The 273,954-nt window shown below is 37.7% G+C and overlaps 5 protein-coding genes and 1 long non-coding RNA gene across 33 annotated transcripts; 4 read left to right on the top strand and 2 right to left on the bottom strand.

Moving 5' to 3' along the window:
- Positions 1-31,773: 31,773 nt before the first annotated feature.
- On the bottom strand, positions 31,774-38,473 carry LOC139081685 (uncharacterized). The gene is made up of 3 exons (XR_011536890.1): positions 38,173-38,473; positions 34,143-34,272; positions 31,774-33,082 (listed from the first exon to the last, which is right to left on the bottom strand). It is a non-coding gene; the product is annotated as an uncharacterized lncRNA (long non-coding RNA).
- A 5,108-nt stretch (positions 38,474-43,581) lies between these two features.
- IFI16 (interferon gamma inducible protein 16) lies at positions 43,582-113,806 on the top strand. Its single transcript, XM_070608238.1, has 16 exons — positions 43,582-44,148; positions 48,575-48,858; positions 50,068-50,204; positions 50,744-50,911; positions 52,026-52,448; positions 53,880-54,068; positions 55,118-55,222; positions 61,270-61,437; positions 100,187-100,451; positions 101,625-101,746; positions 102,380-102,544; positions 103,995-104,159; positions 108,179-108,346; positions 110,322-110,741; positions 112,323-112,511; positions 113,632-113,806. Exons 2-16 carry the CDS (start codon positions 48,594-48,596, stop codon positions 113,707-113,709), a joined length of 3,027 nt encoding a protein of 1,008 aa, XP_070464339.1. The 5' UTR covers positions 43,582-44,148; positions 48,575-48,593; the 3' UTR covers positions 113,710-113,806.
- LOC103553930 (myeloid cell nuclear differentiation antigen-like) lies at positions 61,270-85,688 on the top strand. Of its 16 annotated transcripts, none has more exons than XM_070608252.1 (8): positions 61,307-61,437; positions 61,940-62,011; positions 65,111-65,208; positions 66,711-66,821; positions 72,977-73,261; positions 74,272-74,417; positions 75,154-75,321; positions 78,003-78,141. In XM_070608252.1, the coding sequence occupies exons 5-7, from the start codon at positions 72,997-72,999 to the stop codon at positions 75,319-75,321; spliced, it is 579 nt and encodes a 192-aa protein (XP_070464353.1). In that variant the 5' UTR covers positions 61,307-61,437; positions 61,940-62,011; positions 65,111-65,208; positions 66,711-66,821; positions 72,977-72,996; the 3' UTR covers positions 78,003-78,141. The 16 variants fall into 16 exon arrangements, with proteins under 16 accessions (XP_070464351.1, XP_070464358.1, XP_070464350.1 ...); XM_008524698.2 differs by having other exon boundaries at positions 61,940-62,020; XM_070608253.1 differs by lacking the exons at positions 61,307-61,437; positions 78,003-78,141 and adding exons at positions 61,696-61,820; positions 85,552-85,688.
- On the top strand, positions 85,559-91,676 carry LOC103553929 (gamma-interferon-inducible protein 16-like). Of its 2 annotated transcripts, XM_008524689.2 has the most exons (4): positions 85,559-85,695; positions 87,138-87,557; positions 88,977-89,165; positions 90,282-91,676. In XM_008524689.2, the coding sequence occupies exons 2-4, from the start codon at positions 87,210-87,212 to the stop codon at positions 90,357-90,359; spliced, it is 615 nt and encodes a 204-aa protein (XP_008522911.1). In that variant the 5' UTR covers positions 85,559-85,695; positions 87,138-87,209; the 3' UTR covers positions 90,360-91,676. The 2 variants fall into 2 exon arrangements, 1 of the variants encoding a protein (XP_008522911.1); XR_011536895.1 differs by lacking the exons at positions 85,559-85,695; positions 87,138-87,557 and having other exon boundaries at positions 89,114-89,252; positions 90,282-90,419.
- A 22,731-nt stretch (positions 113,807-136,537) lies between the features above and the next one.
- LOC103553935 (gamma-interferon-inducible protein 16-like) lies at positions 136,538-202,872 on the top strand. Its single transcript, XM_070608237.1, has 18 exons — positions 136,538-137,038; positions 140,887-141,170; positions 142,368-142,492; positions 143,122-143,286; positions 144,791-144,958; positions 148,858-149,025; positions 151,005-151,427; positions 152,808-152,996; positions 154,127-154,140; positions 186,383-186,666; positions 187,584-187,720; positions 188,353-188,517; positions 190,013-190,180; positions 190,596-190,673; positions 194,047-194,214; positions 196,902-197,324; positions 198,962-199,147; positions 200,274-202,872. Coding segments are annotated over exons 1-18 (3,225 nt in total). The 5' UTR covers positions 136,538-137,036; the 3' UTR covers positions 200,352-202,872.
- AIM2 (absent in melanoma 2) lies at positions 201,278-259,180 on the bottom strand. 12 transcript variants are annotated; one of them, XM_008524708.2, is made up of 8 exons: positions 258,744-259,154; positions 256,028-256,129; positions 254,832-254,935; positions 218,225-218,506; positions 212,690-212,832; positions 210,165-210,587; positions 207,501-207,689; positions 201,278-201,917 (listed from the first exon to the last, which is right to left on the bottom strand). In XM_008524708.2, exons 4-8 carry the CDS (start codon positions 218,484-218,486, stop codon positions 201,894-201,896), a joined length of 1,041 nt encoding a protein of 346 aa, XP_008522930.1. In that variant the 5' UTR covers positions 218,487-218,506; positions 254,832-254,935; positions 256,028-256,129; positions 258,744-259,154; the 3' UTR covers positions 201,278-201,893. The 12 variants fall into 12 exon arrangements, 8 of the variants coding, with proteins under 8 accessions (XP_008522930.1, XP_070464347.1, XP_070464348.1 ...); XM_070608245.1 differs by lacking the exon at positions 201,278-201,917 and adding an exon at positions 204,118-206,757 and having other exon boundaries at positions 254,832-255,021; positions 258,744-259,000; XR_011536891.1 differs by lacking the exon at positions 201,278-201,917 and adding an exon at positions 206,413-206,757 and having other exon boundaries at positions 207,501-207,709.
- Between the last annotated feature and the right edge of the window lie 14,774 nt (positions 259,181-273,954).

The following is a 273,954-nucleotide window of genomic DNA, read 5'->3' as shown; positions in this document are numbered from 1 at the left end:
GTTAGTGTACAGAAATGGAACTGATTTTTGTATGTTGATTTTGTATCCTGCAACTAGACCATATTCATTTATTATTTCTTAAGGTTTTTTTAGTAGATTCTTTAGTGTTTTGTATATAAAGTCACAGCATCTGCAAATAGAGACAGTTTCACTTCCTTCCAGACTTGAAATTTGGTCATTCTAAATTTTCCCTTTGAATCCTTGGTAATATGTTACTTGCTTTGAAGTCTACTTTTTCTGATATTAATATAGCCATTGCAGCTTTATCATTATTAGAATTGGTGTGGTACATATTTTGCATTCTTTTGTTTTTAACTCCTGTCTTTAAATTGGATGTATCTTGTAGACTGCAAAAAGATGGGTCTTACTTTTTAATTTATTCTGACAATATCTTCATTTTAGTTGCAATGCTTAAGCCATTTATAGTCAATGAAATTACCAATATGTTTGGATTTAATGCTACTGTCTTGCTACTACTTACTTTCTATTTATCCATGTTCTTTGTCATTATACTACTACTTTTTGGTTTTTTTTTTTCACTGAGGAAGATTAGCCCTGACCTAACGTCTGTACCAATCTTCCTCCACTTTATATGTGGTTCACTACCACAGCATGGTTGACAAGTGGTGTGGGTCCACGACCAGGGTCTGAACCTACAAACCCGGGTCACTGAAGCAGAGTGTGCTAAATTTAACCATTATACCATGGGGCTGGCCTCTACTACTATTTGTTTTAGTAGTCCATGTTATCTAAACTGTTGGCTAATTAGCTATATCACTGTTAGATTCTTAATCTTTTGCTCCAAGGTTCACAATTTGTTTCTTTAACTTATCTCAATACACCTTCATAAGATGGTTTACCATTTCACATATATTATATTTACAGCAACATTTTTCCAGTTTCTTCCGCTTGTCATTTGTGTCATTATACAATTTACTTCAACTCATTTTATAAATACAACGATAGTGTTAGTGTTTGTTTTAAATACTTTATTGCTTTTAAAGTATATGAAATGGAAAAAAAATCTTTCTGATTTATCTGCATATTAACCACTTCCAGGGTTGATTATTCTTATCCATATATCCAAATTTCTATCAAAGGTCATTTTCCTTATGCCTGAAGAACTTCCTTTAACATTTTTTGAGAGTATCTTTTTGCTGGTGACAAATATTCTTACCTCTTGTTTGTCTGAAAAAGTCTATCTTTTGCCTGCATTTTTGAAGTGCATGTTATGTATTTAAATGTATAGAAATTTAAATTGATGTATTTTTCTTTCAGTACTTTGAACATGTTGTTATCTTGTCTTATGGCTTTTATGCTTTCTGATAAGAAATGCATTTATAAAAAGCATTGTGTTTATAAAATGTGGTCATTCCTATCTTTGTTCCTCTGTACAGATTGTACCTCCTTTGTCTGGCTCTTTTAAGAACTTTTATTTATTGTTGGTTTTCAGCAATTTGATAATAATCTGTCTCAGTGTGGTTTTCTTTGTGTTTCTGTTTTGATGAGTTCCTTGCATCTCTGAATTTATGGTATTCATTGCAACTGTATTTCAGTTCCAGTTTCTGAATTGGTGTGTAAAGAGCTTAGAAGTCATCAACTACAAAATAAGAAAAAAGCTGAACAAACTGCAAACCAATAACTGTTCTTGGATCCATCGTAGAATTGAGAACACAGGGCAAACTAATACCCTAAAAAAGTAGAGACACACATAGGCAGATATGAAGAATCTGAACTTAGCAGAGCCAAAACCTACAAGGAAAAACCTCCTGAGAACCAGCACCAGGGCAGGAAAATCAAAATTCTAATTGATGAGTTGCTGGAAGTTCAGTGTGGACAAGTCTGAGGATTTAAAACTAAAGAGTGCCTAGTCTCAGGTGCACCTACAGGTTTTTGTGAGTTTTATTTCCAGGAGACCTACCAGGTTCTCACAGTGAAGATTGCAAGAAAAATCCCCTCATGTTTCCAGAAGGGAAAGGAGTAAGTTGCCATTTTGAGATGTGTTCAGAACATTTTATTCTTCTTAACACGACCTAATCTCAAAAATAACTATTTCACCAGATCCTAACCAACTGGGATTTTATCTAAAAGACGTGGAGGAAGAGAAATACCCAACTCCAGCCCTCTCTAGCTTTCCTGTCACACCTAAGGTGGGAGAGGGAACTGAAAAGCACTTGTGACAGTCACAGCTCAGGGCCCTAAGCTCACCAAAGGAATAAAACCTAATCATAGAACCATTGGACTCTTCATCCTCACACCTTACAGCACATTAACAGGGCTCCTATATAATAACAGGGGAATGCAAATGAAAGAACTATATGTCTCACACCTTATTTCAGAAAAAGTTTCAAGAGAAACCCAAAGACAACTGGAGAGACAAAAACAAAGAAAAATTTTAGCCCGTGACAGCTACAGTTACAGCAAACAATAAGCACAGCCCAATACCTAGCCAGATAAACATAAAACCTTACAGTAAAGGCCTGCGTGCCTTATTTTTTTAATCCAGTACATCATGTCCAGCTTTCAAAAAAAATTGCAAGACATACTAAAGACAAAAGACAAAGTTTGAAGAGACAGAGAGAGCAAGCATCAGAAGCAAACTCAGATATGTCAGAGATGTTGGAATTATTAGTCTGAGAAATTAAAATAACCATGATTAATATTCTAAGGGCTTTAATGGAAAACGTGTAGAATATACAAAAAAAGACAATGTAATATAAGCAGAAAGATGGAAACTTTAAGAAAGAATCAAAAGGAAATATTAGAAGTCAAAAGCACTGTAACAGAAATGAATCATACCTTTGATGGCATCATTAGTAGACTGGACCTAGCTGAGGAAAGAATCTGTGAGCTTAAAATAATGTCAATAGAAACTTCCAAAACTGAAATTCAAAGAGAAAAACAATGAAAAAGGTAAAACAAAATATCCAAGAATTGTAGGACATTTACAAAAGGTGTAACACACATAATGGGTATACCAGAAGGAAAAGAGAGAAAAGAAAATAAGAAGTATTTGAAGTAATAATGACTGAAAATTTCTCCCAAATTGACGAAAACAAATTATAGATCTAAGTTTCTCAGAGAACACTGAGCAGGATAAATACCAAAAAGTCTACATCTACACATATCATATTCAAACTGCAGAAAATCAATAACAAAGAGAAAACTCAAAGAAAAAAACACCTTACTTGTAGAGAAGCAGGGATAAGAATTACATCAGACTTCAGTTCAGAAACCATGCAAGCAAGAAGAGAATGAAATATTTAAAGTGTTTTTTAAAAAAGAAGAAAAAGCAATACCAACCTAGAATTCTGTATTCAGCAAAATTATTTTTCCTATGGGAAAGAGAAACAAAGACTTTCTCAGAGAAGCAAAAAATGAGGAATTTGTTACCAGTAGACCTGCCTTGCAAGAAATGTTAAAAGAGATACTTCAGGAAGAAGAAAAATATAAAAGTCAGAGACTCAAGTCTACAAAAGGAAAGGAAGTACATGAGAGAAGGAATAAATGAAGACAAAATGAAATCTTTAATTTTTCTTATTCTTAGATGATTTAATATGTAACAATTTGCTCAAATACTAATAGCAGCAATGTATTAATCAGTGATTATAGCTTATGGATAAGTGCATGAATGACAGCAATGCTACCAGGGACAGAAGAAAGTAATTAGGAATACACTGATATAAGGTACTTGCACTACCTGTGAAAGGTTATAGTGTTATTGAAAGAAGACTCGGATTTAATTGCAAATTTATATTGCAAACTCAAGGACAATTGCTAAAACGAGTTTCAAAAAGGTATAAATGATATACTAAGAGAGGGAAAAACTGGAATCATATAAAATGTTCAACTAAAAATCAGAAAAAAACAAAAGAATGGAAGACAAAAAATAATAAAGGAAAGGGTAATGAATAGAAACAGTAACAAATATGGTAGATATTAATCCAAAATATCAACAATCACTTTAAATGTCAATGGTTAAATATATGAATTAAAAAATAGAGATTCTCAGAGTGACTGAAAAATAAGATACAGCTATATGTTGTCTACCAGAAACTTGCTTTTAATATAAAGACACAGACCAAAAGTAAAGGGATGAAGAATGATATATCGTGCTCATATTAATCAAAAGAAAGCTGGATTTGCTATATTAATTTCACACAAAATAAATTCAGAACAAAGAAAATTATAAGAGATAAAGAGAGACATTACATAATGATAAAGGGGACAATTCTCCAAAAAAGACATAACAAGTCTTAACAAGTATGCTCCTAAGAGCAGAGTGTCAAAATGCATGAAGCGAAGATTGATAGAACTACAAGAAGAAATAGATTAATCCACTGTTACTGGTGGAGTCTTCAACACCCATCTATCAGTAATTGACAGATTCAGCAGGAAGAAAATAAATAAGGACATAATTGAATTAAACCACACCATCAATCAATTTGATATAACTGACATCTGTAGAATACTTCATTTAACAACAGCAGAATACACATTTTCCTCAAGCTCACATGGAACATTCACCAAGGTAGACCATATTCTGGGCCATAAAACACACTTTAAGATATGTAAAAGAATGGGAATTATACAATGGATGTTCTAAGACCACAATGGAATTAAACTAGAAATTAATAACAGACAGATAGCTGGAAATTCCAAAATATTGGGAGATTAAAAAACATACTTCTAAACAACATATGAATCAAAGAAGTCTAAAGGGAAATTTTAAAATATTTTTAACTAAATAAAAATGAAAATACAACTTATCAAAATTTGTGGGATGCAGCAAACAGTGCTTAGAGGGAAATTTATAGCACTGAATCCATGTATTGGAAAGGAGAAAGATCTAAAATCCATCACCTATGCTTCCTTCTTCGGAAACCATAAAAAAAAGAGCAAACTAAATATTGTCAATATGGCAGCTCTTCTCCACTTATCTATAGGTTCAATACAATCTCAACCAAAATCTTAGCAAGTTCTTTTGTGAGTATCAACAACCTGATTCTAAAGTTTGCATGGAGAGATAAATCAACCAGAAGAGTTAACACAATATTGATGTAGAAGAACAAAGTCAAAGGACTGGTGCTACCTGACTTCAAAACTTACTATAAAGCTTCAGTAATCAAAACAGTGTGGTGCTGGTGAAAGAATATGCAAGTAGATCAATGGAACAGAATAAAGAGCCCAGAAATAGACTCACACTACAGTCAACTAACCTTGACAAAAGAACAAAGGCAATTTAATGGTGAAAGGACCTTCCTTTCAACAAATGGGGCTGGAAACAACTAGACATCCGCATGCAAAGGAATAAATTTAGAAAGTAGATCTTAAACCTTTCACAAAATTAACTCAAAATGCATCATAGACTCAAATGTAAAATACAAAAGTATAAAAGCTTCTAGAACATAACACAGGAGAAAATCTAGATGATCTTGGGTATGGTGATGATTTTTTTGATATAACATGCAAAATATAATCCATAACAGAAAACTTTGATAAGCAGGACTCATTAAAATTAAAAACTTCTGAGAAAAATATTTTTCAGAGAATGAAATAATAACACACAGGCTGAGAGAAAATAGTTGCAAAAGATGTTTCTGATAAAGGACTGTTACCTGAAGATAAAAACTCTTAAAACTCCAGGAACTCTTAAAACTCAACAAGAAAACAGACAATCCAATTTGAAAATGGTCGAAAGATCTGAATAGACACCTTACCAAGGAAGATAGACAGATGTAAAACATGCAAAAGGATACTCAACATAATATGCCATTATGATGGAATAGCAAACTAAAGAAGATATCACTACACATCTATAAGAATGGCTAAAATCCAAAAACTGATAACAAACACCAAAAATTGATAAAGATATGGAGCAATAAGAACTCTCAGTCTGTGCTGGTGAGAATGCAAAACGAGACAGTTATTTGGGATTTGGGGATTTGGGAGTTTGATTGTTTCTTACAAAACTAAGCAAACTCTTACTATAGGGTCCAAGGATCACTCATGCTCTTTGGTTTCCCCAGAGTTGAAAGCTTATGTCCAGCAGTGGACGGATTAGTAAAGTCCATGCAAACAGAGGAGCTGACAGCAGGGAGGGTCTGCTCAGGAGGGAACAGAGATAAATTCTCCATAGAAAGAGAGTGTGATAAACTCAGAGCAGGCCAGAGACTGGGTGACTACAGCTCTGGATGCTTGGGAACAGAAAGGAAGGGGTTCGACAGTGAGAGGACCAGAGGTGACAATCTTGGGGAAGCACATCTGCCAGGCCAGGGGGAGACCCTGATGAAGGTAGCTTCCTTTGAAGGCTTCTATTGAAGAGCAAGAATGAAGCAACAGCTAGAAATTAAAGGTCCTGCTGAAAGAAAATGGAATCCCAGAATCAGAAGACACACCACACGTATCCCCCAAACCTTACATCTATTAGAGCAATTGCGTCAAAGAGAGAGATCCAGACCTAGAAATCCACTAAGCTACTCAAAGCACTTATCCATTCCCACATAAAACTTTTATTTCTCATTCAGGTAAACCTAGGCATGCTAACATGAAATCTCCTAGCAGACATGTATTCCAAGGTGACAGAAGAGAACAACAGAAATAGAGAGTCAAAGATTTCAGCTCATGAAACGACACCCCTCAAAATCAATCACAAAACATGGGAAAACTGTAAAATGACATCCCTATCTGAAGTAAATGTTCTTAACAAATCATTTGTAGATGTGACGAAAACAAAACTTCGTGTAAGAAATACACAATTCAAAAGAGAAGTGGACAGGAAACAGAAAGTGAGAGAATTGGCAGAAATTAGGAAAAAAATTGAAGAAAAAGAAAACTCTCTGAAAAAGAGGCTAAATGACAATATTCATAAGGCTAACATATTTGTCTAAAAATACTATAAGGGATATTGAATAAAGAAATGAAAGCATCAAAAAGAACAAAAATGAAGAAAAGATGCTGAGAAAGGATCACAGAGAAAGTCTAGATCCCGGGGAGAAATATAACTGGAATGGTCAACTCTAAGACTATCCTCTTAGAACTGATAGATTTTAAAGAAAAAGAAAAAAGGTTCCTCTGAAGTTCCAGACCTCCCTCTTGCCTCAAAGAAGCCTATTTGCATACAATGGAGAGAAAATTAATTTACCTTGTACAACTCAACAGAACATATAAAGCAGGACAATATTTTATAAAAACTCAATAAAAGTCATTGTGGGCAAGTACTTTATAGTCACCAAGCTGTCCCTGTGTCAAGGAGTCCTGCTTCCATCTTGAGGAGTCTTTTAAGGATGAACTCCACCCAATGAGAGAGGACTGAGGAAATTTGGACTTTTGAACAGCTGGTCATCATTGAATATATAATTGTAGATCTAAAACAAACACCTGGGGAGAGACAAATTGGAAAAAAATAGTATGTAAATGGTATATGTTTGACCAGGTTGAAATAATACTATGCGAAATGGCAGTTACATAAGGAAGAAAAAGAAAAAGAATAAATGTCTTTGATTGTCATAGTTGCAAAACTTTGCAGTTAAAAGATGTCATTTAAAACTTATAAACCAAATATTAGAAATTTGACAAGTTAATAAGGGACTAAGACATCAAAAAATTTTAGTGCGATGTAGAACACTAGCTATGCAACTCTCCCTAAATACAAAGAGCACACACATGCATACATAACCACATATATACACAAAGAAACATGGAGAAGGAGACATAGTAAACAAAATCTACTATGTTTAATATAGCCTAAAAGGTATTGGAGAGTGGTGGATATAAATATGAATAAGAGAAAAAAATGATGATTTATAATATTGAATTTAAAAAGTTCACGAGTCCACAGTGACAGTCAAAACAAAAATTTCAATGGTATAGAAGAGGGAGGGAATCTTCTTTTTCATGGCACAATGCCAGCAAATACAAGCATATAGGAATAAATGAATTAGAGAAGTTCCAATGTACAAATACAAATATGATAATTGACACACAGCAAGGATCATTAAGAGATGGTAATACTTTTAGAGGAAGATCCGTAAAGAGGATATTCACACACTCTCAAAGTACCACTCACCAAATTACTTACTAATGATAGAAAAAAAAAACTGTGTCTTTACAATGAACAGATCTCGTAGGCCCCTCCATAACAAAGTGACCCATGCTAGTACGGCAGTCACAGTGATGGACAAACTGGGCATTCTTGGTCTCCAGGTGGGCTGCACTAGGAAGCACCCAGTATAAACTCTGTAGTGTTCTTGGCAAGAGGGTCAGCCTGTGCTTAGTCATGAGGAAGTGGTCAGACAACCACATAAGGCAGACCATTGAGCCTGATAACTGCCCTGACCTCTACAAACAAGGCAACGTCACCATCACCAAAAACAACCACAAGACGTGAGAAGAGATATAGGGACTAATGAGATATAGTATCACAATCTTTTCAGCGCTTTGGAAACCCAAATATCTCTTCTTTTTGTCATCTTATTTGTGGTGAAAAATCCCTTCACTGTTCTGTTTGGGCTTTAAATTGATTTGCTGTTTTAGATTTTTTTCATCAAGTAGAAAAGCTACTTTTTATGATACAGTTTCTTTCAAATCAGTATATCCAGAGTACTTGGTATCTGAGAGAGAGAGAGAAAAAAAATCAAATGTTAGTCTTTGTCAGGCCCTGCTGATAGCTGAGCCTGGAAGGATGGCTATGTGGTGACAGAGGCCAGCAGGAAGCTGAGCTCCTGTTGAGGGGAGGAGCTGAAGGAGAAGCACAGGCTGCTGAAGGGGAAAGTGAGAGCCACAAGGTAGAAGAAACACCTCCCTGCACTTCCATCCAGCTGTGGTGCGGCATCAAGGGACTCCTGTCCTCGCTCCACCAGGGGCCTGGTGACATCCCAGCTCAGAGCGGCTGCAGAGCCTTAGCCAGAGCCCTACCAGCCTTTCCTCAGCAGCCACTTCACTCCTGAAGCCCCTTAGTCTGCAGCAAAGTGATGGCTTTCCCACACCTCCCAGGGAGGGATGTGCCCTAGCATCCATCCCCCACATTCAGAAACAGACTGCTGTCGGAAGGAGAGGACCCTTGGTGGAGAAGCACACCCTGTTTAACTCTACGTCCCAGTCCTCTGAGGAGGAGGGGCAGCCATGGGAGAGCCCTAGAATGTGAGAGCCAACTGGGACCTCAGAATATATCGAAATCCAGTTCTACATTTTACAGATGAAGAGGTGTGGTACCAAAGGGTTAAGGACTAACTGAAGCCACAAGACCTGTTACTGACAACCCTTGAACTAGAACCCAGGCCTCAGGCCTTTTTATAATTTTGGGGAAGGTGAGAGGAAAGGTTCCAATCTGGAGGTGTCAACAGGCCATAGACACTGTTGGCTCAACAGGAAAAAAGATTTTACAGAGAAATTCTTCTCCAAAGAGACTGAGGAAAGAACCAAAAAAGGAGAAACTCAAAATGGAATTAACAAAAAGAAAGCAAGGACGGTAACCATGGCCCCATGCATTTTCCTTCATTCTTTAGCGTTGATTCCACACCAGGATACACCTTAGGTCATTTCTAGAAATATTCTCAGCATCTAAACCACAAACTCTGAAGGGGAAGCATGAAGCACCTGGTTTGACTATGTTCTCTCCCACTCACCCTTTATTCCCCACAAAGCATTGCATAGGGAAAGATTCTTTTTTAGTCTTTTGTGCCAGTGCAAAGAATGGCATAAAGAAGCATAAACAAACAATCTTTTTCCTGTTTCAGTTTTTATTTACTATTATATTCTCTTTAGGGGAAGGAACATAATGATTCTCTTTGAGGATTTTACTTAATGACAAAAATTGATCAATACTAAAATTGTCAATCTGTAATGCTGAACCCAGTGGGCTTGAAATCAATTTGACGGAATTTAAACTTCCAGTTTTATATAAAAAATATTAAAGAAAACACTAAATTTTATTATGTGTAATAAGGGAGGTATTGTTTTATGTACAGTGAGTTTCAAAGAAATGCAAATTTCTTATTTTATCTTGTATTCAGAAAAGTTTGAGAAACTTTCCTCCAGCAGAGAATTTAGAAATCTAATCTATTCATCGATCTCTTTTTATTCTCGCCTTTTTTCCATGTTGTACAAATAGTACTGTTGAGAGAGGCATACAAATTCCATCAATGGCTGATGGATATTCAGGCTTTTTGATGAAGTAGCCACACATTTAGCGCATTTCTATGTTGAACCTGAGATCATCATAGACGAATGGTCCTTGTCATGTCTAGCTGCATGTTAGAATCCCTGGGAAGCTTTTTAAATCTACTGAAGCCCAAACCCCACTCCTGACAATTTAAATCAGAATCTCCAGGTGGGAGGTCAAGGCATTGATCTTAATTAAAATTTAACCAGGTGCTTATTACATGGCAGTGTTAATGCCAGCTCCAATGAGGCCCTGAGGTGAGGATGCTGAGTCCCTGGAAGCCCCATGCAAATTAGGACAGGCCTGCACATGTGGGGCCAAGGAGAACCCTCACTCCAGGCCAGTCCAGTACGCCCATCTGTGACCCATGTTCTCATTTAGTTTTTGTAATCAGGGATGTTTCTCCTCAGCTTTGACATTTCTTATTCACATGGAGAAGTCCAAGGTTAAGAGTTGTCCTAGGTCGGGTTCCCTAAAAGATCCAGGAGGAGGATCCATGTGCAAGTGATCCATTAGGACAACAGTCCCAGAAGAAAGAGGCAGTGGAGTTGGAGAAGCTGGGAAGGGAAGGCAAAGAAGCCAAGAAATTGTGTGATTTCAGACAAGTTGCCATGTATTCAGTGGCTTCAATGATGATCTTGTGATGAGAAGGACCTTGTGGCCAGGCTTCCCCGTGGCTAAGATGAAAGTAGAGAGGGAATATCAGCAGCAGGAACACAGCAGAGTTCAGAGAGCAAATGAGATGGAGCTGTAATGGCCTGGCAGGGTGGCAGGCCCCATGGAAAACAGAGGGAAGGCCAGACAGAGGTCGCATCAGCTGTTGGACTGAAAAAATGAGGAAGAGACAAAAACAGCGGTAGATTGAGCTAAAATCTTGGCTAGAGAGCCATAAGGAATAAGTGCATCTAAGAGTCACCAATGTGATTGCCTTTGTACCCTAAGCTGAAGGCCAGGGAAACTGCATGTTAGTCTCCACTTGCTGAACAGCAGCTTTCCTTTGATAATCTTCTGATCTAGGGCACTTGAGGCATTAATGTAGCCAATGACTTGACACCCATGCTTGCTGACAGCCAAGCCCTCAAGAGCATCACCCTCCAGGTTAGGAGGGTTCTTCATTCTGAGGGAAGCATCAAAACCCAGCTCTGAAAATAAAACCACAGCCAACAGGATCCATTGTTATTCATGATCTTACTGTGACTTACTCCTCCACTCAGGAGGGACACTGAATAAGGAAAGTGGCCAGAACGAGAAAGGCCACTGAAAGTCAATGAGTTGAAGTCAATGGAGACACTTTGATATTTTCTTTTTTGTCGATCTTTCTTACACTACCCAATAATGATAAGATTGCCAGGAGGCAAACGTGCTCCCAATTGACAAAAAACATTCAAGAAAAATAGAATTGATAAAAACAAATAGTGCCTTGGTAGAGAAGACAAAGGCAAGGAAATCATGTGGACAGAAGTTGTCCCATTTGGAAGGAAGATGTTGTAGAGATCATGCAACATCAGAGTTGAAGCAAAACCTTATGAGAGAAAAGCACTGGCAAAAATTAAGCCTGGGGAATTTACAAAAGTTGCATAAATACATATTTCATATATGTACACTATATATAAAGTGTACACCAAATATACATGGTGTATATTACATGTGATATAAATACGTATATGTACATGTTTATCTAATTGAACAAATGATTAAACAGGGATTTTGGAGACATTGAAGATATCATTCTAAACACTATTCTGCTCTGTTAAAGTTGGAAAAAATTTAGAAATACAAGGAGAATCAGAAAAGCTGTGGTGAGAAGCAGATGACCTGTTAAATGCTAGGGAAGAATTACAGGAAGAGAAGAATGAGGACAAAACAAAGAGCATTAAACTATTTACCACAGAATGATAGTTCCCCCCCCCCCCCAAATTCATATGTGGAAGCTGAATCCCCAGTATGATGGTGTTTGGATGTGGGGCTTTTGGGAGGCAGATCCCTTATGAATGGGATTAGTGCCTTTATAAAAGAGACCCAACAGAGCTCCCTTGCCCTTTCCACCACATAAGGACAGAGCAAGAAGATAGCCATCTCTGAACCAGGAAGGGGCCCTCAGCAGGCATCGAATGTGCCAGCACCTTGATTTTGGTCTTCTCAGCCTCTAGAACTATGAGAAACAAATTTATATTGTGTATAGGCCACCTAGTCTATGGTATTTTTGTTATAGCAGCCAGAATTGACTAGAAACTATCCTGGCTTAAAAATCTAGCATGTAGCCTGATTTCATGCTCAGGCCTTCATGGAAAGTGAGCAAGAGAGAGAGAAACTGAGCCAGTGGGGCTGAGTCTTGGATGGGATTGGGGGAAGGCAAGGAGAAGTAAAAGAGAGGCTAGAGGGAAGAGAAGACAACAAAATACCCCAAGATCTGATGGCACTTGTCAGGGCTACACCTCCCCTGACACTTGCTGAGACCTTTCTGTAAGACTTCTCCATGTGGGAAAGGTGTGCTCCTTGTCATCTTACCTCCACTTGAGAACACAGGTCTTTCCTAGTTTGTCAGCTGAGGTAGTAGCCTGACAGATAAGCACCAGGCAGCCTCAGGCTCCAGGAGGAGATACTGATGGTGATGTAGGGTGAGGATGACCACCACACAGATGGAGTGATCTCAGCGTTTGAAAGTTCAGTTTTAAGAAAATTTGAGCAGAAGTGGATCCTGATGAGACAAAAACTGAGGACATGGCCATGGAGATGAATGGAGATGGTGAATTAAATGGAGTATCATAACAGAGACTGATGTGTGCACTTTATGCATGAAGGTGGCCCTTTATTTTTAAAAAGAGGGGAAAAAACAAAAAATAAGCAGGAAATGGAGTTGTGGTTCATTATTTTTATTGTGACTGAACGTACCTAATACATGGTTACTGTGGGCAGCTAACAGAGGAAAATTAACTTGGTGATGGATGTTGAAAGGAGAGGGAAAAAATTGGCAAATGTGCCTTTCTGAGAAATCAAGGGAAAATGGGGTCCAGAGGAAGTGGAGACCATAAGCCTGCTCTACCTCAGATGAAACAATGCATGTGAAACACCTTTGTAAGTGTTAAAGCACCAGAAAGATACAAGGGTTAAATACGCCATATTCATAGCTGTTATCAGGCAATTTTTATTAAAGCAGGTGCTCTGGATATTATGTTGCTTAATACACCCAACAGTCATGGAATGTAGACATAATTTTCAATGGTTTCAAATGGGTGAATTGAGATGTAAATACCGAAGAAGATAAATAACTTGGCAAAGTTAAGCAAACAGTGAGTCGCAAATACAGGACCTGGGGCAGAGCTGATCCTAAGTCCCAGGCTCTCGCTCACCTCACTCTACTAGAGCATCACGGTTTCAACCTAACCTGAAGTGGGCATGGGAGAGACCCCATTGCCTCCCCCACCCACCATCCTGTGATGACTAACAATGGACCAGAGCTATCCCCTTTTCACTCTTACCTTAGAAGAGTGGCCACTGGTTTCCAGAATCACTGTTAGCTGCAAAGCTCCAGATGGTGGAGGAAAGGCCAAGCCTGGCTTTACTGTCACCACAATCAAACTGGTCCAGCTGCAGCGGCAGATAACTGGTCACCTGAGTGCTTGGCTGCAGCTGTGTTTGTAAAACTTGCAGCTCTGACCTTTGGAAACTCAAGTTTCCTCTCAAAGGCCCTGGGTGACAGGCCTCCAGGGTGGGAGCTGAAAGGAGAAGAGGGCTCAGTGGGACCAATCCGACTTTTTCATTACTAAGCCCTCTCAGACTACCCATTTCTGATGTCCTGCTTATCAGTGAAATCACCCAGGTATCTAGACAACAAAGGCAGACATTATGTACATGAAGGAGATGTCACCTTTTCACATGTGCCTGGGGATGCTGAGATGGCAGGTTCCAGGCGGCAGTATCCCTGAAATCAAAAATCACCCACCGAGTCCAGAGGACTTTGGATGGGCAGATGAAGTCATGCTTATTAATCTGTTTTTATTAACTTAGTACTGCAGCCTAGAGAGAAGGTTCTAGAGAGGCCTCAGTAGATGGGGAGAAAGAGTTGTTAATGTGTACCCACAGAATAAGAGAACAAGGAAAGAAGGATGGCCTCAAGGCTTCAGATCCAGTAGAAAAGGGAGTTCGGAAACTGTAGAACAGGGACCAAGTTATGAGAAACTTTGCAAAGTTCTGCAGTCTTTTGACTGTGCTTATCTATAATTTTTGCCTGGCTTCCACCCACCCACACATGAAAATATCTATTACCACACAGGGTACCAGCAGCTATAGGAAATTTAGTAGATGTCTGAACCCCTTATTGGAAACTTAGGGGCCAGAAGTGCTACAGAGTCAGACTTTGTGTTTCTTCAGGGTGGTAACAGAGAGCACAATCCCGTGTCCAACACTCCTCTGTGGGGGCTGGGCAGTTCTCCCTAAAAAACCCATATATTTCTACTGTGAAATGAACACATGCTCTCAGAAAGTGGGCAAAGACTTCAAATAGCCTCAGGCCAGTCCAGGTCAGGCTCAGGCAGGCTCCTGGCCCACAGGGCCTGCTGCATAATGCAGTGCATACTCCATACTCCTGTCTCCTGCCCTCTATACATCTTTATTCAGACCAAGGTTTGCTTAACTGTTTCTTAAAAGTGCCTTTTAGATGTGTGTTGCCATTTAGATTCCTGGTAGCACACTATATGACACTCTCATCATTGATGTCTGGAATCATCAATCTCCTTCTGCTTCTCTGATTCTGTCTTCTCCACACTATCAAATGACTCTATGAGTACCACAAAGACAATAGACAACCTTGTTCAAAGCGCTATGCCATCACTGCTTGAGTGAATGAAATCAGCACCATCAGCAGTTTTGGTTCACCTTTGCATGTGAAATCTGGGCTTACTTGAACCTCATGGTGTCTCCTTTCAGTTATTCTCGTCCATATTTTACCCTTGCTTATTAGCCCCTGAGCATTCGTTGTTACCTGGGGATCAGTGATTCTTGTCCTTCTTCATTTTCATCATCTTCATGGTTTTCTGAAAATGAATTCAGAAATGTCCAGACAGAAGTTAAATAGTGCCCCTTCACCCATTACAACACAAAGGCCGACCTGAGCATGGAGACATCAATTATCTTTGTGTGAGGTCAGGATACACTGAAAGAATTATATTGAAAGTTCCATGTTTGGCTTTAAAAACTGTCTCGGGGTGGTAAACTGATCCATCAGGCAAAATATCCCTGATTTACTGGATCACCATCATGGCATGCTCTGAGTTTAATTGGGCAAATATCAAATATCTTTTGTGTCCATATCACTGGATACTTGTCCAGTTTCCCTCTGGACTTCTCTAGTTGTATCCTCACTCCTTCCACAAAGTTGCTTCCCCGACTCAGTGGCTCTATGTCTCCTCACAACTCTCACATAGACTCTACTCCATTCTCTAAAGGTGGATTAAAAAAACCCTATGCTATACCCCTTTATACATCCCAGCATTTCACGGGGACCTCCAAGATGGCTTTTACAGTATAAGAGAGGAAAATTTCCTTACGGAAAGTGTTCTAGTATAAATGAACATATCTACCACCAGATTCTACTCTTTTAACTAAATAAACCCCAGAGAGTGAGGAGTTTCATCCTTTTCTGAAGTGCTTTGATGAGTATTCCCTTATTTAATAGCTACAGCTACCATGCAGCACATTTTTTGGACTCATTTTATAGTTGAGGAAACAGAAATCCAAGAAGGATAAATCAATCACTAGCCTTTAGTTATAAAAGTCAATAATCAGGCAAGAAACTGAGAAACTCAGGCTTAGTCCAGGGCTCTTTTCACTCTAACAAGCTGTCTCCTGTCATGGCCTCCTTTCTGTGCTCTAACACTGGGTGGATGCTGAGTCCTGCCCCAAAAGCCACTGTTCATCAGGGAGGAAGAAGATACTTGGAACACCATGACCTCCACCCAGTGCATTTCTCCTCTCTGCTCCTACCCAGCCAATCCTGGTGGCTCCAAGTGCCACATGGAAACCAGGACAGCTGGGAAAAACATTATGCGTAGAGGTGTGGAATCTCTTGTGAGCCAGGGACCTTGGAGCAGCTCAGTGAAGTTAGGGCCTGTGGCCACCTTACCTGGGCTGAGCTTGCAGGCAAGGAACTCTGCCAGCCTCTGTCCCTCAGCCAGTTGCTCTTGGAAACCCTGTCCCCAATAGTTGTTAAGGTCACTGTGGGTGATGAGGTCTCTAAGGTGCTGATTGAGTAGGAAAAACTCATTTCTCCCTTCTTGTAACTTCTAGCACAACCAGGTCAGCTCTTGTGCATAATTGTGAATTAGGAAATCATAATTCCTTAGGTTGGGTAGAAGAAAATATGTCAGAATGGAAAGGGGATAAAGATGAGTGATAGGTACTTCAACAGAGATTTCTTTAAATATATCCCCGAGGAACCCTCCAAGCAGAATTCTGGCACATGTTCAGTGACTGTTCATAATTTTTTAGAATATTTACATACAGAAGCAACTGAATTTCTGAAGCACTGTAAATTTAGATCCTATGCCTTCTTCATATGAAGGTTCTCTTCTTTTTGTCTAGGTACTTTTCTTGCTATGAAATGCCTGCCAATGAACTAAGACCAACAGTGGAGAAAACAGATATGTATTCCTTCCTGATTGTAATGATGTAGAGGAGAATAGATGGTGTGTGTGAGCACAGAAATCCATGAGCACTGGATTAATTTAACAAATTAATAACAAGTCCAACCAATACCGTGACAGCAAAGAAAGCAAGCAACATTAGCAAAAGAAATACTTTGTGGTTGGCTGATTCAATGAAATAGGTATATTCAGTAGTTTCTATTTTTCCCTAGGATGTCCAGATGAAATCTTCAAATATAACCTAAGCATTAACAGTCCATGATTATCAGAGTTACCTGGGGGCCATTGGCTCTTGTCCTTCCTTAGTCTTATGATCATTTTGATTTTGTGTAAGTAAATTCAGACAGAGCCAGTCACATTACACAGTTCCTGCTTCACATGTTGCAAACACATGGAGTTGATATAAGCACAGGGATATAAATAATTTCTGGGCAAACCAAGACATTCTGAGAGGAACACTGCAGGAGGCCTCAAGTTGCATCTTGTGAGAAGTAGCTGAGCTTGCTTTCCTGAGTCATCAAGTATAGTTCCTGATCTGGTAGGTCATCAACACATGTCCACTGCTTCAACATTGGACAAACAGTTAAACATTTTTTTTCCCCTAGAGATCATGAAGAACTTGCCACGCTGTTTTCTAGACATGTTGCTGCAACTTGCCCCATCAGGTACCCTAGATTTTGTCTGTTTAGATGAGAATAGACTTTACAACTAGACTGATGGATGCAATCTATAAATTCTCATAAAGGAAAGAATCTTTGGTTCTTCAGAGAGCAGAGATTCTGATTCAAACCAAGATGGTCTCTAAGACATTTCTCTACCTATACAGAGCACAAAGAATGTGGAGGCTACCGGGGAGAGCATTTGGAGATTTATTCTCTTTACAATGAAGTACTCACTGGCTACATCCAGAGCTGAGCAGACTCCATGCTCATCAGATGGGACAGTGGTTCTTTTGGGAGGCTAGTGGGAGTCAGACAAATCACGATGACTGGAAAGAGTCAAACACTGTCCATTTAGTAAGTCCTGATGCACATCATTTATTTCCTTCTTTTCATGCAGCTCTCCACTGAGCCCAGAGTCACAAACAGAACAGAATATTAAACAAGGAAGGATTGGACACCACAACTTCTCAACTAGTCCTGACTGGAAGCCTAAGTGAGAGGTCACAGAAGGCAAAGGTGCTATCCCTTGAAAGAGGAGAAAGAAAACACTCCTCCTCTGACTAGGGCAGAGTTTGGCTGCTATGAGGGCTGGAGGCAAGGAGAGCAGAGGGTGCTCAGTGCACTGCCCAGATAACATGCTGATGAGGAAGGGGGTTCACCTGTCTCTGCAAGGAACAGTCATGACACACAACACACAATGAAAACCACAACAATGGCTCAATCCTGTGCATAATTTTGGTGAATTTCATATATACCATCCGAATGAATACAAGTTCCTGAGTTATTGTCAACTCCCAAATATTTTGCTCCTTCCAGGCCCTTTTCTTTCAGTATTCTGACATAATATGATTTTTTTTTTTTTTTGTCTAGTTACATTTCTTGCTGTGAAGTCCCTGCCAAACTTGTGGAAAGAAGATATATACCTCCTCCTGGTTTTCCTCCTACAGGAGAGGACAGATGGTCTCCCTCAATGAGGGATTCCTGAAGTTAGTTCACTATGCACCAGACTGACGCTAGGTTACTCAACTTGAGAAATTAATGAGAAGTAGAAACAGATATATGAACTGCCAAGAAAACAAAAAATCTTCTCAAAAGAGATACTCATATTTTACTGAATGAATAAAATAGGTATGTTCAGCATTTTCTATTTTTCCTCGATCTGACCTATCCAGATGTCACTATTACATTGACAGCCCGTGATTAGGAGTTACCTGGAGACCACTGGGTCATGTCCTTCCTCCTCCTCATGATCCTTTTGATTTCCTACAAATAAATTTAGACAAGGCCAGTCATATCACACAGGTCCAACTTCACACATTACACATACCTATGCAAGCACAGGGATATCAATATTCTCTGGGGGAAAAAGTATCTTCTGGGAGGAACACTGCAAGAGGCCTCAAGGTGGGCCTTGTGAGAAGTGGCTGGGCTTGCCTTCCTGAGCCATCATGCACAAGGAATTTCTCCATGAGGTCTCAGACAACATGCTTGCATTTTGCCAGTTGGGAGCACAATTCCTGGTTGATTTCCTGGGTTCTAATTTCTGCCCTCGGATCAGACAAAGCACTAAGACACACCGTCATGAAGACGTGTGGCAGAAGAGATAGAGCCAGAGACTGGGTAGAGAAATCAAAACATGTAATGGGGTAAAAACAAGTGAAATCAGGGGGCTGGTCCCATGGTTAAGTGGTTAAGGTTCCACACACTCTGCTTCGGCAGCCCAGGTTCTTGGGTTTGAATCATGGGCATGGACCTACTCCACTTGTCAGCCATGCCATGGAGGCGTCTCACATACAAAGTAGAAAAAGACTGGCACAAATACTAGATCAGGGCTAATCTTCCTCAAGTAAAAAAAAGAAGAAGAAGAAGAAGAAGAAGAAGGAGAAGAGGGGCCAGCCTGGTGGCGTAGCACTTCAGTTTACAAGCTTTGCTTCAGTAGCCTGGGTTTGTGGCTTGTGATCCCAGGTGTGGACCTATGCACCAGTTATCAAGCCATGCTGTGGCATGCATCCCACATATAAAATAGAGGAAGATGGGCATAGATGTTAGCTCAGGCCCAATCTTCCTCAGCAAAAAAAGGGGAGAATTGGCACCAGATGTTATTTCAGGGCTAATCATCCTCACCAAAATAAAAAGAAAATTCAAGTAGGTTCAGGACTGAGAGACGATGGTATAGGTGTTCTTAACTTACTGTTGGGAGCAACTTCATCAACACTCCACAACACTTGAGAGTCTATAACCATAAAAACAACATTCAGGATGCCAGAACTCAGAGCAGAAGGGACTGCCTGTAGCTCAGAGTCAGACAGGAGTGATGGAGAGAGGACCCTGCACGCCGGGTAACGGTCTGGAGTTGCAATAACAGAATTGGAAGGTGGGGGTGTCATGGAATCTTAGGAGCCCCTGCCTTCCAGTTGCCTAGGCCGTGCTCCTACCCCAGGCTGCCTGGTCTCTTCTGAAGGCCACTGCTGATGGGGACCACCCCTCAGCAGCCACTCTCAATAGCTCTCTACTCTTGTGCTGATACCACTGATTTATCTCTTTCCAAAAAATATATAAACATAATTCTCACTGTTCATTCTTATGTGTATGTAAAAACAAGGCAGAAAGTTTCCCAACAAATTTTATTTTCTTAAGCACTGTCACTAAGTCATCTCACCTTCTCTCTAAATTGAAACAGATCTTAAGGCTTTTCCATATGTGAAAGATGTCAAACTTCTAGACTCTCATGATGTTCTTCTCTGGGTCCTCTCCAGTTTTTTCTTCATCCATTAAAAATGTAGGACAAAAAGCACAGTATATTACTAGCTGAATGAACAATTAATTTTTAAAATGCTTTCTGTCTTCACTCTCTCAATACACTTCTTGCTACATCCCTGTGTGATGTCAGCTTCTTACCTCTCACTGGGGCAGCATGTTGGCTTATCATTAAACTTAAGTCAGTGTGACATCCCTACTTCCTAAAATCCTTCTCTGTGTGTGGGCTGCTTTTTTTTTGTTTCTTTTCTTGTTTTTTTAATGTCATTAAACACTACATTTCATACTTGTCAGATGGATTTCATTCTCATCCCACAAGAGCTCTTTCTGAGCTGTCAACACTTTATGTATACATCCTTGAATACATGTAGAGAACCTCTATTTTGGAAAGACTTGTAAACTTGATGCTGTCTTTTTATGTTCATTCAATTTGCTCACATATTGAACAGAGCACGATCAAGAACAGGTTTTATGGAACATTGTCTGATAGATTTCTTTGAGTTTTCCTCATGCCGTTGACCTGTGGTTGTAGTCCACTAACAGAACGTGGTAAGTTAAAGGTCATGGGTCAGGGATGCTTGATGATCCACAGTGTACATGTGTAATGAGCTTCAGTGACACAGATGCTGAGGTTTATAAGAGATAGAGAGGCAGGTTGGGAAAGTGATGCCCTGAACACCTTTACTTCTTCAGCATCCATTCCCACCTGGGTCTTGCAGCCTCACAGCTGGCAGACTCCCTGTAGCATTGGTCCCTTCAGTTTAGCTGCTGGACTTCCCTGCATTGAGAGTGCAGTGGATATGAGAGTGCAATGGATATGACCATGAACCACAGAGCATTCACATCAAGGTGAAGGATGGATGACTGCATCAACCACTTTTGAAACTTCTCTTCTCCCCGCCCCAGGCCATCCTCTAACTACACTGCCTAGTGATATTGGTGTGTGAGATCCATCAAAATCTTTAAAGAAATCTATTTTCTGGTATCTGTGGGACCTGAGATACTGTAGGAGAAAGAAAAATTTGTCAAATTCCTTCACTTTGAAAAATGATGAAACCAAAGTTTCACAAAAGTTACATGACTTACTTGAAGTCATACAGGGATGTGTTTTTTGCAGTGCTAATTAAAATAATCATAATAACAGTAATAGTTCATTGAGTGACATTGTGCCAGGTAGTTTGCTAAGCATTGTACACATATTATGGCATTTTATCTTCATCACAATCATTTGAGGTGATATGATTGTTCATAAAAAAAGTAAAGAAACCTGAGGAAGAGAGACATTAAACAATTTATTTGGTCAACTTAAAATAGAAAACAGTTCTTTTTATTTATAAGAGCAAGTAAGTGATTGCTTTGCATTTTGGAACAATAAGAGAAACTTGTTTTCTTTATCCTGCATTTCTCACATTTAGCGCTTTTTTTTTTTTTTCTATGTGACTTGGCTTTGTTTCTAGAGCCCTACTTTGTTCTACTAAACCATCTCCATGCACTGTCCAATAGCAGAAATGATGGCTGGGCTCTTCAAGAGGGTTGCTGAAATGGTGATGGGTGTCAGGACGTCCATTATTGTTTGAAGGCAAGTGAAACTTGTACTTTAGACTGGGTAGTTACTTTTCCGCCTCACTGAAGTTGGCAAGACGTCAAATGATGGAAGGGATAATGTCCCTTTAACTGGGGAATCTTATGTTTCAGTGACTGTGATCTATTGGACTGATCTTGAATGGACTGGCTAGCTTTCTGATTTCTTGTTAAGTGGCTAGAATATTTGTAAGACTTTCTTACTTAAAAATCTCTATCAAAATGTGAATTAATAGAAATAGGATTTGTTTTGTGTAAGGTAAGAAGGTTAGAGAAGACTGGTCCCTCGATGGGCTAAAAAGGGTAAATTTAACTTCCATCCAAAGCAAGCTTGAATTTGAAAGTAGAGCTTTCGCAATTTTCAAGGTTGACTGTCAGATGCCTCAGGCGTATGTCCCCAAGGGTTTGTGTCTCTGCTCTAAACTGGATGAAGTTAAAATGGAATTAGATGGGCCAGGTCTCCTTCAATTCTAGAGTCCTCTAACAGTTTCTCCTCTTCTTAAAGACTGGATTGAAATATTTTTGTTGTTCTGCTCTGTCCTACTTTTGTGTTTTTGGAAAAAGTTATACAACTCAGTGTTTCCTACCCCAAGTGGACTATTTTAAGAATCATCTGGGAGAGTTAGTGCAAATCAAGTTCATGGTCCTCATTTGTAGCAATTCTGACTAAGTGGACTTAGGTGGGTCTCGAATCTATTTGTTAAAGTTACTCAGATGCGCAGTCAGCTTCCCCAAGCTTCCCCACTGATATCATCGACTTCCCTCACACTTTTGGGGATGATTATTTCATACATAGTATTACCTCTAATCTTCACAATTGACTTGTGAGGAAAGCGCTACATTTCGCTGGTTTGCAGATGAAGAAACCAAGGCACAGACAGGTTCTGTAACTGATCCAAGGTCCCCTTGCTGTAAGTGCTGGAGCCAGGTTTAAGGTAGAGTCCCCCTCCACCCTAAACCCCCTCCCACATTTTCCAATTCACTCCTATGTTGGGTATTTCCAAGTAGGTGCTCCCTGCACCTATACTTCAATGCTATCAAAATCTTCTGGAATTTAATATTTTCGTCTGGTAAATTTCTTCACAACAGGCTAACAACATCGTATTCTGGCCACTGGCTGTTAATTTGAGACATATTCCTCAATGAAAATACAGGGCATAGAAATATGCAAAGAATCATTTCTTAATTATTATTGTTATTATTGTTATTCTGGCATAATTTCTATACCATAAGGTTCAACATTTTGTATACAATTCAGTGATTTTTAGTTTATATACAAGATTGTGAAGTCATCACCACTATCTAATTCCCCAATATTTTCATTACCTTGAAAAGAAAATCCTGTCCCTGTTAGCAGTCACTCCATATTCCTTACCTTCTCCTAGCCCTTGGTGATATCCAATCTACTTTCTCTCTGTATGGTATGGCCTATTCTGGACATTTCTCCTAAATGGAATCATACAACACATTGCCTTTGGTATCTGGCTTCTTCACTAAGCATAGTGTTTTCAAGGTTCATCCATATTTTGGCATGTATCAGTATTTTATTCCTTTTAGGTTTGAATAATATTTCATTTTATGACTATATTACATTTTGTTCCTAAGTCAATGGACATTTGCATTGTTTCTACTTTGGGCTACTATGAATAATGCTGCTATGAATATTCTGATACAAGTTTGTTCATGACCATATGTTTTCACTTCTCTTGAGTATATACCTAGGAGTAGAATTGCTATGTCTACATCAACTCTATATATAACTTTGAGGAATTGACAAGCTATTTTCAGAAACAGTTGCACCATTTTACATTCTCAATGTATGAGGATTCCAATTTCTCCACATCCTCCTCAACACTGTTATTGCCTATCTTTTTATTACAGCCTTACCAGTGGGTGTGAAGGGGTATCTCATTGTGGATTTGATTTCCCTTTTCTTGATGACTAATCATGTTGAGCATCTTTTTATGAGTTTCTTGGCAGTTTGTACATCTTCCATGGAGAAATGTCCATTTAAATCCTTTTTCCATTAATATATTAGATCGTCTCTTCACTGTTGACTTGTGAGAGTTCTTCGTATATTCTGGATACTAAACCTTTGTCAGCTATGAGTTTCACAAGTATTTTCTTTGATTCTGTGGGTTGTCCTTCCACTTCTTTTTTAGCATCCTTTGAAACACAAAATATTTTGATGAAGTGCAATTATCTATCTATTCATGATTGTTCTTGCTTTAGCTATCATGTCGAATCATTACCTAATCAAAGATGACAAAAATTTACACCTATGTTTTCTTCAACACATTGCTTCAAATAACTTTCCTAGGTTAGGGTAGGGAGACATTTTTGAATTTTGCTTCCTGAAAATTGATATAAATTGCTCTTGACTGATATTCACAGGTATGCCACCTACTCCAGTGACGCATCCATGTGCTGTTATGGAGATCTCAAAAATGGTATTTATTACTATCCTGACTTTGATTCAGATGAGAGTTCTGATCATGTGGTTTAGCTTCTCATTGACTTCTCCTGGTTTCAAAAGTTGCTGAATATCTTTAGAGTTGAGCAACTGATTAAGTGTCTTTCTGAGCAACACTTGGGGATCCAGGTTGTTCTAAAGTTATGGTGGACTTCATCATTTCATTTCAGACAGGGAAGACTGCAGGGGTTGGATCTAGTCAAGACTTTCATCTCTGGTCTTAGGTGGAAACTAGCCTGCTTCAGGATTGGGGATGGCTGTTCAAAAGACTCTGTTCCTCTCCGATTCTTTTTACATATACAAGACTTCTTTCTAGAAAAAATAGAAAAATATTTATTTTAGAACATCTTACCTGTTCTCTGCCAATTGTTTTCTGTTTACAAGTTTAAAGTGGATAATGGAGGACTCAGAGTCAGATATGTTCTTAGTGTCTATTATTGCTCAGGTGATGATAGTTTATCCTATGAACTATCTTATTAGTCAGGTTTTATCCTTTTCATTATGAGAAAAAAAATTCAGGAAGATCCCAAATTTCCAAAGATCACAATCTAATGAGGAGAGGATTGAACATTAGAGACTATTTCTTGTCTGGACTTCAAAGTCAAACTAGTACTATTATATCAAATTGAATGATAGTGCTTTTGCTGGAATAAGTCTCAGTATTTGTTGTTCTAGAGTGTCTTTCCCAAGGTAGCAGAGTGTCATTTTAATATTACTTGAACTTTTAAATTTCATTATCTTTTTTTGTTAAATTTTACCTTTTAGTGTCTGTTCTGTTCCATTGCTTTGGATTTCTTCTCAAGGAATTCTTTACTATCTCAAGGGATGCTTTATTATTTACATGTTGAATATTTGTTACCTATTTTCTGTTATTTGTCACTGTTTTTAGTCTTTGCCATCTTTCTGTTTTTTAATGATAACGGTTCTTTATGGAAGTATAATTTACTTAGAGCAAAACACGTAAAACTTAAGAGTACCACTCAATGAATTTAATATGTGCATGCATCACCACCTAGATCAAGATATAGAACATTTTCCATCATCCTCAAAAGTTCTGTTGTGCTGCTTGCAGTCAATCCCCATCCCCCAAAGATAAACATATTCCGAATTCTCTCATAATAGATTAATTTTGCTTATTTTTGCACTTCATATAAATAGAATGATGGACTATGTCCTCTTTGTTCTGTCTTCTTTCACTCAACATCTGGTTTTGAGATTCAATATTAATAGGCTGTGTGTTAGTAATTTATTTTTGTTATGGCCAAGAAATATTCTGTTTTATGATTACAGCACAATTAGATTATCCATTTTTCTGATGGACAGAGTTATTTTTGCACAAGATAGCTATGAGTGTTCATGTCCAAATTTTTTGCAGCGATACCACTTGTTTCTCCTGGGTACTTATACTTAGGAACACAATTGCTTAGTGGAAGGCTAGAAACTGACAGACTTCTGAAAAGTAGTTGTAACAGTTTATATTTCCCTCCAAATATAAGCCAGTTCCAATTTTGCTACATTCTCACACACTTATTATTTTCAGCCTTTATAAGTTTGGCCTTTCTGCTAGCTATGTAGTGGTTTCCCATTTTGGTTTTCAAAGCTTACTGATCATATGGATATCTTTTGTGAAGTGCCTTTTCTAATCTGCTGCTCATTTATAAACTAGTTGACTTGCAATTTTCTTTGTGATTTGTCTAAATTCTTTATATATCTTCGATAAGTCCCTTGTCAGATATATATATTGCAAGTAATTATTCCTGATCTATGAATTGCCTTTTCACTTTTTAAATAGTAATTTATGATAAGCTAAAGATTCAATATTTTATAAAATTCAGTTTAATCAATTTTTTATCTATGGTAAGTTCCTTGGTGTTATGAGTAAGAAATCTTTGCCTACGCCTTGGTCATGAAAATATTTCTATTTTTCTTTCAAAAGCTTTGTAATTTTTATTTTCACATCTCCAATTAACTTTAATGTATTGTGGGAATGGTTTTTAATATTAACTTATTTTTAAATAAATATCCACTCATTCCAGCACCTCTTACAGAAAAGTCTTTCATCACCCCAGTTAAGCATATTGGTGACTTTATTTTTTTTAAAAATCAAATAATTGTATATGTGTGTGGGTAAATTTTTTACTCTCTTCCACATTGATATATTTATGTTATGTTTACTTCCACCAATACTATAGTATCTTGATTACTGTAACTGTAAAGTGAGTTTTGAAATCTCATAGAGTGTGTCCTCCAACTTAATTCTTCCTCAAAATTGTCTTGGCTATTCTAGGTATTTTAATTTACATATACATTTTAGAATTAGCTTGTAAGTTTCCCCTCAAAAATACTGCTTCAATATTAATTGGAAGAATGTTGATTTGACATTCTCACAATATTGAATCTTTCAATCTATGAATTTGATATATATTTTTCCATTTGTCTAGGTCTTTACTCTCAGCAATAGTTTTCAGGAGTCTTCATTGTATGCATTCTGAAGCATTTAATGATTGTGGATGTTAATCTCCATTGTGTTTTACTGAATTCCATTTTTTAAATACTCAGCGCTAGTAAGGAGAAATACAATATATAATTATATGAATGCTATTGAGGTATAAATTTGGTACTGTAGACTGCACTTCTTTAAAGTACACAATTAAATGCAGTTTGACAGATGTATACACTAATGAAACTACTGCTACAATCAAGGTACAGAGCATTTTCATTATCTCACGATTTTCCTTGCGCCCCTTTGCAGTGCATCACTCCCTCAATCCTCAGCCCCAGACAACAACTGTCATACAGATGGTTTGCATTTTTAATAACTTTGTATAAATGGAACCATACATGTACTCTTTCGTGTCTGCATTCCGTCCTGCAGCACAATGATTTTAAAACGCACCCACGTTACTACACGCATCAACAGTTCATGCCTTTTTATTGCTAAGTGGTGTGATTTTGTATGCTTGTATTGTGTCTATTTATACATTTCCTGGACATTAATAGATATCTATGAAGTTTCCAGGTTTTGGCTATTATGATTAAAGATATTATGATATTCATGTGCATATTGTTGTGTGGATATAGTATGTGAATACCTGAGAGTGGAATGTCTGTTGATACGACTGGTATATGTTTAACTGTGATTCCACTTATCAAAGCAGTTGTACCATTTTTCATTTCCACAAGTGTGAGAGACTTTTCGTTGTTTTGCACCCTCACCACATATGGTATTTTCAGTCTTTTTAAGTTTAATCATAGCAATGTATGTGTAATGGTAACTCATTTCAGTATTAGTTAATTTCCCTGACGACTGAGTTGAACATATTTTCATGTGCTTTTTAGCCTTTTATACATCTTCTTTTGTGAAGTATTTCCTCAAGTGTTTTGCCTAATCCTTTCATTGCATTGTCTTATAAGACTTCATGATATATTCTAGAGACAACCTTTTGTTGGAGGTAAATATAATTTCTCCTATTCTGTGACTTCCCTTTATGTTCTCTTAATAGTATCTTTTTTGGATATATATATGTATATAGGTATATAAATATATATGATCATTATTTATAAAAACATTTCATTATTATATATTTATTTACATGTATAAATACATTTGATATCTTCTCTAAAAAATCATTGCCTAACTTAAGTTTGCAAAAATTATTTTCTTCTATTTTCTTTTAAGCAGTTTTATAGTTGTAGCTTTTACATTTATGCATGTTATCTATTTTTAGCTATATTGGAGTATGATTTGAGATAAGGGTTGATATTTTTTCATATGGATGTACAGTTTTTCTATTACCATTTCTATCAGAAAATTCTGAGGCATTTTCTACACTGTCTCCAAGAGTTCACCAGTTGCCTACAGTGATGTCTGCATGCTAACCAATCCCTTGTAAGCATCCCTTACTTCCCTGTTTCCCATCTCTACTCCCTATCAGCACTTCCTGAAATCAACTCCCAAAAAAAACACTTATTCTCAAATTCTTTTCTCAAGATCTGTTCCCTGGGGAACCCAATGTAGAATAATTTCAAGAAACAAATTCAACTGTATATTTGAAATTCTGCTGATTTCACTCATGAAAGTAGAAACTCAGCCTCTCTGCAATTAAATACATAAGATTAGGCCTCAAAGTTTTGCTAGGCCCTCAAATTACTGTGTTAGGGGTTTCAGTGATATTCTTGAAGAGAAGACATGGGCCGTTCGGGCTCCTACAGAATTTATATGTCTTCTGCAATGATTTAAGTCCACCACTCAGTTCTCCTTAGCCGTGAGCAATACAGAGGGGTGGAATATCATGAAACCTCATCTTAGGGTTAGTATAATTTGGACAAAAGTATGAACCAGATAATCTACCTATGTCATGCCCAGCTACGTAAATGTTACATAAAAACACGTTGTTCCTGGAATGCATAGCATAAGAATAAATTTATAATAGATCTACTCTTCTACAAGAGGAAATTTTCATTATTATAGTAACAATCCCTATCTCTAAAAATATTTTTTACTTCTTAAAGTCATTTTGTCTGGTATTCTTTGGTTATTACTTGCACACTGTAACTTTTTCTATTTTTTTAACTTTTGTTTTCCCCCTGCTTCAGCTAGATCTCTGCATACAGTATTACAAAGAACATATAGCTGGATTATTTTAGAAAGTCATACAATCTCTGTTTTTTTACTGGAGAGTTTACTTATATATAGCGCACTATTTAATAAATAGGAATGTGTTCTAACATTTCATTTTTTTATTTGAACAAATTTTCTATATTTTCATTTGCACTTATTTTTGCTTTTTAAAAAATGATTTCTATAGCTTTCTTTTAATGAATCAGGAACTTCAACTGCCTCTCATTTCCCTTAGTCTTGCTCTGTTCCTCACCCACTGTGTTAAGATAATCTAAAATTTTGCTTTTGTGGTATTGTCGTTTTCCTTCTCTATTTTCTTTCTTTGGTCTTAATCTTATCTATTATTTTTAACTTTACTAAGTTATTTGATCATGCTTAGCCCTCACAGGACTGTGATTTTGCCTGGATTTGCTTCTCTTCTTACTTGGGTGCTTTCTCTAACAGAAAGTATATTTCAAACCTTCAGAAGCCTTGAATGCTTGAGAATAAATGAACTATACCCTGCAGATGAATGACAATTTATCCTTACACAAAATTTTAGGTTCAAAATTATTTTCCTTCAGTATGCAATACTTTAATTAAAATGCTTGGGACCTAATAGATTCTGAAAATCAGAAATATTCTGATTTTAGAAAGGCAAAATGTGTATATACCTTGCTTATGTAACACTCAGCTAGACCTGCATGAATACTTGGCAATTTAAACACAAAATTGCTGCAACATATAATTTCACACTGAACAGGAAAAATAGTGGCTATAAATAAGCTGATATCAGTTCAGTTGAGGCCTGGCAGCCAAATGAGTTTTGACTGAAGATATTCTTAAAAAGAATAAGTTTTTACAACTTTGGGGATTTTGGAATTACAAGTAATTATTTGCATTCCTATACCTTAAGATATTATTCCACTGTCCAAAATTCTGCTGTCCGTCTGAGTCTGAGTTCTTTCGTATGCGATCTATTCTTTCTCTTTGGAAGCTTTTAGAAAGTTCCCTGGTTTTTGTTATCCCTTTAATTGTATCATAAGGTGTGTAGATGGGGGAGTTTTTTTCTTCACCTCATTTGGCACATTTCCTGACTTTTGATCTGAGGTAATTCTTCTCTCTTTAATTCAGAAAGATTTATTTATATCTTTTATTAAAATATACTTTCCCTACCCCCTTCTATATTTTTCTTTTCTACTAAGATTACCGTTATTTGGATGATGGCAATTTTATACTTATCTCATAAGTTTTCTTTTATATTTCCTTTTTTCTGTTTTGCTGCTTCATTCTGAGAGTTAATCTGATCTTCTTACTAAGTAAGAAATGCATGAATCTTGTGTATTCCATTATTTATCCCATGTCTTGGTTTCTTTATTTTAACTAACATTTTAATTACTGACTATTTCCACTTGATTACATTATGATTTCTTGTCCTTGTTTCAGTTGCTAATTAAGTATATTTGGCTAGCTTATTTTAAAATCATGGTTCATCTATTATAATATTCTAGTTTAAATGGTATATACTGTTGGGTCTGCTGCTATACTTTTGAAGCAGTTTTTGAGGCACTTTTTTGAAAGAGCTTTACTCATCAGATATCTGATTAGTTTTTCTTGTGTCCCACTCACCCTTGGAGGAATCTACTACGTATTGGTAGTCTTATAGCGAGAAAGGCCAAAGTCAATATTCAAAATTAGGTCAATGCTATACGTTAAAGAAGAGGAGCCCAAGAGTAGAGAGTCTAAAACTCTCAAAACTACACAATACCATAAAACTACAGTTAATCCCTCTGCATCAGACAAATCAATGGTCACAGTTTAAATTTTAAATTCTTTAAGAGAATTATCTTTAGGAGGGGTCAGCCTCCTTTGGAAGTAATGCACCAGCATCAGAATAAGTCACACCTATTCTATCTGCTGCTTCTCCCAACCTGTCCTCTGCTCTGTCCTGATTTGATCCTTGTGGACACCAGCATCTGGCCCTCTGAAGCCTTTATCTGTATATACAGGAAACGGAGAAGCAAGGATTTCCCCAAGGCGACTTGAGGGTAGGCAAGAGCAGAATTTAAATCACTTTTCTTTATTTTCTAAATGAAGCCCCCAGATGTCTTCTGCCTCAGACTGCAGCCTCTACCACCACCCCACACAAAAGAGACCAAACTAAGCTTTGCTGTAGATAGGGGTTTCCCAAATGTTTTTGCCTGTTTGTTAGATCTAAAAATCTAAAATTTCCTCTACAGTTTCTCCAGGATTTATTTGGGGAGCCTGAGGGGCAGAGTTATCAGCCTGTGCTCATTTGCTGTCTTGGTCCAGGTGACCATGGATGGAACCCTTGTGTAGTCATTGGCACCTCAAGCTCATTGTGACTTTGCTACTTCAATGACATATGTTGAATGACATATGTTTGCTACTTCATTGACATATCTCAAGACAGCTCTACTTTTCCAATGCATATGAGCTTGGAAAGACCTATGCAACACCTCCTAAGGCCCTGCCTGCCTAAACATATCACAAGACAATTTTAGGGATATTTATAGTAATGGTATTTTTAACTATTATTTTATTGGTCATTTAAATGGGTAGAGAATGTATTTAAAATTATAATTCTAATCTTTCTTTAAAGTGACTTTATGTGAATACTAGCATCCTCAGGCTTTATGTTGAGCAATGAACCCAGTTTCCCTGAGAAGGCAAACTGAGGAGGCTTCCTGTTTGCCTTATTGTTGAAGAGGAGGTGGGTGATGACTAGATGAGTGCAAAAATAAATTTGGCCAACTGAGGCTCCCACACTGAAAGGTTTTGTGCTGCCCTCTGGGGATAAGGAGATGGAGAAAGTGTTACCAAACCAGGGTCATTTTTGCCCGACGCCAAGAAAGCCAAACACCGACATGATGAGATTGCAGCAAAGAAAGAGTTTACTCACAAGGCAGCCATGTGAGGAAGTGAGAGCATGAGTCGCAAATTCACTTCCCCCAAAATAGGGACTCAGGGATATTTATGGAATAGGGGGCAAGGTGGTCTGAAATGTGGAGAGAGGTGATTGGAGATGAGGAGAGGTGAGGTAACTGATGATCTGTGCAAGTGTAGTCAGACTTCATGCCTCTTCATAGGACCCATATTCACAAAATGGCAGCATTAGCATCATCTGAGGGTGGAGTTTTTAGCCTCTTGAAGTCAAAAGGTTGCCTCTCGGACATCTGTGCAGGCCCAGTTGATGAGTTGGTGGGCTCAACTGGCCTGAAGTGGACAAGGAATTCTAATTCCTGAAAAACAGCTCACATACCCATTACCATAGTGATCCAGGCTCTGGTGAGTTGTTATCTATAGGAGACCAGCGGGAGTCAGATAGCATATTGCTTAAGCAGCACCATTAACAGTGGGTGGGTTAAATGGCTAAAAGCTGTAATCAGTAATTATAAAAAGGAAAAAACTTTAGTACCTAGATACTTAATCATCAATGGCTGTTTGCCAGGTTCAATCCCCCCTACTCTTTGGTCATTCCTCATTCTTGAGGGATTTGGGGCGACAACCAATCTAGCTACTTCCTGCTGAATTGGGGTGTAGATCAGGGTTAAAGGAATGAAACTGTCTAGCACTCATTTGGAAATATTCTCATGTTCCCAGCTTACCAGAAGGGTAAGAAGTATAAATAACCCAAATTTTAATAGTCCCTGAAAAATAGACCTAATCACAATGGGGCCTCCATCTGATCTCCAGGTGGAGCAGACAACTGGTCTCAGTTCCTGATAGTCTTTTGTTTTACTGGATATGAATCAGAGACCAGAGTAATGGCCTATACCCTGATCTTTCAGATGTCATTGATGATGGCCATCAACACAGACTCTCTGCCTGGGGGTCATCACATTCCTAAGGAACTCAAAAGAACAAAGTTATCAACTTATAGCAGCTGAGAGGGTCCATAAAATCTACAGAGCATGTCTGGGTTAGTTAATCAGAGGTCATTCAAAGTTACAATATGGTTTCTTTTTCACAATATCACTTCCCTTTTGTCAACCTTGTTTTGACCAGGATCAATCCTCCCTTTTGTGTTCATCTTCAATCTTGAGGGATTATCTTGTTGATGAGGGGCATAGGTTGTTCCATCTCATTGAACCAGTCTCTTAGTAAGACGGTGATGCAGGTGGGCTCCCAAAGTTCAGCCTATATTGTGTTAGCAAGTAACCAGGTATTTAATAAGAAATACTTCTAGAGAGACAAAAAGAAAAACAAGATTAATGGTAGAAGGAAATTATAAACCAGCAAATTATAAACCTTTCTGAGCCCAGGCAGCAGCCAGTCAAAAAATTTCTAGGTGTCAGAGTCGAAGCATCCTTTGCAGTTTGAAATGTCTCTCATAACGTCATCATGTGTTCAGGTTACTGAGTGTCTTACACAGCAACAGACATGAATCTTTCTTAAGTTTATATCAAGTTGTTCAGCTTCAGTTTGCAAGGCTTCAGGATCAAGGGTAGGTTCAGTTCTCAATGATTCCAAATGAAAATGATGGAAAAAACTTTAAAACATTGATTTGAAGATTTGTAGCCAGATATTTCAAGAGACTAGAAAAATTCAGCATCCAGTCCAGTTAACAGACAGGAAAAAACCTCAAAGATAATTAACAGAACTAGGATCTAATATGTATGAATGTATACTATAGTTTTTATTGAAACATAATTTTTCTCTCTAAAATCACCCTCGTTTTTACCAAAGATAGCCAAATTAAGACTAATCAGTTTGCAAAATAAGTTTCATTTCAATAAACTTGGCCCAATTATTTACATAGGTAGAGCAAGATTGGCAATTGATTATATAGGTTCTTTCCAATCTGCTTTGTTGGAACACTTTCTGAGGAATCTCAGATTGAACTTTAAAGGCCTCTTGAGGCCAGGAAAGCCAAGCCAAAAATTTGTCATCAGATTTTGCCTTTGCATATTTCGGTGGATTCCTCTCTTCTTGAGGTCCCTCAAAATATTTTGAGGTTCCAGACACCTGCCAGATAAGTATCTTCCATACTTACCCAGGATGCAGGAATCCTTGTGACCAAGGTACCAGGCAAATATTTCCAAGTGGCTTTATTCCACAAAGTCCAATCCTTGCCTCTCAAAAGCTGTCTGGTCATATCTGAGTCTATGCCTTTTTCTCTCAAATATGACATTCCAGTCAAAGCTTTAGTAATATAACCAATGTTTACAATTGTGTTCTCTTATAAGGAGAACAGATTCTTACTGAGCTTATGCAAATAACTACATTACCATGAAAACAATACTCCCTCATTAAAAGTTTTCAAATCCTGGAGTGATCAGGTGGGGAGAAAAGTCAATGTTTCAAGTCTTCTTACAAAGGTATAATTTATCAAATTGATATAAGTCATAGTTAGCATGAGAGAAAAAGACTTCCTTAAATTTGGAAACAAAAGAGAACCAAAAAATCAGCAATATCACAAATGAAAAGTCACATAAATCATAATCATCATCATCAGTTCATTCAGGCCTGTGTAATTGATTCTTGATCTTATTGTTCGATTGGCAGTTTTATGAGGTCATCACTTTCTCTATTAGAGTTCTGTAACTTCTTACCCAGTTCAGTTTTATGATCTGAAAGTTTATCAGAAACCTGTATTCCAGAGTAAGTGTCAGAGTCCTTTCCATGAATCTCTCTGAAGCTAAGACAAATTTTCAAAAGCAAAAAGCATCAGAGTAAAATAATAACTGTCTGTAAACAACAAAAGACTTGAAAATGGAAATTGACAAAGAAATTTGGTTAATTTTCTGACATAAAATTCTGGTTATTATTTTAAGGTGTTGTATGTCAGAAAATAACACCTTAAAATAATAACCAGAATTTTATTCCTGATAACTAGCACAGATCAGAATTTTAGGAATGTTATATAGTTTCAAAACATTTATATTAATAACATTTATCCACATAATATCACCTAAGAAAGCTTATCATCACTTATTTGACAATGCTTCCCATGTAATTTAATATACTAAATAAGCCTAATTAGCTTTGTGTCTTCCTCCTTATAGGAAGAGAGAGCAAATCTCTTTGAGGAGCCTCAGGGGCCCTCTGAAAATCCTCAGAGAAATTCTCTCCTTTCTTCCAGGCCAAAAGAAAGCCTCTATTCAGCATTTGAATATTTTGGTGTTGTGGGGCGGGGGGGAGCTTGTCAAAAACATAAAAAGGGTTTAAAACACTTTTTCAGGTAGGAAACAACACTCAGTTATCTATTCAAAGTGACAACAGAAACTGTCAAGGTCAAACTGTTAAAAACAGTCAAAAAATCTTAATAGAAAGACCTTAGTATTTCTGAACATAGGAAATTATTTTAACAAAACAGATTTTCTGTATGTTAGGTAGACTTTCTCGAAAATAAAGAAAATATCCTTTTATAACCTCTTTATCAAGAGCAGACCAGAAGTTCAAGAAAATTATACTTTTGAGAGAGAAAATCACATTTTAACTTTTGTACCACCTCATTTTTGTTTTTTTACACTAAAACTCATTTACTTAATTGGACTTACTTCGATCTTAGCCAACTTGACCAGGAATAAAACTCCTTTCAGAATTTCTCAATAACACAGCTTATATAACTTTCTTTTTACATTCAGAATTTCTCCCATGCTTTCCTTCTTCCCTTCTAGTACTTGAAGACAAATTTATCTTCCTTAACCCAACAAGCAAAAATATGTCCATTCTTTATACCTTCTTTACTGAAAACACAAATTTTAATTTCCTTTTATACAGAGCTGTTTGCCTTACTAATTTTTGGTAGCTTTAATTGCGTATATTAATGAGAATTTTTAACCCTTATAGGCCTTAGTAAAAGCTGAAAACTAAGAAATTATGAACTGTCCTTTACATTAGCATCCTGTAGCTTGGAAAATTTATAAATGTGTTTTATAATTTCAAGAAATGTACTACTTCATGGTGCAATCTTAATAAAATACAAGACACCTTCACTAATAGACCCAAACACCTTTTAGTTTCTTTGTAATAAGAAGCCAAAAGTAGATAAATCTAGACACATCTAACAATAATGTTTCAGTATTTTATCTTATTTGAAAAATGACCCAGATATTCAGTGAGTTTTTTACCATATAATTTTACCTAGCAACACTTCAAAGTTTCAAGTTACCAGAAAGATTTTGGAAGTTATTTTAAATATGAATGTCATAAGACATAATTATTTTAAAAAGTTCACCCAACACTTTTATCTTTTTCACATCTATTTAGTTTACTCATTCCCAATAATTATTTAGGTTGCCTATAAAAATTCATGAGATGTTAGATAAAATTAGCCATTATTTTAAATTATTTTTGCTTAACAGTTTTGTAATAGAAATAACATCAGCTTATTTGACCAATAAATGTAACATAAAGGCTGCATGTCTGCATCATATCCAGTGCTAACTCTGGAGGACATGCCCATTTTAATTGAACCAACAAATTTAAATAAGTTTTCATTTACCAAAGATTAATTTCATATCATGTTAACCTAAAAGACATTTGGGTTAATTTCTTTTCCTTTTAGAAATATTTTAGGTAAGTGCTTACTTTAAGTCAATTAAACAGAGGTCTTAGTTTTTGGCCACACCATCCCATGGTAAAAATATCATACACATATAACATACATATAGACACACATACACAGGGACTGCACAGCTATTGTTTTAAAATTACTGCCATGAATCACGTACAAGGCTTTTTGGTGCGGGCACTCTTCTGGCTATTTTTTGGCTTTTTCCCTTTTTTTTCTTCAGTCTTAGGAATTAGTGATGGACAAGATAATCCCCAGAGGATTTGCAAGCTCTCTGAGACAAAGGAAACAGGTGGAACTGCCTCTAAAGCTGCATTTCCAGTCTTACAAGGATTTTCCTAGGACGCTTGCTCTTGATTTCTCAGAAACTGCATTGTAAATCAAATGACATTATGGGTTGATCAACCTCTCCAACTACATCATAAAGGCACAGACAAACCGCTCAAGTTTTCTCCAAGTTGGAGTTTCTGGGGCATAACCCATCCAAAGTTGAAGTGTTTCCAATTAATTAAAATGCACCCAATGGGTGAGTCTCAGGAGAAGCTTGGGGTGTTCCCCATGGTGGTAAAGCACTGTCAGTGTCTGACTGACAGTGGACTGGAGAAGGGTGCAGAGACCGACTGCAGGTGTCAACATAGTTAAAAGATTTAGTCAAGTCCCATTCAGCCCAGGCACTTAGTCCCTGAGCCAGCATAAGGCAAGCCAGGGAGGCAAGGGGCAAAGGCCTGGAGCTGGCCGGAGCGGGATCCCAATGCCAGGGTTGAGAGTTAAGTCCCTAGCAGAAAGTTTTTCAAGTTTTGATTTTACAGAAGGTCTAGGTTCTGCTCACATCCAGCCTGATCTGAACCCAGACTTGATGACAACAGAGGAGGTGATGAATGAGACAGAAAAAGAAAGGAAAGAGGTGATCAGGCCTCTCCCTCTCAGCTTCTTCCCAAGAGTTATCAAGATAAAGGTCACACAACAGTTCCTGGACAAGACAGTTTACGGAATAAATTACTGGTCTCCTGTCCCCACAACTGACTTAGTTGGCACCTAAAATCCTCAACAAGCTCTTGACAGGAGACAAAACAGAGTTCCAGATTGTCAGTCAAAGGATTGACCAAGGGACCAACCTGGAATCACTCCAGGTGCCCAAAAACCAGAGGAGAGCTCCTGGGAGTGGAATGAGGACTTTCTGAAACCAGGCAGAGGATAGCTCCCAGGTTGGAACATGAACTCTTCAAAACCAGGCAGAGGCAGGCTGGGGGTGGGGTGTGGAGCTTTCATTAGCATCTTTAAGATCATGAGTGGAAGCTGAGATTCCAAATTTAATTTCTTAAGACTAGTCATTGTAAGAGCTCTCTGACTATGGCCACGTGGTGCTACAGAAAAATGCCATTTTTTTCTTTTTCGTGGACTTGTAACTGAAAGTTGTCTAATTTTGAAGAATGAAGCCTAGGGAGCTGCTGGTGGGAGCCAAATTAGAGTAATTTAGACATAGCCAGTAAAAGTATACTTATGCTACAGCTAGAACCAGATCTCAAAAACAAACCAAGCCAAGACAAGCCAAGAGCATTTCTGTGAGGGGATCCCCTAATTCTTCCTTATTATTAAGCATCCTGGAAACCAAGATGCTCACAATGAAGGCCAGACGAAGGCTTCCTTTGTCAGAAGTCCCAGAGGGCGTCCCCTGCCAAACCAAGGCTTCATTTCAGAAGTCAGACTTAAAGGAAGAAGAAATAAGAATGAGGTCACTTGTACCAAAGTTACTCACCAAAAAGACGTCTTCCAAACCAAGAAACCATCTCTCTACTGCAAAGTGAAAATATGCTCCCAGCAGCTGCTGGACTCATTCACAGGTTCTCCACATTGGCAAGGAGCTGATAAATCTCAGGCAAAAATGTCCATCTGGACTTAGCTCCTGCCTGGCTCATCATTTGTTACCAAACCAGGTTCATTTTTGCCTGCTGCCAAGAAAACCAAACACCAAGACAATGAGATTGCAGCAGAGAGAGAGTTTAATCACAAGGCAGCCATGTGAGGAAGTGAGAGCATGAGCCTCAAATTTGCTTCCCCAAAAAGATGGACTCTGGGATATTTATGGGATAGGGAGCACAATGGTCTGAAATGTGGAGAGAGGTGATTGGAGATGAGGAGAGGTGAGGTAACTGATGATCTGAGCAAGTGTAGTCAGACTTCATGCCTCTTCATAGAAACCATATTCACAAAATGGTGGCGTTAGCGTTATCTGAGGGTGGAATTTTCAGCCTCTTGAAGTCAAAAGGTTGCCTCTCGGACATCTGTGCAGGCCCAGTTGATGAGTTGGTGGGCTCAACTGGCCTGAAGTGGACAAGGAATTCTAATTCCTGAAAAACAGCTCACACACCTATTACCATGCTGACCCAGGCTCCAGGAAGATGTTATCTATAGGAGCTTAGTGGGAGTCAGATATCATATTGCCTAAGCAACACAGTTAACAATGGATGGGTTAAACAACTAAAAGCTATTATCAGTAATTGCGAAAAGGAAAAACCTTTAGTACTTAGATACTTAATCATCAATGGCTGTTTGCCGGTTTCAAAAGGTTTTTAATTTGAGTATACCCCACACACTCCTCCCTTCCATTTTCTTCTCTGATTCTCAGATCTCACCCATATACCTTTATTCCTGGGTCTAACATGGACTTCAAAGGGCCTGACTGTTGTTTCTTGTAATTGCTCTCCTACTTGCTCTTGCCCTTCTTCACAGGAGACTCCTGGCATCCTCTAGATTGATTTGTTAGGGCGTCAACTTGGTGGAGACTCTTCACTGAGGAAGTTCAATGACTTTGTGAATTTGTACTGAGAAGATTGGAGATCATGCAAGTTTATGAACTCTGTTCCCTTTGTTAAGAGTTGTCTCATTTCCCGCTCTGAGCTTTCTGTGTAATGGTTCAAATCATCAATTGTTTAGCCACTGCCTAAGGTCAGGAAGAATGCAAATTTTTTTGTATTTCTTTGGTCCATTTATTAAAATTCTATCTGTACAGTACTTTGAATTATTGAGCACTGTTCTGAACTACCTTTTTTGCTGATAGTAATTTGTGTGTTATCTGCTGGAGTACCAACAAAGGTTATCCCTCCACACAAACGGATTACAAGAAAAGGGCGGAAAAATGTCCTGAATCGTGCTCATTCCTGCCCTTTATCTTCTACTGCTTTATCTCTAGATTGGGCCCTCTCTGATCTGCCCTAATGTCCCACTCTCTCCATTAGTTTAATACCAGCCCTATGAGTCCACAGAAGCAGCAACCTAAACCCATGAACACTCATATCCTCCTTGCTTTTTTTTTTTTTTTGAGGAAGATTAGCCCTGAGATAACATCTGCCACCAATCCCCCTCTTTTTTTGCTGAAGAAGACTGGCCCTGAGCTAACGTCCATGCCCATCTTCCATATATCAAGTAGAGATCTGCAAGCAAGACCAGCTAGGGGTTACCACTGTAATGTCTGCTGGTTGGTGCCATTTATTTGACATCTCAGCCCTTGTGGCACTCTGGAGTGCATCCACTTTCCTTCACAGAAATGACACTGCAGGGTAAAAGGTTTATCAGTTCTTCTTCGTGATCAGAAGTTCATTGATCTTGCAGAATTTGCAAAGTTTAGATGCTGTCGTGATATAAGCTCACACCCAACTTGTGTTTACCCATGAACAATGCAAAAAATTGTGAGTAATCTTGAATTTAATCATCAAGGTAATATAGCCTAGTCAAGAGGGCAACTAATGCCAAACTTTTTCAATGTATTTGAGGAAGGAGTTACTTATTCATAATGACTTTCTACCTCTGTCAGGCCCCAAGTTTGTCAGTGATTAATAGCTAGGTGAGTGTTTCAGGTATGATTTAAACCAAAAGTGATTTCATAGAAGTAGCTAGATGACTCACCCCTCCCTTTGAACATTTTAGCCTCATTCAAGGGGCATTTAAGTCCCCTGGATGAGTTAAGCTCAGACATTGGCACTCCTTTCAATTACAGACATGTTACAAAAGAACAAGAGAACAACTCGGCTATGTTTTGTTCATTGTGACTAAGATATTTACAGGAGATAAACAGTTCAGTTCCCTGGCTAAGAATATCAAAACCACTGAACGTTGATGGGCAGAGTCTCAGAATTCTTTCATAACTTCTCTCTCCCTGGGGCATAGCACAGTATGGGGAAGTTTTTAAGTAACCCAAACCAGTGTCATTTTTCCTTGCTACCTTTCAAAATACTTCATTTCCTTAGTCTTTAACAAGATTATAACATCCTACAGTTCAGTCTCTGGGTAGTTTCACTAATTTATCTTTCCATTAGTACAAAACAAATTGTTATTCCTGCATTTCTGAAAAAAAATCTCAAGGCCTAGACTACCGTGGAAAATATTTCCAGTAGGGTGAGACCTGTGGGGATTTCTATAAGAAAGATTTGGGTACTTGATGGGTAACTGCAAGATCACAGGGGAATTTTCTCTTAACTGGGGCACTTTCTTCCTGTTCCTTTTTTCACCCACTTTCTTTAACATAGGGCCCAAACTTCAAAAGAGCATTTCAGCTGATCTATCTAAAAATAACTGCCATAATTACTTACTCAAATGAACATACTGAGAATTTGCTACAAGTAATCTTTTGCTTCCAAAAGGGATACTTTATAAACTTAGCATTATCTCTGACCACTAAAAGTTTTCTGTCTTGTGTCATTCTGGAAGAGGGAGGAAGATATGCAGAAATAAATTTAAGAAGACACAAACAAATGGAAAATTATTCTGTGCTTATGGATCAGAAGAATAAATATGGTTAATATGTCCATACTACCTCAAGTTATCAACAGATTCGATACAATCTCTACCAAAATTCCTATGGTATTTTTCACAGATATAGAAAAGCAATCCTAAAATTTACATGGAAGCACAAATGACCCCAAATAGCCAAAGTAATCCTGAGGAAGAAGGACAAAACTGGAGGCATCACATTGCTTGATATCAAACTATACTACAAAGCTATAGTAATCAAAACAGTATTATATTGACATAAAAATAGACATATAGACCAGTGGAACAGAATCAAGAGCCCAGAAATAAACCCCTGCATATAGGGATAACTAGTATTTGACAAGGGAGTCAAGAGTACTCAATGAGGAAAAGGTAGTTTCTTCAATGAACTGTGTTGAGGAAACTGGATCACCACACATAGAAGAATGAAACTGAGCTCCTACATTATACTATTTACAAAAATGAACTTTAAATGAATTGAAGATTTAAACTTAAGACCGAAAAGCACAAATCTCTGAAACACAGGGAAAACTCCTTGACATTGGTCTTGGCAAGCATTGTTTGGATAAGACACCTAAAGCGCAAGCAACAAAAGCAAAAATCAACAAGTAGAACTATATCAAACTAAAGAGCTTCTGCACAGCAAAGGAAATAAACTAAACAAACAGTAATCAGTAAGCAAACAGTAAAACCACCAAAAAGCAAAGAAATGAACATGGCCGAATGTCGATTCTTGTAAGAGACTAACTCAGGTCACTGATAGCTTGATAAATGCATGAATCCACTTGGCCAGCTCTGGCTCAAGTTCTAATAGGTTTGCTGGCCCTTAGACATGAGAGGTGGAGAAGAGTTTTGATTTGACGATACCCAAAACATTTGTCCCCTCTATTTTCTTCTCTGCAACTACACATCTTGTACCTTTAGTCTGAGGTCTGATGTGGAATTTTAAGGACCTGACTTATTTATTGATGAAACTTCTCTTCTACTTGCTAACTCCTCTCCTTAGGAGACTGCTGGGGTCAGATGCACATAGGAGACCAACCTGGTGTGGACTCCTCGCTGAGGATTTTGAGTGATCTTCTGGAATAGTACTTGAGATGATAAGAGATCATGTAGATTTTTCCAGACGTTTTTCCCCACATTAAGAGCTCTCTCATTTCCCACCTGACTCATTTCCCAATCGGCTCGTTTCATAATAACTATGAAGCCTTACAAATTCTAGAAGAACACTGTTCCTCAACACTCTTGAGGGCCTCATAAATCCCTCTGTATCTCTGCGATGGCCCAAATCACCAATTGTTTGGCCACTAAGAGTCAGGAAAATCTTCATTTTTTTCTAAGACTTTGCTCTATCTTTTAAAATTCAAACTGCACAATATGGATTTGGGAGCATTGTTCCAACTTCCCTTCATTTGAGCAAGAAATGTATGTGTTTTCTGCTATAGAAACAACAGAGGGTGTCACTCCACATAAGTTAGTTTCTGGTAAAAGGAGAGGAAAATGTCCTGATTCGCAGACATTTCTGTTGTGTGTCTGCTGCCTCCTGGTCTCTGGATTCGGACCCTCTGATCTCCCTAATGTCCCTCTGTACCCTTTACATTAAGACAGCTGAGTGAATCCACATAGCAGCTCTAAAGTCTATAATAAAGAATTTTGAAAATTCCTCAGTTTTTGTGGCACTAATGCTAGATCCTCCTTGCTTTTCCCTGACTTACTCCTGCACATTGAGACATTTTTCAAATCCAGACTTCAACTGTCTCCCCTCCACAAACCTAGTTTGAATTAACTCTCTAAGTTTTCTTCTCCCTTCAGATGACCTCAAATCATCTACTAAACGTAACAGGTCTTTGGATCCCTTCTTCATTTCATGGCCTCATCCTTCAGATCAGATAGTGGATTACCACAATACTATATGCTGATAGGTTCCCTTATTTGACTTCTCAGGGTTGCAATTCTTCAAATTGTATCCATTGTACTATATAGAAAAAAATTTTTTAGAAAAAAATATTTATTAGGTCCTCATCCCTTCTAGAAGCTCAATGTTCTTCCAGAATTTGATGGATTCATTGATGTAATTGATGATATGAACTCATTACATACTTGTGTTTATCTGTGAATAATTCTGAGAGTCAAGAGTAAGCATAAAATTGAATCATAGAATCAATAGACCTTAGTCATTGGGCAAAAGGTTAACTAGTGCAAAATTCATTTCCAAATACTCTAGGCAGAACTTACATGTAAATAGCGATTTTATGCCTGTGGTATGTCAACTATTAATAGCTATGTAAATGTATCACATACTATTGAAAACACAAGCAACTTCACAGACAATGTTTCTTCATCCAGGAGGTGTGGTCAGGACTGGTAGCTATATATGTCTCTTCCAAGACCTCTTCCTGCCGCTGCCACTGTGTGAGCAGAAAAGGAGGAAGAAGAGACTGGGTGTCTTGCCTTTCCACTTTGAAATTTGAGCCTCTTTTAAGGGGTTTTGGTGTCTACTTAAGTCTATTGGAAAAGAAAGTTCTAATGGCTCAACTCCTCTCAGACATTTGTAAATAAGTAAATAAATAAGTGCTAACTTGGCTCTGGCTTTTCATTATGACTCAGAGGTTTACATCAAGAAAACTATTCTGTTTCTATGACTAAGGAAATAGAAACCTAAGACCATTTATGGGAGGAGTCTCAAAATTGTTTCATAACTTCTGTGTCTCTCGGGATATAGCTCAGTATGAGACAGTTAGCAGTACCAATCAAGTTATTAAGTGACTCTAACCAGTGCCACTTTTCTCTGTTATCTTTGAAAAATCTTTGCTTTTTTAGCATTTCAGAAGATTGTAACATCCTGCAGTTCTGTTTCTGAGAGGTTTACTGATTTATCTTCCTACTCAAACAAAACAAGTACTGATTGCCACATTTCTGAAGAAGATCTCCGGATCTGGACTACTGTGGAAGAACTCTCAGTGAGGTGAGTCCTGTTAGGATTTTTGTCGAGGAGATCTGGGTACCTCATTGATCTCCGCAATATCACAGGAGGAAAATTAGTTTTTGAGTCTTTTGAGTAGGGGTGAGAGGAGTAAGGCTGCTATTAACATGTTCAGAAAAGTGAAAAATATGGTAGCTTGATTCTAAATCCTCACTCTTCTACGAAGATAATAGGTATCTTTCATCCCATCACAACAGAGGTCTGAACAAAGCCAAATGCATTGTGACTACTGCAGATTTGAAAATTCATTCTCCAGGTGTTTATAGCATGAATTAATATTTAGAAGAGGTCTTTGGTTTTCTTCCCTCTAGGATGTGAAGAAAACTTAGTAGTTGTGGTAGAGGCCTGGGTAAAAGACAAGACAATGACATGAAAAAAAGTATTATACAATAATAGTAAGTAAAAAACACCTCTAGACATAAAACTATATTATATGATGTTATTCCAGTTTTGTAAAACATGAGAACAAGAACACGCAAGAAATAAAAAATTTCTGTTTAACAAATGTGTTTACTCAAAAACGCGGCATCTTGATATATTCATAAGTACTTTAGCTTCATTCTACACCGAGGACGAGAGGCAGTATTTCAGTTTTTTGGGGACTAATTCCCTGCTTTCCTCAAAGCCAGAGGTAGACTTTGACAGTGAGAGTTTGTAGGAAGGAGGCAGTTGGACACCATTAAATCTATATCTACCTTTTTGAATGCTTTTGTCTTTCTGTAGAGCCTGGTACATAAACATTTCATGTTTCTAAGAGGAATGTAAAGTTTGAAATATTGGTTTCAGAGTTATCTAAATGTTAGATGAAGCGTTTTATTGAAGCTTAACTGTGTTGGTCAGTTTTTCTAAATAGTCTTCTGATTTTTTTCTTTGCTTCATTCAGCAATAATGCTAAAGTCTCAAGCTATAATGATTCTGTCAACTTTTCCTTATACTTCTTTCAATTTCTAGTATAAATATTACATATGTCTGTAAACATAGTGAGAGAAATATACTGCATAATACTAACTATAATAATATAATGAAATATGAATTAGTTATAATATGTACTTATTACTCTTAGATAAATGCATAATCAAAACTGTTACAGTTGAATTCTTTCTGGAATTTAAATCTTTTGTTATTGTGTAGTGAAATTCCAGTTCTGATGAAAGTCTTTGTCTTAAGGTCTATTTAAAGCTAGGCTAATAAAGATATACTGCTTTCTTTAAATTAATGTTTGCATGATAAAACTTTTTTGCAACTGTTTTTTAAACCTTTAAAAAATCTTTTGTCAACAACATATAGGTAGATTTTTTTAAATCCAGTTTGAAAACTTTTTCTTTTAATGGCTTCAGCATTATGTACATTAGTTGAAATGTTGTATTTTGACTAGTTTGTAAGTACCATTTATAATACTTATTCTATGTTTTCTTCTTCTTCTTGTCAATAGTTTTAAATTTATATCTCTAACTTCTCTTTAAGAACAAGTAACTTAATGAACACTCATATCCTCTTTTCTCCCTACATTCACCCCATCACGTTGATCAACTTCTTGTTTCGTTTCTCTTCAGTTATTGTTATCTGTGTGTGTATGTGTGAGGAATATTTTCCCTGAGTTAATACCTGTTGCCAATCCTCCTTTTCTTTTTTGCTTGGGGAAGATTGTCCCTGAACTAACATCTGTGCCAGTCTTCCTCCACTTTGTATATGGGATGCCTCCACAGCATGGCTGGAGAGTGGAGGAGGTCTCCAGCCGGGGTCCAAACCCAGCGCACCCAGCCATCGAAGCAGAGTGCGTGGAACTTTAACCACTCGGCCACGGGGCTAGCCCCATCTCTTCAGTTATTCATTTTTAAAACACTAAAAGACTTACATCAAGGTCTTGTTCACTCTTACTTTTTTTGCCTGCAACATTTTATTTACCTGATTTCTTTATTTTCTTGTTGAATACTATTTCCAAAAGAATGCTTGATAGGTCTTTGTGTTGCAAATCTTCTGATTGTTAATTGTGTTGAGAAACATGAGAGATTCATATCTAAGCCATCACATTTAAATGTCATTTTGGTTAGATATAAAATTCCTGTTTCAAAATTATTTTTTCTTCAAATTAGGTTGGCAACATCTCTCTGAAACCCTTGGGATCACATAGGGTTTGGAATTCAGAATTTGAGTGACTTTAGAAAGACTATTTAAGGCACTCGCTGTGTATAGTTTAGCAGCCCATAGATGGCCCATTTGGGTCTAGGTCCTGACTCTCATGTTAAATGTGCTAATATTTCAGGAATAAGACAATATGAGCATTCACACTAAAGTGGAATTTTTAAAAAATTATACATAGACTCCTGCTGCCTCACATCAAGTATTTTTTTCTAATAAATTTTGTTACCAAATTCGTGCACACACACAACTTTTGGTTTCACAATTTTGGGAGGTTTCAAAAGTGCTGGTGTGGATTTGAGGCAAACATTATACAAAATTACTCCAGGGACTGGCCCAGTGGCGCAGCGGTTAAATGTGCACGTTCTGCTTCTCAGCGGTCTGGGGTTCGCCCATTCAGATCTCCAGTGCGGACATGGAACTGCTTGGCATGCCATGCTGTGATAGGCGTCCCTAATATAAAAAAAAAAGTAGAGGAAGATGGGCATGGTTGTTAGCTCAGGGCCAGTCTTCCTCAGCAAAAAGAAGAGGACTGGCAGTAGTTAGCTCAGGCTAATCTTCCTCAAAAAAAAAAAAATTACTCTATGTATTTTCGCTCTTGAGAATCTGATTTTGAACCTTTGTAAGTGAGTTATTCTTTTTCTCTGAAAGTGTCAATTTTTTCTTGTTTTTGCATATTCTTCAGTTTCTCTACATTATGTCTTCATGTGGGTTTTTCCTTCACTGTCTGATCTAGCATTCTATTGGCCTGATGGATCTAAAGATGTTCATGTTACTTTAATTGCAAGAAGTTTATCTCATTGTTTCTTCAAGTATTTTCTCCTTTTCACTTTAGTTTTCACTCCTTTTGCAACTAATAACACGTGTATGCTGATACTTTTTCCTGTATTTTGACATGTCTTACATTTTGTTTTCTGTTTTCTACTTCTTAGTTTAAAGTTGTCTCCTTGTGGGATGTATTTCAACCTAAACTTACAAATCAATAATTTATATTCTAATTATATACATTGAACTCTATAGCCGAATTATTATGTTCCAAGAGCCAAATCTCCTGAACTCAAAGTTGAAGCTTTTAATACTCATATTCTGCTTCCTGAGTCAATGTGTTGATGAAAGACATTGGAGAAACAATGATAGAAGTGTCATTTTCACAAATAGTGATTCTCATAAGCTATATTATATTCAGAACTTAGGACATTATATATAAAAACATGCTATGTAAGAGTTTCCGTATTATTAGATACATGCTGAGTACAACTGCATATTTACATAATTTGGCAGACTTCTAAATTAAATTTGATTAATTTCATGAAGACTGTGTATTCTCTAGATCTACTTTTCAAGAAGAAAGGTAGGAAGTATACTCTATAAAAGAGGCTAACAGGACAAGATTTGCCTAGTTCTGGAACTTAAATATGAAATACAGAAAGTGAGAGAAGAAAGAAAGAGAGATTATTCAAGGCCTTCCAAGTCAGGCTAAAGATCAAGGAATTTTTCCTAAAGAAAATGGGAAACTATTGAATACTTTCGAGCAGTGTAGAAATGTGGTTTATAGGAAGATAACTGGATCTATGAAAATAACTAATTAGAGAAAGTAAGCCTGGAAGGAGGAAATTCAAGCAACTGTTAAGTAATCCCAGACAATGTGATGTGATCCTACACTAGGCAGCAGGTAGAAGGCCAGCAAAGTGATAGTGATATACGCACATAGGACACAAAGAACATGGTCCAACCCCAGGGAGAGATGATGCTAATTAGAGCTGACTAGGGAAGGACCAAGTGGACTAGGGGAGGTACCCAGCATGAAACTGTAGTGCTGTGGCAGCAGGATATTCACACAAGGTGAGAGGCTGCAGCCCATTTTGCACATAGGCCCCTTCAGGCATATTGGGTGTGGGAAGAGTCAGGAACCACCAACAGACATTCATGGCCAGATTCTAGCCCTAATCAAGGATAGGAGGAGGAACCAGGGAGTTTGACACTATAGAGTCCATATTCTAAGCACTGCAACAATGACTTATATCCAGGCCTTCTTCCACCACACCTACCCCTGAATCAACTCAACTATCACCATTAATGATGTTTTAGATCTTCCTAACGCAGTTTCTCAAAAAATTTTCTAAATGATATTTCTGGTAATTAAGTTCCTTTTTGTCACACGCACCTATGGATAAAATTTTGACATGAACCACTCATTCACATAAACATTGACAGTCTTTGAAATTGTCTACGTAAATGTGTAACACTGTGTGTTATTTTTCTCTTATAGGTCATCCGTAACTTGAGAGATGGTGAATGAATACCAGAAAATTGTTCTTCTGAAAGGATTAGAGCCCATCAGTGCATATCATTTTAGCATGGTTAAATCTCTATTGGCCCATGGTTTACAACTGACTGCAAAACCTCAAGATGAATATAGTAAAATTGAGATTGCTAAGTTAATGGCAGAAAAGTATCGAGGAGCCACCTGTGTTGACAAACTAATAGACTTGTACAAAGATATACCAGAACTTAAAAGCCTTGTTAAAAATCTGAGAAGTGAAAAGTTAAAAGGTAATGAGGAAGAACTCCTCACTCTCGCTCTGTCTGCACTATCCTCGACCTTGACTAGAACCCTCACTTATTCAGTTGAAACATCCCTTTCCCAGTTTAAGATTCAGTAGCCATGACTGTGTTAGTACTGTAGAGGCCAACAAGTTGACAACTTATGATATCGCCTTTCCTATGAAGGGGATTGATGTGTGTTGGAGGGTGTATTTGGGGTGAGGATAAAGAACAAAAGACAGAAGGAGTTGATGAGAGGCTGAGGTTTCCAGTACGTTAGAAATGCTAGAAAATAACAAAATAATAATTTAAGAATTGTAGCTTATGTGGCCGGCCCGGTGGCACAGCTGTTAAGTTTGCACGTTCCGCTTCTCGGCAGCCTGGCATTCGCCGGTTTGGATCCTGGGTGCGGACATGGAACCGCTTGGCAAAAGCCATGCTGTGGTAGGTGTCCCACGTATAAAGTAGAGGAAGATGGACATGGATGTTAGCTCAGGGCCAGTCTTTCTCAGCAAAAAGAGGAAGATGGTTAGTAGTTAGCTCAGGGCTAAACTTCCTCGAAAACGATAAATAAATAAGAATTGTAGCTTATTTAAAAACATTTATATTTAACCAATTAATGTGCCTGTTCTATTAAGACCATTTGCTGCATAATCATTATCCCTTCTAGTAACAAATATGCAACTGTACTTAACATAAAAACCTACCTCTCACAGATGTGAAGAACTTACCCTCTTGTAAAATCACCGGGTAAAAACAAAATTTTAAAAATTCAAAGGCCAATATCACCATTTTATCACCTTACAAATCCACATCATCAATTGCTTTCTGTAGTTTCTATAATTTTAATAGATCTTTTATAGAACATGATCAACCAGTCAGCATCATGAAAACCTTTTAAAGGTTTTTTAAAGGGCCATGATAAGGAAACAGAGTTGAGAGAGAGTTTGACTGAGGTACATGGGATCCAGAGGACAAGAAAGAGAGCCTTACTGCATAGGGAGTGAGTACGAAAACTACTGAGGAAGCACGAGACAGTCTTCCTGCCTGTGTTGCTGCTTTTGGTCCTCTTGTGCCAGGCTGGCTAATGCAGAAGAGGTGGACAAAAGCATACTTAGACCTACAAGCGGGAGCCGTGAGTAAATAACATTGAAACTGCTTCAGCTGTCGTAGACCAGCTGCTCTGGGTTTATTGTGTCCTCTTTGTTTGTGCATCAGTCGCAGTGAAAAAGAGGAAAAAAGGAGCAACTCAATTGAAAAAGAGAGATCAAAGAGAAGCAGGTCCTGCTGCACCTGCACCCACCACAAGTAGTAATGTGACATCTGAAAGAGCAGAGAAGACTCCTGTGGCTCAGGTAAGCTTGAGGAAGAAGAGCAGGATGGAAGTCCCACAGGAAGAACTCTGCTATGGCACTTGGTTCTTTATTAATATTCCAGCAGTTCAAATTTACCTAATTGAGGAATATGGACCATCTACTTTGTGCCAGGCAAAGAACAAGTCACTATAAAGCTGTAGTAAAAATTTCTGTGACATAAATAGAATGACATCATCCTCAATCTAAAGATGAGTTAACAATCTGATTGTAAATTCATTTTGCCTTAGCTTATACAAACCAAGATTTTCTACTTCCAAGTCCAGTGCTCTTCCCATCCCAACACAGAGGTGATTAGACAAGGAATGTGTTTGTTTAAATTAACCGTCGCTTTTTTAAAACGCTACCATCTATGCCCACTCTTACCTACTGGCCACCTCTTTAGGTCACGGGTTGGAACTCCCTGGAATTTCCAAGGACATCACATTCCATATAAATAGAACATAGTACAAAGTAATGAAAATATGTTCTGCTTCTTTTAATACTGAAAACCATTAACAGAAAAATTAAACTACTTTCAGAAAAGAAGAAACACAACCAAAGAAAACACTGGAACTAAAAAGAAAAAGGTGACCCAGGAGCACATTCAGCCTGTCTATCCTTCAGTAGCCAGCACATCTGCGATCATGGGCAATCCTCCACCTCCTCAGATCTCATCATTCGCTCCATCCTCCACTTTCTTGGCTGAGGTACACACCTCCTGTTTCTCTTTTCCAAGTCTTCTTCAACCCAGTAACAGTGCATTCCACAGTTACTATAGTTATTCTCATGTATAACTCTTGTTACTGATTAACTAGCTTTGGCAAAGGCATCTCCCTTGTTATGGTAAATTGGTCACATTGATGATAAACCACATCCAGGTAAAGTCCCATCACTCACAGGTGATCACCATGTGTAACATCTCAGGTCTGAGCCCTCTAAGTATATATGGTCTGTTGAGGTAAATAGCTTGCCTCCATGTTCTCCAGACCCATGACCCATCTTAGCCTTTCATACTTCCTATTACAAATCAGGCAACTTTCTCTTCATGACAGTATTCTACTGCAACTCAAATAAACCAGGCCACTGTGGAGAAAGGAAATTAGAGGTAAGCAAACCTGTCCTCTGTTTTTCTGTTAGCATCCCAGCTATTGGGAAATGTTGTGGATACACAGAGGAGGACATGGTTCTAATCAGATCTCCTTTACCTAAGCCAATTGAGAATAGGGGATTTTGAGCCACAACATGTCTTTCTCACTACTGTTAATAACAGAGCACTAATTGCGGAAGAGGCAATATGAGTCAGACCTTCAAAATGGCCCTGGGTACACCAGCAATAACTGAAAACCTTTAATGTCTGTGGCTTGTGGTGGGCTCCATTCTCCATTTGCAGTGCTATCCAAGTTGCTTTTACACTCTTTTTATTTTCTTTGGTTATTTAAGTGGGTAGAGGATAAATTTGAATTTATTATTATATTTTAATCTATCCTTTAGGTACTTCATAACAATCCCCTCATCATCCACGATTCTATGTTGCTCTTGCTGAGGATCATGCTTTAATTCAGAAAGATTATTCTGTTTAAATGAGTGTGTTCTAACTTCCATGCCATTATCTGCTACCTTATACTTCTGCTGGTTAAGCTATACTGATTTATTAGCCTTTCCTTTCTGCTAAGCAATTCCTTTCTAGCCAGGTCCCAGCTCCAAATAGCTGTGAAGTTTGTTCTGGCCAAAAGTTGAGATTGAGTTTTCACTCATGTGAAAGTACCTTTATATTCCCTGCTCAAACTTGTAAGTTTATTTTCCTATTTCTGTCCAATACAGAACCAGATAATGCAAGTCCAACACCAGAGAGCTGCCGGAAAAGGTTTTCTTCAAAAGGGCCCAATGATAGTGATGGTACTGAAAGCAACAAAGCCATTCGAATATGAGTCCCCAGAAACGGGGAAAAAGAAAATGTTTCATGCTACTGTGGCTACTACAAGTCAATATTTCCAAGTGAAGGTTTTAAACATCAACCTCAAAGAGAAATTTACGAAAAAGAAAATCATTACTATATCAGATTACTTTGAATGTAAAGGAATCCTGGAGGTAAATGAAGCATCATCTGTATCTGAAGCTGGTATTGATCAAAAGATTGAGGTCCCTACCAGAATTATCAAAAGAGCAAATCAAACTCCCAAGATTGATAATCTTCACAAACAAGCATCGGGAACATTTGTTTATGGGTTGTTTGTGTTACATCAGGTAATCCCTTAAAATTATTTTCTTTTTCTCCACAAACATCTGAAAGAAGTAAACCTCTTCCCTTGCCAAGCTCTACTTACTGACTGAATATTGGAACCCAGGACTTTCTCTTGACTAGAGATATGTGGTCATGTCTCCAAATTACAGGAAATGGGACTAGGTGACCTATTATCATTCTTCTACCCAAGATATCCCCATACAAGTTCTTTGAAAAAGATTCACTAAGAAATCTTGTCATTGTCATGATTATCTATTCTCAGCTATCAGGAACAAGGACAATGCAAGTTATAGATCTATATGCGCGTGCTAATAATTTTATTTCTGATCTCCACCACAACGGTATAAATCATTATTTTCTTTTTACCTTGAAGAATAGATTGCCCTCCCAAGATTGAATTCTGGTTGTGCCATGTATTCAGAGTAATAACAGATTGGCTTGTATTCTCCTGAATGCAAATACATTCAAAAATTAGGCAAATGACATAAACAGTCATTGCTGTCTCCTCTATCTTATTCATTTAATCAATTATTTGTGAACAATTTATTGAAGACTGGGAAATATTGTACTGCCTGATATTTGGAAGACATGGTAATCTAATGCCCCTATTTACCAAAAAAAAGGCATATAAAGTTTTACTGATATATCAATGTTCAAATTCAGGGTACTAGTTAGCATGATGCGTTGATGAATTCAATAGATTCAATTTTACAGCTTTTACAATTTTGTAAAAATTTCAAAATTTACGAACTGCTATAAACTCACCTAATATTTTATATGATTGACTATTTCATAACCCTATGCACCTGTCTTCTAGGATAATCACTTAATTTACCTCTATTACTTTTGTACACTGTCTTTAAGAGATTGTGCTTATAAATGCAATTATAGAATTGATGAGTCTAGCTTAAATGAGTGAAACACTGTAAAGTATGAGCTATAGGATTTGGGTCAGTGGGGTTAAGATATTGGACAGGAGTAATGGGAGAAGGTTGAAAAAGAGAATTAGTGAGTTTCTAGAACCTTACTTGTTATATAGAGTCTTGATAACCTACTGAATGAATAGTGGTAGGCAACATCCATTCCTTTCTGCATAAGGACAGGAGCCCAGGAAGTCTACTCAGGTTTCTGATTCCTCTGATTCCAGTTGTTTTAAGGAATTAAAGCTGCCCTTGAGTTGTGAGCCATTGAAAACAGGAAGAAAACTCATTGTTCTAGAATTGTCAGCTAGAAAACATCTAGAACAAGAAAGGAAAAAATTAAAAAGCAGAATAATAAAAACAAAGTTCCCTGAGAAAATCTTGCCAAAGCTATATGTATATGTATCTGTAATTACTTTTATATATCTTGTATTTACTGTGTCACAAGAGTCTTTCTCATACATCTGGAAGTTACTATGTTTTCAGAAACTGAATATTAAATTTCTGTTGCAGAAAAAAGTGAATAACAAGAACACGATCTATGAAATAGAGGATAAAACAGGAAAGATGGATGTAGTGGGGAATGGAAAATGGCACAATATCAAGTGTGAGGAAGGAGATAAACTTCGACTCTTCTGCTTTCAATTGAGAACACTTGACAAGAGGCTGAAACTGACATGTGGAAATCACAGTTTCATTCAGGTGGGAACTGGGTAGAGTAACATTAGTTTTCCAAAATGGCAAATAATTTTGTTTAGGTTTTGAGAACACCAGATTCCTGGTTTTTTTACACATAGAGTCCAGCAGGGGGGAGGAGAACACAAACAGTTCTCTTGCATTCATTTGCAAGAGAAGGATTTTTAAAAGATACGAGAAAATTGCATTCATATAGACTTCAAAAGGATATGATACTTGTGCTAAACCATAAAATATTTGAAGAGATTAGAAGGAAAGGGAAATAATTTCACACAGTGGTCAAGAGCAGGGCTTTGAATAGGACACATGTGATTTGAATCCTGGGTTCAGAACTCACTAGTTGTCTGCGATTGGGGAAATAGTTCAATTGATCCTCTAAAATGGTCAGTCTCTTTCTCACAGGGTTGATTTTCTTTCTTTACTTTTCTTTTCTTTGATTTTCTTTCTGTCTCATATACATAGGAACACACACACACAAACACAGAGGTCTACTGTGGGATTCTTGACATACAAATCAAAGTTAAATTAAATGCACATACTTAAATTAGAAAGACTGATATGTTCACGCATACAGACACATACATGCACATCAGTTGTTCCACTTCTCAGATCCCCTAACGGAGGAATCTCTGTCTTCGACCTATAATCCAGAGTAATTGCACTGAGAAAAATATTTATCTTCTGCTCCTTCCTTCATTTTTCTGCCCCAATGAGGACGTCCCTCAATGCTTAGCACTGGGTGAACCAGCACTTTCCTTCCTGTTGTGCTTCCTCCTTACCACCCATGTGGAACTCCTACCCTTTTCAAATGTACCCATGCTGAACATCAGGAAATACACATTTTCAGGCTCCAGATGATGGGGAGACAGAAGACTTAAAAGAGAATAATTCCTGAGAGCAGATGGGAGAGAGAGAATAAACAGCTTTCAAGAGCGGACAAGGAGACGTGATTGACTCATGAGTAGGAGATTCAGTGTAGCTGAAGGGAGAAAAATAAGTAGAACTAACTTCATGTCCACTGCTAGGATCTCATTGTGTCTTGTCTCTCCTTCAAGGTCATCAAGGCTAAGAAAGGCAACAAAGAACCATCTGAAGTGAAGAACCCTCCTCCAAATCAATTGGGTGGCTTTAATTGTGATATTAAAGTTGAGACATTCTTTTAAACAATACATTCAGCAGAAACAGCTCAGCACATTAAGAGATTTTTATATGTGAGTTGTGGGTTAGGTAACTTTCTTTTATAAAATTTGCTTATTATATTTCTCTGTATTTTCTAAGAATATCACATTTTGCATCTAAAATGCTCATAATTAAAAAAATAAAATTTCCTTTTTTAAAGCACATCGCTCTCCAAAAGTGCTGGTCATGGTCTCTTTAATCAAGAAATGAGTTTGAGGGTGGTTGAGTTGTGCACAGGAGGCACACAGGGTGGAGCACACAGGCCTTCACCAACATTGGGATCTACATTCTGATTGTGATTTCCAGAAAACAAGGCCCTAACCATGGCCATGTCTAGGGTTATCCAGGTTGGTCCCACAGCCCATGTTCAAATCAAAAAGCACTGTGCCCCAGGGAAAGGTTGGTCCAGAAAAAAATCACTTTCTGTAATTATATCCCCCAGAAGGGAATATGGATAGCTGGTTTCTCTTCAGGAAGCGCCTTTGGTGATTTACACAAATGCACCAATATACGCAAGAAGCTCCCCCATCCCTAGCTAGTTTGGAATATCTAGTCCCATTTATCTGATTTGTAGATACATCTGACTATTAGTTTTCCAACTATATCTTCTTATTCTCATATTTTAAATGTGTGGATTCCAGACAAAGGTTACCCAAGACGGGACATGCAAAGAGCAAAAAGCATTGAATAGTGAATTAAATCTACTCTAATTGACAGTAAATATCACCTAAAGAAATTAAATATCTAAAATCAATATTTAAAATATAACTGTTGACTTCTGTTTCTGGTGATTACAGAGTAGCCTGCCTTTATAAGCAACAACAAAACTCAATAAAATAACATGAGGTGACAGTTTCCAGGCTTTGGACGATAGGCATCATCAGGATATATCCATGATAGAAGACAACTCAGAAGGTGGGCTTCATAATTGCCCCAGATCTCTACCTAGGAGGATTTCCTGACTGCAGGCTAGTAAGCAGGTGTCAAAGCATAGCATGGCAGTCGCACTGGGCCAAGGGGGTAAGCATCAGTTTTCATGGCACTGAATCTAAAGAGAAGGGAGAATACTGAGGGGGCCCCATTCGTTGGTGAGTCCTGGGTTGCAAATATAGGAGGTGAGATAAAATGAGGCCTGCCACAGAGCAGTTGCTATGGGGTTGAGAACAGAACAGAGGTGCAAGAGAACAAACAGCATTGGCAACGTTGAATGTTGCTGGAATAGAGACACATCTCTAGCACCTGGGCATCAAACTAACAAAGTAGAGAGATTGCACATGAGGAGTAAACATCGTACAATAGACTAATGACAGCTCTAGACCCATCCTAACACAGCCTGGAACTAAGCTTCAACCTGATTCAGGAAAAAGATGTAAGTCTGAGAGGTTTTTTCTAGCTTTATTTAGATATAACTGACATATAACATTGTGTAAGTTTAGGTGTACAATGGGATTTGATACAATTGTATATTGGAAAATGATTATCACAATAAGATTAGTTAGCACTTGTATAAGCTCACCTAATCACATCTTTTTCTATGTGGCGAGAACATTTAAGATCCACTCTCTTAACAACTTACGAGTGTATAATACAGTACTGTTAACTATTGTCACCATGCAGTGCATTAGATCCTCAGAATTTATGCATCTTATACCTGGAAGTTGGTACCCTATGACCAACATCTATTTCCTCCAACCCCCAACCCCTGGCAACCACCGGTCTACTCTTCATTTCTGTGAGTTTGTCCTTTTTAGATTCCACGTATAAATGAGGGTATGCAATATTTGTCTTTCTCTGTCTGACTTATTTTACTTAGCATAATCCCCTCAAAGTCGAACTATGTTGTTGCAAATAGCTCTATTTCCTTCTTCCTCATGCCTGAGTAATATTACTTATATATATATATATATATACATATATACACCACATTGTCTTTATCCATTCATCCATGCATGGACACTTACATTTCTTTAACCTTTGGCTACTGTGAATAATACTGCGATGAACACGAGGGAACAGATATCTCTTTGAGATACTGACTTCATTTCCTTCCAAATATACTCATAACTGGGGCTGTTGGATCAAGTTCTATTTTTAAATTTTTGAGGAATCTCCATACTTTTTTTCCACAGTGGCTACACCCATTTAAATTCCCACACACGGTGCCCTTTTCTCCAAATCCTCCCCAGCACTAGTTCTCTCTTATCTTTTTGGCAATGGCCATTCTGACAGGTGTGAGATGATATCTCACTTGGTTTTGATTACATTTCCTAATGATTAGTGATATTGTGTACAGATGTTTCACCTCCTTGGTTAAATTTATTTGTAAGTATTTTATTCTGTTATGATGGTTTTTTAAGTGGAATTGTTTTCTTTATGTCTTTTTCAGACAGTTTGTTGTTAGTGTGTAGAAATGCAACTGATTTTTGTATATTGATTTTTGTGTCCTGCAACTTTACTGAATGTCTTACTAGTTCTAACAGTTTTTTGGTGAAGTCTTTAGGATTTTCTATATGTAAGACCATATCATCTGCAAATAGAGACAATTTTGCTTCTTCCTTTCTAATTAGTATGTGTTTCATTCTTTTTCTTGCCTAATTGCTCTGGTGGGGAATTCCAATACTATATCAAACAGGATTGGTAAGTGCGGACACCCATGTCTTGTTTCTGATCTTAGAGGAAAAACTTTCAAACTTTCACCATTGAGTATGATGCTAGCTGTGAGTTTGTCATATATGACCTTTATTATGTTGAGCTATGTTTCTTCTACATCCAATTTATTGAGTTTTTATCATGTAAAGATGTTAAATTATGTCAAATGCCTTTTCTGCATCTGTAGACATGATCACATGATTTTTATCTTTCATTCTATTAATGTGATGTATAACATTGATACACCTTGCATCCTAGGGACAAGTCCCATTTGATCATGATTTAAGATTCTGTTAATGTGCTGTTGAATTCATTTTGTTAGTATTTTTTTGAGAATTTTTGCATTTATATTTATGTAACTTTCTTTTCTTTCAATGTCCTTCCTTATCTAGCTTTGATATCAGAGCAATATTGACCTTGTAAAATGAGTTTGGGAGTGTTTCTTCCTTTTTAAAAGTTTTGGAAGAGTTCTAGAAGGAGTGGTGTTAATTTTTCTTTAAATATTTTGTAGAACTCACCAGTGAAACCATCTGGTCCTGGGCTTTTTTCTTGTTGTTGGGAAGAAACAAAAATTGATTGGTTACTGATTCTACCTCCTTACTATTTATTGATCTGTTCCTATTTTCTTTTTTCTTCATGATTCAGTCTTGATAAGTGTATGTTTCTAGGAATTTATCTATGTCTCCTGGGTTATCCAATTTGTTGGCATATAATTTCTCATAGTAGTCTCAAGAGCCTTTGTATTTCTGCAGTATAAGTTGCAATGTCTCCTTTTCCATTTATAATTTTATTTGAGTCTTCTCCCTTTTTTTCTAAGTTAGTATAGCTAAAGTTAGTCAATTGCATCTTTTCAAAGAAATCAACTCAATATTTTTTATCTTTTTTATTATTTTTCTATTCACTATTTCATTTATTTCTGCTCTAATCTTTGTTATTTCCTTCCTTCTGCTAACTTTAGGTTTGATTTGTTCTTCTTTTTCTAGTTCATTGAAGTGTAAACGTAGGTTGTTTATTTGAGATCTTTCTTTTTTCTTCATGTAGTCATTTATTGCTGTAAACTTCCCTCTTAGAACCACTTTTGTCATATCACATCAGTTCTGGAATGTTGTGTTTCCCCTTTCATTTGTGTCAAGATATTTTGTGATTTCTTCTTTGAATCCTTGGTTGCTCAGGAATGTGTTTAATTTCCACATATTTGTGAATTTTTCAGTTTTCCTCTTCTTATTGATTTCTATTTTCATACTACTGTGGGTGGAAAAGATGGTTGGTATGATTTCAATCTCCTTATATTTGCTAAGACTTGCTTTGTGACCCATCATATGATCTAGCTTGGAGAAATTTTCATGTGCACTTGAGAAAAATATGTATTCTTCTGCTGTTAGATGGAACAATCTATATATGTCTATTAGGTTCATTTGGTCTAAAGTATAGTTCAAGTCCAATATTTCCTTATTGATTTTATGTCAAAATGATCTATCCGTTGTTTAAAGTCAGATATTGAAGTGCCCTACTATTATTGTTTGTTGTCTATTTCTCCCTTCAGATCTGTAAATATTTGCTTAATATATTTAAGTGCTCTGATTGTGGGTACGTATATACTTACAATCATTGTTTCCTCTTAAAAAATTGACCCCTCTATCATCACACAAAGACCTTTGTCTCTTATAATTTTTTGACTTGAAGTCTATTTTGTCTGATATAAATATAGCTAACTCTGCTCTCTTTTGGTTTCCATTTACATGGAATAACTTTTTCCATTCCTTCAATTTGAACCAGTGTGTATCCTTAAAGCTGAAATGAGTCTGTTTTAGGAAGAGTATAGTTGGGTCTTACTTTCTTTATCCATTCAGCCACTTTATGCTTTTTCATAGAACTTAATCCACTTATTTTTAAAGTAATTATTGAGAGGTAAGGATTTACTAATGCCATCTTATTGTTTTCTGGCAGTTTTGTAGTTCCTTCATTCCTTTCTTCCTCTCTTGCTGTCTTCCTTTGTGAATTCATGATTTTCCATAGCGGTGTGCTTTCATTCTCTTCCCTTAATATTTTGTGTATCTACTGTAGGTTTTAGTTTTGTGGTTACTATGAGGTTTACATAACACTTTCTTATAGTATAACAGTCTATTTTAAGCTGATAACAAGTTAACTTTGCATACAAAAACTCTATCCTTTTACTCTCCCACCTTTTATGTTTTTGATTTCCCAACTTACCACTTTTTATACTGTGCATCTAGTAATAAATCATTGTAACTATAGTTTTTAACTTTTTTCCTTTAACCTTTATACTAGAGTTAAGTGACTAGCACACCATTATATTACAGTATTAGAGTATTAACACACCACTATATAATAGTATTAGAGTATTTTGAAATCGACTATACGATTACCTTTACCAGTGTGTTTGGTTTTCATGTTATTAATTTAGCATCTATTTATTTCACATGAAGAACTCTTCAGCATTTCCATAATGCAGGTCTGGTGGAGATGAACTCTCTCAGCTTTTTGTTTGTGAAAGTCTTTATCACTCCTTCATTTCTGAAAGACAACTTTGCCAAGTAAAGTATTCTTGGTTCATGGTTTTTTCCTTTAAGCACTTTAAATATATCATCTCACTCTTCCAGCCTGTAAAGTCACTGCTAAGAAATCCACTGGTAGCTTTCTGGGGTTCCCTTGCATGTGACTCTCTCTGACCTCCCCGAAGTCCCTTTCTACCCTTTACCATAAGACCAGCCCAATGCATCCACATAAGCAGTACTAAAGTATGTCACAAAGAATCAGGAAAACCCACAGGTTTTTGTAGCATTCATGTCAGATTCTCCCTGGTTTTCACTCACTCATTCATTCTTTGGTGGAGGTAAACAATTTCCAAATTGATACTTGAAATTCTCCTCTATGTCACTAGTTTGAATTAACCCAATCAGTTTTTTTGTCCCTTCAGATAACCGCTGATCATCCACATATTTAGGAGTTATTTGGGGATCATATTTCCAATCATGGCCTCATCATTCTTGTAGATCAGATAATAGGCTGCCAAATATCTACTCCTGATGGATTCCATTTATTTGACATCTTGGCAGTACTATTCACCAGGCTGTGTTCATTATTTATAACAGAAAAAAATGCAAGGAAAAGTATTTATCAGGCCCTCAACTCTTCTAGAAGCTCAGTTCTTTTTCAGAATTTGAAGGCATCATTGTTGTAGTCAGATGGGCCCATTTATATTTTCTGTGTACAAGTGAGAAAGGCAAGGATAATAACATAATTCAATCATTGAAATAATGGATCTTAGTCATAGGCAAGAAGATAACCAGTGAAAAATTTATTTATAAATACTCTAGGAAGGAGCTAAACTTTTACTATGATTCTATGCCTCTATTAGATTCCAGGAATGTCAACGAACAATAACTATGTCAATGTGTCACATGTTATTGAAACTACAGGCAACTTCATAGCAGATCTCCCTCCACCCAGAAAGTACACTCGAGTACTGGCAGGGACAGATGCTTCTTCCACGATATCGTCCTGCCACTGCCATTCTGAGAACAAGGTAGAAGGGAGAAGTGGCTGGGTGACTCACCTTTCCATTTGGGTCTCATTGATGGGGCTTTGGTTTCTATTGACTCACATTTAATTTCACTGGATAAGAAACTTCTAATGTTGGAACTTCTTTCAACTATGTATGTGTTACAAAACACCAAAAGAGGGTATCTCTGCTACTATTCTTCATTTTGAATAAAATATTTACAGGAAGGAAACTATGCAGTTCCCCTAACAGTATGAAAATCTATGAACATTGATGGGTGGAGTCTCAAAATCCCCTCATAACTTCACAGCCTCTCTCCCCCTGGGAAGAAAGCAAGTGGGGGAGAAAACTATCTCATAGCACATAACAGAGCCAGCACTTGTCAACTTTTTGGATGATCCAAACTAGTACTGTTCTTCATTGTAATCTTTCAAAATATTTCATTTTCTTAGCTTTTCACAAGATTGCAACATTTTGCAGTTCAGTCTCCGGAGAATTTTGCTAATTTATCTTTCTACTCTTACAGCATAAATACTGATTCCTGCATTTCTGAAGACTATCTCAAGATCTAGACTACTATGGAAGAAGTTCTAGTGAGGTGAGACTTGTGAGTATTTCTGTTGTGAAAGATCTGGATACCTAGTTAGTAATCATATGTTTACAAGGGCATTCTCTCTTAAATAAGATATTTTCTTCTTGTTTCTCTTTTGCTCCATTTTATTTAATACATATCATTGTGCTTAAACCTCAAAATAACATCTCATTTAATCTTCCATAAAAACAACTCCAATTATTATTCAGTCAAATGCATATATTGAAAATTAACTCCCTTTTAATCTTCTGTTTCTACAAAGGATATTTAGTGAATTTGACATTATTTCTGGCCTCAAGAGTCTTCTGTCTTTTGTTTGCCTGGAGGAGGGAGAGAAATATGTAGCATCTGTAAGAATATAAGTGAATATAGTAATGGGTTCATCGTCTACTGGTCGAGTCTTTCACACTTCTTTCCTTTGCTTACCACTCAAAGTTTCTTCAATACACTGTGCTTCTTTCTACTTCAGGATGTTCAGAAACCAAACCTGGTCAAATTTTTTCATCCTCTCAGTCTCAATTTATGTCTCCTTCTCAGGAAATCCTCCCTTATGTTTCCTCAGGCTAGGAGAAGTCTCCTGGTGTTTAATTGTATAGGATCTTTGTTTTTGCTTGAGGAAGATTATCCCCGAGCTAACATCTGTACTAATTTTCCTCTATTTTGTATGTGGAACACCAATACAGGGTGGCTTGATGAGCAGTGTGTAAGTCCACACCTGGGATCCAATGCCACGATCCCTGGGCCGCTGAAGTGGAGCACGGGAACCTAATCACTACACCACAGTGCCAGCCCCTAGATCTTGTTTTTTCTTTTCTACCACTTACAACAACTGTAATTAACATTTGTCATTTTACCCAGACTACAAGTTTCAAGAGTAGGAGTATCCTGTCTGCCTTTTAAACCACTTTATCCAAGTTACTAGTGCAGGATCGGCCTCACGATATACTCTAAACAAATACAATCGCCCAATAAAATAATAAACACCAAATACCAAGAAAAGAATTTCACAGAGTCCGATGAAGCTTAAATAAGGGTAATCTAATCCAGGCAAGAATGCAATATATAAATAAAAATAGAATGTTCAACCACACACACACACACACACATGAAAGTGGTGGAAAAAGGAAGAGAGTTTAAAGGTTTGGGGAAACCCACATAGGAAAACCACACACTAACACCTGGAAATGAAATAGGGGAAGCCATGTTTTATAATTGCATGTTTTCATTAGGTCTGATTGTACTGTTCTGAAATGTGGATTTGCTAGACTTTTATTATATCTCACAAACATAAGAGCCAGTCTAATAACTCATTGAAATATCTACCAATGACCCCTACTGTTAAAAAGGAGAGTATTTTTTTCTTCATACACAATGAAGGGGAAAAGATTATGGTGGGTCAGAGTGGCAACAAACTACATCATTTACAATTTTTTACCTTTCCTTCTCTCACTTTTTCTTTCTTTCCTGATTATTTTAGGAAAAACATGATTCAATACAGGCAACCAATCACTGAAACAAAATACAACTTTAAATTACCTGAAATTCCAGCATCCAGATTATACTACATGTATATCCTTTCAGATTTTCACTGCTTAGGTATATACATAATTTTTCTGAAAATAGTGTCCAACGTTATTTAATATTCCATAATCGATTTTATTTTTTAATGTATTATAACCATCCTACACATCCATAAATAGAGAAAGAAATAATGACTTAAAAATTAAAATGCTCAAATGCATGGATGTCCTTAAATGTATTAAAAAAAATCCCATGTAGTATAAAATTTCTATATCCTCTATTATAATTATCTCTGTAATGAATATACTTCTATTCTCTATTGTCCTAGTATGTCACTCCAAGTAGTTGTATAATTTTTTTCATTTGGATCCTGTACCTCTCTTGTCAGGTTGCATTCCATGCTACTATTGTTGCTTTCATATATAATTATATTATCACTGATTAACGTGCTTGGGGAAAGTGCTTTCCTGTGTTATGTTAAATTGGTCACATTGATGAGAAGTCAGATACAAGCAAAGATTGCTGTGTGTACTATTCCAGCTCACACCATTCTAAGTATTTTTGGTCTGAGGCAGTAGCCAATGTGGCTCCATGGTCTTGTTTTTATGAAGCCCATGGCCTAACCTTGCCTCTCACACTTCCTCCTATAGATTAGACAACTTTCTCTCCATAAAGTATCCTGAATCAACTCATATGATCTCAAGCCACTGTGGATAGAAGGGAATGGAGACAAACTAATCCATTCCCAGGTTTTCTGTTAGCATGCTGATTCCTAAAGACCTGACATTGAGAAGTGCAGTGTATTCATGTTGAGGGCCATGTTTCCAACAATAGTGCCCTGAGATTCTTTGCATTAAATGACTTAAGGAGGTCGACCAGCACATGTGTTTCTCACTTCTCATAACACAGCATTATTTCTTGGGAATGGGCACTATGAGTTGGGCTCTCAAAATGACCCAGTGTACATCAGTTACAACTGAAAATTGATATCTGTGGCTTATGGTGGACATCAGTCTCCATTTTTAGTGCTATTCAAGATGAGGTTTGGGTTCTTTTTTACTATTTTTATTTTATTTTGTCATTTAAGTGGTTAAAGATATATTTGAATTTACTATTTTATTACATAAAGAGCAAACAAAATTTCCAGGATCAATATTCTTTACAAATACGCTTCAGGAACAGCTGTGAAAGGGTTCTTCAAGTTGCATAAGGCAAGCCTTCAAATTTTTGTTCAACTTTCTCTTCCAATACATAGGATTAAAAGTATTGACTTGACAAAGTGAGCTTTGCGTGGTGATTGAATATGAAAAATCAGGACTATCTTGACTATTGATGGTTAGGTGAAATTTTCCCATAGGATATGGGATTAGGCACCCTATTAATACACATTCTTTCAAGATATCTCCGTGGAAGGGCTGTAGAAAAAGATTCATTAGGCAAGCTTGACATTTAATCATAGGATTATCTATTTTTTGCCACGAGGATCAATGACAAGAGGAAAACAGTCGATATTCATATATATGAGATACAATCTTTTTAAGCCCCAACTGAACTACATCAATAATCATTTTATTTTCATTTGAGTAATGCATTCTCAATCAAGCTTGGATTCTGGTTGTGACATGTCATCAGAGTAAGAATGGATTGGCTACTATTCCCTGGGGTATAAATACATTCAACAGGTAAGCATATGATTTAAACATTCAGGGCTGTCTTCTCTGTCTAACCATAGTTAGAGGGAGCACTTCAATTACATAAAACTATTTATATGCTGCTATCATCTCAGCTAATTCTTATATCACCGACAGCTTCATAACCCCATTATATATGTCTCCTAGGATAGTCCCTTAATTTTACCCTCATTACTTTGCATGCACTCTCTTAAAGAGATCATTCTTATAAACATAATTATTTAATTGACAAGTAATAGCCTCCCTAATGTCCATCTCTACCCTTAACTTAAGACAAGCTCAATGCATCCACACAGACAGTACTAAAGTCTGTGAAAAAGAACTGTGAAAGTCCACAGGTATGTACAGCACATGTGGCAGATACTCCTTGGTTTTCTCTGACTTATTCCTGCTTTTGTGGAATTATACAGATGGTTTCCCAATTCAGACTTCAACTTCTCCTCCATCACCCTAGTTTATATTTACCCAATGAACTTTCTTTTCCCTTGGGGTGACCTCACAGCATGCACAAATTTAGCTGGTCTTTGAGACCCTTCTACCAGTCATGGCTTCATTCTTCGTGAAGATCAGATAGTGGGTTATAACAATACCGTCTGCTGATTGGTTCTATTTATCTGACATCTGCAGATTCTCCAGATTGTATCCAGTGTCATTAACGGGGGAAAACAAAACACAATGCAGAAGAAAGTATTTATCAGGCCCTCCACCCTTTTAAAGGCTTAGTGTTTTTCAGAATTTGAAGGCTTCAATATTGTAATTATATAAGCCAGTTACACACTTGTGTTTTCTGTGTACAGTTGAGAATGACAAAGGTAATAATGAAATTCAGTCATTGAAGTAATGGATCCTAGGCACAATTCATTTACGAATACTCTACGAAGGATTCACATACTGAGAATGATTTTTCCAAATATGCGTATGTGTTATATACTACTGAAAGCACAAGCATCTTCACAGCAGAACTTTTTCCATGCAGGAAGTATGCTCAAGTACTGGTAATGATAGACGTCTCTACTAAGATCTCCTCCTACTGCCACTCTGAACAGGAAAGGAGAGAGAAGTGGCTGGCTGACTCATCTCTCCTCTTTTGAAATTAGAGCCTCATTTAAGGGGAGTTGGTGTCTACTGATTCACTTTTAAGCCTGCTGGATAAGAAAGTTCTAATGTTTTAACTCCTTTCAGCTATAAACAATTTTTAACAAAAAATTTTAAGAGAAAAAGTTAGCTCTAATTTTTCATTGTGACTGAGATGTTTACAGAAAGGAACTGTTCAGTTTCTGTGGCCAAGGAAATCAAAAGCTATGAACACTAATGGGAGGAGTCTCAAAACTATTTTATAAATACTTAACTTCTTTCCTGAAGGATAGCAAAGTTTGAGAAGCCAGCACTAACCAAGTTAAGTGACTCTAGCCAATACCTTTTTTTCTTGTTATGTTTCAAAATACTTCATTTTCCTCTTCTCTTCATGAGATTTTCAACATCCTCCATTTCAGAGTCTGAGATCTTTAGTGACTTCTCTTCTTACTGGTGTGAACAAACAGTGATTCTTGCATTTCTGGTGAAGATCTCAAGATCTACAGACCAGAGTAGAAGTTTCACATTAGGTGAGTCCTATGAGGTTTTCTGAACAGACAGATCCCAGTACTTATTTTCTAACCACAAGATCATAAGAGGAGAATTAGTCTTGGTTCTTCCAGGTGGGGATGTGGGAAGTGAGTGAAGGGCAGTAGGGCTATATTCAGAAAAGTGAAAACCAAAGTAGCTTGATTCTAATCCTTCATCTACCTAGGAAGATACTATGCATCTGTTATTCTACTACAACTGAACCCTGAACAAAGAGAAATGCATTTTGACGATTGCAGATTCATACTACAGCTGTTTACAACATGAGTTAATATTTAGAAGTAGGCTTTGGTTTTCTTTTTTTTTTTTTTAAAGATTGGCACCTAGGCTAACAACTGTTGCCAATCTTCTTCTTTTTTTTTTTTTTAAGGATTGGCACCCGGGCTAACAACTGTTGCCAATCTTTTTTTTTTTTTTTTCTGCTTTATTTCCCAAACCCCCCGATCCCGCCGTACATAGTTGTATATCTTAGTTGCAGATCCTTCCAGTTGTGGGATGCGGGACGCCCCCTCAACGTGGCCCGAAGAGCGGTGTCATGTCTGCGCCCAGGATCCGAACCCTTGGGGGCCGCAGGGGAGCGCGCAAACTTAACCACTCGGCCACGGAGCCGGTCCTGGCTTTGGTTTTCTTGCCTGAGGGTGAACAGAAAACTTGGTGGCTGTGGTGAGAGGTTGGGTAAAAGACAAGATGGTGGTTTGAAAAAAAGTATCATGAAATAGTATTAAATAAAAACATGCATCTGGATATAAAGTTGTATTATATGGTGTTATCACAGTTTTACAAAATGAGAACAAACACATACACGTAGCATAAAATTTCTACGTTTCACACAGTCACTTATACATGGTGTCTTAATATTTTTATAAGGATGCTTAGTTTTTACTCCATTCCACACCATGTGTTAGAGGTAGTATTTCAGCTACTTGGGGAATCTCCCTGCTTTCCTCAAAGTTAGAGATAAACACCAGTGGTGAGAATTTGTAGGAAAAGAGTAACTGGAGTCAAATCTATACTTATCTTTTGGAATGCTTTACTCTTTCTGTAAAGCCTAGTCCACAAACCTTTCACACGTGCTTGAGAGGAATGTAAAGATTAAATGTAGGTTTTGGACTTTTCTCAATATTAGATAAAGTTTTTCATTTAACCTTGTTAGCTGTGACGGTCAGTTTTTCTAAATATTTTCTAAATTTTTTCTATATTTTGTGTGTTTGGTTAAGTGAGAAATCCTAAAATCTTGAACCATAAGGATGAATTTGTCAAATTTTCCATCCAGTTTTCCCAATTTCTAATATAAATATTGGAAGGATATATATGTATATGTATGGATTACACACATATACATATGTACTATATATACACGCATATATATAAACACACATATGTATATACAGTCACGTGTCACTTAACAACAAGGATATGTTCTGAGAAATGCATCGTTAGGTGATTCATCATGGTGCAAACATCATAGAGTGTACTTACCCAAACCTAGGTGGTGTAGCTTACTACACACCTAGGCTCTACGGTACTAACCTCATGGGATAAGCCTCATATATGCAGTATGTTGTTGACCAAAATGTCATTATGCAGCACATGACTGTATGTATAAAGGGAAATAGAGAAATATACTACATAATACACAATATTATTTTTAGTAACATGAAGGAATATAAACTACTAACAAATAATATATATTTATTACTATTAGGAAATACATAATTAGAACTGTTGTATATTCTTGGATCTTAGCCTTTTATCATTGTGTAAATGGAGGGGAGGAAAAATAATTTTCCCTTTCTCCGAGGTTCTTGGCTGAGCCCTTCCTGTAATAAAAAGACAGATTAACAGGAAAAAAAAAAGTATAATTTTGTAGTATGGGAGACCCACAAAGAGATGAGACACAAAGGCAGTCAGGCAATTGAGGCATAAATACCATCCTGAGCTAAGGGAAGGGACATGGGTCTGGGCTTCAAAGGAAAGGAAGGCAATTCACAGGAAGATGGGAAGAGCAGACGTTTGGTAAACAAGTGATTGGCCTGCCGTGCAGATAAGTCTCTCAGATGAAAACGTCTCTGGTAATAGCTTTCTTTATGGTATAGATCCCATTTCTAAATTCTTTTAGGCAGTTAAGGGGGTGGTAAAGAGCTTTCTCTGAGTTGACTGGGTCTTGATTGCCTTCAGTTCCTCACGCCAATGTGGCATATTCGGAGTGGTACATTCTGTTACCCTTCAATAAAGAAACTCCAGTTCTTTGTCTTATGGTCTATTTAAAGCTAACTAATTAGGATAAAAGTTCATCATTAAATTACAGTTTGCATGATAAAATTTTTACAACTTGTTTTTTCAACATTTAAATGAACTTTTGTCAGCAAGATATAGGTAGATTAAAAAATAATGTCACTTAAGGGTTTCACCCTTTATGATATTCTGTTGAATACTATATTTTAGCTGATTTCCTCCATCTCTTTTTCAGTTTGTAGCACTTATTCTATGCTTCCTTCTTCTTTGTTGTCAATATTTTTAAATGTGCATTTCTATTGTCCCTTTAAGGGCAAGTACTTAGCAAACTCATATCCTCTTTCTCTCTACATTTCACACATAGCGTTAATCTACTTCCTGTTTTGTTTCTCTTTGGTTGGGGCTTGATTTATTTTTAAAACATTGACAGACCGAATTTAGTTGTTCACTCACCCTTTTTCATGAAGTATTTCTTGACTTTATGTATTGTTTTCTTATTGAACACTATGTCTAAAGAGTGTTTTGGTGGGTGTCTGTGTTTTGCAAGTCTCCTGATTGTTAATCATGTCAGTTAACATCAGAGAATTGTTTTTTAGGTCCTACATTAAAATGCAATCTTGGCTAGATATAGCATTCTAGTTTCAAAATGATTTTTCCTTTTAGATCAGTTGGCAACACCTTTCTGAAACTCTTGAAGTCACATAGGATTCAGAATTTAGAATTTAAGTGACTTAAGAAAGCCTGTGTAATGCACTCACCATATATGACATATTACATAGATGGCCCAGTAGGGTCTAGGTAGTGACTTCCAAATCAAATGTACTGATACTTCTGCAGCAAAGCATACAGCATTCACACTATAGTGAGATTTAAAGATTATACATGAACTCCTCAGATCAGTTTTTATTTTGCTAATAAATTTTGCTACTAAATTCACACACTCACATGCAAACACACACAACCCTTTTGGTTTCAAAAGGATTTTTTGTTTCAAAAGTGCAGATAGGGTATTGAGGGCAAATAATATTGAAAATTACTCCATTGTCCTTCTAGATGCAGTTTTGCTGTTGAGAATCTAATTCTTCAGCCTTTGTAGTTCAGGAAGCTTTCAGAATTTTTGCTTTGTTGCTGTTGTAATATAGAGACACACCCTTCACTGTCTCTGTATTAGGTCTTGGTGTGAGTTTTCTTTTGCTCTCCTATTTGGCACTCTGTTGGCTTTATCAATTTGAGGACATTCGTGTTATTTGAATTCCAAGAAGTTTATCCCATTATTTCTTCAAGTATGTTTTTTTAAGATTTTATTTTTTTCCTTTTTCCCCTCAAAGCCCCCCAGTACATAGTTGTATTTTCTTTGTTGTGGGTCCTTCTAGTTGTGGCATGTGGGATGCTTCTTCAGCGTGGCTTGATGAGCACTGCCATGTCCGCTCCCAGGATTCAAACCAAGGAAACACTGGGCCGCCTGCAGCGGAGCACGCGAGCTTAACCACTCGGCCACAGGGCCAGCCCTTTCTTCAAGTATTTTTTCCTTTCCGTTCTAGTTTTCTCTCCTTTTGCAACAAATAATACGTGGACATTGATTGGAAATTTAACCAGTACTCTGACATCTCTTACATATTCTTTTATATTTTCTATTTCTGAATTCCAACCTATCTCCTTGTGTGAGAGATAGCAATCTGATTTTACCAACCACTTGTAGGGGAGGAGGAAATATTCATCTACCTTTTAGGTTCTTATGGCTGGTCTAAGAATTAAATTGTCATGAGACAGAATAACAAGAGAAAATCAAACAAGTTTAATAACATGTGCACTGGGAGAAACACAGGAAAACTAAGTAACTCATCAAAATGGCCAAAGCCACCTCCTTAAATATCATCTTCAGCTAAAGACAAAAGAGGATGTTAGGGGTAGTGGTTTGGGACTTCAAAGGAGAGAAAGGCAAGTCACATGGAAATGGAAAAGCAAATGTTTGGTAAACAAATGTTTACCATGCCTTTCAGAGACAATGGGACATGAGAGGACTTTGATCAAATGGACCTTATTGGATTCCTCCCTGTCTACCACACTCATTTGATATTATACTATAATTATCTATGGTGATAGCTCCTTCCTGAAACAAGCTTTCTATATTAAATTCTTTTAGGCAGTTAAGGGGAAGGTCAAAGTTTCTTCCTGAGTCTTGTGTTCTTAAAAGTAATTAAGCCACAGAAACACATTTGAGGTGGCAAATTCTGCTCCCCTACACGCTCGTTTACCTCCTAGGTATATCCATTGCAGCCAAAATATTAAGTTCCAGAACCAGGTCTTCTGAACTCCAAAGCCTAAACTCTTAGGACTCATATTCTGCTTCCTCAGTCAGTGTGTTGGGGGAAGATATTGGGAAGAAAAATGTCATATTGATAAAAAGTCGTTTTTCACAAATAGTGATTCATAATTACCTTTAGTGTTCAGGACACTATGTATAAAAGTATTCAGTGCAAGGCTTTCCCTTTGACTCATATCAGGCTGAATATATCTCCATTATTTGTATAATTTGGCAGAATTTTAAATTAAATTTGATAGGTTTAATGTAGACCATGTATTCACTAATTCTACCTTTCAAGAAAAAAGCTAGGAGGTTCTTTTCAGACAAAGGGCCTGAAAAAGCAAGATGTGCTATATATTTCTGGAGCTTAAATATGAGAAATGGAAAGCAGGAGAAGTAAAAAAAAAGATAAAATACAAATTATTCAAGGTCTCCAAGACAGTCTAGGAGAAAGGAAATTTTCCTAAATAAAATGGGGAACTATTAAAGGAAAAAGATAACTGACTCTTAAAAAAGAACTGATTAGAGACATTAAGACTAAAAGTGGAAAATCAAGCAATTGTTAAAGTAATTCTCACCAATAAATGCCACGATCTTGCACTAGGGAGCAGCAAAAGGACAAGGGTATGGGGACCTCAGACACAGAGAATGTGGTCAAGCACAAAGTTTATTCATTTGGTAAGGCTGCCATAACAAAGTTCCACAGACTGAGTGACTTAAATATCGGAATATCATCTCACCGTTCTGGAGGCTGGAAATCTAATATCAAGGTGTCAGCAGGATTGGTATCTTTTAAAGCCTCTCCCCTTGGCTTGCAGATGACTGCCATCATTCTACCTCTTCACATTGTCCTTCCTCTGTGTGTGTCTGTGTCCTAATCTCCTCTTTTTTATAAAGACACCAGTCATATTGGATTAGAGTCCACCCTAGTGACCTCATTTAACTTAGTTACTTCTTTAAAGATCCTGTCTCTAAATACAGTCAGTCTGAAGTAGCAGGAGTCAGGACTTCTACATGTGGATTTTGAAGGTACACAATTCAGCCAATAACACCAAGGGAGAGAGGATGCTAGTAAGAGCAAATTAGGAAAGAGGCAAATGGACAAGGGTCAATATCCCAGCATGGATCTGTAGGGCTGTGGCTGAAGATTATTCATATAAGGTGAGAAGCTGCAGCTCATTTTGCACATAGTCTACTTTAGTCATAGTGAGTGGGAAGAGTCACGAACCCACAGGCAGACATTCAGGGATAAACTGTAGCCCCAAGAAGGATGGGAGGAGGAAGCAGGGACTCTGATACTGTATGGCCCATACTCTAAATAGTGCAGTAATTGTCTATTTCCAGACCTCCTTCCATGATATCCAACCCTGACAACTCAAATATCATCATTAATAAGGAAGAATTTCTTAGAAGTTCCTGATGCAGTAGTTTTCAACACATTCTACACAGTGACATATCTAGTGATTATAGTCCCTCTTTGGCACACACACCCATGGACAGCTCTTTCATCTGGAGCACTCACTCACATAGACACAACCAGCATTTTAAATTGTCTATATAAGTGTATAACACTACATGTCATTTTTTTTCTTGTAGGCTCATCCATAACTTGAGACATGGTGAATGAATACAAGAAAATTGTTCTGCTGAAAGGATTAGAGCACATCAATGATTATTATTTTAATGTAGTCAAGTCCCTACTGGCCCATGATTTGGGATTGACTACAAAAATGCAAGATGAATATAACAGAATTAAGATTGCTCATCTAATAGAAGAAAAGTTCCAAGGTGCTGCCTGTGTGAACAAACTAATAGAATTGTTAAAAGACATACCAGAATTTAAAGGCCTTTTTAAAAAACCTAGAAAGGAGAAGCAAAAAGGTAATACAGAAGATCCCAAGCATGACTGCCCTGCCCTGACCCTCCCCGATCTTGATTAGAACAAAGTGAGAAGTTAAAAGGAAATAGGGAATCCCCTCTCACTGTCGCTATTCCCATACACTTCCCAACCTTGACTAGAACCCTTCTTGGTCATAGTTGGTGCATCTCTTTCCCTATTTATGACTCAGTAGCCATGATAATGGTAGTACTTCACATGTCAACAAATTGACCACTTAGCACATCTACTTTCTAATGGGGATTTTTCTATGTTGGAAGGCATATTTGGGATGCAGTGGAAAAAACAAAAGCAAGAGGGAGTTGAGGAGATGCTGAGACTCCCAGTACATTAAAAAGATGAGAAAATGACAAAACAAAAATACAAAAATTGTTTTTTATATTTAAAATATTTATATTTAACCAATAAATGAATTTAGTCTATTTAGACTATTTTCTCCATCATTACTCTTCATAGCAAAAAAGATGAGGCAGTACTTAAATGAAATCCTACCCCTCAGAGATGTGAAGAAGTTCTTTCTCTTATAAAGTCACTGGGTTAAGAAAAAATATTTTGTAAATGCAAAAGCAAATAATATTACTTTGTTACGTAACAAATCCAGATCACATTTCCTTTTACTGGTTTCTCCACTTTGGACAGATCTTTTACAGATGGTGACCCACCAGGCAGCATTAAAAAATCTTGAATTTTTAAAAGGAAATGATAGAACAGGTTAGGAAAAGAGTTTGACTGAGGTACATGGGAATCTAGATGACGAAAGGATGTGTTCACTGTGCACGCAACCAGTATGCAAACCACTGAAGAACGTGAGACAGTGTCCCTGCCTGTATTGTTACCATTGGTCCCCTTGCAGACTGGCTGGCCAATGCAGTCAAGGTAGACAAAGCATACCTAGACCTACAAGCAGGAGCTGAGTGGAAATAATAGTGAAACTGCTTCAGCTGTCTTAGACCGGCTGCTCTGGGTTTACATGTCCTCCTTTTTTCTGCATCAGTTGAAAAGAATATTAAATCCATTCCAGCAAAAGGAACAACTCCAGTGAAAAAGAGAAAGCAGGAAGCAGTGGGTCTTGCTACACTTACACCCACCACAAGTGGTACTCTGACATCTGAAGGAGCAGAGGAGACTCCTGTGGCTCGGGTATGCTTGAGAGAGAGATGCAGGCTTGAAGCCCCACAGAAGGAACTCTGCTAAGGCATTTCCACTCATTCTCCCCATTAGGCATTTGGTTCTTCATTAAGTTTCCCATCAAGGTCAGATATACCAAATAAATAATAATTGATCATTTTCGTGAAAGGCAATGAGCTTTAATAGACCAATGTGAATATATATGACATAATTCTAATATCTTCATATCTTCTTTAGGGATGTGTTAACTGGAGAAACAGATGATAAAATGTTCTTTCCATGTCAAAACTCAATTTTTCTAATTCTAAGTTAGCCACATCCTACCACAGAGGTTATTAGACGAGTGATGTGTGTAAACACCTCTTTTTTTTTTCAAAGATTAAGCCCTGGACTAACATCTGTTGCCAATCTTCCTGTTGTTTTTTTTTTTTCCTTCTTCTCCCCAAAGCTCCCCAGTACCTAGTTGTGTATTCTAGTTGTAGGTCCTTCTAGTTCTATATGTGGGACACCACCTCAGCATGGCTTGATGAGTGGTGCTAGGTCCACGCCCAGGATCCAAACTGGCAAAACCCTGGGCTGCCAATGTGGAGCATGCGAACTTCACCACTTAGCCACAGGGTTAGCCTTTCTCTTTTCTCCTACACCTAAAAACACTTTTAGCTATAAGTAAATCAACCACTCAGCAATGAAAATATGCCCTGCTTCATTTGATACAAAAACATTAACAAGAAAATTAAACTATTTTCAGAAAAAGAAAAAGACAGCCAAAGAAAATACTGCAACCAAAAGGATTAAGGTGTTCCAGGAGCATGTTCATCCTTCCTGTCCTGCAGGAGCCAGCACATCTGAAACCACTGGCTGTCCCTTGCTTCCTCAGATCTCATCATCAGCTCCATCCTCCACTTCCATAACTTAGGTACTTTATTCCTGTTTCCCTTTTCCTTCATTTTATTCAACCGAAAAATATAGTAATCAGACCTTGAAATTGAAATTCTGATCTCATCCTCTACTTAAAACTAACTCCCATGATTAATTAGTTGATAAAATATGTAAATTGAGAATTCACTACATTTTAACCTTTTGCTTCCACAAGGGATACTTGATGACCTTGACATTATCTCTGACCACGGTTAGTTACCTCTCTTGTGTTGTTCTGGGAGACAGAGAAAGAGGTGTAGAGTCCAGAACAGTACAGGTGAATGCAGCAGTGTGTTCACTGTCTACTGCTCAAGTCTCTTTCACAATTCTCCCCTTGGCTCACTAATCTGTGAAAGTTTCTTCAATACACCATGCTCCTTTCTTCTTCAGGATTTTCACAAGCCATTTTTCCTCTACCTGGACATCTCCCAACTGACCAAACCTATCTACCCTTTGGATCTCAATATTGCTACCCTATCCTCAGAGAGTCCTCCTTTACACCCCTGCAGCCTATGTGAAATCATCATGAAGTTCTCTTTGGTAGGACCTTATTTCTTCCTTTATACATCACTTAACGACAACTGTACTTAATATGTTTGTCTTCCCCACCTTACTCTGCGTTCCAAAATGACAGCTACTTTGTCAGCTGTGTGGAACTCCTGTAACCCAGAGCCTAGTTCTGTACCTGCCTCACAGAAGACTCTCAATAAATACATTTACTCAACGGAAAAGTGGACACTGAGTACTAAGATATGAATCAGCTTAGCAAGTGAAAGACAAATGACGGCCATCTAATCCAGTCAAGGAAGTGATACCTATTGTGAATCTTAAAAGGTATAAAAACAAACAGAAGAAGTAGTGGAATAGGGAGGGGAGTTGAGAAGTTTGGGAAAATCTAGACAGAAGGAAGAATATACACCAAGAGTTGCAGATGAAAGGAAGCAGGCTGCACCTTATAATCAGAACTTTCTTATAATACTTACTAAGTTGTACTCTTCTCAAAATTGGACTGGCTAGGCTTTTGCTATGTCCCTCATTCATTGCAGACAGTCTAATAAACGGTTGAAACCACAGCGAGTTTTATTCCAAAAATGAGGGGTTTATATTTCCTTGATAGACAATAAAGAAGATTAAACCATGATGGGACACAAGTGGTGAAATCACAACATCAGCAGTAATTTGGTCATACTTTGTTATTTTTTTCTTATACAAAAATTTTTCTTAATACAAGATTATTTCAGAAAACAAAATGGGAAATGCAGACAACCAGCCAGTCAAACTAAAAATAATTAAATTTGAGTTCCCTGAAATTCCAAATTCCAGATTATACCACATTCTTCTCTCTATTCTTTCACATTTTCTCCTATGTAAGTATATACATAACTTTCTGATAATGGTATCATATAATGATTAATATGTTGTAACCCATTTTTTATTTTGCGTATTATGACCCTTCTTTCAAGCCCATAGAGATAAAAATAATTATTTAATGAGTAAAAAATCTAGTATATCAATTGGATTGATATACTAAAGTTTATTTTAAAAAATAGTTCTGTATATTGACTTTCCAATATCCCCTATCACAAATGTATTTGCAATGAACATATTTGTACTTGTCTCTAATTGTCCTATCATATCTCTCTGAGTAGTTGTATAATTTCTTTCATGAGGGCCTGTATTTGTGTGGTTCCTTGTCAGGGTTCATATCACTGTTACTACTGTTATTCTCATGTATGAGTCTTTTGTTACTGATTAACTTCATTGAGGAAAGGACTTTCTGATATCAGGCTGAATTAGTCACTTTGATGAAAAGTAAGATCCAGGTAAAGTTCAATCACCCACAGATGATCACTGTGTAATATCTTGTGTCAGACTACTCCAGGGTCTGCTGGTTTGTGGATGAGGCTAGTATGGCTCCACCAAATGGTTCCTCTGAAGCCCGTGGCCCACTCATGCCTCTAGCTCTTCTTTTCATTGATTAGGCAGCCTCCACTTCATTTACAGTGTTCTGCTGCAATTCAAGGAAACCAGGACACTACAGAGAAAGAATATTAAAGATAAACCACTCTGATCTCTGGTTTTCTATTAGCATGCAAAGCATAACAGCAACACAAGAGCAATGGATGCTGAAAACATTGTCATGAAGTAAATTTAAGAAAATTTTAGAATAAAATAATAATGAATTTCTAGTCTTTCTCTTATCAAATTAAAGGACCAGCGAGTGTAAACATAGAGAAAGTAAAGTTGACTAGCACTGATATGGAAAATAGAGCCTACCACAAAGTACAGGATATCAAGAGTTTTCAATTATCACAGTGCAGACAGAGCCATTTTGAGGGTACAGCTCAAAATGCCTCTATCTAAGATACAATACTGCCACAACAGGTGAGAAAACACAGAGGTGGAGCCGCTAAAAATCCCCTAATCTAAATAGGTTCAGGCTAGAGACACTCTGGTGAATGCCATTTCCACTACCACAGCACTTCTCAATGTCAAGGCTCTAGGAGACAGCATTTTCCCTTGACTTTAATCACAGAGCATGAGACATCTTAAGGGATCTCCTGTATTCCAGACCTACTCTTCCTTACCTCCATCATGGACTAGTAATTTCCCCTTGGTAGTCAGGATCAATCATCCCATCCAACAATGTAACTCCCTTCTTTGCCTTTTTATTCAAAGGCACGGACAGCCCAAAGTGGCCAGGTGGCTGCCTTAACTTCCAGTTCAATGGAATCATTGTTGTGTCTCCTGGTGAAAGCATTCCTCCTTGTGGAATTAAGACCTCTATGCCAGCAGAGCATCAGTTCATGGGGACAGAAAGCAAAAATTTTGCTAGCAGATCACTAACAGTAATAGTAAATGATACTCCCATTTCCACTCCTTGATTCCTGGACCTGTGATCCTGGCTTCTAAAGAACCTGTAAAGTAAGTTCGTTGATCAGAAGCAATGCTGTTTGGAATACATGATGGTGGTTAAGACATTCTGTAAATCCATAGTTGGTAGTCTAGGCAGAAGCACTGCATGCAGAGAATGCGAATTCATATCCAGAATAAGTGGCTCTTATGGTAAGAACATAATGCTGCCCCTTCCATGATAAAAGTGGCCCAATGTAATCAACCTGCCATCAGGTAGCTGATTGATCACCTTGGGGAATGGTGCCAATACTGAAATCACTCAGTGTTGGTCTCTGCTTCTTGCAGTTTGGGCTGTCAGCAGTGGCCCTACCAAGTCACCTTTAGTGGAAGTCCATGTTGCTGAGCCTATGCATAACCTCCCTCCCTGCCACCATCACCACCTTGTTCCTGAGCCCATTGGGCAATGGCAGAGGTGACTGGGGAAAGAGGCTGGCTGATATCTGCAGAACAGGTCATCCTATCCACTTGATTATGCAAATCCTCCTATGCTAGGGTCATCCTTTGGTAATCATTCACATGGGACACAAGCATTTTTTCCCCCATTTAGAGAGATCTATCCACATACCTCTTCCCCAGATGTCTTTGTCACCAATTTTTCAATCATATTCCTTCCAAGTCCCTGGTAATCAACCAAACCGTTGGTCACAGTCCATGAATCTCTATATAATAATGTTTGACTCACTTCTCCTTCCAAGAAAAGTAAGCAACCAGGTGAACTGCTCAAAGTTCTGCCTACAAGGAGGATTTCCCCTCACCACCATCCTTCAGGGATGTCCCAGAGAGGGCTTGTAGTGCTACAGTGATCCACTTCTAGGTGGTTACTGAATATCATGCAGAACCATCTGTAAACCTGGTCTGAGTTTTCCCTTCTTCTGTCAACCGACCATAAGGAACTTCCCATGAGACCACAGGTGCAGGCAGGGTGAGAGAAGGTAGCGTAGCAGGAGAGGAGACCATGGACATTTAGGCCATTTAATCAGGTAACTTACTTGTATATTCAGGGCTTATTGGAACTTGGGTCTAGTTATAAGTCTAGAAGCAAAGAAGGATGGTGGGGTGAGTCCTAAGGAGAATCAGTACTGTCTTGCAAGGCAACTTTTTTCCAGCAAAGCAGGACTAACTTCCTCAGATGGGGAGGAGTGGCTGTTTTTACTGATAAAGAAGACTCATCAGAATTTAGGGGCTTAGTGTCTCCAGCTTCATCAGGATCTTCCCATATGTCCCCATTCCAATTCTCAGAATCTCATTCTTTACCAATCAATAGCCTCACTAGATATCCTGTAAGGTTGGGAATTCAATTTGCATTGCAATTCAGTCACTCACTGGACGAGATTCTACATTTGCTTATCCGCAGTCTCAGCTCTGCAGCTACAGGAGGTAAGGGTCTATTTCAAGACAGACATAGAAGCTTTCAGGTCATTTATGCAGCACTTGAGCTGGGAATTTAAATTCTTGAGCTCATCATTTTCTTTCCCTACTTTTTCAGGTGAAATCAGGAGCAAGAAGCCAGTCTCACTATACTTGTTAGTTTGACAAAAATGTTCAAAGGTATCATATAAACGATCATCCAGAAATTTGTCTCAGAAGTATTTGATCATGAGTATTCAATGATGATATTTTTCATATTTCTGTTGCCACATCATGCCATGGAATATTCACACTCTTTACTATTGGAAATAGAATTATTAACGCCTTTAAATCAAACCAAATTGAAGAACCAATTTCAGAAACCTCATCTAAAAATAATTCAGAAATCTCATCCTTAGGTATCTGTTCCTCTAGAGTCATTTTGTAGAAAAAAAAAAAAAAAGGTCTGCTTTCCTTCAAACAATGGAAGACACAATCACACAAGCTTGTGACTACAGAAGAATGGAATTCCTCCCAGGAGCAGAGCCAGCCTCCACTAAATGCAGCAATCAATGCATTTTCAATTCAGTCACCATCAACAAACCCCTTTTAGTAGTTCCTTCAACAAAGTACCATGCTTCTGTCCCTATTCCTTCAGCTCCCTAAAATCTAATTATAGGTGCGATTGAATCTTGAAAGAGCTTCTCATCTAATCTCTGACTAAATACAATTTCTTTGGCACATCTCTCATTAATTTATCAAGTACATAATTGGAAATACCACCAGATTCTGTCTTTTGCTATTTCCAAGGTATGCATTCATTAAATTATTCCTGATCTGAAGAGAATTCTTGACTTTTATTGGTCCAAGTACAGAGAGAGAGTGCGGGAAAATAGCCAGACTAGTAGAGAGGGCTACAAACAGGCTATATCTGTTCATCCCTTATATTCCAGTTTCCAGTCACACCTTTGACTTTTCCTCACTAACCATACTTCACCATTTATTGTCAACATTCCATGCTCCTTCCAATATCATGTGTTTTAACATATGCTACTTTCCTTTTGTTTGAAAAACAAGTCTCCTGTCTCTATTGCTCCAATCTTTTCTGATGCTAACCTAATCCTGTCTTTAGGCAAATGCTCCTCCTAGAATAGATAAAATCCTCCTATTGTTTCCTTTCACCAGTCCCTGTATTTTCCTTTACAGAATTTATCACTATAATAAATCTATGTTTTTCTTTCCTACTAGAAATAAATTCAGATTATAGGCACCCTGCTCAAGGGGAACAGAAGACAGGTTGGAATAATGAGTTCATATCTGTGTGCATTAAATTCTGTCCTAGCCTGCCTTCTACTTGGCCTTGATATCACCAGTGCAGTTAGCTCCACCCAGGGCACAGAAGCCTATATCTGCAGTGAATGAGCAAGCAACTTGAAAGAAAGGCAAGAGGATCATTAGGTCACTATTCTCTAATCTAGTTTCTCACCCAAGCCCCAAGCCCCAAGCCACAAGCCACAAGCCACACTCTGACCCAAAATGCAGCCTCTGCCACCACCCCATACATACCAGTTGAACATAGGCTTCCCATATACTCAATGTTTTAGTTTTTATTGTTGATTTTGTTGTTAGTTCCAAGAGTCCATATTTCTTTAGGTAGTTTTAAAGGTTGTATTTGTGGGATAGAGCAAGCATCCGATATCTTTTTGCCATCTTCTCACAAGTGGCCATTGATGGAGCCCATGTCTAGTCATTACCAGTTCAGATGGCACTTCACTGATTTTTGTGAGTATCTTAGGACAACTCAACTTTTCTTATGCATACTGGCTTGGAAGGGTCTATGTGACCCTTGCTAAGATCCCACTGCCTAAATGGGTGACACAGCCGTTTCTTCATCCACAGTAATATTTCTGTTTTACCTGTACCTGTTGAGCACAGGAATCCTAAGAAGAATCATATGCTTCCATGGCCACCTACATGTAAACACACCATATCATCATTTCTTCTTTGATGTCCATCCACCTTCATAAGAGCCCTGCAAAATGATTCTAGCATACTCTTTGTATGATCTACCAGACGAATAGGATATTCTTGCTCTTATTCTTCATGAGTTCTGCCAAACATTTTGTCTATGATATGGACGCTTTAAGCTTTTGGATTCAAAGCCAGAAGGAGACCATTAAAATCTTTTGTTTCTTCTGTCATGTCACCCTTCAAACACAAAGTGTAGAAGTGCATGAATAAACACAGAATGAACAATGGTAGTCTAGAAAGAATTACAGTGATGGGAAAAAAAATCAGTGGCCATTTAAAAATATTATCCAACCAAACATTAGCTTTTAGATATCTAAATTCTACTGTTGTGATGGAAGCATTATTTAATTGACTTTTAAAGGATGATAGTCAAGATGCTTCTGTCAGTGGGATTACATTACTACATGTGGAAGACCTAAGTAGAGAAGCTTCTTTTATAAGCTGCTTCCCATAACTCCTCAGTCTGGGGCTTCCAACAACAGGGTCATCATAAAGCACAAAACATCTGTATGTAGGAGAAGACACACAAACTCAGACTGTGGAATAACATTGACAATAATGTACATTTATTGAGCATTTGCTGGGGGGAAGGACTCTAAAACTTGTGTTCTTCATGTAAATTATCTCATTTCCTCTTTATTACATCTCCCCATGAGCACGCTATTGTTACTGCCATTTCACAGATGAGAATAATGAAGCTCATAAAATTTGAAAGTCTTCCTCAAGACAACAAATCTAGTGAATGTTAGAGCCAGGGTTCAAATCCAGCTTTGGTAAACTCTAAGACGTGAGCATTTAATGGGCATATAATGCTTCCAGCATCAGAGTACGCTTGTTACAATGACTATGATTCATTTTGAGGAATTTAACAATACAGTGATCCTTTTTTGTTTGTCTGTTTTCATTAGCTCAGCTTTTGTAAGTCTTCTAACGAGGAATGAGGTGCTTAGTGTGGTAAAAAGATATTTTAATCACTCCCTAGGCAGGAACTTCAAGGCGCTCTCTTCTCTACCTCTCTATCAACAGGTGACAGTATACAAATTAGATTACTGAATGCTAGAAATGGTAAACTCAGTGGCAAATTAACATCAAAATATGAACGTTAAGAAAGAGTTTTTATTAGTGATATTGAAGGTAGTCAAGACATATGATTTTCCTTACACATGGTATAAAAATTAAGGTATTCATAATGCTTAGGTGTGTTGGGGCCCAGGGCAGGCCACTCCAAAATATCCCAATATCCAAATATCCAAAATATCCCACAATAGCATATTGACCATTTTGAATTAAAATTCCTTGAGAAGTAATAAGGGCATTCTGACCCTCCTGTCTCTGTTCCCCTTGAAAGCAGGAAATCAATCTCCCCTGTGAAACAGGCTCTGCCTGCATCCAGATCACCAGGGAGAGGGGATTCCGGGCTGAGAAGCCTGTGTAAACAAACCTTGCAAATGTACTACCTCAAGCCTAAACTCTGCCCAAATTCCTCACTAATTACATACCCCCAACCTAAGTTTCTTTGTCCTGTCAATTCTTCACAAATTTCTTAGGTTTTTTGTGTAAAAGAACATACATACACTGCCTGCTTTGTTCACTCTCAAACATTGTTTCTCTATGATCTCCAATACATACGTATTCAGCTGGGCTTTTCTCCTATTGATCTGGTTTTGTTTTAATTTTATTATTAGTCCAACGATAAGAACTCAAGAAGGGAAGAAAGGGAATTTTCCCTCGCCCCGACAGGTGAAATTTTGAATTGTTCTCAAACATTGCTGAAGGATTTTGGCTCTCTGATGTACACTACAAGGAGAGCAGAATCCTGCCTCTGGAACTGTGGCTTTAGGAGAATACATCTGACAAGGAGATGATCAGAGCACCCCAAAAAGTGAAGAGCTGTATTTCCTGAAGGCTGAAGAGCAGAGGATAGAACCTAATTTGAGTATTTGGCTGATGTGAAAGGCTTAGTTAATAAACGTCTGGAAGTATAGAAGTTTATGTTCTAACACTTATTTCTTTACTAAAGAATAGCCCCAGGAGCTGTGTTTGACCCTTTGGCTCAGGCTGGATTTCAGCTTAGGTAGAATCAGGATGCCATCAGAGAACAATGAAATTTCAAGCATCCAAGCTTTTAACATCTTAGTAAAGTGTTTAATACTGGTTGGGTTGCGAGCAGTAGAGATGATGAGGGCATCTCAACATATGCTATTATTCCCGGGAAAATCAGTAGAATAAAGATGCTGTTTTTAAAAGTAAGAATGAAATGAAAATATATTGTTTCACCTGATTTTGAAAACAATTAACCAGAAAAAAAGAATAAACATCAATCTTTTCTTCAGAAAAGGAATGATACAACTACCAAAACTGATGACACCATGAGAATGCAGTTATCCCACGAACACAGTCAGCTTTCAGAACCTTTGGGGACCAGCACGTACCCAACTGAGTGTTGTCCCCAGACTCCTCAGATGCCTCCACCAATCCCATCTAGCATTTCCTTAACAAAAGTACGAGGTTCCTATTTCCAATGTTTCCCTCCCTATGATGTAATAACAGGGATCAACAGAACCTTGAAAGAGCTATTCACTAATTCCCAACTACATGCAATTCGATATTTATTTAAATAACTCATTTATTTATCAAGTGTATATTTTGAGATGCAAATTCCAACTCTTCTTATGCCATCGTCTGCATTAGGATATTCTATGACCTAGTGGGCAGCTAATCATCCCTATTCTGTACTGCATATTAGTAATTTGCTTGTTTAATTTGATTTTTGTGTTTCCCTCAATAGGTAGTGAAAGACACAGCTTACAGTGGAACAGGTGGAGAAATACAGAGCCAACCAAAACACTATCACCAATTCTTTCTCTTTTGTTTTTTATTGTGTAAATAATAACATTTTAGAAAATTCAGGAAATGTAGGTGCGTAGACAAAAAATAATTAAATTTTAACTATTTGAAATCTATCCTCTATCAAATGCCACATTTCAGTAAAGTCTTTCTGATTTTACCGTTTTGTTATATGTATACAAAGAATATCGTTTTTTCCAGATTGGATCACATTACACATTTTTTTCTATAACCCAGAGTTTTATTTTCACTTACTAGATTTTGAAGTGCTATTTCACTCAACCAATACACATTTAAATTATCATTTTAATATATAAGAACAATTGCATGGGTGTTTAATACCCCTATAGGTAAATAATCCTGCATTATTTGACTTTAGGTTATTTCCAGTATTCCCGATACCCACACTGAACATGATAAGAACATGAGTCCATCAGGTCTTCTTTCATGACCCTCAGAGTAATACATAATTTCCTCCTTACGTCCTGTGCACTTCTTATGAGGGTGCTGCTATCGCTCCTATTAAGAAATTTCTTGTTACTGACTAACATGCACTGGGAATGAGCTTCCTGATGTTAGGGTGACTTGACTACATTGATGAGGAGTCAATCAGAATTAAGCCTCATGACCCAATGAACTGTAATTTTCCAGGTGAGATCACAAGGAGCACTGCCAGTCTGTGGAGGCAGCCAGTCTGTCTCCATGTACTGGTCTCTAGGAATCCCACGGCCCACCGTTGCCCAAGTAGTTCCTCTTACAGATGAGTAGTCCCCCCTCCAATTCAAAGTGCTCTCCTAAAATTCAGAAATGGTGCCGATCACTGAGTACACAGGAGGTTAGAGGAAAATCCCCTGGCCCCTGGCTTCTCCACTGGCATGCTTCTCCTAAGGGATCACATTCTTGTAAGGGGCTTCTCCTAAGCCTCTATCCAGAACACCTGCCATTATTCCAACAGGAGAAGGTGGAGAAGGAAAAATAATTTCCCCTCTACCCTCTGAGTTCTTGACTGAGACCCCTGTAATAAAAGACAGATTAACAAGGGAAAAACGAGCAGAAGTTTATTAACATGTATACCATGTATACATAGGAAATACCCTGGATAAATGAGTAACTCCCTGAAGTAGCCTAAGCCATCAGCTCAAACATCATCTCCAGCTAAAGTCAAAAAAAAGGAAAGGTGGGAGGAGGCCAGTTATGAAGAGGTTTCCAGTGAAAAGCAAGATAAACAAAGGTAATGTTTGTTGTGCCAATTTCACCCAGTTCCTCTTCCATTGATAAGATTCTCTTGCCATTTATTTAGAGCTATCCTTCTCCTCCTGGTACTCAGGGAGGGAGACACCCTTACAAATGGAGATTGCCTTTATGAGTAAATTTCACTTACAAGGGACAAATTCAGTGCTGTTTTTAGAGCTTCTCTTGTGTCTGCTGCTTTTCAAAATAATCCTATGCTGAGGAAGCATATTTTGGTGTAGCTGATTCTGCTACTCTTCAAAAGCATCCATCCAGGACATCTCTAAATAAGAGAAGTTCCTGGGATCCTTGCAGTGACTTTCTTCCTAACCCCTTTCAACACAGTACTGCTTTCTTGGAAAAGGGCTTTGTGATTTGGGTCATTAAATTGCCACATCTTCCAGGATTAGTTCCAGATGAAATCAATTGTTCCTCACTGGAGCCATTCCCCACTCTCAGTGATATTAAAGGTGACTTATTTTCTTCCATATTTATATCTTACTTTGCTCACTAAAATGAGTTGATGGGATAAATTAATATTATTTTTTCATCTTTACCTCTATTAGAAATCACTACACAATAGCATCACTATTGCCCACTGCCCCTACACTGTACATAGCTCTCCCTAGGAGAAATACTTTTTCTCTTGAGTTAATCCTTCTTAAAGAAAAATATACTTTTTTCAAAACTCATAAAACAGTGAAAAGAAGAAATAATATTGCTGTTTAAATCTTCTCCATTTTTTCCGTTGGCTAAATAATACCATGTCAGCCATATTTGTCTAGTTTTTTTCCAAGTTCACCTGATTATGGTGTTGATAGCGGCTCAACAAAAGGTTGACATAAGGGAAGCCATATTGTAGAAAAGAGACCATATTATAACATTGAATGACCTCTGCCTAGCTAACCCAGCTGGATAAGCACCCACCAGGAGATTTTATGACCCTGCAGATTTTATGACCCTTGCTTGTGCATATACCTCCCAGCTGCAATAAGACAATAACTTCCTTCTTTTGAATTCTTTGGGAATGTTATGACCTCTGAACAGAGAGTCTATGCTGATAGCCATCATAAATGAAAACTGAAAGATCTGGTGTGGCAACTCCCAGTCTGTAACACCAGAAGGTCAACATTCCTAACCTCCTCCCCTATAACCCCCTGGCCTATATAACAGCTTCAAGATTCTGTGCCCCCCTGAAGATGGCTCTTTTGGACATTAGTTTGCCATCTTCCCTCTTGCTAGCAAACTGTAATAAAATGCCCTTTCTCTGCTACCATCTTGCCTCTTCATGATTGGCTTTTGTCTGGCAGCAAGTGGATTGTGCCCTTTGTACGGTAACAGTGTTGGTTGAGGGTCAACATCTAGCCTGAGAAGGTTCTCACTAGAGGGCAACTGTAATTCTTTTCTAAATTGTGCCTGGTTTTGGTGTGTACTTCAATGTAGAAACCAAGATTGAAGGCTGTACCTAAAGAAGCTTCCAGGGAAGAAGGTTTCCAGAGGGGCCCCAAAGAAGTGATGGTACTGAAAGCAACAGAGCCATTTGCATATGCTGTCAGCAAAGGGGAGAGAAAGATGTTTCATGCCACAGTAGCTACTGAGAGCCAATTCTTCCAAGGGAAGGTTTTTGATATCAGCCTAAAGGAGAAGTTCATTCCAAAGAAAGTCATTGCCATATCGGATTATGTTGGATGCAATGGGTACCTGGAGGTGTACAATGCCTTATCTGTGTCTGATGTTAATGCTGACCAAAAGATGGAGGTCTCAAAAAGTCTGATTGCAAATGCAAATGCAACTCCTAAAATCAGTCATCTGTACTTGCAAGCTCCAGGAACATTTGTGAATGGGATGTATGAGGTGCATAAGGTAAGCCCACACCATTGTTTTGTAATATTTCGCCTGCAACCTCATAATTTAAAAGTCTTAACTGACTATTTGGTGTTTGGTTAAAGTCCTAAACACAGGACCTCAAAGCCCCACTGCCCACTTCAGGATATGGGTGAGAAAATCTCTGAACATTCCTCTTCCCAAGGTAACAATATGCAAGTTCTGTGGCAAGAGATTCCCCAGAAGCCTTGGCATTTTATCAGCTATAATGACCCATTGACAGCCACCCAGGTCCAGGACAGTGCAGAGTTTATATCAATATATGTATGCTTATGATTTGGTTTCTTTGAGTTCTGCCTCATCTATTTCAGCTACAGCTTAAATCTGATTGTGAATAAAGAATTACCCTCTCAAGCTTGTATTTCAGTTGTGACAACCAGACTAAGAAATGAATAGAGTACTCTGTCCTAGAACATAACTCTTTCCAACAGATAGCTAAGATTCTGAGCATCTGAAGTCTAAAGTGCTCTTATCTCTTCATATTATTCATCAAAAACTTGTTGAGCAACTGATGACTTTGGCATTAACTAAGCGAAATATGATGTTGAAAAGAATATAGAAATCATGTAGTTTAACACCAATGTATAAATACGGACAAAAAATGCAGAATTTTGGTGAATTCTTAGAGTAGATATTTCAGTCCAAAACATCATAGAAATACTAAGCTTTGCTGACCTAACTTTTTTTTTTTTGAGGAAGATTAGCTCTGAGCTAACATCCATGCCCATCTTCCTCTACTTTATATGTGTGACACCTGCCACAGTGTGGCTTGATAAGCAGTGTGTAGGTCCGCACCTGGGATCCAAACCAGCAAATCACAGGCTGCTGAAGTGGAACACGTGAACTTAGCCACTGTGCCACGAGGCTGGCCCCCTAAATATTTATATGAAGTATTGTTTCATACTCCATTATATGAGTCTTCTAGGGTAGCTCTTTACTTTTACCCCTGTTGTTTTCTGCACACTCTGTTTAAATGACTATGCACATATACGTTTTTCTAGAATTAAAGAGGAAAGTGAGATAGAAACAAGAACAACGGGACTGGCTGATCTAGATTCAAGATTTGGGCAGATTGGAAAAGAGTGAGTAAGTGTATATCCAAGTTCCTTAAGAAATGTCAGCTATTCTGAAATGGAAGTAGGAAATGAGGAAAGTAATCAATTCTTTCAGAAGAACCCAGTAGACAAAGACCTACAGGAAAGAAAGCTAGACAGAAGATTCAAAAGGGAGAATTCTCTGAATAAGATATGTTAAACTATTTGGTACCTGTAATTCTGGACCTACAGCTCATAAATTAACCTGTCACAGATAAAAATTTCACTAACACTCCATATTTCTCATAGATGTGGATATTACCGATTCAGTTCTCAGAGGATGAATGTTGTCTTTCTTTTGCAGAAAACGGTTAGGAATCAATTCATTTATTATGAAATAAAAGATAATACAGGGAAGATAGAAGTTAGGATGTATGGACGACTGACCCAAATCAACTGTGAAGAAGGCAATAAACTTAAACTAATCTGCTTTGAATTGGCATTAAGTGAGAATAAGTGGCAGCTGAGATCTGTAATTCACAGTTTCATCAAGGTGGGAACTTCTGGGGGAACATCATCCTTCTAAACTAGAAGACTTTGTGAAAGCTAGACTGCTGCTATTGCAGAAAGAGTCAAACAGGTGGGAAAAGAACTAATCCTTCTACTTAAGTGTGTGTAAACATTCTTTCCATCAGTATTTCTTTTCTTAAAGAATACTTTTAATCATATTGAACAGAGGAACCAGATATGCACTCAAAGGATGTGATACTTATGATAAATATGCAGAATTGGTTCCATTTATCAAAGCAGGGAGATTATTTAGCAAATTTGGGCTTTATTAAGGCAGATTTGTTTTAAATCCTGCCTCTGTGATTTGCTAGTTGACTAATGAACTTAAACACTAGCAACCTCAGGCTCATCATCTATAAAATGGAGGAAATATCTTCTATCTCAGAGGATACTTAACAGAGCTTATACGAGATTAAGTGATCAAGGATGCCCCTGAGAATCTCAGAACACAAAGTCACCTGCCTTTTGTGAGCTACACATTCTGGTCAACAACAAGCAGAGGTGGTTGATTCTACATGACAAAGTTCATACTCCTTGTCAGACTCATGCACACATGCATGTGGAATTCTTGGAACACTAACAAAGGTTAATAATGAAATGCAAACAGATCAAATACAAAGGTTGATGTTTCTAGACACACATGAATGCGCATGCTCTTGGGTCTTTCCAGTTGTCAGGACCATCAATCAAACATTCCAAATCTTCCCTCACTGCATTGCACCAGGATACCTTTTGCATCCTCCTCCCACCTTTCTTCCCTTCCTTCCCTGTCTTCCCAGGAAGAACATTCCCTTGAGCTCTTAGCATGAGCACCTGCTCCTTCCTCTCTCCTGTTGTTCCCCACACCTCCTGCCTGTCCACAAGTACTCATGCTGGGCATGAGTGAATATCGCATTTCAGGGTCCCAATCAAGAGGAGGGGGTGGTGACTCAATAAACAGGACACCTTTAAAGAAGATAGGTGAAAGTGAGAGAAGAACCTTTTAGAATGGAAGAGAGAAAAGGATACAGCCCATGGAAAGGAGACAGTGTGAGTGAAGGGAGAAATGCATGATGAGCTGCATCTCTACTGATCTATCTTTATCTCTTTCTCCTTCAAGGTCATCAAGGCCAGGAAAAGCAAGATACCACCACTTAGTCCTGATTCATATATGAAAACCTCACTAGAGTACCTCTAAAAATCTGGATTCCATTAATAACGATGTTTATGGAGATAAGATCTAAACACAGAAAAAATAATACATATGGCTGAAATACAGCAATATATATACTTGCTATTAATTCTTGGAAATAGGATGTTATAGGTGCTTTTCACTTTTAATATTTTTCTGTACCATCTCAATGCCATATTTTACATCTGTAACTTTTCTAACTTGGAAAAAAAATTATAAACATCATGGTTATTTCTAAAGGAGTGTTTCCTCAAACGTCTAATTCATAGGTGAATTGATTAAAAGTAAATGGTCTGTGGCCTACTCGTCAAGGTGGGGCACACATGCTCCAAGCAATATTTGGATTTATACTTTGGGTGTGATCTTTACAGGATAAGGCTCTGATCAAGAATGGACAGGTTGAACAGATTAAGCTCCGCTCAAAGAAACCCAGTAAGTTGGCAGACGAGCTGAAATCTAGTCTGTGCTTCAATTGCCAAGCCCTCTGTCCTAGGAGGGGTTGCTTTAGCCCAGAACAGTGAACATCTTTTCAGAAGTGGTCTCCTGGAGGAGGCATAATTGGATATTTTGTCTGCCAAATGAGGCAGCTTCTGGTGATTTGCATGAAGACACTACTATATATTGGAAGCAATTCTAGCTCGTTTTGTTGTGAAATAACCAGTTCCATTCCTTACTCAAGTACCAACAGCTCAGTGGCTCTCCAACCGCATTTCCTGGTTCTCATATTTCATGTGTGTGGATTCCATCGGGAAGTTGCCTGGGGCAAAGACCCGCATTAGGCAAAGACTGAAGAATCAGTAATTCACTTTTGAGTACAATGGCAGAGAGTAGATATCTAAAACTGAAATTTATATGTTTAATAATCACATATTTGATACCTGCCATTTTACATTTATTTTGTGTCACTTAATCTTCATACCAGCTCCAGAGGGTTGCTATTGCTTTCATTTTTATTTTCCTTGAGAAAAACAAGTAACAGAGAAGTAAAATCAGTTTCCTAATGATACTTAGATTGTAAATCATAGTTCTTGATTTAGAATCCAGCCTTCTGTTTTGGATTGAGATAAATGTGTTAGAAGGAGGGGAATGTGGATGGGGCCAAAGTTGTGAAGTATAGAATGGGAAATTTCCCACCACAAAGGTCCAAAACTATTTGTGCACAATTAATCTAAGGAAAACTAGCATTAAATTTCTGCCTTTATGGCTGGGGCCAAAGATCCAAGGAATAACGAGTTGTTTTCCCTTACACTGCCTCCTTTCTCAGTGTGTGTCTTTTATTATGGTAGGTTAGATGCCAAGAATAAAACTTGAAAGTTTTTTTTCCTTGTCCAATACCATTCTAATAACATTCATATATATGCATATTTCAAGATAATTTTGGGAAACCCTATTTTGAAGGAACTTTAGATACTACAGGACCTAGAGATTAAGCGAAGTGCTCAAGATCACAACATCACCCAGGTAGTTAGGAAACAGATTTCTTACTGAGACGTCAGGTACAGCTAAAACTTCCTCCAAACAAAATTTGACTTATGGACAGTGAGGAAAAGAACTACTTCATACACAAATGACATTTGTATTCTGAGTTATTCTAAAACTTCATATTCTTATTACTTTAAGTAAACTTCCTGTAATTGGCTATTCTTTAATATGTACATGATGGTGATTAGGAGTTAGAGGAGTCATTTCAGGGATCTGCCCAATCAATGTCTTTGCTACCTCTAATGTCTGGCAGATTCCCCTTTGAACTTGTCATTTCCGAGGACAATGTGTCTCTAAATGAGATAGGCAAGAAATGACCTTCTATCTACCCAAAAGAGTTTGCCTCTTTGATTTTGTTTTCACTTAAATAGCTTCATCTTCAATCTCTAATGCCTTGACCCCACTCTATCTTCTATTTTTACGCCTTGCCACATATTGGAGCTCCTCCTTGGGACCAGCATAAAGCAGGTAAGAAGCTGGAGTGTCCCCCAGATGTGAAATGTTTAGACCAAAGAGAAGGTCATGACAGCTTGTAGAAATGCTTACTTGCCATCGTGGACACCTTAGAGATGTGATTTGTACCAAGTGGCTTTAAGGTGTGCAAGAGGCAGAGAGCTATCTCTGAGAGGATCTCTAGAGCATAGCAGTGTGACTATGATTAGAAGAGGCATACCCAACCCTATTGGCAATGTTCTTTCTCTAAAGTTGCATGATGAGACATGTATCAAGTTTTATACATTTTACGTGTCTTATAATTTTCGTGATTAATTTTAAAAGCCATTTTTAAACTTATGTCTACTGCTCCACAAAATAAACGACTATATTCTTACAATAAAAAAATTCAAGTAATTTAAAATCTTTGTTGAAAATGAGAGCAATCATACTTCAAGAACCAAAGAAAATCACCACCTTTGGCTTACTGTGCATCCTTCCAGACCTTTTATCATTAATTTATAGGTGATTATGTACATAAAGTAATGCGATTTTTATACAATAATTGTGATTAGTATGCTTGAGTTCCCTCATTGGTAAAAAATACAGCTAATAATAGTCCTTATGTAATAGGGCTGTCATGGACATTGTAGGGAGGGAAGAAACATTCCTCTACCATTCTAGGTTCTTCTGACTGGCCTAAGAATTAAGTTGACATGAAATAGAACAATGGGAGAAAAATCAAACAAGTTTAATAACATGCATATGTAGGGGAGGAAGACATTTCCTCTACCCTCTCTGTGTTCTTCTGGCCAGAGAACGAATTAAATTCACATGAGACAGAGTAACAGGAGAAAATTAAACAAAGTTTATAACATGTATACATGGGAGAGCCTCAGGCAAGCTGAGCAACTCACCAAAATGGCTGAAGCCGTCACCTTAAATATCATCTTCAGCTAAAGACAAAGGAGGATGTTAGGGATGTTAGGGGGAAGTCAGTTACAGGAGGTTACCAGAGAAGCACAGTAAATAGGAATAAGATTATTATGCAGATTTAAGTCCTTGCCTTCTGCATTGATAAGACTTTCTAGAGATAAGGTCATATCCCTTCTTCCTGGTACAGAGAGGGAGACACCTTTGCAGATGTAGATTTCCCTTACAATGTAAATGTTTCTTAACAAAGGGTAAGTAAACTCTGCTTTTCAGAGTGCCTTTCCTGTCTGCAGTTTATTAAAAGTAACCAGCCCCAAATAATCTTCATGCCAAAGAGACCTATCTCGGGATGGCCAATTCTAATCCCCCACATATACATATGAGAAACCCTGGAAAACTGAGCAACTCACCAAAAAGACCAAAGCTACCACCTTAAATACCATCTTCAGCTATAGACAAAGGAAGACGTCAAGGGTATTGGTTTGGGACTTCAATAGGGAGAAAGAAAATTCACATGGAGACAGAAAAACAAATATTTGGTGAACAAATATTTGCCATGCCTTACAGAGACAAAGGAGAGGACTTTGATCAAATGTGCCTTGCTAAATTCCTGTCTACCACACCTAGTTTATATTATACTCTAGCTATCTATGGTGATAGCTCCTTCCTGGAATAAGCCTTTTATCTTAAATTCTTTTAGGCAGTTAAGGAGAAGGTCGAAGTTTCTTCCTGAGATTTTTGTTCTTAAAAATAATCAAGCCAGCGGCTGGCCCAGTTGTGTAGTGGTTAAGTGTGCACATTCCACTTTGGCTGCTTGGGGTTCGCCAGTTCAGATCCTGGGTGCAGACATGGCACCACTTGGCAAGCCATGCTGTGGTAAGCATTCCACATATAAAGTAGAGGAAGATAGGCATAGATGTTGGCTCAGGGCCAGTCTTCCTCAGCAAAAAAAGAAGAGGATTGGCAGCAGATGTTAGCTCAGGGCTAATCTTCCTCAAAAAAAAATTTGTTTTAAATAATCAAGCCAAAGAGACACATTTGTGAGTGGAAAATTCTACTCCCTTGTTACATTAAGTGAGGCCATCTATATAAAGCACTAAGCAATTAGATAATGTAATCAACAATAAAGAAAGCAATTGTCCTTATTGTTCGTAACTTGCATTTCTTATTTAACAATATGTCATATAAAGCTTTCTGATCAGAATATATAAATCTAATTCATATTGATGTGGGGTTGGTGAGCCAAGGAGTCGAAAGAAAGATTTCTTGGACTCTCAAGATCTGGCAGTAGTGCTCTTTTATTTAGAGAATAGTGTGGAATAGCATGGGGACAGGACCCATGGGCAGGCAAAGCTGGTGCCGGCATGTTGCTGCTGGTATCATTCAAGAGATATACATCTAATGTCCTACCTGTACGTCTGCTAGATACAAAGTTCTAATTTTGGAACTGCTTTCATCTATTGACATTTATAGCAACAGCAGCAAAAATTTAAGTATAAATTTGCTAGAATGTTTCATTTTGATTAAGATGTTGTCAGGGTGGGGGAAAATCCCCTTTCTATTATTCTTGTGTTCTTATGGCTGGACTAATGATAAAATTGACACAGACCAGATTAACAGGAGAAAAAAACACTTTAATGCATGCATGTTGGAGATCATAGAGAAATGATGTTTGGAGAGAACAAAGCAGATGATATATACATCTTTTACACAAAGAAACAAGAAATTCGTGAGGAGTGACAAGACAAAGAAACATAAATTTGAGATATGTAATTAGTGAGAGATTTAAGCAGAGTTTAGGGTTGAGGTTGTAAATGAGCCAGGTTTATTTAGGTAAGAAGCCCTGACTAACCCAGCTCTGGTGATAAGGATGAAGAGAGAGCACCTTGCACGTGAGAGATTCATTTCCTGCCTTCAGGGAGAACAGAGACAGGAGAGTCAGAATGCCCTTTATCCTTCTCAAGGAATTTTAATCCAAAATAATCAATATGCTGTTGTGGAATATTTGGGAGTGGCTTGTCCTGGGCCCCAACAAAATTTACAGGAAGGAAACTGGTGATTTTCTCTGACTAATGAATCGAAAGCTAAGAACATAGGTGGGAGGAGTCTCAACATTGTTTCATAACTTCTGTTTCTCCGGGATAACACAGTATGAGATGGCTAGCACTAGTCAAGGTTTCAAGTGACTCTACCAGTGCCATTTGTTTCTTGTTGCCTTTCAAAATATTTTTTTTCTTTCTGCCCTTGAGGAGATTATAACATCCTGCATTTCAGTCTCTGAGAGTTTATTGAATTATCTTCCTACTCAAACATAGCAAGCGATTTCTGCATCTCTGAAGAAGACCTCAAGATCTGGACTACTGTGGAAGAAATTTCCAGTGAGGTGAGACCTGTGAAGATTTCCTTAGGGAGACATGGGTACCTGGTTGTTAACCAAAAGATGACAAAGGAAGCTTATGTTATGAAGAATTTGTGGGAAAAGGGGTGATTTAAAGTATATTCAGAAAAGACAAAACAGCAGTAGCTTGATTCTAGTCCTTCACAAACTAGGTGAATAATAGATATTTTTATTCCAGCACAATTGAGTGTTATGCATTTTGACTATGAAGATATTAAAATTTGTTCCCCGGGTATCTACTGGCACGAGCTTTGTTTAGAGACAGGCTTTGGGGTTTTTCCCCAGGAAGGTGCGCAGAAGACTTGGTGGCTGTGGTCAGGGCCTGGGTAAAATCAAGTTAGAGGAATGGCAAAAATATCGTAAAATAATATTAAGTAAAACATACATCTGGATATAAAATTGTATTGTATGGTGTTATCTGAATTTTATACACACAGACCCTACACACAGAGTAGAAAAAATTTCGGTTCCATAAACACAGTTAAACTAAAACATGGCTTCTTTACCTCTCTGTAAGACAGTTGAATTTTTATTTTATATTCCTTTTTGCCAGCTGTCAGAGTTGTCAGAAAACTTAAGTTTCTTTTACGATTACTTTCTGCCTTCCTGAAAATTACTGATTTTCTTTTCTGGTGGCAAGGTATAGGAAAGAGACAGGAAAAGTCAATTACAAATAGATTTCTATTACCTACTTTCAGAATTGTTTAAAGACTTTCTGTATGGCCTGGTACAATCGTATTTTAGGTGTGCTTGACTAGAATGTGAAATTTTTAATGCTCAGAATTTTATGTATGTTACATAAACTTTGTTCATTGAGCTTATTGTGTTGGTTAAATTTTCTGCATCTTACTGATTTGTTTTACCTTATTCATTTAGTAATGAGAGATACACTGAAATCTCCTGCTATAAACTTGTGGGGTTTTTCCTTGTAGATCTCTCAAATTTATATAAACATAAGGAGAATATAGAAGTGTCATAAATTGAAATAAAGATAGCAGAAACAAGACAAAACACATTTATTATCAACATAGACATAAAAAACCTAACCAGATAAGCAACAACTTTAGCCAAATTGGATTTAAGAAATTCATGAATATCTTTATTTATATAACACCATATATATAATATATACTTTATATATATGTGTTTATGTTTAGATGCGTACATATATAAAATATATGTGTGAATGAATGTGTACGAAAAGAAATATACTACATAATGCTATAAATACAATTTTGTATTTAACGTGTTATGTTATAAAATATAATACATAAGATATATAGCATTATGAAGGAATACAAAGTAATAAAAATAATACAAATTTACTATTAGTGTGTAAATACGCAATCAAAACAGTTTTATCTCCCTTGGAGTAGAAGCTATTATGATTGTGTCATGCTCTGATACTTTTTGTCTTCAGGTCTATTTAAAGCTGCACTAATATAAATAAACTAGTGTTTTTCTTCTGCTTACTCTTTGCAAGATAAAATATTTTCCTTTTGTATTTCCACATTTAATTGATCTTTTGTTAACAATATATTGACAGATTTCTTAAATCCAATTTAGCTAAGGTTGTTGCTTAACTGCTTAGGTTTTTTATGTATATGCTGATAAGTAATGTGTTTTGTCTTGTTTCTGCTATCTTCATTTCAATTTATGACACTTCTATATTCTCCTTTCTCATACATCTTTTTTTACTTATACTCTATCATACCCTTAGGACAAATACACTAGTGAGTTGTGTAGGGGAGGAGGACATGTCCTCTCCCCAAATGGGGGTTCGTCTGGCCGGAGAACGAATTAAATTCACATGAGACAGAATAGCAAGAGAAAATTAAACAAAGCTTTATGAGGAACCATGGCCCGGGGCCTTTCTTCCCGAAGGAAGAAAGGGCACCGAAGAAGTGGGGTGCACACAGTGGTTATATACCCCCAAACGGGGTGTTTCACATGTGATTGAAATGTCCCTCCCACAATAGTCACAAGATTGCCCCATCAGCACAGGGCTTGATGGACACAGCAGGTAGTGGTCTGCTGTCTCGGCGGGCGTAGCAGGAGGCAAGTCGATTGTCTGGAGCTGGGCGGTCACAGGTGAGCTCAGCAATCAGTTCCTAGCCTAAGGAAAGATGCTTAATCCTTAAGAAATGCCAGCGTTGGGAGGGGGAGGGAATTTAGTTACAGGAGGTTACCAGACAAGCACAATAAAATGCAGATTTTAAGTCCTTGCCTTTGATATTGATTAAGAGTTTTTAGAGAGAAGGTCATCGCCTCTCTTCTTCCTGGTACAGAGAGGGAGGCAACTTTACAGATAGAGATTTACCTTACAAATGTAAACGTGTCCTAACAAAGGGCAAGTTCCATTCCTCAGAGCCTCCTTGCCTGTCCCAGTTTATCAAAAGCAATCAACCTCAAATAGTCCTGATACCAAAGAGACATATCTTGGGGTGGCCAATTCCAGGTCCCCACAGTTGACATGTTCTTTTTCCTCCCTCCTTCCGTCAACCACGTTGATGTACTTCCTGGGTCTCTTTTCTTCCATCAGGGCTTTGTTCATTTTTAAAACATGGGCACACCTAATCAAGTTAGGTTCTTTCTTGACCTTGTGGTGTTTTCTTGTTGAATATTACTTCCAATAGATGTTTCCATGTGGGTCTTTGTCTTGCAAAACTGCTGAGGCCTTGAATATCAGAGATAGTGTTTGAGGCCCTCATATTTAAATAGCACTTTGGCCAGATTAAAAATTCTACATTCAAAATTGTTTTTCCCCTCAAGTGCCTTTTGAAAAGGTTGAAAGTACCTTTTCTGATACCCTTGGGCTAGACATGTTTGAAATTCAGAATCAGGGGGCTTTAGAAAGGTTTTTACTACATCTACTTAAAATACTATGTGACTAGAAGCCCTGTAAGATCTGGATACAACTCTAAAATCAAATGCACTAATATTTCAGAAAGAAAGCATGAATGTTCATATTTAAGTGGAATAAATAAAGATTATGCATAGCTTCTTGTCACCTCACATCTTGTCTTATTTTGCACATAAATTGTGTTGTCACACTCACAAAAAAATCACAAAAGTTTTATTTAAAAAAGTCTTCAGTTTTGAAATAGATATGGAATTTTTGACCAGTACTATATAAAAATTATTTCATTGTCCTGCTAAGGAAGTTTTGCTGTTGAGAATTCGTTTCAATTTGATCCTTGGATCTTTATATGTAATCTGATCTTTATTTTTAGAAGCTTTCAGGGTTTTCACTTCGTTTATAATCTTCTTCTGTCTCACGATAATGTGTCCTTGTGTGGATTCATCCTTCACTCTAAAGGCCTGACCAACCTTAGGACACTCACGTTCTCTCAAGAAGAACAATTCACAGGAATTTGAACATCTCAATTATACAAAAAGTAATCAAACACATGATCCCTACACTAAAAGAATTAATGAATTTAAACAGAAAATTGGGACCCATAATATGCGCTGAGTGTCATGAAGGAAGTGCAGAAGGTGCTAAGAGGCCCAGAGGAGTGAAACTCAGTCCAAAATAGGGTCTCAGCTTTCAGAAGACACAGCCTCAGTTGAGCATTGGAGCCTGTAAGGAAGTAGTCAGAGGAAGAAAGGTGGGAAAGGCTTTCTAGGCAGCAAGAAGAGAATTATCAAAGATATGAAACATAAAAGGCAAGGTATGTTATATATTTTGGAGGATAAAATATAAGAAATACAAAAGTAACAGAAGTAAAAAGGATGCAGATTATTCAAGACCTTCTAAGCCAGGCTAGGGAGCAAGACATTTTTCAAAAAGAAAACAGGGAATTATTAAAGGATTTTAAGTGAGATAGAATTGTGGCTGTATAGAGAGATATCTGGCTCTATGAAAAGAAATGATTAAAACAATTGAGTGGCAAGACAGAAATCAAGCAACTATAGTAATAATTCCAGTCAACAAATGCTACGATCCTGGAGTAGGGAGCAGGCAGAAGTCCAAAAAGGGACAGCGATATAGGCACAGAGGACACAGAGAGCATGGTCCAAGCCCCAGGGAGAAGGGATTCAAATGAGAAGAGCCAAGTGCACTAGGGTAGGTACCCAGTACTGAACTGTAGTGCTGTAGAAGGAGGATATTCACACAAGGTGAGATGAGAGGCTGCAGCCCATTTCCCATTATACGCATAAGTCACATCAGTCACAGTGGATATAGGAAGAGTCACAAACCAACAGGCACACACTCAGGGACAGACTGTAGCCCCGAAAAGATATGGGGAGAGGAACCAGGGACTTTGACACTATACAGTCCATAATGTACACACTGCAACAATTGCCTATTTCCAGACCTTCTGCTACCACACCACCCCCAACCCAACTCAACTGTCATCATTAAAAGGGAAGAATTTCTTAGAAGTTCCAAACTTGGTAGTTCTCAACCCATTTTCCACGAGGACATCTGGTAATTAGGTCCCTCTTGGTCACACACACCTGTGGACAACACTTTCATATGGACCATGCCCTCACATAGACATTCGCAGTCTTTTAAATTGTCTGTATAAATGTGTAACACTGTATGTTGTTTTTCTCTTCTAGGTCATCCATAACTTGAGAGATGCAAAGTGAATTCAAGAAAATCATTCTGCTGAAAGGATTAGAGCCCATCAATGAATATCAGTTTAGCATGGTTAAGTTTTTATTGGCTTCTGATTTAAAACTGACTAGAAAAGCTCAAAACGAATATAATAGAATTCAGATTGCTGATTTGATGACAGAAAATTTTCCAAGGGCTACCTGTGTTGATAAACTAATAGAATTGTACAAAGACATAGCAGAACTTAAGCAGCTTGCTAAAACTCTTAAAAATGAAAAGTTAAAAGGTAATGACTTAGAACTCCTCACTCTCACTCTCTCTGAACCATCCTCAACCTTGATTAGAAAACCCTAACTTGTCATAGTTGACACATCCCGTTCCCAATTTAGGACTCAGTAGCCATGGCAATGATAGTACTGCAGAGGCCAAGTGGACAACTTAGGGCGTCCCCTTTCCTATAAACAGGTCTGATGTATTTTAGAGGGCATATTTTGGGAGTGCGGGTAAGGAAAAAGAAGCAGAAGGAGTCAATAAGGAGGCTTAGTCTTTGAGTACATTAGAAAGGTTAGAAAATGACAAAAGAAAATTTCAAAAAGAGTAAGTTTTAAAAGTATTTGTATCAGGGGTCAGCCCGGTGGTACAGTGGTTAAGTCCACACGTTCCGCTTTGGCGACCTGGGGTTTGAAGGTTCAGATCCCGGATGTGGACCTATGCACCACTAGTCAAACAATGCTGTGGCAGGTATCCACATAGAAAGTAGAGGAAGATGGGCATGGATGTTAGCTCAGGGCCAGTCTTCCTCAGCAAAAAGAGAAGGATTGGCAGCTGATGTTAGCTCAGGGCTAATCTTCCTCAAAAAAAAAAAAAAAGACAAGTATTTGTATCAATTAATGTAGAAGATCTATTACAATATTTACTCCACCATCATTATATTCTCTAGTAAGAAATATGAGGCAGTACTTAAATAAAAACCTTTCTCTCAGAGATGTGAAGAGCTTGTCCTTTAAAAAATCACTGGATTATAAAAACATATTTTAAAAAGTCCAAGTTCAGTATCACCACTTCATCACGTCACTAATTAGAGCATATTTTCTTTGTCTGGTTTCAGTAATTCAAACAGAACTTTTACAGAAGATGACAGACCACCAGAAGCATAAAAACTTTAGATTATTAAAGGGAAAGTATAGGCTATGTGGTTAGAAAAGAGTTTAACTGAGGTACATAGGAAACCAGAGCACAGGAAACATGTGCTCAGTGCACATGGGGTGAGAAAGGAAACCATTGAGGAAGCATGAAACAGTGCTTGTGCCTGTGTTACCTCTACTGGCTAATGCAGTAGAGGCAGACAAGGGCATGCGTAGACCCACACACAGGAGCTGGGAGGAAAAAGTATTGAAAAGGCTTCCACGGTCTTAGACCAGCTCCTTTGGATTTATCATTTTCTTTTTTACTGCATCAGTTATAAGCAGATGGAAAGCAAGAGGAACAACTCCAGTGAAAAAAAGCAAGCAGGATAAATCTACATGCACCATGAATAAAGCTTTGGGACCTGAATTGATCACCTATATGCCTGTGATGAAGGTAGGATAGCTAAGGTCCTGCTGAAGAAGATTCTTCTATGGATCTTCCATTTATTACCTTCTTATAAACACTTCATTCATTATTCATTTATCAACATGCAAAGATAAGAATCAGAGAAAAAGGGGTTCCAGGGCCAGAGTGAAAGTGAGGTTCAGAGTCGGCAAATTAATACTTATGGATCACGCATTAAGTTTCAGAACTACTGTGCACTTTAATTTACATAATATAATTCTCTATGATGGAAATATGAAATCATTACCCCTGTCTTAGATATGAACTAAAATGGCAATCAGATTAGGGAAACAGCTTGCCCAAGGCTACTCAAAGAGGCTAAATTCAAACTTACATTTTCTAAATCCAAGTTCACTTCTCCTGCCATCACCACAACAGTGAGTAAAAGAGTGACATGCATAAAATTTTGTCTACTGTTTGTATGAAGCAATCATATATTTGCACTGCTTACCTTCTGGCCATCTCTCCAGAAGATGGACTGTATGAAGCTCCCTGGAGTTCTCAAAGGCATAAGTTTTAGTATATTAGAACCTAGTAATAAAAAGTTGGTGTGTTCAGTGGTAAAGATATGTTTCAACTAATATTGAAAATTATTAATCAGGAAAAAACAACTACTTTCAGAAAAAGAAAAACAAAAGCATAAAAACTGAAGAATCTAAGATGCAGCTAACCCAGGAACAGAGTCAGCTTCCAGAACCTTCAGGAACCAGCACACTGTCAACTGAGAGCCATCCCCAGACTCCTCAGGTGTCTCCACCAACCCCACCCAGCACTCCCTCAACCAAGGTACCATCTTCTGTTCCCAAATTTGTGCCTCCCTACAACATATTACAGAGATCATCATGACCTTGAAGAGCTTCTCAGTAATCCCCTACTATATATAATTTCTTCATATAGTAAAATCACTCTTTAATTTATCAATGTGGATATTGAGATCTCAGTGTATTGTAAGTCCTTTGCTTCAGCAAGGTATGCATATATGAAATAATTCTTGATCTCAAGAGGATTACTGTCTTGTGTTGGTCCAAAAATATCGGATGGGGGGTAGGCAGACACTTGTACATGAATAATAGTGTATATTTATCCCCTAAGTTCTAGTTTCCTTTCACCCTTTCTCCTTAACCATATTTCTGCATTAATTTTCCGCATTCTATGCACCTTCCCATGTCAGCTGTTTTGGCACATGCTGTTTCCTTGATTTGGAATTCATTATTCAACCTTCAAGTGCTGGCCTGGATCCCTTCCTCAGGCAGTCCTCACTGATACCCCCATTCCCCAAAAAAGATCAGAAGATATTCTCGTTCTTTGCCTCACAGGACCCTTCACTATTCTTTTATAGCTCTTATCACAACTGTAGTAAATTTACATCTTTCTTCCGTACTAGACAATAAACTCAGATTATAGGTACCCTTTCCCAGGGGAAGACAAGACTAGGTTAGGAAATTGAGTACATATCTGCATGCATCAACTCCTTTCTTTTGTTTCATCCTGTGGTTACATGCAACACGGGACAATGAAGCCTGTACCTGAGGTGAACGGGTAAGGAAAGATTACCCCAAGACAGCATAAAGGGTAGGCAAGAGCCGAATTTAAAATGCTATTCTCTAATATAGTTTCTCACCCAAGACCCAAGCTGCCCTCTCACTCAGGGTACATCTCTACCACCACCCCACATACACCAATTGAAGACAGACTTCCTTTATAAAGGTTTCTCAATTTTTGGTTTTGTTTTCTTGTTGTTAGTTCCAAGAATCCATATTTCTACCAATAATCTCTCCCAAAATATCAAAGAGATGCATTTCTAGGAGACTGAAGAGCAGATGTCAGGAAACTATTTGTATATTTGTTTGATGAGAAAGTCACAGTTAATAACCATCCATAAATGCAGCAAACGTTGGGCTGACATTTGCTTCCCTTATAACCTGGGAAGGTTATCTACCAATAAATGTGCATGACCAAGTTGACATAGGCCAGTGTACACCAGATGTAGAATCTGGATTCCATCTCAAACCAATGAAATTTCATCTGAGCTTTTAATATTTGCAGAGTGAAATCTGTAATCCCACTTGAACTGGAAGAGAGTAGGTAATGCACGTATCTGATTATGTGCTGTTATTCCAGAGAAAATTGAGAAGTTAAGATCCCTTTTAAAAAAGAAAGAAAAGAATAAGGTGTGTTCTGTGTAATTTTTAAAATCATTATCCAGAAATAAGTAAAAAAAAATATCTTTCTCCAGAAAAGTAATGGCATGACCATAAAAACTAATAACTCCAAAAAGATGCTATCCCCAAAACAAAGTCAGCTTCGGGAAACTTCAGCAACAAGCTCATGCCCATCGGAGCTCCGTCCCCAGACTCCTCAGATGCTTCTACCAGTCCCATCCAGCACTTCCTCAAACAAGGTACCTGGTCCCATTCCTTGTGCCTCCATGCAACATAAGTACGAGGATCATCATAATCTTGGAAGAGCTTCCCATCTGATCTCCCACAATATACAATTTATTTAATATAATCACTCATTCATTTATCAGAGTATATTTTGAAATCCTACGAGATTCTAACTCCTTTGCTATTTGAAAAGCATGTGTTTATAAAATAGTCTCTTGGATTGAGTACAGAGGGAGGGGGTAGGTGGCCAGACAAGTAGAAATGACTGTGAGTGTGTTCTTCCCCTAATTCCCCTTTTCTCAGTGACCATACTACAGAGTTTATTTTCAAAACTCTATGCTCCTTTCCATGTCAGATGTTTTGACCTCTGCTCCATTTTTTGTTTGGAATCATTTGTCCTGATTCACCACTGGTTCAAGTGTCTACAACTTTTAGGTGCAAACCTGAATCTCTTCCTCAGGCAAGTCTTCATTACTATCCTCCTCCCAGAATACATCGGATATTCCCATGGTTTGCTTTCACTGCTCCCTTTATTTTTACTGTTTATTATTGTCACACCTGTAATAAATGTACATTTTTCTTCCTTACTGCACTTTAACCTCAGATTATAGGTACTATTTCCCTGGGAAAGACAAGACCAAAGTGGAAAAGTGAGTGCACACATGCACGCATCAACTCCTATCCTAGGCTGCCTTTTGTTCTACCTGATATGACCCCTGTGGTTACCTTCACACAGGGGTACAATAGCTATTTCTGAGATGAATAGGCAGGCAACTTGAGGAACAGGCAAAAGTGGAATTTAAATTACTATCGTCTAACATAGTTTGTCACCCTAGCATAGAGATGCCGTCTGACTCGGGCTGAAGCCCCCTACACCACCTCATACATAGCAGTTAAAGACAAATGAGGGAAGATTTCTCAAGTTTTGTTTTCTTGTCATTCTTACTGTTGTTAGTTTCAATAATTCCTAACTCCCTTTGTAGTCTCTCCAGTTTTTGTCTGTGGGATGGAGCTAGCAACCTGTGGCCATTTCACTCTAGGCCTAGGTGGACATTGTCTAGTCATTGAAAGTTCTGGCCCACTGTCTCTCTGCTAAGTGCAATCACAAACGTGGGCATCTCAAGACAATTCTATTTTTTCTATGCACACAGGCTTGGGAGTGACACTAAGGCCCCATCTGCCTAAACATGTGACACAGTTATTTCTATTCCCGTAAGAATCATTCTGCTTCTTTGAAACCTCCTTCAAGCACAGGAATCTCATCTTCATTCTCAAATTCATCACCTAAACACGCCATACAGTCATTTCTTCTTTGGGGTCCAGCCACCTCTATAGCAGGCCTGCCAAAAGGGTGTCTGACCATTCTATGATTCATTAAATGAGCAGGAAAGCCTTGCTCTTGTTCATTGTGGAGTCTCTCAAAAATTGTCTCTATAATATGGGCTCTGTTTGCTTTTGGGATTCAATATCAGAAGCAAACCAATATTATCCTTGACTCCTGCTCCTATGGTCTCCCACAAAGCAAAGAGCACAGAATGGCTTGATTCAAGAATAGGGTGCAATGGTTAAGGAAAAAGTCTGAATGAAAAACAGTCAATTACTATTTTTAAATATTATCCAATAAAATAGTGCATTTTAGCATCTAAGTACTACTTTTTTTATGGAAGTTTTTGGTTTAACTGATTTTGGAAGATGTTCAAGATGTTCTTGTCAGTGAGATTAAATTACTATATGTGGCAGAAGTGACTAGAAAAGCTTCTTTAATAAAATGCTTCCCGTAACACCTCTGTCTAGGATTTCCATTAAGAAGGTCAACATAATGCATAAAACATCTGTAGGGGAGGAAGAAATATTCCTCTATCCTGTAAGTTCTTTGTTGGTCTAAGAATTAAATTGTCATGAGACAGAATAACAGGAGAAAATAAAAGAAGTTTAATAACATATATACGTGGGAGAAACCCAGGAAAACTGAGTAACTCCCCAAAATGGCCAAAGCCACCACCTTAAATAGCATCTTCAGCTAAAGACAAAAGAGAATGTTTAGGGTAGTAATTTGGGACTTCAAGGGGAGGAAGGCAATTCACAGAAAGATGGAAGACCAAATGTTCGGTAAACAGATGTTTGCCGTTCCTTGCAAAGACTATGAGACAGGGAGAGGACTTTGATCAAATGGGCCTTGCTAGGCTCCTCCCCACTACTATTATAGTTATCTATGCTATTAACTCCTTCTGAAACACACCTTCTATCTTAAATTCGTTTAGGTCTTTGTGGGGAAGGTCAAAGTTTCTTCCTATGTCTTTGTTCTTAAAAATAATCAAGCCAAAGAGAAATAAATTCTGTTCCCCTGCACATCTGTGGATAAGAGGAGGAATACAAACCCATGTGTTGACTATGAAATAATAATTACAATATTGATATTTCTATGTATTGAGCGTTTAGTGTTGCTGGTCTCTAAAACGTGATCTTTGTGTACATTATCTCATTTATTCTCTATAATACCACGTGAGGATACCACTGTTACTCCCATTTCACTTATGAGAAAACTGAAGTTCATAGAGGTTAAATATCTTCCCCAAGATCACAAAGATAGTGGAAGTTAGAGCCAGGATTCAAATCCAACCTAATTGAACTCTACAACTTGAATATTTAATGGCATATAAAGATTCCAGAGTCAGAGTATAGCTGTTACAATACTTGTAATTTATTTTTAAAAATTTATAATTAGACAGTCTTATGGTTCAAGTTCATTTCCATAGCCCAGGCTGTGTAATCCTTCTAATGAGGAATGAGGTGCCGGTGTGGTCAGAGGGTGTCCTGATCAGGAAGCTGCAGGTGAAGTGCAGATATTTCAAGCAGCTCCTTCATCTATAAATTTATCAACAAGTGACACCTCATGAATTAGATACGTGAATGCTAGAAGAGGTAAGAACTGTGGCAAGGGGCTGGCCCTGAGGCAGAGTAGTTAAGTTCCTGCGTTCTGCTTCGTGAGCCCAGGGTTTCGCCAGTTCCCATCCTGGGCATGGACCTAGCACCGCTCATCAGGCTATGCTGAGGTGGTGTCCCACATAGCACAACTAGAGGAAACTGCAAATAGAATACAACTATGTACTGTGGGGCCTTTGAGAAGAATAAGAAGAAGCAAAAACAAAAATATTGGCAACAGATCTTAGCTCAGGTGCCAATCTTTTAAAAAAAAAAAAAAAAAAGGAAAAGAACTGCGGCAAATTTATCTTGGATGTAGAACATTAGAAATGGGCTTTCATTAGAGAAATCACAGATAGTCAAGATAAATGATTTTACAGAAACTTCCTGCCCTTGCATAAACAATTATGAAAGTCCAGGTACTGGGAATGCCCTGGGTGATATCTTTTGTTTCTGTTTATTGTTCAGAACTCTGAAGGATTTTGTTGCCTGATGCAGACTACATAGAGAGCAGAATCCTGCCTCTAGAGTTATGAATTTGAGGGAATTTCCCCATATGGGGGTAAACAAAGCATTCAAAAATAGATGGAGACCTAGTTTCCTGGGCCTGAAGAGCAGATGATAGAAACTGATTCGCTTATTTGGCAAATACACAAGATAGTAAAAGACTTCATTAATAAAACATCCCTAAGTGAGTCCGACATTGTTCTGAGACTTGCTTCCATTATAGCCCAGTAGAATTTTCTACCATTGAAAAACTCCAAGTGTTATCTTGATGAAGTTGACATAGGGCTGTTTGCAGCAGAGGTAAAACAAGAATTCCATAACAGACCGATGAAATTTCAATCACCTGAGCTTTTAACATTTGCAGAGTGAGGTTTGTAATCTTGGTTGGGCTCCAAGCTTGGGAGGGGTTGGGGGCATCTGAAGATGTGCTGTTACTCCAGAGAAGATTGTCAGAGTGAAGATCCTCTCTTGTGTGTGTGTGTGTGTGTGCATGTGTGTGTGAGAGAGAGAAGAGAGAAAGACATGAAGACAGAGTATGAAGTTATTCATTTCATATTGAAAATCATTAACTAGGAAAAATACACATATATATTTTTTGCTTAAGAAAAGGAAAGACACCATCACTAAAACTGATGACTCCAAGAGAATGAAACTATTCTGGGAGCAGAGTCAGCTTCCAGAAGCTCCAACAACCAGCACATGCCCAACTGAGGGCTGTCGCCAGATGCCTCAGATGCCACCACCAACCCCATCCAGCAGTTCCTTAATCAAGGTACCAGTTTCCTGTTTCCAATATCTCCCCTCCCTAAAACATAATGACAAGGATCAGTAGAACCATGAAGGACCTTCTCACTAATCCCCTACTATATACAATTCTTTCTTTAAGTCACACATTTTTTATCAAACGTATATTTTGAGATAAGCTGCTACGTAAATGTGAACTCTAACCCTTATTCTGTACCCTTCTTTGCATAAGGATAATCTATGAGTCAGTGAGCACCTAATTATATCTATTCTCTGCTGGGTATAATTAGCCATTTGTTCATTTAATTTTATTTTTGATTTTCCCTCAATACGCAGTGAAAGATGGAGCTTAGGGTGGAATAGGGTGGAGAAATACAGGGTCAAACAAAGCACTGCCACCAATTCTTTTTCTTTCTTTTTTTTTTTTTTTCTGAGATTCACCCTTAGCTAACATCTGTGCCAATCTTCCTCTATTTTGTATGTGGATCTCTGCTACAGCATGGCCACTGATGAGTGGTGTAGGTACATGCCTAGGAACCAAACCCGGATCATCTAAGAAGAGTGTGCCAAAATGAATCACTAGGCCATGGGGCCAGCCTCTCTCTTTCATTTTTAATTTTGTAAACAATATCATCTTAGAAAATTTAGGAAATGTAGACACATAGACAAAAATAATTAAATTTTAACTCTTTGATAACTCTCCTCTATAAAATGCTACATTTTGGTAAATAGTCTTTCTAACTTTACCTTTTGGTATGTATAAACAAAGAATATCATTTTGTCCCAGGTTGGATCACATTACACATATTTTTTCTATAATCCAGAGTTTTCTTCTTCACTTACTACATCTGGAACTGTTATTTTAATCTACCAATACAAATTTAAATTATTATTTTAATGTACAAGAATAACGGCAGGGTTCCTTAATAAATTAGAACATTGATCCTATATTATTTAACCTTAGGTTATTGCCAGTATTCCCTACATTCTCAATGTGGCCGATGGGAACATGTGTCCATCAAGTCTTCTTTTGCTACTCTGAAAGTAACTACATAATTTTCTCCTTAAGTCAAGAGCACTTCTTGTCAGGGTGCTGCTGTTGTTACTATCAAGAGATTTCTTGTTACTGACTAACTTGTGCTGGCAATGAGCTTCCTGAACCCAAGGTGAATTGGCCACATTGATGAGAAGTCAATCAAAGTTGAGCCTCATGACCCACAAGTTGTGGACAGTGTAATTTTCCAGGTTAGAACTTCTATCATGTTTATAAATCCTCTCCTGTGTCTGCTGTTTTTCAAAACAATCTTATGCCAGAGAGACATTTTTTGGGATGGTTGATTCTGCTACTATTCAAGAGCCTCTATCCAGAACATTTCCAAATTAGGAAAGGACATGGAGTTCTTCCACTGGCAGTCTTACTAACCCCTTTCAACACAACACTGCTTTTTTGCAAAGGGGCTTTGTGATTTGGGTCTTTAAATTGTCACATCTACCGGGATTGTTTCAGAAAGAATCTGTGGTTTATGATTGGAGTCATTGTCCACTCTCACTGATATTAAGGATGGCTTATTTTCTTCCCTACTTATATCCTACTTTGCTCACTAGAATGAGTTGATAAGATAAATGAATATTATTTTTTCATTTTCATCTCTATTAGGAATTGCTACACAACAGCATTGCTGTTGCTCAAAGCGCTTACACTCTGCATAGCTCTTCCTAGGAGAAAGAATTTTTTTCTTCAGTTAATTCTTTGTAAAGAAAGATATTCTTCCTCCAAAAATTATAAAAAATGAAGAAAACAAATAATATTTCTGTTTAAATCTTCCTCATTTCTTCTATTAGATAAATTATACCATGTCAGCCATATTAGTCTAGGAATTTCCAAGTCACCCGATTACAGTGTTCATTGAAGCTGAACATCCAGCCTGAGAAAGTTCTCACCAGAGAGTGATCTGTATTTCCGTTCTAAATTTTATCTGGTTTTGGTGTGTACTTCAATGTAGAAACCAAGATTGAAGGCTGTACCTAAAGAAGCTTCCAGAGAAGAAGGTTTCCAGAGGGGCCCCAAAGAAGTGATGGTACTGAAAGCAACAGAACCATTTGCATATGCTGTCAGCAAAGGGGAGAGAAAAATGTTTCACGCCACAGTAGCTGCTGACAACCAGTTCTTCCAAGTGAAGGTTTTTGATGTCAACCTGAAGGAGAAGTTCATTCCAAAGAAAGTCATTGCTATATCTGACTATATTGGCCGCAATGGGTTTCTGGAGGTGTACAATGCCTCATCTGTGTCTGATGTTAATGCTGACCGAAAGATGGAGATCTCAAAAAGCTTGATTGCAAATGCAAATGCAACTCCTAAAATCAATCGTCTGTACTTGCAAGCTCCAGGAACATTTGTGAATGGGGTATATCAGGTGCATAAGGTAAGACCACAGTCTTGTTTTGTGACATTTCTCCTGTAATATCAGAATTTAAAAGTCTTAACTTGCCATTTGGAGAGTGGTTAAAGTCCTAAACACAGGAACTCAGTGTCCCCCTGACCACTTCAGGATCTAAGAGAGATGATCTCTGAACATTGTTCATCTCAAGGTAACAACATGCAAGTTCTGTGGAGATTCCCCAGAAATCTTGTTTTGTTTTTTTTTTTTTTTGGCTATGATGATCCATTGACAGCCACCTTTGGACAAGACAGTGCAGAGTTTCGATCAATATATACATCCTTATGATTTAGTTTCTTTGAGTTCTGCCTCATCTGTTTCAGTGACAGCTTAATTGTGCATAAAGAATTACTCTCTTAAGTTTGGTTTCCAGTTGTGACAACCAGACTAAGAAATCAATCGACTACTCTGCCCTAGAATGCAGTTCTTCCAACAGGTAGCTGAGACTCTGGTCATCTGAACTCTAAAGTGCTCTTACCTCTTCATATTATCCATCAAAAAATTGTTGAGCAACTGACTTTGGCATTAGCTAATAAGAGAAATACGGACATTGAAAAGAATAGAGAAATCGTGTAGGTTAACACTTCAATGTATGAATACGGACAACAAAATGCAGAATTTTGGTGAATTGTTAGAATTAGGATAGATATTTCAGTCCAAAACATCATAGAAGTACTAAGTTTAGCTGACCTAACTTTTTATATGAAGTATTGTTTTATACTCCATTGTATGTCTTCTGGGGTGTCTCTTTACTTTTACCCCTGTTGTTTTCCGCACACTCTGTTTAAATGACTGTGCACATATATGCATTTGTAGAATTAAGGAGTAAAGTAAGTAAGATAGAAACAAGAACAGTGGGACTAGATGATTTAGAGTCAAGATTTGGGCAGATTGGTTAAGAACGAATAAATAGAGAAGATAGAAGAAAGAATTACATATTGATATTACAACCTACTTAATGAGGACTTGCTACAATCTTTCTCAAACTTATAAAGAAGCATGAATGGCCTTCCTTCTCTGTTCTCTGGTAGGTGACAAGAAACCTGTAAAGATTATCAGATCCCACTACAGTCATGTGTTGCTGTATGTTGGGGATACATTCTGAGAAAACATCCTCACGCAATTTCGTTGTTGAGGGAACATCATAGAGTATACTGACACAAACCTAGATGGTATAGACTACTACACACCTAGGCTGTGTGGTTAGTCTTTTGGGACCACCTTCTTGGACCAAAACCTCATTATGTGGCATTTGACTATATGTCCAAGTTCCTTAAGAAATGTCAGCAATTCTCAGATGGAAGCAGGAAAAATTAGGAAAGTAATCAATTCTTCTGGAAGAACCTAGGAGACAAAGATCTATAAGAAGGAAAGCTAGATAGAAGATTCAAAAGGGAGAATTCTCTGAAAGAGATATGTTAAGTTATTTGGTACCTGTAATTCTGGACCTACAGCTCATAAATTAACTTATCACAGAAAAAAGTTTCACTAACACTGCGTGTTTCTCATAGATGTGGATATTGCCGATTCAGTTCTCAGAGGATGAATGTTGTCTTTCTTTTGCAGAAAACGGTTAGGAATCAATTCGTTTATTATGAAATAAAAGATAATACAGGGAAGATAGAAGTCAGGATGTATGGACGACTGGCCCAAATCAACTGTGAGAAAGGCGATAAACTTAAACTAACCTGCTTTGAATTGGCATTAAGTGAGAAGAAGTGGCAGCTGAGATCTGTAATTCACAGTTTCGTCAAGGTGGGAACTTCTGGGGGAACATCATCCTTCTAAAGTAGAAGACTTTCAGAAAACTAAACTGCTGCTATTACTCAAAGAATCAAACAGGTGGAAAAAGAACTAATCCTTCTATTTAAGTGGGTGTAAACATTCTTTCTTTCCATCAGTCTTTCTTTTTAAAAGAAGGATATTTTTAATCAAATTGAAGAGAGAAACTCCGGATAGACATCAAAAGGATATTATATCTATGCTAAATATGTAGAATTGGTCCCATTTATCAAAGCAGGGAGATTAGCAAATTTGGGCTTCATTAGAGCATATTTGTTTCAAATACTCCCTCTGTGATTTGCTAGTTGACTAATGAAATTAAACACTAGCAACCTCAGGCTCATCATCTATAAAATGGAGGAAATATCTTCTATCTCAGAGGATACTTAATAGAGCTTATACGAGATTAAGTGATCAAGGATGCCCCTGAGCATCTGAGAACACAAAGTCACCTGCCTTTTGTGAGCTACACATTCTGGTCAACAACAAACAGAGGTGGTTGATTCTACATGACGTAGTTCATATTCCTTGTCAGACTCATGCACACATGCATGCGGAATTCTTGGAATACTAACAAAGGCTAATAATGAAATACAAACAGATCAAATACAAAGGTTGACGTTTCTAGACACACATGAATGCACATGCTCTTGGGTCTTTCTAGTTCTCAGGACCATCAATCAAACATTCCAAATCTTCCCTCACTGCATTGCACCAGGATACCTTTTGCATCCTCCTCCCACCTTTCTTCCCTTCCTTCCCTGTCTTCCCAGGAAGAACATTCCCTTGAGCTCTTAGCATGAGCACCTGCTCCTTCCTCTCTCCTGTTGTTCCCCACACCTCCTGCCTGTCCACAAGTACTCATGCTGGGCATGAGTGAATATCGCATTTCAGGGTCCCAATCAAGAGGAGGGGGTGGTGACTCAATAAACAGGACATCTTTAAAGAAGATAGGTGAGAGTGAGAGAAGAACCTTTTAGAATGGAAGAGAGAAAAGGATACAGCCCATGGAAAGGAGACAGTGTGAGTGAAGGGAGAAATTCATGATGAGCTGTATCTCAACTGGTCTGTCTTAATCTCTTTCTTCTTCAAGGTCATCAAGGCCAGGAAAAGTAAGAGACGACCACGCAATCCTTATTCATATATGAAAACCTCACTAGAGTTCTCCTAAAAACCTGGATGCCATTAATAATGATGTTTATGGAGTTAAGATCTAAGCACAGAAAGAAATATATATGGTTGACATACAGCAATGTATATGCCAGCTATTAATTCTATCAATGGGGTGTTACAGGTGCTTTTTGTTTTCTTTTTTATATTTTTCTGTGCCAATTCAATGCCATATTTTATATCTATATTATTTATAATTCCCCCCAAAATAATAAAAGTTATTTTTTCTCTAAAGGAGTGTTTCCTCAGGAGTCTAATTCATTGATGATGTGGCCTGCACATCAGGGTGGAATACACAGGCCCCAAGCAATATTTGGGCTTATACTTTGGGTGTGATCTTTACAGGATAAGGCTCTGATCAAGAATGGACTGGTTGAACAGACTGTGCTGTGCTCAAAGAAACCCAGCAAGGCAACAAACAGGGACTGAAATCCAGTCTGACCTTCAATTGCCAAACCCTGTGTCAGCGTTGCTTTAGTCCAGAACAATAAATATCTTTTCAGAATTGGTCTCCTGAAGGAGGAATGACTGGTTATTTTCTCTGGTAAATGAGGCAGCTTCTGGTGATTTGCACGAAGACACGAGTATAGGTTGGAAGCAGTTCTAACCCTGTCTGATGAGAAATAACCAGTTCCAATCCTTACTCAAGTACCAACAGCTCAGGAGCTCTCCAACTACATTTCCTGGTTCTCACATTTCTCATATGTGGATTCCATCAGGAAGTTGCCCCAGGCAAAGACCTGCATTAGGCAAATACTGAAGAATAATTAATTCACTTTAGAGTACAATGACAGAAAGTAGATATCTAAAACTGAAATTTGTAATATATTTAGGAATCACGTATTTGATACCTGGCATTTTACATTTATTTTGTGTCACTTAATCTTCTAGTTCCAGAGTGTTGATAGTGCTCTCCTTTTTATTTTTCTAATAAGAAAGACAAGTAACAGGCAAACAAAATCAGTTTCCTAATGATGGTTAGATGGTAAATCATAGTCCTTAATTTAGAATCCAGCCTATTGTTTTGGTTTGGGATAAATGTGTTAGGGGGAGGGGAATGTGAATGTGGCAGAAGTGGTGAAGGATAGAACGTAAAATTTCCCACCATGAAGGTCCAAAGCTATTTATGCACAATTAATCAAAGGAAAACTGGCATTACATTTCTACTTTTATGATTGGGGCCAGAGATTCCAGGAATAATGAGCTGTTTTCCCTTGTGCTGCCTCCTTTCTGATTATGTCTCATTTATCATGGTAGGCTAATATGCCAAGAATAAAATTTAGAACTTTTTTTATTTCCTTGCCCAATATCATTCTAACAACATTCACATACACATATTTTTTCAAGATAATTTTGGGAAACCAGATTTTGAAGGAACTTAGAAGTTATGGGATCTAGTTTTCTCATCTGCAATGACAAAACTAAAGTTCAGAGAGATTGAGTGAAAAGCTCAAGATCACAACATCACTCAGCTCATTAGGAAACAGATTTCATACTAAGATGTCTCAGACTGCTAAGACTTCCTCCAAATAAAATTTGACCCATGGACACTGAGGAAAAGGACTGCTTCATACACAAATGACATTTGTTTTCCGAGTTATTCTAAAACTTCATATACTTATTACTTTAAGTAAACTTCCTGTAATTGACTATTCTTGAATATGTATATGATGGCGATTAGCAGTTAGAGAAGGAGTCATTTCAGGGATCTGCCCAATCAATGTCTTTGCTATCCCTAATGTCATGCTGATTCCCCTTTGAACTTGTCGTTTCCAAGGACAGTGTGTCTCTAAATGAGAAAAGCACCCAAAAGAGTTTGCCTCTTCGATTTTGTTTTCACTTAAATAGCTTCATCTTCAATTTCTCATGCCTCGACCCCATTCTATCTTCTACTTTTGCACATTGCCATGTATTGGAGCTCCTCCTTGGGACCAGCATAATGCAGGTAAGGAGCTGGAGCATCCCTTAGATTTGAAGTGTTTAGACCAAAGAGAAGGTCATGACAGATTGTGGAAATTCTTACCTGCCTTACACCTTAGGGATTTGGGTTGTACCAAGTGGTTTTAAGGTATGCAAGAGGCAGAGAGCTATCTCTGAGAGGATCTCTAGAGCATCAAAATATGACTATGATTAGAAGAGGCATACCCAACTCTATTGGCAATGTTCTTTCTCTGAACTTGCATGATGAGACATGCATTACTTTTTATACCTTTTACATGTCTTATAACTTCTATGATTAATTTTATTTTATTTTTTTGTTGTTGTTGAAACTTTGGAAGATTTTTCAAGCTATTTATAATGATGCATATTAATTTTATAAAGGAAAAATTTTTTAAACTTCCTACCAGTCCCATGAGGCAAATACAAATGTTTTTTTTTTTATCTTATGCTAATCAGTGGAATATAGCTTTCTAAAACAATCCATTTTATTTTTTATTTATTTATTTTTTAATTTTTATTTTTTCAGATATACATCATATTTCAAATTCTGTGTACATTACATCATGTTCACCACCCGAACACTAATTACAGTGCATCCCCTCACATGTGACCCTAATCACCCCTTTTGCCCTCCCTCCTCCCCCCTCCCCCAATAGTAACCACCAGTCCAATCTCCAATGCTATGTGTGTTTTTTTTTGTCATTTTTATCTTCTACTTATGAGTGAGATCATATGGTATTTGACTTTCTCCCTCTGACTTATTTCACTCAGCATAATACCCTCAAGGTCCATCCATGTTGTCACAAATGGCCGGATTTCGTCATTTCCTATGGCTGAGTAGTAGTCCATCATGTATAAATACCACAACTTCTTTATCCATTTGTCCCTTGATGGGCATCTAGGTTGCTTCCAAGTCTTGGCTATTGTGTATAATGCTGCAATGAACATAGGGGTGCAAGTATCTTTATGCCTTTGTGTTTTCAAGTTCTTTAGATAAATACCCAGCAGTGGAATAGCTGGATCATATGGTAGATTTATCCTTAATTTTCTGAGGACACTCCAAACTGCTTTCCATAGTGGCTGCACCAGTTTGCACTGCCACCAGCAGTGTACGAGGGTCCCCTTCTCTCCATATCCTCTCCAACATTTGTTGTTTCCTGTCTTATTAATTATAGCCATTCTGACCGGAGTGAGGTGATACCTCACTGTAGTTTTGATTTGCATTTCCCTGATAGCTAATCATGTTGAGCATTTTTTCATATGCTTGTTGGCCATCTGTATATCTTCTTTGGAAAAAATCTCTGTTCAGATCTTTTGCCCATTTTCTAATTGGATTGTTGGTTTTTTTGTTGTTGATCTGTATTAGTTCTTTGTATATTTTGGATATTAACCCCTTATCTGATATGTGGTTTGAAAATATCTTCTCCCAATTGTTAGGTTGTCTTTTAGTTTTGTTGATGGTTTCCTTTGCTGTGCAGAAGCTTTTTACTTTGATGTAGTCCCATTTGTTCATTTTTTCTTTTGTTTCCCTTGCCCGGTCAGACATGGGACTTGAATCCATGATTAATTTTAGAAGCCATTTCTAAATTTTTGTCTACTCCTCCATAAAATAAATGACTATATTCTTACAATAGAAAAATTCAAGTAATTTAAAATCCTTGTTGAAAACCAGAGCAATTATACTTTAAGAACCAAAGAAAATCACCATCTTTGGTTTACTGTGAATCCTTCCAGACCTTTTATCATTAATTTATAGGTGATTATGTACATAAAGAAATGCACTTTTATATAGAAATTGTGATCAGTATGCTTGAGTTCCCTCATTTGTAAAAATAGGGCTAATAATAGTACTTATATAATAGGGCTGTCATGGACATTGTAAGGGAGGAAGAAATATTCCTCTCCACTTCTAGGATCTTCTGGCTAGTATAAGAATTAAATAGACATAAGATAAAATGACAGGAGAAAAATCAAACAAGTTTAATAGCATGTATACATATGCGAAATCCAGGAAAACTGAGTAACTCACCAAAAAGACCAAAGCCACTACTTTAAATACCATCTTCTGCTAAGAGCAAAGGAAGATGTCGAGGATGGTTGTCTGGGACTTCAAAAGGGAGGAAAGCAATTCACACGGAGATGTTTGGTGAATGAATGTTTGCCATGCCTTACAGAGACAAAAGAGAGGACTTTGATCAAATGGACCTTACTAGGTTCCTCCCTGTCTACCACATCTAGCTCATATTATACTATAGTTATCTTTGATGATAGCTGCTTCCTGGAATAGATCTTCTGTCTTAATTTCTTTTAGGCAGTTAGAGGGAATGTCAAATTTTCTTCCTGAGTTTTTTGTTCTTAAAAATAATTAAGCCAAAGAGACACATTTGCAGTTGCAAATTCTGCTCCCCTGCGACATTATGTGAGGCCATCTATATAAAGCACTTAGCAATTAGGTAATGTAATCATTGGATTACTGGATATTATTAATGTAATGGGTGAGAAATATTCACTTTTAAAAATACATGTGGCTTGGAGAGTGATGTCAGCATCATGGCGGAGTGAGATCTTCCCTCAGACTCTCCCTCCTAAAATACAACCCAAAAGATATTCCAACACCAATAGAGGACATACACACAACACAGGAGATGCCTGAAGGTGGTGGTGAGGCTGGATCCTGTGGAAGAAGGTAAAGTTGCTCAGCAGGAGCTCAGCGGAGAGAGAAGAGCCACAGCTAGAGGGGTGGCTCAGCTAGGGAGAGGTGCTAAGGGAGTTCATCGCCACAAGACCCCCACTACAAGAAATCGTTAAGAAGGCTCTCATACCTGAAAGAAAAAAAGGAAAACAGGAAAAGGTCTACAAAGCCCTGAGCAAGGATATGAATAGATATGCAACCATCAGAACTCGGCAACTCTCTATCAGATCAGGTTGGTAAACATTTAACTCTTACATCAAGGATAAAGAAAAAGAAAACACCAAAATAAAAATTATATCATCACCTTAACCACAAACTCACAAGAAAAGATGGAATAAGATATGACAAAAATAACTTAAAAGGGGAAGAGGAAAGGGATGGAATCAGTATAGTGTAAGGAAATAAGAGGCAATCAGAAAATGGACTATCTCATCTTTGAGACTTTTTATACAAACCTAATGGTAACCACTAAACAAATAAGTAGAACAGAGACATATATGATAAACAAGAAGAAAATGAAGAAAACCATAATCAAATAACAAACTAACAGAACAAGAACGCAAAAATACAATGCCATTTACAATCACAACAAAAAGAATAAAATATCTTGGAATAAATTTAACCAAGGAGGTGAAAGACTTATACAAAGAAAACTATAAGACGGTACTGAAAGAAGTTGATAATGACATAAAGAAATGGAAAGATATTCCATGCACATGGATTGGAAGAATAAACATAGTTAAAATGTCTGTATTACCTAAAAGTAATCTACAGATTCAATGCAATCCCAATCAAAATCCCAATGACATTCTTCATAGAAATAGAACAAAGAATCTTAAAACTCATCTAGGGCAACAAAAGACCCCTAATAGCCAAAGTAAGACTACAAAACAGAACAAAGCTGGTGGCATTGCAATCCCTGACTTCAAAATATATTACAAAGCTATAGTAATCAAAACAGCCTGATACTGGTACAAAAACAGACAGACAGATCAATGGAACAGAATGGAAAGCCCAGAAGTAAAACCACACATCTATAGACAGCTAATCTTTGGCAAAGCAGCCAAAAACATACATCGGAGAAAGGAAAGCCTCTTCAATAAATGGTGCTGTGAAAACTGGACAGCCACATGCAAAAGAATGAACGCAGACCATTATCTTTTCCCACTCACAAAAATAGACTCAAAATGGACCAAAGGCTTGAAGGTAAGACCTAAAATCATAAAACTTTGGGAAGAGAATATAGGTGGTACACTATTTGACATCAGACTTAAAAGGATCTTTTTGAATACTATGTCTACTCAGACAAGGGAAACAAAAGAAAAAATAAACAAGTGGGACTTCATCTGACTAAAGAGTTTCCAGAAGGCAAAGGAAACCAAGATCAAAATAAAAAAACAACCCACCAACTGGGAGAAAATATTTTCAAATCATATATCTGATAAGGGGTAAATCTCCATAATATATAAAGAGCTCACACAAATGCACTACAAAAAAAAAAAACTCAATCAAAAGATGGGCAGAAGATATGAACAGACATTTTTCCAAAGAAGAAACACAGATGGCCAATAGGCACATGAAAAGATGTTCAACATCACTAATCATCAGGGAAATGAAAATCAAAACTACACTTAGACACCATCTTACACCCGTTAGAATGGCTATAATCATCAAGACAAAAAACAACAAATGTTGGAGAGGTTGTGGAGAAAAGGGAAGCCTCACCCATTGCTGGTGGGAATGCAAACTGGTGCAGTCACTTTGGAAAACAGTATGGAGATTTCTCAAAAAATTAAAAATATAAATACCATATGACCCAGCTATCCCACTACTGGGCATTTACCCAAAGAAGTTGAAATCAACAATTCAAAGAGACTTTTGCGCCCCTATGTTCATTGCAGCATTATTCACAATAGCCAAGACATGGAAGCAACCCAAGTGCCCATCTCCCTGCATCCTTATCACCGATGCTAGGGAAGTCAGAGCTGAGAATCCTGCATAAACAAACCTTGCTAATTTACTACCTCAAGCCTAAACTCTGTTTAAATTCCTCACTATTATACACCTCAAACCTAAGTTTCTTTGTCTTATCATTCCACACAAATTTCTTGTTCTTTGTGTAAAAGACATATACACTACCTGCTTTGTTCGCTCTCCAAGCATCATTTCTCTATGATCTCCAATATGTATTATTAAATTGGGGTTTCTCCTGTTAATCTGGTCTTGTGTCAATTTTATTATTAGTCCAGCCATTAGAACATAAGAAGAAGAAGGGGGTGGGAGGAATGATGAAAAGGGTAAGAGGACACATATGTATGGTGACGGATGTAAACTAGACTTTTGGTGGTGAACACGATGCAGTCTATGCAGAAGCCGAAGTATACTGACGTGCACCTGAAATTTACAAAATATGATAAACGAACGTGACCTCAATAAAATAGCAAAAAGTAAAAAGAAAGAATTTGATATAAAATAAGGACATACATGTGGGCACACACACACATTAGCAGACTTCTTTCTCTTTATAAATGTGTGCATAGGTTTTAATAAAAACTGAAAGGTTAACGTTCTTTGAATAAAAAGAAATAAATACAATATTGCGTGCTTAAAAAAACACATAGGAAGGGTAGAAAGGGGATTTTCCCCCACCCTGACACCACCTTTTTTTTATTATGAATAATAGCTCTATAAAGACTTGTGTACCAGTTTCTATGTGGACATATGATTTCATTTATCTTGGGTATCTACGTAAAAGTAGAATTGCTGGCTCACGTGGAGACTCTATGTTTAACTGTTTGAGGAACTCTCAGACAGTTTTTCAACGCGAGTATAGCATTTTACATTCCCACCAGCAATGTAGGAAGGTTTCAGTTTCTCCACATCCTCATCAACACTAGCTATTATGTGTTTGTTTGCTTTCCAGTTTTAGTCATCCTAGTGGGTGCAAACTGGTTTCTCATTGTGGTTTTGATTTGCATTTCCCTGATAACTAATGACATCAAGCATTTTTTAAAGTAGCTTGTTGACTGTATGTCTTCCTTGGAGAAATATCTATTTAAATCCTTTGCCCAATTTTAATTGTGTTATTTGTCTTCATTATTGACTTGTATGAGTTCTTTTTATATTCTGGATACAAGTGCCCTATCAGTTTTATGATTTGCAAATATTTTCCCCCATTCTGCAGATTGTCTTTTCACTCTCTTGAAAATATTCTTTGATGCAGAAAAGATTTTAGTTTTGACGAAGTCCAATTTATTTATCTTTTTTCTTTTGTTGTTCATGCCATTGGTGTCATATCTAAGAATACATTGACAAATACAAGGTCATGAGGATTTACCACAGGTATTCTTCTAAGAGTTTTATAATTTAGCTCTTATATTTAAATATTTTAAATATTTTAAATTAATTTTTGTATAAAGTGTGAGGTAAGGGTGCAACTTCATTCTTTGTATATGATTATACAGGTGTCTCAGCACCATTTGTTGGAAAGACTATTCTTCCCCATTGGATGCTGTTAAGAATTGAATTACATTCCCACAGAAGATGTTGAAATCCTAAGCCCCAGTATCTGTGGATGTGATGTTATTTGAAAGTAGGGTCTTTGGAGACAATCAGCTTAAGATGAGGTCACTAGGGAGAGCCCCAATTTGATATGACTCTGTCCCTATAAAAATTTCAACACAGAGGCAGATATGCACACAGGGAGAACATCATGTGGACATGAAAGCAGAGATAAAGGTGATGCATTTACAAGCAAGCCAAGGAATACCAAAGTCTTCCAGCCAACCACCAGAAGCTGGGGGAAAGACAGAACAGATTCTTCCTCACACCTCTCAGAAACAACCAACCTTGCTGACATCTTGAGCTTGAACTGTAGCTGTTAAAGGAGATTCTAGTAAACCTTGGTAAGAAAAGAGAATAGCCATAAAGAAAGCTTCTATCATCCTAGACAATACATATCTCATCACGAAAAACTGTTGCTAAAAATGTGAATGTTACCTTCTGGTGAGGTCTCAGATGAAAATGAGGAACATGTTATCAGAAACTGGAGTAAAGGTGATCCTAGCAATTAAGTGGCAAAGGACTTGGGTGAATTGTGTTCTATTGGATGAAAAAGAGAGCTTGTAAATGATGAACTTGAATATTTAGCTGAAGAGTATAAGCCTATAAAATTTGGATTTGTTTTTAACTCTATGTTTTATCACCAGAACCTGCAAGTATTCCTGTGACCTATCAGGAACTCAATGGATATTTACTGAATGCCTAAATGGATAGAGGGGTGGATGACATGATGGCTCCTCACAAATGCCCCTATAACACAGCTAAATATTCTGGCCTTGGGTCCCCCAAGCTAATGGCAAAGCTATATTTCATCATGAAAAGCCAACTTCCAGGCCTGATTTTAGAAAGATCATGTATCAAGATGGCCACATTTAATGATTTAAGACACTCTCAGGCAGAAGAGAGGGTGAGAAATTATCAGATGTTGATTCTGATAGAGATGAGCAGTTCTGGGCTAAAGTAACATATGAATCACTTTTAATTTACTAGAAAGAAGAATGATTTAACGATTATAGCTGTTTAAGAGTAGAATGAGCTGTCTTATGAGAAAATAGGTTCTCTGTCACTACTTTTCAAAGAGCACAAAGTGACCCTGTCAGGGATATTAGAGCGATCTCTGTTCTAAAAGACGTGAAACTAACCTTCCAGTGGTCAGTTAGTTCCACAAAACAGGTGTTTCAGAGAGGTATGCAGGTAAAGTCTTCCTTCTATGTTGACAGTGTAGAAGAGAAAACAGACTCAAGAGAGGCCAAGGGAATCACATACTGTTCTCCCGCCTCACATCAGCCATTTTTCATCTTACACTTAGTGGTACCAAGGAAATACTTGTGGAAGAGCATATCCACCCACCAATAGCTCTCATTTTCCTTAATATTTATGTCAGTTTTTTTTTAGGAAGATTAGCCCTGAGCTAACTGTCACCAGTCCTCCTCTTTTTGCTGAGAAAGGCTGGCCCTGAGCTAATATCCATGCCCACCTTCCTCTATATGTGGGACGCCTACCAGAGCATGGCTTGCCAAGCAGTGCCATGTCTGCACCGGGATCCGAACCGGCGAACCCTGGGCCTCCAAAGCGGAACGTGTGCACTTAACCGCTGCGCCACCGGACCAGCCCCTCATGTACAAATTTTTAAGTCATTATTTCATTTACCATTTTCAACCTTCTATTTTAATCTTACAGTACTTTTATGTACATTGAGCACATTCTCTCTCAGCTTCCTTTTTCCAGGCTTACATGTCCTCATATTTTTTCTTTCTCTTTCTGTAAAAGCCTGTCCCAACTACTGATTATTGACCTGTCTCCATTCAAGATTTTTCTAGATCTCTACTTCACAGGAGGTGAGGTTGTGAGGAGAACTTCAGATAAGCACTCTGTACGCCGTCATGCAATGCTCATGCAGAAGAACTTTCAACAAAGAATGAAAGATGAAACCCACAGAAAACAAAGAAAAACTAGCTTCCTACTATAATAGTTAAGGGAAGCATGGAGTACAGATAAATTTGGCGATCCAAGGTAGGCCTAAGAATGACCTAGGATAAAATTTTAGAGGTACTATAAAGGAACTTAACTGATTTCTTGTACAGGGCTGTGGGTTACTTCTTGCAATTATGTGTACTTACTACCACCTTGAGGCCATATCTAAGAGCTACACCTTCTAACTTCAGAGAGCTGAGAAAAACGTTAAGCAAGACATAATCAGCCCCTTCTCTACAGTACCTTGAGTACTACATAACAGTTTATATCTGTACAGCACCAGGTGCTTATATCATCACTAACATGGTCTCGTTTAGCTCATAGAAATCATGTGGGAGGAACCATGTTATTCTTGCTGTACACACACATGCTAATATGTAAAAACTATCATAATTTTTGCTCCAATTTAGAGTTGAACTCAGAACCTTAAACTTGTTACATTTTCCATTGGCTGGGGAAAAAGAGAGACCACGCTAGTAGGTATTTCTTCCACTAACTTTCTGCTGTGTTGCATGTCAATAATTCCTTTTTTTTCTTCTAACTCTCATGAAGTGATATCATAAACATTTTGAGAATACAGGAGCCTTTCTTCGGGTGCATAGAAGCTTCTCCTCTTGAACAAAAGATTCTTAAGTTCAAACCTAAAACTAAAAAGGAGGAAATTCTGTATTCAAACGTCACCTCTCCATCACTTGTAAATTATTTCCCTCTTCTCAATATGTTAACATCCCAAACCAAGCCGAAAATAATAAAAAATCAAAGTTCCGATCCATTTTGTCCATATTGCTGAGTGAAACCTGAGTGAATTATAGACTTCAGCAATTTTTAGTAAGAATCTGCAAAACTATTTAGGATTGGTTGAAAGTTCACTATTTGCAATGGTAAACAATCTCATCTCCAATTTTAGTATAAAGCAATATTAGAAAAAGTCTTGAGACCAAAAAGAGGAAGTCCTGAAATAAAGCAGAGTAAAGGCATTCTCATTCTCACAAGGATCATCAGAGAAGCCTTTCTGGAGAATGGCCTATCTTAGATGAAATGATCAAATAGAAGATGGAAATAGCAGAGATAGAGGCAGAGAGCTGGGAAAGTATGTCTCCTCAATTACACTGAAGTTCAGAGAACAGTAGCTTGGATGAACCAGAGATTTCTTTTGTTCAGACACTTTCTCTGTGTCGTGCTATGAAGATGAGATTCATGGTGTCAGTTCTAGGCATGTACACAGGACAGAGCTGATCTACATCACCTCTGATGTTTTCATAGGGATTCACTCTCCTCTCCTGCCACAACAGAGTTTCATCTTTATTCCACTCATGGTGGAGAGACCATCCATTAGAGCTACAGATGCCCTTTCCTCCACCAGAAATGTCTGGATTTTATGGCATTATTTGGGGGCAAAAGGAAAAGTAAAGAAGAGAGAACTGAGACAGATTGGAAAAGCCAGAGAAGAAGAACTAAGTAGAAGAAGCATTCAAGTTGGAGAGGAAAGAATGCCGCCATATAATTTAACTGAATTTTCACTTGGTGCTAATGCTCCAACTTCACCTCATCCCAACGTGTCTATAGAGTTTAATCTTCCTATAACCCTATTATATAGTAGCATAATCACCTATAGATGAATAAGAAGAACACTATCTATAAAATACAAAATAATAAAGCAAACAGAATGGGTGGAGGAGAAGGAAGTTGGCTCAATATCCAGTGTGAGGAAGTAGACAAACACTGACTCTTCTGCTTTCAACTGAGAGTAACAGATGAGAGCTTGAAGCTTACATCTGAAATTCCGTTTCATAGAGGTGGGAGTTGGATACACAAACATTACTTTTCCAAAGAGGAAAAAATTCTGTTCAGGCTTTGGGAAATCTATGTTCTTGTGGTTTTACCTAAAGTCCAGCTAAGTCACGAGGCATGAGAATGCAAACAATGTACTACGATCTTACATGGAGAATTTTGTTGAGATAGTAAGGAAATGATTCATATTGGCTTCAAAAGATATGAAGCTTCTGCGAAATAGTAAAAGATTTGTAGAAATGAGCAGTGTAGGGAAGTCCTTTTGCTTAGTGGTCAAGAGCAAGGGCTTTGGAGTGAGATAGAGTGGTTTGAGTTTGGCTCCATCATTCACTAGTTGCACATCATTGGGGAAATAGCTTAAAAAGGCTTCTCTAAAATAGAGAAAATCTCTACCTCATAGGTTGATTTGAAAGTTAGGTGAGATAATACATACACATCACTTATCACAGTCCTGGTAGATCAAGAGAAATCAATATGCAGTAGGTAATATTATTAGCAAGGTAAAGAAATTTGGAACACTTATAGGTAGAGGAAATGTCACATGCAAGTATTCAAAAGTGTGAAACAATGTAAATAGTTTTGTACAACTGATACTCTGGTATATGTAACAGGTTACGGGGAGATTAGGCTGGAGAGGTAAAAAGGGGTTTGAGAGTCAGAAACAGAGAAATTGAATCTTCATTGTAAAAAGTAGGTAAATAATTGAAAACTCTTATGTAGACAAATGCTTGAACCTTTTTACATTTTAGTAAAAAAATATTCTGGCAATTATCCTGAGGAATGCATCAGAGTGAGGCCATGTTTGGAGGCAGGGAGATGAACTGGAAGCAGCAGTGTGCTGGAGTCTACTCATTCTGCAGCAATAAAGAACTAATTGTTAAATATTCAGGAATTTTGCACACTGGTGGTTAAACATTGGGCATCATGAAATCAACCTAGGTAGTCACATTTATACCATGGAAATTGGCAAATGCTACTAACGTTAAAGAGTTGGTCTCCCAGCACAGCATAGCAGGCAATGTCAGAAACACAGATAAGAAGGGGAAACACAAGGAGATTTGGAATGATATTTTTAAAAAAGATTTTTAAGGTAGATCCTCAAGTGTTAGTGACAAATTAAGTGATAATGGTGAGAAAGAAAAGAAATTCAAAGAATATTCCTAGGTTGCCAACTTAGGCAACTAGATAAATGATGTTATTGCCCACAGAGACTAAGAATGCAAGAGCAGAACCTATTTCAGGGGATAAAAAAGCATGAACCAAAGTTGCGGATAATACAGTGGGAATGAGAAGAGTTGAACAGAGAATCAAAGGAAAACCAGAAATGATAAATATTAAGCATCAAAAGAAAGAGTTTAATGAGGAGGAGGCTTAACAGTTCACACGGAACACAAATGAACAAAGGGGTCCCTGAGTCTGGAATAACTACATCTTAGAACAAAAAGCACCTGCCTTTATTAAAATACACACCCTTGTACACATGGCAAAGACATGCTTGGATCTTCATGGAATCATACTGTCAGTCTCATGCACTTAGGAGCACACACACACGTGCACACACATACATAAAGGTCCTCCATGGGATTCTAGATAACGCTAATGAAAGCTGAGATTTCAATGCAAATAATTCATGTTGAAATATTGACAAAGTCAGGTACACAGACATGTATGTGCACCTTAGCTGTTCCACTTCTCAGATCCCTTAACTCAAGAATTGCTGTATTCTATTTTTAAGCCATAGTAATTGCATTGAGAAAAACCCTTACCCTATGACCCTGCCTCTCCCCTTTCTGTCCCAGTTAGGACCTCCTTGCAATGCTATGCACTGAGTGAACCAGCCCCTTCCCCTCTCCTGTGGTTCTCCCTTATCTCCTTTGTGGAACTCCTGCCCCAAACAAATATGCCCATAATGGGCATGAATATATCTCTTTTAAGGGTCTAAATCAAAATGGGAAAAGACGTAAAGGAGAGCCATACGTTAAAGAAGATGGGCGAAAGAGAATCAACAGCCTTTAAGGAGGAGAAGGGGAATGATGCGGCCTATGGGAAGGAGAGACAGTGTGGGTGAAGGGAGAAACATAAGCAGAGCTTCAAGTCAGTTGCTGAGATCTCGTGTCTTCTGATCTCTCCTTCAAGTTCATCGAGACTAGAAAGGAAAGAAAGGACCAATCAATTTTAGTTTAAATCTGGGAGTGGAAGTAAAGAAAGCCCCTATCAAACAATTAGGTGGCATTAACAATGATTTTTAAAAGTTGAGACTTTCATTTCAACAATAGATTCAGTGGAAATATCCCTGCATATTAAGAGTTTTATATCTGAGTCACAGATTGCTTTCTTTTTTAAGTTTTCTTCTTTATACTCTGTTTATTGTATTAAAACATTATATTTTGCATCTATAATGAGCATAATATAAAAAAAGTATTTCTTTTTTAAAGGACATCATTCTCCAAAAGTGCCCGATATGAACGCTTTAATCCAGAAGTGAGCGGCTTGAGGGTAGAAGATTTGTGCACTGTGAAGCACACAGGGTGGGGTACACATGGCCTCTTCACAATCGAGTCTACATTCTGAATGTGATTTCCAGAGGACAAGGTCCTAACCAAGATTCTGCCTAAAGTTAGGCAGGTTGGTCCCTTCAACTCAGGGAAGGAGAGGACGGAAATTCAGACTATGCCAGAATCACCAAGCTCTGTGCCCTAGGAAAGGGGTACATTGGTTCAGAGACTATCAATTTATGGCACATTATCCATGTGTTAGAAAAGAAAAAAAGATCTAAAAATAATAATCTAAGCTTCTACCTTAGGAAATTACAGAAAGAAAAGCAAATTAAATCCAAATAAAACAGAAGAAAGGAAATAAAAATAAGAATAGAAATCAATAAACTGAAAACATGAAATCAAAGTATCAAAACTGGCTCTTTGAAAAGGTCAATCAAACTGATAAATCCCTAGGCAGGTTAATCAGGAAAAAAGGAGAAGACACAAACTACTAATACTAGAAGTGACAGAGATCCCAAACTACTGATCTTTGTGACATTAAAAAGCTAATAAAGGAATATTATGAAAACCTCTGTGTGCCCAAATTTGATAACCAAAAGAAATGAACCAATTGGTTAAGACACAACCTACCAAAACTCACACAAGAAGAAATAGATGATCTGAATAGGCTTGTATGGCGTGAAGAAATTGAATTAATAATTAATAACTTTCCAAAACAGAAAGCACCAAGTCTAGATGGTTTCAATGGAGAATTCTACCAAACACTTAAGGAAAAAATTATACCGGTTCTCTACAATCTTCTCAAGAAAATTGAAGCAGAAAGGAATGCTTTCTAACCCAGTTGATTTGATAATCATTACCTTAATATCAAAATTAGACAAAGAGATTACAAGAAAGGAAAACTGCAGACCAATATCTCTCATGTGCATAGATGCAAAAATCTTCAACAAAATTTAGCTGATCAATGTAACAGTGTATAAAATTATTACAAACCTTGACCAAGTAAGATTTATTCCAGTTATGCAAATCTGATTCAACATTCAAAAATCAACAAATGTAATCCATCACATCAACAGGCTAAAGAAGAAAAATCATATGATCATATCAATAGATGCAGAAGCATTTGAAAAATGCAACAGCCATTCATAATAAAAACTCTCAGCAAGTTAGGAATAGAGGGGATCTTCTTCAACTGGATAAACAGCATCTACAAACAACTTACAGTGGACATCATAATTAATGATGAGAAACCAGATGATTTCTTGCTAAGATCAGGAACAAGGCAGAATATCCCCTTTCACCACTTCTAGTCAACATCACACTGGCAAGGATGTGAGCAACAAGAACTCTCATTCATTGCTAGTGGGAATGTAAAAGGGTACAACCACTTTAGAAGACAGTTTGGCCGGTTCTTACAAAACATACTCCTATTATATGATCCAGAAATCACAACTCTTGTTATTTACCCAAATGAATTGAAACATATGTCCACACAAAAACTTGCACATGAATGTTTATAGTAGGTTTATTCATAATTGCCAAAACTTGAAAACATCCAAGATGTCCTTCAATAGGTGAATCTATAAACAAACTGGTACATCCAGACAATGGAATAGTATTCAGTAATCAAAATAAATAAGCTATGAAGGAAAGTTAAATACATATTGCTAAATGAGAGAAGCTAATCTGAAAAGGCTACATGCTGCATAATTCCAACCATGTGACACTCTGGGAAAAGCAAAACTATTGGAGACAGAAAAAGACAAGTGGTTGCCAGGGGGGAGAGGGATGGAGGATGAGTGGAGCATGGGGGATTTTTAGGTCAGTGAAAATATTCTGTATAATACTGTAATGACGGCTCCATATATGCACCTATATATATGCATATATATAGGGAGCCGTGTATATGTATCCACATACATATATACATACATGTATATGCATGTACACATACTTATGTGTGATGGTTGTGCGTGCATGTGTACATATGTGTCTACCTGTGTGCATGCATGCATATCTGTATGCACATGTATGTGTTCGTGTGTGTGCATGTATTTGTGTATACATACATACATGTACATAGATATATAGTCATATACTGCGTAACGATGTTTTGGTCAACAACAGACCACATATACAACAGTGGTCCCATATGATTTGTACCATATAGCATAGGTGTGTAGTAGGCTATACCATCTAAGATCTTTTAAGTACACTTTATGATTTTTGCACATGTGAAATCACCTAATGGCACATTTCTTAGGAGGTATCCCCAACATTAAACGTACACATGCACACACACACGCATATATATATCAGTTTTTGCCTTCTTTATTTAGATATTCTGTAAGGTGCACACAAATTATGATTGCTATGTCTTCATGAAGAATTGATCCCTATATCATTATATAATGGCTCTCTTTGACCTTGATAATTTTTCTTGTTCTGAAGTCCACTTCATTTGAAATTACTATAGTTACTCCTGTTGTTTTGTTTTTAACAGTGTTAACAATGTGTATCTATCTCTATTCCTTTACTTTTAACCCTTCTGAGTCTTTATATTTAAAGTGGATTTCTTGGGGCTGGTCCAATGGCACAGCAGCTAAGTTCACACACTCTGCTTTGCCAGCCCTAAGTTCACAGGTTCAGATTATGAGCACGGATCTATGTACCGCTCATCAAGCCATGCTGTGGCAGCATCCCACATACAAAATAGAGGAAGATTAAAACAGATGTTAGCTCAAAGACAATCTTCCTCAAGCAAAAAGAGGAAGATTGGCAACAGGTGTTAGCTCAGGGCCAATCTTCCTCACCAAAAAAAATTAAAACAATTGAAATAGTAGATTTGGGTCTTACCATGTTTACCCATCTCATTTAGTTGATATATTTATACCATTGACATTTAAAGTGGTTATTGATAATGTTAGATTGATAACTACCATGTTTTTAACTCTTTTCTATTTGTTGCATTTGTTCTTTGTCCCACTTTTTGCTGCCTTCTCTGGTTTTAACTGAACATTTTATATGACTTCATTTTTTCTCTTTTCTTAGCATATCAATTATACTTTTAAAATTTTTAGTAGTTGTTTGAGAGTTTCCAAAATATTTTTAAATAGTCTAAATCCACCTACAAATAACACTATATTGTTTCATGCTTAATGCAGTTACATTGTAACAGAGCATTCCCAATACCTCCTTCTCATCCTTATAATACTTGTGTCACTCGTTTACTTATCTATATGCTATAATCACCAAATACATTGTTACCTTTATTACTATAAACAGTTATCATTTAGATCAATTAAGAATAAGAAAAGCAGAATATTTTATTTTATCTTAATTTATTGCTCTCTGATGGTCTTCCTTTCTTCAAGTAGATCGGAATTACTGACTCATATCAGCTTTCATCTCCCTGGAGAACTGTTAACATTTTTTTCAGGGCAAGTCTGCTCACAAAGAATTCCCTCAGTTTTTGTTTGGCTAAGAATGTCTTTATTTCTCCTTCACTTTTAAAGGACAGTCTTGCCAGATACAGGATTCTAGATTGGAGTGTTTTATTCTTCCACATTTTAAATGTTTTACTTCAACCTCTTCTTGCTTGCAAGATGTCTAACAAGTCCACAGTATTCTTATCTTTGCTCCTCTATAGGTGAGGTGGTTTTTTTTACCTCTGGCTTCTTTTGAGATTTTTCTCTTGGTCTTTTGTTTTCTAGAATTTGAATATGATATGCCTAGGTGTAAATATTTTTGGTAGTTATGATGCTTGATGTTATTTGAGCTTCCTGTATCTGTGATTCTGTGTCTGTCATTAATTTTGGAAATTTCTTGGCTATTATTCATTCAAATATTTTTTCTGCTCCAGTATCTCTTTCTTTACCTTCTGGCTTTGCAATTATGCACATGCTGCATCTAATGATACGATGGCACAGATATTGGATGTTTTGCTTTTTAGTTCTTTTTTTCAGTTTTCATGTCAATTTAGGAAGTTCCCATTGACCCAACTTCAAGCTCTCTTATTCCTTCATTAGTTGTATCCAGCCTACTGAATAGTCATCTTTTCAGTTACAGTATTTTTTATTTGTTGAATTTCCCTTTGATTTTTTCTTAGTATTTCCATCTGTCTGCTTATTTTATCCATTTCTGCTCTATGCTGTTTGCTTTTTCTGTTAGAGTCCTGCTGTGGACTAAATTTGTCCTCTCAAAATTCATATGCTGAAGCCCTAACAGGAAGTATTTAGAATGTGCCTGTATTTGATGACAGAGCCTTTAAAGAGATAATTAAGATTAAGTGAGGTCACATAGGTAGGCCCTAATCCAATCTGACTGATTTCCTTATAGGTAGAGGAAATTTGGACACACAGAGAGAGGCATCAGGAGTGATTGTGCACAAAGGGATGACTATGTGAGGAGGCAGCAGGAAGGTGGCCATATGCAAGCCAAGGAGAGAAGCTCAGTAGAAAGCAAACCTGCCAAACTTGATCTTGAACTTCAAGCCTTCAAAACTGAAAGAAAATGAATGTATGCTATTTAAATCATCCAGTGTGTGGAATTTTGTCATGGCTTCCCTAGCAAGCTGATACCAGCCCTTGACATATTAGTCATAGTTATTTTAGATACCCTGTCTGATAATTTCCACATCTGTGTCATATCTGAATCTGGTTCTGATGTCTATTTTGTCTATTTAGACTCTGTTTTTTCCTTATGTTTTGACACTTCTTGTCCCTTTTTGTTAAAAGCTGGACGTGTTTTATGAGGTGATAGCAGTTGAAGTAAATACACCTTTAATAGGAGATTGTATGTTAATGTGGCTCAGTGTTGGACTGTGTTTAATATTCGCTCTAGCTGTCAATGCAAGAGGTTCCAATTCCTGTGGTTTCCTCTCTGTCTCCCTTCTTCTCTTTGGGCTTCCCTCAGCAGTCTTCCTCAAAGACAATCTGTCCTGCAAGACTAATTGAGAAGAATAGACACTATAAAATGACCAATATCAGGAATGTAAAGTTGTGACACTATGGCATTTAAAGAATAATACAGACATTTAAAGGATAATAAAAGAATATTATAAACAACTTTATGCCAGTAAGTTTGGTTACTTAGACCCAATGGATAAAATTCCTATAATTGCAACTTACAAAAACTGTCCCCTAAAGAAATAGAACATCTGTATATCCTTATATGTATGAGAGAAATCAATTCATAACCAAAATCTTTCCACCATAAAAGCTCTGGGAATAGACATGATGAATTCTATCAAACAACTAAGGAGGTGATATTAATAATCTTAAATACATTCTTTTAGAAATGCCAATATTATTGTTATACCAAAATCGGATAAAGATCACTGAAAAAGCAAAATAAATGCCAATGTCTCTTATGAAAATAAATGTAAAAATACTTTTAAAATATTTAAAAATTCGACATATTAATATGTAATAAATGATAGTGCATCATGAAATAGTGTGTTTTATCCCAGGGTACAAGATTGATTCAACATTTAAAACTCAATCACCCTTGCCATCTCCTCTGAAAGAGAAATCTTTTTCTCCGAGAAAGCATATTGTTCAGGTGGCTGATGATTCCGTGAATTCATAAAGCAATTTAGCCAGCTTGTTGAGTCTCCCACACTAGTACCTTTTATTCTGGCCCTTAGGAATAGGCAGTTTGAGAAGGATTTTACCATGCTCCCTGTTTTAGTCTGCTCAGGCTGCCATAACAAAATACCATAGACTAGGTGTCTTAAAAAAAAGAAACTTCTTGTCTCACAGTTCTGGAGGCTGAAAGCTCAAGACCAAAGTTTCAGAAGGTTTGCTTACTCCTGAGGCTCCTCTGCTGAGCTTGAAGATGTCCACTTTCTTGCTGTTCCTTCACATGATTTTCATCTACGTGTGTACGTCCCTGCTATCTCTTTGTGTGCCCAAGTCTCCTCTTTTAAAAGCACACCACTCACATTGGATTACCATGCCACCCTTATGACCTCATTTTAACTTAATTACCTCCTTAAAGATCTGTCTCCAAATATAGTAACAAATGGTTAGGGCTTCAAGATACAACCTTTGAGGAATACAATTCCCTTTCAACTTCTTCCTCCGAGACCACAAACCATATCATTAAGCCTTTTTCCAAGGACCTAATATGGACTTGAATAAGACTAACTGTGGTTCTGTGGTGTGATTGCTCTTTTACTCACTCTTGCTTTCCTCCTTAGATACCCTCTGCTTTCACCTAGACTGACGGCTTAGGGCACAGGTTGACAAACTTGTCTGTAAAGAGCCATATAGTAAAATCTTTAGACCCTCGAGCCTGAAGATCAACTGTCCTATGGCTAATCAGCTCTATGGTTGCATCATGAAGGCAGACGTAGACAATGCGTAAATGAATAAGCATATTTGTGTGCCAAAAAACTTTTTTTTACAAAAACAGATGGTGTGTTAGTTTTGGCCCACAGGCTATAATTTGCCAACATCTTGGTTAGAACACCAATCTGGCAGGGACTTTTCTTGGGGATTTTTAATGACCATGTGAATTAATACGTCAGATGATAAAAGGTCATGCAACTTTATCCAGACATTTTCCCCTGTATCCAGAGTTCTTGTATGTCCTACCAGTGAGCTTTCTGTGCAATGACGCAAATTGCCAACTGTTTGGCCACTGCCTATGAGTCAGGAAAAATGCGTGTTTTTTAGTGTTCCTTTTCTTCATCTGTTAAAATCTCAGCTGAACAGTATGAATTATGGAACATTGTTCTGAATTGTCTTTTTTGACGACAATGAACTGTGTTGTATGGTGGAGTCTCAACTGAGGTCATTGTTCCACCTGAATTGATTACAAGAAAAGTGACAGAAAAAAATGTACTGAATTATGGTCATTTTTCCCATCTACCTTTTACTCTGTGATCTCTAGAATGGGGCTCTCTCTGACTTTCTTAATGTTCCTCTCTACCCATTACCTTAAGACCAGCTCCAAGCATCCACATAAGCAGCAAACTAAAGCCTGTGAAAGAAAACAATGAGCACCCAAAGGTGTTTGTGGTCATCACTCCAGATACTCCTTGCTTTTTCCTGACTTATTCCTGCTTTGATGGAGTTTTTCAGACAGTTGCAAATCCAGACTTCAATTATCCCCTCCATGACTCTATTGTGGACAAAAATAATCGCCTTTCTTCTCTTTAGATGAAGAGATAACCTACATTAGCTGTTTTGGGGAATCCTTTTCCAGTCATGGCCTCACCCTACTTGCAGATCAGTTGGTGGTTACCACTGTAATGTCTGCTGATTGGTGCCATCTATTTGACATCTCGGGGCTTACGGTACACTGGTGCATCCACTGTCCTTCACATACACACACACTAAAAAAAAACCACTGCAGAAGAAAAGGTTTGTCAGTTACCTCTCATTCCAGAGATTCAGTGTTCTTCCAAAATTTGCAACGCTCAATGCTGTCATGACATGAACACATTACTCACATGTGTTTATCCATGAATAACGCAGGGAGTGTGATTAACCATGAATTTAATCAGTGAGGTAAAGTAGCCTGGTCAAGAGGACTACTAGTGCCATATTCCTTTTATATATTTGAGAAAGGATTTACAAATTTGTAATGACCTTATACTTCTGTCAAGCTCCAGGTGTGTCAATCCATAACAGGTGAATGCTTCAGATACTATTTAAGCTAATAGAAATTTTATAGCTGACTCACTTCCATCCAGGAGGAGCAGTAAAGTACTAGTAGAGATGATAGATGCCTTTTCTAAGATCTTCTGCCACTGCCACTCTAAGAAGAGGAAAGGAGGGATAAGTGGCCAGATGACTCACCTTACTTCTCCTTTATTTGAGCATCATTCAAGGGATATAAGTCTAATGTCCCACATGTAAGTCTGCTGGATACAAAGTTCTAATGTTGGAACTTCTTTCATCTACTGACATTTATAACAACAGCAACAGAAAATTTAAGTATAACTTTGCCAGAATTTTCATCTTGATTAAGATGTTGTCAGGGTGGGGGAAAATTCCCTTTCTACCATTCTTGTGTTCTTATGGCAGGACTAATGATAAAATTGACACAAAACCAGATTAAAAGGATAGAAAAACACTTCAATTCATATGTATTAGAGATCATAGAGAAATGATGATTGGAGAGAACAAAGCAAACAATATATACATCTTTTTCACAAAGAAACAAGAAATTCGTGAGGAATGACAGGACAAAGAAACATAAATTTGAGACTCATAATTAGTGAGAGATTTAAGCAGAGTTTAGGATTGAGGTTGTCAACTAGCCAGGTTTATTTAGGCAGTTTCTCTGACCTGACTTCCCCAGCTCTGGTGATAAGGATGAAAAGAGAGCACCTTGCACGTGAGAGATTCATTTCCTGCCTTCAGGGAGAACAGAGACAGGAGAGTCAGAATGCCCTTTATCCTTCTCAAGGAATTTTAATCCAAAATAATCAATATGCTGTTGTGGAATATTTGGGAGTGGCTTGCCCTGGGCCCCAACAAAATTTACAGGAAGGAAACTGGTGATTTTCTCTGACTAATGAATCGAAAGCTAAGAACATAGGTGGGAGGAGTCTCAACATTGTTTCATAACTTCTCTTTCTCCGGGATAGCACAGTATGAGATGGCCAGCACTAGTCAAGGTTTCAAGTGACTCTACCAGTGCCATTTGTTTTTGTTGCTTTTCAAAATACTTCTTTTTCTTCTGCCCTTGAGGAGATTATAACATCCTGCAGTTCAGTCTCTGAGAGTTTACTGATTTATCTTCCTGCTCAAACAAAATAAGAAGTGATTTCTGCATCTCTGAAAAAGACCTCAAAATCTGGACTGCTGTGGAAGAAATTTCCAATGAGGTGATATCTGTGGGGATTTCCATAGGAAGATGTGAGTATCTGGTTGGTAACCAAAAGATTACAAGGGGAGCTTACATTATGAAGAATTTGTGGGAAAAGGGCTAATTTAAACTATATTCAGAAAAGTGAAAACAGCAGTAGCTTGATTCTAGTCCTTTCCTAACTAGGCAAATAATAGACATTTTATTCCACCATAACTGAAGGATAAGCATTTTGACTATAAAAGATATTAAAATGAATTTCCTGGGCATCTATTGACATGAGCTATATTTAGAGAAAGGGTTTGGGGTTTTTCTCCTGGAATGTGCCCAGGAAAGTTGGTGGTTGTGGTCAGGGCCTGCTTAAAATCAAGTTAGGAGAATGGCAAATATATCATAAAATAATATTCAGTAAAAAATCCATCTGCATACAAAGTTGTATTGTATGGTATTATCTTAATTTTTTACACCCCCCCCCACAACACACACACACAGAAAGCAGAAAAATTTTCAGTTCCACAAACACAGTTAAATAAAAACATGGCTGCTTTACGTCTCTGTAAGACAGTTTGCTTTTTATTTAGTACTCCAGTCTCTATCAGCTGTCAGAGTCGTTATTTAAGTTTCTTTAAGGATTTCTTTCTGCCTTCCTGAAAACTATTCTTTTTTTCTTTTTTCCTGTTTGCAAGGTATAGGGGAGAGGCAGGCAAAGTTAATTACAAATAGATTTCTATTACCTACATTTAGAATTGTTTAAAGACTTTCTGCATGGCTTGGTATAATCGTATTTCATGTGTGCTTGACTCTAAAGTGAAATTTTTAATGTTCAGAATTTTATGTATGTTACATAAACCTTGTTCACTAAGTCTATTGTGTTGATTAAATCATCTACATCTTACTGATTTTTTTTTACCTTGTTCATTTAGTAATTGAGAGATACACTGAAATCTCCTTCCATAACCTTGTGGGGTTTTTTCTTGTAGATCTCTCAAATTTATATATATACTTAAGGAGAACATGGAAGGGTCATAAATTGAAATGAAGATAGCAGAAACAAGACAAAAACACATTTATTATCAACAGGTACATAACGAGTATATGCTAACCAGTTAAGCAACAACTTTAGCCAAATTGGATTTAGGATCAATATCCTTATTTATATGCACACACACATATATAATTTATATTTTATATGTATGTGTTTATGTTTAGAGGCATTCATATATAAAATATATTTGTGAATGAGCATGTGTGTATGAAAAGAAATATACTACACACTGTTGCAAATATAATTTTGTATTTAACATATGTTATGTTGTAAAATAGAGTATACACTATTTATAGCATTATGAAGGAATATAAAGTAATAAAAACAAAAGATATTTACGATTAGTAGGTAAATACGCAATCAAAAGAGTTTTATCTCCCTTGAGGTTGAACCTATTATGATTGTGTCATGCTCTGATACTTTTTGTGTTCGCCTCTATTTAAACCTGCACTAATATAAATAAATTGATTTTCTTCTACTTATTCTTTGAATGGTAAAATATTTTTCTTTTGTATTTCCACCCTTAACTGATCTGTTGTTAACAATATATTGACATATTTCTCAAATACAATTTGCCTAACATTGTAGGTTAACTGCTTAGGTTTTTTTTTGTATATGCTGACAATTAATGTGTTTTGTCTTGTTTCTGTTATCTCCATTTCAATTTATGAAACATCTATATTCTCCTTTCTTATATATTTTTTTACTTATACTCTATCGTATCCTTTAGGACAAATACACTGGTGAACTGCCAGGTTCTTTTTCTTCCCTCCCTCCACCATGTTGACGTACTTCCTTGTTCTCTTCTTTTCCATCAGGCTTTGTTTATTTTTAAGACATGGGCTCACCTAACCAAGTTAAGTTTTCACTCTTATTTACCTTTGGCTTGCAGTATTTCTTGATTTTGTATTATTTTCTTATTGAATATTACTTCCAATAGATGTTTCTGTCTGGGTCTCTGTCTTGCAGAACTACTGAGGCCTTGAATATCAGAGAATAGTTTTTGAGGCCCTCATATTTAAATATCATTTTGGCTAGATTAAAAATTCTACTTTCCAAATTATTTTTCCACTCAAGATAGGGTGACAGTATCTATTCTGGTTTCCTTGGGCTAGGTATGTTCTGAGATTCAGAATCAGGGGGCTTCAGAAAGGCTTTTAATACGTCTCCTTAAACTATTACATGACAAGAAGCCCTGGTAGGATCTGGATACTACTCTAAAATCAAATGCACTAATATTTCAGCAAGAAAGCATGAATGATCATATTTAAGTAGAATGAATAAAGATTATGCATAGCTTCTTGGCACCTCACATCTTGTTTTATTTTGCAAATAAATTGTGTCGTCACACTCACAACAAATCCAAAAAAATTTTATGTAAAAGAATTTTCAGTTTTGAAATAGATATGGAATTTTGGACCAGTACTATATAAAAATTATTCCGCTGTCCTGCTTAGAGAGTTTTGCTGTTGAGAATTAGTTTAAATTTGATCCTTGGGTTTTTACATGTAACCTGCTCTTTATTTCTAGAAGCTTTCAGAGTTTTCACTTCGTTTATAATATTCTTATGTCTCACTATAACGTGTCCTTTTGTGGATTCATCCTTCAGTCTATGGGCCGGACCAACCTTAGGACACTCACGTTCTCTCAAGAAGAGCAATTCACAGGAATTTGAAAATCCCAATTATACAAAAAGTAATCAAACACATGGTCCCTAAACTGAAAGAATTCATGAATTTAAACAGAAAATTGGGACCCATAATATGCACTGAGTGCCATGAAGGAAGTGTGGAAAGTGCTAAGAGGCCCAGAGGAGTGAAACTCAGTCCAAAATGGGGACTCAGCATTCAGAAGACAAAGCCTCAGTTGAGCATTGAAGGCTGTAAGGAGGTAGTCAGAGGAAGAAAGGTGGGAAAGGCTTTCTAGGCAGCAAGAAGGGAATTATCAAAGTTATAAAAAATGAGAGGCAAAGTGTGCTATATATTTTGGAGCATAAGACATAAGAAATACAAAAGTAACAGAAGTAAAAAGATGCAGATTATTCAAGGCCTTCCAAGGCAGATTATGGAGCAAGACATTTCTCAGTAAGAAAACAGGGAATTATTAAAGAATTTTAAGTGAGATAGAATTGTGGCTGTATAGAGAGATATCTGGCTCTATGAAAAGAACTGATTAAAAAAGTTGAGTGGAAAGACAAAAATCAAGCAACTGTAGTAATCATTCCAGTCAATACATGCTATGATCCTGCACTAGGGAGCAGGTAGAAGTCCAAGAAAGAGGCAGTGATATGGGTACAGAGGACACAGAGAACATGGTCAAGCCCCAGGGAGAGATGATATTAGTTAGAGTTGACCAGGGAAGAGCCAAGTGGACTAGGGCAGGTACCCAGCATGGAACTGTAGTGCTGTGGCAGAAAGATATTCACATAAGGTGAGAATCTGCAGCCCATTTTGCGCACAGGTCACTTCAGGCTTAGTGGGTGTGGGAAGTGTTAGGAACCAACAGGCAGACATTCAGGGATAGACTTCAAAATAGGATGAGAAGAGGAACCAGGGGCTTTGACACTACACAGTCGACAGTCGACACATTGCAACAATGGCCTATTTCAAGACCTTCTTCTACCATACTACTCCAAACAACTCAACTGTCATCATTAAAAGGGAAAAATTTCTTAGAAGTCCTAATTCAGCAGTTCTCAACCCATTTCCATGATGACATCTGGTCATTAACTCCCTCTTGTCGTACACACCCATGGATGACACTTCATATGGACCACTTCCTTGTATAAACATTGATAGTCTTTTAAAATGTCTGTATAAATATATAACACTGTATGTTATTTTTCTCTTGTAGGTCATCTATAACTTCAGAGATGAAGAGGGAATTCAAGAAAATCCTTCTGCTGAAAGGATTAGAGCCCATCAGTGAATATCATTTTAGCATCGTTAAGTCTTTATTCGCCAAAGATTTAAAACTGACTGAAAAAGCTCAAAATGAATATAATAGAATTCAGATTGCTGATTTGATGGAAGAAAGCTTTCCAGAGGGTGCCTGTGTTGACGCACTAATAGATTTGTACAAAGACATAGCAGAACTTAAAGACCTTGCAAAGACTCTTAAACATGAAAAGTTAAAAGGTAATGGGTGAGAATTCTTCACTCTCACTCTCTCCGCACCATCCTCAACCTTGACTAGAAAACCCTGACTTGTCATAGTTGACACATCCCTTTCCCAATTTAGGACTTAGTAGCCATGACAATGTTAGTACTGCAGGGGCCAAAATGATAACTTAGGGTGTCCCCTTTCCTACAAATGGATCTAATGCATTTTAGAGGGTATATTTTGAGGGGTGAGGGTAAAGAAAAAGAAGGAGTTTATGAGAAGACCAAGGCTTTCAGTGCATTAGAAAGGTTACAAAATGACAAAACAAAATTTTTTAAAGTCTGAGTTTTAAAAATATTTATATCAATTACTGTACATGCTCTATTACAATATTTACTCCACCATTGTTATGTTGTCTCGTAACAAACATGAGGCAGTACTTAAATAAAAACCTTTCTCTCAGAGATGTGAAGAACTTGTCTCTTATAAAATCACTGGATTATAACAACACATTTTAAAAAGTCCAAATTTGGGGCGGGCCGCTGGCGCAGCGGTTAAGTGCTCATGTTCCACTTGTCGGCAGCCTGGGGTTCGCCGCTTTGGATCCCGGGTGCAGACATAGCACCGCTTGACACGCCATGCTGTGGTAGGCATCCCACGTATAAAGTAGAGGAGGATGGGCACGGATGTTAGCTGAGGGCCAGGTTTCCTCAGCAAAAACAGGAGGACTGGCAGTAGTTGGCTCAGGGCTAATCTTCCTAATAGGGCTAATAAATAAATTAAATAAATAAATAAAAAGCCCAAGTTCAGTATCACCAATTTGTCACAACACTAATTACATCATATTTTCTTCCTTTGGTTTCAGTAATTCGAACACATCTTTTACAGAAGATGACTGACAACCAGCAGCATGATAACTGATTCTAAAAGGGAAAGTGTAGGATAAGTGATAGGAAAATGGTTTGACTGAGTTATATTGGAGTCCAGAGCACAGGAAGGAAGTGCTCATTGCACATGGGAGAAGAAAATAATCGACTGAGGAAGCAAGAAACAGTGCTTGTGCCTCCCTTACCTCTGCTGGCTACCTGTGGCCAGCCTGGCTAAAGCAGTAGAGGCAGACAAGGGCATACATAGACCCACACACAGGATCTGGGAGGAAATATTATTGAAAGGGCTTCAGCTGTCTTAGACCAGCTCCTTTGGATTTACTATTTTCTCTTTTACCACACCAGTTATGAGGCGATGGAAAGAAAAAGGGACAAAACCAGTGGAACAAAGAAACCAGGATAAACACAGTACAGAGGAATCTACTTCCACCATGAATAAACCTGAAACAATCAAGACGCCTGTGTTGAAGGTAGGATGGCTAAGGTCCCGCTAAAGAAGCTTCTTCTATGGACCTTCCATTTATTACCTTCCTATAAACACCTAGTTCTTTATTCATTTCTCAACATGCAAATAGGAGAATCAGACCAAAGGTATTCCAGGGGCAGAGTAAAAATGAGGTTAAGAATCAGCAAATTAATAGTTACTGATCACCCATTAAGTTTCACAAGTATTGTGCACTTTAATGTGTGTAATGTAATTCCCTATAATGAGAATATGAAATCATTGCTCCTCTTTTAGATATGAACTAAAATGGCAATCAGATTAGGGAAACAGCTTGCCAAAGGCTAATCAAAGAGATTAAATTCAAGCTTGGATTTTCTAAATCCAAGTTCACTGCTCCTGTCATCACCACAACAATGAGTAAAAGAGTGACGTGCATAAAATTTTGTCTACGATTTGTTTGAAGCAATCATAATATTTGCACTGCTTAGCTTCTGGTCATCTCTTCCGAAGATGGACTGTATGAAGCTCCCTGGAGTTCTCAAAGACATAAATTTTAGTATATTAGAACCTAGTAATAAAAAGTTGATGTTTTCAGTGGTGAAGATGTGTTTCATCTAATATTAAAACTATTAATCAGAAAAAAACTACTTTCAGAAAAAGGAAAACAAAACCACAAAAACTGAAGAATCTAAGATGCAGCTAACCCAGGAACAGAGTCAGCTTCCAGAAACTTCAGTAACCAGCACGCTGTCAACTGAGAGCCTTCCCCAGACTCCTCAGATGCCTCCACCAACCCCACCCAGCATTTGCTCAACCAAGGTACCATCTTCCTGTTCCCAATATTTGTGCATCCCTACAACATATTACAGAGATCATCATGACCTTGAAGAGCTTCTCAGTAATTCCCTGCTATTTACAGTTTCTTTAAATAGTAAAATCACTCCTTAATTTATCAATATTGATATCAAGATCTCAGGTGTATTATAAGTCCTTTGCTTCAGCAAGGTGTGCATTTATGAAATAATTCTTGATCTCAAGGGGTTACTGTCTTGTGTTGGTCCAGAAAAAGGGGAGGGGAGTGGCAAGACACTTGTACATGAATAATAGTGTATATTTATCTCCTACATTCTAATTTCCTTTCACCTTTTCTCCTTAACCATACTTCTGGATTAATTTTCAGCATTCTATGCTCCTTCTCATGTCACGTGTTTTGGCATATGCTATTTCTTTCATTTGGAATTCATTATTCCTGTCTCTTCACTGGCCTAAATATATTCAACCTTCAGATGTCAGCCTGAATCTCTTCCTCAGGCAGTCCTCACTGATACTCCCACTCCCAAAAAAGATCAGCTATTCTCATTTTTGGCCTTCACAAGATCCTTTACTATTCTTTTATAGCACTTATCACAACTGTAGTAAATTTACATCTTTCTTCTGTACTAGGCAATAAGCTCAGATTATAGGTACCCTTTCCCAGGGGAAGGAAAGACTGGGGTGGGAAAGTGAGTACATATCTGCATGTATCAACTCCTATCCCAACTTGTCTTTTGTTTTACCCTGTGGTTACATGCAACACAGGACAATGAAGCCTGTATCTGAGGTGCGTGGGTAAGGAAAGATTGCCCCAAGACAGCATAAAGGGTAGCCAGGCAAGAGCGGAATTTAAATCACTGTTCTCTAATATAGTTTCTCACCCAAGATCCAAGGTGCCCCTCACTCAGGCTACATCCCCACCACCACCCCACATACACCACTTGAAGACAGACTTCCTTTATAAAGGTTTCTCAATTTTTGTTTTTATTTTCTTGGTGTACATTCCATGGACCCATATTTCTACCAGTAATCTCTCTGAGAAGATTAGAGAAATGGGTTTCTAGGAGTCTTAAGAGCAGATATCAGGAAACCATTTGTATATTTGCTTGGATAGAAAGTCATAGTTAACAATAACCCATAAGTGCAGCCAAGGTTGTGCTGAGATTTGCTTCCTTTATAACCTGAGAAGGTTATCTACCAAAAGATAACCTGCAAAGTTATGCATGACACAATTTTACAGCCGATGTGAACTCTGCATTTCACCCTAAACCAATGAAATTTCTTCTGAGCTTTTAATAAGAGCTTTTTTGCAGAGTGAAATCTGTAATCCTGCTTGAGGTAGAAAAGGGTAGGTAGTCCAGGTATCTGATTTTGTGCTATCACTCCAGAGAAAATTGAAAAATTGAGATCCTATTCAAAAAAGAAAGAAAGAAAAGAATGAGATGTTATGTTCTGTGTGATTTTGAAGATAATTATCCAGAAATAAGGAAAAAGATCTATTTTTCTCCAGAAAAGGAATAACCTAACCACCAAAACTAACAACTCAAAAAAGAAGATGCTGTTCCCAGAACAGAGTCAGCTTCCAGATACGTCAGCAACAATCTCATGTTCGAGTGAGAGTGGTCCCCAGACTCCACAGATGCCTCCGCCAGCCCCATCCAGCAGTTCCTCAACCAAGGTACCTGTTCCCATTCCTTGTACTTACATACAATGTAAGTATGTATAATCTTGGAAGAGCTTCCCATCTAATCTCCCATGGTGTACAATTTAATTTTTAACATAATCTCTCATTCCTTCATCAATGTATATTTTGAGATCCTACTAGATTCTAACTCCGCTGCTATTTAGGAGGCATGTGTTTATGAAATAATCTCTAATCTTCAGAGGGTTACTCTCTTGGGAAGAGTAGAGAGAGTGGGGGAAAGTGACCAAACAAGCAGGGATGAATGTGAGTGTGTTTATCCCCTACATTCCAGTTTCCTTTTGCCCTCTTCCCCTTTGCTCACTGACCATACTACATCGTTTATTTTCAACATTACATGCTCCTTCCCAAGTCAGATGTTTTGACACATGCTCCTTTTTTAGCTTGGAATCATTTGTCCTGATTCACCACTGTTTCAAGTGTCTACAACCTTTAGGTGCAAATGTGAATTCTTTCCTCAGGCAAGTCTTCATTAATATCTGCCTCCCAGAATATATCAGATATTCCCATTGTTTGCTTTCACTGGTCCCTTTATTTTTCCTGTTAAACATTATCACAACTGTAATAAATGTATGTTTTTCTTCCTTACTAGACAATAACCTCAGATTATAGGCACTCTGTCCCTAGGAAAGACAAGACTGAGGTGGAAAAGTGAGTGCACACACAAGTGCACCAACTCTTACCCTAGTCTGCCTTTTGTTCTGCCCTGATATGACCTATGGGGTAGAATCCCTATTTCCACAATGAATAGGCAGGAAACTTGAGGAATATGCAAAAGCAGCATTTAAATCACTGTTCTCTAATATAGTTTGTCACTCAAGCCCCAAGCTGGCCTCTGATCCAGGCTGAAGACTCTACCACCGCACACATAGCACTTGAAGACATATTTCCTACAGGCAAGATTTATTAAGTTTTGCTTCATTATTGTTGTTATTATTGTAGCTTCAATAATTCATAATTCCCTCTATAATCTCTCCAGTTCTTATTTGTGGAATGCAGTTAGCAATCTGCCTGTTTGCCTCTTGGCCAAGGCAAGTCACTTGGCCATTGTCTAGTCACTGAAACCACAGGCCCACTGTATCTCTGCTGTGACAATAGCACATGTGGATATCTCAAAACAACTCTATTTTTTCTATGCATACAGGCTTGGAAGTGACACTTTCCAAGGCCCCCTCTGCCTAAATATGTGACACAGTCATTCCTATTCCTGTAATAATCATTATGCTTCTTTGAAATCTCCTTCAAGCACAGGATTCTCAGGGAGGCTCATCTGCATCCTCAATCTCATAGCCTAAACAGATCATAGAGTCATTTCTTCTTAGGGGTCCAGCTGCTTGCATAGGAAGCCTGACAAAAGGGTGTCTGACCATTCTATGATCCATTAAATGAACAGGAAATCTTTGTTCTTATTCATCATGGAGTCTCTCAACTATTTTCTCTATAATATGGACTCTGTTTGCCTTTGGGATTGAAAGCCAGAAGCAAACCAATATTATCTTTGATTCCTGCTGCTATATCTCCCACAAAGCAAAGAGCACAGAATGGCATGATTCAATCAGACTGAAGTGGTGAAGGGAATAATCAGAGGGAAAAGATCAATTACTCTTTTTAAATATTATCCAATCAAATAGAATATTTTAGGCATCTAAATCCTAATCTTATGATGGAAGCTTTTGGTTTAACTGATTTTGAAAGATGCTCAAGGTGTTCTTTTCAATTAGATTAAACTACTATATGTGGCAGAAGTGGATAGAGATGCTTCTTTAATAAGGTACTTCCCATATCATCTCTATCCAGGGTTTCCATTAAGAGGGTCAAAATAATGCATAAAACATCTGTAGAGGAGAAAGAAATATTCCTCTACCCTCTATGTCCTTCTGGTTGATCAAAGAATTAAATTGACATGAGACAGAATAACAGGATAAAATCTAGCAAGTTTAATAACATGTACACATGGGAGAAACCCAGGAAAACTGAGTAACTCACCAAAATGGCCAAAGCCACCACCTTAAATACCATCTTCAGCTAACGACAAAAGAGGATGTAGGGGGATAGCAGTTTGGGACATCAAGGAGAGGAAGGCAATTGACACAGAAATGAAAAGCAAATGTTTGGTGCACAAATATTTGCCATACCCGCAAAGAGAAAGAGACAGGGAGAGGACTTTAATCTAAAGGGCCTTTCTAGGTTCCTCCCTGTCTCCCACACCTAATTCATATTATGCTATAGTTGTCTATGGTATTAGCTCCTTCTCAAACAGGCCATCTATCTTAAATTCTTTTAGGCAGTTAGAGGGAAGGTCAAAGTTTTCTCCTGAATCTTTTGTTCTTAGAAATAATCAAGCCAAGGAGACACATTTTGGCATAGCAAATTTTTTCTCCTACACATCCATAGATCACAGCAGAAAGACGAACCCCAGGGTTGACCATGGAATAATGATAACAACATGAATTTTCTATGAATTGAGTGTTTAGTGGTGCTGGTCTCTAAAACCTGTGATCTTTGTGTACATTATCTCATCCATTCTTTGTAATGCCACAGGAGGATGCTATCATTGGTTCCATTTCTTGTATGAGAAATATGAAGTTCATACAGGTTAAAAATCTTGTCCAATGACTGCTTTGTAGACTCTTTGCTGCAGCATCATTGGTCAAGGGCCTGAGGACAGGGTTCAAGTCTCGGCCTCTGCACTTACTCTTTAAAAAAAATCTTCTCCAAGATCACACAGATAGTGAATGTTAGATCAGCCTTTCAAATCCAGCTTTATTGAACTCTACAACTCGAGCATTCAATGGCATATATTGATTTCAGATTTAGAGTATAGATGTCACGATATCTGTAATTTATTTTTAAAATTTTATAATTAGTGTTATGTCTCAGATTCATTTCCATAGTCCAGGTTCTGTAAACCTTCTAATGAAGAATGAGGTTCTGGGGTGGTCAGAAGGTGTCCTGATCAGGAAGCTGCATGCCAGAGGAAGGCATTTCAAGCAGCTCCCTCATCTGCAGCTTTCTCAACAAGTGACACTTAATGAATTAGATACATGAATGCTAGAAGCGGCAAGAACTGTGGCAAATTTATGTTGGACGTAGAATGTTAGAAATGGGTTTTCATTAGAGAAATCAAAGGTAGTCAAGATAAATGACTTTACAGACACTTCCTGCCTTTACTTAAACAATTATAAAAGTCCAGGTACTAGGAAGTCCCTTGGTGAAACCATGAATGGGTCTGTTTATTGTTGAGAATTCTGAAGGATTTTTTTGCCTGATGCAGACTACATAGAGAACAGAATCCTGCCTCTAGAATTATGAATGTGAGGGAATTTCTCCAGTATGGTGACAAAAAAAAAGCATTCAAAAATAGGTGGAGACCTGATTTCCTGACCAATTTGCTTATTTGGTAAATACACAAGGTAGTAAAAGACAGTTAATAAAACGTCCCTAAGTGCAGACGATATTGTTTGGAGACTTGCTTCCATTATAGACTGATAGGATTTTCTACCAATACATAACTCCAAGTGTTATCTTAATCAAGTTGACACAGGGCTGTTTGCAGCAGAGGTAGCGCCAGAATTCCATAACAGACCAAATTTCAATCATCTGAGTTTTTAATATTTGCAGAGTGAAGCTTCTAATCTTGGTTGGAGTCCAAGCTGGGGAGGTGTTGAGGGTATCTGAAGCTGTGATATTACTCCAGAGAAAATTGTCACAGTAAGATGCTCTCGTGTGTGTGTGTGTGTGTGTGTGTGTGTGTATGAGAGAGACAGAGACAGAGACACAGAGAGAGAGAGACAGAGAGGAGGAGAGTGTAGTAGTTCATTTGATATTAAAAATCACTAACCAAGAAAAATACACATATACGATTTTTGATTCAGAAAAGGAAAGACACCACCACTAAAACTGATGACTCCAAGAGAATGAAACTACTCCAGGAGCAGAGTCACCTTCCAGAACCTTCAACAACCAACACGTGCCCAACTGAGGGCTGTGTCCAGATTCCTCAGGTGCCACCACCAACCCCATCCAGCAGTTCCTTAATCAAGGTACCAACTTCCTATTTCCAATATCTCCCCTCCCTAAAACATAATGACAGTGATCACTACAACCATGAAGGATATTCTCACTAATCCCCTACTATATACAATTCTTTCTTTAATTAAATCACATATTTTTTATCAATTGTATATTTTGAGATGAGATTGTACCCAAAATGTGAACTCTAACTCATTATGCATTCTCCTTTGCATAAGGATAATCTATGAGCCAATGAATACCTAATCATCCCTATTCTCTATTGGGTATAATTAGTCATTTGTTCATTTAACTTTATTTTCATATTTCCCTTAAAACCTAGTGAAAGACACAGCTTAGGGCAGAATAGGGTGGAGAAATACAGAGCCAAACAAAGCACTATCGCCAATTCTTTCTCTTTTTCTTTCTTTTTCTTTTTTTTTCTGATATTTGGCCTGAGCTAACATCTGTACCAATCTTCCTCCATTTTGTATGTGGGTCTCCAACACAGCATGGCCACTGATGAGTGGTGTAGGTCGGCACCCAGGAACTGAACTCTGACTCCTGAAGCAGAGTGTGCCGAACTTAACCAATAGGCCATGGGGTCGTCCCCTCTCTTTCATTTTTCGTTTCATAAATAATATCATCTTAGAAAATTTAGGAAATGTAGACACATAGACAAAAATAATTAAATTTTAACTCTGATATCTCTCTTCTATCAAATGCTACAGTTTGGTAAATAGTCTTTCTGAGTTTACCTTTTGTTACGTATAAACAGGTGTCATTTTGTCCCAGGTTGGATCACATTACACAGATTTTTGTGTAACCCAATTTTTTCTTCTTCACTTGCTGTGTTTCAAACTGTTATTTCAATCAACCAATACAGATTTAAATTATTAGTTTAATGTACAAGATTAATTGCATGGTTACTTAATAAATTAAAAAATTAATGTTGTATTATTTAACTTTAGGTTATTTCCAATATTCCCTACACGCACAATGAACTTAATAAGAACATGTGTCCATCAGGTCTTCTTTCCTTTCTCTAAAAGTAATTGCATAATTTCTTCTTTAAGTCCTGTACACTTCAAGTCAGAGTGCTGCTGTTGTTACTATGAATAGATTTCTTGTTATTGACTACCCTGTGCTGGGAATGAGCTTCCTGAACCTAAGGTGAATTGGCCACATTGATGAGAAGTCAATTAAAGTTAAGCCTCATGACCCACAGGTTGTGGATGGTATAATTTTCCAGGTTAGAACTTCTATTATGTTTATAGAGCCTCTCCTGTATCTGAAGTTTTTCAAAATAATCTTAAGCCAGAGAGACATATTTTGGGGTGGCTGATTCTGCTACTCTTCACGAGCCTCTATCAAGGACATTTCCAGATAAAGGAAGGACATGGGCTTTATTTAGTGATTGCATTGCTAACCTATTTTCAACACAGCACTTGCTTTTTGGAAAGGGGCTTTATGATTTTGGTCTTTAAATTGCCACATCTACCGGGATTAGTTCTGGATGAAATCAATTGTTTCTCACCGGAACCATTCTCCCCTCTCAGTGATATTAAGAATAACTTACTTTCTTTCCCCTTTTATATCTTACTTTGCTCACTAGAATGAATTTATGGGATAAATTAAGATTACTTTTTCTTCTTCATCTCTATTAGGAATCACTACACAACAGCATTGCTATGCCACTGCTCCTACACTCTCCATAGCTCTTCCTAGGAGAAATACTATTTTTCTTTCGTTAACTCTTTTGAAATAAAACTATTCTTCCTTCCAAACTTATGAAAAATGAAGAAAAGAAATAATGTTGTTTTCAAATCTTCTCTACTTCTTCGATTAGCTAAATTATACCATATCAGCCATAGTTGTTTAGTTTTTTTCCAAGTTCACCCAATTATGGTGTTCGTTGAGGCTCAAAAACCAGCCTGAGAAGGTCCTTTGCTAGAGAGTAACTCTGTATTTCCTTTCTAAATTGTGCCTGGTTTGGGTGTATACTTCTAAGAAGAAACCAAGATTGAAGGCTGTACCTAAAGAAGCTTCCAAAGAAGAGGGTCTACAGACGGACCCCAAAGAAGTGATGGTACTGAAGGCAACAGAACCATTTGCATATGCCTTTCTTGAAGGGGAGAAAAAGATGTTCCATGCCACAGTGGCTACTGAGAGCCAGTTCTTCCGAGTGAAGGTTTTTGATGTCAGTCTGAAGCAGAAGTTCATCCCAAAGAAAATCATTGCCATATCAGATTATATTGGCCGCAATGGGTTCCTGGAGGTGTACAGTGCCTCATCTGTGTCTGATGTTAATGCTGACCGAAAGATGGAGGTCTCAAAAAGACTGATTGCAAATGCAAATGCAACTCCTAAAATCAATCATCTGTGCTCACAAGCTCCAGGAACATTTGTGAATGGGGTGTATGAGGTGCATAAGGTAAGTCCACACCCTTGTTTTGTAATATTTCTTCTGTAGCCCCAGAATTTAAAAATCTTAACTTGCCATTTGGAGTTTGGTTAATTTCCTAAACACAGAGACTCAAGGTCTCCCTAACCAGGGATAGTTAAGTAGAGTCTATCCCTTTCAGGATATGGGAGTGATAATCTCTGAACATTCCTCCTCCCAAGGTAACAGCATGCAAGTTCTTTAGAAAGAGATTCCCCAGAAACCTTGGCATTTTATCAGCTGTGATGACCTATTGACAGCCACCCTGGTCCAGGACAGTGCAGAGTTTATATCAATATACATATTCTTTTGATTTGGTTTTTTTGAGTTCTGCCTCATCGGTTTCAGTGAAAGCTTAAATTAATTGTATATAAAGAATTGCCCTCTCAAGCTTGGATTCCAGTTGTGACAGCCAGACTAAGAAATCAAGACTACTCTTCCATAGAATCCAGCTGTTTCCAACACATAGCTAAATTTTTCTCACCTCTTTGCATTCATTCATCAAAAATTTGTTGAGCAATTGACTTTGGCATTAACTAATAAGAAAGATGGATGTTGAAAAGAATAACCACGTAATTTAATACTTTATTTCATAAATACAGACAATAAATTCAGAATTTTGGTGAATTCTTATAATTACAGTAGATATTTCAGTCTAAGACAACATAGAAAAACTAAGCTTAGTTGAAGCAATTTTTTATATGAAGCATTGTTTCATACTCCATTATATATGTCTCCTAGGGTGGTCCTTTACTTTTACCACTGCTGTTTTCTGCACACTCTGTTTAAGTGACTGGGCACACATTTGCATTTGTAGAATTAATGAATAAAGTAAGTGAGATAGAAACTAGAATAATGGGATTAGATATTCTAGGTTCAAGATTTGGGCAGATTGGAAAAGAATGAATAAATAGAGAAGATAGAAAAAAGAATTACATATTGATATAGCTTTCTACTTAATGAAGACTTGCAACAATCTTTCTCAGACTCATTATGAAGTGTGAGTGGCCTTCCTTCTCTGTTCTCAGGTAGGTGCCAAAGAAACCTGTGAAGATTATCAGGTCTGACTGTATTCAAGTTCCTTAAGAACTGTCAGCTGTTCTGAGATGGAAGCAGGAAAAATTAGGAAGTAATCCATCTTTTTAGAAGAACCTGGGAAATAAAGACCTAAAAAAAGGAAAAGTAGAAACAGGATTCAAAAGCAGGAATTTTCTGAACAAGATATGTTAAGCTATTTGGTACCTGTAATTCTGGACCTACAGCTCATATTAGCCTGTCAGAGACAAAAGATTCCACCAACACCCTGTATTTCTGACAGATGTGGAAACCTTATCCACTTCTTAAAAGATAGATGCTAATTTTATTTTGCAGAAAATAGTGTGGAATGATTTCATATATTATGAAATACAAGATGATACAGGGAAGATGGAAGTCATGGTGTATGGACGACTGACCAAAATCAACTGCGAGGAAAGAGATAAACTTCAACTCATCTGCTTTGAATTGGCATCAGGTCAGACTAGGAGCCAGCTGAGATCTGTAATTCACAGTTTCATCAAGGTGAGAACTTCAGGGGAACATCATTCCTCTAAAGCAGGATGAAAAAACTAGACTGACCCTATTATACAGAGAATCCATAAGGGGAAAAAGAAACAACCATTGCCCTTTAGTGAGTGTAAACTTTCTTTCCATCATTCTTTCTATAAATTAGGATATTTTTAATCGTATTGAAGAGAGAAACTTCAGAGAAGCATTCAAAACATATGATAGCTAGGCTAAATATTATAGAACTGGTTGAATTTATCAAAGCAAGGAGATCATGTAGTAAATTTGGGCCTCATTAGGCAGATTTGTTTCAAATGGTGGCCCTGTGATTTGCTAGTTGACTAATGAACTTAAACACTAGGAACCTTAGGTTCATCATCTATTAAATGAGGGACATATCTTCTATCTCAGAAGACGGTTAGCAGAGTTCATACCACATTAAATGATCAAGGATGCCCCCGAGCATCTTGGAGCACAAATTCAGCTGCTGTTAGTGAAATACTTGCTGTTAGTGTTGGTTGCTGTTGGTCGACAACAAACAGTGGTTATTGGTTCTACAATACAAAGTTCATACTCCTTGTCACACTCACACACACACACACACACACATACACACATCCATGTGGGATTCTTGGAATACTAACGAAGGCTACTACTTGAATGCAAACAGATCAAATACAGTGGCTGACACATCCAGGCACTCAGAAATGCACACGCTCTTGAATTTCTCCAGCTCTCAGGACCATCAGTCAAACATTCCAACCCTTCCCTCACAGCATTGCACCAGAAATACCTTTTGCATCCTCCTCCAACCTTTCTTCTCAGTGAGAACTTTCCCCTCAATTCTTGGCATGAGTACCTGCTCCTTCCTCTCTCTTGTTGTTCTCCATACCTCCTGCCTGTCTACATGTACTCAAGCTGGGTGTGAATGAATATCTTATTTCAGGGTCCCAATCAAGTGGAAGGGGTGCTGACTCAATGAACAGGACATCATGAAAGGAAATAGGTGAGAGTGAGAGAGGAGCGTTTTAGAAAGGAAGAGAGAAAAGGATGCAGCCCATCCCAAGGAGACACAGTGTGAGCAAAGGGAGAAATGTATCAACAGCCAAATCTCAGCTGTTTTCTTTATCTTTTTCTTCTTCAAGGTCATCAAGGCCAGGTAAAGCAAGAAACAACCACTCAATCCTGATACATATATGAAAAGCTCAAAAGAATTCTTCTAAAAATCTGGATGCCATTAATAGTGACGTGAATGGAGATAAGATTTAAGTATTAAATATATATATATATATAGTTGAAATACAGCATTTTATATACCAGGTATTAATTCTTAGAAAACAGGTATTACAGGTGTTTCTCATTTTCTTTTTTATGTTTTTCTGTGCCATCTCAATGCCATATTTTACATCTGTAACTTTTATAATTTGGAAATAATTATAAACATCATGTTTTTCTCTAAAGGAGTGTTTCCCCAGGCGTCTAATTCATTCGTGAATTGTTTAAAAGCAAATAGTCTGTGACCTGCACATCAAGGTGGGACACACAGGCCCTAAGGAATGTTTGGATTTATACTTTGGGTGTGATCTTTACAGAGTAAGACTTTGGTCAAAAATGGACAGGTTGAAACAAGCTATGTTCTGTTCAAAAGGAACCCAGTGACGTGGCAGACAGTGGCTGAAATCCAGTCTGGGCTTCAATTGCCAAATTCTGTGTCCTAGGGAGAGGTTGCTTTAGTCCAGAAGGATGAATATCTTTTCAGAATTGGTCTCTTAGAGGGGGCATAATTAGGTAATTTGTCTGCCAAATGAGGCAGCTTCTGGTGATTTGCACGATGACATTAGTCAATTTGGAAGCAATTCTAGCCCTGTCTGATGTGAAATAACAGGTTCCACTCACTCAAGTACCAAGAGCTCAGTAGCTCTCCAACCACATTTCCTGGTTCTCACATTTCTCATATGTGGATTCCGTCAGGAAGTTGCCCCAGGCAAAGACCTGCATTAGGCAAACACTGAAGAACAATTAATTCACTTTAGCGTACAATGGCAGAAAGTAGATATCTATAACTGAAATTTACCGTATATTTAATAATCACATGTTTGACACCTGGTGCTTTGCATTTGTCTTGTGTCACTTTATCTTCATGCTAAGTCTGGAGGGTTGATGGTGTTCTTTTTATTCTCCTAATGAGAAAAATCAGGAGCAGAGCGGCAAAACTACTTTCCTAATGATGTAGAACCACTCCATTGTAACAAGACTTTCCTTCATGCTTCTTGTCCACTCTTCCTCCAGTTCCAAGCTCCTGGCAGCCACAGATATAGTTTCTTAACTTACACTTTGCCTTTTCCAGAGTTTCATAAAATGAAATAAAAAATGTATATAGAATTTTGAATCTGGCGTCTTTGACTTAGTGTAGTGCATTTAAGATTCACCTAGGTAGTCAAGTGTATCAGTTTATTCCTTTCTAATGCTGTGTAAGATTTAATTGTGTGGATCCACCAAAGTTTGTTTATCCCTTCCCCAGATGAGGAACAATTGGGCTGTTTGCAGTTTTGGAGAATTGCATTAAAACTGCTATAAATATTTGCATGCAGATTTTTGTGTGGTCACACGTTCCGTCTTCAATGGGTTGAAAACTTGTGAGATTGATGGTTCATATAGTATGTGTATGTTTAAATGTATAAGAAATTGCTAAATTGTTTTCTAAAGTGATTGTAACATTTTTCATTCCCGCCAGCAAGGTGTGAGAGTTTCAGTTGCTGTGCATCCTCCTCAGAGTTTAGCATTGTAGATGTGTGTTAAAAGCAAAACCAAAAACAAACAAAACTGCCGAACTCTTTTGCAAAGTGGTTACCATTTGACATTTCTGCCAGCATTTTATCATAGTTCTACATTCTATTCTTCCTCATCAGTACGTGGTATGGTCAATCTTTTTAAATTTTAGCCATTCTAATTAGTATGTAGTGGTATCTCATTGTAGTCTTAATTTGCGTTTCCTCAGAGATGAATTATGTTCTGTCTTTTTATGTGCTTATTTGCCGCCCATGTATCTCTTTCTGCCTATTTTTGAAATTCAGTTGTTTGTTCTCATATTATTGAGTTTTGAGAGTTCTCTGTAAATGCTGAGTACTAGATCTTTAGCAGCTATGTGACTAGCAAGTGTTAAGTCCCAATCTATAGCTTGCCTTTTCATGCTTTCAGGGAATCTTTTGAAGAGAAATTTTCATTTTGATGAAGTTTAAATTATCAAAAAATTTATCCTGTGTAGATTGTACTTTATGTGTCATATCTAAGAAATCTTTGCCTAAACCAACATCATAGAGATTTTCTCTTGTGTTTTCTTCTAGAAGTTTTATAGTTTTAGGTTTTAGATTTAAGTCAATGATCCATTCTGAGATATTTTTTGGATAGAGAGTGAGGTATGGATCAAGTTCATTATTTGATTAATATGAATATCCAATTGTTCCAATACTGTTTGTTAAAAAATTATCTTTTCTTTATTGAATTGTTTGTACTTTTGCAGAAAATCAATAAATTGCATAAATGTGCCCTATTCTTGGACTCTCTGTTGTCTTCCATTGGCTCTTTTTGATGCAAATAATCAATAATTAATGTATAAATAAAAATTGAGGTGAATTTATTATATGAGCCTATCTGAGGACCATATAGCCTGGGAGAATTCTTTCACCAAGGGAAGAAGCACTCTGATGAAGTGAGGTGTACAGTGTGGTTGTATACCATCTTGGAACAAAGATCATACATCGGATATGACAGGAATATCTCTTTTTGCTACAGTCACAAGGTGTTTTGGTAGCACAGCAAATCAATGGCCACAAGATGAGCACAGAGGTGACAAGATGTACACAGTAGGTCAGTTTGACCCTTAGTTTCTGCAAAGGAATGCTTATCTTGAAGCTGATATGGGAGGACGCATACACCCCCATCTTTAAAGACACCATTCTTTGCTTTAAAAATTAAGTTTAAAGCAGATGTACAAAGCATGATTGACAGGCCACGTCAGGCCTTTTTGGAAAAGCAAGATCAGGCCAAATTAGTCTTAAACCAAATGGCTTTCTCATATATCTCAATACATATACTTTTCTTATTGCTTTTCATTTATTCATAAGTCTATATGCCTGCCCTTTCTCTAATATCACAAAATTGTCTTATTATTTATATCCCTTTTAAAAATATTTCATATTATTGCCTTAGAGTTTTGAATATATATCTTTAATTAATCAAAATCTACCTTCAAATACTATCATGCTGCTGGACATGTTGTGTAAGGATTTCCCAACAGTATAATCCTAATTCCTCTTTCTCATAGTTTGTGCTATTATTGTTAAATATTTTACTTTTATTTATTCTATAAACATAAAAGAAAAAAAATTGCTAATATTTTTGCTTCAGACTAGGGATTGACAAACTATGGCCCATGGTGCTAGTCTAGCCCATTGCCTGTTTTTGTATAGCCCACAAGCTAAGAATGGTTTTTACATCTTTTTAATATTTGGGGAAAAAAATCAAAAGACGAATATTGTGTGACACATAAAAAAATATATAAAATTCAAATTTTAGCACTCATAACAGTTTTATTGGAATGCAAACATGTTCATTCATTTATGGATTGTCTATGGCTGCTTTTGTACTCAGTGCAAAGGTCAGCATCTGTAACATGTGGCCCACACAGCTTAAAATATATACTATTTTGTCCTTTAGAGAACAGTTTTGCCTACCCCTCTTTTTGAAGATCAGTTGTCTTGTAGAGCACTTAAAAATAAGAAAAAATAAATGTTATATTACCTTCATTTTACTGTACTTCTTTTCTTTGTATAGATTGAAATTTCTGTATGGTATTATATTCCTTTGCCTAAAACACTTCCTTTAACATTTATTTTAATTCAGTTCCACTATGAATAAATTGTTTGAGTTTTGTTGGTTTGAAAATATCTATTTCTCTTCCATATTTGAATAATTTTACTGGGTTTGGAATTCAGGATTGAAAATTGTCTTTTTTCTCTCAGAACTGTAAAGATGTTAATCCATAGTCTTCTGGCTTAAGTAGGTTCTGACAAGAAGTCTGCTGTAATTCCTATGTCTGTATATGTGTCTTTTTTTCTCTCTGGTTGCCTTCAAGATTCTCACTTTATCTTTTACCTTGTAGAATTTTGAATATGATACACTTAAGTGTTTATCAGCTATTACTATTATTTCATTATTATTATTTATTCTGCTTGGTGTTCTCTGAGATTCTTGGATCTGTGGTAATTCAGAGTCTATTAGCTTTTAGAAATTCATTGCCTTCATCTCTTTTCAAATATTCCCAATGTCTCATTCTCTCCCTGTTCTCTTTCTGGGATTTCAATTACAGTTATTTTAAACTGCTTGATACTGTCCCATGTCTCTTAGATATGCTAATATGTTTTATTTTTTCTCTTTGGGTTTCCATTTGAGTAATTTTTATTAATCTATCTGTAATATCTGTAGTTCATTCATTCTTTCGTGTGCTGTGTCAAGTCTATCAATGATCTGGTTAAAGGCATTCTTCATCTCCATAACCATGGTTTTCATTTCTAGCATTTCCATTTCATTCTTTCTCTTAGTTTCCTTTTTCTACTGAAATTGTCCATCTGAGGATGTATGTTGCCATCTATTTTAAGTACTCTACCTGAGAGTTCCAACACCTATATCATATCTGACTTTGGTTCTTTTGATTGATTTGTCTCTTGACAGATTTTTTTCTTCTTTTTTATGTGCCTTGTAATTTTTATTGCAAGCCATCTGTGACAGCAGAGATTGAGGTAAACAGTATTTATGCCTGGAAATGAACAGGGATTGTTTTTTGCTATGCCTTTACTCTGGTGGTTGAATTCATTTGGTCAGGAGTAGAGCTGGATTTGACATTTGTTGTTTCTACATGCTTAAAATTCCTCTAGTGCTGTACCATCAGCTTTGTATCCCTTTCACATCTGAATCTACCAAATGTTTTTTACATGCTCTTGACCATCTGCCAGCAGTTAAATGTTGAGACTTGCTATTTGGTGTTTGTTTAGCCTGGTGGTAAGAAGCAGGTTGCAGGAAGAGTAATTGTCTCTTGTCCTGGTTCAGCCTCTGTCACTGGCTTGCACTGTGTCCCTGAGTCTTAGGGGTGAGACTTTGACCCCTGATCCTGTGCCTCCCCCCAGTATAAGAGAACCATTTATATTCTACATCCAGAACCATTTTCTTCCCTTTCTCTACAAGTAGAATAACTTTTACTTCCCTCTGCTTCACTTCAATGAGTCTTCATCTGCACCTAAAGATAGCAGAATTTCTTCTCTTCCCCCAGAAATGTTTGTCTTCTGTAGGGAAGGATTCAAGAAGGGCTTCATGTCTTTCCCACTAGCTAATCTTTCCCTCCCCCAGGCCTGTCCCTAATCTTTCTCATGATAATCCAATGATATCCACTGAGAAGTCCCTACAAGTAGTTGCAAATTCTCCTTGCAGCTGAGGCTTCATGGTTCTATATTTTCATTCTAGCCCTAGAACAAACCTGAGAAATTCAGTAAAAAATTTAGCTGAATTCTTCTATCTTGTTGGGTACCTAGTGTCTATCATCTGCCCCCAAATGAACAAGTGCTTGCCCCTTTTCTCTCTTTGGAGGTCTCCCTCCTTAGAATTTTTGATTGGATGCTCACTCTGCAGCCTCAGCTCTCTGACAGGTTCAGAAAAAGTTGTGATTTTGCAGATCATCTGGCTTTCTTTTGTTGTTGCAAGCATGGGAGCAAGACTCTTTCTGGCTTTCTACATTCTAAGTGGAAGCAGAGTGTTATTCACTGTTTAGCTGTTTCAGATTGTTAGTGAGGTTGACAACCTTTTCATGTTACAAGCTTTTCATATTTGTTCTCCTGTGAATTTGGTTATTTATATCCTTAGGGTCTATTGACTTGGGTACCTACATGTAATACATATTTTCCATTAATCATTTTATTCATTCAACAGAGTTTGCACAACTATAATATCTTTGAGCATCTGCATGAGGCAGAGCCCTATCCTTACATCAAGCTAAAACTAACTGCAATGAATGAGGAGAAATAAACCTTTATTGTGATAATATCTTGAAACTTTGGGATTGTTTACCCAGCAATCATCCCATCTTGGCTAATTTGGGGGCTGAGAGTACAGAGCTGCTGTACTGCTGTTCTCAGGTAGTTCACAATTTGGTTGAAAAGACTGCATCAGATATTCTTCAAATAAATGTTGTTAGACCAGTTGATCTCAATCGATCTTTTTAATTTCAATTTATTTTGTCTTAATAATCTGGATGGATAAAAAAGATATATAGCCTGAGATGCAGCTAATCAGTTACTCCTCCTCTGCTCACAGCGACTCTGTCCTTATAAAGTGCGCCATTCTTTTCTTCTCATAAAATTATCTCTTTCTCTCGTGGCACACTTTCTACTCTTGGATCATTCTCCTGAAGATAATATCTGGCCTGAGATGCACACTCCTACTTAACAAGGGCACACAGTCTCCACCCCCATTCTTATAAACAGAGACAGCAGTCAGTGCAAACAATGCTGAGACATGGGAGGAGGACCAAGTAGTGGCAGTAGGATGGGACAGGAGTAGGTGTTTGCACCTGTTAGGTGCAAAGTTGGCTGGATTGACTCTGTGAAATGTGTCCTCAAGATGTACATGGTCTGTGTCTATTGTTTATACATCTATATGTCAGGATAATTTCCCTGACTTTGGCCAAATTGTCTTCATTAGACTTACAGCATTACTAATGAACTCTTTGTGGGACTGTGTGGGTACCAGAGTGTGTATCTCTGTCTTGTGAAGCCCATGTCCTCTTAATTGTGTATATAGGATGTGTATTTCCTAAAAGTGATGTTACTAAGATTTGTGAGATGCAAGTGTACTACATATCAGGGTCTTCCACATCATATCCTGTTCAATAGCACCTTTCCAGCTTTCTGAAAGCAAACATGAAACATCATCCCCTTGCAGACCTGACTTTCCTCCACATAGTTCTCACCTTAATGAAACTGTGCACTCCAGATTGCAGCTGTAGTTTTCCTCTAGTTTTTGATAGCTCAAAGAATGTAAGTTGAAGTCTATCCCCTTCCTCACATTTCATGTTGTTCTGTTTTCCAAGCACCAATACTTCCATTCCCCTTATATTGTCATTAGGTCAAATAATTGATGATTCCTCTGTTTCATTTTCTGCAAAATGAAATCAACATCTAACCTTGATGATTTGATTAAGGAATGCCACAATCCATCAGACATCAGAAGTGCCAGTAACAACCTCCAGAAAGAAATATAAGAAAAAAAATTCCAGCTTTGAAACTGGCAGGTATATATCTAATAGATGTAGCAAATTCAGGTAGAGGAGAGAGTTATATTTTACTTAAAAGATATTTCCTTCTGTGTCCATCTTTCCAGTACAAATCTCCCTTCCTTCCAGAGGCCAGGATAACCCTGAGAGACAGTAACTGGTAGATGGAGAAGATAGGGCTTCTCCAGGGCAAGTAGCCAGAAAAGGCCGGCAGAAGAAGATCATGGAGTTAGCAGTGTTGGGGTTCAGAGTGGACCACATCAAGAGATGCCACATGGCATATTGATTATTTTGAATGAAAGATGCTCAAGCCAGTGCAAAAAGGACACTTTGAGCCTCCTGTCTCTGCTCCCCTCTGAAAGCAGGAAACAAATCTCCCATGTGAAAGGTATCCTCCCCACATCAGGACTAGCAGCCTGTATAAATAAATGTTGTTACATTTTCACTAATTTACTACCCCAAATCCAAACTCTGCTTAGATTCTTTTCTAATTAAGCATCCAAACCCAAGTTTCTTTCTCCTGTCAAATCCTCACAAGCTTTTTGTTTCTTTGTGTAAAAAAGATGTAAAGGTGCCTGTATTTTGGTTACTCTCCAAACATCATTTTTTTAATGCTATCCCTTGTCTACAAAATTAAATTGGTTTTTCTCCTGTTAGTCTTTCTTGTGTTAAATTTTATTATTAGTCGAGCCCCAGGAACTCAAGAGTGGTATGGGGGAAATTTCCTCCTCCCTGACAGAGCAGAGTCACTTAAAGCAACCAATCAGGAGAGACATGAGTAAATTATGCAAAACCTAGTAAAGAGTTAGGAATGGGTGTGGGGGGGGAGTGGGAGAGTAAGTCACCTCAAAATTAGCCATTTAGACATCTGGAGATTCCTACTGGGCCACTATCTGTTTCTGCTTAGGCTGAAGACAACAGAAGAAAGACAAGAGTTTGAGTAAGGAAGGTGCTATTGAGGGAAGCTCACTTCGCTTCTTCACAATGCTAAACCTCAGTAAGCCGGCCAGAGATACTGGAATCAAAGGAAAAGATTTGGGGAGTTAGAAAGAGATTTGAGATGTAAAATTATCTAGAAAGGAAGAGAATTCAGGGGGAAGATTTCAAGTCCTATGTTCAGATGAGACAGTATAACATGTTTTGGAGGCAGACTCCCTGATCTGAATCTTTACTTGTCTCCTCTATGTGAAGAGCCCATCAGATCTCTGAAGCATTGCTAACTAAGCCAAACAGGTGAATCTGATTCTGTCTTCTTCTATTGATTCCACTAGGGAACAAGATGTCCTTGTTCCTCCATCTAATACTGTCTTGAATACTCATTTTACCCTGGTATAAAAGTAAGGGAGTTCAATGGCTTGCACAGAGCTCCCCAAATTCCCAGAGATGGTCCTGTGCATAATAAAATTACAGATTAAATTAAATGTGAGTAAAGGGAGTGCCCTAGGTCAGAGATCCTGTAAAGGGAGAATTAAAAGGGAGAATCAATTCTATGTTTATGAGTTTACCCTTAGAAATAACAAACTATGCACTAAGGTTCATGCAAAATAATTATATATTGTTATTTGTAGTCATAAAAATTTTAAATATCCAAAAATAGGAATTTGGTTGAATAAAGTATGGTATAGTCAGATAATGTAATACTATACTATAAAATTAAAAGTACTTTAGAGGAATAATATGATAAACTATTATAATTGACTCAAAAAAGGGAAAGCTTCCAAACAGAATATATGATGTGTTTCTTATTGGATAAATAAACAATTAAATCATACACACAAGCTGACTGGAGAGATATTTACGAATATCAAACATGGCTTTCTCTAGGGGATAGGATTATAGGTAATTCTTTTCTCTGTGCTTTTCCAAAGTAACAGAGATAAGAGATTTGGGGGGGTGTCTGTTTTAGAAGTAAATGTTACTTTTAGAAAGCAACTTGCTGTCCAGATTCAAAGGAGAATACAGAAAAAACAGAGGCATATAAGGCTAAGTGTAAGAATTTTGGAGTGGGATCTCTAATGGGACCTGGAGTGCAGGAAAGTGTCTATCCACAAGGAGGTCTTGGATGGACAACGCCAACAGTCTCTATTTGAACCCATTCAGGAAAACATCAGCTTCACTTAGGTCCACTCCAAGATTTCTTTTCTTTGGTACCATGTATCCAGAGATGGATAATGCACATTTGCACTACTGATCACTGGAAGGCACCACTTATACCTGAATCTGGTCTCCCTGACAACTCCAGAAGGTTCTAGAACAAGCCCAGAGAAAGTGGCTGTTCTAGACAAAGAGAAGGCAGGACATATAATCAGTTTTCATAGCTCATACATCTATAAAATGGTATGATATCTGCCTCAAAGGAAATGAAATTGCATGCGTGTGGTGAATCCCATGGTGAGTCTCCAGATGTTTCCTGCTTCTCTGCTTTAGGAACAAAGTAATCATTCTTCAGAGGCTGGGACCCTCTCCAAGCATTACTTTTGTCCGAGGAGGGCTGCCTCATCTTGTCAACACAGGTGTATAAAGGTCTTTCCCCTCGACCCAAATCATGACAACACTGAAAGCCATTCCCAGCTCCTGAGCTCCTTGTGGGATCGGCTGAGGTCTTTGCTGCAACTACACTGGAGTTCAAATTCTCCCTGTTCTCCTACTTCACTCCACCATAGGTATTAATCTTGAGAGCACCCTAAAATATACTTCCTGAAAACAACTCTCTATCCCAAGGTTTCTTCTTATAGAATCCAACCTGCAACAATGTGTTAAAGCGACCAGAGCCTGCCAGAGATTGGGAGCTATCAACAGGTGTTTAATCTGATGAATCTGAAGCAATTTCTCTTTTTGTTACCTAGACATACTTTTCATATTATAGCCCCACTTTCTTTACTTGCACTCTATGAAATAAAGAACAGAGAGCTCCAATGTGGAAAATGGCAAGAATAGTGACTAGAGGATTCTCTTACGAATACCAAGCCACTGTACTTGCCCCGTTATACTTTAACATAAGGAGAGACTTCTGGTGCAATGTGTTGCTCCACGACATTATTTCTGGGAGCTGCAGAGGTGCCAGGACTCATTTCAGTTTGACTTCTCTTTTTCATTCGCTTTGTTCTTTTATTTCCCTTTGTATTTCTTAGCAATTTCTTAAAAATAAATAGATACACGTTAACCCAGAAGAGATGAACATAGGCAACTGAGAACATTTAACTATCATTTTCTCTCAGGAATGAAATGGAATGATCTTGAGTCAAAATTTCTTTTGGAGCTTTACTTACACATACACACACACACACACACACACACACACAGGTGCACTAGCCTATCATGGCAGCAAAGTAAATACCTTCAGAGATATAGGTACAGATATACAATGATACATGAAGACATTCTGCTTCTCACAATTGTGGGCTTGCTTATTAGGAACAAACCCTTACATTAAAAACAAGTACAAAATGTGGGAAAAGTTTGTTTATGAGAATAGTCTTCAAATGCAGCAGGAAGACAACAGGAAAGGAGAAAAGCCAATGAACTTAGCTCCTAAAGAGAAGAAAAGTGATAAAAAAAATGTTGGCAATGTAAGCAAACCAATATATGGCAAAATTATGGAATTAGTGGACACGATTTTAAAATAACTATGATTGTCATGCCAAAGAAAGTAAAGGAAATCATGCCCGAAATAGTGAGAAAAATGAATCACTTCAACATAGAATTGCCATCTGTAAAAGAAGAACCAACCATATGTTATAGAAATGAAAATGCAATATCTCATATTAATAATGCATTGCATGAATTGAAGAGAAGAGTGAATATAGCAGAAGACGGGATTATTTAATTAGAATATAGGTCAATAGAAATTATATAAACAGAATCATAAAGAAAAAAGAACAGAATAGAAAAATAGAAGAGAGCATAAGAAATATGTAGGACATGTCCAACATGTCTTGTTTGTGATTGGAATTCCCCAAAGAGAAGAGAGGGAGAATGGTGCAGAAACAATATTTGAGGAGGTAATGATTGAGAGTTTGCCACACTGACAAAAGGCATCAACACACAGATTTCAGAAGCTCAGTAAACCACAAGCAGAAAATTTACAAAGAAAACAACTCAGTATATCACACTGACTCAAACTGCTTTAAAACAACAGTCAAATTGCTGTAAAACAGTAACAAGGAGAAAATCTTAAAAGCAGTGAGGGAAAAAGACACATTACATTAAAAGGAAACACAATAAAACCAATAGCTGACTTTTCAAAAGAAATTATGAAAATCAAAGATATTATAAGGACATATTTAAAGCAAGAAAGAAATGCTATACAGAATCAAGACGTGTGTAAAATAATGAGGAACATTAAAGAAAGGCAAATAAGGGTAAATATAAAAGAATATTGACAGTTTAATCTCACAATAATGATGGCAATGATGACAATGATGTTTTATGTAGTTTATAACATATCAAACTAAAATATATAATAATAATAATAGCACAAAGGCTGGAGGGCAGTGCACCAGTTAACTTTTGCAGGATAATAAATCACTCAAAAACTTAGTGGCTTAAAGCAACAAAAATTTATTATTTCTTATAATTCTGTGAATTGAGAAGTTCTTCTGATCCTGGCTGGCTCAGGTGAAGCTGGGTGATCTGATGGCTTCATAAACACGTCTGGGACCTTGGCTGGGATGCCTGGGAAGACTGTCACGACTGGGGCCCCACTCCTTGTGGTGCCTCTTCCTCTAAAGGCGAAGCAAGGTTGGTTCACATGAGGCCAGAAGGGTTCCCAGCAACAAGAGAAGGCAAACTGTAATGTATAAGCACTTTTCAAGCCTCTTCTTTCACCATGTTCACTAGTGTCCCATTGGCTAAAGCAAGTCACATGCTTATGCCCAGATTCAGGGGACTAAGAAATCTACCTTCTGATAAAAAGCTGCACCATCACAATGCAAGGGTGTGATAGCCATTTTTACAGCATATCACAACATTAATTCATAAAAAGATACCATTGAGAGTGTGAAAAGCAAGCAGCAGAGTAAGAGAATACATAAATTTCCATTTATCGACTGGGATAGCAGTATATGCTGGTGGGTCCAGTTTCAGATATGTTATGTAAAAATATAAAACAAAGTGCTGATATCCAGAATATAAATAACTCCCATAAATACATTTTTAAAAGGAAAGCAAACCACCAGATAAGTGAGCAAAAAGTTGAATGGTCACTTTATAAAATAAGCTACCCAAATGGCCAATAACATATAAACACATGAACAGTGTTTATTCTCAAAATTCATCAGAAAAATGCATATTAAAATGATATTGAGGGGGCTGGCCCCGTGGCCGAGTGGTTGAGTCTGTGCGTTCCACTGCAGGCGGCCCAGTGTTTCGTTGGTTTGAATCCTGGGCACGGACAGGGCACTGCTCATCAAACCACGCTGAGGCAGCGTCCCACATGCTACAACTAGAAGGACCCACAACGAAGAATATACAACTATGTTCTGGGGGGCTTTGGGGAGAAAAAGGAAAAAATAAAATCTTTAAAAAAAATAAATAAATAAAATGATATTGAAATACTCTCACAATTGCAAATATTTATTAAAAATGAATCAGATTTTTTAAAACACTGTGTATTAAATAGAATTCTCAAATTGGTACACTACTTTGGAAAATAGTTTGTAACTATTTACTAAAATTAAATATATATTTATCTTACCATCCAGTAATTCCATTCATAGGTGTACAGCTATGAGAAAGATTCACACACATAATAATATATATAGATAATGTATATCTATGTATATGTCTATATATATGCATATATAGTATATGGACATGAGTATATATAGTATATGTATATGCATATGTATGGTATATATATAGTATACTATATATATAATATATGTATATAAAAAGACATACATATAATGTACAGAATATTTATAATGGATATAAATGTTCACAGTGGCACTATTCATAATGGCCCCAAATAGCAATCAACAGTTATGTATGATTGATATATACATATGAGCTAAATATTTATATTGCTTATAGTTATAAGCTAAAAAATGAAATATTATACAGCTATTAAAATGAATAAGCTATTGCTACAAATTACAACATGGATAGAATTTTACCAACATCATTTGAAAAAAAGAAGACAGACATGAAATAGTTTGTATTGTATAATTCCTTTTATATTTAAAAATAGGCAAAACTAGGGGCCAGCCCTATGGCATAGTGGTTAAGTTCAAATGCTTTGACAGCCTGGGTTCATGGGTTTGGATCCCAGGAGCACACCTACACCACTCGTCAACCCCACTGTGGTGGTGACCCAAATATAGAGGAAGATTGGCCACAGATGTTAGCTTAGGGCTAAACTTCCTTAGCAAAAACAAAACAAAACCAGGCAAAACTAACCTGTGATGTTAGAATTCAGGATAACGGCTCTCAGCAAGCATGAGTCTTGGAGGGGACACAAGAGGGACTTCAGAGATGCTAATAAAATTCAATTTATTGGGGCTGGCCTGGTGGCTGAGTGGTTAAGTTTGTGTGCTCCACTTCAATGTTCAGGGGTTCACTGGTTTGGATCCTGGGCACGGACCTACACACTGCTGATCAAGCCATGCTGTGGCAGTGTCCCACATAGAAGAACAAGAATGACTTACAATTAGGATACACAACTATGCACTGGGTCTTTGCAGACGGAAAAAAAAAAGAGGAAGATTGACAAGAGATGTTAGCTCAGGGCCAATCTTCTTCAACAAAAAAAGCATACCTAAAAAAAGAAAAACAAACAAACAAACAAATTCCATTTATTGATCAGGATGGTGGTATATTATCTTCCATTTACTTTTTGATAATTTATCTATCTGTGTTACTAAGATTTGTGTACTTTCTGTACTAGTGATATACTACAGTAAAAAGTAATATATACCTATAGGTAAAGATACATTTATTTGGATAATGTGTGTATATATATTTATATATGTATATTTCACCCTCCTAACCTTAATCATTTGAATGAAACCAAAATATCTTCCCCGACGATGCCCACTCATTAACCTTTCACTTGCAGTTTATCACCAACTCAATACTTCTCAAATCTCTCTAAATTCAATATATAACCTTCTATTTCCATTTGACAAACTAATCAAAACTACTATTACCTCTCCCTGACCTATGGCAGTAGTTGTTCTCCCCAAAGTCAAACTAGCCCTAAAATTTGTTTTTCCGCAGAAATCCACAGAGAGCACATCAAAATGCAAATCTGATATCATGCCCCTGCTTAAAACCTTTTGATCACTTCTGATTTCCCTTGAAACAAAGACAGAATTCTAATCATATTCTACAGGCTTTGCATTGTCTTTCTCAAAGGGCATCTCATACCACCCTCTGGTGATTCTTTGTAGTCCAGCCATGCTGGGTTTCTTTCAAATCCTTAAGTAAGTCAACACCTTCCACCACAAGGCTTTTTTCACATGGAGTTCCCTCTAACTGAAGACAACTTTCACTCCTATTCAATTCTCAGAGTTTAGCTCAAGGGTCGCTTCTGGAGAGAAACTTCGTCTGACCAGCTCCAACTCCAACTCCTGGCTTTTGTTAGGTTCCTGTGACCCTCACTCTTGAAAGACCATCTTCCTTTCTGTCAGAGCACTTAGCTCAGTTCACTACATTGATTAATTTGCTTTTAAGAAAAATATCTACCTCCTGAATCAGAACATAAGCCCTATAAAATTTGGATTTGTTGTTAACTACCTATTTTATCATGAAAACCTGCAAGAGTTCCTGTTACCAATTAGGAACTCAATGGACATTTACTGAATGGATAAATTGATGGATGGGTGGGTGGCATGCCAGCTCCTCACCAATGCCACCATAAAGCAGCTGTATAATCTGGCTTGAGTCCCCCAGGCTAATGGCAAAGTTATATTTCATCACAAAAAGCTAACTTCCAGTCCTCATTTTAGAAGGACCATGTATCAAGATTAAATTATTTGAGGCACTCGCAGGCAGAAGAGTGGGTGAGAAATTATCAGATGATGTTTCTGATAGAAATGAGAAGTTCTGGGCTAAAGTAACATGGCAATCATTTTGAGTTTACTAGAATGAAGAATGATTTAATGATTAAAGCTGTTTAAGAGTAGAATGAACTATCTTACGAGGTAATGGGTTCTCCGTCACTATCTTTCAAAGAACACAAACAAAGTGATTGACTCAATCAGGGATATTAGAGAGATTTCTACTTTAGGAAGAAGTAAAACTAACCTTCCAATGGTCAGTTAGTTCCATGAAACAGGTGTTTCAGTGAGGTATGCGGATAAAGACTTCCCTCTGATGACAGTGTAGAGAGGAAACAGACTCAAGAGAGGCCAAGGGAATCACATATCATTCTATCATGTCATATCAGGCATTTTTCATCTTACGCTTAGCAGTACCAAGGAAATACTCGTGGAAGAGCAGACCTGCCCACCAATAGCTCTCATTTTCCTTAATATGCACATGCAGATTTTTAAGTCATTATTTCATTTATCATTTTCAGTCTTCTATTTTAATGTTACAGGACTTTTATACACATTGGGCACCTTCTCTCTCAGCTTCATTTTTCAAGTTTTAAGTGTGCTCATACTTTTTCTCTCTCTTTCTGTAAAAGCCTATCCCATCTACTGATTATTGACTCTGTCTAAATTCAAGATTTCTCCAGATCTCTACCATACAGGAGGTGAGGTTGTGAGAACCTCAGAAAAGCACTCTGTGTGCAGTCATGCAATTGTTATGCAGAAGAACTTTCAGCATGCAATTTTCAACAAAGAAAGAAAGAGAAAACCTACAGGAAACAAAGCAAGAACTAGCTTCCTACCATAATAGTCTAAGGCAGCATGAAGCATAGATAAATTTGTCCATTCAAAGTAAGCCTAAGAATGACCTAGCATGGAATTTTAGAGCTACTATAAAGGAACTTGACTGACTTGTACAGGGCTGAGTTACTTCTTGCAATTACATGTAATTACTGCCACCTTGAGGCCAACTCTAAGAGCTTTCTAACTTCAGAGATGAGAAAAATAAAATGCAAGACACAATCAGTCCCTTCTCTAAAGCACCTTAGATACTACATAACGGTTTATATCTGGACAGCATTATGTGCTTATGTCATCATTAACATTGTCTCATTTAGCTCATGGAAATCATGTGGGAGAAACCATGTTATTCTTATCATAAACACAGACACACACACGATAATATACAAAAGCTGCCATAATTTTTGGTCTAATTTAGAGTTGAACTCAGACTTTTAAAATTGTTGCATTTATCATTGACTAGAGAAAAAAGGAGAGACCATGATAGTGTGCATCTATTCCACTAACTTTTTGCTGTGTTGCATGTCAATAATTCCTTTTTTTTCTTTATCTTCTAACTCTCATAAGGTGATATGATAAACACTTTAAGAATACAGGAACACTTATTTGGGTGCATAGAAGCTTCTTCTCTTAGGCCAAAGATTCTTTACCAAACCTAAAACTAAAAGGAAACGGAATTCTTGATTCAAACACCACCTCTCATCACTTTTAAATTATTTCCCTCTTTTCAATATGTCAACATCCAAAACCAAAACAAAAATAGTAAAAAATCAAAGTTCCAATCCATTTTCTTCTTAGTACTTAGAAGATATAGGTAAATTATAGATTTCAGTAATTTATGGTAAGAATCCCCAAAAGTAGATATTTAGGATGGTTTGGAAGTTCACTATTTGCAATGGTAGAGAATCTCATCTCCAATTTTAGTATAAAGTAATATCAGACAAAGTCTTGAGAGCAAAAAGAGGAAGCCCTGGAATGAAGCAGAGTAAAGACATTCTTGTTCTCACAAGGATCATCAGAGAAGGCTTTCTGGAGAATGGTCTGTCTTAGATGAAACGATCCAATAGAGGATGGAAATAGCAGAGATAGAGGCATAGAAGTGGGAAAGTATGTCTTTTCCATTACAGAGAAAGTCAGAGAACAGTAGCTTGGGTGAACCAGAAATTTCACTTGTTCATACACTTTCCCTGTGCTGTACTATGAAGATGAGATTAATGGCGCCAGTTCCAGGCATGAACATAGGACAGAGCTGATCTACATCACCTCTGATGTTTTGGCAGCGATTCACTCCCTTCTCCTGCCCCAACAGTGAGTCTTATCTTTATCACACTCAGAGTGGAGAGACCATCCATAGAGCTACAGATGCCTTTTCCACCACCAGAATTGTTTGGATTTTATGGTATTATTTGGGGACAAAACAAAAAGTAAAAGAAGAGAAAGCTGACACACAGACTGCAAATGCCAGAGAGAACTAGGTGGGAGAAGCATTCAAGTTTGAGAAGAAAGAATGCCGCTATATAATTTAACTGAATTCTTCCTTGGTGCTAGTGCCCCAACTTCTCCTCATCCCAACATGTCTATAGAAACCAATTTCCCTATAACCCTATTATATAGCAATGTAATCACCTTCTATAGATGAATAAGAAGAACACTCTCTGTGAAATACAGAATAATGTAGAAAAGATACTGGGAGAGGGGAAGGAATTTGGTACAATATCCAGGAAGTAACAAGCACTGACTCTTCTGTTTTCAGCTAGAAATAACAGACCAGAGGTCGAAGACTACATCTGATATTCAGTTTCATAGAGGTGGGAGTTGGACAAAATTATTTTTCCAAAGAGGAAAAAATTTCTGTTCAGGCTTTGGGAAAACTATGTTCCTGTGGTTTTACATAAAGTCCAGCTAAAGCATGAGGGATGAGAATGCAAACAATGTACTACTATTTGAAATGGGGAACTTTGTTAAGAGATAGGAAATGATAGTCATATAGGCTTCAAAAGAATATGAAACTTCTGCTAAATCATGAAAGATTTGTAGAAATGAGCAGCGAAGGGAAGTCCTTTTGCTTAGTGGTCAAGAGCAAGGGCTTTGGAGTGAGAGCTGGTTTGAATCTGGCTCCATGATTCACCAGTTGCACATCATTGGGGAAATAGCTTAAATAGTCTTCTTTAAAATGGAGAAAATCTCTACTTCATAGGTTGATTTGAAAGTTAGGTGAGATGGTACATACACATCACTTGTCACAGTCCTGGTAGGTCAGGAGAAATCAATAGGCAGTAGATAATATTGTTCTTAGCAAGGTAAAGAAATTTGGAATACTTATAGGTAGAGGAAATGTCACATGCAAATACTCAAAAGTGTAAGATGACATAAATAGTTCTGTACAACTGAAAGTTTGGTTTATGTGAAAGGTATGGGGAAATTGGCTGGAGAGGTAAAAAGAGGTTTGAGAGTAAGCTGCCTTTATAAGAAACAGAGAAATCGAATCTTCAATGTAAAAGCTAAGTTAATAATTGAGAGATCTTATGTAGAAGAATGCTTGAATGTTTTTACATTTTAGTAAAAGAATATTCTGGCAATTATCCTGAGGAATGCATCAGAGTGAGGCCATGTTTGGAGGTAGGGAGATAAACTGGAAGCAGCAGTGTGCTGGAGCCTACTCATCCTATGGTAATAAATAAGTAGTGTTAAATATTCAAGAATATTGCACACTGGTGGTTAAACATTGGGAATCATAAAATCAACCTAGGTAGTCATATTTATACCATGAAAGTTGGCAAATGCTCCTAAAATTAAAGAGTTAGTCTACTAGCACAGCAGGAAATTTCAGAGATCTAGATAAGAAGAACAAAGAGAAGACTTGGAATGGTATTTAAAAAAAAAGATTTTTAAAAGTAGATCTTCAAATGTTTGTGACAAATTAAATAATAGTGGTGAGAAAGATGAGAAATTGAAAGAATATTCCCAGATTGCTAACATAGGCAACTAGATAAATGTTGTTAGCATCCACTAAGGCTGAGAATGCAGGAAGATAACATGTTTCAGGAAATAAAAATGTGTGAACCAAAGTTGCGATAATACAGTGAGAATGAGTTGAGTTGAACAGAGAATCAAAGGAAAACTAGAAATGATATATAACAAGCATCAAAAAGAAAGTGTTTAATGATGAGGAGGTATATCAGGGTTCATACCCAACTCAAATGAAGAAGGGGGTACCTGAGTCTGGAATAATTGCATCTTAGAACAAAAGACAACTGTCTTTATTAAAATACACATCCTTGCACCTGTGATAAAGATGTGGTAGATCTTCATGGCATCACACTCTCATTCTCATGCACATAGGAACACACACATGACACACACACACACACACACACACACACACACACAGGTCCTCCATGGGATTCTGGATAACTCTAATCAAAGGTAAGATTTCAATGCAAATAATTCACATAGAAATATTTAAATAAGTCAGGCAGATTGGTCACTTCAACTGATGGAAGGAGAGGATGGAAATCCAGACCATGCTAAAATCACCAAGCTCTGTGCCCTGGGGAAAGGGTACATTTGTTCAGAGACTATCGATTTATAGCATATTATTGATGTATTGGAAAAGAAAAAAGATCTAAAATTAATAATCTAAGCTTTTACCTTAGGTAACTACAGAAAAGAAAAGAAAAATAAATCCAGAAGAAAGGAAATAAAAATTAGAGTGGAAATCAATAAAATTGAAAACATGAAATCAAAGAATCAAAAGCTGGTTCTTTGAAAAAATCAAACAAACTGACAAATCCCTAGCCAGGTTAACCAAGAAAAGAAGGAGAGAAGACGCAAACTATTAAAACCATAAATGATAAAGGGGCCAAAGTTCTGACCTCAGCAACATTAAAAAGATAACAGAATATTATGAAAAACTCAATGTCCACAAATTTGACAACCTAGGTGAAAAGGACCAATCGATTAAGACATAATCTACCGAAATGCACACAAGAAGAAATAGGTGATCTGAATAGACTTATTTTGCTTAAAAAGATGAATAATTAATAACCTTCCAAAACAGAAAGCACCAAGTCTATATTGTTTCAATGGAGAATTCTACCATACACTTAAGGAAGAAATTATACCAATTCTTTACAGTCTCTTTGAGAAAACTGAAGCAGAAGGAATACTTTCTAACTCAATATGCTAAACATTACCTTAATATCAAAAGCAGACAAAGAGATTACAAGAAAGGAAAACTGAAGACCAATGTCTCTCGCATACGTACATGCAAAAGTCCTCAACAAAATTTAACAGATCAATGTAACAATGTATGAAAATAATTATAGACCATGACCAAGTAGGATTTATTCTAGGTATGCAAAGCTGGTTCAACATTCACAAATCAACTAATGTATAAGTTTGCGTGCTCAGCTTCAGTGGTTGGGGGTTCGTGGGTTCTGATCCCAGGAGTGGACCTACACACCACTCATCAAGCCATACTGAGGCGGTGTTCCACATACAATTAGAGACAGATTGGCAGAGATGTTAGCTCAGAGGCAACCACTGTTAGCTCAGGGCCAATCTTCATCATGAAGAAAGAAAATCAACTAACGCAATCCATCACACCAACAGGCTAAAGAAGAAAAATCATGTTATAATATCAATAGAGGCAGAAGCATTTGAAAAATACAACAGCCATTCATGATAAAAATTCTCGGCAAGCTAGGAATAGAGGAGACCTTCTTCGACTTGATAAACAACATCTACAAACAACTTACCGTTAATGTCGTAATTAATGGTGAGAAACCAGATGATTTCTTGCTAAGATTAGGAACAAGGCAGGATATCCCCTTTCATCATTCCTATTCAACACTGGCAAGGATGTGGAGCAACAAGAACTCTCGTTCATTGCTGGTGGGAATGTAAAAGGGTACAGCCACTTTAGAAGACAGTTTGGCAGGTTCTTATGAAACGTACTCCTACTATATGATCTAGAAATTACAGTTCGTGGCATTTACCCAAATGAGTTGAAAACTTATGTCTGCACAAAAACTTGCATACAAATGTTTATAGTAGATTTATAAATAATTGCCCAAACTTGGAAGCAATCAAGATGTCCTTCAATAAGTGAGGGATAAACAAACTGGTGCATCCAGACGATAGAATAGTATTCAGCATTAAAAATAAATAAGGTATGAAGCCATGAAAATGCATGAAGGAAACTCAAATACAAATTGCTAAGAGAGAGCAGCCAATCTGAAAAGGTAACATAATGTATAATTCCAACTATATGACACTCTGGAAAAAGCAAAACTATTGGAGACAGAAAAAGGTCAGTAGTTGCAAATCAGGGGGAAGGAGACGGGGAGGATGAGTGGAGCATGGGGGATTTTTAGGGCAGTGAAAATATTCTATAAGGTACTGTAATGATGACTCCAAGTGTAAATATATATATATATATATATATATATATACGTACATGTGTATATAGTCATGTGCTGCATAACAATGTTTTGGTTAACAATGGACCACATATATGATGATGGTCCCATAAGATTGATACCATCTACCCTAGCTGTGTAGTAGACTATACCACCTAGGTTTGCATGAGTACCCTAAATGATGTTTAGACAATGCTAAATTGCCTAACGACACATATCTTCAAAGTAATCTCCATTATTAAGCAACGCATGACTGTACAGATACACACACACAAACACACACATATCAACTTCTGCCTCGTGTATTTTGATGTTCTGTTAGGTGCACACACATTAGGATTGTTATGTCTTCATGAAGAATTGACCCCTTTATCACTTTCCTTAACCTTGATAATTTTCCTCGTTCTGAAGTCCACTTCATTTGAAAATAATAGCTACTCCAGTTTTTTTTTTGTTTTTATTAGTGTTAGCAGTGTATATCGATCTTTATTCCTTTACTTTTAACCTATCTGAGCCTTTATGTTTAAAATGGATTCCTTGTAGAAAATATAGAATTGGGTGTTGCTGTTTTTACCCAACTCATTTAATTGATATGTTTACACCATTCACATTTAAAGTAATTATAGCTAATGTTAGATTGATAACCACCATGTTTTTAATTCTTTTCTGTTTGTTGCATTTGTTCTTTGTCCCACTTTTTGCTGCCTTCTCTGATTTTAACTGACTAGTCTATGACTTCATTTTTTCTCCTTTCTTAGCATATCAATTATTCTTCTTTTAAAAATTTTAGTAGTTTTTTGAGAGTTTCTAAAATACATTTTTAAATAGTCTGAATTTACCTTCAAATAACACTATGTTGTTTTATGAATAATGCAGATACCTTGTAACAGATGATTTCCAATTCCTCTATCTCATCCTTTATAATATTTGTGTCACTCATTGACTTATTTATATGCTATAATCACCAAATATGCTGTTACTTCTATTATTACAAGCAGTTATCTCTTAGATCAATTAAGAATAAGGAGAACAAAATATTTTATTTTGTCTTCACTTATTCCTCTCTCACGGTGTTCCTTCCTTCAAGTAGATCTGAATTGCTGAACCACACCATCTTTGTTCTCTCTGGAAAACTTTTAACATTTTTTCTGGGCAGGTCTGGTCACAATGAATTCCCTCAGTTGTTGTTTGGCTAAGAATGTCTTTACTCCTTCTTCACTTTTGAAAGATAATGTTGCTGAATGCAGAATTCTAGACTGAGTGTTCTTTTCTTCCACATTTTAAATGTTTTACTCCAAACTCTTCTTGCTCTCAACATTTCTAACAGGTCCACAGTATTCTTCTCTTTGTTCCTCTATAGGTACAGTGTTTTATTTTCCTCTGGCTTCTTTTGAAATTTTTCTTTGTCTTTTGTTTTCTAGAATTTGAATATGATATGCCTAGATATAAATATTTTTAGTATTTATCATGCCTAATGTTATTTGAGCCTCATGTATCTGTGATTTTGTGTCTGTCATTAATTTTGGAAAATTCTTGCCTATTATTCATTCAAATATTTTTTTCTGCTCCAGTATCTCTTTCGTTACCTTCTGGCCTTGCAATTATGCATATGCTACATCTTATGATATCATGGTACAGATATAGGATATTTTGTTTTTTAGTTCATTTTTCACTTTGCATTTCAATTTAGGAAGTTCCAATTGACCCAACTTCAAGCTGTCTGATTCCTTCATTAGTCGTATCCTGCCTACTGAATACTCATCTTTTCTTTTCAGCATTTTTTATTTGTTGAATTTCCCTTTGATTCTTTCTTAGAGTTTCCATCTCTCTGCTTACTTTATCCATTTCTGCTCGATGCTGTTTACTTTTTCTGTTCAAGTACTGCTGTGGACTGGATTATGTCCTCTCAAAATTCATATGTTGAAGCCCTAACAGGAAGTCTTTAGAATGTGCCTGTATTTGCTGACAGAGCCTTTAAGAGATGATTAAGATTAAATGAGGTCACATAGGTAGGCCCTAATCCAATCTGACTGATTTCCTTATAGGTAGAGGAAATTTGGACACACAGAGAAAGACATCAGGAGTTATTATGCACAGAGGAATGACTGTGTGAAGAGGTAGCAAGAAGGTGGCCATATGCAAGCCAAGGAGAGAGGCTCAGTAGAATGCACACTGGCCGACACCTTGATCTTGAACATCAAGCCTTCAGAAGCGGGAGAAAATAAGTGTCTGTTATTTAAATCACCCAGTGTGTGGAATTTTGTAATGGCTTCCCTAGCAAGCTGATACCAGCCCTTAGCATATTAATCATAGTTATTTTAGATATCCTGTCTGATAATTTCCATATCTGTGTCATATATGAGTCTGGTTATGATGTTTATTTTATCTCTTTAGATTCTGTTTTTCCTCATCTTTTGACATACTTCGTACTTTTTTGTTAAAAGCTGGACTTGCTTTATGAGGCAATAGGAACTGAAGTAAATATACCTTATTAGGAGATTGTGTGCTAATGTGGCTCAGTGTTGGACTGTGTTTAATATTCACTCTAGCTATTGATGCCAGAGGCTCCAATCCCTGTGGTTTCCGCTCTGTCTCTCCTCTTGTCTTTAGGCTTCCCTGAATGCTGTTATTCAGAGACAATTTGTCCAGCAAGACTAATAGAGAAGAATAGAGACAATACAAATGATCAATATTAGGAATGTAAAAGTGTGACACCACAGACCCTACAGATAGTTAAATGATAATAAAAGAATATTATGAACAACTTTATGCCAGTAAGTTTGGTTACTTAGACCCAATAGATAAAATTCCTATAATCACAACTTACCAAAACTGTCTCATAAAGAAATACAATATCTGAATATGCCTATATCTATGAAAGAAATTAATTTATAACCAAAAATCTTTCTACAATAAAAGCTCTGGGAATAGATACTTGATGAATTCTTTCAAACATCTAAGGAGGATATATTAACACTCAAGCACACTCTTTTAGAAATGCTAATATTATTCTCATACTAAAGTCATATAAAGATCACACAAAAATCAAAATAAAAGTCAGTGCGTCTCATGAAAATAAATGTAAAAACACTTTTAAAATATTTAAAAATTAAACTTATTAATATATAATAAGTGAAAATAGATCATGAAACATTGTGTTTTATCCCAGGGTACAAGATTGGTTCCACATTTAAAACTTAATCACCTTTTCCATTTCCTTTGAAAGAGAAATTAGTTTCCCCAAGAAAGCATATTATTCAAGTAGCTGATGATTCCATGAACTCATAAGTCAATTTGGCCAGCCAGTTGCTGGTAGCTTTTATTCTGGCCATTAGGAATACGTAGTTAGACAAGGATTTTACCACTCTCCCTGTATTAGTCTGCTCAGGCCGCCATAACAAAATACCACAAACTGAATGGCTTAATCACAGAAATTTATTTTCTCACAGTTTTGGAGGCTGCAAGTTGAAGATCAAAGAGTCAGAAGGTTTGCTTTTTCCTGAGGTCTCTATACTTGGCTTGTAGACAACCATCTTCTTGCTGTGCCCTCATGTGGTCTTCATCTGTGTGTGCACATCCTTAGTATCTCTTTGTGTACCAAAATTTCCTCTTTTTAAAAGGACACCAGTCACATCGGTTTAATGCCCCCCCATGACCTCATTTTAACTTAATTACCTCCTTAAAGACCCCATCTCTGAATATATACCCTATACCTCTGAATATTGAGGGTTAGGGCTTCAATATATGAATTTTGAGGAACACAATTCCCTTTCCATTTCTTCCTCTGAGACCACAAACTTCATCATTAAGACTTTATGCATACATCTATTAGGGACTTGAATAGGCCTGACTGTTTTCTTGGTGTGATTGTTCTTTTACTTACTCTTGCTTTTCTCCTTAGATGCTCTCTGCTATCGCCAAGAGTGTTGGTTTAGCATACAGCTGACTAACTATTTTTCTGTAAAGAGCCATATAGTAAAATCTTTAGACTCTTCGGCCAGACGGACTCTCCTGAAGCTAGTCAGCTCTACAGTTGCATCATGAAGGCAGATGTAGACAATGCATAAATGAATAAGTATACTTGTGTTCCAATAAAACTTTTTACAAAAGCAGATGGTGTGTTAGTTTTGGCCCACAGGCTATGATTTGCTGACATCTTGATTAGGACGTCTATTTAGTGGGGATTTTCTTGAGGATTTTGAACAACCATGTGAATTAATACTTCAGATGGTAAAAGGTCGCGCAACTTTATCCAGACATTTTCTCCTGTATCCAGAGTTCTTGTGTGTTCTACTAGTGATTTTTCTGTCTAATGGCAAAAATCACCAAGTGTTTGGCCACTGCCAATATGTCGAGAAAAATGCACAATTCTTAGCATTCCTGTGCCTCGTTTATTAAAATCTCAACTGTACCGTATGAATTATGGAGCATGGTTCTGAATTGTCTTTTTTGATGACAGGAATCTGTGTTGCATGTTGGAGACCCAATTGAGGACATTGATCCACATGAATTGACTACAAGAAAGGGGACAGAAAAATGTCCTGAATTATGGTCATTTCTCTCATGTGTCCTCTACCCTGTGATCTCTAGAATGGGGTTCTCTCTGACTTTCCTAATTATCCTCTTTATCCATTACCTTAAGACCAGCTCCAAGCATCCACATAAACAACAACCTAGAGCCTGTAAAAGAAAAGAATGGGCACCCAAAGGTGTTTGTGGTCATCACTCCAGATGCTCCTTGCTTTTTCCTGACTTATTCCTGCTTTGGTGGAATTTTTCAAACAGTTGCAAATCCAGACTGCGGTTATGCCCTCTGTGAGTCTAGTTTGGAGGAAATATTTAGCTCTCTTCTCTTTAGATGACCTCAGATAACCTACTGAAATTAGCTATTTTGGGGGGACCCTTTTCCACTCATGGCTTCACCCTACTTGCAGATCAGTTGACAGGTTACGACTATATTTTCTGCTGGCAGATGTCATTTATTTGACATCTCAGGGCTTATGGTACTCTGGAGTGCCAACACTGTCCTTCACAGAAAAAACACTGCAGAAGAAAAGGTTTGTCAGGCCCTTCTCATTCCAGAGGTTCAGTGTTCTTTCAGAATTTGCAAGCCTTCAATGCTGTTATGATATGCAAAAACTACTCACGTGTGTTTATCCATGATTAATGCGAGATGTTGAGTAATAATGAATTTAATCAGTGAGAAAAAGTAGCCTAGTCATAGTCAAGAGGATAACTAAAGCCAAATTCCCTTTTATCTATTTGAGGAAGGATTTACTAACTTCTAATGGCTTTGTACTTCTGTTAAGCTCCAGGTGTGTCAATAATTAACAGGAGATTGCTTCAGATACTATTTTTTTTTTTGTAAAGATTGGCACATGAGCCAGCAACTGTTGCCGATCTTGGCTTTTTTTCTGCTTTTTCTCCCCAAATTCTCCCAGTACATAGTTGTATATTTTAGTTTGGGGTCCTTCTTAGTTGTGGAATGTGGGACGCCACTCAACATGGCCTGATGAGCGGTGCCATGTCTGCGCCCAGGATTGAACCAGCAAAACCCTGGGCCGCCAAAGCATAGTGAGTGAACTTAACCACTCGGCCACAAGGCCAGGACCCTCAGATACTACTTAAACCAATATCGATTTTATAGTAGACTCACCTCCATCCAAGAGGTTCATTCAGTCAAGTACTAGTAGAGATAGATGCCTCTTCTAAGATCTCCTCCTGCCACTTCCACTCTAAGAAAAGGAAAGGACTCACTTTAATTCTCCTTTATTTGAGCATAATATAAGGGATATAAGTCCAATGTCCCACATGTAAGTCTACTGGATAAGAAAGTTCTAATGTTGGAACTCCTTTCTTCTTTTTTTTTTTTTTTGAGGAAGATTAGCCCTGAGCTAACAGATGTCAATCCTCCTCTTTTTGCTGAGGAAGACTGGCCCTGAGATAACATCCATGCCCATCTTCCTATACTTTACATGTGGGACACCTACTAAAGCATGGTGTGCCAAGCGGTGCCATGTCCGCACTTGGGATCCAAATGGGCGAACCCTGGGCTGCCAAAGCGGAACGTGTGCACTTAACCACTGTGCCACCAGGCCGGCCCCAGAACTCCTTTCTTCTAACAACAACAACAAAAATTTAAGTATAACTTTGCTATAATTTTTCATTTTGATTAAGATATTGTCAGGACAGGGGAAAATCCCCTTTCCACCTTTCTTGTGTTCTTATAATAAAATTGACATGAGACCAGATTAACAGGAGGAAAAAACCACTTTAATACATACATATTGGAGATCATAGAGAAATGATGATTGGAGAGTAAACAAAGCAGGCAGTATAGATCTTTTAGACAAGAAACAATAAATTTGTGAAGAAAATGAGAGGAGGAAGAAACGTATGTATAGTGAGAAATTTGGGCAGAGTTTAGGCTTGAGGTAGTACATTTGCAAGGTTCGTTTCTGCAGGCTTCTCAGCCCTGACTTCCCCAGCTCTAGTGATACAGATGCAGGAAGAGTACCTTTCACAGGCAAGATTTATTTCCTGCTTTCAGGGAAGACAGAGACAGGAGGGTCAGAATGTCCTTTTTGCTTCTCAAGTAACTTTAATTCAAAATAATCAAAATGTTATTGTGGGATATTTGGAGGTGGCTTGTCTTGGGCCCCAACAATGTTTACAGGAAGGAAACTGGTCGTTTTCTCTGACTAATGAAATCGAAAGCTAAGAATATTGGTGGGAGGAGTCTCAAAATTCTTTTAAACCTTTTGTCTCTCAGGGATAGCAAAGTATGAGGTAGCCAGCACTAGTCAAGTTTTCAGGTGACTCTAACCACTGCCATTTTTTCCTGTTACCTTTCAAAATACTTCTTTTTCTTCTGCCCTTCAGGAGATTATAACAACCTACAGTTCAGTCTCTGAGAGTTTACTGATTTATCTTCCTACTCAAACAAAATAAGAAGTGATTTCTGTATCTCTGAAGAAGACCTCAAGATCTGGACTACTCTGGAAGAAACTCCCAGTGAGGTGAGACCTGTGGGGATTTCTGTAGAGAGCTATGGGTACCTGGCTGGTAACCAAAAATGACAAAGTGAGCTTAAGTTATACAGAATTTGGGGGTCAAGGGCTGGTTTCAACTATCTTTAGAAAAGTGAAAACAGCAGTAGCTTGATTCTAATTTTACTAACTAGGCAAGTAATAGACATTTTTATTCCACCACAACTGAGGGATGTGCATTTTGACTATAGAAGATGTTAAAATGTATTCCCCAGGCGTCTATTGGCATGAGTTATATTTAGAGAAAGGGTTTATGTTTTTACCCCTGGAAGGTACACAGGAAACTTGGTGGCTGTGGTGGGAACCTGGGTAAAATTTAAGATAAGGGCATGACAAAAATATCAGAAAAATACTATTAAGTAAAAAATACATCTGGATATAAACTTGTATTGTATGGTGTTATCTTAATTTTATACACACACTATACAGAGCAGAAAAAATTTCAGTTCCACAAACAGAGTTAAACAAAAACATGGCTTCTTTTCCTCTCTCTAAGATAGTTTAATTTTTATTTTATACTCCATTCTATACCAGCTGTCAGAGTTGTTATTTAAGTTTCTTTTAGGATTATTTTCTGCCTTCCTGAAAATTACTGATTTTTTTTTTCTGGTGGCAAGGTGTAAGGGAGAGGAAGGGAGCGTCAATTACAAATAAATTTCTGTTGTACCTACTTTTGGAATTGTTTAAACACTTTCTGTGTGGCCTGGTACAATCATATTTCATATGTGCTTGACTAGAACATGAAATGTTTAATGTATGTTAGATAAACCTTGTGCATTAAGCTTATTAATTGTGTTGGTTAAATTTCCTAAATCTTTCCTGATTTTTTTTTTACCTTGTTCATTTAGTAATTGAGAGATATACTGAAATCTCCTACCATAAATGTGGGGTTTTCCTTGTAGCTCAAATTTATATATATATATAAGGAGACTATAGCAGTGCCATAAATTGAAATGAAGATAGCAGAAACAAGACAAAACATGTTAATTATCAGTTAATAATATGCCCATATACTTATCTATATACACACATACATAATTTCTATTTTATATATGTGTTTATATATAGTTGCATAGATATATATATACCTGTGTGTATGAAGAGAAATATACTACATACTGCTACAAGTATAATTTTGTATTATAAGATATAAGTTATGCTATAAAATTTATAGCATCATGAAGGACTATCAAGTAATAAAAATAATATATATTTACTATTAGTAGGTAAATACACATTTGAAATGGTTTTATGTCCCTAAGAGTTAAACCTATTGTGTTGTGCTCTATACTTTTTGTCGTCATGTCTGCTTAAAGCTGCCCTAATATAAATAAAATGGTTTCCTTTTACCTACTCTTTGCATGATAAAATATTTTTCTTCTGTATTTCCACCTTTAAGTGATCTTTTGTTAACAATATATTGGCAGATTTCTTAAATCCAATTTGGCTAAATTTGTTGCTTGACTGATTAGGTCTTTTAGGTATATGCTGAAGATTAATGTGTTTTGTCTTGTTTCTGCGATCTTCATTTCAATTTATGACACTTCTATATTCTTTCCTGTATTTATTTTTACTTATATCTCTATCTTACCCTTTAAGACAAACACATTCATAAACTATCAGCTTCCTTTTCCTCCCTCCCTCCACCATGTTGATGTACTTCCTGGTTCTCTTCTCTTCCATCAGGGCTTTATTTGTTTTTAAGACATATGCTCACCTAATCAAGTTAGGTTTTCACTCTTACCTTTGGCTTGCAGTATTTCTTGACTTTGTGTTATTTTCTTGTTAAATATTACTTCCAATAGGTGTTTCTGTGTGGGTGTTTGACTTGTAGAACTACCGAGGCCTTGAATATCAGAGAATGTTTTTTGAGGCCCTCATATTTAAATAGCATTTTGGCTAGGATAAAAATTCTATTTTCAAAATTATTTTTTTCCTTCAACATACGTTGACAGTACCTCTTCTGATACCCCGTCAGTTAGATATGTTTGGAAATTCAGAATCTGGGGGCTTCAGAGAGGCTATTTAATATGCCTACTTAAAATACTATATTACTAGAAGCCTTGGTAAGATCTGGATCATTACTCTAAAATCAAATGTACTATTATTTCAGCAACAAAACATATGAATGTTCACATTTAAGTGGAATGAATAAAGATTATGCATAGCTCCTTGTCACCTCACACCTGGTTTTATTTAGCGAGTAAATTGTGTAGCCATACAAAAAAAATCACAAAAATTTTATTTAAAAAATTTTGAAATAGATGTGGAATTTTGGAGTAGTACTATATAAAAATTGTTTTTTATATATATTACAATTGTTTTATTTTATAAAAATCTTTTGTCCTGCTTAGGCAGTTTTGCTGTTGAGAATTAGTTTCAATTTGATCCTTGAATCTTTATAAGTGATCTGCTCTTTATTTCTGGAAGCTTTCAGAGTTTTCACTTCGTATTTAATATTCTTCAGTCTCAGTATAATGTGTCCTTGTGTGGATTCATCCTTCACTGTATGGGCCTGACCAACCTTAGGACACTCACGTTCTCTCAAGAAGGAACAATTCACAGCCCCAGGAATTTGAACATCCCAATTATACGAAAAGTAATCAAACTCATGGTCCCTAAACTAAAAGAATTCATGAATTTAAACAGAAAATTTGGACCCATAATATGCACTGAGTGCCATGAAGGAAGTGTGGAAAGTGCTAAGAGGCCCAGAGGAGTGAGACTCAGTCCAAAATGGGGACTGAGCTTTCAGAAGACAAAGCCTCAGCTGAGCATTGAAGGCTGAAAGGAGGTAGTCAGAGGAAGAAAGCTGGGAAGGGCTTTCTAGGCAGCAAGAAGGGAATTAGCGAAGTCATGAAACATGAAAAGGCAGGTGTGCTGTATATTTCTTGGGCATAAGAGATAAGAAATACAAAAGTAGCAGAAGTAAAAAAGGTGCCAGGTTACTCAAGGCCTCCCAAGCCAGGCTAAGGAGCCAGACATTTTTCAAAAGGAAAATGGGGAATTATTGAAGGATTTTAAGTGAGATAGAATTGTGGCCCTATAGAGAGATATCTGGCTCTATGAAAAGAATTGATTAAAAAAAAATTAAGCCTGGAGGGAGAAAATCAAGCAATTATAGAAATTTTCCAGTCAATAAACACTATGATCCTGCATTAGGGAGCAGGTAGAAGTCCAAGAAAGGGACAGTGGTGTGGACACTTAGGACACAGAGAACATTGTTCAAGCCCCAGAGAGAGATGACGCTAATTAGAGCTGACTAGGGAAGCACCAAGTGGACTAGGGAAGGTGCCCAGCATAGAACTATAGTGCTGTGGCAGACGGATATTCACATAAGGTGAGAGGCTGCAGCCCATTTTGCACACAGGTCACTTCAGGCATCCTGGGTGTGGAAGGTGTCAGGAACCAACAGGCAGACATTCAGGGATAGACTGTAGCCTCAAAAAGAATGGGAGGAGGGACCAGGGACTTTGACTCTACACAGTCCATAATCTGCACACTGTAACAATTGCCTACTTCCAGACCTTATTCTACCACACCACCCCCAACCCAACTCAACTATGATCATTAAAAGAGAAGAATTTCTTAGAAGTCCTCATTTAGGAGTTCTCAACCCTTTTCCACGATGATATCTGGTAATTAAGTCCCTCTTTGTCACACACACCCATGGACAACAATTTCGTATGGACCACTCCCTCACATAGACATTGATAGTCTTTTAAATTGTCTGTATAAATGTGTAACACTGTGTGTTATTTTTCTCTCATAGGTTATCCATAACTTCAGAGATGGAGAGTGAATACAAAAGAATTGTTCTGCTGAAAGGATTAGAGCCCATCAGTGAATATCATTTTAGCATTGTTAAGTCTTTATTGGCCCATGATTTAAAACTAAGTAGAAAAGCTCAAAATGAATATAATAGAATTCAGATTGCTGATTTGATGGAAGTAAAGTTCCGAGGAGCCGCCTGTGTTGATGCTCTAATAAAACTTTACAAAGACATAGCAGAACTTAAGGAACTTGCTAAAACTCTTAAAAATGAAAAGTTAAAAGGTAATGAGTTAGAACTCCTCACTCTCACTGTCTCTGAACCATCCTCAACCTTGACTAGAAAACCCTGACTTGTCATAGTTGACACATCCCTTTCCCAATTTAAGACTCAGTAGCCATGACAATGTTAGTACTGCAGAGGCCAAGTGGACAACTTAGGGCGTCCCCTTTCCTACAAACAGGTCTGATGTATTTTAGAGGGTATATTTTAGAGATGAAGGTAAAGAAAAAAAGCAGAAAGAGTTTATAAGAAAGGCTGAGGCTTTCAGTACATTAGAAAAGTTAGAAAATGCCAAAATTTAAAATATGTGAGTTTTGAAGATATTTATATCAATTAATATGCATGCTCTGTTACAATATTTACTACACCATTATTATATTCTCTACTAACAAATATGAGGCAGTACTTAAATAATAACCTCAGAGATCTAAAGAAATTGTCTCTTATAAAATCACTGGATTATAAAAACGTATTTTAAAAAGTCCAAGTTCAGTATCATCTATTTGTCACAACACTAATTAGATCATTTTTACTTTGTCTGGTTTCAGTAATTCAAACAGATCTTTAACAGAAGATGACTGAGCACCAGCAGCATGCAAACTTTAGATTTTAAAAGGGAAAGCATAGGATAAGTGGTTGGAAAAGGGTTTGACTGAGGTGCGTAGGAGTCCAGAGCACAGGAAGTTTGTGCTCATTGCACGTGGGATGAGAAAGGAAATCACTGAGGAAGCATGAGACCGTGCTTTGTGCCTGTGTTGCTTCTGCTGGCCACTTGTTGCCCGCCTGGCTAATGCAGTAGAGGCAGACACAAACATACCTAGACCCACAAGCAGGAGCTGAGAAGAAATAGTATTGAAAGGGCTTGAGCTGTGTTAGACCAGTTTCTTTGGATTTATCATTTTCTCTTTTACTGCATTAGTTGCAAAGGGATGCAAAACAAAAGGAATAACTATAGTGAAAAAAATCAAGCAGGATAAATCCAGTACTGAGAAGTCTACATCCACCCCAAATAAAACTTTGGAACCTGAATCAATCAACGATACACCTGTGTTGAAGGTAGGATGGCTAAGATTCCACTGAAGAAGCTTCTTCTATGACTCTTCCATTTATTACCTTCCTATGAACATTTAGTTTTTAGTCATTTCTCAGCATGCAAATAGAAGAATCAGATGAAAAGGGATTCTAGGGGCAGAGTGAAAATGAAGTTCAGAGTCAGCAAATCAATAGATACTGATCACCCATTAAGTTTCAGAACTACTGTGCAATTTAATTTGTGTAATATGATTCCCTATGATGGGAATATGAAATAGTTACCTCTCTTTGAGATATGAACTAAAATGGCAATCAGATTAGCGGAAGAGCTTGCCAAAGGCTACTCAAAGAGGCTAACTTTAAATGTTTATTTTCTAAATCCAAGTTCCCTGCTCCTGCCATCACCACAGAGGTGAGTAAAGGAACGACATGTATAAAATTTTCCCCACTACTTGTATGAAGCAATCATAAATTTGCACTGCTTACCTTCTGGCCATCTCTCCAGAAGATGCACTGTATGAAGCTCCCTGAAGTTCTCAAAGACATAAATTTTAGTATATTAGAACCTAGTAATAAAAAGTTGGTGTGTTCAGCGGTAAAGATAAGTTTCAGCTAATATTGAAAACTATTGATCAGGAAAAAACAACTACTTTCAGAAAAAGAAAAACAAAAGCATAAAAACTGAAGAATCTAAGATGCAGCTAACCCAGGAACAGAGTCAGCTTCCAGAACCTTCAAGAACAAGCACACTGTCAACTGAGAGCCATCCCCAGACTTCTCAGATGCCTCCACCAACCCCACCCAGCATTTCCTCAACCAAGGTACCATCTTCTGTTCCCAAATTTGTGCCTCCTTACAACATATAACAGAGATCATCATGACCTTGAAAGAGCTTCTCAATAATCCCCTACTATATACAATTTCTTTATATAGTAAAATCACTCCTTAATTTATCAATATCGATATTGAGATCACAATGTATTGTAAGCCCTTTACCTCCGCAAGGTATGCATTTATGAAATAATTCTTGATCTCAAGAGGGTTACTATCTTGTGTTGGTCCAGAAATAGGGGATGAGTGGTGACCAGACAATTATAGATGAATCATAGAGTATATTTATCCCCTACATTCTAGTTTTCTTTCCACTTTCTACTTACCCATACTTCTGGATTAATTATCAGCATTCTATGCTCCTTCCCAAATCAAGTGTCTTGGCACATGCTATTTCCTTATTTGGAATTCATTATTCCTATCTCTTCACTGGCCTAATTATATTCAACCTTCAGGTGCTGGCCTGAATCCCTTCCTCAGGGAAGTCCTCAGTGATAGTCTCGCTCCAAAAAAAGGACCAGATATTTCATTTTTTTCCTTCACAGGACACTTTACTACTCTTTTATAGCAGTTATCACAACTGTAATAAATCTACATCTTTCTTCTCTGCTAGACAATAAGCTCAGATTATAGGTACCTTTTCCCAGGGGAAGTCAAGACAGGGGTGGGAAAGTGAGTACATATCGGTATGCATCAACTCCTATCCCAACCGGCCTTTTGTTTCATCCTGTGGCTACATGCAACACGGGACAATGAAGCCTGTATCTGAGGTGAATGGCCAAGGAAAGATTGCCCCAAGACAGCATAAAGGGTAGGCAAGATCGGAATTTAAATCGCTATTCTGTAATATAGTTTCTTACCCAAGATCCAAGCTACCTCCTCACTCAGGCTAGATCCCTACCACCATCCCAGAGATACCACTTGAAGACAGACTTCCTGTATAAAGGGACTCTCAATTTTCATTTTTGCTTTCTTGTTGCTGTTATTAGTTCCAAGAATCTGTATTTCTACCAATAATCTCTCCCAAAAGATCAGAGAGATGGGTTTCTAGGAGCCTGAAGAGCATATATCAGGAATCCTATTTGTGTATTTGTGGAAGGGAAAGTGATAGTTAATAACCATCCATAATAAGCAGCCAAAGTTGTGCTGGGATTTGCTTCCCTTATAACCTGTGAAGGTTATCTACCATAAGATAACCCTAAGAGTTGTGCATGACCAAGTAGGCCAGGTACAGCAGATGTCGAATCTGGATTCCATCCCAGACCAATGAAATTTCATCTGAGCTTTTAATATTTGCAGAGTAAAATCTATAATCCTGGTTGAGGAGGAAGAGAGTAGGTAGTACAGGTATCTGAATATGTGCTATCATCCCAGAGAAAATTGAAAAGTTGAGATCCAATATAAAAAGGAAAGAATAAGACATTGTGTTCTGTGTGATTTTGAAAATTATTATCCAGAAATAAGGAAAAAAATCTATTTCTCTAGAAAAGGAATGCCGTAACCACAAAAACTACTAACTTGAAAAAGGAAATGCTATACCCAGAACAGACTCAGCTTCTAGAAACTTCAGCAACAAGTTCATGCCCAACTGACAGCTGTCCCCGAGGTCCTCAGATGCCTCCACCAGCCCCATCGATCAGTTCCAAAACCAAGGTACCTATCCGCCTTCCTTGTACCTCCATACAACCTAAGTATAGGATCACCATAATCTTGGAAGAGCTTCCCGTTGAATCTCCCACAATATACAGTTTAATCATTTAATATAATCACTCATTCCTTTGTCAGCGTAGGTTTTGAGATCCTACTGGATTCTAACTCTGCTGCTAGTTATGAGGTATATGTTTATGAGATAATCTCCAATAGTCAGAAGATTACTTTCTTGGGTAGAGTAGGGAGAGTGGGGGGAAGTGACCAGACAAGTAGAGATGAATGGGAGTGTGTTCATCCCCTACATTCCAGTTTCCTTCCACCCTCTTCCCCTTTGCTCACTGGCCATACTACATGGTTTATTTTCAAAATGTCATGCTGCCTCCCATGTCAGATGTTTTGACACGTGCTCCTTTTTTAGCTTGGAATCATTTGTCCTGGTTCACCACTGCTGCAAGTGTCTTCAATCTGCAGCTGCAAACCTGAATCCTTTCCTCAGGCAAGTCTTCATTACTACCCTCCTTCCAGAATACAGCAGATATTCCCACTGTTTGCTTTCACTGGTCCCTTTATTTTTACCATTTAGCATTATCACAACTGTAATAAAGATACGTTTTTCTTCCTTAGTAGAAAACAACCTCAGATTATAGGTACTTTTTCCTTGGGAAAGACAACACCAAGGTGGAAAAGTGAGTACATACATGTAGGCATCAACTGCTATCCTAGCCTGCCTTCTGTTCCACCTGATATGAGCCCTGTGGTTACCTGCCTACAGGGGTACAATAACTATTTCTGCGATGAATAGGCAGGCAACTTGAGGAATAGGCAAGAGCAGCAATTAAATCACTATTCTCTAACATAGTTTGTCACTCAAGCCCCAAGCTGCCCTCTGATCCAGACTGAAGCCCCCAACACCATCCCACACATAGCAGTGGAAGACAGACTTCCTATAGGCAGGAGTTCTCAAGTTTTATTTTGTTATTTTTAGCCTCGTAATTCATAATACCCTCTATAATCTCTCGGGTTTTTATTTGTGGGATGGAGCCAGCAATCTCTGACTGTTTGCCTCTAGGCCTATGTGGCCATTGTCCGGTCACTGAAACCTCAGGCCCACTGTCTCTCTGCTATGACAATGACATATGTGGATATCTCAAGACAACTCTATTTTTTCTATGCATACAGGCTTGGAAGTGACATTTTCTAAGGCCCCTCTGTCTAACTATGCGACACAGTCATTTCTATTCCCACGGGAATTATTACACTTCTTTAAAATTTCCTTCAAGCACAGGAATCTCAGGAAGGGTCATCTACATCCTTGGCCTCATACACCTAAACACACCATACAGTCATTTTGTCTTTGGGGTTCAGTCATCTCCACAGGAGTCCTGTAGAAAGAATGCTTGGCCATTCTATGATTCATTAAATGGGCAGGAAAGCTTTGCTCTTATTCATCAGGGAGTATCCCAGCTATTTTCTCTATAATATGGGCTCTGTTTGCTTTTGGAATTCAAAACCAGAAGCAGACCAATATAATCTTTGATTCCTGCTGCTATGTCTCCCACAAAGCAAATAGCACAGAATGGCATGATTCGAGGACAGAGTGGGGTGGTGAAGGAAATAAACTAAGGGAAAAAATCAATTACTATTTTTAAATATTATCCAACCAATAGGCATCTAAATCCTACTCTTATGATGGAAGCTTTTGGCTTAACTGATTTTGAAAGTTGCTCAAGATGCACTTGTCAATGAGATTAAATTACTACGTGGCAGAAGTGAATAGAGAAACTTGTCTAATAAAGTGCTTTCCATATCAACTCTAACTAATGTTTCCATTAAGAGGGTCAACATAATGCACAAAAGATCTGTAGGGGAAGAAGAAATACTCCTCTACCCTCCTAGGTTCTTCTGGCTGGTCTAAGAATGAAGTTGACATGAGACAGAATAACAGGAGAAAATCAAACAAGTTTAATAATATGTATACATGGGAGAAACCCAGAAAAACTGAGTAACTCACCAAAATGGCCAAAGCCACCACCTTAAATACCATCTTCAACTAAAGACAAAAGAGGATGTTGGGGGTGGTAGTTTGGGACTTTAAAGGGGAGGAAGGCAATTCACATGAAGATGGAAGCAAATACTTGGTAAACAAATGTTTGTCATGCCTTGCAAAGGCAATGAGACAGGGCGAAGACGTTGATCAAATGGGCCTTTCTAGGTTCCTCTCTGTCCACCACATCTAGTTTATATTATATTGCAGCTATCTATTGTATTAGCTCCTTCTGAAACAGGCCTTCTATCATAAATTCTTCTAGGCAGTTGGGGCAAAATCAGAGTTTCTTCCTGAGTCTTTTGTTCTCGAAAATAATCAAGTCAAAGAGACACACATTAGGATAGCAAACTCTGGTCCCCTATACATCTTCGGATCAGAGCAGAAATACAAACCCCTGTCTTGAACATGAAATAATAATAACAATATTGATATTTCTATGTATTGAGCATTTAGTGGTGCTGAACTCTAAATCCTGTGATCTTTGTGTATGTGATCTCATTCATTCTTTATAATACCACATGCCAATGCTATTGTTAGTCCCATTACACATATGAGAAAACTGAAGTTCATAGATGTTAAAAATCTTCTCCAAGATCACACAGATAGTGAATGTTAAGCCAGGATTCGAATCCAACCTTACTGAACTCTACAGCTTTAGCATTTAATGGCATATATTGATTCCAGAGTCAGAGTATAGATGTTACAGTATCTGTAATTTATTTTTAAAAATTTATAATTACACAGTATTATGTCTCAGATTCATTTCCATAGGCCAGGCTCTGTAAGACTTCTAATGAGGAATGAGGTTCTGGGGTGGTCAGAGGGTGTCCTGATCAGGAAGCTGCATGCCAGAGGAAGGTATTTCAAGCAACTCCCTTATCCACAGCTTTCTCAACAAGTGACACTTAATGAATTAGATACATGAATGCTAGAAGAGGTAAGAACTGTGGCAAATTTATATTGGATGTAGAACGTTAGGAATGGTCTTTCTTAAGTAAATCAAAGTTAGTCAAGATAAATGATTTAACAGACACTCCTGACCTTGCTTAAACAATTATAAAAATCCAGGTACTGGGAATGCCCTGGGTGAAATCTTAATGGGTCTGTCTACTGTTGAGAACCCTGAAGGATTTTGTTACCTGATGCAGAATACATAGAGAGCAGAATCTTGCCTCTAGAATTATGAATGTGAGGAAATTTCTCCAGTATGGTGATAAAGCATTCAAATAGGTGGAGACTTGATTTCCTGGGCCTGAAGAGCAGATGATAAAAACCAATTTGCTTATTTGGTAAATACACAAGGTGGTAAAAGACTTAGTTAATAAAACGTCCCTCAGTGCAGGCAATATTGTTTGGAGACTTGCTTCCATTACAGCCTGGTATTATTTTCTACCAATAAATAACTCCAAGTGTTGTCTTGAGGAAGTTGACATAGGGCTGTTTGCAGCAGAAGGAAAGCCAGAATTCCATAACAGACCAGTGAAAATTCACTCCTGAGTTTTTGACATGTGCAGAGCGAAGTTTGTAATCCTCATTGGGGTCCAGTCTGGGGAGGTATTGTGGGTATCTGAAGATGTGCTATTATTCCAGAGAAAGTTATTAGAGTGACAATCCTCTCATGTGTGTGTGTGTGTGTGGCTGGGTGGGTGCGTGTAGGTGTGTGGAGTGGGATGGGGGTGTGGGTGTTGGTGTGTGTGAGAGACAGAGAGAGAGAGACAGAGGGAGAGACAGAGAGTGGGAGAGAAATGCTGTGGTTCATTTGCTAATGAAAATCATTAATCATAAAAGAAAAATATATATATATTTTTTTATTTTGCTTCAGAAAAGGAAAGACATAACCATTAAAACTGAGGAGTCCAAGAGGATGAAACTCTTCCAACAGCTGAGTCACCTTCCAGAACCTTCAACAACCAGCACATGCCCAACTGAGGGCTGTCCTCATGTTCCTCAGATGCCGCCACCAACCCCATCCAGCAGTTCCTTAACCAAGGTACCAGCTTCCTGTTTCCAATATCTCCCCTCCCTAAGATATAATGACGGGGATCAGTAGAACCATGAAGGAGCTTCTCACTAATCCTCTACTATATACAATTCTTTCTTTAACTAAGTCACACATTTTTTATCAAATGTATATTTTGAGATGAGCTGCTACCTAAATGTGAACTCCAAATCTTATTATGTACCCCACTTGCATTAGGATAATCTGTGACACAGTGGGTACCTAATCATCCCTATTCTCTACTGGGTACAGTCATTTGTTCACTTAATTTTATTTTCATATTTCCCTCAATACGTGGTGAAAGATACAGTTTAGGGTGGAGAAATACAGAGCCAAACAAAGCACTATCACCAATTCTTTCTCTTTCATTTTTTATTATGTAAGTAATATCTCTTAGATAATTGAGGAAATGTAGATTTCATAGACAAAAATAATTCAATTTTAGCTATTTGAAATCTCTCCTCTATCAAATGTTATATTTTGGCAAATGGTCTTTCTGGTTTTACCTTTTGTTATGTATACACAAAGGACATCATTTTGGCCCAGGTTGGATCACATTACACATATTTTTCTATAACTCGGGGTTTTTTTTCACTTACTATATCTGGAAATTATTATTTCAATTAACCAAAACAGATTTAAATTTTTTTTTAATTTTTTTTTTTTGGAGAAGAAGATTGGCCCTGAGCTAACATCTGTTGCCAATCTTCCTCTTTTTGCTTGAAGAAGATTGTCCCTGAGCTAACATCTGTGCCAATCTTCCTCCTTTTTATACGTGGGACGCTGCCTCAGCATGGCTTCATGTGTGGTATGTAGGTCTGTGCCCTGGATCTGAACCCATGAACCCTGGGCCGCCAAAGTGGAGCATGCAAAATTAACCTCTACATCACCAGACCAGCCCCTAAATTTTTACTTTAATGTACAAGGTTAATTGCATGGTTATTTAATAAATTAGGAAAATAATCCTGTATTATTTGACTTCAAGTTATTTCCAGTATTCCCTCTGCCCACATTGAACACAATAACAGCATTAACCCATCAGGTCTACTTTCATGCCTCTCAAAATAAATACATAATTTCCTCCTTAAGTCCTGCGCATTTCTTGTCTGGGTGCTGCTGTTGTTACTATTATGAGATTTCTTGTTATCGACTAACTTGCACTGGGAATGAGCTTCCTGATGTTAGGATGACTTGGCCACATTCAATCAGAGTTAATCGTCATGACCGACAGGTTGTGGACTGTATAATTTTCCAGGTTAGACCACAAGAAGCACCACTGGTCTGTGGAGGTAGCTAGTCTGTCTCCATATACGGGTCCCTAGGACCTCCATGGCCACCGTTGCCTTCATACTTCCTCTTACTGATCAGCAGTCTCCCCTCCAATTCAAAGTGCTCTCTTGAAACTCAGAAATGGTGCAGGCCACTGAGGAGACAGGAGACCTGGCTTCTCTGTTGGCATACTTCTCCTAATGATCCTACCATTATCCTAACAAGAGAAGGTAGAGGAGGAAAAATAATTGCCCCTCTACCCTTCTGAGTTCTTGGATGAGAGCCCTGTAATAAAAGACAGATTGACAAAGAAAAATAAACTGTAGTTTATTAACATTTATACCATGTATACATGGAAGATACCCAGGATAAATGAGTAACTCCCTGAGGTGGCCTAAACCATCAGCTCAAATATCATCTTCAGCTAAAGACAAAAAAAAGAAAGGTGGAGGGAAGCCAGTTATGGGGAGCGTACTAAGAAAATCAGACTAAACAAATGTAATGTTTGCTGTGCAGATGTAAGTCAGTTCCTCCTCCCATTGATAAGATTCTCTTGTGATTTAGAATCATCTTTGTTTTCCTGATACAGAGAAGGAGATACCCTTAAAAATGGAGAGTTCCTTTATAAACGCAAATTTTTCTTACAAAGGGGCAACTACTATTCTGTATTTAGAGCCTCTCCAGTATCTGCTGTTTTTCGAAACAATTTTATGTCAAAAAGGCAAATTTTGAGGTGGCCGATTCTGTTGCTCTTCAAAAGTCTCTATCCAGGACATTTCCAAATTAGGGAAGGTCATAGGATTCTTCCAGTGACTATCTTACTAACCTATTTTCAACACAGTACTGCTTTCTTGGAAATGGGCTTTGTGGTCTTGGTCTTTAAATTGCCACAGCTACTGGGATTAATTCCACATGAAAGCAATGGTTTCTGACTGGAGCCATTCCCCACTCTCAGTGATATTAAGGATAACTTATTTTCTCCCCCGTTTATATCTTACTTTGCTCCCTCAAATGAGTTGATGGGATAAATTAGGATTATCTTTCATCTTCATCTCTATTAGGAATCACTACACAACAGCATTGCTATTGCCACTGTCGCTACACTCTACATAGCTCTTCCTAGGAGAAATACTTTTTTTCTTGGGTTAATTCTTTTTAAAGAAAAATATTCTCCTTTCCAAACTTATAAAAAGTGAAGAAAATAAATAATATTGCTATTTAAACCTTCTCCATTTCTTCCATTAGCTAAATTATACCACGTCAGCCATATTTGTTTAGTTTTTTCCCAAGTTCACTCCATTATGGTGTTCGTTGAGGCTCAACAACCAGCCTGAGAAGGTTATCACTAGAGAGTGACTCTGTATTTCCTTTCTTAATTGTGCCTGGTTTTTGTGTGTACTTCTAAGTAGAAACCAAGACTGAAGTCTGTACCTAAAGAAGCTTCCAAAGAACAGGGTCTACAGACGGGCCCCAAAGAAGTGACGGTACTGAAAGCAACAGAGCCATTTGCATATGCCTTTAGTGAAGGTGAGAAAAAGATGTTTCATGCCACAGTGGCTACTGAGAGCCAGTTCTTCCAAGTGAAGGTTTTTGATGTCAGCCTGAAGCAGAAGTTCATCCCAAAGAAAGTCATTGCCATATCAGATTATGTTGGCCGCAATGGGTTCCTGGAGGTGTACAATGCCTCATCTGTGTCTGATGTTAATGCTGACCGAAAGATGGAGGTCTCAAAAAGTCTGATTGCAAATGCAAATGCAACTCCTAAAATCAGTCATCTGTGCTCACAAGTTGCTCCAGGAACATTTGTGAATGGGGTATATCAGGTGCATAAGGTAAGTCCACACCCTTGTTTTGTAATGTTTCTCCTGCAACCTCAGAATTTAAATGTCTTAACTTGCCATTTGGAGTTTGGCTAATGTCCTATGGGAACTCAGTGGCCCCCTGACCACTTCAGGATATGGGAGAGAGAATCTAGGAACAGTCCTCCTCTCAAGGTAACAGCATGCAAGTTCTTTGGAAAGAGATTCCCCAGAAACCTTGGCATTTTATCAGCTATGATGACCCATTGACAGCTACCCTGGTCCAGGACAGTGCAGAGTTTATATCAATAAACACATCCTTTTGATTTGGTTTCTTTGAGTTCTGCCTCATCTGTTTCAGTGACAGTTTAACCTAATTGTGTATAAAGAATTACCCTCTCAAGCTTGTATTCCAGTTGAGACAACCAGACTAAGAAATCAACAGACTGCTCTGCCCTAGAATGCATCTCTTTCCAAGAGATAGCTAAGATGCTGAGCATCTGAACTCTAAGGTGCTCTTATCTCTTCATATTATTCATCAAAAAATTGTTGAGCAACTGACAGTGTCATTAAGTAATAAGAAATATGGATGTTTAAAAGAATAATCATGTAGTTTAATACTTCAATTTACAAATATGGGCAATAAAATCAAAATTTTGGTGAATTCTTAGATTAGTGTAAAACAACATAAGAATACAAAGCTTAGCTGACGTAACTTTTTTTTTTTAATGAAGTATTGCTTCATATTCCATTATATATGTCCTCTAGGGTTGCTGTCTACTTTTACCCCTATTGTTTTATGCAAACTCTGTTTAAATGACTGTGCACATATATGCATTTGTAGAATTGATGAGCAAAGTAAGTGAGATAGAAACTAGAACAATGGGACTAGATAATTTAGATTCAAGATTTAGGCAGATTGGAAAAGAATGAATAATAGAGAAGATAGAAGAAAGAATTACATATTGATATAGCAGTCTACTTAATGAAGACTTGCAACCATCTTCCTCAGACTCACAATGAAGCAGGAAAGGCCTTCCTTCTCTGTTCCCAGGTAGGTGCCAAAGAAATCTGTAAAGATTATCAGATCTGATTGTATTTAAGTTCTCTAAGAAATATCAGCTGTGGGAGCCGGGCCGGTGGCGCAGCGGTTAAGTTCACACATTCCGCTTCTCGGTGGCCTGGAGTTCGCGGGTTTGGATCCCGGGTGCGGACATGGGGCTGCTTGGCAAAAGCCATGCTGTGGTAGGCATCCCATGTATAAAGTAGAGGAAAATGGGCATGGATGTTAGCTCAGGGCCAGACTTCCTCAGCAAAAAGAGGAGGATTGGCAGTAGTTAGCTCAGGGCTAATCTTCCTCAAAAAAAAAAAAAAGACAAAAAAAAAGGAGATGTCAGCTATTATGAGATGGAAGCAGGAAAAATTAGGAAGTAATCAATACTTTTAGAAGAACCTGGCAAATAAAGACCTAAAAGAAGGAAAAGTTGAAACAGGATGCAAAAGGGAATTTTCTCAACTAGATATATTAAGCTATTTAGTACCTGTAATTCTGGACCTACAGCTTAAATTAACCTGTCAGAGACAAAAGATTCCACCAACACCTTGTGTTTCTAACAGATGCGGAAGTCTGATGCAGTTCTCAAAAGATGGATGCTAATTTTCTTTTGCAGAAAGAAGTGCGGAATGAAGTCATATCTTATGGAATACAAGATAGTACAGGGCAGATGGAAGTTATAGTGTATGGACGACTGACCAAAATCAACTGCGAGGAAGGAGATAAACTTCAACTCATCTGCTTTGAATTGGCATTAGGTCAGGAAAAGCAGCTGAGATCCGTAATTCACAGTTTCATCAAGGTGAGAGCTTCTGAGGAACATCATTCTTCTAAAGAAGAATTTTAAAAAACTAGACTGCTGCTATTATACAGAGTCCAATAGAGGGAAAAATAACTAATCCTCCTGCTTTAGTGGGTATAATCATTCTTTCTTTCCATCAGTTTTTATTTTTAAAGAAGAACATTTTTAATGATGTTGAAGAGAGAAACTTCAGAGAGGCATTCAAAAGATATGATACCTAAGCTAATTATCATAAAATTGGTTGAATTTATTAAAGCAGGGAGATTATTTAGTAAATTTGGGCTTCATTAAGCCAGATTTTTTTCAAATCCTGGCTCTGTAATTTGCTAGTTGACTAAGATCTTAAAAACTAGTAACTTCAGGTTCATCATCTATAAAATGGATGGAATATCATCTATCTCAGAGGATGGTTAGCACAGCTCATACCAGATTAAATGATCAAGGATGCCGCTGAGCATCTCAGAACACAAAGTCACCTGCTGTTAGTGAGATACCTGCCTTTACTGTTTGTTGCTGTTGGTCAATAAGAAATAGAAGTGTTTGGTACTACAATACAAAGTCCACACTCCTTGTCACACTCACACACACACACGCATCCATGTGGGATTCTTGGAACACTAACAAAGGCTAATACTGAATGCAAACAGATCAAATACAAAGGCTGACACATCCAGGTGATCAGAAATGCACATACTCTTGAATCTTTCCAGTTCTCAGGACCATCAATCAAATGTTCCAAAGCTTCCCTCAGAGCATTGCACCAGGAATACCTTTGACACCCTCTTCCCACGTTTCTTCACAGTAAGAAAATTCTCTTCAACTTTTAGCATGAGTACCTGCTCCTTCCTCTCTCCTGTTGTTCCCAATACCTTCTGCCTGTCCACATGTATTCATGCTGGGTGTGAGTGAATATCTCATTTCAGGGTCTCAACCAAGAGTAAGGGGTGGGTGGGTAACTCAATAAACAGGATCTCATGAAAGGAGATAGGTGAGACTGAGAAAAGAACCTTTTAGAAAGGAAGACAGAAAGGGATGCAGCCCATGGCAAGGGGACATGTGAGCGAAGAGAGAAATGTATAATGGGCTGAATCTCAACTGGTCTATCTTAATCTCTTTCTTCTTCAAGGTCATCAAGGCCAGGAAAAGCAGGAAACAACCACTCAATCCTGATTCATCTATGCAAACCTCACTAGAGTTCTCCTGAAACCTGGATGCCATTAAAAATGATGTTCATGTAGATAAGATCTAAGTACAGAAAAAATAAATATATATATAGTTGAAATACAGCAACATACATACCAGCTATAAATTCTTGGAAATGGGGTATTACAAGTGCTTTTCTCTTTCATTTTTATATGTCTCTGTACCATCTCAATGTCATATTTTACATCTGTAACATTTATAATTTGGAAATAACTATAAACATCATGTTTTTCTCTAAAGGAGTGATTCCCCAGGAGTCTAATTCATTGGTGAATTGTTTAAAAGAAAATAATCTGTAGCCTATAAATCAGGGTGGGGCACGCAGGCCCCAAGGAATGTTTGGATTTATACTTTGGGGAGGATCCTTATATGATGAGTCTCTGGTCAAGAATGGACAGGTTGAAACAAGCTATGTTCTGTTCAAAAGGAACCCAGTGAGGTGGCAGACAGTGGCTGAAATGGTTTGGGCTTCAATTGCCAAACCCTGTGTCCTACGGAGAGGTTGCTTTGGTCCAGAAGGATGAATATCTTTTCAGAATTGGTCTCTTAGATGGGGTATAATTAGGTAATTTGTCTGCCAAATGAGGCAGCTTCTGGTGATTTGCACGAAGACATTAGTAAATTTGGAAGCAATTCTAGCCCTGTCTGATGTGAAATAACAGGTTCCACTCACTCAAGTACCAAGAGCTCAGTAGCTCTCCAATCACATTTCCTGGTTCTCACATTTCTCATATGTGGATTCCATCAGGAAGTTGCCCCAGGCAAAGACCTGCATTAGGCAAACACTGAAGAACAATTAATTCACTTTAGCGTACAATGGCAGAAAGTAGATATCTATAACTGAAATTTACCGTATATTTAATAACCACATATTTGATACCCAGTGTTTTGCAATTATTTTGTGTCATTTAATCTTCACACTAACTCTTGAGGGTTGATAATGTTCTCCTTTTTATTCTTCTAATGAGAAAAACTGGAATACAGAGGAAAAATCACTTTCCTGATGATTTAGAACAGTTCCATCATAAGAAGAATTTCCTTCATGATACTTGTCCACTCTTCCCCCAGTTCCAAGCTCCTGGCAACCACTGATAAAGCTTCTTAACCCATACTTTTTCCTTTTTCATAAAATAAAATTAAAAGTGTATATAGAATTTTAACTCTGGCTGATTTCAGTGTAGTGCATTTAAGATTCATCTATGCAATTGCGTATACCAGTTTATTCCTTTTTATTGCTGTGTAAAATTCAATTGTGTGGACCCAACAAAGTTTGTTTACCCATTCGCCAGGAGAGGAACAATGGGGTTCTTTACAGTTTTGCAGAATTACATTTAAACTGCTATAAAAATTCGCATGCAGATTTTTGTGTGATCACGTTATCGTCTCAGTGGATAAAAAATTTGGAGGGAGATTGATGGTTCGTATGATAGGTATATGTTTAAACATATAAGACATTGCCAAATTGTTTTCTAAAGAGACTAACGTTTTTCATTCCCACCAGCAATGTGTGAGAGTTTCAGTTCCTCTGCATCCTCCTCAGAGTTTACCATTGTAGGTGTGTGTTAACCTGAAAAAAAAAAAAAGAAAAACGGCCAAACTCTTTTGCAAAGTGGTGTACCATTTGACATTTCTGCCAGCATTTTGTGACAGTTCTGCTTCCTCTACCTCCTCATCAGCAATGGTTATGGTCAATCTTTTTAAATTTTAGCCATCTAATTGGTACATAGTGGTATTTCATTGTAGTTTTAATGTGCATTTCTCTAAAGATAAATTATGTTGAGCATCTTTTCATGTGCTTAGTTGCCACCCATGTATCGTTTTCTGACTATTTTTGAAATTCAGTTATTTGTTCTCATATTATTGAGTTTTGAGAGTTCTTTGTAAATTCTGGATATGAGGTCTTTAGCAACTATGTGACTAGCAAGTATTAAGTCCCAATCTATGACTTGCCTTTTCATGACTTTAAGATATCTTTTGAAAAGACATTTTCATTTTGATGAAGTTTAAATTATCAAAAATTTATCCTATGTAAGGTTGTGCTTTTTGTGTCATATCTAAGAAATCTTTGCCTAAAACAACATCTCAGAGATTTTCTCTTGTTTTCTTTTTTTTTTTTTTTTTTGGTGAGGAAGACTCACTCTGAGCTAACATCTGTACCAATCTTCCTCTATTTTGTATGTGGGCTGCTGCCACAGCATGGCTTGACAAGTGGTGTAGGTCTGTGCCAAGGATCTGAACCCAGGCCACCAAAGTAGAGCGCATCGGATGTAACTACTATGCCATGGGACCAGCCACCTCTCTTGTGTTTTCTTCTAGAAGTTTTATAGTTTTAGGTTTCACATTTACTTAATGATCCATTTTGAATTAAGTTTGTAGAGATGGTGAGGTATGGACCAAGTTCATTATTTTATTAATACAAATATCCAATTGTTCCAATACTATTTGTTGAAAAATTATCCTTTCTTTATTGAATTGTGTTTGTACTTTTGTAGAAAATCAATAAATTGTATGTATGTGGCTTATTCTTGGACTCTCTGCTGTCTTCTGTTGCATTTTGTTGACACAAATAATCAATAATCAATCTATAAATAAAAATTGGGGTAAGTTCATTATATGAGCCTATCTGGAGACCATATAGCCCAGGAGAACACCTTCACCAAAGGAGGAAGCACTCCAAAGATGTGAGATGTACAGCGTGGTTATATACCCTCTTGGAACAAGGAACATACATCAAATATGACAGGAATATCTCTTTTTGCTACATTCAAAAGATGTTTTGCTAGCACAGCAGGTCATGGTCACAAGATGAGCACAGCAGGTCACAAGATGTAAACAGCAGGTAGGTTTGACCCTTCGTTTCTGGGGAGGAATGCTTGTCTTGAAACAAATGCTCATATGGGGGGAGGCATACATTCCTACCTTTAAAGGCATCATTCTTTGCTAGTAAATATTTAAAGCAGATGTACAATGCATGATTGACAGGCCACATCAGGCCTTTCTGGAAAAACAAGGTCAGGCCAAATTAGTTTTAAACCAAATGACTTTCTCATATACTTCAATATGTATACTTTTCTTATTGTTTTTTATTTATTTGTCAGTCTAGATGGCTGTCTTTTCTCCAATATCACAAAATTGTGTCATTATTTATATCCCTGTTAAAAGTATTTTGTAGTCATCGCCTTAGAGTTTAGAATATACATCTTTAATTAATCAGAATCTAGGGGCTGGCCCTGTGGCTGAGTGGTTAAGTTCTTGCACTCTGCTGCAGGTGGCCCAGTGTTTTGTTGGTTCGAATCCTGAGTGCTGACATGGCACTGCTCATCAAACCACGCTGAGGCAGCGTCCCATATGCCACAACTAGAAGGACCCACAACGAAGAATATACAACTACGTACTGGGGGGCTTTGGGAGAAAAAGGAAAAAAAATTTTTAAAAATCTTCAATCAGAATCTACCTTCAAATAGTATCATGCTGCTTGACACGTTGTATAAGGACTCTCCAAGAGTATAATCCTAATTCCTTCCTCCTGTATTTTGTGCTATTATTGTCAAATGCTTTACTTTTATTTACTCTATAAACATACAATACATTGTTAATATTTTTGCTTCAGACTAGGGATTGGAAACTATGGCCCATGGGGCAAGTCCAGCCCATTGCCTGTTTTTGTACAGCCCAGAAGCTAAGAACGATTTTTACATCTTTTTAATGTTTGAGAAAAAAATCAGAAGAATATTGTGTGACATAAAAAAATATATATAAAATTGAAATTTAAGTGCCCATAATACAGTTTTATTGGAATGCAAACACACTCATTCATTTGCGGATTGTCTATGGCTGTTTTTCTAGCCAGTGCAAAGGTCAGCATCTGTAACGTGGCCCACACAGCTTAAAATACATACTATTTGGTCCTTTACAGAACAATTTTGCCTACCCCTCTTTTTGAAGATCAGTTGTCTTCTAGAACACTTAAAAATAAGAAAACATAAATGTTATATTACCTTTATTTTACTGTACTTCTTTTCTTTGTATAGTTTTAAATTTCTGTATGTTATTATATTGCTTTGCCTAAAACATTTCCTTTAACATTTATTTTAATTCAAGTTCCACTATGAACAAATTATTTCAGTTTTTGTTGGTCTGAAAAATGTCTACTTCTCTTCCATGTTTGACTATTTTCTGGGTTTAGAATTCTGGTTTGAAAATTGTCTTCTTCTTTCGGAACTTTAAAGATGTTAATCCATAGTCTTCTGGCTTAAGTAGTTTCTGACAAGAAGTCTGCTGTAAATCTGCTGTCTGTACATGTGTATATGTGTCTTTTTTCTCTCTGGCTGCCTTCAAGTTTCCAACTTCATCTTTTGCCTTTTAGAAGTTTGAATATGACATACCTAAGTGTGTGTGTGGCTTATTATCATTATTTCATTATTATTATTCTCTTGTGTTCTCTGTGATTCTTGGATCTGTGGTAATTCAGACTCTGCTATTAGTTTTGAGAAATTCTTTGCCTTCATCTCTTTTCAAATATTCATAATGCCTCATTCTCTGTATCTTCTCTTTCTGGGATTCCGATTAGAGATACTTTAAACTGCTTCATATTGTCCCATGTCTCTTAGATATGCTATGTTTTTTTTTCTTTCATTTTTTTGGTTTCCATTTGAATAATTTCTATTATTACTATCTGTAGTATCTGTAGTTCATTCACTCTTTCATGTGCTGTGTCAAGTCTACCAATGATCTGGTTAAAGGCATTCTTCATCTGTGTAACCATGGTTTTCATTTCTAGCATTTCCATTTCATTCGTTCTCTTAGTTTCCTTTTCCTACTGAAATTGTCCATCTGAGGATGCATGTTGTCCATCTATTGTAAATATCCCATCTGAAAGTTCCATCACCTATACCATAACTGACTTTGGTTCTTTTGATTGATTTGTCTCTTGACAGAATTTCTCTGTATGTCTTGCAATTTTTATTGAAAGCCATCTGTGAAAGTAGAGATTGAGGTAAATAGTATTTATGCCTGGAAATGAACAGGGATTGTTTTTTGCTATGACTTTACTCTGGTGGTTGAATTCATTTCCACAGGAGTAGATCTGGGTTTGACATTTGTTGTTTTTATTTACTCTCAGTGCACCACATGCTTAAAATTCCTCTAGTGCTACACCATCAACTTTGTATTCCTTTTACATCTGAACCTAATAAAATGCTTTTTTACATGCTCTTGACCATCTGCCAGCAGTTAAATGTTGGGACTTGCTATTTGGTGCTTGTTTAGCCTGGTGGTAAGAGCAGGTTGCAGGAAGAGTAATGGGCGAGTTCTCTGTTTTCCTGGTTCAGCCTGTCTTTGGCAGGCACTGTGTCCCTGAGTCTTAGGGGTGAGATTTTTACCTCTGATCTTGTCCCTCTCTGCTGATATAGGAAAATGGCAGAATTTGCTTCTCTTCCCCCAGAAATCTTTTTTTTTTTTTCTGCAGGGAAGGATTCAGGAAGGGCTTCACGTCTTTCCCATAGTGGCTAATCTTTCCCTCTTCCATGCCTGTCCCTAATCTTTATCATGATCATCCAATGAGATCCAATGAGAAGTGCCTTCAAGCAGTTGCAAATTCTCCTTGTCGTTGAGGCTTCCTATTGTTCTACACTTTCAAGGTCAACCTTGAGCAATTCATTAAAAATTTTAGCTGAATTCTTCTATCTTGTGGGGTATCTAGTATCTATCATCTGCCCCCAAATGAACAAGTGCTTTCATCTTTTCTCTCTTTGGAGGTTTCCCTTCTTAGATATTTTAATTAGATACTCACTGCAGCCTCAGCCCTCAGATGGCTTCAGAAAAAGTTGTGATTTTGCAGATCATCTGGCTATCTTTTGTTGTTGTAAGCATGGGAACAAGACTCTTTCTCATTTTCTGCATTCTCGGTAGAAGTAGAGTCCTACTCATTGTTTAACTGTGTCTCATATTATTAGTGAAGTTGACAATCTTTTCATGTTACAAGCTTTTCATATTTTTTCTCCTGTGAATTTGGTTATTTATACCCTTAGTGTATTGACTTGTGTAACTACATATATTACATATTTTCCATTAACCATTTTATTCATTCAACAGAGGTTGAACATCTATAACATCCTTGAACATCTACATGAAGCAGAACCCTATCCTTACCCCAAACTAAACATGACTGCAATGAATGAGAAATAAACCTATATGGCGACAATATGTTAACACCTTGGAATTGTTTATCCAGCAATCATCCCATCTTGACTAATTTAGGGGATGAGAGGACAGAGTCCGTATACTGCTGCTCTCAGGTTGCTTACAATCTGGTTGAAGATACTGTCTCAGATATTCTTCAATTAAATGTTCTTTAAACTGCTTGATCTCAATTGATCCTTTCATTTCAGTTTTTTTGCCTTAATAACCTGGATGGAGAAAAAAGATATATAGCCTGAGATGCAGCTAATCAGTTATTCCTCCTCTGCTCATAGTGACTCTGTCCTTCTAAAGTGCACCTTTCTTTTATTCTCATAGAATTATCTCCTTCCCTCACAGTATAGTTTTTACTCTTGATCATTGTCCTGAAGATAATGTCTGCCTTGAGATATACACTCCTACTTAAAAAGGGCACATAGTCTCTACCTCCATTCTTACAAAGGGAGCAGCAGTCAGTGCAAACAATGCTGAGACATAGGAAGGGGGACCAAGTAGTGGTAGTAGGATGGGTATGAAGCAGTGATGAAAGGGCAGGAGTAGGGTTTTCCCCTGGGCTATGGTGGGTGCTAGGATGGCTGGATTGACTCTGTGAAATGTGTCTTCAAGGTGTACATGGTCTATGTCTACTTTTATATATGTCTGTCAGAATAATTTGCCCAACTTTGGCCAAACTGTCTGCATTAGACTTACAGTGTTACCAATGATCTCTTTGAGGGGTCGTGTGGATAACACAGTGTGTTTCTCTGTCTTGTGAAGCCCATGTCCTCTTAATTGTGTATCTAGGATCTGTATTTCCTAAAAGTGATGTTCCTAAGTTTTGTGAGATGCAGGTGTACTACCTATCAGGGTCTTTCACACCATATCCTGTTCAAAGGCCCCTGTCCAGCTTTCTGAAAGCAAACACAAAATATCATCCCCTTGGACACTTCGATTTCCTCCTTGTAGTTCCCACCTTAACTAAACTGTGAATTCCAGATTTCAGCTGTAGTTTTTCTCCAGTTCTTGATAGCTCAAAGAACGTAAGTCGAAGTTTATCCCCTTCTTCGCATTCAATTTTGTTCTGTTTTCCAAGCACCAACACTTCCATCCTCCCTGTACTGTCACTTAGGTCAAATAACTGATGATTCCTCCGTTCTGTTTTCTGCAAAACAAAACCAACATCTAACCTTTGATAATTTGACTGAGGAACACCACCACCCATCAGACATCAGAAGTGCCAGCAACAGCCTCAAGAAAGAAATATAAATGGAAAAAATCAAGCTTTGAAACTGGCAGGTATATATCTAATAGATGTTAGAAAATTCAAGTAGAGGAGACAGCTATGTTTTACTTAGAATATATTGCTTCCTGTGTCCATCTTTCCAGTCCCAATCTCTCTTCCTTCAGGAGGACAGGATAATGGTGAGAGCCAACAACTGGTAGATGGAGAAGATGGGGCTTCTTCAGGGCCAGTAGCCCTAAGAGGCAGGGGAAAGAAGACTCGGGAGTTGGAAGTGTTGGGGATCAGAGCAGGCCACTCCAAGATGTGCCACAGTGGGATATTGATTATTTTGAATTAAAGTTACTTGAGCAAGTACAAAAACGGCACTCTGACTTTCCTGTCTCTGTCCCCCCCCAAAAGGGGAAATAAATCTCCCATACGAAAGGCATCCTCTTCATACTAGGACGAGGAGCCTGTATAAATAAATCTTGTTACTCTTTTACTAATTTACTACCCTAAATCCAAACTCTGCTTAAATTCCTTTCTAAGTAAGCATCCAAACCTAAGTTTCTTTCTCCTGTAAAATCCTCACAAACTTATTGTTTCTTTGTGTAAAAATATATAAAGGTGCCCGCTTTTTGGTCACTCTCTTAGCATCATTTTTATGGTCTCCTGTGTGCACAAAATTAAATAGGTTTTTCTCTCGTTAATCTGTCTTATGTTAAATTTTGTTATTAATCCAGCACAAGAACTCAAGAGATTTAAGGGGGAAATTTCCTCTTCCCTGACAGAGGAGAGTCACTTAAAGCAACAAATCCAGGAGAGATATGAGCAAATGATTCAAAACCTAGAAAAGAGTCTAAATAAGAGTTAGGAATGAGGGGGAGCAGAATAAGCCACCCCAAATTGTGCCACTTAGATATGCGTATTGTTTTCAGCTGAAAGCAATTAAGACCCAGCCGAGTCACGAAAAGCTTTTTACCTCTCTGTTAAGGGCCTAAAAGAATTTAGATAGGGCACCTGTACCAGGAAGAAAGATATTCCCAGAGACACCTTTTTATATAAGAAAAACTTTGTCTGCATGGTAGGGTAAATATCTATTTACCAAATGTGTTCTCCTCATTTTTCTGTGAATTGTTTTCCTCCCCTTTGAAGCCCCAGACTCCCTCCCCTTTCTTCATAGCTCAGGATTCTATATAAGCCTTAATTGCCTGGCTCTTTTTGAGTCTAATATTTTTTATGGGACTCTCATACATACAAAATTAAATTTGTTTTTCTCCTGCTAATCTGTCTTATGTCAATTTAATTATTAGACCAGCCAAAGAACCTAGAGGGGAAGAAGGGAAAAGTTTTTCTCCCCTACAAGAATTGAGGACAAGAAATAACTCACACTCAAGTCCAAGTCAAAAGGGAGTGGGGTATTGATCAGTTATCTAGAAGGTTGATAGTATTTTAGGTTTAATGTAATGGGCTAAATGAATATATATTTGTGCATCCACAATTGGATGGCCAGATTAAAGGTTCATGACTAGGGTAAAGAATATGACTTTCTTACACAAGGTCATTTTTGGCTTGAAATTTCAAGAAGGATAGATTCTCCTTATCAGTGCCCCTCCAACTAATTCCAAGATAGTAGAGCTTATGGTAAGACACCTGGAGGAAATGTCAGCAAGTTCCCTCTTTGTGGTTCCCCAGGTCCCATCCTAGACAAGAAGAAGTAGTCACACAAGGCTAGTTCCCCTGAGGCTCAGAGTCAAAATACTTTATCATTTCTCATTTCTTTTTTGTTTGTTCTAGAAAATAATGTTTAATATTTCAAACTGAAAGAAGTGCATTTTAGAAAAACTGAATACATTTTGCATGATTTTCAAGATTAATTTCTCTTAAAGTTTTAAAAACACAATCGTCTATCAATTTGACTTTAAACAAAAATTAAGCTCTCTATCTCACTTCTAATAAGTTTCCTCAAACTAACTCTTTCCTCTGTTTTCTTCTTTTAATCACAATTCTTTAATCCTTCTCTATTTATTGGTCTTCCAGGGAAATTAATCTGATTTACCACTCAATTATAGCAATTTTGTATTCACAAAAATAGTCACTTAAATATCATATATATAAAGTACAAAAATAACCCAGAGGACAAACATCATTTGTGTATGAAGTAATCTCTTTTTCAGAAGCTACAAGGATAAAACGAAATTGAAATAGGAATGTGACAGCTTCTTGAGAATGAAAATACTTTCAATGTATTTCAGTTTTGGCACATTCTGTGGCTCTTTAGTTATTTGGAGTTTGTTTCAGTTTTTTTCTATATAAACAGACTTTGAAATGGATAATTTTGAAAGTTTCTTCAAGCTGATAGTGGAGAATAAGCTATTTTTGCTAATAACTATAAAATTATATATAGAAACTTACCTTCTGGATTACAAACACCCCATTCACAATTGTTCCATGGGGCTGAGTTTGAAGCTTATTGATCTTTGGGGTTTCACCAGCTTTTCTGATAATGTGCTTTGGGACACTGATTTGTTGGTCAGATTTGGCATCAGATACACGTGAGACACTATTCACTTCCAGGAAATGACTGTGCCAATAATATTTGGATATTATAATTATATTCTTTGGAGTGAATTTATCCTTTAGCTTTTTGTTGAAAACTTTTACAAAAAAGAATTCACTCTCAGTAGCCACTGTAGCGTGAAACATCTCTTGCTTCCCTTCTTTGGTCTCAAATTCGAATGGCTTCGTTGCTTTCAGCACCATGACTGTCATAGAGCCTTTCTGCAACCCTTCTTTCCTGATAGGTTCCTGCTTGGCCACCATCTGTTTCTGCTTAGGCTGAAGACAACAGAAGAAAGACAAGAGCTTGAGTAAAGTAGGTACTATTGAGGGAACTTCACTTCACTTACAACGTTAAACCTCAGAAAGTCAGCCAAAGATAGTGGAATCAAAGGAAAAGATATAGAGGAGTTAGGAAGATTTTGAGATGTAGAATTATCTAGATAGAAAGAGAATGCATGGGGAAGAATTCAAGTCCTGTGTTCAGATGAGACAGCAAAATGGGTTTTGGAGGCAGACTCCCTGATCTGAACCTTTGCTTTTATCCTCTATGTGAAGAGCCCATCAGATCTCCAAAGCATTGCTAACTAAGCCAAACAGGTGACTTTGATTCTGTCTTCTTCTATCCACTACATTAGGGCATAAGATGTCCTTGTTCCTCCATCTAATACTGTCTTGAATACTCACTTTATTCTGGTATAAAAGTAAGGGAGCTCAATAGCCTGCACAGAGCTCCCCAAATTCCCAGAGATGGACATGTGCATAATAAAATTACAGATTAAGTTAAATGTGAGAAAAAGGAGTGACCTATGTCAGAGATCCTACAAGTGAGTTAAAGGGAGAATTAAAAAGGAGAATCAATTCTATGTTTATGAATTTACCCTTAGAAATAATGAACTATGCACTAAGGTTTATACAAAACAATTGCATCTTCTTATTTGTAATTATAAAAAATTGAAATAATTTAATATCCAAAAATAGGAATTTGGTTAAATAAAATATGGTATAGTCAGATAAATAATACTATAAATATTAAAACCGCTTTAGAGAAATAATATGATAAACTGTTATAATTGACTCAAAAAAGGGAAAGGTCCTCAATGGAATATATAATGTGTTTCTTATTGGATAAATAAACAATTAAATCACACACACAAGCTGACTGGAGAGATATTTACCAAGATCAAACATGGCTTTCTCTAGGGGATAGGATTATAGGTAATTCTTTTCTCTGTGCTTTTCCAAAGTAACAGAGATAAGAGATTTTGGGTGGTCCATTTTAGAAGCAAATGTTACTTTTAGAAAGCAACTTGCCATCCAGATTCAAAGGGGAATACAGAAAAAACAGAGGCATATAAGGTAAGTGTAAGAATTTTGGAGTGGGATCTCTAATGGGACCTGGAGTGCAGGAAAGTGTCTATTCACAAGGAGGTCTTGGATGGACAATGCCAACAGTCTCTATTTGAACCCATTCAGGAAAACGTCAGCTTCACTTAGGTCCACTCCAAGATTTCTTTTCTTTGGTACCATGTATCCATAGATGGATAATAGACATTTGCATTACTGATCACTGGAAGGCACCACTTATACCTGAATCTGGTCTCCCTGACAACTCCACAAGGTTCTAGAACAAGCCAGAGAAAGTGATTGTTCTAGACAAAGACAAGGCAGGACATATAATCAGTTTTCATAGCTCATACATCTATAAAATGGTACAATATCTGCTTCATAGGAAATGAAATTGCATGTGTGTGGTGAATCCTCTGGTGAGCCTCCAGATGTTTCCTGCTTCTCTGCTTTAGGAACAAAGTAATCATTCTTCAGAGGCTAGGACCCTCTCCAGGAATTGCTTTTGTCCGAGGAGGGCTGCCTCATCTTGTCAACACAGGTGTATACAGATCCTCCCCCTCAATCCAAATCATAACAACACTGAAAGCCCTTCCAGCTCCTGAGCTCCTTTTGGGATCTTTGCTGTAACCCCTAAGCTGAAGTCTTTGCCGCAACTACACTGGAGTTAAAATTCTCCCTCTTCTCCTACTTCACTCTCCCACAGGTATTAATCTTGAGAGCACCCTAAAATATACCTCCTGAAAACAACTCTCTATCCCAGAGTTTTCCTCTTATAGAATCCAACCTGCAACAATGTGTTAAAGTGACCAGGGCCTGGCAGAGACTGGGAGCTATCAATAAGTATTTAATCTGATGAATCTGAAGCAATTTCTCTTTTCGTTACCTAGACATACTTTTCATATCATAGCCTCACTTTCTTTACTTGCACTCTATGAGATAAAGAACAGAGAGCTCCAATGTGGAAAATGGCAAGAATAGTGACTAGAGGATGCTCTTACAAAGACCAAGCCACTGTACTTGCCCCATTGTACCTTAACATGAGGAGAGACTTCTGGTGCAATGTGTTGCTCCACGACACTATTTCTGGGAGCTGCAGAGGCACCAGGACTCATTTCAGTTTGACTTCTCTTTTTCACTTGCTGTGTTCCTTTTTTCCCTTTGTATTTCTTATCAACTGATTAAAAATAAATAAATACATGTTAACTCAGAAGAGATGAACATAAGTGGCTGAGAACATTTAACTAGCATTTTCTCTCAGGAATTAAATGAAATGATCTCGAATCAAAACCTCTTTTGGAGCTTTACTTACATACACACGCACACACACATATGCAGGTGCACTAGACTATCATGGCAGTAGAGTAAATACCTTCAGAGATATAGGTACAGGAATACAATGGTACATGAAGACATTCTGCTTCTGACAATTGTGGGCTTGCTTTTTAGGAACAAATCCTGCCATGAAAAACAATTACAAAAAGTGGAAAAACTATTCATAAGCAGTGGGAAAACACCAGGAAAGGAGAAAAATCAATGAGCTTAGCTCCTAAAGAGAAGAGAAATGATCAAAAACAAAAGTAGGTAATATAAGCAAACTCACAAATGACAAGATTATGGAATTAGTGAACACAGATTTTAAAATAGCTATGACTGTCATGCTAAAGAAAGTAAAGGAAATGATGCTTGAAACAGTGAGAAAAATGAACCATTTCAACATAGCTTTGCCATCTGTGAAAGAAGAACCAACCATATGTTATAGAGATGAAAATGAAATAGTTCATATTAATAATACATTGCATGGATTGAAGAGAAGAGTGAATATAGCAGAAGACAGGATTAGTTAATGGGAAAATAGGTCAATGGAAATTTTATAAACAGAAGCACAAAGGAAAAAGAAAACAGAAGAGAGGATAAGAAATATGTAGGACATATACAATATGTCTTGTTTGTGAGTGGAATTCCCTAAGGAGAAGAGAGGGAGAATGGTGCAGAAACAATATTTGAGGAGATAGAGACTGAGAGTTTGCCACACTGACGAAAGGCATCAACACACAGATGTCAGAAGTTTAAAAGACCACAAGCAGAAAATTTACCAAGAAAACAACTCAGTACGTCACAGTCAAATTGCTGTAAAACAAAAAGAAAGAGAAAATCTTAAAAGTAGTAAGGGAAAAAGACACATTACATTAAAAGTAAATGCAATAAGACCAATAGCTGATTTTTCAATAGAAACTATGAAAGCCAGAAGATACTATAAGGACATCTTTAAAACACTGAAAGAACAATACTGCAAATCTCAAATTTTATACCAAATGAAAATATCTTCAAACTGAAGGACAAATGTCGATATTTTCAGACAAGCTCTAGGAGAATACGTGATAATCAGAAATCTACTGCAAGAAATAATAAAGTGAATTCTTCAGGCTGGAAGCAAGAAATGATATACAGAAGCAAGAACTTCAAGAAAGAATGAAGAACATTAAAGAAAGGCAAATATATAGGTAAATATAAAAGAATATTGATAGTTTAATACCACAATAATGATGATGATATGTCTTATGTAGTTTATAACATATCGAAGTAAAATATATAATAATAATAATAGCGTAAAGGCTGGAGGGAGGTGTACCAGTTAACCTTTGCTGCATAATTATTCACTCAAAAACTTAGTGGCTTAAAACAACAAAAATTTATTATTTCTAATAGTTCTGTAGCTTGAGACGTTTGTCTGATCCTGGCTGGCTCAGGTGAAACTGGGTGATCTGATAGCTTCACACATACGTCTGGGACCTTGGCTGGGATGCCTGGGAAGACTGTCACGACTGGGGCCTCACTCCTTGTGGTGCCTCTTCCTCTAAAGGCGAAGCAAGGTTGGTTCACATGAGGCCAGAAGGGTTCCCAGCAACAAGAGAAGGCAAACTGCAATGTATAAGCACTTTTCAAGCCTCTTCTTTCACCATGTTTACTAGTGTCCCATTGGCTAAAGCAAGTCACACGCTTATGCCCAGATTCAGGGGGTTAAGAAATCTACCTCCTTGTATTTACTTTTTTTTCTTCTTCTTCTCCCCAAAGCCCCCAGTACATAGTTGTGTAGTCTATTTGCAGGTCCTTCTACTTGAGCTGTATTTACTTTTTGATAATTTATTGATCTGTGTTATTAAGATTTGTGTACTTTCTGTACAGGTGATATACTACAATAAAAAGTAATATATACATGTACAAAAAGATACACTTATTTGTGTAATGTGTGTATATATGTTTATATATGTATATTTCACCCTCCTAACCTTAATTATTTGAATGAAACCAAAGCATCTTCCCTGATGATCCCCACTCATTAACCTTTCACTTCCAGTCTATCATCAACCCTTAATACTTCTCAAATCTCTCTCAATTCAATATACTTCCCTCTATTTTCATTTGAGGAACTAATCAAAACTACTATTCCCTCTTCCTGACCTATAGCAATATTTGTTCTCCCCAAAGTCAAACTGGCCCCTAAATTTTTTTCCACACAAATCCATAGTGAGCACATCAAACTGCAAATCTGGTCTCACGCCCCTGCTTAAAACCTTTTGATCACTTCTGATTTCTCTTGAAACAAAGACAGAATTCTAATCACATTCTACAAGACTCTGCATTGTCTCTCTCAAAGGGCATCTCATACCACCCTTTGGCGATTCTTTGTACTCCAGCCATGCTGGCTTTCTTTCAAGTCCTTAAGTAAGTCAACACCTTCTGCCACAAGGCCTTTTTCACATGGAGTTCCCTCAGACTGAAGACACCTTTCACTTCTACTCATTTCTCAGAGCTTAGCTCAAGGATCATTTCTCCAGAGAAGCCTCATCTGACCAGCACTAACTCCAATTTCTGGCTTTTGTTAGGATTTCTTGGCATGCACTGTTGATGGATCATCTTCCTTTCTGTCAGAGCACTTACCTCAGTTTATTATATCCATTAATTTGCTTTTAAGAAAAATATCTACCTCCTGAATTAGAGTATAAGCTCTATATTTTATAAATTTTATAAATATATATATATTTTATTATATTTATATTATATAATATATTTTATAAATTTGGATTTAACTCCCTGTTGTATTACCAGAACATAAACCTATTAGGAACTCAAAGGATATTTACTGAATGGATGAATGGATGGATGGGTAGATGGCATGCTGGCCCCTCACCAATGCCACCATAATGCAGCTGTATAATCTGGCTTGAGTCCCCCAGGTCAAAGGTAAAATTACTTTTCATCACAAAAAGCTAACTTCCAGTCCTGATTTTTAAAAAGACCATGTATCAAGATGGCCACCTTCAATTATTTAAGGCACTCAGGTAGAAGAGAGGCTGAGAAATTATTGGATGTTGTTTCTGATGGAACTTCAGAAGTTCTGGGTGAAAGTAACACAACAATCACTTTGAATTTACTAGAAATAAGAATGATTTAATGATCAAAGCCATTTAAGTGCAGAATGAGCTGTCTTATGGGGTAGTGAGTTATCTATCACTATCATTCAAAGAACACAAAGTGACTGACTGTCAGTCAGGGATATTACAGAGAGCTCTGCTTTAGGAATAAGTGAAATTTAACCTTCCAAAAGTCAGTTAGTTCCACGAAATAGATGTTTCAGAGAGGTACGCAGATTAAGTCTCCTTTCTATGTTGACAGTCAAGGAGAGGAAACAGATTCAAGAATGGCCAAGGGAATCACATACCATTCTACCACGTCACATCAGTCATTTCTCATCTCCTACAGAGTGGTACTAAGGAAATACTTGTGAAAGAGCATATCTGCCCACTGTATAGCTCTCATTTTCCTTAATACTCATGTGCAAATTTTAATTTATTATTTCATTTATCTTTTCAGCCTTCTATTTTAATCTTACAGGACTTTTATAGGCATTGAGCACATTCTCTCTCAGCTGCCTTTTTTCAGCCTTAAGTGTCCTCATATTTTTTCTCTCTCCTTCTATAAAATCCTGTCCCGTCTACTGATTATTGACTGCCTCCATTTAAGATTTTGCCAGATCTCTTCTACCTCCCATGAGATGCAGTCACGAGTAGATAGAGCATGTTGTGTGCTGATAAACAATGGTTATACAGAAAGAACATTCAATAAGAGTGAAAGATGAAACCTAGAGAAAAGAAAACAAAAACTGGTTTAAAGACAGGAATTTAATTGACTTCCTGCACAGGGTACAGAGCCACCAGTTATTCTTAAGTTTCCAACCTGGTCCCAAACTGGATTATTTTCACTTAGTGGGGATAATAAAATCCTAGGATCATTACAACAACAAAATAGAGGAAAGATTGCAATAGGGGAAATTTGGTGCTCTCCTGGACAGAAAGAAGAATGAATTCTTGATTTGGGGGCAAAAATAAAAGATATTCCTAAATATCTTCAGCCTATGTTCGTCAACACTTTTAGACTCCTGCCTCTTGTCCCGAATCAGAAAAACACAGGCTGTTGGTTACTTGGAGCAATTACGTGTAGTCACTGCCACCTTGAGGTCATCTCTAAGAGATACATTCTAACTTCAGCAGAGGAAGATGAAATGCATAACCTAATCAGTCCCTTCTGTAAAGTGCCTTAAATACTACTTATATCTGTGTAGCACTATGTGCTTATGTCAGCACTTACATGTCATCATTTATCCATCATAGAAATCACGTGTGAGAAGCCATGTTATCCATGCTGCACACACACAGATACTATATAAAAGCTGCTGTAATTTTTGCTGTTAGAGTGGTTCATAGAATCCTAAAATTGTCGTATTTGGAGACACTCATGTGGAAAAGTCTTCGGGTGAGATACTCCTTTGTTGGCTCTTATTAGTCATTTAGCTAGAAAGCCAGGCTATATCAATTGCTCTTAGGGAACAAAATCAGGAATATAAACCAAATGCAGATATTTCAGATGGAGATGTTCAGTGATTTATTGAATAATATTTAGAAAACAGTCTTTGTTGTGGGAAATTTATATTGTCATCAGTGGTAGGAGCTAGAGAGAAGAGAGGATCCCTCACTTAAAAGAGAGGATCTGTGAATAGAAGATTCCGCCTGAAGAAAAGAGGAATAACTCAGACCCTAACAGGCTGGGGACAAGGAGAGGAATGGACAGACTACATGGAGGAGGAAATATGTCTAATGTCCCAGTTTATGATTTTCCAGTGCTATAATTTCTTTATGTTGCCTTCAAGCCTTCGGAAAAATTGGAGAACATTACATACTTGGGTAAACGGTACTTTAAAAACTTAACATTGAAGTCCTATGTCCATGTCCATTGCAAAGTAAATTGCAGGCAAAGACAGGCAAAGTGAAAAGATTATGAAATGGTAAATTGGACAAGGGATGACAAACAAATACATGAATAATTTGTGGGATTTGCAACAAACACTTCCTAGCAATTCTCAGTAAAAGGGAGCAAAGGAGCAGTGTACTAAGTTAGCAAAAACATTCCAACAACATGCACTAGGGGCCTTATACCACTGACATCATGAAAGGAAAGGCCCAGACTAGACGGAGACAGGGACCAGGAAGGCGAGCATACTCCCACATTACCTTTCTCCTTCTCTTCCTGAAGACTTTTTGCCACATGCATATAATTCAGCTTCTGGAAAACATGTATGGTCTTCGTCACTGCAGACACTGCACCAACATTTTGAATCATCAAGTTTGCTACCTCTGTCCTATTTGCATTTTCTAGTTTTGCTGTGGAGACTTTTAACTCATCTGGAAGGAAGAATTTAAATCGATCCAGTTCCTCATCAGTGATGTTATCCAGGCCAGTTAATAAGAGGATTTCCTTATATTTACTCTCCATCTCACAACTTTGGGATCAGCCTATAAGACATTCAAAACATTTAACATTACATCACCAAAAGTGAATTCTGCATTCAAAATAAAGCATGATGAGTTATTAACATATTTTTAAAGGGAAAATAACCAAAATATTTACTGTATAGCAAAGGAGATTTAGCTGAAATATGAGTAAGAACTTCTTAAGCAAGAAGGTCACTTCGTCATGAAAGAAAATCTTCCAAGGTTATGCAGTGCGTCTGGGATTCTTAGAGAATGGGACACATTCCACTTTTATTTCTTAAACAGATTTATTGAAGCATAACTGACATACAACAAAGTGTGTATATTTGAAGTACACAATTTGGTGAAATTTGGTACCCTTCATCAAATCCAATTTATCAGTTTGTCGTTTCATGGATGGTGCTTTTGGTATCATATCAAAGAAATCTTTGCCTAACTAACAGTCAGAAGATTTTCACCTATGTTTTCCCATAGTAATTTTATAGTTCAGGGTTTTTACACCTAGGTCTATTAACTATTTTGAGTTATTTTATATATGGTGCGAAGTATGATTCAAGGGTAGTTGTTTTGCACATGGATATGAGTTTTCTCAGAATCACGTGTAGAAAAGACTATCCTTTCCCTACTGACTTGCTTTTGCACTTTTGTTGAGAATCAGTTGTGCACATATAAGTGGGTTAACTTCTGGATTCTTTATTCTGTTCTATCGATTTCTCTACCTGGTTGCCAACACCACATTGTAGTAATTTTACTGTCTATGTGCAATAGCCAAAATTACACACAAAATTTTAGAAACAATAAGTCTGCAACGTTGCTAGATATAAGATTAATATAGAAAAACTGCATTCTTTTATTTCAGCAACACTTCAATAGAAAAAATCTTGAATAAAAAAGCACAATTTCTAATAACAACAAAATGAAAAAGGACTTAAGAACATCTAACAAAAGATATGTAAGACTGTTAAAGAGAAAATTAAAAAATTGTATTGAAAGATTTATAAAAAGATCTAAATAAATGAAGATATATGCAATATTCTGAATGGGAAGATTCAATAAAATGAAAACGACAACTCTTGCCAAATTAACCTATAAACTTCATGCAAAATCTCACAGGCCTTGCTGTAAAGCTTGTCAGGATGATCCTAAAGCCTGTATGAAACAGTAAAGACAAAAATACCCCAAACAAGTTTAAGATGTTTATTAGGAAGCAATACCCCTACTAGATATCAACATTTACTATAAATATGTAATAATTAAAGCAATATGATAGTGGAACAGAGAAAAATCAACTAAGAAGTAGAGAATTTGGAAATAGAATCACACATACACAAAAACGTGGTATATAATCAAAGTGACATTATAAATCACAAGGAAAGGATGAGTGACTATAAAAAGTATTGGGACAGAGATCTCATCAAGATGGTGGTGTGAGCAGATGTTGAATTCACCTCCTCCCGTGAACACAACCAGGTTACAACAACTTTTGGAAGAATTATCCCAGATTGAAAACCGAAAACTGGATGAAAAGAACCCTCACAACAAGGGACAGTCCTGATGAAGGCAGAAGAGGCAGTAATTACTGCTGGAGAGGAAAAAAGCCACCTTTGGGAACAGCAGAGCTTCTCAGCTGGCCATGCAGGAGACACCCTAAGGTACGCAGCCATCCTTGGAGGAGTGAGGTCCGGAGCGGGGCCGATACTGCTACAAGCATCCTTCAGATTCAGCCCAACTGAGACAGGGGTCTTACTGTCTGGCTTTGCTGGCTATTAACTGCAGCAAGGATAGCCCCAGAAAAGCTATTGGCTGAAAGCTAAAAAGACCCAGGTCTTAAAGGGCCCACACACAAACTCACTCATTGCAGCAACCTACAATCACCAGAGAGAAGGCTGACAATCCTTTGGTGAAACAAGACTCACCTGGTGGGCTCTGGGGGCATCTTGGTAAGAGGAGGGACCTCTCTGGAGACTGAGACATTGGTGGGGGCCGTTGTTCTGAGCTGGTCCTGGCGTGCTGATACGGACCCCAGTGGGGGCCATTGAGGTTCATCCCTTGGCCTGTTAGCCAAGGGGTCTGCCACGCCCACTAGAGCACAGATGTAATACAATTCAGCCAGGGCAGGCAACCCGCCCTAAGGTCCCGCCCCACCTAACAGCATGCCCTCAGGCTACTTTTCAGCCTGCATTGACTGGGTGCCTTGATCCTCTACAGGCAGGCAAGGGTGTCTGCCTCTGTGAGGCAGGGCTTGTGTGAGGACCAGGTGAACTGTGGGGAGCATTGGGGCAGAGGTGGGGCCTCTGCAGTGTGGCGGTGGGGTACGCTCCAGGGGGTTGAGAAGTGTGCACGGACCAGGACTGTGTTGACAGTGTATGTGGTCCAGAGGGGGATGAGGCTTATCAGAGGCAGAAGACTTGTGCTTCACAAATAGCCATAAAAAGGATCAACCCCACCTTCCAAAGCCTGAAACAACTGAGTGCCTCCATGCCAAGGGCTAGCCCTCCTCAGCTGCACTCCCAGGAGAACTGACATCAGCCTTGTTGGCCTCAGGCCTATGACAACTGTATGCCCCTGAGCCTAGCAACCAGCTACACTGGGTACCAACCCAATTAAGAGGACACTTGCAATAAGAGTGTGCTAATAGACTTTGTAGCCAACAGTGTTGAGGCCCCTCCAAACCGGATTTACAAACAGCTGGCCAGGGAAGGAAAGATCAGACTCCCTGGGTACCTGCAGTGGGAGCAACCCTGCCACAGCAGAAGAACACAAGTAGCCTACAAAGGGGTCACTCCTGGTTCTTATGGTCTGGTGACGAGAGGGAAGCACACTGTTGGGCCTCATAAGGCATCTCATACATAAGGCCACTTCTCCAAGATCAGGAGACATAGCCGACTCACCTAGTACAAAGAAAATAGCACAGAGAAAGAGGCATAATGAGGAGGCAAAGGAATACTTTCCAAGCAAGGGAACACTACAAAACACCAGAAAAAGAACTAAGTGAAACAGAAACTAGCGACCTCCTTGACAAGGAATTCAAACAAAATATGATGAGGATGCTCACAGATATGCAGAGAAGAATGGATGAACACAGTGAGCACATCAGCAAAGAATTGGAAGATATAAAAAAGAACCAATCAGAAATGAAGAATACAACACTCGAAATGAGAAATTCACTAGAGAACTCAACAGCAGAGTAGAGGAAGCAGAAGAACGGATCAGCGAGCTAGACGAAAGATTAGAGGAAATCACCCAAGCAGAACAGAAAAGAGAAAAAAGAATTAGACAGAATGAGAACAGTGTAAGGGAACTCTGGAACAATATCAAGCGTGCTAACATTCAGATTATAGGGGTCCCAGAAGGAGAAGAAAGAGACAAAGGGGCAGAAAATTTATTTGTCAAAATAATAGAGGAAAATTTTCCTCACCTGAGGAAGGAAACAGACATCCAAGTTCAGGAAGCACAGAGAGCTCCAAACAAGAGAAGCCCAAAGAGGCCCACACCAAGACATATTATAATCAAAATGTCTAAAATTAAAGACAAAGAGAGAATCCTAAAAGCAGCAAGAGAAAGGCTACAAGTGACATATAAAGGGAAGCCCATCAGGCTGTCAGCAGACTTCTCAGCCAAGACCCCACAGGCAAGAAGAGAATGGCACGACATATTTGAAATGCTAAAAGGAAAAAACCTACAGCCAAGAATACTCTATCCATCAAGGCTGTCATTCAGAATGGAAGGAGAGATAAAGAGCTTCCCAGACAAGCAAAGATTAAAGGAGTTTATCACCAAGAAACCAGTTCTACAAGAAATGCTGAAGGTACTTATTTAAGTGGGAAAGTAATGACCACAAATAGAGATAAAAGAAAAAAAATTATCAAAAAAACCCAAAACAACAAGAAGAAAAAACAAGCAATAAAATCTCTTGTAAGGTAAAAGCATAGTAAAGCCAGCAGATCAACTACCTGTGAAGGTAATATGAAGGTTAAAAGACAAATGTACTAAAATTACCTATTTCAATGATAAGAGGGTAATGGATATACACACACTAAACAAAAGACTATATATGATGTGAAAAACATATAATGTGGGAGGAGGAAAGTGAAAAAGTAGAGCTTTTAGAAAGAGGTCAAGCTAAAGAGTCTATCTACTCAATATAGCCTGTTATATGCATAGTATATTAAATAGGATCCTCATGGTAACCACAAACCAGAAACCTATAACAAGCAGGAAAAAAGTAAGACAGAAGAAATCAAACATATTACTAAAGATAGCCATCAAACCACAAGGGAAGAGAGCAAGAGAAAAAGAAAGGAACTGAGAAGAACTACTAAAACACCCCAAAAAAAAGAAAAAGTGACAAAATGGCAATAAATACATATTTATCAATAGTTACTTTAAATGTCAATGGATTAAATGCTCCAACCAAATGCCATAGGGTGGCCAACTGGATAAATAAACAAGATCCATGTATATGCTGCATACAGGAGACACACTTCAGACCTACAGACGCTCACAAACTGAAAGTGAAAGGATGGACAAAGATATTTCCACGCAAATGGCAAAGAAAAGAAAGCAGGGGTAGCAATACTTATATCAGACAAAATAGACTTTAAATCAAAAGCTGTAATAAGAGACAAAGATGGGCACTACATAATGATAAAGGGAACAATCCAACAAGAAAATATAACACTTGTAAATATCTACACACCCAACACAGGAGCACCTAAATATATAAAGCAATTATTAACAGACATAAGAGGAGAAATATACAGTAACACAATAATAGTAGGGGACTTTAACTCTCCACTTACACCAATGGATAGATCATCCAAACAGATGATCAATAAGGAAACGCTCACCTTAAAGGACACATTAGACCAGATGGACTTAGTAGATATATACAGAACATTCCATCCAAAAACCACAGAATATACATTCTTTTCACATGCCCACGGAACATTCTCCAGGATTGATCACATATTAGGCCACAAAACAAGTCTCAATAAATTTAAGAAGATCGAAATAATACCATGCATCTTTTCTGACCACAAAGGTATGAAACTGGAAATCAACTACAGAAAGAAAACCAGAAAAGCCACAAAAACGTGGAGATTGAACAAAATGCTACTCAACAATGATTGGGTCAATGAATAAATCAAAGAAGAAATAAAAAAATTCCTAGAGACAAATGAAAATGAAAACACAACATGCCAAAATCTGTGGGATACAGCAAAAGCAGTTCTACGAGGGAAGTTTATAGCAATTCAGGCCTACCTCAACAAAGAAGAAAAATCCCACATAGACAATCTAAAAGTGCACCTAAAGGTACTGGAAAAAGAACAACAAACAAAGCCCAAAATCAACAGAAGGAAGGAAATAATAAAAATCAGAGCAGAAATAAATGAAATAGAGACTAAAACAACAATAGAAAAAAATTAATGAAACCTAGATCTGTTTCTTCGAAAAGATAAACAAAACTGCCAAAGCCTTAGCTAGACTCACCAAGAAAAAAAGAGAGAAGGCTCAAATAAATAAAATCAGAAACGAAAGAGGAGAGATTACAACGGACACCTCAGAAATACAAAAGATAATAAGAGAATACTATGAAAAGCTATACGCCAACAAATTGGATAATCTAGAAGAAATGGATAAATTCTTAGAAACATACAACCTTCCAAAACTGGACCAAGAAGATGTAGAAAATTTGAATAGACCAATCACCAGTAAGGAGATCAAAACAGCAATTAAAAGTCTCCCAAAAAAATAAAAGTCCAGGACTAGACGGCTTCCCTGGTGAATTCTACCAAACATTCAAAGAAGACTTAATACCTATCCTTCTCAAACTCTTCCAAACAATTGAAGAGGAGGGGAGGCTTCCTAACTCTTTCTACGAAGCAAACATTATCCTGATACCAAAACCAGACAAGGACAACACAAAAAAAGAAAATAACAGGCCAATATCACTGATGAACATTGATGCAAAAATCCTCAACCAAATACTAGCAAATCAAATACAACAATACATTAAAAAGATCATACATCATGATCAAGTGGGCTCCATTCCAGGGATGAGCTGAATAACTGATTGTGTCTTTTAGAGGCATTTGAATACTCTCATCAGTAGAGTCAATGTTAATACACTCTAAATTCTTACTGTCAGTATGCCCTTATTATTTTTCTCCTATAGGCTGATAATGACTGGAAAAACTCTGCTTACACATGTAGAGTTCATAAGTGAAAACTAAAACTATTAACAAAATAAGGAATACATTTCAATCACTTGGAATGATAAAGCTACCCAAATGTCCCAGGCCTACTGATGAAAGGAAGAAAGGAAATTGACATGTGTTGAGTATCTATGATACGTTAACGAATCAATTCAGCATGTTTCCTACTTCTCCATAAGAATTTCATCTTTTTATAACTTTCTTGTATAAGAAGATCATCACACTTTAATGCATTTCACATGTGAGAAAATTAAGGCTCAGCTATTTCTCTGAAGTTTTGTTTTTATCTTATGAATGTAAAATTTGCATTTTATTCAATAATATCTGCTAACTTAAAAAATGTTTTTAAGTATTTGTCATAGGGTAAAATTTTTACCAAAGAAAATGAATTCAGATCTACTTGGTAGCCTCATGACCCCAAGAGTCCATACACACTGTTGTATGAGAAGCGTGATACTGGACCATGCATAATAGCTCATCACTGGACAGCATCTTACAAACAAACTCTTTCACATAGAGCCTGGAAGATGGAAAGGAAAGGAAACATCCAGAGAGCACCCGCTTACCTCTGAAATGAGGATGTTAATTCCTACCTTTCACAATCGCTTGGAGAACAGAGGGTGTAAATACTCAGCAGGTGTGCCTGACATGCATCAGTTTTCATTTATGATGACCTCCCAATTATTACAGATTAAATCAGGTATCTGAAGTGAAATAACTTACCTGAGGCCACACAGATAATGAAAGCACATAAAAAGGCCTGAACCCAAGTCTTCTGAATCCAGGCTCTCTGCTCTTTCTATTGCCAACTGCCTTCTTATTGTGCAGAGTGTGAAATGATTCCATTTTTTTTTTTTAAAAAAAAGGCTGGTGTTATTGGCTATGATTTGGAAGGTACCTGTCTCCCATATATCTAGCTCTCTTATAATTCCAATATTAGCAATTATTTTCTTTGTCTAAATCACTTACCTCTCTTCACCTAGAATACCTTCACAGTGTGCTCCCTCACTCTATTTAGATTTCTGCTCGATTGTCCTCTTCTAAGCTCAACCTTCCCTGGGCACATTTTGTAACCCATGACTCTTACTCTCTATTACCTGACACTGGGTTTTGTTTTGTTCATAGCACTTATCTACTTGACGTTATAGTTTATACTCTGTCGCTGTTTGTTTAATTCTTAGTCATCAGTCTCCACTGGGATGGAGGTGCTGTGTGGGCAGATGCTTCTGCTGTTCATGGCTGCACTCCTACCTCCTAGAATAGTATCTGGTACACAATTAGATATTCAATAGCTATTTATTGAATTAACTCTCTAGAAATTCCCTGTCTAAAAATTCAGCTTATCACTTTCTGTCTACTATTTATTCTATATATTTTACTCATTTTCTTTATTTGTCTCCACTCACTAGATTGTAAGCTCTGTAAGGGTAAAGATCTTTGTCTGTTTTGTTTCCTATTGTATTCCCAGCATCTAGAACATGACTGACACATAGCATGTGATTAGTGATTACTTTAGTATAAATTAATTAACTAATCTACTCAATAATGCCTTGATGCAGATATTATTATCCCTATTTTCAAACCAGGAAATTGCAAATCAGAGAAACTACATAACTTGTCCAAGAATACATAGACAGTAAGCAGCAAAGGATCTACTAACACCCAGAAAACAATTAATTAAGTGACAATGGTAAGCCCTTCTCTATCAGTAATCACATTAAATGTAAATGAATTAAATCCTCTAATCAAAAAAAACTTAGAGTGTCTGAATGTATAAAACAAGAAAAGAATCAACTGCCTCCAACAGACTCACTTCAGTTTAAGCACACATAAAGACTGAAAGCAAAGAAATGAAAAAAGATATTCTGTGCAAATAGAAATCAAACACAAGAGTTGCTATATTTTTACTAGAAAAAATGTACTTTAAGTGAAAAATGGTAAAAAGAGACAAATAAGTTCATATGTAATGTTAAAGGACTCAAGTTATCAACAGTATATAACAATTGTAAATATTTATATACCCAACATCAGAGCATCTAAATATATAAAGCAAATATTAACAGATCTGAAGGGGGAAATAGATGGTGACACAGTAATAGTAGGGGACTTCAATACTCCACTTTCAACAATGGATAGATGATCCAGGCAGAAATTCAATAAGGAAACATTGTACTTGAACAACACATTCGACCAAATGGACCTAACAGAAATATACAGAACATTTCCATCCAATGGCAGCAGAATACACACTTTTCTCAAATGCATATGGAACATTTTTCAGGAAAGTTTATATGTTAGGCCACAAAACAAGTCTTAACAAATTTAAGAAGACTGAAGTTATATCAAACATCTTTTCCAACCACAATGGTATAAAACTAGAAATCAGTAACAGGAAAAAACTGGAAAATTCACAAATATGTGGAGATTAAACAACATGCTTCCATACTACTAATGGGTCAAAGATGAAATCAAAAGGGGAAATCAAAAAAGATCCTGAAACAAATGAAAATAGAAACACAACATACCAAAACCTACGGGATGCAGCAAAAGCAGTTCTAAGAGGGAAATTTATAGTGGTAAACATCTACATTAAGAAAAAAGAAAGATCTCAAATAAACAATCTAAATTTATACATCAAGGAAGAAGAAAAACAGAATAAACTAAGCCCAAAGTTAGTAGAAGGAAGAAAATAGCAAAGATCAGAGCAGAAATAACTGAAATAGAGACTAGAAAGACAATAGAAAAGATCAATGAACTGAGTTGGTTTTTTGAAAAATAAACAAAATTGACATACCATTAGCTATACTAACTGAGAAAACAAGAGAGAAGACTCAAATAAATAAAATTATAAGTGGAAAAGGAGATGTTATAACTAATACCATGGAAATACAAAGGATCCAAAGAGACTACTATGAGTGATTATATGCCAACAAAACGGATCACCTAGAAGAAATGCATAAATCACTAGAAACATAAAATCCACCAAGACTAAATCATGAAGAAATAGAAAATCTGAACAGACCAAAAATGGATAAGGAGATTGAATCACTAACCAAAAATCTCTCAACAAAGAAAAGGCCAGGACTAGACGGCTTCACTGGTGAATTTTACCAAATATTTAAAGGATTAATTCGAGTCCTTCTCAAAAATTCCCAAAAAACTGAAGAGGAGGGAACACTTCCAAACCTTTTATGAGGCCAGCATAACCCTGATACCAAAGCCAGATAAAGATGTTACTAGAAAAGAAAATTACAGGCCAATATCCCTGATAAACATAGATGCAAAAAGCCTTAAGAAAATATTAGCAAACTGAATTCAACAGTACATTAACAGGATCATACGCCATGACCAGGTGGGATTTATCCTTGAGATGCAAGGATGGTTTAAGATATATAAATCAATAAATATGATACAACACATTAATAAAATTAAGGATAAAAATCATACAAACATCTCCACAGATAGTCAAAAGGCATTTGACAATTCTTAGTAAAGTGAGTCTAGAAAGAACTTACCTCAACATAATAAAGGCCATATATGACAAGCTCACAATTAACATCATACTCAACGTGAAAAGCTAAAAGTCTTCCCTCTAAGATCAGGAACAAAATAAGAGTATCCACTCTCTCCACTCCTATTCAACATAGTGCTGGAAGTCCTAACCAGAGTAATTAGGCAAGAAGGAAATTTAAAAGGCACCCAAATCATAAAGGAAGAAGTAAAACTGTCTCTGTCTGCAGAAGACATAATCTTCTAGATAGAACCCCCTAAAGATTCTACAAAAAAAACTATTAGAACTAATAAACAAATTCAGTAAAATTTCAGAATACTAAATCAACACACAAATATCAGTTGATTTCTACACAATGACAATGAATTCTCCAAAAAAATAATAAGAAAACAATCCCATTTACAATGGCATCAAAAAGTGTAAGATACTTAGGAATAAATTTAACCAAGGAGGTTAGAGATCTGTACACTTAAAAACCATTACTTTGATGAAAGAAACTGAAGAAGACGCAAATAAATGAAAAGATATTCTGTGTTCATGGGTTGGGAGAATTAATATTGCTAAAATGTCCATACTACCCAAAGCAATCTACAGATTCAAATGCAATCCTTTTCAAAATTCCAATGGCATTTTTCTAAGAAATAGAACAAAAGACCCTAAAACTTATATGGAATTACAAAAGACTTTGAATAGCTAAAGCAATCTTGAGCAAGAAGAGTAAAGCTGGAGGCATCACAGTTCCTGATTTCAAACTATATTACAAAGCTATGGCAATAAAAACAGTATGGTACTGGCCCAAAAACAGACACATAGATCAATGGAACAGAATAGAAAGCCCAGAAATAAGCCTATGCATAATTAGTCAACTAATTTTTGACAAAGGTGCCAAGAATACACACGGGAGAAAGGATAGTCTCTTTAATAAATGGTATTGGGAAAACTGGATGTCCATATGCAAAAGAATGAAATTGGATCCTTATGTTACACTATACACAGAAAACAACGCAAAATGGATTAAAGACTTAAACATAAAACCTGAAAAATAAAACTCCCAGAAGAAAACATAGAGAAAGCTCCTTGACACTGGTCTTGGCAATGAACTTTTGGATCTAATGCCAAAAGTACAGGCAACAAAAGCAAAAAATAAGTAAGTGGGACTACATCAAACTAGAAAGCTTCTGCAAAGCAAAAGAAAAAAAGTCAACAAAATTAAAAGACAACCTACAGAATGGGAGAAAATATTTGCAAACTGTATATCCAATAAAGAGTTGACATTCAAAAGCATATAAGGAGCTCTTATAATTCAATAGCAAAAACAAAATGAAACAAACCCAAATAATCCAATTTAAAAACTGGATAAAGGGGGTCAGCCCAGTGACATAGCAGTTAAGTTTGCACGCTCTGCTTTGGCAGCTCAGGGTTCACCGGTTTGGATTCCAGTCACGGACCTGTGCACAGCTTATCATGCCATGCTCTGGCACGTGTCCCACATATAAAATAGAGGAAAATGGGCACAGATGTTAGTTCAGGGTCAATCTCCTCAGCAACAAGAGGAGGATTGAATGCAGATGTTAGCTCAGGGCTAATCTTCCTCAAAAAAAAATGGGTAAAGGACCTGAATAAACATTTTTCCAAAAAACACATATGAATGGCCAATAAGTATATGAAAAGATGCTCACTATCACTAATCTCAGGGAAATGCAAATCAAAGTCACAATGACATATCACTTCATACCTGTTAGGATATCTACAGTCAAAAAAACAAGCAATAACAAAGATTGGCAAGGATTTGGAGAAAACAGAACGCTTGTAAACTGTTGGTGGGAATGTAAATTGGTATAGCCATTATGGAGAACAGTATGGAGGTTCCTCAAAAAGTCAAAAAAAGAATCACCGTGTGATCCAGCAATGCCACTTCTGGATATTTATCCAAAGGAAATGAAATCATTATCTCAACAAGATATCTTTTTGATAACTTTCATTCCTAGGTGCATTATTCACGACAGCCAAGACATGGAAACAATCTAAATGTCTGTCAACAGGTGATTGGATAAAGAACATGTGGTATACATACATATCATGGAATATTATTCAAACATAAAAAAGGGAAATCTTGCCATTTGCAACAGCATAGATAAACCTGGAGGGCACTATGCTAAGTGAAATAAGCCAGACAGAGAAAGACAAATACTGTATGGTGTCACTTATATGTGCAATCTAAAAGAAATTATTAAAAGCCAAACTCTTAGAAATACAGAGTAGAATGGTGGTTGCCAGGGGCAAGGGGGTGCGGGAAATGGGGCGACGGTGCTCAAAGGGTACAAATTTTCATTTTTAAAATGAATAAGTTCTGAGGATCTAATGTACATCACAGCGACTATAGCTAATATTGTACAGACATGTATCACTTAACAACAGGGATATATTCTGAGGAATGCCTTGTTAGGTGATTTCATTGTTGTGCAAACATTATAGAATATATGTACATAAACATAGACAGAATAGCCTGCTGCACACCTAGGCTATATGGTACTAATTTTATGGTACCACCTTCATATCTATGGTCCGTTTTTTATCAAGACATCATTACGAGGTGCATGACTATATTGTAATACTCGAAATTTGCTAAGAGAATATAGTTGAAGCATTCTCACACACACAAAAAAACACAACCTCGTAAGCTGATAGATGTGTGAGTTAACTTCATTGTAGTAATCATTTCACAATGTATATGTACATCAAATCATCATGTTGTATACTTTAAATATATTGCAATTTTCTTTGTCAATTATACCTCAATACAGCTGGAAGAAAGCATTTACTGAATAGCTAATAGGATGTATTAGACTCTGGGAATACAAAAATTAATAAGACAAAGTCCCAGATGTTGAGTGGCTCTGCCAAGTCCTAGAAACAGACATGTAATTTAATAATTACAACACTGCATGATGATAAGTGCTATAATTAAAGTATGCTCAAGGTGCTATGGGAGCATCTATGGAGGAAGAGCACTAACCAATCTCGGGTAATCAGCCAAGAGCTGCAGAACCTCCTTCAACTTCTGCTGCACAGCTCATTCTCACACTCCCTCCAGATGTCGGCTCAAATAACACCTTATCAGTGAGACTTTCTCTTATCAGCAAGACTTTCTCTTATCAGCATGTTCTCTATCCTTTCCTTATATAGTATTTTTCCTCACATATAGTACTGACCATCATCTGACACACTATACATTTCATTTGTTTGTTTATTCTCTGACTTCCACTCCTAAAGTGTAACCCCTGTGAGGGCAGGGATTTCTGTCTATCTGCTGCTGTATCCACTGCACATGAAACAGTGCCAGTCATATAGAAGCTACTCAAAAAATGTCTGTCCATTGAATGAATGAGCGAAACCCACAAAGGCTAAAGAGTACCAAAGAGAAGACAATAACATATCAGAATTCGTATCACATTTTTCGAAAGTGGAAAGTGGATGGAGGAGGGATAACTGAAAATGGGAGAAAGCTCTCTATTGAGGGAGACCCCAGTAAGAACCAATTATGTTCACTCCACACAACCCCACAGAAGCTTAGTGATTTGAGCCTTCAGGTTCCACGAAAAGTGGGTTAAGGGGTGAAGGTGGGAACAAGTGCTTTTCTGGAAGGTCACGTGTGGAACAGGCACACTCCTGCACCCTAGGCAGCCAGATGAGTACTCATCCTCCAGCTTTATTTTCCAAAGAAATGTAATTAGAGCATTATCAGACTGCAGAACACCAGGCAGAGAGGATGGAGTGGAGGCAACGTGCTGAAAAAGAAAGTTTAAGTAGAAGTCTGCAAAGATGGAAGCGGGGTCTCCAAGCCCTTTCCTCCCTGATTTTTGGAGTACTCACAGACACATTTATGTGACAAGCAGAAGACTGGAGCATCCTACCAAGCTCACTGGTCCAAGAAGAGAAAAATCACTATAGTTACTGACATTTGGGGTCTCACAACACAAAGATCTAGGCCCTTTCCTGTCAATCCTATAATGAAACCAATCTATAAATAAACCTGGTCCACACACAAAGAATTCCAATCAGTTTGTGTGTGTGCGTGTGTGCTCTTTTCACTCTTAAATATGAGTAAATAGACCTGAATCACATCCAGAAAAACTTCTGACCTAAAAGAAAACAACACACAGAAAAAGGAACTTAAAAGAAACAGAGACAAAGCAGGAGGCAGAAGAAAAAAATACATATACATAGTCATCAGGGAGATGAAACAATAAAACAAAAACATAATGGTAATAAATATGAAAAATGAACAAATTAATGGAAGACGTTTTAGAGATGTATTTCCTAAATGTGATAGCAGAAAAAATTTAAAGTTAATAGAGTGGTGGAGGATAAAGTTGAAGAGTCCTTTTTATAAGTGTACCTAAAAAATAATGAGATGGAAAAAAAGTAGAGAAAAGATAAGAAATTTAGAGGTCTATGCCAGGATGAATAATAACCAGCTGGTAGGTGCTCAAGCAAGAGTGAACCAAGAAAATAGAGGAAAGAAGGTTATCAAAGAAATAATATCTAGTTTGACGAACGGGGGAAAACATATACAAAAGCACACAGCATTTTTAAATTACAAAATACCAAGGAAAGAGGAGATCTTAAATGCTGCCAGAGAAAAAATAGATCACATCCAAAGATTAGGAGTAAGACTGGCACTGGCCTTCTTGACAGCAGCACTGGAAGCTAGAAGACAGGGGAGCAATTCCTTTAACATTTAAAGGAAAACGAGTTTCAGCCTGATGTTCTATACCCAGCTGGTAATTAATTACATGTACGTGTAAGGAAGGAAGAATATTAAGCAGGGAATCCCCAGGATGAGGGTGAAGAGAAGTCCCTGAACCTTGACCTGTGCGGGACCAGAGAGCAGTTTGTCCAGACTGAAGCCAGAGGACAGAAAATTCAGGGAGGATTAGTCCCAAACGAAAGAGTGTGTGTGGTATGTGTGTGTGTACTGCAGGTGGTGAATGGTTCTTGATAAAGCATATAATTTATTTTGACAGGTATTTTATAATTTGGGCAGTTTAGAAAGAACTAGTGAAAAGGACATAAATATTGAACAAATTATTGAAGTATCATTGACTTAAGAAAAAAAAATTTAAAGATGCATCAGGAAGTCAATGAACAAATAATACACTACATGGCTTACCTGTGAGTTTTATTTAGATAGTTACAGTAATATCAAACACCAAACTTTGATTTAGCCAAAAATTGTGAAATGACTGTATTGGGAAAATGGGGAAAGGGAATCACATGTATTTGTGAGATGCAGGGCTCTCATGATGTATGAAAAGAGTGTGAGAAAACTAAATTTTCATCTTCTATCACAGAAAATCAACAGATAATGGAATGGCTAAAACTGAAAACTAGGAATAAAACAAATTATTAGAAGAGGCTAACAGTAGTTGCCTCTGGTAAGGGAGATGGGAGTGTGCAGGTGTGGCTCAGGGAGCTGCTCTTTATCATCCTTGCAATACCATTTGAATCTTGACCTATAGTAATATATTAATTTGATAACAATAAAGATTCAATATAAACATATGGGGCTGTATTAGATGTTCATTAAAGTACCTTCCCACTGGTTCATCCAAGGATCTACATTTTATACAAAATTCCAAATATGACCTGCAATAAAATATAATCGTATTTCAGAAGTAGAATTAATTACTTCCAGCTAAGAGAATTGAGGAAGGATCCATTAGGGAAGAAAAGCACTTGGGCTGGTCCTCTCAGAAAGAATCAGATTTCAATAAGTGGGAATCCAAAAGTGGAATCCCAGGTCAACAGAATGGAATAGTCAATACTTCATGGACCACCCACTTAGAATCAATACTCCATACATTCACTCGGGTTCCCAACTGCCCCTGGTGCAGAGGACTAACCTTTACCACTCAGCCACTAGGTGGTAGATCCTTTTCACAGATTATCCCATGTAACCTCATAACAAACTCTGTGTGGTAAATATTTTAGCCACACCTCATAAATAAGGGAACTGAAATTAAGAGAGTTAAGTTACTTGCTCAAGGATACCCAGCTAATAAGTAGTGGAGACAGAATTTAAACTCAGTTGTTTTCTGCTAAAATATCTATTCTCTTTCCATCATTCTGCTCTGCCTTCTTGAAATATTTGGACATAATTTATATATTTGTTATACCAATACAAAGCAACCCTTTTTAAGAGTCCTGACAGATCAAATAAACAAACACTAGAAGGGTAGGCCTTGCACACCCCAAACTCCACCCATTTCTAGTTCTTTCTCACCACATCCTTCCCTATACCTCTTACATAGATCAACACACAGCTAAATTTTCTACCAGAGAAGAAACAACAGTATCGAATTCTCAAACAGTCTCGAGATTCTTACTATAAACCACAGAATTGACCGGCTATTCTTTTATTCTACTTTTTTAAAAAAAATTTGTACAATGTGATTTTTTTAAGTATGGTTTAACAACATGATTTAGTAAATATATATAAAGGGGCTTTAAAAAATATCAACCCCTCTGATTATTGTGAAGGCTGAAGGAGTAAAGTCGAGTCTAGTCTCACAGAAAAGAACACCACCATGCTTCTGACACCTCCTCCCCCCACCCACATGCACACACTCCAAATCAGGCAGCAAAACTGTTCCAAATAAGTAAGTTCAGTGCTTCTGCCATGGCACACAGGATGTTGAGACCTTACTTCACTTTAATCGCAAAATCTATAGTACTAATGCCACTTCCGTATCAGGAATTCAACCTTGTAATTACTGCTGTCACCTAAAACCCACACACCTCTGAAGCTGGCATTATCAGCAAGTTGGAAGCCCCATGTAGAGCTTGGTTCTCGTATTGCTGATTTCCAAATCAAGCCTCACTCAGAAGCATGTGGCAGGTAAGCCTACGCCACACGTATCTATGTGGACTGCAAGAGAAACTGAGAGTTTGACATCTGATTTGCGGAGGTGGGCATCATTACATGTGAATTATTTAAAAGACCTTGGGCAGCCATGAATATGACATATGTCTACCATAAACCCATTCAAAAGAGATAAGTCAAGAATTACTCCAAGATTCTGGCTTAGGAAAGTAGGTAAATGATGAGGTCATTAAAGAGAAAGGGAGCACTGGAGAAGGAGTAGGTGAGCGTAGGTGAAGGGAGGGTGGCTTTAGGGCATAAAGTAATGAGTTTGAGGTGCCTGCAAGGTATGTAAATGAAAATGTTCAGTTCAATATGTGAGCCTGAAGCACAGACGAAAGGCCAAAAATCCAGATAATAATGTAGACCACATCAGAACCGATGCTGTGGAACAGGATGAGATTGTCAGGATAGGCATATTGAGTGAGAAGAGGGAAGGTCTTGAAGCCACATGGAGTTCAGACAGAAAGTGGTCGGGCAGAAGAGGAAGAGTCAGCGAAGGAGACTCGCCAAGAAAGCCGAGCAGAAGGGAAAAGCAGCAACAGCTGTGGGGGCCTGGAAGGCAAGACAGAGAGTTTCAAGAAGGATGCAGTCAGACCTAGCAAATCCTGCTAGGTAATTATTCATTTCCATTAGGTAATTACTCATTTCCTCCAAATTTTACCCCTCCTTCCATGATTGTTAGGCTAGTTTACTCTGCTTATGTTGAGTCACAATGTATGAAACAGAGAATAGGTAAAAAGGCAACACGGACAAGGCAATAACAAAAGCCTAAGAGTATATTCTAAAGCTTTCACAGCTTCTGAATCATATACGGTTGCCTCATTCTCAGAGTCTCTTCCTCTTTCCACCGCATGAACATGGGCCCTTTGTTTGTGGTGTGTGGCTGTCTTTCTGTTCTCCTTCTGGCCATCTTATCTAGAGTGCCCTGTGGTCAGGCCTTTCCTCACATCCTTCTGACTCTGTCCCGGCATCCTTCTGACCCTATACACTCAGTTCCAGGCTATGTTGACCATCCCTGGCCCTCCAATTCATCATCCTCCCTTTATTTGGTTAATTCCTATTCACCTCCAGGTCTCTCTTTTTCTTTCACTTTTTCCAAAATTACCTCCCCAACCCAAGTCCTGGTTACATGCTCGTACTGCTCATTCCCATCGTACCCAGGACTTCCCACTCAGCAATATTGTGCAAAGAAGTGCATGGGCTCTCATGCCACACACAAGTTAAAATCCTGGCTCCACCAACTTGTGTGACCTTGGGCGAGTCTCTTAACCTCCTGAAGGCCGACAGTACCTAATCCATGTGGGTGGTATGAAAATAAAGAGTTTATGCATTTAAAGTACTAAGCAAAGTAACTGAAAGATCAACTGCACTCAGCCAACATGCATGGTCCATTTTTACTGATATCATCTGCATTATTACTATAATATTGTTTTATGAGGCCTAATGCCTTATCTGCCTTATTCACTGAAATGTAAACTGTAGGGGCAGACAGATCTAACTTGTTTAAAAACAAAAGAAAAAACTCACTGCAGGGAGTGGAATGTAGTAAGACTTCAATGCACATTTGTTAAATATGTGATTCTCACGTACCACATGTAAAAAATAATTCCAAACCCAAATCACCACAACCCCACCACCACTCTGCCACCCTAAAAATCTGATGTGCATACATGCAAACATTTCTATATAGATGTATAATCAAAAATTCAAACTCAACATATCCTAAATCAGTGATTATCTTAGGCCTTTAAGTACCTTTTCATCCTTGCTCCAATTTTACTGTTAATTGAACCACAATTCTCGCAAGGACCTAGGCTCCAAACCTCCTAGTCTTCTCCAGTTCTTCCCTCTTCCTTGACCTCTACATCTAGTCGATGTCAGTCATATTGACAACACAAGTAACAAAGCTGAGTCAGGGGTGATGGCAGGGATGATGGTAGTCAGGTGAGTTTGTGATAAAAAAAATTAAAATGGTTACCAAAAGAAAAAAAAGATCAGCGTACACGACACTAAATTAACCTTTAAACATCAAGGAGAAGCCTGTCTGAAGGAATCGTCCTTGTGAGAAATTGCAGAAGGGTATCTGAAGACAAGAACAGAGGGATCAGAATGGTGATTTTGGTATTTATATCCCAACATTTATATTAATCATTTATTAATTAATTTTTAACGATAATAATCTATCATACCATTTGTCGGTTATGAAAAGCAACCCCAGGCTTATCCTTCATTCTGGAGAGTCTATTTTTGAATTTAATAGGAACAAGTAGCACAGTTGGGTAGATTTCTGCAGTGCCAAATGGTCCTTTGATCCCTCAGGTTTTCTGCATAATCAGAAACATTCCAATTTACTCTTGTTCCTTTCCTATTTCTCATTTACCAATGTATATGAAGGAAAATTACAAAATGACGGAAAGAGTTACGGCAACTAGTAGTAAGCTGAGAGAGTGGCCCGGCTTGGGACATCAGGTGGGCAAGAAGAGGGGGAGGATGGATAGAAAAGACATAGATCACTTTGACATTATCAGGCTTAGCTGAGGTTTGGTGGTGATTGAACTGGCTCTGGAAAATGGAGTGATGTGTGCGTATGTGAGACATAAAAGTTGTGTCTCTGACACCTGGATCCTATGTCGTTCTTACCATGTGGCCAGGATGTTTTTTCAGGAAAGGAACATGCTCTCTAACCATGGGATGAAGGTGCTCCAAGCACCAGGAGCCTCATGAGTCAGCTGGGTCTGTTGGTTCATAACGTCAAGGGAACGACCTACAGCTTTGTCCTGGTTTTCCCAATTAAATCCCAAAACATATGTTTCCAGGGAGGCAAATGATGTCCCCCCACCAAGCCTCAGCTTCAATGAAACTGTACTATCCAAATATCAGCTGCAGCTTTTTTTCCTATGTATTGATGGCTAAGAACAGCTGTATTTAAGTTTATCTCCATTCTCACACTTGATTTTAGTCCATCATCACACCTACTACATTTATCTTCCTTCCTTTGTCCTTTATTCAAAGAAAACACAACATCCTTCTTAAGAAAACCTGGCTAAGGATTGTCATACATATGAGATGGTCAAGGTTTTCACAGCAGCTTCTGGCCTGGGTGACCAGCTATCTCTGAGCCACTGACTTAGGCACTTACAAGTATTATTTCAATTAATAGTCCTGACAACCAGGGAAAGTAATTACTATTATTATCCTCATTTCATGGATGAGGAAATACAGGCTTAGAGGTATTATGTGAATGGCCCAAAATCACACAGCTTGTGAATGGTAGAAATAGGGTTTGAACTCAGCTTCGTGAAATCAGAGCACAAGCTCTTAAAGATTACAAAACACTGCTCCCTGGTGGCAAAGTGAAGAAGTACAACCCAGTACTCAAGAGGATAAAAACCAAGACGGATCAGAAAGGAGAAGCACCGCAGATAAACATAGAGCTGGGGTCATGTTAAAGAGGGCCCTATTTTGGGTTGTTTATCCAACTCTGCTACATCCAGGCTCCCATACTCAGTCTCGCTATCTGGCTCTCCTTTAAGAAGTTCTTTCCCTAGCTTCCTTCTTTTATTTTGAGAATAGCTGAATGCAAAACAAAACACAGGGCCACTCTGCTTAGTTCATTAAACTATGTGCCAACCCAAGCAAAAATGGCCCCTAAGGACATTTCCCCTGAGCCGCATGATCACAAGGTCACAACTGTAACTGGACTAGAGGTTGTAGAGCACCACCCGCATCCCCCGACCCCACAACCAAAGCCCTCATTCCCCCAGCTCATTCCTCCCGAATCCCAGTTTGTCTCCTGGGATTGCTCAGTGCTGAAGGATGCTGCCTCACCTTGGGAGAGGTTGAAGTACCAGTCCCCTCACCTCAGTTAGGGACAATTAGAGCCCACCCCAAGTCTAGAGTACTCAGGGGGACTGGCTGTGGCCCCATTACAATTGCACTGCAGGTCAATTTCTCCCTCTGCCCAACCTGCTTCCCTCTCTCCTCTCAACTGCTCCCAAGAGCGCCCTCCAGCAAAACTCCCAGGCAAAGCACAGAGTCTGTTTCTTGGGAAACCAACCTAAGAAAATACTCAACTCTTCATTTCAGTCCTATTCATAAACATTGCCTCTTTAAATAAAGAGCTGGAGTACAATGTAAAGACATATACCAGAAAAGCACATGGATATTAAGTTCAGAAACATCCCAGAAGGTAAAAATAACACGTGAATTGTAAGTCTAAGAAGCAGTCCTCCTTATATACTGCTAGAAGTATGTGATTGCCTCACATTTCATAACTTTGTAATTGCCGTCATGCCACTTAAACTCCCTGCCCTCCACTTTTTTCAATCTCTAAATAAAAAAGTTTAATTAGATGTTTTCTGTGGCCACTTTAGACCGAGTCCAAAACTTCACCTTAAATACTCAGTGAAAATTCTTACTATCTTTCCTAGAAGATTGTTTTTGAAGGTTATTTGTTTGTTTTTACTTTGAGCTGTTCATCTAGTGCTCTGATATGGTGATTAGGGACACAGGTCTTTTTGTCAGTGTCGGCATCAGACGTGTGTGTAAGGCACAGTTCAACTCTAAGAAACCACTAGGACAATAATCTTTGATCCTTCTTTGGGGTAAAATTCTCTTGTAAATTGATGCTTTAAAAACTCCCTCTAATTAACCACATTAGCTTGAAGTGTCTTGGTCTCAAAGACTAAACTCAAATCGCTCCCAGGATCCCTCTTCTTGAGTAACTTCCTAGTGACTTTTCCCTTTTAGTTTCTTCTTCTAATAGAAACATGAGAATAAAGACACAGGCTGGAAGCTGGAAAGAGAAATCCTTGTTAAATGAGAAACCTCAATCCCAGAACTTGGCTTTGTGCTCCTAAAGAGAGGCTAAACTTAGGAAGATGGCAAGAAATAATCAGTAAATGATAAAGTAACTTATACAATACAGCTAGCAAAAAGAATGATGGGATAAAACTTAAATTTTCTATATTTAGCCATTCTTGATCTCATAAGTATGGAGGGCAGAAAAGCTTTTCTTCTGTCAAAATAATACTGTGTGTGGCTTTAGGACCCCTGAAAGAAGCAGGGCAGAGTCAGTCCACAGTGATACACTGGTCATGGTATACCTTGGTGGGCTCTGTCTTTCCTTTTTCGTATTATAGGCTAGGTCCCTTTCCACTACTCCCATAGGGGAAGGTGAGGAGGAACGCCTGTGATCACTAAAGATTCACAAGTTATCAGACCATCCTATATGCTTGAGGGTAGACAGCATGTCACTGATGATGATGATTCAATTATACTCAAAAAATGCAATCATTACATGTATCCTTTGTATTTTGAGCAATCTGTAAGATAGCATGAATCAAGGAAACCAGCTGGTTATTTGGTTATTTGGAAAGTAACTGAGGGGGTTGAAGTGTAAAGGAGGTGCTAGCAAATGGTGTGTGTGTGTGTGTGTGTGTGTGTTTGTGTGTGTTCATTAAAATGCCAATGATTGCCAAAGCAAAAGATGTGACTTTGTCTCCCTCCATTGTAAAGGTCCTTTTTAGGAGGTAGACATTTTCACTGATGTCACCTATATAAAAATGCTCTATCATTAAGGGGCTTCGAGGGCACATGGGATATATGGAATAGAAAGTAAATAGTGTCCCTGAAGTTATGTAACATAACAGAGGCAGAGAAAGCAAAAGACACACATACACCCTCAAGATAGCCCTATTTCTAGTGTTCAAATTAAGCAAGGAAATGATTAAAGTGAAATTCTTTGGTCAGTCTGGATGTCATAGTGAATTAAAGATTCTTGAAAAAGGAGAGCAAATAATTATAACCCAGCAATTCACTTCCTGACACTTACCTTAGGAAATAAAGACGTGAACTCAGATTTAAATGGATGGCTATTCATCCTAACACAATTTTAACAGTAAAATATGAAAATATTATCTGAACAAACGAAACTAAGAGACTAGCCACCAAAGTGGTATTCAAGAAGAATATGACATAAGAAATGGTTCACCATGTTGCATTATCTGAAAACACTAAGTTCCCACATAATATACACAAGAAGCCCTAAATTTCATAAATATTTATGCAGCAAGAGTTTGTAACAGCAGATTAGTTTTAGCCCTAACTAGGCATAGGTTAAACCCCAGAAAACATGCCTCACAATTACACAGATTAGAGACTCACTCCCATTCTCTGCCCAGCTCATATTATCAGACTGAAGCAGGCTGAAGTTCCAGTCTTCTAGAGAAGGGGGAGAACATGGTGAAAGATGAGGAGGGATGGGGAACACTCATCAGGAAGCTGAGAGGAAGAGGATGAATCCTCATATCCCAGTATTCTCCAGGCCCAACCACAATCCTACAGATAGGATCAATTATGGAATCCATGTTCAGACTGAGAAACTAAGGTGTGAAGAGGATAGGTAACTTGCCCGAGGTTACAAAGATATAGTGAAGAGTCAGAATTTGATCCCAGGTAATTTTTCTCCAGAGCAAATACCAATCTGCTTCTGCATAAATAAAATACTAGAAAGGCATTCACACAGACACACACACACACACACACACACACAAACTCCTCCATGACATTTACAAATGGAAAAAGATATCAGTGATGGCATATATAATCCCACAAAGTCCAGCATGTTATTTCAATTCCTCTGCCTCACTATATAATAGCAAAAGGCATCTTAAATCCCTGAGCAACAGTGGGATGACACACCCAGACACATTAGATTCTGGGGGAAAAAACTGAATTTAATATTTGCTGCAGATTACTTTGAAAAATATAAGTTGATAATATTGATGAGTGGATTTGTAGCTGCTTTAAAAGGTATACCTCTGAGCTTTGATTTGTCAATAGAATTCATCTTGGAAGAACAGTCTGGAGAGGTGTGTCACAAGATTCTGTTCTTATCCAGTTTTTTATCATTCACTCAGACAGAGGCATAGATAACACCAGATTGGTTGAAAATACAAAGATGGAAGAGAAAGCTTACATATATTGATTAACACAGTAGACATCTCAAAACTCAAAGGACCAGAAATAATATGCACAAAAAAATCACAAAGTTAATTTTCATAAATTTAAGTTATAGAACATAGAAAGAAAACATCAAATGTGTAAGTGCATGTTTGAGAGGCAACAATTATATTATCAGTAATTCTCCTACTTCCATATGAAATAAAAAAGAAACAATAAATCCATTTTAAGTAGACTGAAAACTTAAACCAGAAAGACAAAACCATAAAGCTTTTAGAAGAAAACATAGATTTTCCAAATCCAAATATTGGTTTCATGATGGTGGAGTCGTGAAGGACACAGAATGAAAACTGTGAAAGAAAAGATTGATAAAATATATTATATTAAAGTTGAGAGCTTCTGTTGATTAAAAGCTATCAGAGAAAGTAGAAAGAACAAGCCAAAAATTGGGAGAAGATATGTGCAGGCCCATACAACTGACAAAGGATTAGTATCCACAATATTCAGAGAAGTCCTATAAATCTATAAGAAAAAGACAAATGACCCAATAGATAAATGAGCAAAAGACTTGAGCAGTACTTTACAGATGAAGAAATACAAACGGCAACTAATATATGAAAAGTTGCTTAAATTCATCAGTGGTAACCAAGGAATGAAATTTTAAACCACAGTTAGATATCATTTCACAACCACTAGAGAAACAAATATTAAAGTATGACAAATCCAAATATTTGTGAGGATGTGGATAAATAGAAAATCTTATTCACTGCTGGTAGAAGTATAAGGGGGTACAACTTGTTTGGAACATAATGTGGCATTATCTATTAATTTTGAAAATACACATACCCCGTGACACAGTATTCCCCATCCCAGAGAAACTTTTTAGCAGTATTGTTTGTTCAAGAAAAAAAAGTGATCAATTGTATAATGGACAAATAAATTGTGGTATATTCATGCAGTGGAATATTATACAACTGTGAAAATGAACTGCAGTTATAACAATAACATGAACAAATCTCAGCAAGTTGTAGAATAATATACATAAAATGATTCCATTTACTTAAAGTATAAAATGTACAAATTAAATAATATGTTATTTGTTGATACAAAACTTAAAAAGAAAGCAGAGGGATAAAAACCCACAAAATTCAAGACAGTAGTTACTATAGTGGAGTGGGAATTGGATGGGACTAGAGGGGCATATAGGGAGCTTCAGAAATAATGATAATATTCTATTTCATAACTTTCGTGTTATACATACAGGTATTTGTTGTGCTATTACACCTCTGCATCTTGAATATTTGCTTATAAATATTATTTTGTGTATCTATCCAGTATTTAACAATTTTAAGAAATCAAATATTCTCAGTGAGTTGTTTTTATGTATGGGTAACATGGCATACTATGAAGTTTTTTGCAACTATTTAAGATTTACAATTTTAAAATAATTTTTCCAAAATTGAAGATTCTGTTCTACCTTTTTGTTTCGTGTGTCTAATTTATTTTCAGCCAGTTATTCTTGTTCTAGGCTACTTATGCTAGCAAAAGAGGTAAAGCAACCTGAATATCAAAAATATATATTTTTTATTATTTCTTTCATTAAGCTCAGTTCTTTTTCTTTTGGTGGTTGTTGTTACAAAAGCAATTTAAATCACTACTGAAAAATCAGAAAATTTAGACAAACAAAAGTAGAAAAAAAGCAACACTCATAACCCCACCATCCAGACAATTATTCTGACACTTTCAGATCATTTTCTTTGTTGGCTCCGCAGTAATATAATTATGGAAAAAGTGATATCTTGTTATATGTTTTATAATGTATCATAATTTATTTAGTCAATCTAAATCAAAGAGCAGAAAACTCTGAATCTGCCCTCTTTCTCTTTTCCTCTGGGTCTGAAGGGATTGGTAAAATAATTCAATAGTTTCTCCAAGGCAGGAAAAAAAGTAGAGCTTGGGTGGAGAAGAGTTTTATTATGTCAACTTCAGGCACTTGGCGGTGGTTGCGTGAGCTCTGTGTTGAGACACTTTATGAGGATTCAGCTGAGCTATAAATTCTGCCTGTGCCCAAGCTCAGGATTAGGGAGGCAGAGGAAGAGCCCTCGTGTCCAGTGTCTGCCCCTCCAACCTACGGGGTCTCTGCTCACATGAGAATGCCCTCTGTTGTCTTTATTTTCCCAGCCAAGTGCCCTAGAACGGTCTCTACTATAATCTGCACCTGTTTTTGGCTTCCTCCTTTATGGCCTATGTTGAAAGCAACCTCGTTTACTCTGTCTATCAAAAGTGTATGTAACTTGAGATCATTAAGCTACCACACTTGCCTTGAAGTGGAAAGACCCACCCTGAACATAGCATAACAGATCTCTGGAAATCTGTAATGGCTAGAACCATTTAAAATTTTAATAACTTAATTGGCAATATCGTACATCGTATACCATCAAGAAGTCCCTAAGAAGGAGGTAAGAACGTTGAAAAGAAAAACATCGCAGCTTCGATTCATGTCTTATGATGACTATACATCTTCATTTTCAAATCAGGGCTGTAATGGTGATAGGAGGGGACCAAATTTAGAAGAAATTGCAGAGAGTATAGAATTGCACCAAGGTCTTATATATTAAATTTCAATAACATTTCAGACATCACAGCTGTCTGTTTTTATAAAATCTCCCATTACCATAACTCAGATTGTAATTTGTCTCGGCAGAGTAGGTCTGGACTCTAAGAATGCTCTGCTACCAAAGGGAACAGTGCTGGTTCCTGATACAACATAAGCTTTCTTTTGATTCAAATGTATAACTCTGATGCTATTCATCCACACTGTTACTCCACGCTGAAAAGATCCTCCCTTATCCAGTTGCCCACACTTTCTCATCTGAGCTTCAAGAGAGGAAACCCCATGTACTGGAAAGGGCAAAGACTAAAATTTTTACACATCTTCAAATCCTGGTTCTTCCATTCACAAGCTATTGGCCTTGGGCATGTTACTTGCTTCTTGAGTCTCATCTGTAAAATAAAGATACAAGGTCTACCTTGCAGGAATGCTGTGAAGAGAAATACGATAATACGTGAATATCGCCTAGCACAACGGCTAGCTCACGGTATGAGCTTAATAAATGCTGGTTGTCCTACGTATACCAGGGGAATAATAATCCAGGATTTAATAAATTAATTGTCATTTATTTTCACTTCAAATTTTTTTATGGATTTTGATACTGCTTATCTACATTCTCCTTTTCCAGCATTAGGAGACATTTGAAAATTATTGCTTCATAATGCAGCGATAACTTCATAAGGCTCCAAACTTTCCATAATTCCTGTGGCCTACTAGGTCTGCCATGAAGTATGATCACAGCCAGAACAGCAAGTGGTACTCTCAGGCAGACCCAGCACGGTGAGAGAGTGCTGCTAGCTAGAGTCAGAGCTGGAACGAGCCAGGAAGACAGGTGTCACTATTTGCAGGCATTAGCAGCTGTCAGAGCAGAGATATATGTAAATGGGCTGCTTCAAGGTTTACAAGTGACTTTCATCTCCTGGAGGGGCTATGAGGGACTGCATGTGCCTTTAGTGACCAAAAAAATGTACTCCCTTCATCCTTAAATCTCTTTTCTGCTTGTAATCTGGGTGATTTCCCAGACATTGGGTTGCTCTGGGGTTGAGGCAACTCCAAGACACAGAAAATCTGAAATTGCAGGAAAGTCCTTAGGCATCTCTTTCACCCTACAAGAGAATGAATCTTTGAACTGCAGGACATAGAAAAGTCAGAATTCTCCCCAAATCTTAGGCCAACCCTAAGTCCTATAACTATGTAATCTCTGAGACCTGGAATTTCTTAATGGCCACTGTGACAACATTTTAGATTCTCAGGCACCCATCCTAATGAAGCCCCTTTATACTTTATAAACCTTTTCACATACATATTTTATGTAATTTTAATAATCAACTGAGGTAAGTGATATTTCCCAAAACTCCATAAGTGTGAAAAGAGGCTTCTAATTCCAAGGTGAATTCTTTTCCACTGGACCGCAGTTGCATCATCTCACTCTTTATTCATTCCAGTCCCCTCACCTTCCAGGCTGCAACACAGAACCACCATTGTAAGGAAACTCTCACCACACATACGCATACACAACGTTAGAGCCACAGCAAACCTGTTTAGAGTTATGGTAAGTAAAGAGAGATAGCTCAAGTGATTACACAAGAGGCAATACAAAGGAGAGTGCACTTTGGAACCAGAATGCCTGGGTTCAAATCCTCGTTTCCCCACTTAGCTGAGTAACATCGGGCAAGTCACTTATCTGTAAAATTGGGATGATAACAGTACTAAAGGATCACAGAAATTAATGCATATAAAACACTTAGATTAGTGTTTGTTATACGGCGTGAACTCTAAGTCTTAGCTCACATCACTAAATTGGAAAATCAATTTTCTAACTCAAGAATTGCAGGCACTACAAACACTCTGCCACAAAAGAAAAATAAAAGAGATGCTTGCTCCATTCTGAGGTAATGTTTCATTCCCAGGAAGAACCTCCTTCGTTTTTCTTATTTTGTAGATCTTCCGACAGCTTATGAAAATACACTTAAAAATTTTTCTATGGTATAATTCAGAGCTGAGGCATTTTCTAGCACAACATCAGCTACCTTAAGCCTAGCAGCTATTGTTGGCTCACATTTGAAGATCTTTCACATACACAGTACTAATTTAAATCTCTTAAACTCATCGGCACAGATAGCCATGTCCTTTTGCAATAGAATTTTCTCACATTCAATCTCCATCTCACTATAGAAGGGATCAACCCCTATGAGACACCCAATCTACAGATTATAAGCCCAACTTTCTTTTTACTGGATGCCTACTGTATGCCAGGCACTGTGCTGGCCCTGAGAAATACAACAGAAAACTAAACAGACGGCCCCTTACCTCACAGAGCTCAAAATCTAGAGTTATGTGTGCCCTCCAGTACGGTTGCCACTAACTATATGTGGCCATTTAAATTTAAACTTAAATTAAAGTAAAAACATCTTTCCACAGTCACACTAGCCACATTTCAAGTGTTTGGCAGTCACATGTGCCTGGTGGCTACTGTATTGGACAGCACAGATATAGAATATTTCCCAGCTTTGTGAAAAGTTATGACAATGCTGGTCTAGAAAAAGGCAATAGTAAGTAAATATGTCATGAGAATATGGTGTGAAAAATGCTATGATGGGGGGCCAGCCTGGTGGCGCAGTGGTTAAGTTCACACGTTCCACTTCTCAGCGGCCCGGGGTTCGCTGGTTCGGATCCCGGGTGTGGACATGGCACCACTTGGCAAAAGTCATGCTGTGGTAGGCGTCCCACATATAAAGTAGAGGAAGATGAGCACAGACGTTAGCTCAGGGCCAGGCTTCCTCAGCAAAAAGAGGAGGACTGGCAGTAGTTAGCTCAGGGCTAATCGTCCTCAAAAGAAAAAAAGAAAAAAGAAAAATGCTATGATGGATAAACCCAGGATGCTAAGAAAAATATCCCTAACTCAGACTTGATAAGAGAAAGGGATTCCAGCACACTTCCTAGAGATAGTGACATCTAACTGAGACTTGTTTATTTGATTAACAAACATCTACTATGTACCATGTGCTGGTGATGGAGGAGAGAGTACCATAAACAAAGGCCCTTCCTCACAGAACCTCAATGGAGGAAGGTGATCAATAAACAAACACACTCCCAGGATCATTTCTGTTTGTGATGAATGTTATGCAGGGGGAAAAAAGGGGGATGGTAAGGAGAGGCTACTTTAGTTTGCTGAGAAGTGAGGACTCAGCTGAGTTTGAGAATCGTAAATATATAGTGACACGAGCTTCATGGTTCTGTAATTTTTTCCATCAGTGCTCAGTAACCCCAGAGAAAGTTCAAACAAGGCAGACAGTTGGGGTCTTGCAACAGAAGGATGGTTGAAAAATAAAATTAAGGATATGAGGAAGAGTTATTGAAGTTCTGGACCGTGGAATCCAACTTTAATAGAAAAAGCAGTGAAGACAGGTGGGGCTAATGTGCACTGAGAAAACAGGTCAAAAACCGCAGATCTGGATGAGGCAGAAGGAGACAAAGGGCAGAATAGGAAGGATAGTCAGAGAGACAGATAAGATATGGTAACAGAGGAAAATGTTCAAATTTTATTGTCCTGAGAAAAAAGTTCCTGAGAGTGGCCATAGGACCAGGTGGACACCGTGGAACAGAGGTGAAAGGAGATGTAGGTGAAATACCTAGGATCTGAGAGTCTGACCCATCTCTATAATGTGCAACTCAGAACCACATTCCACAAGGTTGTCCTAGACCTGCTGTATTTCTTTTCCTCTCAAAGGCCACGAGACCTATCATGTCACTCTCTGTGTGATTCTGTGAATCACTTATCTTATTTCAAATCACCTACGTGATTCGAGAGCAGGAGCACAACCATGCCTGCCTTGTGTGCTGCTGCCTGCTCAGATGAGCAACCAAACACCCACATTTCCATGCTGAGAGGTGCTACATTGACTTTCCTTGGCAAAGGACTTCCTACAGCTCTGGGCTCCTCCCACATTCCCCACAAAAGCCAGAGGATCACTTAATCTTAGCCTTCAGGCCTCACTACGCCTAAAGAAGAATTCTAATCCAGCAGTAGGGAAGCCAGATCCTAGCAACAAGATCAGGCTGGACCAAGGGAGACTGATTGAAGGAGTGGCAAGGAAGTACCATGGCCTCAAAAATTATCTCCCCATCAGTGTTTACATTTGCACATTGGCCTTAATAATGCCTTCTTTGGGCTTAAAAAAAAATGAAAGTAGAAGGTAATTCTTACTGCTAGTCCTGACCTTTCATTTTGGCTTCTACCATGGAAATTGCTTATGCTTCAGCTAGGGCCCCATGGTCTGCAATCAAGTTAGGAACCCTTAGAGCGAATTCGTAGGTAAAACCTAGCAAAAGTCAGCAAGCATCATTATAAGTAGAATCTTTGCAGAACAATGGACTGTCCTTTCTCTATCTCACAATGCCTAAGATACTCCTACTCACCACTCTAGACCCCACTCATTTGACTCTCCATGTTACTGAAGCCTTCCCCAAGCTCCCTCTACCTTCTCCCATAAAACACTCTCTCCTCTGTGCCACCACATCTCTCTCTACTGCAACCTGCTTTTTAATCTATCTCCCTTGTAAGCCATGCATTTCTTAAAATGAAGACAATATTTTATTCATCTTTGTTTTCCTGATGTTCATGGCAAAGCCTAACACATAGAATACATTTAATTAATGTTTGAGGAAGGAAAAAAGAAAAAGGAAAGAGAGAGGAAGGAAAGAAGGAATACATGAATTAGGAAGGAGAGTGACAACAGATCAGGCTGGAGAGAACTGGATGAAGTCCTAGATTTTCCTATTACAAAAGGTAGAAGCAGGGATAAGTAGAAATGTGACTATAACACCGTTCCTGAAATTTCCTCTTTGTGTTTATCTCTAAGCCCTAGGGAGTATAAACTGTTTCTCAACAGCAATGAGTCAGGATACACACACGTTTTGTCATACATTTTACCTATAGAGCCTGCAGTGGGGCTTTAGTGGAGAAGAGGCTGAAGTCGAAGACCTGGTTCTTGGCTTTGTGCCCTTGAATGTGCTCCCTAACCCCTTTAATCTCAGAGTCCTCATCTGTAACACCAGCTAATAATAATATCTGTTCTATGACGTTTTGGGGAGGCTCAAGGGAGAGAACTGAAGTGAAAATCTTTGTAAAATCTAAAGGATGCCTCATGAGGATGAGATCATTGGCAGTGGATCTATCTCCACTTGGTTTCCAGATCTACCTTCCCCCAGGCTGAGGTGTAATCTAGCTGTGGTAGACTCTCCCGCCTACAGGCAGAACAGGTAATACATTTGCTTTCATCCCACATTAGTTGGATGATATTGCATATACTCAGAGTTTTCACAATTACCATGTTCTATTTTCCTAGTCTACTATGTCGGCCTGGGCTTACAATAGTCCTCAGCTTAGTGTCCATCTCAGGGAGACCATGAGTCACGGCAGCCAAGCTTGCCCTAGGTGAGTCTGCAGAGAGAGTCATCTCCTCTGTCTACCTCAGCAAGGGAGCAGTTGGAGAGGAGAAGATGGAGGCAGCTTTTCTTAGTCCTCAATTCATTACTTTGTGGTTCTGGACCTAGCATGTATGCATAAGGTGACTGAACTAATCATTTTCTAGGATTTTAAATTACTGCTTACCACTGACTGAAACACAAGTGAAGCTGAACTCGCTCCTAAACCCTGCCCCCTTCAGCTGCCTCACAGATCTCTCCTTTCTTCTTGTTTTCACTTCAATGTCCTCTTTGCTGCAGAGGGGCAAGAACTTCCTCCCTGAAGACAGAATCTGAAACATGAAAGAAAATTCTAGAGGTAGCTTTCTTTCACTTTTCACTTTCTTACAAACCATCTCCCTCTCCCAAATTTGCCCACATTTACACAAAGAGGATGTGAGGGTGGTTTCCACCACAATTTAAGGAGTTATTTTGGAACCTCTTTAAGCAATGGATCTGACATGAAATCTATTCTGGCTATTATTTTCCCCCAGGATTGGTACTCTATAGCCCTGCCTCATCCTGGATTTTCTTATATATTAAAGAGAACTAACAGGGAAAACCTACATGTTCTTTTTGTTGTATAGTTTTTCACCTTCCCCAAGTAGAATGTCAGATCTATGTAATTCAGGGCATTTGAACATTAGTGCTGAATATGAAGATGAAGATTATGGGCTGAATGTCAGAAGATCTAAAATGCTCATGAGAAGAAGATGGAAAGAGGTTACTCAGGGATGGGGCAATTGGGGCAGAGCGACAATTAAGTGACAGGAGGCTTCTCCCCTGGCAATGTGATGTTGTTATGGATGTGGACTCTAGAGTCACTCTGCCCAAAACAGCAGCCACAAGCCACAGGTGACTATGGAGCACTCAAAATGTGCAACAGAGGAACTGAATTGTACATTGTATTTAATTTTCATTTAAAGATTCATATTCAAGTCAGTTATTGGAAAACTTAAGTATGATTGAAATAACTTGGATATGTAAATCTACTTTTTCAACCACAAATTTTATGAAATCTAAACACAGATTAAGTATTTCTGATGAAAATGTAGCACCCAAGTTGAGATGTGCTATAAGAGTAAATTACACATCATATTTAGAAGACTTAGCACCAAAAATGTAAAATATCATCTTAATAATTTTTACAGTGAAAGTATGCTGAAGTATTACTATTTTTAATATATTAGGTTAAACCAAGTACATTATTAAAATTTACTTCATTTGTCTCTTTTTACGTTTTTTATGTAACTGCTACAAAATTTAAACTCATACATGTGGCTCATATTTCTACTGCAAAGCCCTTTTCTGCAACATGGACTACTTGGGTTCAAATTCCATTTCTATGCCGTGAAATGTGCTCATATGTGCTTTCTGGACCTTTTATGAAAAATGGGCTAATAATAGATCTACTACACAAAGTCAATGTGAGATATAAGTGAACACATGTAATGCAATTAAAATAGTTCATGACACACAGTGTGCTTAATATATGGTTATTATTATTATTATTATGCTTATAGTTGTCATGGTTGTGAGAGCAGAAAGAAACTGGGAGCAGACTGTGAATGTCTTAAAGACTTTTTTTCTTTCTTATCAAAACCTTGTATAAAATGTCCATTTGGATCTGAATTAAAAATGTCCGTGGCCTTGCTCCCATGGTGTCCAGTTGCATATTAGACCCTGATGACATCCTCTTGCATGCTGTGGGTCAGAACATTCTCTGTCTCTTATATGTTATCCCACAAGACCCCAAAAGGCACAGCTAATGAAAGAGTACTGTGATATAATTTAGAAAGGAATATTAGAAAAACTGTGTCGCTGACCCAGGAGTGGGAAGGCACCATGGCACTTAACCATTCTGCCACTTAACTAAACATACATCCTTCAGAAAGTCATTAGTTTCTCTGGGCTCTGTTTCCTCATAAATTAAATAGGGATAACAGAAGGTGTTGTTGTGAAGACTAAATAAGACAGTGGAATTGAAAGAGCTCTATAACCTACATAGTATTGTGCCAACGTCAATACCTTTTTACTTTTAGAACCATTACTGCAGGATTGGTCTTTCTCTTAGATTAAACAGACAGTTGCTTCTGTGGGATTATTCCTAGGGATCTTGAAGACCTACCTGTCTTCCAAATTTCCCCTAAACTAGTCTGTTATAAAACGGTCAAATCCTATGCTATAAAAAATGTTCCGATACTCCTCTGGGAAATAAAAATGCAAAAAATATCCAATTTATGGATAAACTAGTAAGTCACTGATGGCTATTAACACCATGGCTCTTTATAGCCAGCTAGTCATTGGGCAAGTCTTTGAGGAAATGGGCCACAGATCACATAAGTTTTCACTCATTCTTCCACTCATTCATTCAACAAATATATACTGAGTGCCTGCTTTGTGTGAAGCATCTGAGCTCTTCCACTACATTGAGGAAAAACAAAAGACAAGGTCCCTGCCCTCAAGAAGCTTATATTCTAGCTGAGGGAGAGGAACAATAAACATGACATATATGTAAGTAATATAGTATATTACTGAAATACGAAACACTGGAAGAGGATAATGCAGATCAGCAATGTGGAGAGTTTGAGTGATGCCATTTTAAATCGGTTGGTCTGTCTGCATCTCATTAGGAAGGTAAAATTTAAGCGAAGACTTGGCAGAGTTGATTACGCAGATATCTGGGGAAGAGCATTCTAGAAAGAGAAAACAACTCATGTGAAGGCAGTAGGGCAGGAGTACACCCATGGGTTCAAGGAACAGTGGGGAGCCCAGTGTAGTCACAGCAGAGCAAGGAGAGGGAACTGATAGGAGACGAGGTCAGAGAAGTACATTGGGAGCGGGGTGGACAGATCATGTAGGGCCTTAGAGGTAGAAGGGCCATATAATTTATTCCAAACTGGAACCCATTTGAGAGTAAAAGAAGTGTTACTAATAATTACACTGGGGCAATAGTCATAAACCAAGCAAACCAGGATGTTTCCTGCGCCTACAGATAAGCCATTGTCCGACCTCTGGCTTTACTTTGAAGCAAATGGGAAGTCATATCTAGAGCAATTTCAACCTGTATTTAGAAACTGTACCAAGTGGTCAGACAAAACAAGTCCTCAAGAAAGTGGTATATGCAAGAAAGCAGTGTGCCCTACAGTTGAAACTGGGTAGAATTTAGATTTTTCCTTAAAGTCTTTAAAAACTTAATGCTTCAGCCAATCTCAACTCCAACAGCCTCTACTCTTCCTACCAACACAAGTCGTGTGTCAGATTTCCTCAAGACGTGAGGGGGAAGACTCTGCATGATACATTTAGCAAGATGGATCATCAGGGCAGGAGGGGTGAGCCCACAGGCAACGGTCAGCATCTAAGAAGACACTCTTCAATCTTTTGGAAGAGGAACAGGAGGGGAACCACGGATGGACATGGGGAATCTTTGTTTACTCTCCCTCAAAGGGTTTTATCACTGCTGCCACAGTTAATCTACCTCAAAGAACCATCATATTACGTTTTTGGTCCTCCACTTCTGTTCTATCCAGAGAAGTTTAGAACTCTCCCCCAAACTAATGCTCATCACTTCTGTTGCTTTCTTTTTTTATTGTGGCAAAATATATGTAACATAATATTTATCATTTTAATTATTTCTAAGTCTACAATTCAGCAGCATTAAATACATTCACAACGAAATCTACTTAAAACTTCTTAATCATCCTGAACTCTTGTTGCTTTTTAATGTTCATTTTTTTTCTCTTCTTCTCCCCAAAGCCTCCCAGCACATAGTTGTATATTCTAGCTGTAGGTCCTTCTGGTTGTGTTACGTGGGACGCCTCCTCAGCATGGCTTGATGAGCAGTGCCATGTCTGAATCCAGGATCCAAACCAGCAAAACCCTGGGCCACCAAAGCAGAGTGTGTGAACTTAACCACTGGCCACCAGGCCAGCCCTTACTGTTTATTCTAAACCTTGCCTTACCTCATGGTGATGGAGGCCACGTGACTGACAAACTCACTCTTCTGTGGCAGCTCAATGTTACTGAATACTACTCAATGTTAAATCTTTACTCCTTCTTTCTAAAAGCATCCTATATGGTCTCAGTGTCCCCAGTTTACAAGCAAGGAAAGAGAGAAAAACCCAAAAAAACAGCTCCTACCTTCCCCAGCCTGCTTGATATATAGGGAGAGCCATGTGATACGGTGCTAACCAAGCAAAAGCTGTGGGAGAGCCTTGCAGAGGAGCTCGTGAACCGGTGGGAGTGGAGACACAGACAAGCCTTGTGCCCTTTGCCCTTTACCCTTTGCCCACCCACTTCTACTGCCTCGAATAGGACACTAAGATGGAACTGGGAGCATCATGTTCTGGCCATGAGGTGACAAGCACACCCTAAGTATGACTGAGTGGAAAGAAGTCTCCTGGGTCCCAGGTGGCTTTCAAAGCTCCTATACCAGCCCTGAGTGGTTTATATCAGATATAACAAAAATAAAACATTTCATTAAATGTCTGTTTAAGCCAATGTTTTTTGTTTTTGTTCATTCGAGTCTCTGTTACTTTAAGTTGAATACAAATCATAACTGCCACAGGTTCCCTTCAGCCTAGCTTCTCTCAGCATCCCTCACCTTCACTCTTACACACATACACACACAGCAAGCATAAGTGCTTTACCTCTGAACCTCCAGTCCTCCGTCAGGTGCCTCTATCTTCTCTGGAAAGCTCCCTAGCCCTTTTCTTTCTGGAAAAATTTAAGTCTGCTAGTACCAGTTAGGAACCTAAAGAGAGGCACAATTTTTATGGCAAAAGGAAAAATCAGCAAAATTTTCTTCACACTCAGACATGAGTGGTGATCTCACTCAGGCTTCAGAAAAAAGATGATATACATGTAAGATAACAGAGAAAAATGAGAAGTGGCATAAATTAGTTCCCATTTTATTTTTTCCCATTAACCAGATGCCCTTAAATAGTTCTTCTTTAACAGCCAAATATCTTCTAGATATAAAGGCTTATAATACTTAATGCTTCTTAAGTAATTAAGTCTAGAGAAATGGAAGTAATGCTATTCCTCCTCTTCTATGATGGATTAAGGGTATACAGAGGAAGTGTAAAAATATCTAAGAAGAAATTGAAATTGAATTACTGCTATCACTTTATGCCTATTAAATTAGCAAAGTTAAAAACTACAAATATATTTATGGAGACTCACAACTCGCAGGACATCCTGGAAAGCAATTTGCTAACACATATCAGCAGTCAAAAAATACTTACACCTTTGACTTAACAATTGCACTCAAGTGATGTATCTTATGAAATAATTCAAAAGAAGATGTCCACATCAGAGTTATGTATAGCGAAAATGTGAAGATGTTCACTTCAGTGTTACTTAGAATAACAAAGGAAAAAATAAAAAGGAAACAAACCTAATACAATAAATACTAATGACAACACGACAGGAGACATACTAGGCAATGGATATACAGTTCAAAAAGGCAAAAGTGGCTGGCCCTGTGGCTTAGTGGTTGAGTTCATGTGCTCCACTTTGGTGGCCTGGGTTTGCAAGTTTGGGTCCTGGGTGCAGACCTGCGCCACTCATCAGCCATGCTGTGGCAGTGACCCACATATAAAGTAGAGGAAGACTGGCACAGATGTTAGCTCAGGGCCAGTCTTCCTCAGGTAAAAGAAAGAGGCAAATAAATCTCACGCTTAAATTGGGCTTATATTCAAGTGGGAGAAACAAAAATATGTGTTAGGTGGTGATCAGATCAATGAAAAAATAAATGAGGTAAAGTAAGATGATTGGGCTTCTGAATGATAGAGACAAAAATTAAACTCAGAGTATGTGACACAATGCTTTTCTCAATACTTACTGACTTGCCTCAAGTAGACCTCCAAAGATGCAGGAAATTCACTGAGATCTGATGCTCTAACTTCCCTCATGGAGAAAGAGGAAAGAAATCGCATTGCAAAAGCTGTGAAGAAGAGAAAATTTCAGGACTCCAAGTCGTTTGTACCTCCAAAGAGGCCAAGTCACTTTGCTAAGACATGGGAGAGAGCTGTTCAGTGACTAGACCACAGGACAGAGGCTGTGGCAGCAAGTGGGGTTCTCCCTTCAGCCTCTTCCCTGATCTCTGGGCAGGTGGCTGAGACCAAGACCATGGCCCTCCTTCCATATAAGACCTGCCTCAGGAGTCATCCTACCAGATCTTATTCGATGGAAGCTCTGAGAACAAGAATCTAAGCTATTACCAAATTTTGGGGTACCACTTATGCACTAAGGGCCTAAATTCTATGCTCCTTCAGATCCTCTTGCTGTGTGCATGGTGTACCAGGGTCTATGGACCTCAAAATCTCATTTAAAGAAAAATATGCAAATTTCAAAGATTTGCAAAAAAAAAAAAAAAAAATCTGACACCATCAGTCAATCTATTGCCAGAGTGTGAGAAGCCGATGGAAATGACTTGAAAAGAGCAATCATTAGCCTTAATATACTTTGCTACCCAAAATCTGTCCACCTAAAATCAAAAAGTTTGGAAGACATTTTGTCCCTCCCCAATTCCCACCCCTCCAGATTAGAGAAATGTGGTCTGTGCCAAGCAGAAAACTGAGATCAAACCCTTCACCACATGCATAAGGCCTAATAAAATACATTACAGAACAAAGGAAAAGAGGTCTTGTTACAGTTTGGAACTAGGGAGAGGTGGTGCTCGCACAACATTATGAATGTACTAAACACCACAGAATTGTTCACTTTAAAATGATTAATTTTATGTTATGTGAATGTCGCATCAGTTAAAAAAAGAGATAGAGAAATTGCTGCTAAATATTTAGACAAAAAGCAACATCTGGAAGCAATTTACTTGGACTTTAAGAAAATGACTTGTCCCACAGAATTCATGACACAGGACTAATGAAACAAGGATCAAGGGAGAGATATAAATACTGATCCTAGACAAAGATTTTTAAAAAGGAGAAAGCAAACATAGAAAAAGAAGTACAATATGAAAATAAGATAATAACACCAATCCAAATCTATCAGTTATCTCAATACATATAAATTAAATCTGCCAGTTAAAAGAGAATGTCAGGGGCCAGCCGGGTGGCTTAGTGGTTAAGTTGACGCAGTCCTCTTCAGTGGCCTGGGGTTCACAGGTTTGGATCCTGGGTGCATACCTACACACCACTCATCACGCCACGCTGTGGAGGCATCCCACACACAAAATAGAGGAGGACTGTCATGGATGTTAGCTCAGGGACAGTCTTCCTCAAGCAAAAAGAAGAAGATTGGCAACAGATGTTAGATCAAGGCCAATCTTCCTGATCAAAAAAAAAAACAGGAGAGCGAGAGAGAGAGAATGTCAGATTGGATTACAACACGATCCAGCTCACATGCTATTTACAACATGCCTACCTAACGCATGAAAATACTAGAAGGTTCAAAAGGGAAGAAAGGGAAGAGAGATATCAGGCAAATACTAACTAAAATACAGCCAGTATAGCTATATTAACATCACTCAAAGAAGACTTTAAGATAAATAGCACCATTAAGAACAGAGTTTCTATACAATGACTAAAGGTTAAAGTCACCAAAGCAATATAACAATTCTAAACATGTATGCACATTTTTAATAGACTCAACAGATATAAAAAAATGATAGACCTGCAGGAATAAGTTGGCAAATTACCATGATAGTGGGAGATTACAGCACACTCCTTTCAATACGTTATATTTTAAGCAGCCAAAAAAATTCAGCAAAAATACAGAAGAATTGAAAAACACAATTAGCAGCTTTCATTTGATAGAACATTTAGAAATATTTATTATATATTTAATAGGGCTATAAAAGCTATCTCAACAAATTTTAAAGAATAGTTATTACGCAAATCTAACTGGTTCCTCAAACTCTAGAATTTAGCTGTGACTGTGGGAAAAATGGCGTCCAATCTTAGAGGAACTGAAATAAATTTTCTACCATCTAATAGACTATAAGAAATAGAAATTAAAATGCGTAACAGAAAAATTTTAAAAAGCCATACTTCTTGCCTGACTTTGTGGAGTGAGAGTTTATGCGCTAAGTACTTTTTTAATTATAAGAATAATGTATAACGCAGTTTTAGACTGCAATGTTTTTAACCTAATATTACTTCACAGACATTTTACATGCCATTGTTCTCATCTTTTTCTTAGGAACTGCTGCCCAGCCCTTAAATTTCTCCCTCCTTCAGCCAGAAATCAAAAGCCTCTAAATATAAACTCGTGTCAATAAGACACCTGCAGACTATTACACCCAGAAAATCAGAATTCCTTTTAGACTCAGTCTAGGTCAACCCCCAGCACAATCTATTCGAATTCCTGCCTCAGCCAAATGCATTTCCTTTTGTTAAGGTCTCAGCTGTGGTGAAATAAAAAGTGAGTTCTACTCCCTCAGTCAACTGAACGTTTAGAATCAGATAATCTATGGCTTTTCCTTTTCCGGAATCTAGTCAATACTAGCCCTTTTTCTCACCACAGAAGCCCATAACTAATTTTCTGATTAGCAACTGGTGCCCCAGAGCTATTTCTATAAAACTTCCCATAGGCCTTACCTCAGTGCAATCTTTCCACAACAGACCAGTCCTTGAGTCAAAGCTTCAGAGATGGCTATTTGTCTTGTTATGGTAGAAAGATCTATCAGGTAAAACTCTTCATTTATTAACAACGGGACATGATAAGAAGAGGTTTTGAAAGATAACAAAAAAGTGTCACTCGCTGGTTTCACTTGGATACTTTACTAGCTCTTGCTGTTTAAGTGGGTGCTAAGCGCTGGGAAAGAAGGGACATGAGTAATACAGGATTTTAAGGCTCCTCCCATCAAAGTTCTTAGCTTTCTATTTCCTTTTTCAGTCAAGCCTGAAGCGTTTTCCTCCTTTTAATTTCAGATTTAAGCCAAAGATATTTTAGATATAGGGAAATGAAAGCAAAGAACTCTTCCTTTATTCTGCTTGCCAAGGTTAAGGGACTCAACACATAGAGCAGTGGTTTCAAAATGTGGCTCCCAGACCAACAACATCAACATCGCTGGGGAACTTGTTGGAAATGCAAATTCTCAGACCCCACCTTAGACCAAATATAGCTGAAACTGGCTGGGGTGGGGGTGGGGTACAGGACCAGCAAGCTGTGTTTTAATAAGCTCTCCAGGATCATTCCGATGTACAGTGAGGTTTGAAAACTACGGTTCAGAGCATTTCTGTTTAACTGTCTGCCATGTGGGTCAATAAATTCTTGTAGGCTTGAGTGAGGTTTAGATGAGTGAGCTGGTAAATCTTGCTATGAAAACAGGGCAGTGGAAGTGGCTGGAAGAGATACTGGTAAAAAGCATGATCACTTTAGGATCACAAGGAGGTCCTTAGAGGAGGCATGGGCAGGCCTACTAGGAAATCTAAATAATCTCCCAGCTCCAGGGCTGGGAGCAAATAAAATAATACCTTGGTTCTCCTAGGACCTCCCCCTACACCAACGGTGGGACCCAGAATAGGCTAAGATCTGGTCAAGAGAAAACTTCCTGAAAAAAAAAAGTTGATGCTGTAGCTAAGTTTCAGGTAAAGTTGATCTTTCTTAAGGAAATTAGTCAATGGACAGTGAGGTGGTTAATTGGGGATGATCTTCCAATAGTGCCCTCGAACCCAAAAATGGGTTATTTTTTTTGAGTCTTGGGGCTTACCATCAAATACAGAGGATATCATGTCTTATATCATGGAGATAACCCTGTTTGGAGAATATATCATCCAGAAATTAGACCTGTGGGATCTCACACATGTATTCACCAGGATTTGTGTTGACTTCAGACAGACCAAGGACTGTGTGAAGTGAGGTGCAGGGTGATGAGTTTTTGATAGATCTTCTGGATAGCAGTCACTCCCAGCCCACCGGACTATGAAGAATCACATCTATTAACTGCTGACATACTAAAGTTATATTCTGAAAAGAAATGCATTACTTAATATTTCAGTTCCCCTAAGAGTGTCTGGAAGACTTTGCTTGTTCACTACACTCCTGCTTTTTATTGGTTGTTTTTCTGTACAAGGTTGAGTTTCATGAATACTCCAGCCTCACAGCTGTATAAAATTTAATGAAGAGTGAGAATGGATATTAGGCACATGTTGTCATAACGTAAGGCTCTATAAATACCATCACAGTTTAAATTTCCATCCTTCTTCATGAGGAGACCAAAGATCCAAACAGGATAGTGTGAGGCACACAAACTTTTATTAAGATGGAAAATTTTATCCATATAGTCCTAGAGGAGCTATTCTTCTGTTTCCAAGAGTAAGCAGTGTACATAATGAAAGGATAGCCACATTCCACAGTGAGGGCAACTCTACATCCTGTCGTGAGAGGACCTTTCCCTAATGAACTATCTGATTTGTTAACACCCAGATACAAGTGAAACAAGTAGGCGGTGCTGGTGAGAGTATAATTAGGTGAAGTGCAGGATCATGGTATGCTAGGGGATTACTGCAGCATATAATTCGAGCCAGAATGTCTCAGTGCAGTAGGAATCCATATGGGAGGCAAAAGACCAGCCCCACAGTGTTATGGGTGAGATCTCACAGACGTGATCCCTGTAGTGTGTGCATGGGCTCAGTAGATGTCCGGGTCCACTGGACAGGCCAGATATACGAAGTGGTTCCAATGGTTTGAAATCCAACTTTACAGGGATCTATAGTCAAGAACCAGTATCCAAAACCCATAGTCTTAGGAAGGTTGGGAAGGAGGGGTAGGTAGGCCTGAATTTGACCATTATCTCATTACTTCTCAAGGGAATTTCTTACTTGGGATGTGTTTTATGGAACCACCAGGCTCTTCAGAGGCACAGATTCTAGGACTGAGGCTACCAATGTCCAAGGGAAATTCCTTCTCCACTTTTCCACAACTGGCATTGATTCCGTAATCCCTTCCTCTAGAGTTGCCCCTGGTAGGGGCCCAGGTGAAGCTGTCTGGGACACGAAAGGTGTGGTCTTGAGGATTATCATGAACCCAGGTTGTTGGGACAAAGACGATCTTCATCAGTTTACAATATTAGCCCATTGGATCTTCATGGCTCCTGAGATTATTTTTTCAGCTTTCTTTGGAGAGGAAATATAATTTCATGTCAAATCTTAGAACAGACAAATCAATGTTATAGTAGATGCCTGATCATTCTCTTCCAGTGGTCCCTGAGAAGGGTCGTGCTCACCATGTCTGACTGGGAAAGTGGTTTCATAAAGTTCACATGAGGCAGCCAGGATTCTGCATAGTTTGACATTTCTATCCAGCTTCTTGTGCAGGAGTATAATATACTTTTCAGTCTCCTCTTTCAGGCAGGACAAAAGAAACGCCATCTTTAAACTTCTCCTCAAAATGTCAGTGCCTGTACCTTCACTGACATTCAAAGGTGACGTAGGAGTCATACCCTCTCCCTAGAATTGCAGAAGTGGGTCTGCAGGCACAAGATAAGCAATTCTAGGCTTGACTCTGTATTGGCCATGGAGGCCACCGGCGAGGCACCAGAAGCCATAAGAACTACATTTATGAGGTAAAACCACAGTTGTGTATGATTCCCTTTTATCAGAAAGGTGGGTGTCCATTACACTTGGCCCTGTCTAAAGTGCAGTGTTCCAGGAACCTGAATACAACACAAGGGTGAAACACCAGTGGACCTCAGGATGTTACACATGAATCTGAGATAGAGAGACCCAAGAGACAGTACGATGGGAGGAACTCCAGTCAAAGCTAAGAGAACATCCCAAACAGAGAGTCAGAATGAAAGACCATGCTGAGAAAGAGTCCAGGTATAAGACAACAGAATGAGGACAAGAGAAAAACACACAGGAGCACAAAGGGTTTAAAGTGGAGAGAGGGAAATTGAGGCTGGAAGAAGACAGCAGTCTGATTTAAGAGAATCCCTGTGGCCTTGGGTTTGCTAGGAAAGAGTCCAATAAAGTTACCGGTCCTGCTCAGAAAAGGTCTGTGCACCTCAGGTCTTCTGCAGTCACCTGGCATTAACTGCTCTTCTGAAACTGTAGTAAGGTCCCCTGGACACTACAGAAAAAAATTTAACATAGAAGAGGTGCTGAATACTTTTTTAGAAAGTTGCAGAAAGAGAAATATAGATGAGTACAGAAATAGAAAATTGGATTTGAATATCAAGTTGCTTTTTTTGTGACTTTAGCAAGAGTTGCTTCAGAAATAAATAAGAATAATGTATAAGTGCCTAGAAAATGGTAATGGCTTACACAGATTGTCGTTAGAAATTTTGCAGTCAAAGAAGAACAGAGATAGGTCAATACATCTTGAGAGGCTTCATAGGTGGCAGAAAAATGAATTATTTTTAAAAATGGAGGTGACAGACATATGCATGTGTGAGGGTGTATATGTGTATGTGTTAGGCTGAAGGCCAAGAGTCAAAAGAAATTATGTGAAAAGTGAGGGTAACAGAAGGTCATATTGGGATCTTGAAGGCATCATGAAAGGATGTGCTCTGGAGCAAAGATGAAACTTACCTTAAGGAAGAATAGAAATGCCTCATCCTATGAGGCAGGAGAGGTGGCAATATAGGAAAAATAAGAACACAGCAAGGCCAAGCACATGCATTTTGTATCTACAATGTTTCTTCTAAAACTGAGAAACATCAGGCTCACCAGTAAGATATGGTTTCTCCAGGTTGGCTGTAAGTCAAGTAAAGTGTAATTATTGATCTCCTTCCCTAAATCAATAGATGCTTCTTTGTACAAGGAAAAAAGAAGGAGAATGCAGAAGGTCAAGAGCAACCATTCAGGCTCAGAATCCTCGAAATAAAATGGCTCGGAAGCAAGGAAAAGAAAAGAAATTGAAGCCACATTTACCTTGCTCGACCTCTGGATCAGGATGACAGAAGTAGAAATTTTGAGTACAAATCTGAATTTCACCCAGAATGTCTTGCTTTGTTTTGTTTCCAGCTTTTCTATTATGAAAAAATTCAAATGTAAATTTGAATTAATAAGATAATGAACACATGTATAACCATCGCTTAGATTCAAAAAATATTAACATTTGCCTGAATTACAAATATGATATGGGTTTGTGTTTATCTGTACAATTTATTGCTGACCCATTTGAAAGTACATTAAATATCATGATATTTAGCCACTAAATATTTCAGCATACGTCTCCTATAATGAGAAAAAAATCTCCAAATAGCTGTGATACCATTATCACACCTAGGAATATTATCAAAAGTACCATTATCATCCACTATCCAAGCCACAGTCAAATTTCCCAAACTGAGCAACAGATGCTTTCACAGTTAAGTTAGTTTTTTCAAACTAGAATCCAATCAAGGCTTATGCACTACCTTCGTTTTATATCTTGTGCTGCTTTTAAATCAGAACAGGCACACAAACACACACACACACACAATGCTTTTTTATCCCCATGACGTGCATTTTTGAAGAGTCTCGAACAATCGTCTTAGAAAATTACCAACTCCTGATGAGTTGTTTCTCACAGTGGTGTTTAACATGTTTCTATGTGTCCTCTGTTCCCTATATACTGGGAGTCTAGAGTAAAGTCTTGATTGAATACAGATGAAACGTTTTAGACAAGGGTATTTCAAAGGCAGTGCAGTTACCGCATATTGCATTACACCAGGAGGCACACAATAGCAAGTTGTCCACTATCAGTGAGGCAGAGTTTGATAAGAACAGCTCTGTTTTAAAGGTACATTTAACTTTTTGAAAGAACAAGAAATCCGTAGGGTGATACTTAGACCTCATCCAAATATTCTATTTCCTAACAAACTTTCATCTAATGGCTCCAAAATTCATTGATAATTTTTACGTGAATCAATTATTTCAGGATAACAAAATGAGATTTCTAGCGGTATCATTCCTTCTATATTTATTAGCTTGTAGTCTTCTGCAATACTCACAACACTTCCTTCTTTAAAAGGCAAGACTAGTCACCAATATTCTGGTCTTTTCTTCCTTCTGAGAACATGATGGAGTGTATTAGCTTTTGCTTCAGTTACAAACAATCTGAAATCTTAGTGGCTTATAACAACAAGCACTTCTTACTCAGAGGTCTGTGATTTGTCTTGGCTCAGCAGGGGCTCCACTGGATTTTGCTCCAGGCTCTAGATCAGTATCACATGTCTCTCAAACACAGAGTCTGAATGAAGAAGTAATGGATGCTGAGGGCCTGCTCTTCAATTGCTGGATGGTATGAGGGCAAAAGAGAGAGTGAAAGCAGGAGATTCCTCTTAAAGCCTCTGCCTTGGACCAGGATGCTGTCACTTCCACCCACATTGCATCAGCTTAAGCAAGTCACAAAATCAGGGGTGGGAGAGGTTTACTCTGTTCCTGGGGTAGAGGACAGGAGCAAATTATTTCCTAAAATAATAATACAATCTGCCATAGCCAGATTGAACTTTCCACTCTCCTAAATTTGGACATGGCCACATCACTTGCTTGGGCCAGTGAAATATAAACAGACACGTGATGTACATTCCAGAACCTCCTTTCCACTGCCACAGAGACCAGCGATATTCTAAATTATCCAGTCTCTATCACTTTGCATCCCTAGGTGAGGATGATGAGGATCAGAACACCTGCTAACGCACGACAGACATATAGTGAAAGTGAAAAACAAACTCTCTTGTTTTAAGCCACTAAGATTTTGAAGTTGTTACTATAGTATAACCTACCCATCCAGACTAATACAAACAAGGTAAGTTTAATTATTTCCTTTTAACTATTAATTTTCAGAATAAGGAATTGTGTACTAAGAATCTTCATTGTAGCAAATATGCTTTTATTTTCAGTTTCTCCTTTTTTTGTTTTTGTTTTTCTTTTTTTTTTTTTGAGTATCGTTATGGACTCAGATATTACTATTGATATGATCATTCACAAACATCATTCTTTTTGATGCTCATATTGTCCCAAACTTAGCCAGTGAGAGCCCCTTCATCTGGATCCTTTTAACAAGACCTCAATTAGTCTTCAGCATTTCCTTGCATTCTGCTACAATAAGAGATCTTAAGCTCACTTTAAATTTTCCCTGCCTCAAACCTAGAACTCGCCATTTCTCTAAGGAGCCTAGTTACTTTTAGTGAGAATGGTATTTTAGAAAACCATACCTGAATGTCAGGTGTGCTCATTGCTACCAGAGCATAATGGTTTCTAAGCTCTTCCATTGGACAGAGCATATTCTTGCATTTTCTCTCTCTCTCTCTGCCTCTCTCTACACACACATATATATGTAAATGTATATATGTATTGTGTGTATATATAATACAGATTTATATTATATAAAATTATACTACATAAAATATATAAACACATTTATAATCTGCATAGATTATATGCACATATAGATTAAATAGATCATACTGTATATAACACGTGATATTTTATATATATTATGTGTAGATTATATTATATATAACCTGATGCTCATATTGATATTTCCAACTCGTATCTGATATTATAGGGTTGCCCCCAAGTAACTTTGTTTCTCTATTTTTTCTCTTTTCTCATACACTGAAAACCTTGGATCCTCATATCATCAACAATTTTGCTTATTTGCTTTATTCTACAATACACATACAATAATTTCAAAATTACATCAACAATAAAACTGCTGAGTGAAGTTTAAGATTTCCTTGAGTTATTTTTTGTCCTTAGAAAACATGCTACCAAAAGATGTACAGAGTCCTGTGTGCAAAAGATACTTAAAATAATTCCTTTTACTGCGTACTTATAAGTTCTCTATTAGATATGCAATTCAGTTAGTTTGTTACAGTTTCTGTTGGGAAGACAAGATATATGCATTTTCTCTTACACAAGGATCCTAGAGCCTCTTGCTCTGTCACCTCTCCTCCCCTCTCTAACCGCCTGTGTTGTTGTCAGAGATATTATTCTGTCTTTTGATCCTAAACCAAACTGTCCTCTCCTGCCACGTTGCTGGCTGTGAAAAGTGTTAGGTATTTAATATCCCTACACCAATTTAAAAAAAATCTTCATCATTATAACTTTTTTTTTCATGAGCCAATATTTATACATATTGCAAAAGGCACAATGCAATGCATCTAGTTAACATCCATCACCACACATAATTACAAATCATTTTTTTTCCTGTGATGAGAACTTCTAAGATCTACTCTCTTAGCAACTTTCAAATATACAATATAGCATTAACTAGTCACCATGCTATACATTACTGCACATGCCATACATCACTGTAACTCTTGAGCCAGATCTAGAAGATCAGACTAATGTGTAAAATTGCCAGTGAGATGAGGGCATGATTGCAGGGAAGAAAAGAAAGAATCAATGGACAGAAGGTGAAGGGAAAAAGCTCCAGCTTAAGAGAAAAGGCTGGAATGTAGCTGTGACTGTTGGAAGGGAAAGGCTAGTTATGGACACTAGTGCTGTGAATATGCTACAAATAAAGCGGCAGGAACGTGAGTCAAGACCTTAAAATGTCTGAGAACATGAACAACTGTGTTCTAGTCCAACAAAAGCTCAAACAGGAGAAACTGCACAACAGAAAAACAACAACGGCAACAACTGATTCTTATTTAGCAGTACTGTTCTAATGATTTACTTCTATTCACTCATTTAATCCTTCTAGCAACTCCATGCAGCAGGTCCTATGATTATCCCCATTGTACTGATGAGGAAACTGAGGCAGAGAGACGTTTTGTAACCTACCCAAAGTCACAGAGATAGTAAGGGGCAGAGTCAGGATTCAAACCAGAGAGTCTCATCCAGAATCCAGCACATCATAAGAACCTCTTCCTCCAAGAGCCACATACTCGGTGGAAAGTTAAAGGATTATTCAAGATAAGTGAGATTCTCTACTGCCTGTATAAAGTGATGTAAACTCTTGAGGGAGGCCTCAAGCCATGTTGTCAATTCCAGTTAAGTCACTTAATCCCCAAGTGACTGAGGAGTAATTTTCTTGTTTAGAAACCACAGTCTTACCCAACTCTACTACTCAACAGGCTGTGACAAGCACAAACTCTACTCAATCATATTGTGAGTGCCCTGTGAGCACAGTCTGTATAAGTGGGAAAATTATGAGATCTCAGAGACCAGGCTGTGTGCTTTTGTAAGCGCCTATTTTTGGTTTGTCTTTATTTTCTACATTTTCAGTTACTTTGTATGTGTAACTTTACCCTCCTTCAACACTTGGGCTCTCAGTTTCTCTCCTATCCAAGTATTGAAACCTGGGCTCCAGGCACACAGTGTGGTTTTAGGTAGAAACTCTCTGATCTTCCTGTGGCAATTTTACAAAGCAGGTAATGACCACAGGGTGCTCCACTGACAAATCTTACATTTCAAGGGCACTCTGCCAAATGGAAAGTAAGAAATGAAAAAGAAACAAATTCCATGCTGTAAAGTGGTAAGAAAGCACTCTTCCTCTTGGCTCTCAATTTAAAATCACGTCATTGAGACATATGGCCTTTACTGTTTATACCTTTCTTACATCCAGCACAGGAGTTTGAGTCCACTGCCTACAAATATCTGTCCTTGGCTCCCATCCAGCTCCTGGGCTACCACCATGAAGTCAAATCATTAGAAGTCACAAGTCTAGAAAGGACCAGACTAAAGACTAAAGCCACAATAGTTTGACTCCTGGTTCAGTGCTCTTTCATAATTCTGGGGAAATTGGTTCTTTCTTGTGATGTCCAATATTTCTAGCGCTTTTAGAAGTCTCTGTCTTTCAAAGTATCTTTTAGCAATAAGTAGCCTGTTTGTTTTCCAAACTGGTCTTACATTTAAGATTCATTACCTTATTGTCTCTTTGACAGATGTATTACCTCTCAGTTCACATTCTGATTTTCTTCTTTCTCTATCTTGAATATTTTCAGATGGTCAATTATCTGGGGGAAAAAAGGTTCATCTTTCGATTAAAGTTACAGGCTGACGTTACTGCATTTAAGGTACTGATTACTTCTCAATCTGCAGAAAGCTTTCCACAATTACTGCCGTGCTTCCCGTTCACGCCTGCCAACCTACACCCCAGGGCAGTGATTCACTCTTACCCTCATTTTTTTTTTAATCATGAAAGCTTACTAAACAAGCACTAAACCAACAGGATTGCAACATGGCAGGAAAGCAAGTGAGGGCCTATGATCTGATACATATGACTCAAAGGGGTCTGTAGTTATAAGCCATAGAGAGGAATTCCTTCTCAAATTCCCATGCTTATCTGTTCTGTTACACAGCAGGGCTTGTGTGTATTTGCCAGTAACTATGCTTAGGAGAAAATCTACCTCATTTACTCCATTTTCCCAGATTCTCTACTTTGTTCAAGATTCTCCATTCAATCCTCATCCCATATCCCTGCCTCTTTCCCACATCCCTAATTCTTTAAATAAGTTTCTCACCATCTCTGTCCTTCCTTTCCTTTTCTTTGCTCATTTTGTTTCCAGAAATTCTTTCCTAGTTATTCATGCTTGATCGTGATATTCCTGCTCGTTGCTTCCTCTCAACATTTACCATATTATATCTCTAGAAGTTTTTTCTATGATATTTTGTTGCTCTAAAATTGAGGATGAATTTATAGAACTGGAGTTGGCAAACGACAGGCCAAGACCCACCTGTGGTCTATCCTTGTAAGGATCCCAAACTAAGAACAGATTTTACATTTCTAAAGGATTGTAAATCAAAATAAAGATTCCACAGAGACAGAAGGCCCACAAAGCCTAAAATACTTACACTCTGTCCCTTTACAGAAAAAAATTTGCCAGCCCCTGTTCCAGACTACAAAATATTTCTGGTCTCTTGTCTATTGCCATCTTCAGTCATCTTTGTTATTCTTTGAGATTCTCTCCCCAGCTTTAAAGTAGAAGACACAGGATTACAGGGCAACCAGCCACAAAAGAACTGGAACCTAAGGTCCTAATATTTTTCTTCATGTGGCATGACCATTATGAGAAGAGTTTAGGATTTCTTTTTATTTCAATTTGTTGTTTTGGATTAGAGTATTTTTGGTCATAGAGAACAACGCCTTAGGTCACAGCCTTTACATTCCCAATGTATCAGGAATCCACTGGAAAGCCAACACCCCCTTCTCTCCAGCCCAGGAAAGTAAGCAAGAAACAGGTGAGGTGGCACTGGCATGCGAGGCAGCAGGAAGTTTGTGCAGGAGAAAGGTTTGAATAATTCATGATCCCAGTGTATCCTAGGTGGTAGCAACTGAATCTCCCTAAGCCATTCCAAGATAGAGACAGATTTCAATATTTGAACGACACATTTGAATGAGGCCTCCTTGCTCTGCTCCTGACTCCTCTACTGGCAAGGTGAGGTGTAACTGGAGAAGTAAAGAGCCTGGGAGGCCATGATTGCAGTGTCCCCAGGGACTGAGGGAATGGCATGCTGGTGTGCTGCCATGCCTGACCGCTTCTCTGAGACAAATATCAGAGCCAGAGTGTGTGTGAGTCTGTAGCAGTACATTCTGACAAAGCCTTCGGTAAAAACCCTGACCATCATGAGGGAAAATATGCTCTCTGCCAGCAAAATAGGATGAAAGCAGAATAACAGACAACCAACAATACACCGGAGCAAGCTTTATAGTCAAGACCTACCTAACTGTAGGCAACTACTAGCTGTAGAACAAGCTAAACTTGCAAGTTTAGCCAGAGGCTGTGAGGGTAGATTTAAGAAACAAATATAAAAACAATAACAACAATAATAATATCAAGAGAGAAAAACTCTTTACCAGCCCAGAATGTCATTCTTACTCGAACGTAAGAAATCCATATAGTGATTTTCAATTTTTAATAAATGTTTATTAAACCTATGTGAGCTGTTACTTTGTAATCTAAACCTCAGACAGGAGGAGACACTTGTTCAGGGCCACATGGTTATAAAGGACAAGACAAAGTGCAGAAGAACAAGGAGAGATACAAGGAGATGAAATTACACAGTTGTGACTCCGACTCTCATAATCTGCCTGCTGGAAACCATCTAGTTTGGGGCAAGTTACCTCTCTGAGCCTCAGTTTTCTCATCTCTAAAGTTGGGACAATACCTACTTTTCAAGGATCTTGTGAGGATTAGACGTTCTTTTTCTAATGTGATTGGCTCATGGCTGACCTTCTAGAGGGAAAGAGGACAGAGAGCAGAAGGTGTGTAGGTATCAGGCACTCCTATGCCAGGAAGCATGGGGCGTGGTGTGCCAGGACACCAGAATTTCAGGCAGTTAAATCTGCATTTCATTTCTTTTTGGGGATAAAAGATCACAAAACATAGTTCTTACAATCAATCCTACAGTGACTATAGAATTCCTAGCCACAGAAAGCATTTCAACTCTGGGGCCAGGAATTCTCAGCAAAACATTTGCAAGTCAACTCTCTCCTCTCTAGTGCTCGATGGGCATTCCAGACTCTCAAAAATGTGTGCCAGGCAATGTACCCTTCCTTTTCTTCCTCTAACTTTGAATCTCTTCTTTTCTGACATTCTCACTTCCTAGACACCTTCTGAATACATCACATGGTAAGAGATATTCCTGTCTCAAAATGGGGGCTAGGGAAGGAATAAATGAACCAAAGAGTGAAATACACAACCAAAATTGCACTGGCCTGGAAGTTTCCACCCACTTCCTGCACTGTAGCTATCTCTATAAAAGTGACCAAGTAATAGCTCTACCTCCAAGTTCGCAAAGCCTCTGGTATTATTAGTAATTAAAACGTAACCTAAAATTGGTAGAATCACTTTAGAGAGTAATATCATATACCCTGAAGTTGAACAGGAATATAATCTATGACTTAGCAATTTTATTCCCAAATATATAATCTAAAAACTCTTGCACCATGAGATACAAAAATATTCTATTGGCATTGTTTATAATAGAAAAAATTACTATAAACCACATGTCCATCAAAGGCAGGATGTATTAATAAATTGTGGCATATCCACACCATGGAGCACTATACATCGATGAATGTAAATAAACTGTTGTACATCTAAAAACATGGATAAATATCAAAAAAATATAATGAGGAGGAAACAAAAATAACATCAAATAGGTTTCCATTTATATAAAGTTTAAAAATAAGCAAAACTGGGAACATATTATTTAGGGATAGTTGTGTGTGAGATAAAACTATAAAAACAAGCTAAGGGGATGACTGATTACCTCTGGGGGCTGGGAGGAGGATGCAATTGAGGAGGCTCACCCAAGAGTCTGCAAAGGAACTGGAAGTATTCTCATTTTAATCTGGCTATTTGGAACTTGAGTGTTTATTTTATGAGTGCAATTATGCTTTTTAAACTATTCATATATATCACGTACACCCTTGAGTATGAATAATTTATTTCACAATAAAAAAACTAATGTAACCCAAATATGCATGGGGCCCTTTGGGTAGCCTCTGCATCACTCCACACTATCTGGAGCCCAGTAAGAGCACCAGTGACAGCCTTGACTAGGAAGATAAATTTTATTAAAAGTTTTGCTGAAGTCAGAAACGAGTGTTATATATTGTTCAGCATATGGTAAAACTAAAAATTTCCCTTTAATCATCTCCATCGTTCCTTTTTTCCTACATTGCTTTACACATGCTCTCTCTTTCTCATATATCTGTCTCCCCCAAAGTCTTTAAGAAGCTGCTCTATAAACCACAATGATTAATTCTTCCCACCTCACACAGTCAACCATTCTGGCCAGCTCTTGTCCCCAAAGCATGATTTGAAGGTTATTCATATAGAATTTTGAATATCCTCAAAAAACTACTGACTACCATAACATACTACTTTCAGAAAAGAAAAAACACAGATGGATAGGAATCCATCCATGCCAAAAAGCGTAAAAATGCAAGGAGCACTAACAAATAAGAGAGGTGTTGATTATCTCAGTAATAAGCAAAATTAGTTTCACTGTCATTAGGAGCAGAACAGGTGGAACGACTTTTTCACTCATTCTTAGTTAATGGCTTCATTTCACTCTTCAGTGAGAAAATAGAAGCTCCTGGATGTGAAGCCCCACATCTTCTTACCTACAAACCCCCCTCCTTGTGTTCACTCATCATATCCTTCTTCCTTCTGTGACAACAGGGAAGAGAAAACTCCTCCCATCAAAGCTCATCCTTTCCCTGGGTTCTGGACTCCATGTTTTCGTAAATTCTAGAGAACTTCAAGACTTACTTTATCCCTTTCCTTTTCTGAATCTCCCACTTCTCCCTTTTTCTGGAAGAGTGATGTCATCATCACGGCAGTGTGAGAGGCTCACTTGGTCACTCTCTTTCAATCTACAACAAGTAAAACATCCATAACTCAGCCAAGGCTACATTGCCCAACATGCCAGGATGCTGGAGAGACCTACACATTGGTACATATGAAGGTGGGTAGACTGGAGCACACAGAAAAGGTGAACCAGGGAACAGCAGAGGTGGTGCCCACAATCCTGGCCCCCAGCTGTGGTGGCTACGCCAGCTGCCCTTAGCCCCAGAAAAGCTGGTTGCATGAGCAGAGGCACGCACACAACTCTGGCCTCCCAGCGATAATGGCATCTGCAGCCACAAGGAATGGAGCAACAAGGAGTAGAGTCCCATGATCCCAATCCCTAGCTGTAGCTCAGAGGCTGGTAGAAGCAGTGGAGGTGTACACAGAACACCAACTTCCTGACCACAGTGGCGCCTATGGCCACAGGGACCCAAGAAATGGCAGAGGTGGAGCCCCGTGATATCAACCCCCTGGTCAAGACTCAGAACCTGGTAGCAGCAGTGAAGGCATGCACACAACTATGGCTTTCCTACTACAGCCAAGCCTGCAGCCACAAGGAATCATGCAACAGTGGAGGCAGTGCCTTGTGAACCTGGCTCCCTCCCCATTTTCCTCCTCTCCCTCTTCTGCCTGGCAGCAATGCTTGCTACCAAGGTGATTCTTGGATGCAGTGGAGACATCTATCATCCCTGTGCCCCCAGTGGTAAAGCCAGCGACCACAGCAACACTAGCAACAGCAAGACATCAGTGACCCCCAGAGGCACAGGTGGTGATGACAAGAGTCCCAGTGACTCCCAAGATAGAGGCAGTAGAGGGTGGAAAATGTCTATCCTCAGATAAAGCCAGAGGCAGCACAAGTGAGAGAAACCAAAAACTGGTGCTATTGGACCACCTACGGCAAAAAGAAAAGCCTCTAAAAATGAACCAGTTCAACAGTTAGAATCAAAACAAACAAAGCTATGCCCAAATAAGAAAAGCATTTGCTATGACAAATGCTCCAGCAGAGGAATGACTCATCAAGCACCACGAAAAGCTACAGTAACATTGCATCACAAAAAGGAAATAGCAATTCTCAAGAAACCAAACATAAAGTCATGGAAGATTGTGATTTAACTGATAAAAAAATCAAAAGAGCTGTCATGGAAAGACTCAATGTGCTACAAGAAAACTCAGAGAGGCAGTTCAGTGAGCTTAGGAGTACAATTAATGAACAGTAGGAATATTTTACCAAAGAGATTAAAACTCTAAAAAAGAACCAAACAGAAATTCTGGAGCTGAAGGACTCAATAAATGAGATGAAGAATGCTTTACAAAGCATTGGAAATAGAGCAGACCATATAAAAGAGAGAATCAGCAAGCTCAAAGATAGAAACCTAGAAATGATGCAGGTAGAAGACGAGAGAGAACTAAGATTCAAAACAATGTAGAAATTCTATGAGAATTATCCAACTCCATTAGAAAGGACAACATAAGGATAACGGGTATCCCACAAGAAGAGAGAGGGAAGTGAGCAGAGAGCTTATTTAAAGAAATAAGAACTGAGACCTTCCCAATTCTGTGGAAGGAAC

Source organism: Equus przewalskii, unplaced genomic scaffold (genome assembly GCF_037783145.1).
Source record: "Equus przewalskii isolate Varuska unplaced genomic scaffold, EquPr2 ChrUn-6, whole genome shotgun sequence".
NCBI lineage: Eukaryota > Metazoa > Chordata > Mammalia > Perissodactyla > Equidae > Equus > Equus przewalskii.
The sequence above is the reverse complement of the archived record's forward strand: the minus strand, read 5'-3'. Positions and strand labels throughout refer to the sequence as shown.

Excerpts from the sequence above, each read along its gene's own strand:
- LOC103553929 (XM_008524689.2), top strand. The coding sequence starts at position 87,210 with ATGGTACTGAAAGCAACAGAGCCATTTGCATATGCTGTCAGCAAAGGG. Across the intron at positions 87,558-88,976 it reads GGATGTATGAGGTGCATAAG|AAAACGGTTAGGAATCAATT; the intron begins GTAAGCCCACAC and ends TTTCTTTTGCAG. Across the intron at positions 89,166-90,281 it reads TAATTCACAGTTTCATCAAG|GTCATCAAGGCCAGGAAAAG; the intron begins GTGGGAACTTCT and ends TTCTCCTTCAAG.
- AIM2 (XM_008524705.2), bottom strand. The coding sequence starts at position 218,486 with ATGGAGAGTAAATATAAGGAAATCCTCTTATTAACTGGCCTGGATAAC. Across the intron at positions 212,833-218,224 it reads TCAGGAAGAGAAGGAGAAAG|TTGATAAGAAATACAAAGGG; the intron begins GTAATGTGGGAG and ends ATTTTTAATCAG. Across the intron at positions 210,588-212,689 it reads AAGTCTCTCCTCATGTTAAG|CCTAAGCAGAAACAGATGGT; the intron begins GTACAATGGGGC and ends TGTTGTCTTCAG.
- IFI16 (XM_070608238.1), top strand. The coding sequence starts at position 48,594 with ATGGTGAATGAATACCAGAAAATTGTTCTTCTGAAAGGATTAGAGCCC. Across the intron at positions 52,449-53,879 it reads GGTTGTTTGTGTTACATCAG|AAAAAAGTGAATAACAAGAA; the intron begins GTAATCCCTTAA and ends TTTCTGTTGCAG. Across the intron at positions 101,747-102,379 it reads CCTATATGCCTGTGATGAAG|AAAAAGAAAAACAAAAGCAT; the intron begins GTAGGATAGCTA and ends AACTACTTTCAG.
- LOC103553935 (XM_070608237.1), top strand. Across the intron at positions 141,171-142,367 it reads TAAACATGAAAAGTTAAAAG|TTATGAGGCGATGGAAAGAA; the intron begins GTAATGGGTGAG and ends TTACCACACCAG. Across the intron at positions 142,493-143,121 it reads TCAAGACGCCTGTGTTGAAG|AAAAAGGAAAACAAAACCAC; the intron begins GTAGGATGGCTA and ends AACTACTTTCAG.
- LOC103553930 (XM_070608250.1), top strand. The coding sequence starts at position 72,997 with ATGGTGAATGAATACAAGAAAATTGTTCTGCTGAAAGGATTAGAGCAC. Across the intron at positions 73,262-74,271 it reads TAGAAAGGAGAAGCAAAAAG|TTGAAAAGAATATTAAATCC; the intron begins GTAATACAGAAG and ends TTTCTGCATCAG. Across the intron at positions 74,418-75,153 it reads AGGAGACTCCTGTGGCTCGG|AAAAAGAAAAAGACAGCCAA; the intron begins GTATGCTTGAGA and ends AACTATTTTCAG.